The sequence below is a fragment of the Pyrus communis genome, chromosome 14, assembly GCF_041283825.1.
Source record: "Pyrus communis isolate YQ-2024b chromosome 14, ASM4128382v1, whole genome shotgun sequence".
Lineage (NCBI taxonomy): Eukaryota > Viridiplantae > Streptophyta > Magnoliopsida > Rosales > Rosaceae > Pyrus > Pyrus communis.
The window spans coordinates 25968116-26246771 of NC_142578.1; the positions used below are offsets into that span (position 1 = coordinate 25968116).

The 278656-nt window shown below is 36.9% G+C and overlaps 32 protein-coding genes, 3 long non-coding RNA genes and 2 pseudogenes across 63 annotated transcripts; 17 read left to right on the forward strand and 20 right to left on the reverse strand.

Annotated features, from left to right (window-relative positions):
* The first annotated feature begins 5475 nt into the window (after positions 1-5475).
* Positions 5476-11427, forward strand: LOC137712629 (dynamin-related protein 4C-like). The gene is made up of 3 exons (XM_068451742.2): positions 5476-5712; positions 5810-7863; positions 11090-11427. The coding sequence occupies exons 1-2, from the start codon at positions 5610-5612 to the stop codon at positions 7837-7839; spliced, it is 2133 nt and encodes a 710-aa protein (XP_068307843.2). The 5' UTR covers positions 5476-5609; the 3' UTR covers positions 7840-7863; positions 11090-11427.
* A 16753-nt stretch (positions 11428-28180) lies between these two features.
* Positions 28181-29056, reverse strand: LOC148691487 (uncharacterized; the record flags this gene model as incomplete). The annotated part of the gene is made up of 1 exon (XM_088684039.1): positions 28181-29056. A coding segment is annotated over exon 1 (876 nt), but the record flags the coding sequence as incomplete, so codon positions are not given.
* A 388-nt stretch (positions 29057-29444) lies between these two features.
* LOC137713495 (dynamin-related protein 4C-like) lies at positions 29445-31635 on the forward strand. The gene has a single exon (XM_068452794.2). The coding sequence runs from the start codon at positions 29462-29464 to the stop codon at positions 31424-31426; it is 1965 nt and encodes a 654-aa protein (XP_068308895.2). The 5' UTR covers positions 29445-29461; the 3' UTR covers positions 31427-31635.
* Positions 31636-37715: 6080 nt separating this feature from the next.
* Positions 37716-42296, reverse strand: LOC137735771 (uncharacterized). 2 transcript variants are annotated; one of them, XM_088683671.1, is made up of 9 exons: positions 41110-42296; positions 40916-41012; positions 40440-40526; positions 40206-40309; positions 39509-39643; positions 38726-38815; positions 38427-38611; positions 38187-38325; positions 37716-38062 (listed from the first exon to the last, which is right to left on the reverse strand). In XM_088683671.1, the coding sequence occupies exons 1-2, from the start codon at positions 42242-42244 to the stop codon at positions 40978-40980; spliced, it is 1170 nt and encodes a 389-aa protein (XP_088539797.1). In that variant the 5' UTR covers positions 42245-42296; the 3' UTR covers positions 37716-38062; positions 38187-38325; positions 38427-38611; positions 38726-38815; positions 39509-39643; positions 40206-40309; positions 40440-40526; positions 40916-40977. The 2 variants fall into 2 exon arrangements, with proteins under 2 accessions (XP_088539797.1, XP_088539796.1); XM_088683670.1 differs by having other exon boundaries at positions 38427-38616.
* Positions 42297-42453: 157 nt separating this feature from the next.
* On the reverse strand, positions 42454-43393 carry LOC148691488 (uncharacterized; annotated as a pseudogene).
* A 675-nt stretch (positions 43394-44068) lies between these two features.
* On the reverse strand, positions 44069-48481 carry LOC137735643 (uncharacterized). Its single transcript, XM_088684040.1, has 5 exons — positions 48116-48481; positions 47199-47859; positions 47039-47112; positions 45578-46270; positions 44069-45468 (listed from the first exon to the last, which is right to left on the reverse strand). The coding sequence occupies exons 4-5, from the start codon at positions 45903-45905 to the stop codon at positions 44069-44071; spliced, it is 1728 nt and encodes a 575-aa protein (XP_088540166.1). The 5' UTR covers positions 45906-46270; positions 47039-47112; positions 47199-47859; positions 48116-48481.
* Positions 48482-49704: 1223 nt separating this feature from the next.
* Positions 49705-50922, forward strand: DRP4A (Dynamin related protein 4A). The gene is given in 2 exon segments (XM_088684648.1): positions 49705-50343; positions 50346-50922. Coding segments are annotated over 2 exon segments (1044 nt in total). The 5' UTR covers positions 49705-49757; the 3' UTR covers positions 50804-50922.
* A 777-nt stretch (positions 50923-51699) lies between these two features.
* Positions 51700-54298, reverse strand: LOC148691489 (uncharacterized). Its single transcript, XR_015955888.1, has 9 exons — positions 54123-54298; positions 53948-54015; positions 53343-53430; positions 53206-53253; positions 53051-53111; positions 52691-52966; positions 52576-52595; positions 52313-52410; positions 51700-52153 (listed from the first exon to the last, which is right to left on the reverse strand). It is a non-coding gene; the product is annotated as an uncharacterized LOC148691489 (long non-coding RNA).
* A 1266-nt stretch (positions 54299-55564) lies between these two features.
* LOC137713176 (cation/calcium exchanger 2) lies at positions 55565-57787 on the forward strand. 2 transcript variants are annotated; one of them, XM_068452443.2, is made up of 2 exons: positions 55565-55791; positions 56265-57787. In XM_068452443.2, exons 1-2 carry the CDS (start codon positions 55754-55756, stop codon positions 57580-57582), a joined length of 1356 nt encoding a protein of 451 aa, XP_068308544.2. In that variant the 5' UTR covers positions 55565-55753; the 3' UTR covers positions 57583-57787. The 2 variants fall into 2 exon arrangements, with proteins under 2 accessions (XP_068308544.2, XP_068308543.2); XM_068452442.2 differs by lacking the exon at positions 55565-55791 and having other exon boundaries at positions 55798-57787.
* A 4053-nt stretch (positions 57788-61840) lies between these two features.
* Positions 61841-67267, reverse strand: LOC137713946 (protein EMSY-LIKE 3). The gene is made up of 9 exons (XM_068453307.2): positions 67021-67267; positions 65313-65479; positions 64990-65099; positions 64679-64865; positions 64478-64564; positions 63228-63467; positions 62487-62555; positions 62312-62369; positions 61841-62231 (listed from the first exon to the last, which is right to left on the reverse strand). The coding sequence occupies exons 1-9, from the start codon at positions 67022-67024 to the stop codon at positions 62116-62118; spliced, it is 1038 nt and encodes a 345-aa protein (XP_068309408.2). The 5' UTR covers positions 67025-67267; the 3' UTR covers positions 61841-62115.
* A 1574-nt stretch (positions 67268-68841) lies between these two features.
* On the forward strand, positions 68842-81480 carry LOC137713047 (putative polyribonucleotide nucleotidyltransferase 1, chloroplastic). Of its 4 annotated transcripts, none has more exons than XR_015955923.1 (25): positions 68866-69248; positions 69980-70048; positions 70515-70621; positions 70709-70751; positions 71510-71593; positions 71731-71795; positions 71914-72070; positions 73126-73182; positions 73565-73678; positions 74034-74297; positions 74631-74705; positions 74899-75012; positions 75726-75818; positions 76293-76471; positions 76623-76806; positions 76951-76998; positions 77232-77304; positions 77849-77922; positions 78020-78127; positions 78220-78314; positions 79119-79182; positions 79342-79395; positions 79487-79528; positions 80400-80837; positions 80991-81480. XR_015955923.1 is itself a non-coding variant. In XM_088684703.1 (24 exons), exons 1-24 carry the CDS (start codon positions 68967-68969, stop codon positions 80733-80735), a joined length of 2781 nt encoding a protein of 926 aa, XP_088540829.1. In that variant the 5' UTR covers positions 68842-68966; the 3' UTR covers positions 80736-81480. The 4 variants fall into 4 exon arrangements, 2 of the variants coding, with proteins under 2 accessions (XP_088540829.1, XP_088540828.1); XR_015955922.1 differs by having other exon boundaries at positions 68876-69248; positions 76942-76998; XM_088684703.1 differs by having other exon boundaries at positions 68842-69248; positions 80400-81480.
* Positions 81481-82042: 562 nt separating this feature from the next.
* Positions 82043-85119, reverse strand: LOC137713283 (zinc finger BED domain-containing protein RICESLEEPER 1). 2 transcript variants are annotated; one of them, XM_068452573.2, is made up of 3 exons: positions 84970-85119; positions 84078-84425; positions 82043-83700 (listed from the first exon to the last, which is right to left on the reverse strand). In XM_068452573.2, the coding sequence occupies exon 3, from the start codon at positions 83587-83589 to the stop codon at positions 82381-82383; it is 1209 nt and encodes a 402-aa protein (XP_068308674.2). In that variant the 5' UTR covers positions 83590-83700; positions 84078-84425; positions 84970-85119; the 3' UTR covers positions 82043-82380. The 2 variants fall into 2 exon arrangements, with proteins under 2 accessions (XP_068308674.2, XP_088539992.1); XM_088683866.1 differs by having other exon boundaries at positions 82043-84443.
* A 547-nt stretch (positions 85120-85666) lies between these two features.
* LOC137712578 (cationic amino acid transporter 2, vacuolar) lies at positions 85667-91641 on the reverse strand. The gene is made up of 14 exons (XM_068451673.2): positions 90979-91641; positions 89992-90193; positions 89732-89816; positions 89441-89581; positions 89197-89315; positions 89015-89111; positions 88737-88909; positions 88589-88655; positions 88274-88432; positions 87591-87870; positions 87125-87233; positions 86786-86898; positions 86317-86392; positions 85667-86083 (listed from the first exon to the last, which is right to left on the reverse strand). Exons 1-14 carry the CDS (start codon positions 91154-91156, stop codon positions 85936-85938), a joined length of 1947 nt encoding a protein of 648 aa, XP_068307774.1. The 5' UTR covers positions 91157-91641; the 3' UTR covers positions 85667-85935.
* Positions 91642-93523: 1882 nt separating this feature from the next.
* Positions 93524-97655, reverse strand: LOC137712580 (BTB/POZ and MATH domain-containing protein 4). 2 transcript variants are annotated; one of them, XM_068451675.2, is made up of 4 exons: positions 96932-97655; positions 96018-96363; positions 95556-95835; positions 93524-94071 (listed from the first exon to the last, which is right to left on the reverse strand). In XM_068451675.2, the coding sequence occupies exons 1-4, from the start codon at positions 97324-97326 to the stop codon at positions 93785-93787; spliced, it is 1308 nt and encodes a 435-aa protein (XP_068307776.1). In that variant the 5' UTR covers positions 97327-97655; the 3' UTR covers positions 93524-93784. The 2 variants fall into 2 exon arrangements, with proteins under 2 accessions (XP_068307776.1, XP_068307777.1); XM_068451676.2 differs by having other exon boundaries at positions 93524-94205; positions 96932-97580.
* A 2910-nt stretch (positions 97656-100565) lies between these two features.
* Positions 100566-105236, forward strand: LOC148691490 (uncharacterized). Its single transcript, XR_015955431.1, has 12 exons — positions 100566-101302; positions 101514-101596; positions 101711-101771; positions 101915-101981; positions 102162-102191; positions 102291-102344; positions 102453-102517; positions 102621-102683; positions 103623-103682; positions 104240-104305; positions 104682-104958; positions 105052-105236. It is a non-coding gene; the product is annotated as an uncharacterized LOC148691490 (long non-coding RNA).
* A 161-nt stretch (positions 105237-105397) lies between these two features.
* On the reverse strand, positions 105398-109231 carry LOC148691491 (TMV resistance protein N-like). Its single transcript, XM_088684041.1, has 6 exons — positions 108912-109231; positions 108168-108869; positions 107777-108052; positions 107011-107659; positions 106548-106903; positions 105398-106284 (listed from the first exon to the last, which is right to left on the reverse strand). The coding sequence occupies exons 1-6, from the start codon at positions 109170-109172 to the stop codon at positions 105937-105939; spliced, it is 2592 nt and encodes an 863-aa protein (XP_088540167.1). The 5' UTR covers positions 109173-109231; the 3' UTR covers positions 105398-105936.
* A 743-nt stretch (positions 109232-109974) lies between these two features.
* Positions 109975-112391, reverse strand: LOC137712581 (uncharacterized). The gene is made up of 3 exons (XM_068451677.2): positions 111883-112391; positions 111632-111761; positions 109975-110606 (listed from the first exon to the last, which is right to left on the reverse strand). Exons 1-3 carry the CDS (start codon positions 112321-112323, stop codon positions 110371-110373), a joined length of 807 nt encoding a protein of 268 aa, XP_068307778.1. The 5' UTR covers positions 112324-112391; the 3' UTR covers positions 109975-110370.
* Positions 112392-113397: 1006 nt separating this feature from the next.
* Positions 113398-117441, reverse strand: LOC137712579 (guanosine-3',5'-bis (diphosphate) 3'-pyrophosphohydrolase, putative (DUF2215)). Its single transcript, XM_068451674.2, has 10 exons — positions 117199-117441; positions 116367-116589; positions 116001-116158; positions 115763-115908; positions 115506-115568; positions 115313-115405; positions 115018-115179; positions 114746-114837; positions 114351-114511; positions 113398-114092 (listed from the first exon to the last, which is right to left on the reverse strand). Exons 1-10 carry the CDS (start codon positions 117287-117289, stop codon positions 113788-113790), a joined length of 1494 nt encoding a protein of 497 aa, XP_068307775.2. The 5' UTR covers positions 117290-117441; the 3' UTR covers positions 113398-113787.
* A 1265-nt stretch (positions 117442-118706) lies between these two features.
* Positions 118707-123690, forward strand: LOC137713551 (putative zinc metalloprotease EGY1, chloroplastic). Of its 3 annotated transcripts, XM_068452861.2 has the most exons (10): positions 118707-119398; positions 120276-120740; positions 120863-121003; positions 121498-121599; positions 122188-122399; positions 122534-122584; positions 122662-122731; positions 122910-122978; positions 123136-123186; positions 123307-123690. In XM_068452861.2, exons 1-10 carry the CDS (start codon positions 119036-119038, stop codon positions 123463-123465), a joined length of 1683 nt encoding a protein of 560 aa, XP_068308962.2. In that variant the 5' UTR covers positions 118707-119035; the 3' UTR covers positions 123466-123690. The 3 variants fall into 3 exon arrangements, with proteins under 3 accessions (XP_068308962.2, XP_088540712.1, XP_088540713.1); XM_088684586.1 differs by lacking the exon at positions 121498-121599 and having other exon boundaries at positions 118898-119398; XM_088684587.1 differs by lacking the exons at positions 123136-123186; positions 123307-123690 and having other exon boundaries at positions 118898-119398; positions 122835-122957.
* Positions 123691-124500: 810 nt separating this feature from the next.
* On the reverse strand, positions 124501-126495 carry LOC137712074 (LOB domain-containing protein 20-like). Its single transcript, XM_068451220.2, has 2 exons — positions 125965-126495; positions 124501-124901 (listed from the first exon to the last, which is right to left on the reverse strand). Exons 1-2 carry the CDS (start codon positions 126379-126381, stop codon positions 124578-124580), a joined length of 741 nt encoding a protein of 246 aa, XP_068307321.2. The 5' UTR covers positions 126382-126495; the 3' UTR covers positions 124501-124577.
* Positions 126496-127728: 1233 nt separating this feature from the next.
* On the reverse strand, positions 127729-132801 carry LOC137713465 (putative inactive leucine-rich repeat receptor-like protein kinase At3g03770). Of its 5 annotated transcripts, none has more exons than XM_088684493.1 (9): positions 132259-132495; positions 131746-131926; positions 130280-131639; positions 129987-130120; positions 129593-129833; positions 129280-129485; positions 129127-129197; positions 128820-128931; positions 127729-128419 (listed from the first exon to the last, which is right to left on the reverse strand). In XM_088684493.1, exons 3-9 carry the CDS (start codon positions 131613-131615, stop codon positions 128147-128149), a joined length of 2373 nt encoding a protein of 790 aa, XP_088540619.1. In that variant the 5' UTR covers positions 131616-131639; positions 131746-131926; positions 132259-132495; the 3' UTR covers positions 127729-128146. The 5 variants fall into 5 exon arrangements, with proteins under 5 accessions (XP_088540619.1, XP_088540618.1, XP_088540621.1 ...); XM_088684492.1 differs by having other exon boundaries at positions 130280-131664; positions 132259-132397; XM_088684495.1 differs by lacking the exon at positions 131746-131926 and having other exon boundaries at positions 130280-131629; positions 132259-132801.
* A 3163-nt stretch (positions 132802-135964) lies between these two features.
* Positions 135965-139428, reverse strand: LOC137713236 (plant cysteine oxidase 2). Of its 2 annotated transcripts, none has more exons than XM_068452520.2 (5): positions 138807-139428; positions 137864-137961; positions 137524-137680; positions 137221-137424; positions 135965-136659 (listed from the first exon to the last, which is right to left on the reverse strand). In XM_068452520.2, exons 1-5 carry the CDS (start codon positions 138940-138942, stop codon positions 136529-136531), a joined length of 726 nt encoding a protein of 241 aa, XP_068308621.2. In that variant the 5' UTR covers positions 138943-139428; the 3' UTR covers positions 135965-136528. The 2 variants fall into 2 exon arrangements, with proteins under 2 accessions (XP_068308621.2, XP_088540811.1); XM_088684685.1 differs by having other exon boundaries at positions 137864-138013; positions 138807-139311.
* A 3265-nt stretch (positions 139429-142693) lies between these two features.
* Positions 142694-154907, reverse strand: LOC137713200 (protein RRP6-like 2). Of its 2 annotated transcripts, none has more exons than XM_068452472.2 (14): positions 154031-154907; positions 153663-153818; positions 152881-153039; positions 152722-152805; positions 152438-152517; positions 146972-147022; positions 146429-146537; positions 145907-145989; positions 145290-145335; positions 144884-144971; positions 144606-144775; positions 144083-144367; positions 143886-143987; positions 142694-143555 (listed from the first exon to the last, which is right to left on the reverse strand). In XM_068452472.2, exons 1-14 carry the CDS (start codon positions 154724-154726, stop codon positions 142920-142922), a joined length of 2745 nt encoding a protein of 914 aa, XP_068308573.2. In that variant the 5' UTR covers positions 154727-154907; the 3' UTR covers positions 142694-142919. The 2 variants fall into 2 exon arrangements, with proteins under 2 accessions (XP_068308573.2, XP_088540328.1); XM_088684202.1 differs by having other exon boundaries at positions 144477-144775; positions 154031-154832.
* Positions 154908-155579: 672 nt separating this feature from the next.
* LOC137712777 (argininosuccinate lyase, chloroplastic) lies at positions 155580-159709 on the forward strand. Of its 2 annotated transcripts, none has more exons than XM_068451938.2 (7): positions 155580-155800; positions 156506-156754; positions 156850-157230; positions 157509-157657; positions 158218-158509; positions 158782-158946; positions 159188-159709. In XM_068451938.2, the coding sequence occupies exons 2-7, from the start codon at positions 156551-156553 to the stop codon at positions 159443-159445; spliced, it is 1449 nt and encodes a 482-aa protein (XP_068308039.2). In that variant the 5' UTR covers positions 155580-155800; positions 156506-156550; the 3' UTR covers positions 159446-159709. The 2 variants fall into 2 exon arrangements, with proteins under 2 accessions (XP_068308039.2, XP_068308038.2); XM_068451937.2 differs by having other exon boundaries at positions 155618-155800; positions 156421-156754.
* A 1247-nt stretch (positions 159710-160956) lies between these two features.
* LOC137713214 (protein XAP5 CIRCADIAN TIMEKEEPER) lies at positions 160957-165561 on the forward strand. Of its 3 annotated transcripts, none has more exons than XM_088684064.1 (13): positions 160957-161182; positions 161636-161861; positions 162440-162505; positions 162630-162694; positions 162807-162919; positions 163321-163399; positions 163509-163585; positions 163670-163731; positions 163840-163971; positions 164074-164127; positions 164266-164331; positions 164513-164587; positions 165285-165561. In XM_088684064.1, exons 2-13 carry the CDS (start codon positions 161691-161693, stop codon positions 165333-165335), a joined length of 1011 nt encoding a protein of 336 aa, XP_088540190.1. In that variant the 5' UTR covers positions 160957-161182; positions 161636-161690; the 3' UTR covers positions 165336-165561. The 3 variants fall into 3 exon arrangements, with proteins under 3 accessions (XP_088540190.1, XP_088540191.1, XP_068308593.2); XM_068452492.2 differs by having other exon boundaries at positions 161066-161182; positions 161557-161861; XM_088684065.1 differs by lacking the exon at positions 164074-164127 and having other exon boundaries at positions 161043-161182.
* A 1345-nt stretch (positions 165562-166906) lies between these two features.
* LOC137713540 (co-chaperone protein p23-2 pseudogene) lies at positions 166907-169179 on the forward strand (annotated as a pseudogene). The gene is made up of 3 exons (XR_015955663.1): positions 166907-167270; positions 168350-168435; positions 169044-169179. The product of XR_015955663.1 is annotated as a co-chaperone protein p23-2 pseudogene (transcript).
* A 391-nt stretch (positions 169180-169570) lies between these two features.
* Positions 169571-174068, reverse strand: LOC137713538 (uncharacterized). The gene is made up of 10 exons (XM_068452851.2): positions 173838-174068; positions 173177-173441; positions 172801-172902; positions 172431-172600; positions 172135-172268; positions 171850-172027; positions 171033-171606; positions 170767-170879; positions 170420-170663; positions 169571-170068 (listed from the first exon to the last, which is right to left on the reverse strand). The coding sequence occupies exons 1-10, from the start codon at positions 173900-173902 to the stop codon at positions 169835-169837; spliced, it is 2079 nt and encodes a 692-aa protein (XP_068308952.2). The 5' UTR covers positions 173903-174068; the 3' UTR covers positions 169571-169834.
* A 1628-nt stretch (positions 174069-175696) lies between these two features.
* On the forward strand, positions 175697-181540 carry LOC137713328 (FH protein interacting protein FIP2). Its single transcript, XM_068452611.2, has 11 exons — positions 175697-175904; positions 176447-176556; positions 177026-177160; positions 178035-178190; positions 178616-178699; positions 178867-178913; positions 179003-179076; positions 179297-179355; positions 179548-179607; positions 180661-180741; positions 181392-181540. The coding sequence occupies exons 1-11, from the start codon at positions 175859-175861 to the stop codon at positions 181443-181445; spliced, it is 906 nt and encodes a 301-aa protein (XP_068308712.2). The 5' UTR covers positions 175697-175858; the 3' UTR covers positions 181446-181540.
* A 4250-nt stretch (positions 181541-185790) lies between these two features.
* Positions 185791-186569, forward strand: LOC137712781 (dehydrin family protein). 2 transcript variants are annotated; one of them, XM_068451942.2, is made up of 2 exons: positions 185791-186217; positions 186337-186569. In XM_068451942.2, exon 1 carries the CDS (start codon positions 185896-185898, stop codon positions 186169-186171), a length of 276 nt encoding a protein of 91 aa, XP_068308043.2. In that variant the 5' UTR covers positions 185791-185895; the 3' UTR covers positions 186172-186217; positions 186337-186569. The 2 variants fall into 2 exon arrangements, with proteins under 2 accessions (XP_068308043.2, XP_088540623.1); XM_088684497.1 differs by having other exon boundaries at positions 185833-186217; positions 186320-186569.
* Positions 186570-202119: 15550 nt separating this feature from the next.
* On the forward strand, positions 202120-204073 carry LOC137712518 (protein VAPYRIN-like). The gene has a single exon (XM_068451592.2). It carries the CDS (start codon positions 202203-202205, stop codon positions 203826-203828), a length of 1626 nt encoding a protein of 541 aa, XP_068307693.1. The 5' UTR covers positions 202120-202202; the 3' UTR covers positions 203829-204073.
* A 20023-nt stretch (positions 204074-224096) lies between these two features.
* Positions 224097-229392, forward strand: LOC137712952 (5-methyltetrahydropteroyltriglutamate--homocysteine methyltransferase). Of its 2 annotated transcripts, none has more exons than XM_068452162.2 (11): positions 224097-224499; positions 225514-225867; positions 225964-226051; positions 226518-226645; positions 226755-227146; positions 227232-227395; positions 227593-227673; positions 227761-227927; positions 228030-228135; positions 228213-228665; positions 228761-229392. In XM_068452162.2, exons 2-11 carry the CDS (start codon positions 225518-225520, stop codon positions 229127-229129), a joined length of 2298 nt encoding a protein of 765 aa, XP_068308263.1. In that variant the 5' UTR covers positions 224097-224499; positions 225514-225517; the 3' UTR covers positions 229130-229392. The 2 variants fall into 2 exon arrangements, with proteins under 2 accessions (XP_068308263.1, XP_068308261.2); XM_068452160.2 differs by lacking the exon at positions 224097-224499 and adding an exon at positions 224997-225107.
* A 4869-nt stretch (positions 229393-234261) lies between these two features.
* On the forward strand, positions 234262-235024 carry LOC137713277 (blue copper protein 1a-like). Its single transcript, XM_068452567.2, has 2 exons — positions 234262-234476; positions 234626-235024. The coding sequence occupies exons 1-2, from the start codon at positions 234311-234313 to the stop codon at positions 234940-234942; spliced, it is 483 nt and encodes a 160-aa protein (XP_068308668.2). The 5' UTR covers positions 234262-234310; the 3' UTR covers positions 234943-235024.
* Positions 235025-243348: 8324 nt separating this feature from the next.
* LOC148691492 (uncharacterized) lies at positions 243349-247326 on the forward strand. The gene is made up of 4 exons (XM_088684042.1): positions 243349-243433; positions 243934-245091; positions 245486-246298; positions 247139-247326. Exons 1-4 carry the CDS (start codon positions 243349-243351, stop codon positions 247324-247326), a joined length of 2244 nt encoding a protein of 747 aa, XP_088540168.1.
* Positions 247327-251177: 3851 nt separating this feature from the next.
* On the reverse strand, positions 251178-253033 carry LOC148691493 (uncharacterized). The gene is made up of 3 exons (XM_088683660.1): positions 252544-253033; positions 251741-252461; positions 251178-251658 (listed from the first exon to the last, which is right to left on the reverse strand). The coding sequence occupies exons 2-3, from the start codon at positions 252351-252353 to the stop codon at positions 251309-251311; spliced, it is 963 nt and encodes a 320-aa protein (XP_088539786.1). The 5' UTR covers positions 252354-252461; positions 252544-253033; the 3' UTR covers positions 251178-251308.
* A 5692-nt stretch (positions 253034-258725) lies between these two features.
* Positions 258726-259750, reverse strand: LOC148691494 (uncharacterized). The gene has a single exon (XM_088683661.1). It carries the CDS (start codon positions 259702-259704, stop codon positions 258907-258909), a length of 798 nt encoding a protein of 265 aa, XP_088539787.1. The 5' UTR covers positions 259705-259750; the 3' UTR covers positions 258726-258906.
* A 6225-nt stretch (positions 259751-265975) lies between these two features.
* Positions 265976-272589, forward strand: LOC137711911 (uncharacterized). Of its 8 annotated transcripts, none has more exons than XR_015956039.1 (10): positions 265976-266119; positions 267132-267243; positions 267384-267438; positions 268086-268118; positions 268257-268402; positions 268526-268588; positions 268678-270781; positions 270998-271252; positions 271991-272164; positions 272254-272589. It is a non-coding gene; the product is annotated as an uncharacterized LOC137711911 (long non-coding RNA). The 8 variants fall into 8 exon arrangements; XR_015956036.1 differs by having other exon boundaries at positions 271991-272120; XR_015956038.1 differs by having other exon boundaries at positions 272011-272120.
* A 2002-nt stretch (positions 272590-274591) lies between these two features.
* Positions 274592-275958, reverse strand: LOC137712014 (uncharacterized). The gene is made up of 2 exons (XM_068451166.2): positions 275670-275958; positions 274592-275586 (listed from the first exon to the last, which is right to left on the reverse strand). Exons 1-2 carry the CDS (start codon positions 275850-275852, stop codon positions 274741-274743), a joined length of 1029 nt encoding a protein of 342 aa, XP_068307267.2. The 5' UTR covers positions 275853-275958; the 3' UTR covers positions 274592-274740.
* Between the last annotated feature and the right edge of the window lie 2698 nt (positions 275959-278656).

Below are 278656 nucleotides of genomic sequence, written 5' to 3' on the forward strand. Positions count from 1 at the left end.
CGGATTAACCAAGCAGGGTCACCTTTATGATGATGCATAAGGTCCCCTAATGTAAATTAACCAAGCAAGACCGCCTATAGTGTGGTCCCCTAATGCGGATTAACCAAGCAAGACCAACTATGGAAATAGAGAAATGGAATAGGCAATGACCCCCTAATGTGGATTAACCAAGCAAGACCAACTATGGAAATAAAGAAATGGAATAGGCAGTGACCCCCTAATGCAGATTAATTAAGCAAGGTCACCCCTATGATGCATATGGTCCCCTAATGCGGATTAACCAAACAGGACCATACCCACACATCACATGGCGTAGTCCCCTGATGCAGATTAACCAAGCAGGAACACCTATGTACCACACTGTTACATGATGCATTCTTATCACCGCACAACCTACTTACCTGTATCTTAACCTCTATGATTTACAAAGTAATCACCTGTACTATTAATTCCTCATGGCCACTAACTAACATGTCACATAAGCATACAAGTTCTACGGGGATACTTCTAATAGGTTTCTAGGCTCACATTGTCATAATAATTATCATTCATATCCTTCATATTATCAAGACGTTAATTACACATTAATATATATATCACCATAAAGCATCCCATACACGTATACCAAGGTATATATTACTTGGGATAGCTCACCAACCCATATAGGCCCACTAAGCCCTACTTAGTCTCTAGTAATACTAATTTTATTATTTAAGATCAATTCGTAACATATTGACCAAAAGTCAACTCTTTATCAACGGTGGGGTCTACAACCCTATATAATTAAATCTGAAACATCCACCACGGATCTTCAATTTGTAACTTCCCAAGAGTCTCATTAATCTCCTAGAACAATATCCTAAAATTTCGGAATGATCCAATGGTCGGATCTTTGCCAATTGCTAAAATTAAGTGGTGCCCAACGTTTGATTTTGCAAACTTAGAAATTCAATTCGGAAAGATCCGTACATCGGATTCCCGATTAGTAAGTTACTAATGTCCTCAAATATTTCGTACTATAACACACTAAATTTTGGTGTCGATCCAACGGTTGGATCGTCAATTCATGTAATGATCAACTGGCGGCCTCTATCAAAATTATGTTCAAACGACGGGATTTTGTCAATCAGACGTCACATATAGAATCAGGGTATTAAATTTAGCCTAGAAAGGTCAAGTGGTTCCTCGAGCCACTTGCTGCCCCAACTTGCCAGAAAATTCACCTAACTCCAAAAATTACCAAATTTTACAGAATTGTAGATCACAACAAGAGAAACAACTTTTATGCTTGGGCTGAAGTCTAATTCAACCGGGAAATGCCTGAAAACACCCTCGATCCGTTGGAACGCTAGAAATGGATGTTCCTCGATTCGTCGAATTTGCAGCTTCGCCACCCCCAAACTTGTTTGGGCTTTGTTCTTGGACTCAAAAGATGCCTAAGGCGTGGTTGACGGAAAACCTTTCAGAAATGGCGAAATTGACGTCGTGCACCCACAAAGCCCTTGACGCAATTTTTTGTGAAATCGAGGCCAAAAACTATCGGATTTTTGGTGGAAATGGGAAAATGGAGGTCGGGGTGGAGTGTGCAAGTGACGGTTGAGTAGAATTCGTAGGAAAAACTGACGAAAATCGATGGAATTACTACCTAGGACGTATCGGGTCAGGTCTGCGGGTCGATGGAAAGATCCGGTAATAGGTGGTCTTTCTCTCCCTCATTTCCTCTTTGCTTTTTTTTTCTGATTGGCTAGCTCCTCCACATTTCCCTCATTTATCTCTCTTCTAATTGGTCCCACTGTCATCTGGCAGATTATAGTTTTTTTTTTTTTTTTGACTAATTATGAAAAACTAGACTTTGTAACTAAATACTTAAAATTCTAATATTAACAAAAATATATTTAAATAAAATCAAATAGATACGAAATACGTAAATTAAATAATGAAATTCTGGGAACGGGATTTCACAACTTTATTCTCCAATGATAAAATGTGCCTGCAAGAATAAATAACTTTATTTTTTTTTAATTATTGAGCGTCTTACAAAAATTAAAAATATTTATTAAAGGTTCAACTTTGCTTTTTATTAAAGTAGTTTTACCTACATGTTGCTTTTAAAAGCTGTTGTCTGGAGGCCATGCATTACTTTTAATATAAGCAAAATAATTTATTTTTACCAAACACATTTTTACTGCTCAACTTTAAAGTGAAGCAACTTTTGATGAAAAAAAAAAATACCAAATAGGGACTTAATTTTGATAAGTGAGCATTTAGAAAACATTTTTGGTGAAGTCATTAAGTGGGGAGAATGTGGATAAATTCTTGAAGAGAAATGCTAATGAGACTCTCTCAAAATTGAGACTCTCTATGGACTCTCTGCCACCTCATATATTTAGCACAATATTTTATAATGCGGGTAACATTAGGGAGACTAAATTTGGAGACAAAATTTACAAACTAAATGACGTGACAGCAATAGGATATGAGTACGTTTATTAATGCTTAAGTAATAATCTAATCATCAACTTCCATGTCATTTAGTTTACAAATTTTGTCTACAAATTTAGTCATCCTAGCATTAGTCTTATAATGCTGGCACATGAATGAATTGACGTTAAACTAGCTATGAGGTGGCAGCGAGTTCTTGAAGAGTCCTACTTTTGAGAGACACCTTAGCATTCCTCATCCTTGAATAAAGGTAGTCATGTCACATCTTCCCACTTGTATCAGGCGTAAGGTCTTTTTTCATCTAACTAAAATTCATGCTCAATAGTGTCATGAATTTTCACACACCCTTTTTAGTTTCTCACATACCTCTCTTTATTTATGGCCACTAGATTGAATAAATCAAACAGAATCAACATCCAAAATTAAACATAGATGTGTAAAAAGCTAAAAAATATGTGAAATCACTTCACAAAAATATTTGTAAAGTTGGTCATTTATGAAACAAATTGTATTATCCATCTAATAAATTCAAAATTGTAGCGTGGTAAACTGGTGACATGAAAGAATATCTTCTTGAGACGAGTGAGTGATGTGATACAGACTAGTGAACCCAAAAGTTTCTCAAAAATTTCCCTAGGGGGTCTACGTAACCCTATTGGCTTAATTAGAGATTGTTCTCTTTAAAAGCCTAAGGGGTCTATGTAACATATGTGAGAATTCACAAAGCACAAATAGAAATTAGAGAGAAAAGAATTAGGTTTACCAATTTAGAGAACTGAAAAACAAAACACCATACCAAATCCCTTTGCTGCAACATCTACCCAATGGATAAAGTTCTAGCAGATCGTCGTCGTCTTGCTTCACTAGTCGGAGATTTATTCGTGTAGATACTGGTAGAGGGCTAACACTTGGGAGCCTCAATAACATTGAATTTGTTCGCCTATGAAATCTAAAGGTTAGAATTCTAAAACTTACTCTAAGTTTATACATGTGTTCTTAATTTTATGATACCTGGACATAACCAATACATAAATTAATTTAATATTGTTGATGCACAAAATCGGATCGATCTTGGACCAACGTAAATCCGACCGTGAATCACACAAACGCACAAGAACACAAATATATATATCGTGGTTCACCTCAAGTTGAGGCTACGTCCACATTGGTGTTGATTCCATTTGCTCTCCCGTTTCCCCTCTGTCTGTTTCCCTTGTCTCTCGTCGAGTCTCCTCCCTTTCTTAAGTGAGTGTGAGGGAGCCCTTTTATAGAATAAGGGTTTCCTCCCCTCTTACATGAATCATGGGCTAAGTAATGAAGCCCAAATACTGAGGCCCAATATATGGTACAACAAATATGATTAAATGGAATCCAACATTCCGCTAACATGCATGTTAAAATGATTATTTATGCTTACATCACCCGTCACACTTTTGCACATATGTACTAAGGTAGTTCACAATCCAACATTCTAGTCCATCAGTCAAACTACACCAAGACTGTGTTACATTGCTTTAATGATAAAGCATTGCCTTTAAGTACTCTCATGGTCATCCGTACGGTTGATGCACAATGAGACTTATACCGTCCAAAGATAGATGATGAAGAGGTTTTAGAACCCGAGGTTCCATACTTAAGTGCAATTGGTGCTTTGTTGTACCTATCTCAGTATACAAGACCTAACATTTCTTGCATTACGAATCTCTTAGCATGACACAATCATGTGCCAACACACAGACATTGAAAGGTGTTAAAGAAATTCTATGTTATCTTAATGGTGTTGTTGACTTGGGCTTGTCCTATCCCTACTCAACTTCGAGTGCAACTGCGCCCCGCACCCCCCCTCCCGGGCCGTTCTCGAGATGTTGGGTACTTATTCGATCTGCACATGGCAAGATCCCAAATGGGTATTGTTGGTGGAACCACAATTTCTTAGAGGTCTACTAAGCAGACTTTAGTTACATGGTCCATCACTTTAATCACTTTCTAATAAGGACAAAGCCTTATAAAATGAGGAAATCTTTTGGTAGTAACCAATGTAGGACAATGAAATTTCTGCTCAAAATTTCCAACACTTTTAATTTTAAATCTCAATTGAAAGAAATAACGTTTATACGTGTTTTGACACACACAAGTGATGTAGCACGCATACGACACCCAAGAGATTCTCAGAAAATGCCATCTACAAATAACTTATCAAGATAGAAAGTAAAATATAAAGAACATCGGCAAGGAGGGAAAATGATTGATGTCGAAGCTATGAGTGTGATGCAAAATCTTTATACTATTATGGGTTCTCTTTCCGCTTGGATGCCCATGGTGACTGCTTTTTCTTTGACAGTGGGGGCCCCAAGGACACAATGATTCGACATCTGTCCAACCATGTCAACATCCATGATCTATGGTCTTACCATGGTAAAAGTGAAACAAAATCTCCACCATGTGAAGGAATTGGATCTGCTCCAGACCTTAGTGTCTAGAGTCTGTGCATCAATCAATTTGGGGTGCACAAATTGAAACCAACGGTCTCCATTAATTTATATTCATGGCCCACCACACACAATGAATGGCTCTGATTTTTTTTGCACACCAATCAGCGGTCCAAATTGGTTGATCAACAGATTCCGGACACTAAGATTCGGAGCGGATCCAATTCCCAATGTGAAAACTCAGAAAGGAATCTTCAAAGGTTATTTCTCTTCCACTTTTCTCCACCCAAAAAAAATACCAAATTCAAAAACCCTCCATTCTTTTCAATTTCTCTGGAGCACTATCATAAAGGTAGATTCGATATGAATTAGGTTCTCTACTTTTTTTGTCAACTTTAATTTTGGTTGTTTCTCATTGTTAATTTCCAGACAAAAGCTTAAAATTCTTGCTTTTCATTTTGTGTAAAATATGATACGTGTTATTTGTTAAAATGAAAAGGTCCAAATATGTCGAAAAAGTAACATTTTTGTTGGATGTGTTGTTATTCTTGATTTAGAGTCAGTTAAGTTGCTTAAAGGCTAAGAATGATATATAGCAGTAGCTATAAATAGAACATTTTACTCCATTAAGTCATAAACTCAATACAGAACATTTTACTCCATCTTCGAATTGGTGCTGAGTTTTATTGAGAGCGTAACTTGCCTTTTCGGGTATTAGAGACTCTTGAGTTTGTGGAAATGCAGCATTGGAAAGAAAGGCTTCGTTTCCAACTGGTTCACGAAAGTGGTGTTTTCCCTTACCTGAAAACGTTCATAGTAAAAAAATGTTCTAAACTGGAGGGTAAGCTGCCAGAGAACCTCAATTCTTTAGCTAAGCTTGAAATTATCTCGGTTTCTCTCTAGATTTTTCACCATTATTTTGACTTGCTATAATTCAGGAACGGAAGGACGAAGGCAAATGGAATCGATTTCCACAGTTTTAAACGGTGACAGCTCCCTCGCCATGGTTCAGGCAGAACTAGACGAAGTACCTCTCAAATGCGCACCCATTGTGTCGTCCTACAACGACAAGATCCGCCCTCTTCTGGATGCGGTAGACAAGTTACGCAGCTTGATGGTGATGGATGAAGGCATTCAGCTGCCAACGATTGTGGTGGTCGGAGACCAGTCATCGGGGAAGTCTAGCGTGCTCGAATCCTTGGCCGGCATCAGCCTCCCTCGGGGCCAAGGCATCTGCACGAGAGTGCCTCTTATTATGAGGCTGGAACACCACTCGAGTCCTCAGCCTGAACTTTCCTTGGAGTACAATGGCAGAGTTGATCGTACTGATGAAGACAATATCGCCAAAGATATTGTGAAAGCTACTAATTCTATTGCGGGAGGAGGTAAGGGAATTTCGAACACGCCACTTACTTTGTTGGTGAAGAAGAATGGGGTTCCGGATCTGACTATGGTTGATCTTCCGGGAATCACAAGGGTTCCGGTCCATGGCCAACCTGAAAATATTTATGATCAGATCAAAGATATGATCATGGAGTATATTAAGCCGGAAGAAAGTATTATTCTGAATGTATTGTCTGCTACGGTGGATTTTACTACGTGTGAGTCAATCCGGATGTCACAAAGTGTAGATAAAACTGGTGAGAGGACGCTCGCTGTGGTTACGAAAGTGGACAAGGCACCGGAGGGACTACTTGAGAAGGTCACTAGAGATGATGTAAACATTGGTCTTGGTTATGTCTGTGTAAGGAACAGGATTGGTGACGAAACTTATGAGGAGGCAGCAGCGATGGCTCATGAACTATTTCAAACCCATCCCCTGCTTTCGAAGATTGACAAGTCCATTGTCGGTATTCCAGTTTTAGCACAGAAGCTGGTCCAAATTCAAGCAAACAGCATAGCAAGAAATATACCCGATATAGTGAAGAAGATCAATGACAGGCTGAACTTCTGCATTATGGAACTGAATAAAATGCCGAAGAGTCTTTCATCTGTTCCCCAGGCCATGACGGCCTTTATGCAAATCATTGGCTTGGCTAAGGAATCGCTTAGGAAGATTCTTTTGAGAGGAGAATTTGAGGAGTACGCGGAAAACAGTCGCATGCACTGCACTGCTAGATTGTTTGAGATGCTCAACCTGTACTCTGGTGAACTTCACAGATGTGCTGAGACTGATGCAAAGAGCAACTTCTTGATGGAGGAGATCAAGATCTTGGAGGAGGCCAAAGGTATTTCACTTCCGAACTTTCTTCCGCGCAATGCTTTCCTCATTATCTTGCAGGGAAAAGTGAATGAAATTTCGAATATTCCGATTGCATTTGTGGAAAAAGTGTGGAGCTACATTGAAGAGGTGGTTATTTCTGTGTTATTGCATTATACGGAGAACTATCATCAGCTGCAGCTGTCAGCAAGACGTGCCGGCGATAATCTAATGGCCAAGATGAAGGAAAGGTCAATCAAGTGGATGCTGGAGCTTGTAGAGATGGAAAAGCTGACAGATTATACATGTGATGGTGATTATGTTTCCGAATGGAACAAATTGATGACTAGTCAAAATGAATTCATTCACGGCGTCTTAGCTGATGAGAAGAAACCTTCTATCATAGATATAGAAGGCATCGGGGAAGTGGAAGTCGGTGTTCTGAGGAAGCACCCCCTTGTGTTAGCTCAAGCTTATGACCTTAAAATGAGAATGATTGCCTATTGGAAGGTTGTTTTGAGGAGGCTTGTGGACTCCGTGGCATTGCACTTGCAGCTGTCTGTCTTTAACCTTGTGAACACCGAGATGGAAGCTGAGATTGTGAATGAGTTGATGGGGCCTTACGGCGGGGGAATCGAGAGGATGCTGGAGGAGTCGCCGGCAGTGGCAGTAAAGCGTGAGAAGCTTAACAAAAGCATAAAAAAACTGAGGGATTCTAGGGAGGTGGTGGCCAAGATTATGGACAGCATTATCACTTATGGTGATTAACTAGCTTGCCAATTAGCTTTGAAGGTACTACAAAAGTGGTCTAAAATAAAAGTATGCAGTCTGTTGTCTAATGTGGGTGTTTGTTTGTTTCTCAACTTTTGTTTTTATGTTCTTTTGTTTCCCTTGTGTTCTTGTTACGTGGTAGTCGTATGGTTGTGGTAATCCATGTCAAGTTTAATGTTAACTTCGATTTTTTATCTCGTGTTTTCTGCTTTCATTACCATTCATTTAATTTGATGGTGAGCTTTCATGACTAATCTGACAAGCATATAAACTTATTTAGGTAAAGAATGCGACACGCAGAAACCCTAACTAATAAGAAAACTACCTTCTCTAAATCTTCTTTTCAACATCAAACTTGTTATAACCTGAGAATAAATATGTAAATAGTGTTGCTTGTCAAAGATAAATAAACTTGTTTGCAGGTGTATCTTCTCGGTTCTCTATACAAGAAAGGTTATCATCTTAATTGAAAAAAAAAAAAATATATATATATATATATATATGTATTGTTGATTTGAGTCTTAATTGTAAAAATTATTGGAGTCTATTTTAGGTAGGATTAGGATATGTAATCTTTAGGATTTAGTTTCGTTATCCTTTGTAATTACTTTCCTTGTAAAATAAGGTATGTGTGCCTATATATTTGTAAACCCTAGATGATGAATAATATAACGTAGTATTCAAAGTATTTCTTCTTGGTATCAAAGCTTCGTTTCGTTTAATGGTATTGTTGCGCTTGTGGGTTTTGTAGTGTACAATTGTTGTGCAAAAAAAAAGTATTCAAAGTATTCCCTCGTACCATCAAGGTTTTCTTAAAAATAAAATAAAAAAAATAAAAAATTGTGCAATTGTTAGTATACAATTGCTTTGCATCAATTGTCAAAGTACCTTTCCTTAATCCCGTGGGTAGTCTATTGTGTGGGGTACTGTGTGACTGTTGTTGCTGTGCCGTATACAATTTGGCTTAGGCAATAGTATTTGTATCTGCTGCAGTGACTTCAAGTTCTGCTGGTGTAACAGGGCTGTCTGCCGTGATTTACTGCTGTTTACAGTGCAGCCGTAATCTGTTAGTGCAAAATTGGCAATTTTTGACAAAATGCCTGAGTCTGTAATAGCTTAGACTTGTTACATATTTTCTATTGTAATTGTTTAAGTCTAAGGATGTCTCTCACACTTTCGATGCAAAGATGTTACGTAAACAAGATACTTATTCAGGTACGTTTGCACGCATGCATTCAACTACATTCATTTGTTATCTCATGTTATTGTAGTTAGAATAGGACTCTTGACCATTGTGTGTTTTATCTCTTTTAAATGACTTATCCTTTCTATATTAATTATTAAGACACACTTTCAAAGAAACAATCTGATTGAATTGAGACTAATCTGATTGCATTGAGACTAATCTGATTGCATTGGAACTTATCGGTTTGCATTGGGACTTATCGGTTTACATTGGGACTTATTTGTTTGGATGTTGGTAGGAGTCATCTGATTACATGGATTGCATTCTTATCGGTTTAAGTCGGTTAGTGCATTAAGCTTTTATAAGAGTTGTCAAACTCTTGGAAAAAGCAAGCCGCATATGCATGTTTCTTTGGTTCTAGTATTAGCAGCAAACTTGCGTTCTTAACTTATGAAAAAAATAACTTTTTAGTTGCTGCCATATTGTGGTTTCTATAGCAATTGTGTTTAAAGAGAAATTATTATTTTCATGCTAGTTTCATTTGGTTTTTTTTTTGGTTTTTTTATTGAATGTCAATTATGAAAATGTGCCTTGTGATTTTCGTACTTGATTGTTTTCCAAACAAACACTTCATCATATAAACATTCTGCATGATCGAGTTAGTATCTTGCAAAGTTCGAGGAAAAGGTGATTGACGATCGCGTTAGTATTGTGCCACTTCAACTCGAAGGCTGACGAAAGATCGAGTAGCAAAGCGTGAAGACAAAGCTGCCAACTAGTATGGTTGTCTAGTTGATGAGTTCTTGTAAGTCTTTATGTATTCTTTCTTTCTTAGTGCTTCCTGGCTTGGTAGCCCGAGGATTTTCCCAGTGGTGGGTTTTGCCTCGTTAAATCCTACATCATGTGCGTACTTTTTATATTTATTTTGACTATTTGTGCAGGGATTAGTTTACATAACTAATCAACTTAAATCTTAAATTGCTTTAGTTTTAAGTTGGAATTTAGCTACATTTCTAGGTTAAATTAGTACCCATCCTAGGACTTTCATAATCAAAATTGCCGTCTGCGGTTGGCTTTAACAAGGAGTTGTTTACTGACGTTGTGACAATTTTTTGCGGAGGAGGATTCGCTACCCTTCTATTCTCATTTCCTTTCATCCCCTCCTCTAACACATTATTTTTTGTCTTATTATATCTATAAAAAAAAAAAATCAATATAAGATGTTAACGTGGCTTAACTGTGACCGTTCAAATAAGAGGATATGGAAAGGTAGAGAGATTAAAAAGGTAGAGAATCCTCCTCCATTTTTTGCTGCTTGATGTCCAGTTTGTTGTAGTGAGTATAACTACAATTCTTGTGCCGTGCTGCAATTGAATTGTTCTCGAGTATCGTGCCTTCGTTCCTGTGCGTGTTAAGTACTAGTATTTCATCCTTCTGTCTGCAGCACTATCTGTGTACCAGTTTGTTCCGTGTATCAGTGTGCAAAGTCTGTCTGCAAGTTCTGCAATTTTTTGGGAAAAAGGGATTTGTGGCTGCTTGCTGCTACTTGCAACGTGTGAATTGTTCTCTTGTACCGTGGGCTACAATTTATGCTAGTTATTTCTGTCCGTGGATTAGCGTGTCTACTGCTAGAATTGCAGAATTGTGCCGCGTGGTTGCCTGCAATTGTTGGTTGCAGTTGTAGAGTTTGTTGTGTATCAATATTGTGCGTACTTGCTGTTTTGTCAGTGATGTGTAGTGTGTAGTAACTGTTGTACAGTAGATTATTATTACAATGACCAACACATGTTGGATTTTAGATTTCGATGCAACAGATCATATGACGTATGATAGAACTTTGTTTCAGTCCATGACCCATCCTCATAAAAAGTATGTGGCAACTGTCAATGGTACTGCTGCTCCTGTTGTTAAAGCGGGAACAGTTTGTCTTACACCCTCTCTCTCCCCTTATATAATTGTTTATTTGTTTCATCATTGTCTCATCACTTATTGTCTATACCACAAGTCACTGAACAATTGGATTGTGTTGTACTAATGTATCCTTTATTTTGCTTGCTTCAGGATATTCAAACAAAGAAGATCATTGGGCGTGGCACTAAGAGAGAGGGGCTATATTATGTGGATAACGTGGTTCCTGGAAGAGCTAATTTGGTTCGTGTGTCTCGTGATAGTAATCTATTGCAAGTATTGTTGTTGCATCGTCGTTTGGGCCATGCATTGTTTGGTTTTTTGAAGCATATGTTACCTAATTTGTTCAACGGTATCAGAGTCAGGGAGCAAGCCTATACTGTACTGCCACGTGATGGGAATTGAAGTGTGAAGTATGTATTTTAGCCAAAAGTCATCGTGTTTCATTCCCTTCAAATATGAATAGAAGATCTTCTCCGTTTACACTAGTACACTATGATGTGTGGGGGCCTTCCCCTGTTAGTACTACTTTGGGAATTAAGTGGTTTATTACTTTCGTGGATGACTGAACCCGTATGACGTGGTTGTATGTGCTAAAAAATAAAAGTAAGGTATATAATGTGTTTCGTTTGTTTCTTCAGATGGTTAAAACTCAATATTCATCTGATATTAAAGTTTTGCGTTCTGACAATTGTGGATAATACATAAATTCTGAGTTATCTCAGTTTCTACAAGATCGTGGAATTGTTCATGAAACTACCTGTCTGAATACCCCACAACAAAATAGGGTGGTGGAAAGGAAAAATCGTCATATCCTGGAGACAGCTCGCGCTTTGCTTATTGGTGCATCTGTTCCTAAATACTTCTGGCCTGAAGCAGTTGTACATGCAGTTTATGTTATGAATCATATGTCGTCTCAGGTGTTGAATTATCAAACACCACTTCAGGAGCTTACTCAACTTGTTCTAGTGGTTTCTACAAATACTTTGTCACCTCGGATCTTTGGTTTTGTGATCTATGTTCACATTCAGAAAGCTCATCGTAGTAAGCTTGATCCATGTGCATACCGTTGTGTCTTTGATCCATGTGCATACCGTTGTGTCTTTCTTGGATTTTCTCCACATTAGAAAGGACTCAAGTGTTATCATCCTACTAGTCAACGTACGTTTGTAACCATGGATGTGACTTTCTCGGAGTCTGAATATTTGTATACTTCATCTATATCCAATTCAAATCACCAAGGGAAGATTAATGATATTGGTGATCTAAGTTGGTTGGAATATACTTCAGGGGGAGAAAGAGAAGTTGTGGAAATCCGCCCAATTGTTCTGCAAGAGTTTTCAAACCCAGTAGCCAAGTTCAGCAAACTACAATTGAAGAAAATAGTCTAGTTCTGTAGGCTCCCATCGAATAGTACAACTCAGTTCAACAAGAGTCTGCCAAAGTGCCCAGTATGTTCAAAGTACCCCATCTCTCTCTAATCCTACAATGCCCGTTCCATCTCCTCTGAATATCCAAGAGATAAGCTTTTTTTTTTTTTTTTTTTTTTTTTTTTGGTAAAAAGAGGTAATTTTTTTAAATGATAGTACAACTAATCCTGATATTAGTGTAAGCACTTATAAATTGCCAGCAAGACAAAATCGATGGTGTGCCAGATGACAGGTTCTCTCCGGAAGGGAAAGTCAAGTATCCGATTGCTAATTATGTATCATGTGAGTGTTGTTTACCAGAACGTAGGGCATTGGTAAATCATATGGAATCAATCAAAATTCCAATTTAGGTAGAAGAAGCCCTCAAATACCCTAAGTGGACACAAGCAATGGATGAAGAAATGTCAACATTGCAGAAGAATAAAGCCTCGGAGATAGTGCAGTTACCAAAAGGGAAGAAACCTGTTGGCTATTGCTGGGTGTTTATGATCAAGTATAAGGTTGATGGATCAGTGGATAGGTACAAAGCAAAGTTAGTGGTTAATGGGTATACTCAAACGTGTGGTCTAGATTACCAAGAAACTTTTTCTTCGGTAGCAAAGATGAATACGTTGCGTGTTTTGATTTCCTTAGCTGCAAATATAGATTGGCCTCTTAAACAGTTTGATGTGAAGAATGCGTTCCTTCATGGGAACTTAGAAGAGGAAGTGTACATGGTCTTTCCACTAGGATATAGTGCGAGTGGTAATACAGGAGTGTGCAGATTGTGTAAATGTTTTTATGGGCTCAAGCAATCACCCCGTGCTTGGTTTGATAGGTTTACTCAAGTAATTAAGAATATAGATATAGCCATAGTCATTTAGATCACACTCTATTTCTGAAGCGTAGGCTTGGCAAATTGACTGCTTTAATCATTTATGTGGATGATATGATTATTACAGATGATGATTTTGAAGAAATTCAGAAGTTACAGGTAAAACTTGCATTTGAATTTGAGATGAAAGATTTGGGAGAATTGAAGTACTTCCTTGGAGTTGAGGTTGCTCGTTAACCTAAAGGAATTTTCTTATCCCAGCCAAAATATATGTTAGATTTGTTGAAAGAGACTGGTATGTTAAGGTGTAAACCTATGGATACTCCTATGGTAGAGAAGCATCACTCGGGTATTTACCCAGATCAGGTTCCTGTTGATAGGGGTAGATATCAAAGACTTGTAAGGAGGTTAATTTATTTATCTCATACTCATCTTAATATTAAGTATGTTATGAGTGTTGTAAGTTTATGCACTCACCCAATGAAGATCACATGGTTGTGGTAATGCAAATTTTCCCATATCCAAGGTCTGCACCTGGTAAATGAACACTTTATGGAAATCATGGACATCTAAAGATTGAGGGGTTTATAGATGCAGATTGGGTTGGCAATGTTACTGATAGACGATTTACATCTGGGTATTTTACATTTGTTGGAGTTAATTTGGTTACGTGGCGTAGTAAGAAGCAAAAAGTGGTGTCAAGATTGTCTACAAAAGCTGAGTATAAAGGTATGGCCCATGGAATATGTGAACTTCTTTGGTTACGTAAACTTTTGAGATGTCTTGGTTTTGAACCAAATGAGGCTATATTGTGACAATAAATCTGCAAGGGAAATACCTGATAATCTGGTACAATATGATCGAACAAAGCATGTGGAGGTTGATCGACACTTTATCAAGGAAAATCTTGAAAGGAAGATTGTGTCTATACCGTTTGTGAGTTCAGAGAGTAGTTGCTGATGTTCTTACTCATGCAGTATCTAGTAAGGTTTTCCAAGATTTAATTATCAAGTTGAGCATATATGATATCTATGCACCAACTTGAAGGGGAGTGTTGATTTGAGTCTTATTGTAAATGTTATTGGAATCCTATTTTAGGTAGGATTAGGATATGCAATCTTTAGGATTTAGTTTCCTTATCCTTTGTAATTACTTTCCTTGTAGAATAAGGTATGTGTGCCTATATATTTGTAAACCCTAGATGATGAATAATATAACGTAGTATTCAAAGTATTTCTTCTTGTATGTATGTATGTATATTCCCCCTTGTAACCCTTTTTATCTTGCTATTGTACGACAGTTATTTTTGCCTAGTGTTGCTTTGTTTCTTGTTTGGTCCTAGCATCAAATTGAAAAAGGAATCAAAAGCATTTAGACAACATTGTTGATGAAATGGTCAAGTGGGGGAGAAGAATGTCCAATGGTCAAGAGGGGGAGAAGAATGTGGATTGAATAAAAGCAATCATGTCACATCCTCCTACAGTCCTACTTGTACGAGGCGGAGGGACTTTCTATTGTAATTAAAATCCAGGCGCAGTAGCTTCACAGATTTTTTTTTCACTTTTTTTTAGTTTTTACTCAATTATTTTTATTTATGACTATTAGATTAAATAAATTATACATAATTAGTGGCCAGAATTAAACATGAATGTGTCAAAAGCTAAAAAATATGTGTGAATGTTACTTTCCAAAAATATTTGTAAAGTTGGTCATGTATTAAACACATTGTGTATACATCTAATAAATTTTGTGCAAAACTGAGCGCAGTGACGTTTAAGTTTATATAACCGACTCCACTTATTAGAAAAAGACTTTATTGTTGTTGTTATCCATTCAATAAGTTCATGATTGTAGTGTGATAAACTAGTGATGCAATAGAATCTCTTTTTTCAGAGGAATGAGTGACTTAAGAGAGACTAGTCCAAAAATATCTCAAAGAATGTGAGAATGTGATCTACAAACAAATAATGTAGATATGTAAAGCACTGATTGCAGTATGTAATTGTGCTGGAATCTATTCTCAGCTTTTTGTATTTTTGCTACTGCTTAAACCTTGTGACGAATATATGTCACAGCTTTAAAAAAAAAAAATTAGTCAAATAATGAAGACAGATAGAATGTGATCTACAAACAAATAATGTAGATATGTAAGGCACTGATTGCAGCATGTAATTGTGCTGGAATCTATTCTCAGCTTTTTGTATTTTTGCTACTGCTCAAACCTTTTGTGACGAACATATGCCACAGCATTAAAAAAAAAAGTCAAACAATGAAGAAAGATAGAAAAATGTGAATGAGGATCCTTTCTGTGAAGAGTTCGAGGATCTTTTAATTACATCTGTTCATCGTAAATCGTGCGATCAGTTTTTGTTAATTACTGTTTATATTCAATTTTAAATAAAAAAATTTACAATAATTTCTGACCGTACGATATACGATAAATAGATATGATTGGAGGATTCTCAGGATCCTTACAAAGACGATCTGAAGAAGATCCTCATTCGAAAAATGTAAAGCACATCGGCAAGGAGGGACGGATTGATGTTGAAGGTTTTTTTTTTTTTTTTTTTTTTTTTTTTTTTTTGTCAATCGATAGATGTGAGCAAATCTGTATATAACGTGGATTCTCTTTGCTCTCACAGATCAGATGCTAAACTCACTGTGACAGCCAACGTCCACCAAATTCCCACGTGTAGTTTTTTCCGCTTGAACGCCGTGGAAACTGCTTTTTCTTGGACGGTAATGGCCCCCAAAGACACCATCATTCGACACGTGTCCTCAATATTGTCAGCATCCATGATCTATGCCCTTACATTTGATAAAGTAACAATATTCCTACAAAGTGGAAACTCAGGAGGGAAGCTCTGTCTCTTACACTTCTCTCAACGAGAAAAGCAGCAAGCAACCTTAATCCTTAAGCTTTACCGAACTCCAAAATCCTCCATCCATTTCAATTTCTACCCTAATTTTTGGATTTTCGTGATCTTCTCCAATTGCTCTGGAGCACAATCATAAAGGTAGATTCAAGTTCAATCAATTTCTGTACTTTTTTTTATTAATTTTAAATTAGATTAAATTTCCCTAATGGGTACCTTAGTTTTCTTACCAAAGTACAAAAATTACGTCATTTTCTTGAACATCTCGTCTCTGTTAGTGGGATGCGCTTTCTTGGTTGTACATTCCTATGCTTCAGACTTTTTGGTTCGAAGCACTTCTGAGATAAGCACTTCTGGGGTTTCCAGATTTTCTGATTCACTAGATTGCAAGGGTTTTCTTATTTTAGATGACTACAAAGCTAAGTGCTTTTACCTTAAATCCAACAACACATTTGTCTCCCAAGGCTATATAAACTACCTTAACATTTTCTACTGCAATTTTGGAACTTTTCCTCAATTGGGTTATTGCTGTAAGTTTCTTTGGCTTCTGGTTTTGTTCTATGTGTTGGGGAACACAGCTTCTGAGTACTTTTGTTCTTCACTTGATAGTTTATCTAGGTTGTTAAAATTGTCCCCTACAATGCTGGGGTAACTCTGCTTTCTCTTGGCAAGGGAGCCCCTGTTGTGTTTTCCAGTCTTGTTTCGTCTATGGGTGGCGGGACGGGCGAAATTGGTCTTAATATAGTTTTGGGCGGTGCTTCCTTTGTGTCGTGTGCTGTGGTTGGAATCTTAAGCATTTCAATGCGCAAAAGGCGCATTCGAGTTCACAAATCGGACTTTGTGAGAGATATTTGCTTCTACCTTCTGGTCATGTATGTTCGGGTGTTATCTTGATTCACAAGGAAAGCTTGCAATCTATATTATCGGTTTGATTTTTGGTATCATTTTTGGGATTGTTGCTTTCTTCTGGCCGCATTGCGGAGCTTGCTTGTCTGTCCACGTTGAGGAGCCTGCCTGCTTGTATGTCCGCCTAACAGAGCCAGTCCGCAACTGCTTGTTTACAAACCCATGTCGTATACTGCCATGAGTTTGCCGAGAGGTGTTGGAAAACATTAGTATTTAGGTTTACTTTAATGTTTGGTTTTTTGGGCTTAGCCCATTAGCATTAGGGTTTTGGTTTCTTACCTTTTAGAGTTAGGGCTAGTTTATTATAAATAACATGCTTGTTATTCAATCATGAATAAGTTAGTCACAATGTAGCTTCTTAGTGTTATATAGCCGTTTCGATGTTTTTGTTTATTTAATAATATTTTTATTATTGTGTAGTTTTGTTCATTGTGCACTCTAATATTCAACTAATTCATCCTACTAGCAGTCAACTTCGATATTTTGTTTTATGTTTTCTATTTTCATTACTTTTCATTTAATTTGACAGTGAGCCTTCGTGACTAATCTGACAAATAAAAACTTACTTAGGTAAAGAATCCGACACGCATTGTAGAAACCCTAACTGATAAGAGACAAAAAAACATATATATATGTCTCTTCTCCTTTGTATCCCTTTTTATCTTGCAATTTTAAAATAATTAAACAACCAAAAACCCAACTTCTTTACAGATAAAGAAAGCCAAGATCCTTAGAAGAAACCATGCTAAATTATAACAATAAATTTGTATCTCAAGAAGTAAAGTATACCTTTACTCATATTAAATCTCTCTCGTTTTCGCTTGTATAACAGTAAAAGAGGAAGTTAAAATTGGTGACACATCATTTGATTTGCTATTTGGTTTAAAAAATTTAATCTCCCTAGCATTATTACAAACAAATTGATTCTCAAAACAAATTGAAGCTTTTGAGTTTCTAAAACACCCATTATATAGCAGTTGTCTTTGTCTAGTGTTGCTTAGTTTCTTGTTTGGGCCTTCAAAAGGAAACAAAAGTAATGCATCAAATTATTTAAGTATTGATGAGGCGGAGTTTGGTTTCTGAATCGGAACATAAATCATTTCTTTAAGTATTGATGAGGTGGAGCTTGGTGAAAATGATAAACCAACAAAAAAATATATGGGTGTTAAAACCCAAGAAAATCATTTGCTTTGGTTTAATTTTATGTGTCACATTTCTGCTCTTCTTTTGCATCATCTTATTACAAATTATTTAAAATCGTTTTGGTGAAATACATAATATATTTACCTCAATTACAAAACTCATAATCTTACTGTCATTTTGAGATTGATGTGCTTTTTAAAAAAGCTGCTTCTGGTGTGCTTTAAGAATAATCTGCTACAAAATAAAGTAGTTGAGTGTTTAATGAACTGTATTTTTAAAAGTGTTATGAGTATGAAAAATAGTGTAAAAGCATTTGATATTTTATAATTGTATATAATGACAAAAATAGACGTAACAATGTTGGTGGTGACGATGACAACGGTGATAAGGGCAAGGGGTTGTGATGGTGGTGGTGGTGGTGCCAATAAAGGGGTGTGGTGGTTGGGCCACAAAGGCAACATTGGTGGTAGGGGTGGCAACAATAGCAATGGTGGCGGTTTTGGTAGCAGTGGTGGCGGTTGTGTTTATGGTGGTGGTGGCATGGTGGTAACAATGGCAATGGTAGTGGTGGCGCGTATGGTTGTGGTGGTCGTGACGCAATTGTAGTGTGGTGATGGTGGCAACAGTGATAGTGATCATGGCAATGGTGATGTAAGAGGTTAGGGTTTATAGTGGTGGTCACTTTGTTCTCCAATGATAAAATGTGCCTACAAGAATAAATAATGTTATTTTTTAAAAGAAAAATTTATTGAGTGTATTACAGGAATTAAAAATATTCATTAAATGCTCAACTCTACTTTTTATTAAAGCAGTTTTACCTACATATTGCTTTTAAAAGTTTTTGTCTGGAGGCAATGCATTACTTTTAATATAAGCAAAATAATTTATTTTCACCAAACACATTTTTACTGCTTAACTTTAAAGTGAAGCAACTTTTGATGAAAAAAAAAAACAATACCAAACAGGGGCTTAATCTTGATAAGTGAGCATTTAGAAAACATTTTTCGTGAAATTATTAATCAGGGAGAATGAGGATAAATTCTTGAAGAGAAATACAAAAGAGACTCTCTATGGACTCCCTGTCACCTCATATATTTGGCACAATGTTTTATAATGCGGGTAATGTTAGGGAGACTAAATTTGTAAACAAAATTTACAAACTAAATGAAGTGTCACCAATATGAAATGAACACATTTATCAACGCTTAAGTAATAATCTAATCATCAACTTCCATGTCATTTAGTTTATAAATTTTGTCTACAAATTTAGTTTTCCTAGCATTAGTCTTATAATGCTGGCACATGAATGAATTGACGTTAAACTAGGTCTAAGGTGACAGAGAGTCCTACTTTTGAGAGTCACCTTAGCATTCCTCATCCTTAAATAAAGGCACTCATGTCACATCCTCCCACTTGTACAAGGCGTAAGGTCTTTTTTCATCTAACTAAAATTCATGCTCAGTAGTGTCATGGATTTGCACAAACCATTTTTAGTTTCTCACATACCTCTCTTTATTTATGGCCACCAGATTGAATCAATCAAACGGAATCAACATCCAAAATTAAACATGGGTGTGTAAAAAGCTAAAAAAATATGTGTGAAATCACTTCACAAAAATATTTGTAAAGTTGGTCATTTGTTAAACAAATTGTATTATACATCTAATAAATTCAAAATTGTAGTGTGGTAAACTGGTGACGTGAAAGAATCTCTTCTTGAGACGAGCAAGTAACGTGATACAGACTAGTGAACCCAAAAGTTTCTCAAAAATTTCCCTAGGGCATGCGACACACGTTTGTGGTGGACAATTAATTTGTAATCCTATTGGTTTAATTAGAGATTGTTCTCTTTATAAGCCTAAGGGCTCTATGTAAAATAGTGTGAGAATTCACAAAGTGGAAATAGAAATTAGAGAGAAAAGAATTAGGTTTTCCAATTTAGAGAACTGAAAAACAAAACACCATACCAAATCCCTTTGCTGCAACACCTACCTGATGGATAAAGTTCTAGCAGATCGTCGTCTTCTTGCTTCACTACCCGGAGATTTATTCATGTAGATACTGGTATAGGGGTAACACTTGGGAGCCTCAACAACATTGAATATGTCCGCCTATGAAATCTAAAGGTGAGAATTCTAAAACTTACTCTAAGTTTATACATGTGTCCTTAATTTTATTATACCTGAACATAACCAATACATAAATTAATTTAATATAATTAAACAGAATCCAACATTCTGCTAACATGCATTTTAAAATGATTATTTATGCTTACGCCACCCGCCGCACTTCTGCAAATATGTACTAAGGTAGTTCACAATCCAACATTCTGGTCCATCAGTCAAACTACACCAAGACGATATTACATTGCTTTAATGATAACGTTGCCCTTGAGTACTCTCATGGTCATCTGTACGCTTGATGCACAATGAGACCTATATCGTCCAAAGATAGATAATGAAGAGGTTTTATAACCCGAGGTTCCATACTTAACTGCAATTGGTGCTTTGTTGTACTTATCTCAGTGTAAAAGACCTAACATCGCATGCATTATGAATCTCTTAGCATGACACAATCATGTGCCAACACGCAAACATTGAAAGGGGTTAAAGAAATTCTATGTTATCTTAATGGTACTGTGGACTTGGACTTGTCCTATCCCTACTCAACTTCGAGTGCAACCGTCCTCCCCCCCCCCCCCCCCCCGGCCCCCCAAACCTAGTTCTCGAGTTCCCTTTGTTGGTTATGTTGATGCTGGGTACTTATTCGATCCGCACATGGCAAGATCCCAAACAGGTATTGTTGGTGGAACCATAATTTCTTGGAGGTCCACTAAGCAGACTTTATTTACTACGTCTTTGAATTATGTCAAGGATACTCTCTCTCTATAAGGCTGCTCGTGAGTGTACATAGTTGAGAGTCGTTGTCGAGCATATTCAAAGCACTTGTGGATTTTGTCCATCATTGACGTCCAACAATGATCTTTGAGGATAATTTTGCATGCAGACCAGATTCGTAAATGATACATATTAGATTTCTTTGATTTCTTGAACACATATTAACCGTTAAATTTTGTAATTTATGTTATAAGTTGATGTGCTCTAGAATTTTCGCTTGTAAAAAATTAAGACGAGTTACCACTAGACCAATAGTTGACAACATTTGGATTTAATAAATATTGATAGACTCAAGGCCTAAATTCTTTGAGTTTTGATCGCTATGTTATCGCTTTGTTACCGATATTTAATTTTGTTCAATTCTACAATTTAAATTTAAATTTTGATCATTAGTATATGCATTGAAACCTAAATTTTATAATAGAGGTGGATAGGTTGAAATTAGATTATTTTTTTCTCATTAGCATGTGATGTCTACAAACGCTAATTACTCATAGGCTTATCATGCTAGAGATGTTATACTTTATAAAATTACATTGTAAACTGTTTAATAAAAGTAGGGTTCACTAATATGGAAAAGGATCCTTGCCGGAAATTACTCATAGGCTTATCATGCTAGAGAGGTTATACTTTAGTAAATTACATTGTAAACTATTCAATAAAAGTAGGGTTCACTAATATGGAAAAGGATCGCCGGATCTTTTTCCTGGGGATCCTAGGGATCCCGTGATCGCGACCGTTCATCGTACATCATGTGGTTAGTTTTTGTTATGTACTTTTTATATTTAATTTTAAATTTTAAATTTTAAAATGATTTCTGACCACACGATGTACGATAGATGGTCCCGATCACGAAATCCCTAGGATCTTCAGGAAAATGATATGGCGATGATTCTTTTCCCACTACTATAAGTAAATTCCACCATTTTTTAAAGATGTGGTACAATGTGTCCTAAATTGTAGTCTCAATTGTTTTGGTCCTGTCATATTTCCCACATTCTCTTTTTTTTCTTGCAAAACTATGTAATATTTAATGGTGCCATAATCTTAATCATCAAGTAACAATGATTTATATGAAATTTGTTTATTGTTGTGTGGCGTCCTAATTCAATTATATGTGCTTATAAATGTTAAAAAAAAACAGCTTAAAATGTAGAGTAATTTTTGAATTTGTATGTGACATCCCACATCATCCAGGGGAGTGATCCTTATATGTATATTCTCATCTCTACCTAACACGAGGCCTTTTGGAAGCTCACTGGCTTCGGGTTTCGTTGGAACTCCAAAATTAAGCGAGTAGCGCGCGAGAGCACTCCCATGATGGGTGACCCACTAGGAAGTTCTCGTGTGAGTTCTCATAAACAAAACCGTGAGGGTGTGCTAGGGGTCCAAAGCGAACAATATCGTGCTACGGTAGAGTCGGGCTCGGGAAGTGATCCCGCCCAGGCCGAGATGTGACATTGTATCACGTAACTCATCCGCATAAAACTTAACACATAAAATGAGAATTCGTGAATTTGAGTTTACCAAAAAAAGTGTCTGTAGACTTTTAATTTTAAATCTCGACTGAGAGAAATAATGTTTATGCATGCTTTGTCACAAACGAGTGATGTAGCACGCATACGATGCCAAAGAGATTCTCAAAAAATGTCATCTACAAACAACTTATCAAGAAAGAAAGTAAATTATAAAGAACATCGGTAAGGAGGGAAAAGGATGGATGTCAAAGCTATGAGTGTGATGCAGAATCTTTATGAGTCATGCTAGGGAGACTCAATTTGTAGATTAAATTTTGTAAACTAAATGACTTGGAAGTTAGTGATTGGATTATTACTTAATCGTTGATAAACGTGCTCATTTTTTATTGGTGACACCTCATTTGGTTTGCTAATTTAGTCTACAAATTTAATCTCCGTAGCATTACTCAATCTTTATACTATCGTGGGTTTTCTTTCAGCTTGGATGCCCATGGGGACTGCTTGTTCTTGAAAAAGGATCCTGCGAGGATCCTTTTCCTAGGGATCCTAGGAATTCCGTGATCGCGACCGTTCATCTTACATTGTGCGGTCAGTTTTGGTTAGATGCTATTTATATTTAATTTTAAATTTTAAAATGATTTTTGATCACACGAAGTACGATGGACGGTCCTGATCACGAGATCCATAGAATTCCCAGATCCTTTTCCCCTTTTCTTTGACGGTGAGGGCCCCAACGACACCATCATTTGACATCTGTCCAACCATGTCAGCATCCATGATCTATGGTCTTACAATGCTAAAAGTGAAACACAACCTCACTCAGAAAGGAATCTTCAAAGGCTCTTTCTCTTCCACTTTTCTCCACTAAAAAACAGCAACCTTAATCCTTGAGCTTTACCAAATTCAAAAACCCTCCATCCTTTTCAATTTCTCTGGAGCACGATCATAAAAGTAGATTCAATATGAATTAAGTTCTCTACTTTTTTTGTCAACTAGAATTTTGGTTGTTAGATTGAATTTCTCCAAGAGAAATACATTTTTACACTAACTTTTGCATTTGAAAATTTTCATTTTAACGAATGACATAATAATGTATATTTTTTTATTTCTCATCATTAATTACTAGACAAAAGCTTTAAAATTCTTGTTTTTTTTTGTGTGTAGAAAAAGATACATCTTATTTGTTAAAGTGAGAAGGTCCAAAAACAAATGTTAGTGCAAAGGCTGCTAGCACTTCCCTTTCTCTAATGGGTGCCTTAGTTTTCTTACCGAAGTACAAAAAATATATAATTTTCTTCAACATCTCGTCTCTATTGGATTACAACTTACATTGGCTAGCTTGTCATTGATTATTTGAATGAATAATATATAAAGGTTGATTGAAGTCCAAGAGCATCAAGCACAAAACATGGTTATCAGTTAACTGTCCATATTACATTTACACTGATTAGGGTTTAGAAGTTCAAAGGCTGGCATGGGGTGTGGTATGCTAAACGTTTGGAAGTCCAAATCACAACTCTCTCAGCATGCGGTTTTGAAACGGCTGGTTGTCATTTACTTCGATAGGTTTTGCTGAACATACATACTACTAGGAGCCTTTAAGCCTAAGGCACTTACTAAAATCAGCTTTCTCACTTGTTCATATCTTCTCTGACAAGTAATCTTCTTACTATAAGTGATGTGGCCACCATCTCAGCTTATGAGTATGAGTGCTATTTATCAGTGTAAGCAAATGATGGTACAAATATATCGAAAAAGTAGCATTTTTGTTAGATGTGTTGTTATTGTTGATTGAGAGTCAGTTAAGTTGCTTAAATGTTAAGGATGATATATAGCAGTAGCTATAAATAGAACATTTTACTCCATTAAGTCATAAACTCAATACAGAACATTTTACTCCATCTTCGAATTCTCTCTCATCTCTCTACAATCTCGGTTTCCCTCTAGATTTTTCACCATTGTTTTGACTTGCAAATGGAATCGAGTTACACAGTTTTAAACTATTGACGTTTTTGGTTTCAACTTGTTGTGTTTTTCATAAAATAAACTGCTGCAATGGCAGCATGTTTTATACATATTTTACATACACGCATGCACACAAACGCATGCAATAAATAACTGCAATACAGGTTGTTGTGCTTGCTGTCCATGATGCAGCAACCAGAGAAAAATAAGCAGCAACCCATGTGGTGTCTAGCTGTCAACATTCCTTTTTCACGTGCAACATTCCCTTCCATACTGTACTGTCCCCATAGCAATATTCCCTTCCATATTGTATTGTCCCCATACTGTCAATACTCCCCCTCAAGCTGGATCAAGGGGGTTGATTGATCCAAGCTTGAACAATAACCGTTGAAACTGTGTAAAATCGAGAGCTTTCGTGAAAAGGTCCGCAAGTTGATCATGACTTCTAGTGTACACAGTTTCGATGACGTTGGATTGAACTTGAGTGCGGATGAAATGGCAGTCAACTTCAATGTGTTTAGTCCGTTCATGGAAGACAGGATTGGATGCAATATGCATTGCAGCCTGGTTGTCACAGAATAAGGACATGGGTTCCTTGCTGGTGAAGCCAAGATCAAGAAGGAGACTCTTCAACCAGATGAGTTCAGAAGCTGTTGCTGCCATGGCCCGATATTCAGCTTCAGCACTGGACCGTGCAACCACTGTTTGTTTTTTACTTTTCCAGGTGACAAGGTTTCCACCTACAAAGGTACAAAAACCTGTGGTGGATTTTCGATCAAGGGAATTACCAGCCCAATCAGCATCGGTATAGGCCAGAATGTTATTAGACTCATTTTTCTGCATGAGTATGCCTCTGCCGATCGAACCCTTGAGATATCGGAGTATTCTCTTGACAATTTCCCAATGAACCAATGTAGGAGAATGCATAAACTGACTGATAAGGCTAACGGAGTAAGCAATATCAGACCTTGTGATAGTGAGGTAAATGAGTTTCCCAACCATGCGTTGATACACATTAGGATTTGATAGGGGTTTACCTGGAGCATCCAATTGAAGTTTGCTAGCAAGTGGGGTGCGAGCAGGTTTGCAGTTGACCATATGTGCTTCTTTAAGAAGGTCAAGAACATACCTCCTTTGATTCAAAAATAAACCCTTGGAAGAGGTAGCCATCTCAATTCCCAGAAAATATTTCAAGGTTCCCAAGTCTTTAATGGCAAACTGTTGGTGAAGCGACCTTTTAAGAGCCTCGAGTTCATCCATGTTGTCCCCCGTGATGATAAGGTCGTCAACATATATAAGAACTATGAGCTTCCCTTGGACACCACTTCGAACAAAGAGAGAGGAGTCAGCATGACTCCTTTTGAACCCTACCACTTCAAGAACGGAGCTCAGTTTGGCATACCAAGCTCGAGGAGACTGTTTAAGTCCATATATAGCTTTATGAAGCTTGCAGACTTTGGTAGTTTCTTGTTCTTGAGGGTGTCCTGGAGGTAGCTTCATGTACACCTCTTCTTGAAGCTCACCGTGAAGAAATGCATTTTTAACATCCATTTGAAACAAGGGCCAGTCGTGGTTGACTGCTACTGATAACAACACCCTTACTGTGTTCATTTTGGCGACGGGAGCAAAAGTCTCCTTGTAATCAATACCGTAGGTTTGAGTGAACCCCCGTGCAACCAATCGTGCCTTGTGTCTTTCAATGGTACCATTGGAATTGAATTTGATCTTGTAAATCCATCTACTCCCTACGGCTTTCTTCCCTTTGGGAAGGTCTACCACACTCCAGGTTTGATTTTCGTTCAGTGCTTTGAGCTCATTATGCATGGCTTCTCTCCACACGGGCATACATACTGCTTCTTGAAAGTTTTTAGGCTCAAAATTATTTGTCACCTGACTTAGGAAGGATGCATGAGATGCTGACAGTTTGTGATAAGTAAGAGCTTCAGAAATGGGATGCTTTGCACTGTAAGTGATGTACTCTTGGAGCCGTAGAGGAGGATTGCGATCATGAGTTGGGTTCCTTTTTGGTGCTGCTACAATTGGTTGTGTGACAACAACTGGTGCTGGGGCACGAGGTATATCTTCGCTGACCATCTCATCAACTGGGGAGTCACTTATAGGGTGGTATGGGGGGGTGTCTGTATGGATTTCAGCAAGAGTTGGTAGTGGAAAAATATCCATTAGACTCTCCCCCTGAGAACTATTCGGGGAGTGATTGTTGAAGAAAGGAACGAGTTCATCAAACCGTACATCCCTAGAGACAACCAGCTTCCCAGTGTGTGGATTATAACATTTGTATCCCTTTTGAGAACTCGAGTACCCCATAAACACACACTTGATAGCTCGAGGTTCGAGTTTATCACGATGATTTGCTTGAATGTGAACATAACAAGTGCATCCAAAAATCCTGAAATGAGTTAAATCAGCAATTCTTCCCTTTATAACTTCAAAAGGTGATTTGGAATTCAGGACACGAGTGGGAAGTCTGTTAATGATATAGGCTGCAGTGAGGAGTGCTTGGGACCAGAATCTCTTGGGAACTTGCATCTGAAACATAAGAGACCTAGTTTTCTCCAATAAATCCCTATTCTTGCGTTCGGCAACACCATTTTGTTGTGGTGTACCCACACAACTAGTTTGATGCAAGATACCATGACTGCTCAAGTAGTTTGACAGATTATTGGAGGTGTACTCGGTGCCATTATCTGACCGTAAGGTATATATTTTTGAGGAGAATTGGTTGGTTATTAGCTTATGAAAGTCTTGAAAAGCTGTAAAAAATTCACTTTTAGACTTTAAGAGATATAACCAGGTAACCCTAGAGTAGTCATCTATGAATGTAACAAAATACTTGTACCCATCAAATGACTCAACACGGGAAGGTCCCCAAATATCTGAGTGTACAACTTCAAAGAGTTTACTGGTTCTAGTTTTAGAGGGTACAAAAGGTAGCCTAGTGGCTTTTGACATTTGACAAATCTCACACTCATGTGTGTTGGTACAATAATTTGGAAATAATTTAGACATTACTGGTTCGGAGGGATGAGCTAGGCGTTGGTGCCAAAGTTGATGCTTCTGGACATGGCTTAGGGTGGCAATGGGTTCCTTAATTTGATTGAACTCCTTTGAGATGTAGTACAGACCATTTAAGAAAAAACCCTCACCAATCTTCTTCTGAGTGACTCGATCCTGAAACACAACTGTGTGAGGAGAAAAAATAGCAAGACAGTTCAAAGTATGTGTGATGTTTCCTATGGACAGAAGCTGAAATGGAAATGAGGGTACATATAGTGCTGTAGACTCTACATCACTCCCCATCAATTTAATTTTTCCTTTTCCTAGGACTGGTTCCCCTTTCCCATTCGCTACAGACACATGAGTAGGATTAAGTAATTTTTGAAACTCATGTAGACAAGCTTGGTCGTTGGTTATATGGTCAGTGGCACCTGAGTCTACAATCCAAAAATCGTGTGTGAGATTGAGAGCCGTGGAAAGTGCACAAATGATACCTGGGATATTGCCGGATGTAGTGGTGTTTGAATTTGCCAAAAAACCAGCAAATTTTCCAAGCATTTCTGTGGAATTTTCCGTGGTGACATTGTTACCCTCAGCGATATCACTCTTCTTTTGGAGAAAGGCGGCAAACTCATTGATCAGGGAGATAGGGCTTGAGGTGAAGTTTGACATCTCTTTAGATGGATAGCTCAAAGATTGGAAGGCTTTAGGCGCAAACCCTTTCCCATCCCTGATCATTTTTCCTTCCTTGTTAAACTTAGGTTTTAACTCAGGGTGTAAAATCCAGCATTTTTCCCGTACATGCCCCTTGGTGTTGCAGTATGTGCATTTCCAGTCAGCTTTCTTTCCATTAAAAAACCTTTCACTAGTGAAGTTGTGGTTACTGGTGAAGGCCCTAGCTTCTGGGCTAGAACGGGGCTCAACATGCATTACTTTCCTTCGAGTTTCCTCTCTTTGGACTGCATGACACACGTTGACGAACGATGGTAGCTCAGGAGTCATTAGTAAGTGGCTACGCAGGTCTTCATACTCAACTCCCAAGCTTGCCAATAGTTGGAACACTTTATCTTCATCAGCCCTTTTCAAGAGTGCAGCGGATTCAGTGGTGTGTGGACGGTATAGATCAAGTTCATTCCACATAGATTTCATGTTTCCAAGATGCTGAATGAACGTTTGATTACCTTGCTTAAGTCCAGCGAGGCTTTTCTTTAGTTCAAACACACGGGCAGCATTGTGTTGACTGCCGTACATTTCCTTGATCGATTCCCATAAGATGTGTGAAGAATCTGAGTAGCTGAAGATCTCGGACAACTTGGGCTCCATCGAGTTAAGTATCCAGGACATAACAAGCTGGTCATTTGAGTGCCATGCATCAAAGGTAGCTGAGGAAGAACCTGGAGGCTTGATGGTTCCATTTACGTACCCTAGTTTCGATCTTCCTCCTAGAGCAAGAGATATAGCTCGTGACCATGGCAAGTAGTTGAACTCATTCAACAACACGGAACACAGTCGTGGGTTGCTCTCCCCGTGTATCATGTTGGCTGGTGGAGTTGAGGAACTTGTAGCCTCAGAACTAAATGAAATATCTTCTGCCATCACAACAAATGATGAACAGAGGAAGAAGAACAAGCTAGAAGGATAAACAACAGAGGCAGGACCCTATGGTTCCTGCTCTGATACCATATTGACGTTTTTGGTTTCAACTTGTTGTGTTTTTCATAAAATAAACTGCTGCAATGGCAGCATGTTTTATACATATTTTACATACACGCATGCACACAAACGCATGCAATAAATAACTGCAATACAGGTTGTTGTGCTTGCTGTCCATGATGCAGCAACCAGAGAAAAATAAGCAGCAACCCATGTGGTGTCTAGCTGTCAACATTCCTTTTTCACGTGCAACATTCCCTTCCATACTGTACTGTCCCCATAGCAATATTCCCTTCCATATTGTATTGTCCCCATACTGTCAATATAAACGGTGAAGGCTCCCTCGCAATGGTTCAGGCAGGACTAGACGCAGTACCTCTCAAATGCGCACCCATTGTGTCGTCCTATAACGACAAGATCCGCCCTCTTCTTGATGCGGTAGACAAGTTACGCAGCTTGAAGGTGATGGATGAAGGCATTCAGCTGCCAACGATTGTGGTGGTCGGAGACCAGTCATCCGGGAAGTCTAGTGTGCTCGAATCCTTGGCCGGCATCAGCCTACCTCGGGGCCAAGGCATCTGCACGAGAGTGCCTCTTATTATGAGGCTGGAACACCACTCGAGTCCTCAGCCTGAACTTTCCTTGGAGTACAATGGCAGAGTTGATCGTACTGATGAAGACAATATCGCCAAAGATATTGTGAAAGCTACTAATTCTATTGCGGGGGGAGGTAAGGGAATTTCGAACACGCCACTTACTTTGTTGGTGAAGAAGAATGGGGTTCCGGATCTGACTATGGTTGATCTTCCGGGAATCACAAGGGTTCCGGTCCATGGCCAACCTGAAAATATCTATGATCAGATCAAAGATATGATCATGGAGTATATTAAGCCGGAGGAAAGTATTATTCTGAATGTATTGTCTGCTACGGTGGATTTTACTACGTGTGAGTCAATCCGGATGTCACAAAGTGTAGATAAGACTGGTGAGAGGACGCTTGCTGTGGTTACGAAAGTGGACAAGTCACCGGAAGGACTACTTGAGAAGGTCACTGGAGATGATGTAAACATTGGTCTTGGTTATGTCTGTGTAAGGAACAGGATTGGTGACGAAACTTATGAGGAGGCAGCGGCGATGGCTCATGAACTCTTTCAAACCCATCCCCTGCTTTCGAAGATCGACAAGTCCATTGTTGGTATTCCAGTTTTAGCACAGAAGCTGGTCCAAATTCAAGCAAACAGCATAGCAAGAAATATACCCGATATAGTGAAGAAGATCAATGACAGGCTGAACTTCTGCATTATGGAGCTGAACAAAATGCCGAAGAGTCTTTCATCTGTTGCCGAGGCCATGACGGCCTTTATGCAAATCATTGGCTTGGCTAAGGAATCACTTAGGAAGATTCTTTTGAGAGGAGAATTTGAGGAGTATGCGGAAGACAATCGCATGCACTGCACTGCTAGATTGTTTGAGATGCTCAACCAGTACTCGGATGAACTTCACAGATGTGCTGAAACTGATGCAAAGAGCAACTTCTTGATGGAGGAGATCAAGATCTTGGAGGAGGCCAAAGGTATTTCACTTCCGAACTTCCTTCCACGCAATGCTTTCCTCATTATCTTGCAGGGAAAAGTGAATGAAATTTCTAGTATTCCGATTGCATTTGAGGAAAAAGTGTGGAACTACATTGAAGAGGTGGTTATTTCTGTGTTGATGCATTATACGGATAACTATCATCAGCTGCAGCTGTCAGCAAGGCGTGCCGGCCATAGTCTAATGGCCAAGATGAAGGAGAGGTCAATCAAGTGGGTGCTGGAGCTTGTAGAGATGGAAAAGCTGACAGATTATACATGTGATGGTGATTATGTTTCTGAATGGAATAAGTTGATGGCTAGTCAAAACGAATTCATTCAAGGAGTCTTAACCGATGAGAAGAAACCTTCTATCATAGATATAGAAGGCATCGGGGAAGTGGAAGTTGGTGTTCTGAGGAAGTACCCGCATGTGTTAGCTCAAGCTTATGACCTTAAAATGAGAATGATTGCCTATTGGAAGGTTGTTTTGAGGAGGCTTGTGGACTCCATGGCATTGCACTTGCAGCTGTCTGTTTTCGACCTTGTGAACAAAGAGATGGAAGCTGAGATTGTGAATGAGTTAATGGGACCTTACTGTGGGGGAATTGAGAGGATGTTGGAGGAATCCCCGGCAGTGGCCGTAAAGCGTGAGAAGCTTAACAAAAGCATAAAAAAACTGAGGGATTCGAAGGAGGTGGTGGCCAAGATTATGGACAGCATTACCACTTATGGTGATTAACTAACTTGCCAATTAGTTTTGAGGGTACTAAAAAATGGTCAAAATAAAAGTATGCAGTCTGTTTTCTTATGTCGTTGGTTGTTTGTTTGTCAACTTTTGTTTCAAGTTTTTCGTTTCCTTTGTGTTCTTGTTATGTGGTAATTGTATGTTTCTGGTAATCCTTGTCAAGTTTAATGTTTTCAATGAAATTTAACTGCAAATTTGTCCTACCAGCAGTCAACTCCGATATTTCGTTTTCAGTTTTCTGCTTTCATTATCTTTCATTTAATGTGACAATGAGTCTTCATAACTAATCCGACAGAGAAAAACTTACTTAGGTAAAGAATCCGACACGTATTGTAGAAACCCTAACTGATAAGAAAACCACATTCCCTAAGTTTTCTTATTTTCGACGTCAAAGTTGTAATAACCTAAAAGTGAACATGGAAATACTGTTACTTTCCTAAGATAAATAAACTTGTTTGCCGGTTTATACATCTTCTCAGTTCTATCCAGGAATATGTTATCATCTTAAAAAAAAAAACATATATATATATATATGTGTGTGTGTGTGTGTCTTCTCCTTTGTATTCCTTTTTATCTTGCAATTTTGGTAGAAATTAATTAAACAACCAAAAACCCAACTTCCTTTTTTTTTTTTATTGGAAGACAAAACCCAACTTCTTTACAGATAAAGAAAGCCAAGATCCTTAGAAGAAACCTTGCTAGATTATAACAATAAACTTGTATCTCAAGAAGTAAAGTATCCCTTTACTCATATTAAATCTCTCTTGTTTTCTCTTGTATAACAGTAAAAGAGGAAGTTAAAGAGCACGACAAAAAAAATTGAAGCTTTTGAGTTTCTAAAACACCCATCATACAGCAGTTGTCTTTGTCTAGTGTTGCTTCTTTTTTTTTTTTTTTGTTTTTTTTTTGTTTTTTGGGAAAACTGGACATTGTATACCAGGACCCAAGGTCAAACAAAGATACAAAAAGGTCCACAAACTACATAAGTACAAAACAAAACAGTGGACCTGAACAGTACACACAAAAGAGTCCAAAACAAGTTTTGGGGCCCAAGACAAACACAGACAAAACTACAAAACTCCCTAAAACCTTGCAGTCCCCTCCGTTGCAAGAAATGTCGAGAGTCACCATCACAATCCGTCCAGCACTCCGACCAACCAGTGCTCCAACACCGCAGAGCATCCATGCCAGTGCAAACCCATGCCCTAAACCGCCATCAAGCAGCCACCACCCAGAAACGAAGAATTTGGTGACTCCAACAACCTGCAACAACCCCTGTGCCGACACAACCAATAGACGAAAGAAGCCGGTGGAGAAGCCACCAACGACAGTTCCAATAAAGGCAAACAAACAAAAGGTGGTGGTGTGTACATTTGAGTAAAAACTCTACGCACCTTCCCAAGAAAACACAACCAAATGCTGTGAAGAAAAGAGGTTGCAAGTCACGAAAGAGGAAGCAACAAGGAAGGATGGAGCCCACCCAAATGGGTACTGGAAGAAAATCGTCTCAAACTGAGGAGGCCAAAAAGCTTGTGAGCCCCACCGGTCCAAAACCACCAAATTAGGTTTTTTTCAATAATTTTCAAATGACCACCTCTTTCAATAATCTTCCAATATGTTCAAAAATCTTATTTTAATATGGTAGTTTAATTTAATTACCTATATTAATTCCATTAAAATAATAAATTATGTTTGGCTTATACCCCTTTGGCCCCTCCTCGATTGGAGATGATTTTTTGTCAAATGGCTATGTTTGGCCTATGGCCCTTTGGCCCCCTCGGTTGGAGATGATATAAAATATGGTTTGGCATTGTTCATTAAAATATAATTTCTTGCATGGCTATAGGGCTAAACATAGCCCTTTGGCCTTCCTTCGGTTAGAGATGGCCTAATACATTTCTTAAGTATGATGAGGTGGAACTTGGTGAAAATGATAAACCAAAAAATATATATATATGGGTGTTAAAACTGAAGAAAATCATTTGCTTTGGTTTAATTTCATGTGTCAAATTTCTGTTCTTCTTTCGCGTCATCTTACAAATTATTTAAAATCGTTTTGGTCAAATACATAATATTTTTACTTCAATTGAAAAACTCATAATCTTATGGCCATTTTGAGATTGATGTGCTTTTTAAAAAAACTGCTTCTGATGTGCTTTAAGAATAATCTACTACAAAATAAAGCAGTTGAGTGTTCAATGAACTATATTTTTAAGGTGTTGTGAGTATGAAAAATAGTGTAAAAGCGTTTGATCATTTATAATTGTATATAATGACAAAAATAGATGTAACAATGTTGGTGGTGACGACGACAACAGTGATAAGGGCAAGGGTTGTTATGGCTATGTTTGGCCTATGGCCCTTTGACCCCCTCGGTTGGAGATGGTATAAAATATGGTTTGGCATTGTTCATTAAAATATAATTTCTTGCATGGCTATAGGGCTAAACATAGCCCTTTGGCCCTCCTTCGGTTAGAGATGGCCTAATACATTTCTTAAGTATGATGAGGTGGAGCTTGGTGAAAATGATAAACCAAAATATATATATATGGGTGTTAAAACCAAAGAAAATCATTTGCTTTGGTTTAATTTCATGTGTCACATTTCTGTTCTTCTTTCGCGTCATCTTACAAATTATTTAAAATCGTTTTGGTCAAATACATAATATTTTTACTTCAATTGAAAAACTCATAATCTGCCATTTTGAGCTTGATGTGCTTTTAAAAAAAACTGCTTCTGATGTGCTTTAAGAATAATCTACTACAAAATAAAGCAGTTGAGTATTTAAAAGTGTTGTGAGTATGAAAAATAGTGTAAAAGTGTTTGATAATTTATAATTGTATATAATGACAAAAATAGATGTAACAATGTTGGTGGTGACAACGACAACGGTGATAAGGGCAAGGGTTGTGATGGTGGTGATGCCAATAAAGGGGTGTGGTTGTTGGGCTGGAGAGGCAACATCAGTGGTAGGGGTGGCGACAACAGCGATGGTGGCAGTTGTGGTAGCAGTGATGGCGGTTGAGTCTATGGTGGCGGTGGTGGCATGGTGGTAATGATGGCAATGGTAGTGGTGGCGCGTATGGTTGTGGTGGTGGTGGCTCAACTGTAGTGTGGTGGTGGCAGCAACAATGGTGGTGATAATGCAATGGTAGTGCAAGAGGTTAGGGTTTATAGTGGTGGTCACTTTGTTCTCCAATGATAAAATGTACCTACAAGAATAAATAATGTTATTTTTTTAAATTATTGAGCGTATTAAGAATTAAAAATATTCATTAAAAGCTCAACTCTGCTTTTTATTAACTCATCCACATAAAACTTAACACATAAAATGAGAATTCCTTAATTCGAGTTCACCAAAAAAGTGTTTGTAAACTTTTAATTTTAAATATCGACTAAAAGAAATAATGTATATGCGTGTTTTGACACAAACGAGTGACTTAGAACGCATACGACACCCAAGAGATTCTCAGAAAATGTCATCTACAAACAACTTATCAAGAAAGAAAGTAAAATAGAAAGAACATTGGCAAGGAGAGAAAAGGATTAATGTCGAAGCGATGAGTGTGACGCAAAATCTTTATACTATCGTGGGTTCTCTTTCTGCTTGGATGCCCATGAGGACTGCTTTTTCTTTGACGGTGGGTGACATGCCCCGATCCCACTATTCCTCTAATACCAGGATGGGCACGTGCCAACCGACACCCAAGGGTGACGAAGTCATTTTAAACATGCCTATAAATAAAACATATAATTAGAAAGAGATTCACAAATGCAAAATCGTGTTCAGAGCATACAACTAATCAAGAATTAAGTGAAAGAATTATGATTGAAACGTACAAACCGAGGAATAGGATATACCCTGATAAGACTCGAAGATCTCTACGCGGAGTTGCCTTCACTTCGGGATGTTGTGCCTCAATTCTAACTTGTGAGGGGGCGTAAAACCAAAAAGGTGAGTGGACCAAAGTTTATAATAATAATACTAATAAGAAAACCATTTTATTTATGAACATATTAACCCCCTATTTTGAAAACTCGTATATAATACTATATATAGGTTTTATGAAAACCCTAGCATGCCTTGTAAAAAAATTTGTAAAACATGTATGTAAAACTAGTGCCCAGAAAATGATAATATCGTCGCTCGAAGGCAAATTCGTAATCTCATTAATACTGTACTCTCTAGGGGTATCATAGTTACCCAAAGACATTACCTATCCATCATCCGAAGGTGAAGCTGTACGACACTGGGTTACACCAGTGAAGAAACCATGGTCCATGACCCGAAGGTGAAGTTGTACGACTCCGGGTTACGTCGAAGAAGAGGATATATAACATCACACACCGACATTAACCCCGGGCTAGTGAAGCTGGGGGTATATCATCAATATCATCTACTCCTCATCCGTCTGAAGGCAATACTTGTCCATCACCCTAAGGTGAAGTTGTACGACACTAGGTTACGCCAGTGAAGAAACCATGGTCCACCACCCGAAGGTGAAGTTGTACGACCCCGGGTTCCGCCGGAGAAGAGGTATATACATCAATCTTTTCAATTGTGTCCTATGACCATAGACATCTAATACCCGTGTTGTGTGGATGTGCTGTATGATAACCCGCTAGATAAGTATTGAAAACATACCTTGAAAATCTCATATCAAATCACCGGAGCTGAAAAGCTCAAAATCGCATAATCCAATGTAAACCATACTCGTAATTCCATAACCAATGAGAGCCATATGAATTCATATATGCAAATCCAATAATTTATGACCATTCGTAAAAACGTAATTTCAATAAATCATAAATATTTCGTAAACCATAATTATAGAAATCCATAAAGCATAATATAAAACATACTCAAATCAAGAAATATGACATGCAGGCTAATATTTTATTAAAATATAGAAGCTTAGAAGGGGTCCACTCACTGATTTTATTGCCCGAGAACTGCTTGAACTAGAGAGGATGACGTTGCTTCCCGCCAACGCGCATGTGACTAAGCCCAATTTAATCGGGAAAAGCCCCAATTTCCCTCAAACCTGCTGAAAACCCTAAAAAGGGCGTGTGCTTCAAACCGTCACCTCCGATGCTCCGCCGCCTCCAAGGTTGTTTAGGCTTTGTTCTTGGGTTCAAGGAGAGTGTAATGGTGGTGGAGATCGAAAGAAATCATTTCACAAATGGTGGTTCAAAGTCGAGAACCACCCGGACCCGTTGATGGGTTTTCTCGCAACATCGGGGCTAAAACTCGTCGGGTTTGGCTGGAATTAGGTGCTGGGATGTTGTGATGAGGTTTGGTGGTGATGGAAGGTTGAAGAAAGCCATAAAACTATCTGGAAACTCCAAGGAAACCGGGTCAAGGGGAACCTGACCGGTTCCCCTCATTCTTTCCTCCCTTCTTTCCCTTCTTGCCCTCTCTTCTCATTGGTCACTCCTCACCTCCCTTTTTCTGATTGATCCAATTCCTCCTTTTCTCTCCTTTCTTGTCCATCTCAGCCACACACGTGGCATCAACTGATTTCTCCAGCAAAATCTAGAGCCTTCCAGATTTATGGTCAAATGACTATTTTGCTCTCGACTTCGTTCATTAATAACTCTTTCATTATCACTCCAAATTACGTTATGTTCTCGTCCACGCATTCATAGCGATCAGTACTACGAGGATACGTCAAGAAAACGGATCTTACGTGACACGACAAGGCGGTCAACAAAAGTCAACGTATTTGCCTCGAAGGGTATTTTCGTAATTTCACATTTTAAAATTATAAAAATCATAATTTTTTGGGACGAGTTGTTATAGTGGGGGCCCCAACGACACCATGATTCGACATCTGTCCAACTATGTTAGCATCCATGATCTATGGTCTTACAATGGTAAAAATGAAACAAAATCTCCACAACATGAAAACTCAGAAAGGAATCTTCAAAGGCTCTTTCTCTTCCACTTTTCTCCACACACACACACACACACACAAAAAAAAAACAAAACAAAACAAAAAAAAAAAAAAGAACAGCAACTTTAATCCTTAAGCTTTACCAAATTCAAAAACCCTCCATCCTTTTCAGTTTCTCTGGAGCACGATGATAAAGGTAGATTCAATATGAATTAAGTTCTCTACTTTTTTTTTGTTAACTTTAATTTTGGTTGTTAGATTGAACTAGAAATTTGTACCCGCGCGATGCTGCGGGATTTAAAATCATATGAAATATTTTATAGGTTCAATTTTCACAATGTGAGTGAAAAACAGAGAATTATGAATGGCAAATGAGTAATAAGTCATTGAACCCAATCAGCGAACTTTATTTAAATAGAACCAAATGAGTAATAGGTCATTAAACCCTCACTTCACCATTCTAATTTTTTACATATCTGTCGGTGTATATATGAGGGTAGTCATTCAACCCTCACTTTTTTCTTTTTTTTAGAGTTCTGCATACTAATTGGAGGAAACCAAGGAATTCGAAGCTTTTCCATACCTCGGCTTATATTTTGAGGGAATTTAATGTGTTCTTGGAAATTGGTAAAAGTGAATGTGGAGGAATAGGGGAAGAGTCCATTGTCTGTCAAGCTCTTCCCTTTGAATTGCTGTAAAAGAAACTCTGACATCCACCATTCCACCATTCCTCCTATTCAAATTGAAAAATTTTAAATTAAAAACTTTAAGAATAAACTTGACAGAAAATGACTATATAGTTCAATAAATTTGGAATCTTTGTTATTTTCCTGAAGAATAAAAGGTAGACACTTTACCTGAGGAAATGAAAGCCAAGCTGTGATGAGAGCAAGGCAGATGGTGCTGGAAATGTTATGGAGGGACAGAATCAGAACTGATAGGATTGAATAAATCAGTCGGAAAACTCAAGATGTGATCAACCTGTTTGTTGCCAACCTGCATCCACAGAAAAACCATACAAAAAAATCGCTAATTAGATTCGATAGCATACCACAATGTCATGGTACAAAGTTATCTGTAATCACGAAATTAGTCACCTGAAATCTGCCGGACAACTCATCAGGAAACCCAACTTTTTCTGGGTTTAAATTTTCTCCCAATCCGAAACGGATTCATCTAAAACACAAAGTCGAACGGGCTAATCCCTTCATTGGACTGTGATTTAACAGAGGTTCATAATCTCTCCAACAGTGCGTCATCAGTGCTACTTGTTTCCTAGGTTCTGAACTGGGAAATCCCCAAATGGGCACATCCAAATTTTATCATTAAAACCAAAATTATAGTAAGAAAATAATAATTATGACAGCTTGTACAAACATGAGTTTTTGAAATTTACCTGCCTTAACTTGTGCACACTTTACATGCAGAGACCCTTATGTTTTTTTTGGTGGTTTAAAAGCCTGCAAATCACGGGAGGTTGTCCATTCTGTTACAAAGATGCAGAACCAAAATATATATTTTATTAATTTTCGAGAGCATAAATGGACATATTAAATTGTATGTAAAGAATGTATAGCAAAATATCAATATAGCAAAAGAAATCTCGACACAACTCCACCACAATAATAAGAAATTTCAAATAGAAAAAATCTACCAACTATCATACGGATGATTTTTAAAATGAATAAAAGACTACCCTATTATGGAGAGCTTATACCCTTCATTTGTTTACTGTTGTTGATGAGTTGCAAAACACAACCAAACAAAAGAAAGGTCATGTCTGATAAGAAGGTTTCATTTATAATTATTTCTATTTCTACATAAATACTAATAAATTAAGCTCCCAATGATCTACATAAACATTTGCAGGGAGCTTTTTTCCATCAACGGAAATGACTGAAATAGCTTTGCCCCATGTCTTAATGACATCAGTTATGTGTGGAACCACCTAAATCGACTCAAATCATAGAAGAAAGGCAGTCATCAATGTTCAAGCAAGTGAAGCAAAAAAGAAAAGGTAGGACATATGAACATTGTGATTTTGTACCATGACCTGGACAGTCTTGCCAACATAAGGGCACATGAAAAAAATGAATGAACTCAATTGCAATACGCTAAATGTTTAAGGTATTGGATAACCAAATTATCTGAAGTTCAAGATATTGGATTAGCTACATACATATTTGGAGACAAAACCAATAGATCTAGGCCTGTATAACTTGCAGTGAATAATGTTATCAATTGTTCCAGCAGTGTCACCAATCTTAAAAGCTCCAGCTTGAATTCCTCCAACAGTAGCAGGGCCAATGACAACCTGCAAAAGATACGATAATTAAAGTTAGTATAGCTAGTTCATTTTCATAGGTTAGTGAAATTAAGATGACTTTGCATCAATGGTGTATCCTTGTTGTTTGCCCGTGCATATGCGATCAATTGCTTAGTGTCTGACTTAGGTACACCTTCAGTAATAATTGCCACAACTCTAATGGTTGGTTGCATAAAAGCAGCCATGGAAGAAGTGGGAGCATTGCAGATATATCAACATACATTCATCGTTAGGTACAACTATAGAAGTTTCGCACTCCAGAAGACTACTCATAGAATAATCATTGACTTTCTGTATGAAGCAAAGTTGATTAAGACATCAGCAGTAGGATGTGCAGCGCATGATGCTTCAATAGTTATCAACCCAAAGGTCAGACAATTTTGAAACAACAGATCAAGAATGGTAATCTGACTATGAACATGATTTGAATACATTGGATATGGAAAATTAAGATCAACCAAGCATACATGCATATACATAACTATACAAAAGGTAGTTTGCAGCCACAAAAGTCAAAATTTAGGAAGAGGATGAGAGAATGGCGACTTACTTTGAGTGCACTGATATGGCAATTTCGTCTTAACGGAAAAATAGCTTCTGAAATCCCTCATAACCGGGGTTAATGATTCCAGCAAACTGATGGTGTCTCCCTCCCTATTACAAACCTCGGTTATTACATTTACATCATTTTCAAAAACTAAAAACTATAAGCAAGATCAAGTTTGAAGTCAAAATTAGGAAATGATACACACTGCAAAGGAAGTCAAAATTGAGTTAGAAGCACCTGATATATCTTGCCAGCGATAATGTTGTTATCCCTAGTAAGAGTTACATCTAGGAAGCATTCATTGTTGCTAGGGTCCAAATCAACCTACAATTACGATTAGAGTTTAAACAAACTCAGCATTGCTTAAACTTTAAAGATAAGACTAACACTCAACATGATACCAAGATAGAATGCAAAAATAAATTAAAGATATGATTAAAATTATTTGTTCTAATCGAACATATTTTCTAGTTTTCTTATCCAATTATGCAATTGCAGTTCCTAAAACAAATAATAATTAAAAAATAATTTGCAGAAAGAAAATAGAAAATTCAAACTCGATAACAATCTACCTTAAGAAACCCCATGACCGAGTAACAGCAACAACAACATTGAGACATAATTTGGTGAATATATATGGCAGATAAATTTAACAACTCTAGTATTGTTAACAAAGCTTCAACCAATACAACGGAAATCAAATCAATATATACCTGCATATCCTGAGTCTGAATTGTACACTCGTGCCCTGCAATGTCTTGGTGAGTGACTCTTGCTACGAATTGGCACGATGCTGATTGTCTTGTAAATCTGCAAGCAAAATATACATATTGTTAGGAAAAAAGTGTTTATATATCAAAATGTGTAATATGCAAGTTTTTAATTGCAGATGTATGCAAGCTACAACCTGTTGTTAAATTTTGCAGAACATCTTTGTAAACTATATTTTTTGTAAATGTATTTGGCATTTCATTGTTGTTAGTAATTAAAACTTTGAGACCCTCTCTTGATGTGACTCTAGATAATGCAACATATAATTGACCATGAGTGAAGACAGGTTGTGGTAAATAGAGTCCCACTTGTTTCAATGATTGTCCTTGACTTTTGTTAATTGTCATTGCATAACATGGTCTTATTGGAAATTGACGTCTTTTAAATACAAAAGGCCATTTGTTTTCAGTTGCTGTCAAGGTTATTCTAGGAATGAAAACTTTGTAATTAATGTTGCTGCCAGCAAGTATTCTAGCTTCAATAATTCTATCAAATAATTGAGTCACAACCAATCTTGTTCCATTACACAAACCTAAAGATTGGTTTAAATTTCGGAGCAACATAATAGGCATTCCAATCTTTAAAATTAACTTGTGTGAAGGCAAGCCATTGAAATCAAGTGTGTTGAGAAATTCTGTAGGATACATTATACTAAGAGTCTCAAAATTTCCAGAAGATGAGTATAAAGAATCAGAGCTTAAATAAATGTGTTTTTGACCAGGTAACAAATCTATTGCATAATCATTTATCTCCGCTACAATATTATTTTTTGGTGTAACAATAGCTCGCTCTCGTAAATATTCAAAACTGGCAAAATTATTTTCAAAGTCTGGATAAGTTGCTGAAAAAATAGAATGAATAGGATCAGAGTATGAATGAATGAGTAAATCATCTGGAATTTCAATCCAACATGTATCTTTGTCATTTGAATCAAGTGTATCCCCAATTTGGCCATCACCTATCTGTAAAATCCAAGATGCAAAATTAGCAAGTTTTTCCTTTTGATCATTGTTTAATCCCTTTTGTGAAAGCCTCATATTTTCCTTCAACTGAAATACTTTGAAAAAAGGCCATAAATAAGAGTTATTTAAAGAGGCATCTATTATCTCTTCTTTTGTTCCAGCAGGAATAACTGGTAAAATTTGCCTAAAGTCACCGCCTAATAAAAAAGGTTTGCCACCAAATGGAGCACTTCTATTTGAATCGTTTGAATGTGATAAAATATCGGAAAGTGACTTGTCTAATGCTTCAAAACAATGTTTATGATTCATAGGAGCTTCATCCCAAATAATAAGATCTGCTTTTTCAATTAATTTAGCAAGATGAGTCCCTTTCTTAATTTGACATGTTGAGCAATCTGTAACTATGAGAGGAATTTTAAATCTGGAGTGAGCAGTTCTACCACTTGGTAAAAGTAATGAAGCTATTCCAGATGAAGCAACTGCTAAAACAATTTTACCCTCAGATCTGATTTTACTTATTATTGTATGCCATAAAAATGTTTTTCCAGTTCCTCCATGGCCATAAACAAAAAAGAGACCCGACTTTTTTTCATTCACAGTACTAATAACACAATCATAGACAAATTTTTGGGTTTCATTAAGCTGTGTTACCAAAACAGAATGTTCTCTACTTAAATCATCACAATTGTAATTTAATTCTTCCCTCAACAATTTGTTTCTAATTTCTGAAATTTTTCTTTCATCAGGCATAGGCAAATTATGATCTTTTAAAGAGCTAGATGATGCATTAAATAGTTGCTCTAATTCAAATAGAAGAGAATTTTTTAATTCGAATTCTGGTAAATTCAGAGTTGGGATTGCAAAAGATTTTCGAAGCTCATACAAAATGTCATCACACATATATTGCCAATGACTATTAAAAAGCTGTTGAGGATTTGCTATTTCACAAAATAAAATCATTGTAACAAATAATTGCCTCAACTCGCGAGATGTTGCAATATTAACTGCATTTTCTAAAGCTTCAATCCACTCTTTGTCATCCCCTAGTAAACCCAAACATTTACACGCAACTTGATATGATGGTTGAATAATGCCGTTCACAGTTCTAATGTCATCAAAATTGAGAACACCTTTTTGAATATTGAGAAGCATTCTTAAATAGTATAACTCACCTGATGCAGGATGCACGTAGGCAATTCTGCCTATGGATCCTCCTTTTCTTTTCCTAGGCTTCCAAATCTTATGTCGAGATTCCCATACAAACTTTGATGGCAATTCTGCATAAGTTAATGTTCGTGCTTCAGGAAAAATTTTATTTATTTCAAACCAACTTGTCAACATTGTGTTTTCAGAAGCTTTTTGATTAACAATTGATTCAAGTGATTGATTACTATTGAAAACAATAGTTTGTTCCAAAGGAAGATGTACTGGCAATCGTTCAACAGGAGGTTCTCTCATATGAATTGGATACTCAAACAATCTCCAAACAGCTTCGTATGGAGATATATATCTACAATTTAGATAAGCAAGTATTTCATTGTTTGAATTCTCTTCAAAAACAATTCTTGCTCGATCTGAACCTTTGTTTATGTATTTGAAAAGATATTTTATAAGCATTGATTGACAACATGACTCAACATTTATATGAGCATTGTATCTCAATAATAAATTTGAATTGTAAGGTACAACAAAACTGTTATCAATTTGCATCCCATTTTTAACCACAAATTTTGACGAATCATCACGACGCCTATACACAGGAAAACTATTTGTTTCAAAAATTGTTTCACTTTTGTATTGCTTTGGGAAAAACTTAGAACATTTTCCCTCTCGCATGCATGGAGAATTTTGATTAAGTTGTCCGCAAGGACCATGAATCATGAATTGGTTGACAATTTCATAAAGGAGAGGATCTGAATTTTTATTTGGTATTTCAGCTGAAATGATGGAATCTATGTCATCAGCAGAGTAGCATTTGTAAGGCTTCTTTAACCAAATTAAGATGTGAGCGTGAGGCAACCCTCTTTTCTGAAACTCGATTGTACAAACATCTGTTTGCAATCAAGTTAAGAAATATATAAACCATAGTCAATTTCATTGTAAAGATTAAAAGAAAGAAATTGAGAAAAAAATTTATTTCTTAAACTCACCTGCTTCAACTTCTCCAAAAGGTTCTCCTGATTTTATGTAGCAAATCATATCATCAAGTTTCATCTTAAAAACCCTAGAAATGATATCTGGTCTATCCTCTGACTTGTATCCAAGTTTTATATCAAATTCTCTCACAATTTCAGGCCATTTGATATTGCAAGTGAATGTTATGAACAAATCAGGATTACCAAATTGTCTACAAATAGCCATTGCATCTTGATAGTTGTTAAGCATATATCTAGGGCTTCCTGTGTATGAGCTAGGTAATATTACTTTTTTGCCTATGTTATCAGCATCATGATCACCTTTTGATACAGCGTCATAAATACCTTTATACACCTCACTTCGTAAATTTTTTTGATTTTTTCTAATGTAATCCAATCGATCCTCTTCAAGTGTTGCATAAGCATCCACCAAAAATTGTTGAAAAAGTCTTCCTCCTTTTAACAATGTATCTACTTGAGACTCCCTTTCTTGAATTTGATAGGCTATAAATGCTCTCATAGTCACTCTTCCTCTTTTACATGGGCGATTGTTTGAGGGAATATTCAATTTCAAATCAGGTCTGTATCCATCTTCACCATATGGAAAAAGAATGGGATATTGTAAAGACATAAATTTTGGATTTAATTTTGTCACACGTTTTAGTTCACCATCTTTAAACTCTATGACAATATCTCTATTTGAGTCAAATTGACCAATATCACCCACTATTAAACCAGCGATTTCATCACATATAGGCTGTCCATATTGTTTATCATCATTTAATTGCCTACCTAATATAGTTATTTTCAAAGAAGGAAGAGAATTGTTTTCAAATTTATCTCTAATTGTTCGAAACACTTGAACCAATTCATTTGATTCATTGAACATGTTGATCAAACCTTTGACAATATTCTGATCAAGCTTCATATTTGTTTCCTTACAATTAACAGCATTGAGACGATTTCCAATTTCATTAGCAGTGTCATACACATATAGTTGTGCAAACCTTGGACATTCACCATCAGGGGGTAACAAAGAGCCCATTAAATGATGCACTTGACCACTAATTTTAAAAATGTAAGGGCCTGACTGATTGTTAACTGTGTGATCAACTTTAGCTCCCATTGAAGTAAATGCAAACATTGAATTATAAGCTCTGATGTTCTGTCTAAACAATAAGCTTGTTTGGCCTTTAGTTGGGTCAAGCAAATTTTCTAAAAAGTGAGGAGTAGGCATTGGACGTGGAAGCTTGACTTTTCCTTGTTGGCAACAAAGAGAATAAAGGGGCTCATTATTCTTGGACTTCTGCTTTAAAGACTCTTTTATCCAAAAAAGTGCACCACAATGGATGCACTTATAATTTTTATCTCCCAAATCCACATATTTTTGAACATTTCCTGTTGAGAAAACAGGTGAAGGGAGGGAAAAAAAAAGTCAACCTATTAGAAACAAAGTCATAAATACATAACCAACCCAAAGAAATTGTAAGTTAAAAAGTTAGTTTACCTTTTTTATTTTTCTGAAAATTGGCTTGACCTTTACTAATTTGATTCGGATTATCAAATGTATCGACATTGACAATTGTTTGAACTGTGTTTGTACTTGTTGAACACACATTGTCAACATTTTTTTGTCTTTCGTTTTCAAATTCAAAACCTGGTTTATCACAAACTTGTATGCCACTGGAAGAACCAACAATATGGTCTTCTTTTCGTCTTTTGTTCTGAGGTTCAAAGCCTGGTTTATCACAAAGTTGTATACCACTGGAAGAACCAACGATATGGCCTTCTTGTATCATTCTATTCAGTTTGGTATTTCTAGACCTTGTTAACATGGCTTGAAAAAAGTTTGAACTCCAAACAACAGATAATGGGCTGAGAACCCTAGGAAAAAAAGTCAATTATTAAATACTTGACAATATGTAATCTACAATCAACCAAAACAAACACATAGAAGTTACATTTCGAAACTATTATGCAAAAACCAACCCTAATAATGATTCAGAAAACCTTAGTTAACTATCTTTTATGATTGAAACTACACTATAAAATGTTAAATCCTTATGTAGACATGCAATCCAAAACGAAGACAAATTTGAAAGATTTGAGCCTTACCTGACAACGGATTAAACAGAAGGCATAGAAATAAGATAAGCAATTGGATTTGCACTGTAGCAGCTACTGCTTTCTAAATTCAAAGCTGGGAATAAGAAAATAGAATACATTTAAAATCATGCAATTAAAATTGCAAACAAAGATCTAAATTCTCAAATATGCAATCCAATAAATAAGATCGTCATCACAGATTATTATAATTTAATTACCAAAAGATTATGATAAAGTTTTAAATAAATAAATTGCAACATATTTAGAAAACACTCGAAGAGAAACAATTTTAAACATTAGCTTTTATCAAATCGATCCTTGATTGATATCTTATCATCTAACCGGAAAAAAGGTTTAACAGAACATCAGGCTTACAATAGTGAACTTTCATGCTCCTTTAAAACAATGCAAAAAGATCCCTCCCTATATTTAGAAAATAATTTAGGATTTTTGTGCTTAAATTAATAACAAAATTTATTAATATAGATATTAAGGATTAATTAACTTTGGCTATCAAAAAAAAAAAAAAAAACCCCCCAAAACTAAAATCATATATGGGTTGAGAATCCCTAATTTATTAGGATTAGAGACTCATTAATACAACTATGCCTCAGTAGAAAGTTGGAAAGACAGACAGAGGGTGAACTCTGACTATTGTCAATTCGGCCAACATGCAAGATTTATTAGAATTAGAGATCCATTAATACAACTATGCTTTAGTCTAGTACTTTTTTTAAAAAAAAAATTTATTTATCATTAATAGAGAAGACTGAAAACTTCAAATTAAAAAATTAGACAAATAAATTTGAAAAGGATGAAGATTTTAGAGAGAAAGTAAGGAGAAAGAGAAATAGAGGGAGACCTTGGGTGAAGAGGTGATTGACGATTTCGTTGGGGGAGTACCTTAATGCAGTTTTTCACAATTTTTTTCAAGTCCTGTATCAACAATTAAAAAACGGATAAACACAACATGACTGAAGGACACAAATCGGAACCAAAAACAACCTAATTTTGAGAAAAACCTGAGTTGCAAGCAAAAGCCCCGGTTTTTTTTTTTTTTTTTTTTTTTTTTTTTTGTAATGGCCAAGCAACTGATATATGGGCGTGTGGCACCTGTGAGAAACGATAAGAGTACAATTTTAAAACCATTCATATGCAAGCTAATCAATTCAATCATGCTCAAACCAATATAGCCTAATACGAAAGGAAAAGTTGGAATTCAATCATGTTAAATTCATAATTTTTTAACATCCATTTCCATCATAATAACCACCACATCATCATATTATCACAACCATTAAATCAAAAGAGATATTTTAGATTAATTACTCAATTCATCTTAACCACCAAATCCAAAAAAAAATCTTGATGTAATGAAGATAAAATAAAACAGGAAAATTAAAATTTCTAAAGCATATATGTCTCATATAGGTCTGTTTGATAAGATTTGAAGTCAATTAGTCAAATGGCAGGCCTAGATTTCCATCAGTTGCTGAGGTAGTGGAAAATAACATGCGAACTAATTCAATGATTTCATGTTCGAGACTTTGTCGGTGCCGAAGCGAAGAACTAATGAGAGAATCAAAGTAGAGAGAGACTATGTGTACCTGAATTGAGTTCAGAGGCAAAATCCTTGAACCAACCTGGGATATCTAAATCTTAATGTTGAAGAACCCTTCGGCTCTGCATAAAAAAAATAAAAAAAAAACGTTTTTGTTATTAAATTTTTTTTTTCTCGGAAACCAAACGATGGGTTAGAAAAATCGGAAAAAAAGGCCAAATTGGGAAGCTTTGCCCGCGTCGATGGTGGTGAACACGAACACAGAAAATTAGTAAAAAAATTTCTAACCCACAAAATCATCAAGTTTTTTCTAAAGTCTAATTATATCAAATCAGAAATTCGAAGCAGATTTGAACATATAATAGGTGTAGAAAGTACCTGTGTTGATGAGGAATAGATGATGATGATGTGGGTTTTTTCAATTGGAAAGATTTGGAGCAAAATTGCTGCTGTAATATGGGAAAGAGAGCTCTAGAAGGTTTTCAATTCGAATAGAAGCCGATCAGAAAAGAGGAAATCACGGAAAAAGCAGAGATGGAAGAGATCACGAAGCAAAGATCGAAGAAGGCGAAGCAGAGATCGAAGAGAGCAGAGATGGTAGAGAGATGGTGAAGCTGAGTGGTTAGGTTTCTCGGCTTTCTGAAGAAATCGAGAGATTTCTATCGCACAGCAGGGACAAAAACGGCATTTTACTGTATGATAAACACAAAAAGCCAAACTTAAAGAACAACTGAAGGGCAAAATGGGAAGAACACTGGCGAATGAACAGTAAAAAGGACACAAAGGGAATTAACTGAAAAGTTAGGCATTTAGTATATATATAATTTCTCTTAAGAGAAATACACTTTTGCATTAACTTTTACATTTGAAATTTCTCATTTTAATGAAATGACATAATAATGTATATTTTTTATTTCTCATCGTTAATTCCTAGATAAAAGCTTTAAAAATTTTTCTTTTTTGTGTAGAAGATGATACGTGTTATTTGTTAAAGTGAAAAGGTCCATATACAAATGTTAGTGCAAAGGCTACAAGCACTTCCCTTTCTCTAATGGGTGCCTTAGTACAAAAAATATATAATTTTCTTCAACAACTCGTCTCTGTTGGTTTACAACTTACATTGGCTAGCTTGTCATCGATTATTTGAATGAATAATATATAAAGGTTGATTGAAGTCCAAGAGCATCAAGCACAAAACATGGTTAACTGTCCATATTACGTTTACACTGATTAGGGTTTAGAAGTTCAAAGGCTGGCATGGGGTGTGGTTTGCTGAACGTTCGGAAGTCCAAATCACAACTCTCTCAGCATGCGGTTTTGAAACGGCTGGTTGTCATTTACTTCGATAGGTTTTGCTGAACATACATACTACTAGGAGCCCTTAAGCCTAAGGCACTTACTAAAACCAGCTTTCTCACTTGTTCCTGACTGATATCTTCTCTGACAAGTAATCTTCTTACTATAAGTGATGTGGCTGCCATGTCAGCTTATGAGTATGAGTGCTATTTATCAATGTAAGCAAATGATGGTACAAATATGTCGTAAAAGTAGCATTTTAATTTGTTAGATGGGTTGTTATTGTTGATTGAGAGTCAGTTAAGTTTCTTAAAGGCTAAGAATGATATATAGCAGTAGCTATAAATAGAACAGTTTACTCCATTAAGTCATAAACTCAATACAGAACATTTTACTCCATCTTTTAATTCTCTCTCATCTCTCTACAATCTCGGTTTCCCTCAAGATATTTCACCATTGTTTTGACTTGCTATAATTCAGAAACGGAAGGACAAAGGCAAATGGAATCGAGTTAGTTTTAAACGGTGAAAGCTCCCTCGCAATGGTGATTATGTTTCTGAATGGAACAAGTTGATGGCTAGTCAAAATGGATTCATTCATGGAGTTTTAACTGATGAGAAGATTCTTCTTCATAAAAAAATAAAAAAATAAAAAAACTGATGAGAAGAAACCTTCTGTCATAGATATCGAAGGCATCGGGGAAGTGGAAGTCGGTGTTCTGAGGATGTACCCGCATCTGTTAGCTGAAGCCTATGAACTTAAAATGAGAATGATTGCCTATTGGAAGGTTGTCTTGAGGAGGCTTGTCGTTCAGGCAGGACTAGACGCAGTACCTCTCAAATGCGCATCCATTGTGTCGTCCTACAATGACAAGATCCGCCCTCTTCTGGATGCGGTAGATAAGTTACGCAGCTTGATGTTGATGGATGAAGGCATTCAGCTGCTAACGATTGTGGTGGTCGGAGACCAGTCATCGGGGAAGTCTAGCGTGCTCGAATCCTTGGCTGGCATCAGCCTCCCTCGGGGCTAAGGCATCTGCATGAGAGTGCCTCTTATTATGAGGCTGGAACACCACTCGAGTCCTCAGCCTGAACTTTCCTTGGAGTACAATGGCAGATTTGATCGTACTGATGAAGACAAGATCGCCAAAGATATTGTGAAAGCTACTAATTCTATTGCGGGGGAAGGTAAGGGAATTTCGAACACGCCACTTACCTTGTTGGTGAAGAAGAATGGGGTTCCGGATCTGACTATGGTTGATCTTCCGGGAATCACAAGGGTTCCGGTCCATGGCCAACCTGAAAATATTTATGTCAGATCAAAGATATGGTCATGGAGTATTTTAAGCCGGAAGAAAGTATTATTTTGAATGTATTGTCTGCTACAGTGGATTTTACGACGTGTGAGTCAATCCGGATGTCACAAAGTGTAGATAAAACTGGTGAGAGGACTCTCGCTGTGGTTACGAAAGTGGACAAGGCACCGGAAGGACTACTTGAAAAGGTCACTGGAGATGATGTAAACATTGGTCTTGGTTATGTCTGTGTAAGGAACAGGATCGGTGACGAAACTTACGAAGAGGCAGGGGCGATGGCTCATGAACTATTTCTAACCCATCCCCTGCTTTCGAAGATTGACAAGTCCATTGTTGGTATTCCAGTTTTAGCACAGAAGCTGGTCCAAATTCATAAAAAAAGCATAAAAAAACTGAGGGATGCGAAGGAGGTGGTGGCCAAGACTATGCACAGCATTATCACTCATGGTGATTGATAAAGTCACTCTGTCGACAAATCCGTACTTGAAGGGCGTGGTAAATTATTCCAACAATATTTGCATTTGATTGATAAAGTCATTCTAAATGATGAGGCAAGTAAACTCTTTTGTGAGGCGATGGATGCTGTGAATGAGAAGATTAGGCCATTGGTTGGTGGTACCAATGAAAATATGGAACCTCCTGCAACCAAAGGAGATATGGAATGTCATGCAAAAAGAAAATCGATAGTAGATGATGTTGGTTTTCTTGAACCTGATCCTGTTAAGACCAAAGGATCTGGAAAGAGACTTAAAAAGGGAAAAGAGAAACGAAAATGCAAGAAGAGGGTTAATGGTAACCTTCGTCATGGGTGTGGGCAATATGGAGTTAATCATGACAAAAGAAATTGTCCAAAACTCCACAATCGGTAAGAATACATATTCCGCTTGTTTTTCTATGTATATCGTGCAATTAATATATCAATAGTTGAAATGCGTTTGTTGTCTTTGATGTATAATAGCATATTATTGTTAATCAGCATTTTTATGATTTCTATTTTGGTTAATTGCTGGATGAGCAACACTCATTGTCCATAGGAAGCTGATCTCATTTTTTTTGTTCCTAATTTGCATGGTGTTAATGAGGTTCCTCTGTTTTGCATAAGTTTATTCTATGAATTTGGAGGAATTGGCCATGAACTTGCAGGATGAGGAGCACTCATTGTCCATAGGAAGCTGATCTCATTTTTTTTTTTGTTCCTAATTTATATGGTGTTAATGAGTATCCTCTGTTTTGTATAAGTTTATTCTATGAATTTGGAGGAATTGGCCATGAACTTGAAGGAATTCACGTATTTTGTATGACTTTATTTAGAAATTTATAGTTCAATGATAAAGAACAATAGCATACCAACTTTGGAGGCAACATGGAAGACATCAAATGCCTTTTTTTATTTCATGAATATCAATCCAATTCTTTTACAATGCTTCTCATACACAGTGAAAAACAATAACAATTTACAAAATGCTAATAAATAACTTTGGAGTCAACATGGAAGACATCCGCAACTTCTTTTTCATATTCCTACTTGCTGCTAATTTGCTAAAGCTTGAGTTTTGCAACTTCCTTTTCATACTCTGCTTGTTGGTTGCTGCTCATCAACTCAGCAACTCGAATAGGAAATTCATGATATGAGTGAGGCTTCCTTTTGTAAACCAAGATATGAAAACAGGTCAAGAACTTGACCAAGGCTCCTGTGATCTTGACATTTAGCTTCCTATTTGAAATGGATAAATGCCTTCAATTGATCTTCACTCTCCCATGTAGTGCCATAGATCCTCTGCAGCATCGGTTTCTTTTCATCTCCTCTACAGCATCGGTTCCTTTAAATTTCCATCTCAAGACTCGACACAAACGCAATACATTTCACTTGTGTAGCTAATAAAAATATCATCTACGCACAGTTCCTCCACATTAAATCATCACCTTCCATACTATATTAAGACTGAAAATAGTGAAACCCTTACCACTATACCAAAGTGCTTTCTGGTGTTTTAAATGTATCTGTCTGTGTGCAGATCGAACCAAATTGACAAAATATGCACAAGAAAAAACATTAGCTGCCCTACACAAAATCATTCGGCAAACTGATTAAGATTTTCATACCAAAATACAACGATTTGTACAAAACGGACAAGGAAAATGAAATAACAAATGTCTAGAAATTGAAAGACTAATAAAGTAAGATTGTGACCAAAGTCTCATCACAACAAACATACAGAAAGAATACCTTGCAACTACAATAAATATCTGAGGCAATCACGCACCAAGTTAAGGAAAAAGAGGAAGTTTCAGTTGCTACAGTATAAGAACTTTTCACATTAAACTACTAATTCAAAGGATACAATTGAGAAAAAAATGAACCCTACATGTGACCAGCTATGTTGTTCCATGACAATATCAAAGCCCATGTATATAAACCTGAAAATTAAGGTTTTCATTTCAAAACAAGCATGGTGTGTCATGTGTAAATAACAGCTTAAATACTTGATATGTGATAAAGACAATGAAAAGCTCACTTACACAAACATCTCCGCTAGTGATGATATCAAATGGAAAAAGGAAGAAGCAAATCTTTGAGAGTTTTCTGATAAATTTGAATACGTATAATGCTTCATGACCTAAAACAGAACACCAGTTTGTCCATTGCACTGCTTTACCGTAGAATATATTAAAAAGAAAAAATGTACAGTTCTTCCACTTACCATTCCTGTGAACAATATTGACACAATACCAGACAGACCAAGACCTTCTGCAAGCATGTAACTAAACAAATGATAGTTCTACGTCAATTTGCATATAAGGAGAAGGCCTTAAAACTAATTTACATAAGATGAAAAACGGCCAAGAGATCACTCACGAGAAATATGGAAAGAGGACAAACAGACAGCACTCCAAGTTTTGAAGACTAAAAAGATAACAAGACAACCTCGTTATTTTCACCGTAGTACTAACTAAACAAAGGCTAGCAAAGAATGGAAGAAAAGAATCACTCACTTGTCAATATCCAACCCTGCATACTTAAAAAGGTTTTCATAATTAAGACCACTCACTTGTCAACAGCCATGGCCATCACGTGTGCACACTGCAGTCAAACACATATAAATAGTTCATCACCATTATCAACTACTCTGCACAAGATTTTCAAAAATGGATAACTAACCTGTAATGCAAATGGCATCATTGGTAATATATGGCATATACAGAGTCATTTTTTAAGTAAAAGCAAATGACAAACAATTTAATTAGTAATGAAAATGGCAGCCTCAATAGCAAATCCTTACCAGTCGGGGGCTTTCCCTGCAAAATCAAAACTCAAAAGGTTATAAGGTCCCGAGTTCATACTCTATTAATTCAGTCCATTCAAATATGCAACCAATTTGAATTAGAACTCAAAAGGTCTTTACCCTAAAACCCGAAAGAAAACCACCAAATTTATGGACCCATTTGAAACCAGAACCATCACGAATCAAAACGCAATAGGTTTTTGTGTTTAGAATTTGAAAAATATAAACCCCAATTGTTCAACCCAAATTCCAAATTAATCACCTAAAATAGTAAATGAGGAGACCCATACTTGAAATCTCAAAGGTTTTGCATACCTGCTGCTACTTGTCCTTCAACCTTATAAGCTGAGCGAATCACACTTTGGATTTGTTTCCCTGTTTGTCTGCAAATAGAAATTTGGACATCCCGAATCAGAAAAAAAAACCCCAATTGTTCAACCCAAATTTCAAATTAATCATCTAAAATAGTGAATGAGGAGGAGACCTATACCTGAAATCTCAAAGGTTATTCGTGATGGCCTGTGATTTGGCTGGTGCGAAGCTCTGTTCGTGGGAGATGATGTGCGTCTATGTCGCAAGGAAAAGGCGGGAACCAGAAAAGAAAAGGGAAAAAGAAAGATTATATCAGCTATTTAATCTCAACCATCCATTTCATCCAATGGTCAGGAGAAGGCTCTCCATTTTTTTGAAAAAATGCGGATCCCTCCCTTTAAGCAATCTGTATACATACATACATACATACATACATACATACATACATATATATATATGTGTGTGTGTGTGTGTGTGTGTGTGTTCTCCTTTGTATCCCTTTTTATCTTGCTATTGTACGGCAGTTGTTTTAGTCTAGTGTTGCTTTGTTTCTTGTTTGGGCCTAGCATCAAATTGAAGAAGGAAACAAAAGCATTTAGATAACATTGTTGATGAAATGGTCAAGTGGAGGAGAAAGTGGATTGAATAAAGGCAATCATGTCACGTCCTCCTCCTTGTATGAGGCGGAGGGACTCTTTTATGTAATTAAAATTTAATCTCAATAGCATCACTATTTTTTTTTTACTCTTTTTAGTTTCTCATACAATTGTCCAAAAAATAAAATAAGCTAAAAGAATGTGTGTGAAAATTACTTTTCAAAAATATTTGTAAAGTTGGTCATGTATTGAAAAAATTGTATCATCCATCTAATAAAATTGGCGTAAAACTGACTTCAGTGACACTTTAAATTTATATAGCCAATCCCATACTTATTGAAATGAGGCTTTGTTGTTGTTATCTACCCAATAAATTCATGATTGTTGCATGATAAACTGATGATGCAATAGAATCACTTTTTAAGAGGATCAAATAACGTAACAAAAACTAATGAACCCAAAAATATCTCAAACAAGGTGATCTACAAACAAATAATGAAGAAAGTAAGAAAAATGTAAAGCCCATTGGCAAGGAGGGATAGATAGATGTTGAAGCTCTGAGTGTGAGACAAGGATTGTCTGCCCTTCTACTTTTGATGTCCTCATATGTCCTCTTGTTTGTACGATTACAGTTAAGTTATGTTAACATTTTATATTACTGTTCATTTTTATCTTATTATCTCTATAAAAAAATATAAAATGTTAACGTGATTTAACCGTGACCACATAAAACAGAAGGACACAGAAGAACATCAAAAATGGAAGGGCAGACAATCCTTGTGCGTAAGTGTGACGCAAAGTCTTTGTACCGTGGGTTCTCTTCTCTTTGCTCTCACAGATCAGATGCTAAACTCACCGTGATAGCCGACGTCCACCAAATTCATACGTGTAGTTTTTACCGCTTGAATGCCGTGGGAACTTTTTTTTTGTTGGACGGTTGTGGGCCCCAACGACATTATCATTCGACACGTGTCCTTAACTCGCAGCATCATGATCTATGGCCGTACATTGGATAAAGTGACAGTATTCCTACAATGTGGAAACTCAGAAGGGAAGCTTCAAATGCTGTGTCTCTTCCACTTCTCTCCACAAGAAAAGCAGCAACCTTAATTCCTTAAGCTTTACCAAACTCAAAAACCCTCCATCCATTTCAATTTCTACCCTTTTATTTTTGTATATTTTCCTCAATTTCTACCTAATTTTTCGGATTTTCATGTTCTTCTCCAATTGCTCTGGAGCACAATCATTAAGGTAAATTCAATTTCAATCAATTTCTTTACTTTTTTTTTTTTTTTTTTAAATTAGATTAATTGAATTTCTCTAATGGGTACCTTAGTTTTCTTACCAAAGTACAAAAATTACATCATTTTCTTGAACATCTCGTTTCTGTTAGTGGGATGCGCTTTCTTGGTCGTACATTCCTATGCTCCAGATTTTCTGGTTCTAAGCACTTCTGAGATAAGCACTTCTGGGGTTTCCAGATTTTCTGGTTCACTAGATTGCAAGGGTTTTCTTAGTTTAGATGACTACAAAGCAAAGTGCTTTTACCTTAAATCCAACAACCCATGTGTCTCCCAAGGCTATATAAACTATCTTAACATTTTCTACTGCAATTTTGGAACTTTTCCTCAATTGGGTTATTGCTGTATGTTTCTTTGGCTTCTGGTTTTGTTCTATGTGTTGGGGAACACAGCTTCTGAGTACTTTTGTTCTTCACTTGATAGTTTATCTAGGTTGTTAAAATTGTCCCCTACAATTGCTGGGGTAACCCTGCTTTCTCTTGGCAATGGAGCCCCTGATGTGTTTTCCAGTCTTGTTTCGTTTATGGGTGGCGGGACGGGCGAAATTGGTCTTAATACAGTTTTGGGCGGTGCTTCCTTTGTGTCGTGTGCTGTGGTTGGAATCTTAAGCATTTCAATGCGCAAAAGGCGCATTCGAGTTCACAAAGCGGACTTTGTGAGAGATATTTGCTTCTACCTTTTGGTCATTGTATGTTTGGGTGTTATCTTGATTCACAAGGAAATAGATGTGTGGGCTGCAATGGCTTTCTCTTCGCTCTATATTGCTTATGTAATTGTGGTTTACATCTCACACAAGCATTGGAAGAAAAGCGTAGAATTGAGCTGTAATTCGAGCAATGAGAGTGACTTGACTGTGCCAATTCTAAGCAGCATTGAAGAGGAAGATCTCAGTGCTGCAGAGGAAGGAGCTGCACAAGGCAGTTCTGAAGTAGTAGAAGTCAAGAAATGCTGCTCTAATCTTAGATCATCAGTTTTTTTTCGCATGCTGATTTTCATACTTGAGCTGCCGCTTTATCTGCCTAGGAGATTGACTATTCCTGTTGTTTGTGAAGAAAGATGGTGTAAGCCATATGTAGTTGCTTCAGTGACACTAGCACCAGTGCTTTTGTCAACACTTTGGAACCATCAATTTGGAAATTTTAGCTTCAAGACAAAGCTTGCCATCTATATTATCGGTTTGATTTTTGGAATCACTTTTGGGATTGTTGCTTTTTTGACAACTGAGAAGTCAAGCCCACCAAAAAAGTGCTTATTTCCTTGGCTTGCCGCAGGGTTTGTAATGAGTGTTACTTGGAGTTACCTTACAGCTCAAGAATTGGTAGGGTTGTTAGTTTCAATAGGGTACATATCAGGTGTGAGTCCTTCAATATTAGGGCTGACAGTCCTTGCTTGGGGCAACTCACTTGGGGACTTGATTACAAATTTGACAATGGCTTTGAATGGTGGAGCAGAAGGAGCTCAGATTGCATTTTCAGCATGTTATGCTGGCCCTATCTTCAACACTCTGTTTGGATTAGGGTTATCGCTTGTTGGCTCAGCTTGGTCTAAATTTCCGTCACCTGTTTTGATCCAGAGTGATGCATACCTCTTGGAGACCGTTGGTTTCTTGGTTGGCGGCTTGCTTTGGGCACTCGTGGTTCTACCGAGGAGAGGTATGAGGCTTGATGGGGTGTTGGGAGGTGGGCTTTTGGTTGCGTACATCGGTTCCATGTCTTTGAGGTTGATTCAAACACTTTGGTAGTATGAGTTAATCCTGTAAACTTTTAACTAGTTAATGTAAATATAGTTACTTACAAGCTTTGTTTTGTGTGGTTGAGACACTAAGTTAATTGCAGCTTTTGTTTAGCTTGATTTGAGGTGGTAAGTGTGGTTGACAAGCCTTTAATTAGTGAAAAGAAATGTGTACATTGAATTGTTTGTTTGAGTAAACTGTTAATATCCTGGCATCTAGTTTCTCTTGTATATGGAAATTATGTGGCTTGGGAAAAGGCATGTCTTTGCAAGAGATTCGGCGATTGCAGGTTTGAGTTGTAAAAATACTCTTTTAACAAGAAGACGAATAAGTTGTGCTATCTTCAATCGTTGCACGTCAAGCTATCACAACCATTATCTGTTCGGAATTTTATTGTGACACACTTATAAGAAAAATCAAATTGTAGTTTTTGCCGTGACATCATTTCACCATTGAATAACACTCTTCCCTTCCCTCATCTTCACTCTCTTTCCCTTTCCTTCTCTCTCCGTCGTCTCCTCTCTCTAGGCCACCAAAAAGCCAAGGTCTAACCACACCCTGTACCACAAATCACCACATATAGAAATTGTAGGATTTGGTGCCAAAATAAACTTCCATTTTCATCGCGAGAACAAGTACTAAGTAAGCAGAAATTGAATAAAAATCCAAGGAGGATAAGGATCGAACACTTTAGCTAGAGGAGAGGCACCAACCTTCGAAGGTTTAAGTGTCCGATTGCTATATCCCCTTGTTTCTATGCTCAAGTTTGCTTAGTTTTTGTTTATGGAAGATGATTTTCACGCACATTTTTTAATTTATCCGTTTTTGTTTGTTTATGGTTTTTGGATCAAATAAAGCAAGGAAAAAAAAACATAAATAAGCTGGTATGCTAAACGATGAAGAATTGTGTAGAAAATATTTCTCTTATTTTGAGAAAAATGTAAGTTGATTTGGAACAAAAGTTTGCTTGCAAGAATGTAATGCACAAAAAAATATTGAAATAGTACATAAATGTGAAACTCGGTAAACTTATAGGCAATAAAGTGAAAAAACTCAAAATTTATTTCTTCAAACTAAAAGAGAGGCTACCGCTACCCATCCTCCTTCTATTGTCAACCCTCTTATTCTTCGGCATTATCACTAGCCACGCCACCCTACATGGACCGTCACTTGTATTAGTCTAATTTCATTACATGAAAATGAGAGGGTGACCTGATTTGAATTTGAAATATTTTCCAAAGTTCGACGGATTTTGATTGGTTATAAAAAGTGAAGCGACCTAATTTTTTGCCCTAATCTCATTATAGTTTGCATGCTGATTAACAGACTGTGCAATCCAAGAACGTAGGTTAATTTGCCGAACCTCGTTAACTTGTGTTGCTCTTCAGTTTCATTTTTCAATTCTCTGATTGCCTCGTCAATATGCCCGTCGACATGTTCGTAAATAGTCACACCGTGCTGCTGAACTTTTAAAACTAATAATTGTGTTAGGCAGGAGGATGATCGATCGATCAAAGGCCGGCCCCCATATCAACTTGGAATTTTGTCAAGTGGTCCTATGACTTTGCAGCCTCTGTATAAATTATTACTCAATCCTGGGCTTCGAGCCAAATCATGATTCTTGTACTTTTTTTATCTTTCATCGTTGAATTAAAATTGTGAGTGATCATAATTTTATTTTTATTATACTATTGACAAAGTAAAGGTGACACATCATAATTAATTGGATAAATGTAATTAATGGCTAGAGGACACAGATCTGAATCCAACCAAATCAAATGTTCACGTTGCAGAAAAAAATAAAAAAACATTACTTACTAACTAATTAGGGTACACCAAAACTTCGATAGAGAAATACGAATAAGATATGTGCTATCGTTTTCGCATGGGCGATTCCCCTGTTGATTTGTGTGGAGTGACATCTAACCGTCAAACGGTCAGAAACTGTATGCATGCACGTGTAAGCGATTGCTTTTCTTAGTAAAGTTTACAAGTAACGCAATTGTTTGCCTTATTCGTTATATTTTTAAGGCTCCTAATGGAATCCCTTGATTTCTTATGGTGGATTGAAAGAATTGTTTCTGACGACTTCATCAAATGTGATTTATGTGTACACATATTTATATAGAGAAGGAAATGATTGCATATGCTTTAGCTTCATTTGAGGCAGATAGTTATACTTATTACTAGGTCTACGGTTCTAGATTGTTTTGCCTCTACCCATGCTCGTGATATTTCGTTTTGTTCTTGTTGATCGATTTGTCTTTGCGGGTCTTGGCATGGTCCCCCTGCTTCTATCTTTTCCATTTACCTTCATCATTATCAATAAATTAGGTGGATGATGGACAGGTGGGGTTTCTAGGTGTGATGGTCCTCATTTCTTCGGGGGATGATAGGTGCCTCGCACGTGACTATTGTGAAGAGCTAATCTCGCCTAATCTTTCTCTATTTAGAAAAAGAACTAAGATAATATAATGCTATTTAGATACACAAAATTAACATATATATTAGCACAATTTTAATAGTATTGGCTCTATATTTGCATGTAAAACTCACATGTATTAGTAAATGTTAATTTCGTATATCCAAACACATCACTCTCGAAATACGTAATGACTGTATAAAAGTGCATTAGGCAAAAAGAGTCACTCTCTTGTATATTATAATGTCTTACATCATCGTGATTGATGTTGATTAGGAGAGAGGATACATTTCATGAGGCCAGTTGCAGTCGATTCAAAGGGCGTCACAACTTGGCGCAGTGCATTCTTAAAGCCATGCTGAAATCTGAATGGTCACAAAAGCTCTCAATTGTTGTCCGATTTCTATGCAGTATAGCCCAAAATACATGGGGACATATATCATCTTCTCAGAAAACGAAGGAACCTATCTTCTTTCTTGCAGACCTTGACTAGATCATAGAAAACTGATATAGCAAATAACGATATGACAATGCTCAGTAAGGCGACAAGGAGTTCACCCTTTTTGACCATCAATTATTGTAAGCTACTGCATAAGCTCAAATGTTTGATCTCCATTTTGTTGATGATGTTCTTCTTACTCCAAGTCTCCGGCTCCTTACTTTGATTCTGGATAAAATATGGGTCAATTTCAACAAAAAAAAGATAAAATAAAATAAAATGTTTCATATTTTAGAAAAGAAGAATAAAGTTAAGAATTATTGAATTCAATCAATATAGCGACATATAAGGGAGCAAGAAATTATTTTGATGTCCACTAATATGTTGTTTTTGAAGAGAATCGTGAGTAGAATAAGACTCATGGACCATGAGCCCGTCATGTTTAAGTCCAAAAACAATGATTTAGGCTTCCAAAATCGCAAGATAAAGTTTGGAATAAATTTCGACCTTTTCAATTTCTATTCGAATTCATGTCATTTAATTTCCTAAGACGCCTGAGCTTCCCCAACTATGTTCGTAGGCTTTTTGAGTTGTTTTGCTCCCAATGTAATTCATCAATTCTGAATTAATTAAATAATCTTTTTCTCTCGAACTCTTATTGGGTTCCAACAAACTTGGTTCTTCGAGGGTATCCACTTGTAACCCTCTACGCTCATGCTGCGTCAATTCCTTCTCATTTCAATTCAGTGTGCCAAGAACAAGGCGCAGTACACCAAGTTTCATAGGACAGTTTATTGAAAAATTTATTCCAAATTTCCAACCACTTGTATTATTACAATTGGTGCACGAAGTGTGTTCTCCGCACTGAAAAATCTCTCTGCGTGCATCAAACTACTCTTCTTGAAAAACACTCTACCTTGAGCTTCCTTTGCATTTTTCTCTGTCGTTCGGATGACCTTTACCACTTCAAATCTTTCAGGACCCACCTAACAACGATCAAACCTTGGAGGAACATCAAAATTTAGGATGCTGTCACCTAAAAAATCTGAAGCAACTGTTTCTTCTACTTCCGTTTGTTAGAACGTACACAACCTTAATTATTGACATCAACGACATGTTCTAGCCAAATGAAGATATCGTTTTGTAGAAATAGCGGATTGAGGAATCCATTGAAGATCTGGAAACTAGAATGGAAGGGCTTTCAAACGATATATGGCGTGAAGGTTGAGTACAGTTAATGAACTCGAAATTTGGCCCGCAACAAGGTTGCTTCTAGTTTCCACACAACATTGAAGCTCTGTGGTATTTTGCCGATATACGTTCACATATTTTTTTTTGTTGATGCACAGTTTGCTGTATTGGAACTAGACACCCAAAACTGAGTTAGTTTTGACGACAAACTGAGATAATGCACGAAGATACCACTATTGATTAATTAACATCAAAGTCTAAGTGTTCAGTTCATATTGGTTACCTGTTAGGACTACGCAAAATAGCACAAAGCACCATTTCTGCGCGCTACGTTCTTGACAGCCTATATGATCGAAGGTATGTTGCAACAATGTCGTATTTACAGGATTTCAAATCTCCAAAATTACGAGGTCAAATTAACTATCAGCTTGCATGTCAATGAAGGGAATCCTAACTCTGAAAGAGAGAGCTTGTACTTTGAACAGAACTCTCAGTATGCCAGCCTACCAGCCTGTCCATACACGTCATTGCGTATCAACATTTCACGTCCCATTCCTGGAAGCTCCTCATGAGGATACTTGTGCTGCATTTGCTTGGGAGAATCGGCTACAAACGGAAACACTTGTTAGTACTACATTCCAGAAGTCAAGGAGAAAGCAGAGAGCATTAAAGAGATAAGTCCTAACCCATCTCTGACACATCAGGCAGTTTATCAAGTGCATCGAGGATAGCTCTTTCATGCTCCTAAACCAAATTAAACATTATTCATAAAATTGTTTTCAATAGAGTTTAACAAGAATAGTTGAGTTCTTAATCACCAGATAATCGAATACAAACTGCAGGATGAGGCCTGAAACTTACTCGAAGGATTAGCTTTGCCTTTTCTATATGAAGTGGGACTACTCTTTCTTGACTAAGCAGCTTATAAGCCTGCCACAAGCAAAACAAGCAGCGTAAGCAAACTCACGACAAGCAGCTGCTTCATGGTATATAATAAGGCATTCCGATAATCTGGACCACCAAACCAAGAAACCTGTGTAAATACCGTTGTAGAAGAATGCTGCATTATAAACGCATCTCCACAGAATTTCTGTGGCTAAGATCCCTTTAAATGAACAACTGACCACATGACAGGCATGCCTCATTTCCATGGAAACTTTTAGCAACAGACATGCTGATATAATGACACTTGGTATGAGAGATTTTTCAGCGTACAGATATGCTGAAAAGTCTCCACAGATTTCAAGGTGTACCGGGAACATGGCTTGGTACACCAAGTGTCATAATACAAGTGGGGAGAAGTTTTTATTTTCAAGTGTCTATCCACGCATTTACAGGGAACAACTGAAGACAACTTCATATATCCCGAGTTTGGGGTGCAAAAGTTACCAATGTCAAGTACTGCAGAGAATCATATTGAATGTACCTAGGCAAAATTACACTTATTCATATTCTGCATCAAAGGTCGTATTTTCAACTATTCCCCTCTAAATACAGCACCCAAAACCAGTTGAAAATTAAATACCGAAATTAACTCATGCAAACATTGGAAAAAGTAAATAGATAACTTAAGAAAACATGTGAAGACAACTTTTCCCTCACCTGATGAATAACTTGATCTGTAGCACGAATCCTAATAAAATCACAACTTTCCTTGAAATTATCAGAGTCAGGTGCGCGGGAACCTATCTTCGATTGGGGTTTTACCAGTCCAGTACTTCTGCTACCAGATGGAACCTGAGGCTGAGGGTCATGACAACTTATATTCATAGCCTGCCTGCCTTTCTCAGAGGAGAGCATTGCTGGGTCGGTACTTTTATCATTGCTAAGTTGTCCTTGGTACTGTATGCATATTTTAAGAAACATCATTTAAAAGACCATAAGTAATCAAACGTAAATTTGAAACTCAACAAAGATAAAACGAACATGTCCTCGGTACGGGATGGTTGAGGTTCAGGTAGGTCGTAGAATCAGAAAACCTAAGCCTAAAGAAAAATTTAACTAAGTAATATTGTCGTGATTACATACTAGCTCAATCAGAGATTAAATGGAAATCGAAACACCCACCCAAGGGTATAAATGGATCTTAGTTATAGGTATACTCTGCTAAAAACATACTTTCCTTTATAGGAAACCAATTTTATTAAAGAGAAAAAGAAATTACAAAAACAGGATGGGGGACAAGAAGTCTATCAGGAAAACGACTACTGAGAATATCAACTCATGTTGTATAAAACTTACTAAGTTCATTATGCATACAATTTTAGTTTCTTACTTACAGCCTACTGCAGATAGTTACCTCCTGTGCTCATATATTATAATTCGAGTATTCAATGGAGAAATACCAAGGTAAAAAACATAACTTACAATTTAAATTCACGGAACAACACAACATAAAAAAATAGTCACCGAGTTGAATTCAACAGTCAAGTTTTACCCATGTAAACATAAAGGACGTTAGGATAACCTTACACAATTGTTACTATCAAGAAAGAGCAGTAAATTATGATAGCCCCATACAAACCAAGATAGTTAAAGGAAGAGGTATTGTTGACAGAAATGAGTTGAAAATAAGACTCATCCACCTGACTTGACAGTACAGTTTACAAATTTTTAACCAATAATACCACCCTTTATTACAACCACAACTCCCCATATGCCACTAACTTTAGCATCATTGACTGGTGTGCATTGTGGACATATTTGTTTGCTTCTTAAAAAAGAGAGCTGTTCAGAGAGACAGCTCGTCTGTGTGTGTGTGTGTGTGAAAGAGAGAGAGAGAGAGAGAGAGATTGCATTTGTAAGACAAACAATAATCAAGTATGCACCATTGCGATTGAATAAATACATGCCTTCAAGCTCACGACAAGGCTGTTTCCTTGAGTTAAGTTTTTTCCACGTTTGACTCTCATTCCATTAGTGTTTTTGGTGTGGGCATCCTGTCATATTTTTTAAGAGGATTACTGAGACTAAATATCATTCCATGATATGCAGAAGAGCGTGCTATAGAATAAATGTAACAGCAATATTCTGCTTGGAAACTTTCTACTCACTGGTGCAGCAGAAGGGGTAGTTTCTTTACAAGAATGACTGTATGAGACACATTTCTGAGACTTTGAAACAGGAGGATGTGAAGTCTCCAGTTTTCTCGGTTCAGCATTGATCACTACTTGAGGAGGAGGATATCCAGGAGCATCCTCACTATACTCTTGAGCACAAGGGGCACCATTCCGCCATTCCCTGCATGAAATACACATAAAAAATAAAATAGAAAGTCTGAATAAAATCATTGACATCTGAGTTATCATACCAATCACAAAACATGTGTCAGTCTACTGATTAAACAGGAAGAAAATATGAGGACCTTATCATTTTGACTGACTGATCTGACTTAATCTTAATGAGCAGCTGTCCATGTTCATCATCTGTAATATTAAGTTCCCTCCGCAGCTCAGTCATAAGTGCCTCTCGTGCCTATAGAATAGAAGACGTTTTGGACATTAAGATAACAGAAGAAAGAATGGAAAGCGAATTGTTATTAGCACTCCGGAACAAAAAAAATTTCACAATAACGCTATTTAGGAGTGCTAATATCAATTTGCTAAAAAAATCAGAATAACACAAGGAAAAAGCAACATGATTAAGAATTTCTACAGGCCAGAAAAAGGTTAACAATTAATAATTTACCCAAGTTAGGTTATTAGATTGAGCGCTAAAAGCCTTCAGAACAGCATGGTATGCCTCTGTTTCCAAACGGTGAATGTGAAGCTCCATATCCCATAAATCCTTTCCCTGAGGTTTTGTTGCTGGAGACATCCTTTCAGATCCAATGCCATGGTTGTGCTTGTGATTTCCTGATGAAAACATTCAAACAACACCATTTTTATCAAACGGAGGTTTGACCTAGGATCTCTACCCTCATCCCCACCCATCCCATACAACTTGAGCTAAGGTAGAGGGCCAAAGGACAATTTAAACTCCTATTTGCCTCTTTTATCTGAGAAAGCCTAGTAATATATCAGGCTTAGTTGGGAAAACTTTTAGGAACAAAAAGGTTTACATTAATCACAGAACTGCTTATTTAAGCTGTTTTCATTATCTTACTGTTATAATTTCACTCAGATACCAATGAAGCATATCAAGTACAAGAAACTAACTACAAGTAATCACTAGGACGAATAAAACGAGCATCAGTTCAACATTCACTACAAAGTATTAATTTGCTTCAATGAAGAATTGCAAAAGAGATTTATAAAGGCACAAGTGGTGCATTAGGAGGGATATAAGACCAATCACATTCTAGATTTACATTAAATCACAGAAGTGATGGTCAAAATGGAAGAAATGCAGATTAACCATGATCAACATCTCAACTTTAAGCATCACTTGTGCAGGGAAATCATACTGTGGTTTCACTAAAAACGAGACATCAGAATACATCAAATGGTCATAACCAACTACGAGCTCAGTCTGTTACTACATTATAGGTAAGAATTGGAACTCTGAAGGAAACATTCAGCTCGCATAAGATCTTTAATAGCTAACCAGTTGCAGGTCCTTGTTAGGAGTGGAAAAGAAATTTTTTTCAACAAGTAAAAGGTGAACAGAAAATAAAAACTCACATGCTCCATGAAATTAAGTTTGGTTAAAAGTCCCATATCTAGCAAAAAGGATGATTTGGTGGGAAAATTAAGCACCTCAATTCAAAGAAGTTTAAGAGCAGATTATTTAAATGACTCATTACCAATAAAAAAGAAAAATATGCACAAATAAAACCGTTTACAAATCTTCGGTAAAAATTTACTCTTTTACTAAAGAACCACTAAACCAGCAATAAAACACATTTTAGTGCCATTTTATTGTCTATTTAATTAAAAATTTCGCTTTTCAATTGAAAATTTGTAAAAGGTTCTCTTTGTGTATTTCCCAATAAAAATCACTAAAAAAATGTGTCTTTCTTCTCCCCCATTTTTGCCCATAACTCTCTACATTTTGGGAGAGAAGACACCATGGACACTAATAAAATGCAGCTCCCAATTTCCAACCAAAAACGAAATTAACTTAGCATTAATTTAAGAGTCAAATATTCCCAAAAAAAAAATGTGGGTCAGTCTTGTTACCAAGATTCTAGGCAACCAACAAGCATATACCTCTCACATTTAATATTAAATTAATTTTTTTTTTTTGTCAATTGATCAAAGAAGAAGCTTTGAAATGCCCAAAAAATCTCTCCCAAAAGGATTATTTTATTTCTCCTCGCACTTTCCATAAAAGTTGACATCTTTAAGCAAATAATACATTTTCAGAGCCACATTTCTGTGAAATCTGTTTGGTAACTGAGAAAACGAGAGAAAATGAAGTCGAAAGCAGTGAGTAGTAGAGAAAACGAACATACCCATTTCGTCTTGGAACGAGAAAATCCTAATGAGTGTCAGACGATGGGCGGAGACTCTGCAGAGTTGCTTCGGCTGAGGAGACGATCGGAAAATGTATGGAGGTTTGCTGCTGCGGTTGGTCTGGCTACTATATTCCCAAGTTATGACCGTGGTCTGTAGCCAGTCAAAATGTCACTCAATTTTCCTTTCTTCCTGTTAAGTAAGCTCACAAGTCTCATTTTTTCTCGTTCAAACGAGTAGTTCCATAAAATTTAAACTCATTCATAAAATAAAATATTAAGTAACGTTTTAGCGTGATAATTGTACATTTTAGAACCATCAGTTTCATGGTGTTCAAGTAACGTTTTGGTATGACAATTGTACATTTTTAGTGTGACGGTTGTTTGTTTTATGTCATCATCTCGGGACCATCAATTTCACAGTACTCGAGTAACATTTTGGTGTAACAATTATACATTTTGGTGTGATGGTTGTTTGTTATGTCATCGTTTTGGGACCATCAATTTAACAACGTTCGAATAACGTTTTGGTGTAACAATTGTATGTTTTATGTTATCGTTTTGAGATTATCAATTTCACAGCATTTGAGTACCATTTTGATATGACGATTATACATTTTGATGTGACGATTGCATTGCAGAATTACATGAGTGGTATCATTTCATTGTATTTCGATTTTAATGTTATACCATGGTTGAGTGACATATTAACCACATCGCTTTTGGAAAGTACTCTATGCACACATTTTTTTCTCTTCTTACATATTGTTATGTTTTTCGGTGGTTGAACAAACCCGTTGCAGAAAGATACAGTCAAGAGTTAGGTCTGGACTATGAAGAGACCGGTTGTTAGGCACATAACTCCGAGACTTATCCTGCTTTAGCTGCTACAAATGGTTGGAAGCTTAGACAGCTCCCATTTTTTCCGATCAAGTCACAGACCGCCCTCCTTCTCCCTTGACGGAATGTCGAGAAACGCTCGAGGGTTCTTCCATTCCTAATCCTCCGAAACTATTTCGTCATCTGAGGACGATTCCATTCCTGCATGCAGCTCCATTCCCTTTCTCAAAAGCTCCATGAGCCTGCTCACTTCCTCCTCACAGTACGGAACCTTTAATCGTCTTTGATGTTCCTGCCAACACGGCTCACAATCCCAAACCTCCGCTTTCTCATGCCGATTCTTCGCGCCTAGACAAAACGAGCTTGACGTGAGCTCAGCGCGTCAGGCGGCTTTGCTTGGTTGCTCGTCTACTTCTCGATGTTAGACACGACAAGCAACTCGACATCCATACGAGCTGAAAACAGTGGTAAGTATCCCCAGTCGCGCGCGTTATTTGAAGCCAAAAACGAAAAGTGAACATGAGACTGATGCATACTTGTGCATTATTCTCGACATTCTTGAGCAAATGCAAGATGAAGTTGGCAGAACTGACAGGCCAGCGCTTGCCCTTCGCCTGACGTCGACGACGGAAATGAGTGAAGGGAATGGCAACGTCCACAAAAAGAACAAACGAGCAAATGCAAATGCAACAGCAACACTTACGTACCTTGAAAAGAAGGGAAGAACATATCATTCGAGTTCTTGGCATACGCAATGCATTCATTACTTAGGGGACTGGTTTTAGGGCAATGAAACCGGTCCCGTACCAGTTTTGTGGAGATCTTGTGTTCGGTATGATACCGAAACCTTTGAAAATCCAAATATCGGGCCGGTCCAGGTTCGGTTTCGGCATTCGTTTACAAATGCCACGATTTTTCAATTTAGGGGGGCTAAAATGATACTCCATGTTAGTTTCAGGGGCAAATGAATAATTAAGACTTTCTTCTTTATTTCATTTCTGCCCTCTTTCAACCCTGCGCGCCTTTGAAGTAAGCGGATAAAGTCTTCTCTCTCTCCGTAACCGGTAGAGCGGAAGCGGCAGCGGCCACACTGATAGAAGCAAGATATGCTGGCAAATCCTGACAGTGGCAGACTCCACTGCCCTAATCCCTCCCAATTCCTGAACCCAAACAGGCCCAAATGTTTCCGCTTTCCAAACTGCCCTCGTTCCCCATGCTTCCCCAGCAAGTCCAAGTTCTGCAACTTGTCCCTGCTTCTGCCCAGGCAGACAGGCAAGAAGGGTCTTGCCATCAGAGCTTTGTCCGAGCCCGGTGGTGTTTCGACGAGCGGTGGTCCTCAGGGATACCCTCAGCCGTACTCTGTCAAAATCCCTGTTGGTGATAGACATGTGAGTCGAGTTTTCACAAAATTCATATTTGAAAAGAATGTATCTTGCATGTTTATTAGCCGCCCCTGTTCCTTGTTCTTTCGTGTTTTTCGTATCTTTTCGTGCATTGGATAATTGGGATTATCCTGATCAGTTTCTTCTTCTTTTTATATGCATATTTAGAGAGATTTTGGATAGGATTTGTATCAAGTGTGTTGAATAAGTACTACCAAATTGCGTGAAATTGATGTTAAAACTAAATGAAATTGTGTTTCTGAATCTTTTGTAGAAACTCCATTGTAGTTTCTTCTGGTACAGTTAATCATATAGCAGAAATGGATGAGATTTTGAAAAAGGAGTAGAGTAGGATCGAAAACCCATTTTCAGAGTAACACTGGTGTTCGAACTTGAAAGTGAAACAAACTTAAAGTGGAGGTCTTGCTGATTATTTTATCATGTGTTCCACTTATTTGCGCCTGGCATATGAATAACTTTGTGGATAACTAATTTCTGCAAATTGCATTTGAATTGGATACTTCCGTGATTGCCACAAATTATTTATAGAATCATGGTATATGGAACACCCCTTAGGACTGAAAAGTGTACAAAAATTTTGGTTTTACAGAACATGTTTATCAGTTCAGTAATATTGTATTGACAATTGTGACATAGCAACTTGTTTGAGAGGAAAAAGATATACTGAATTAAGCTTGATTGTTTTATCATGTAATATTTATTTGGAATCTTTACAGATTTTGGTTGAGACAGGTCATATTGGGAGACAAGCCAGTGCTTCTGTTACAGTGACAGATGGAGAAACCGTAAGTTATTTGTGCCTGAAAGCAAATCGTTCCTTTTTTAGTCTTGTACTTTTTTTGCAGTAGTCAGCGGGCAAATTTTTCAGCCTGTCGTATATGATATGTATAACTGTTATACTATTTGAGGCAGTTTACATGTTCTTTTTATACAATACTGATATTCTAAACTATCATCTAGAATTTCCAGCTTCAAGTGAACTTATGCCATTTCATGATTTTTACCTATATTTCCAATTTTTTAAATCTGGAATATTGATGTTTCTACTAATATGAGTATTTTCATCCTTGGCTAACACATACTTGTCATCTAAAGATGGAAAGCTCGAAGGTTTTGCATTGTGTTATGCAGTAAAAGTATATTTTTGGTGTGTTGCTTTTGATAATAATCTTTAATTCCTGCTTTTATTTTATAGCTGAATTTAGGTATTCTTCCTCTGAGGATTTAGCAGATTTATGTTTCTTGTTGTAGATTATTTACACATCTGTTTGTCTGGCCGACACTCCAAGTGAGCCTTCAGACTTCTTCCCTCTTTCGGTACATTATCAGGAGCGCTTTTCAGCTGCAGGTCGAACTAGGTTTGTCTTGGACTTTTTTCCTGTATTGTTGGTTAGACTCTTACTTATTGCTTGTCTAGTAACACTTTGCATTTGACATTGTTTTAGTGGAGGCTTCTTCAAACGAGAAGGAAGGGCGAAAGATCATGAGGTACTTGCCACCAGCTTTGAGTATTAACTATTAAGAACCCCCGCCTGACAGCTTGAGCTGTCTTATTTAATCAAGACATGCAGGTCGAAATGGTTATTTATTTCATGCGATTGCTATTGCATTGCTTTATAGGTCTGGCGTGTTTATCTGTTCTTCCTTAGAAAGCATGCAACAGTTTGCCTTCTTAAGTTGTATGTTTACATCTAGGTCCCAGGAATGAAAGGAACAATATTTAAAGTCGAAGGTTGAATGCTTACTGTTTCTTCGTATAAAAAGAATTCTTTAATTCCTATTTAGAGGTCTGTGCTATTTTATTAGCCACCAAAAATTCAGATATGCCTCTTGGCCATTTGGTAGCTCCTCTTATCATCAATAAGGGTGGAAGATGTGGTTGTGGGTTCACATTGTACATGTCATCTCAGATTTAAGAGCAGAAACTGTAGCATGGAATTATTGATCTGAACTTTCTAAGTTTTTCCTCTCTATTGAGTTCCCATATTGGGAGGATAGTCTCACTAAAAAATAAAACTCCCATGTAAATGTACTGTTATGTATTCATCGTACAAAAGTCAACATTCTCCTTTTTTTTATATTTTAATAAATATTTGTTTTAGCTTTATTTGAGAGGTCTGATTCTGTACTTTTTTAGATTTTGGATACCTTATCCACACTTTGTAATTGCTTCTGTTTCTAATAAAAGTGTGTTTCATCTAAAGGAAAATAAAAATAAAATTATTTTAACTTTTCATTCTGTGCAGGTTCTCATTTGTAGATTGATTGATAGGCCTTTGCGTCCAACTATGTTGAACGGCTTCTACCATGAAACTCAGATACTTTCTTGGGTACGTTCCATATGTGTTTTTAGATTTGTTAATTGCTTTATTTAAGCAAATAACGAAATAAAGAAATAAGGTGCTATTATATTGCTTGGTTTATATTTCCTCTTGCTAACAGCTCCTTTGTCAACATACCCCTTAAGGTTCTGAGTTATGATGGTTTGCACTCTCCTGATTCTTTGGCAGTCACAGCAGCTGGAATAGCAGTGTAAGTCTGGCTGTTCCCAGCTCTCTGGTCCCTTTACGACACACATCTTACAATTTAGTTCACCTTTCTTACAAAAGAAAATGACACTTTATTAGGCCTAATTATTCAACTTCCACAGGGCTCTTTCTGAAGTTCCAAACTCAAAAACTGTAGCAGGAGTGCGAATTGGTCTTGTTGGTGACAAATTTATCGTGAATCCAACAACAAAGGAGATGGAAGACTCTGAGTTGGACTTGTTGGTCGCTGGCACAGATAATGCAATATTGATGATAGAGGTAAGTTACTGAAAAGTTAAATGTAATGTTCGACAATTCCGAACCCTCGTCAACTTAAGTCTTCAGAAATGGATTACAGTTGTAAATTCAATTATGCAGACCATACCGAATTCATACAGCAGATTTATTACTGTTAAAAAAGTTTGTAGGCACATTTTCTGCGATTTAATAAATTAATACTTATAGAAGGTATCAAAAATTCTTTTCTCAGCCTCTGTAATTTTCCTTAGGTGTAGTGGAAAGAATGTCTATTGCAGGACATGGAAATAAACAACATTTTATTTATCTGTTCATTTATATGCTATTGCAATTGAATAAAATATATTTTAGTAATTTGCATCTCAAATTACACAATGTACAATGTAGGAACTAGTATTTAGAAAGGGTACTATGATATTCAATACAGGTTTAGCCGCGAATAAAATTGCACTTGCTATTTGTTCTGTCAACTGGACCACTAGAGTAGAACTATAGAAGTATCTGGTGAAAGCGATGAAGAAATCACCATGATTGATCTGCAAAGAAGCTCTAACAAGTTACAAGAGAGAAGCTTGAGAGAGAAGTCTACACTTCCCTTTTGAAGAGAGAGAACTTATTTTTTCATTACTTGAACTGGATTAATTCCCGCTATATATATACATCAACTAATGCAGCTCATCAACAACTAAACACTATTAATTAACCTTAATACAACTGAATGATTTAATTGTCTAACTTAATCATAGCTGAGTTGGCACTTGATGGGTTCTTGACTGAGAGACTAATCTGGTACAATAGAGCCTATACTAACATCTGAACTGTCTAGACTCTAAACCACATCTTTAGTCGTTATATGTGTGTGTGTGCATCACTTCAAGTAGATTTTTGCTTACTTTTGGGCTTTTAAATTTATTTTTCATCTGCGTTACTTTATGTACACATTATACATTTGACATGAAAGACTATAAATAACAGTTTTGTTTCTCCAGTGGTGGATATAGTAATTCCATGAGAGTTTTCTATGTTCATTGTCCTTATGCTGACTCACACTCATTGGTGTAACATCTTATTTGCAGGGCTATTGCGATTTTCTCACAGAGGAAAAGTTGCTGCAAGCAGTAGAAGTTGGGCAGGTTGTTACTTCTTTTGAGTATGTAGTCTACGTGCTTGCACGAGTTATATTATTTGCCTTAGGTTAAAAAAAAAAAGATTATGCTACGTTCCAATTATCTTGGCCTTACCAAGGCTAAACCCTAGAATTTCTGGTTAGACCAGTAGTGAACTTGTGCCCCGTATGTTATGTACTGTATTGAAGTTATAATTACTTTCTCTATTAGAACATGACTTTTTTTTTCAAACTATATGTACTAAGTCTCGCTGCTGGGAGATCTGCAACTCTATTTGGTTGGTCAAAGAGTTTTGTTTAGTTATTTCTTTGATTGTTTATTAGAATAATCCCACAACAGACACATATCCATATTAGATGTATAAACTTTGCTTATACACCAATGTCAGGATGCCATACAAGCAATTTGCAATGAGGTAGAAGCTTTGGTTAAGAAGTGTGGAAAGCCAAAAATGCTTGATGCAATCAAATTACCTCCCCCTGAGCTATATAATCATGTTGAGGTATGCTTTCTATCTGTTTTTCTGCAACGGAAAGATATCACCTTTTGAATTAGAATGATCCCCCCTCCCCCTCTCCCCACCTCCCCTCCCCCCCCCCCCCTCTCTCTCTCTCACTCTCACTTTCACTCTCTCTCTCTCTCTCTCACACAAACACACACACAAACTCAGAAGTAAGTTTAATAATAAAATTGTTGATTACTTCTTTACGTGAAATTCCTAGTTCCAGTATAATTGTGGAGTACTTAGTTTTCCATAAGAAAAGTGTTATTCCTTTTGTTGTTTTGGTGACCAAGGTTTTACTTTTTTATACGTGCCAAACATTAAGTGCTCATGCGTTATAGTTTACCATGTGCAGGAAATTGCCGGTGATGAGTTGATAAGAGCTCTGCAGATTAAGGACAAGATTCCTAGAAGGAAGGCTCTCTTGTCTTTGGAAGGAGAAGTTTTAACTATACTTACAGAAAAGGGATATGTTAGTAAGGATGCAGCTCTTGTAGGCAGTGAAACAATACCAGATATATTTGAAGATGAAGAGGAGGATGAGGAAGTGGTTGTGGATGGTGAAGTAGATGAAGGTGATGTTCATATAAAGCCTAGTTCACGAAAGTCAACCCCCTTGGTATAGAACAATTCTTTCTATTCTGCATTCAAGTGTTTTGTGGTTGTGTGAATGATGACATTATCTTTTATTAATGCATATATAATTATATATATGTATGTACGTGTATGTATTTATCCAATGTCTATTAATATTTAAGAAAGATGGAACCATCCTATTCTTATTTGTTTTCTTAACTAAAAATCTTGGTTTGTTGATTGGTCTGGAATGGTGTTGATATAAGTTTTGGATATTTCAATTGACAGTTGTCTTATTCTTCGTCCGTCTCCGTGTTTTATGAACGCTTAATTGTGAGTGCAATTGTTAATAAAGTTATGTATTTTTGTTTTCTAGTTCTTTTCTGAGGTAGATGTGAAGCTGGTATTCAAAGAAGTTACATCCAAATTTTTACGAAGACGCATTGTGGAGGTATGAGCATTTTCTTTTAGTTCGATAACCTTTACTTAACTATATTTGAGGTAGATGTGAAGGTGTTGCTTACTTTTAAGTATTTAAAGCATCAAACCAATAGAAACCTTAGATTTTTGTCATCTAGCTGTTACAAGTTGCTATTCACATTCATGCCTTAGATTTTTCCTTTTTTTTTTTTTGGTTGTTACAGGGTGGAAGAAGAAGTGATGGACGTACCCCATATGAGATACGTCCAATCAACTCAAAATGTGGACTGCTTCCAAGGGCACATGGAAGTGCTCTTTTCACACGTGGGGAAACCCAGGTTTTGAATTTTATTATTCAGCATGAATTGATGACTTACCTGGTTGTGTTTTGTGTACTGTAACTACTCTTTTGGGTTGTTCTATTGTGATTAATATGTGTAGGTAGAACTTAAATACCGTTTAGATGGTTACCTTTTGTTCATGTATGGTCTCCTTTGCGACATGTGTGTTTGTGTTTTAAGGATTTCAGCATGATTTGTTTCTTTCAAGTACTTAGTTCCATGCATGGAGCTATCCCAATAGTAGAAGCCAGTTACCTCTTATATGATTTTAATAGTATGAATAGTTTGTCAATTAATGTGAATTGCGCTCTTGAAATAGGGTTATGTCTGGCTATCCCTGTTGTCCAAGCTAGTCACCTCTTATATTATGTTAATGAGATCAGTATACTAGTGATGGAGCCGAAGAGTATCATCGACTTCTTTAATCACACCCCATATTAGTTTAACGCCTCTCATTCCACTCTCATTTGTACTAACTGAGCCTGTTGCTAGCCTCTTAATGCAGAGTTTTTATAAATAAATTTTTTAGGTTGTCACATCACATTGCCAGTCTTATCTTTGTTTAGTTTAATCTCATATCTTGCCTGAAAATGATTTTCTCAGGCAATCATTTAACAAGTGTTATTGATTCAGTTATGTGGATATTTCAAGGCTGTTAATGTTTTTAGTTTAGTTTCATTAACCATTTCTTTTCATTTTTTCTATTGTAGTCATTGGCTGTTGTTACACTCGGGGATAAACAGATGGCACAGAGGGTAGACAACCTAGTAGATGTTGACGAATGGAAGAGATTCTATCTCCAGGTCTCTCTATATATCTCTTAATTCAAGTAACTTTGCTATGTGGTATACATTTTTTGGCAATGTAGTAGCTCTGGCACCCTGCACCCATGTAGTTTCCTACAGCTATAAATATGTAAATCTGTTCGTGATGTGATATTCTGCCCTTCTCTTCTGATCTTAAGTAGATTTGTCTTTTTTCTGATTTCATCTGTTTCCTTTAATCATTTAACTTATGATTGTCATTTATGATCATTTTCTTTTGTGTTAATTTGGAAGTTGTCATCATAATTGCCAACAGGGTCATAATTAGAGTTACAGAGAAACAAGTTGTTTGATTTCATAACAAATTTCTCTGTTTGTAATTACCACCTTTCATTGATGTTTGAATTCGACTAAATCATGCTTCAATTATTACAATTGCCATTTCTAAATGTGTTTGCATTTCTTTATGTTATAAGCAGTGGGAACCTGGCTAATAATGTATTGATTTTTCAGTACACATTTCCCCCTTCATGTGTTGGGGAAGTTGGACGGAATGGAGCCCCTAGTAGAAGAGAAATTGGCCATGGAATGCTTGCTGAGAGAGCTCTTGAACCAATTTTGCCTTCCGAAGATGATTTTCCTTACACTATACGTGTTGAGAGTACAATTACTGAAAGCAATGGCTCTTCAAGGTTGACCTTCAACTGAATAATTTATTTTACTATCAAATATATTTCAAACATTTATAACATGGTCGATATTCTTATGAATGGTTTTGCACATATTAATCCAACTTATACCACTAAGATGTACCTCTTAACACCATTCTTCTGCGGAATACAGTATGGCATCTGTTTGTGGGGGCTGCTTAGCTTTACAGGATGCTGGTGTTCCAATCAAGTCCTCTATAGTTGGGATAGCAATGGGTATGGTTCTGGAAACTGAGGAATTTGGGGGAAATGGTGCTCCACTAATTCTGTCTGACATAACTGGATCTGAAGATGCATCCGGGGATATGGATTTCAAGGTCTTATGTTCTAGAATTTATTTAGTTCACTATCCTAGTGTTTTTGTTGGTTTTTCCATGATTTTGATCATCTGTTGTCAAAGTGGTCTGCAAAGATCATGATTTTATGGCATAATATTGTATTGAATAATTCAGTGGTTGCAGGTTGCCGGAAATGAAGATGGTGTAACTGCATTTCAGATGGACATAAAGGTCAGCTATCACATACATGTTGATATTTTCTTCAAGATGAATTTCATTCTTCTCTGTTCGGCTAAGATTAACTTCTGTGTTTTAGGATGTATGGTTGTTACTTCTAGGTTATAAACCACTTCCCACACTAAATGTCAGGGATTGTGTAAACAGTATGCGTATGTGTGATGTTTCTGTTGTTCGGGTTTTCTGTGCATTATAATAAGTAATGACCTGAAGAACTTCTATCTTAGGTGAGCGGGATTACATTACCAGTTATGAGAGAGGCACTCCTACAGGCAAAGGATGGCCGTAAGCATATTATTGGTAAGGTTTACTAATTTCCTCTCTCATAAAGGTATATGCACTGATTTACAAGAGTTCCGAATAAGTCTAGGGAAACAGTTAAAGTAATTACAAAGTTAACTATCTTAACTATGTATAGGCTAATTATAACCTAATTACAGCTGTACATGCTAACAGTTTGTTGAAAATTTTATTTGCTTCTGACGAAAATGCTACCATGTAAAACTTCTACTAGGTAAAAATGCTTCCTCCAGAACCCACTCTCAGACATGCCCCAATACAACCAGTGAAGTATCTATAGTTCAATTGATTAACACTTTGATCTTCCTTTAGACAGCTGCATGGGTACACATGTTGTTGATCATCCTAACTTATAGGATTAGAGCTAGTGGGTCAGTTTATATGATTGTGTGTTACACTTTTGTGGGTTCTAAACAAATGCCAAAGATGGTCAGTATAATTTTCTGGATTCTAGAGATACCGTATCTTGTTCTCTCATATTTTATTCTGTCAGTGGGAATAGAAGTTAATTATTGTGTTTCTGTTATTTTGGGTAAAAATTCAGCGGAAATGTTGAAGTGCTCATCTCCTCCTTCAAGATCGCTTTCTAAGTATGCACCACTGATTCACATAATGAAGGTTTGTTGATTACCAGAACAATATTGCTAAGCAAGTTATAAAACTGATGTCTGAAGTATGTAATCTGCTTCTTTCTTACGACCTGATATTGTAATAGGTCAACCCAGAGAAAGTATACTTAATCATTGGTAGTGGTGGGAAGAAGGTGAAGAGTATTATAGAAGAGTCTGGAGTAGACACAATTGACACACAAGAAGACGGGATAGTAAGAGCAGACAACTATCCAATCTGACCATATATTTCCCTTAAAAGTTTCACTGTAAATATTAAATATTACTTTTGTTCTGGGTATTGCAGGTGAGAATTACCAGCAGGGATTTGTCTAGCATAGAAAAGGCTAAAGCTATTATTACTAACTTGACAATGGTTCCGTCAGTTGGTGATATCTTCAGGTAGCTGTTTCTTGTGTAGAAAATATATGCTCATTCACAAAAGATGCTGTTATTGCCCTTATAGTTCAAAGTTTTAAATATCATAGCTTTTGCATTTTTTTTTTTTTATAAAATTTAAAAGCATCATAACTTCGTTCTGCATTATCAGTTTTACATAAAGTTTATACAGTTGGAGAACATTCCTTGACCTCTTTCAAATATGTTGTCAAGAACCATGATGTATATAAAGTTATGTAAAATGCACGTGGAATGAAAGTAATGGTACTGTTAATTTGTTAAATTCTGAGGAAATGTAGTAGTTATTAATTATATTTAATACTACGACAAATATAAGGTGTTTGTGACATCTTTTTTTCCAAAATGTAGTCAGACTGCTTGCAGAAATAGAGTGATCTAATTTTAAAAGAAAATCATTTATGGAACTAATTCTTAATAATCTTATGGACTAAGGACCGGGATATATTACTGCCCTTGATTTTGTATCTTTTTCTGTTTTATTTATTTTCTGAGGCATAGTGAAAGAGTACATCAATACATTAGCTGAAAATTGGCCAAAGTCCCTACACTATAGGAACTCTGGGCACTCTGTTGATTACTACCTGAAATTGTAGGCTATCTGAATTCGTGTCTGCTAGTACCAGAACGTAGTTTCTGTTAAGTGTGGTATGGAAGCTCATAACTGATGCATGTTGTCATTCATTAGTGTATCTGGAAACAGGATGTCTCTTTGATATACCTTGTGCTTGGTTAATAGTGGATTAGATTAGTAGCTAACTGTTTGACTTTCTGGCTTTGATTTATCAGGAACTGCGAGATCAAATCAATAGTTCCATATGGAGTATTTGTGGAAATAGCACCTGGGCGAGAGGTATAATGCAGTGCATTCTTAGTACATAATTATATAGTTCTTTTACCTCTGTAAGCCTTATAAACCTAGTGATATATAGATAGATATAGGCCTCAACTTATAAATAAATGGGGTTGAAACAGTACGTCAACAGACATCTCACTTCTTAATGTTTTACAGGGACTTTGCCATATTAGCGAGTTGAGTTCAGAGTGGCTGGCAAAGGCAGAAGACGTAAGTACATTATTTTTTTCTATATTACTATGTGTGTGTGCACGTGTTATAATCATGGAGATAAAAGCTTTCTTGTTTATTTTTTTAACAGGCTGTTAAAGTTGGAGAGCATATTGATGTTAAACTTATTGAGGTACGTTTGCCATTTCTGATATCTTTAAAAATAAAAACCTAACTTTAACTGTTCAGTTGTAAGTGATTAATTTAGTGTGACATTATAAATCTTTTTCTCGGTGGAACAATAACCTTTTCTAGCAGCCAAATACACAAGAAAAATGTAGAGTCTCCTTATCCGAGACCATGAAGAACATCTCTTTTCTAGTAAGATTAGCAAATTCCATTATAGTCTATGGTCCTGCAAACGTTGGTTTCGTTAAGGGAAGTTCGAATCCGGTCTTAACCCTTGCATCAAGTTGCTATTTCATGGCTTGAGCCTGTGTAATTGTGTTTTATATCCTGAAACTTTTACCGTTGCATTCAACAATGATCTTGCTAATACTCCATCATTCCACTGTAAGGTTCGTTTCCATTTCACACCCTTAAACAAAGTGAGGAATCCTCGCACATTGAAGACATGTTGACAAGAATACTCATTAGACTTGGTTGAAATTTTTTGTGCCAATGCATACGACTGCCAGATTTTGGTGGCAACAACTCTAGTCATTCATGTGAGAATTTGTAGTACAACCGTCTCCCGGCATAAAATCTTGAAAACTTTCCGAATGTCGTAATTGCAGCAAACATTGCATCATTGGTTTTAAGAAAGCTCTTTTATAAATAGATTACTGACATGAATGCATAGTTCCAGACCAGATGCGTTGTTTTTCTTGTAAGGTAATCAGTCAAGTTGTTTATGTAAATTTTTTGTAGTTTGTTTATGTATAGCTCTGCCATAACCATGACACTGCCTTTTTTTTTCATTCCTCGCTATCTGTTGACCAAGTTTGCTTTTACTGGGCCAACTATGAAGAACTGCAATCAGATAATTTGGCCTTATAATGCAGGTAAATGAGAAGGGGCAACTTCGCCTTAGCCGCAAAGCTCTACTTCCAGATACAGATGCAGAGAATGCCAGTTCAAAGCAGCCTACGGGTGACTCCAATGATGTAGCTTCCCAAGAAACATCTGACAAGGGTTCAACGAAGGAAATTATTAGCACTCCAAAGAGGGACTTAGCTGGAGAGCTCCCACAAAAGAAGTTCATTCGGAGATTAGTCAGTGCTGCCAAAGACAGACCAAATATCAACGAAGATAAGACAAAGAAGAGCAGTAAAGTAGTCAGTAGCGTCTCCAGCAAGGACGAAAATACTTTAGTGAATGGAGAGGCTAACATTGGATAGTATGGATATTTTCTTCTTGACTAACTCGCGAGGATTATTTATTGCTTCCTGTTTGTCATGTTGAAAAATGACAGTGCAGTGCCTCCAGCTGAGGAAGAAACGGTATGAGTTACCTGCTACATATATGGATGCATGTACATATATTGGGTTCATATGATCTACGTGAAGTAAACTAGATTTTGAGCATGATAGTATGCTGTATTTGTATTACTTAATCATTCACTAATTGGAAATGATGGAATCTGCTTTCAACAGGAAGTGATTTATTAGCGTGTTCTACCAAAAGGCTCGCTTTGCATGCATTGACGTGAATGTGTCGCATTTAATTGAGGAACCGGATTAAATGTAGCAACATCATGTGTTCTTTAAGAAAGCTGGGAACTCTTATGAGCTGGGAAAAGTTGCTGAAGCAATGATTTTTACTTGCTCAAGAGTCCGAGAGCTCCATTTGGTGTGGGGTAAGCTTCCTTGCTAGGTGCTTGAGAGTTTCTTTTGCAGTAGAGGAGGATGCCATGGTGCATTTTTTGTTCAGATTTCGACACGATAGTTTCGTTTCTGTTTTCTGTTTATCGCTGCACCACAATATTTTTAATACTATGCTGTAAACGATCACGGTTGAGCTCCATCGCAACTTTTTTTGTAAGTTTTTCTTCTGAGTTCAAAAGCCTCATGGCATAAGTATTTCTCCATGTTTGTCAAATTATAAACATCGAATTTAATCAAAGTAGAACACCATCCTGCTCTAGCTTTGGACTGATGCTCTTAAAGTTTGAGTTGTTAAGTAGTCTTGTATTCGGGAGGGGTTGTTTTCGGGTAGCTGTATCCGGACAGCATTGTCTGGTTTGTACACAACCAGGTTCAGAACCGGGTTGTGTCGAATTCCCAACCCGCAGTCACGACCGCTGCACCATTACTAATCGAAGCAGTGCAGTCGGTAAGTTTTTAAGGGTAGCAATACGGCCTTGCGGCTTCCTTGGGTGGCCGCAGGGGATTTTCAGGTAAGTTTTAACAACTATTCTTCATATAATCGAGCAAAATAGCTCGATTATTTGCGAATATTAGAGTAGAGATTAAAGTTAAATCACAAAATCATCTCGTTAAAATAAAACTTTTTTCATGTGAATCTATCTGATTCAGAAGGGAAGAACTTGCATCATATTTCAATCGGATCAAAGATGATGTAGAATTAAGAAATAGCATTGGGATTTTTCAGGGTAAGGAAAGACGAAACATAAATCGTGGATTAACTAAGCCTTCTCGGGGACTTATCCATCAAGAACGTTTTATAAAACACTTGGACTCCTGAATTATTAATATTGAATTGTTGATATTAAACTCAAATCTTTAAATAAAATATCAGTTTAGATACAAACTTTACAGATAATTTCGGTGAAAAAAATAACAAAATACAATAGAAAGTTGCAACTTTACCTTGCACACGGTAAAAAAACAATGTACCTTCCCCAAATTTCTCACAGAATTTGGACAAAGATCCCCTCGCTTGGAATTTGTTGATGAACCACATACAAAATGTAAAACCCGGAAGGTGCAAGGTTTCCCGAAGGCGGCGTCGTCACCTGAGCTTGATACGTCGTTGGCCCTACCTGTCGTACGTTCTCCGCACCAAGAACCAGCAGCCTCTGATTTATTCCATAGAAGACAGCATTCCATACTTTGTAGAGTTTACTTTCCACCAATGCAGCATATCAAAAGTGTCGTCCGCTGTATTCTCACAACTCTCTGACAAATACCAATCCACCCCATTTCTCAACAGTAAACCTTTCTTTTCTTTGAACTCTAGAAACTTATTCATCCATTCGTAATGATACTGATCACCATTAGAAGCTTTGGTGCAACTGGGAGTGGAATCCGATGCACTATAAACCCCGTATAGACGAAACAAAAGCTCTTTGACCCCTTTCTCCATGTCTTCAACCATGGAATCACCACATATCTCACCAAAACAAAATGCCACATAATCCAACTTAAATCGTGGATCAAGCACAACTGAAACAATCAACAGCCTGTTGTCGTCAAGAGAACCCCAATATTTGTCATATTTTGGTTTGATACTAGTTGCCATTTTCCCCAAGAGTGAATCTTGACTTTGGCTCAATGTTGTCAACTTGGATCGAAGCGAACACATCGTATCAAAACAGATATTGGAAGTGACACCTGAAGCACCAAACTTCAAGGTTGCATCATAAAAAATCTTCAAAAACCAAACAAAAGCCCGAACGTTTTCCCAATCATCAACTGTAGGTGGACCTATCATTTTTAACCCACTCTCGTACTCCAGGAAATGGCTACCATAAGCTTCATCACCTTCTTCTAGCTTCTCAAAAGCCTTTTGGAACTTTAAGGCATCTCTCAACATCAAATAGGTGGTATTCCACCTAGTAGGAACATCCAAAACCATAAGACCTTTACACTCAATTTTTTCGTGCTTAATACATGCTTCAAATTTCATTAACCCTTCGGGAGACGAACTTACATATTTCACAGCATTGCGAATACTATCAATTGATTCATGCACATCTATCAAGCTCTCATGCAGAATCGAATTCAAAATATGTGTATAGCATCGCATGTGTAAACATTCACCATCTAACAGATTCCCAGTAAAAATTTTCAACTTCATTTTCATAGAGTTCAGAGCCGCATCATTTGCATTATCAACAGAAACTGTCAACACTCTTTCTATACCCCAATCAACTAAACACGATGCAATGACTTCTCCAACTGTCTCCTCATTATCATTAGGTACTTCACAAAAGTTCAACATTTTCTTATGAAGCTCCCATTCGCTGTCAATAAAATGGACCTTCAGAACCATGTACTTGGTCTGTTGCATAGAAGTCCATGTTTGGGCAGTAAGGCAGACCCTCTGCAAATTTTCAATCAAAGCTTTTCAGTTGCTTCTTCTGATCCAAATAAAGCTGGTATGCATCTCGAGCAAGTGTTACTGGAGATGGGATATCAAAATCAGGACGAAGTAATTTCATAAAAACTTGAACTGATTTTCTCTCTATAAAGCTAAAAGGTAACTCGTCGATAATCATCATCTTAGTGCATGCTCTGATATATTCTGCTATACTTAACCACCCTTCCAAGGAATTCTCATCAGAACAACTTGGAACTTGGCTAGTTTCAAGACTCGGGTTCTCTTTCCTTTTGTGCTCAGATCTATGCGGGTTATTTTCAGTCATCAGTCAAATGATTCCATAAAATACTATCTCCGTGCTTGATATTATCCACACTGAATTCCTCCCCACAGTAATTGCATTCATATCTAGGCTCGATAAGGCCATCATTTTCAAGTTTAATGAAGTGATCCCATACCGTTGGTAGTGATCCAGGTTGTTTTCCCTTAACGCCTGCACTGAATTTAGGAACTGGGGGAAGCTTGTTAGTTTGGGAAGTTTCAACAGGATTAGGATGAGGGTTGAATCATTTGGTAGTGATCCAGGTTGTTTTCCCTTGACGCCCGCTCTGAATTTAGGAACTGGTGGAAGCTGGTTAGTTCGGGGAGTTTCAACAGGATTAGGACGAGGAGTTGAATCATCTGGTAGTGATCCAGGTTTTTTTCCCTTAACGCCCGCACTGAATTTAGGAACTGGTGGAAGCTGGTTAGTTCGGGGAGTTTCAACAGAATTAGGATGAGGAGTTGAATCATCGTCCATCTCAACCCTATGAATCAAATTGAGTCTGAAAATAAAAATTAGAACATTGCAGTTACAATCAACACAGCATCAAAAGTATCCAATAATTCTCACGAATAACCTCAAAGCATCAGAAATTGCAAGCAGCCAGCCTATATGACAAAACTTTCCCAAGGCATAAATCTGGGGATCAATATACATGTCAATGTCATCACTATTTTCTGGTAATTTTCAACCTATATGCCACAGGTAGACTTGCAATTCTAAGAAATGGAAAGCTGCAAATACCCATCACCCAATTTACAGATTTATGCTTTTATCACTCACACCCCTAACAAAAAATATACAAAAAAAAAAAAATTCTTCATTTGGGCATGGACAAAAATCATCAAACTTGCTAGGTAACCAAAAAGAATTATCCTTTTCATTACCCCACAAATAAAGTTCCAGTTAGGGCACAAAATCTTCCAAAGTTTCTATTTTTTTACCCTTCTAGATGGTGACAATAAAAAAATAATTATGGTGGAAGGAGAAATAACCCAGAAATGGGGTACATTGGAAGATAAACTCACCGGTTCCAGCTCTCAGGCTGCACAGTGCAGACCAAGTTTCGAGCTTTTGAGGTGAGAGAAATGAAAGGGCGAAGAAAGCCTGCTGCAGTCTGCAGAAATTAAAAGGGTTTAAGCTTTTTACGCTCCCCCATGGTTTTATAAAGACCCCGCCTTTTTTCTTTTTCCCCTCAAAGTTCCAAATTTCCGATTCTTATTATTTTGGGCTAACTATATTTTACCCTTCAAATTTAAGGTAGTTTTAAAAAGTGGAAATTGTAACAATAGTTTCTTAACTTTAATTAAATTGAAGCAATAAACTTTTAATTAAAAATTTATTATCCTTAATTTCTCAATTCATTAAAATGTGTAGTTATAGTCTTTTTCGTCAGCTTCATTAGAATTTTGTCAAAATAAGTTATGTTGGAAGAAACATTGCTACAATTAGGGTCCCTCAACTCATCAAAACTTGTAGCTATGGTCATTTTCGTCAAATTAGTAAGAATTTTATCAAAATGAGTTATGTTAGAAGGATCATTGCTCCAATTGGCTTAAAATTGAGGAACCATTTCTCTAGTTAGATTATAGTTGAGGGATCAATGGTAATAAATTTTTAGTTAAGGGACTATAATTGACATGTATCATTGATGACTTGTCTGGCCTTGATGCGTCATATGTCACGTAAGCCCTCGGCTGTCAAACTTTAATGTGTTGGTGAACATTTATTTCTGGCATTGCCTCTCTCCTAAGAAAGGAGAGTGGAAACTTTCATTAATTGCAAAGTATTTACATTGCTCGAACACGTCCAGCATCAACAAAATAATAATTATACAATGGACTGATTTCTGTCCTTGCTATAATAAGATTACCAACAAAAAATAATCGGAATCAAAAGCAGGCGATAAAAGCAAACTTCACGATCGCCAGATGACATAGTACACGATGCAACGGACTGTTTGTCCTTGCATTTCCTGTACAAACTTAAGCTGCTCAATTTCCTGAGCTCCGAAAGATTTCATCGACGTGAGCTACTGGCACGTAAACTGCATCCTCCAATGAGCTGTGCGATCGGCCATAAAACACGTAAATAACCACTCCTACTAGCAGCCATACAGCAACACGCGCCCAGGTGTCCGCCCTGAACACGAAACAATATATGGCATTGTACAAGGAAAAAATAATTACAGACAACAGATTAGACAAGGAAACTTCGTTTGCATTTTATAAATTCTTTTGCAAGTGATTTCCCAGTGAAAACACAATACGAATTATCTCAATTCTGATACTATTAAAAGCGAAAAATCTATCAGAAACGAAAACAACAAGGTAATTAACATTAAAAAGAAATGGACTATTTAATTTGATAGTTACTCGAGATTAATCAGTAGGTAGACGTTGATGAGAATGCAGACAATAGGTAGCACTGGGACAAATGGGCATAAGAAACCTGAAAGGAAACCAAAACATCACTGTTATTAAATAGTCAAATAGCAGTTTCCTCAATGAACACTAACCTAGCCATTTAATCCAACGTAACTAAACACAAGACGAAAATATTAGAGTTTCTTTATTATTGGTCTTAATATTCTAATCGCTGCAAATGAAATCACGTTTTAAGTCTTAGTTAGTCAAGCCTACAGTAACCAAATTAGATAACCAGCCTCATGGGATTCTATATGTGTGTACGTATCTATAACAGTCCAGCATCAACCATATATGTGTGTACGTATCTATAACTAGTAATATACACTTTACATGTTCTATGTACAGCTTGCAGACCAGGTTGCATCCCTGAAGACTGTTAAGTGAAATTCGTACTAACGTAAAATAGTGAGCATACCTCCTGTGTGCCCAAAGGTGTGTCGTGCATCATCTTGATCAATACATGTGAGCACAATCAGACCTAATAAAAGAAGAATACCGCCACCCCCACATAATGTATAGCGAAGAAAGCTGAAATCGAAACCAAGAATATTTCTGTAGATTAAGGAATAGAGAAAGTAACACATAAAGCATATTAACGTAAATAAAAGAAAAGCATAATCAAAACCACAAATCTTGGCATATAAATTTAGGAATATAGAATGCCTCTAGATTTTGTTTTTGCAGCTAAAAATTGAATCATGCAACCAGAAAAATATCATTCTCAGAACTATGTCTAGGACCGAAATTCACCCACCTGGGGAGGGCCAAATCTGATGCTGAATATGTCAGAAGAAGCACGCCGACACATGTGAACATTATGGTCCAGGCAGCAACTTTACGCCTATTATCTTCACTTAATGTGTCTGTAATGACGAATACACAGTGAAAAAACATTTCAGTAAAAGCCTGCATAACAGAAAAATAGAGCAGAAACTAAGAAGAATATTTATAAGGTTGTTTCTGATACAAATGTAAAGACACGTACATCTCATTGTCATACATACTTTATAGACATGCATAGGTACAAGGAAACATTCTCTTGCCCGACTGTGAATGTGGACTATTTATAAGGTTGTGCCTTGCCTGAATGTTGGGCCAGATTCAGATTATGGAAACATAACTACGATAATAGGACATTTGTGTGTATGTGTGCGTGTTTCTGTATGACCTTTCTACTGCTGCAGTGGCTAAATCTAGTATACGAGACTCTAAGGTCTTACAGTTAATAAGAGGCAGTCGCTTTCCGATCAGAGGAAGTTCAACCATGATATCCACTTTCTCAAGTAGAGGTTTGGTACTCTCCTCCGAAGAACTAACATTAATCTTAGTCTTAGGATCGTCCTCTTTGACCTCTTGAGAATTCCTTCCATGCCGCAACCGCACTGAATCAATGGACTCGCGAAGAGATGAAGGCAAAGGCACCTCATCTGGTGGAACATATCTGATTATAAGTACAGATATTGCTACCATAGTGAATGCAACAAGTGTACCCACGCTAACCTGCACAACATAGGTAACTATCTAAGTCAGTCTAAACATCTACATTCACTATTACAGAAAAAGGTGGGTGTCAACATCAATAAGGGTTAAACACATCGATTTCCATCTCAAAGTGAGTTCCTTGAGTCATTATCATGATCCAGAAAATAAAATCCTCAACGGTGTCAGAATTTGTTAAAGGATATTAATATTATCGAGGATCCATTATTGTGGAAATAAAAGAAAAGATTTCAACGCTAGTTCACATGCAGGGAGAAACCCCCTTATAAAGAGAATGTCTTGTAAAGCACAAATAAAGCATTAACATTAAGAATACTCGCATGTCTTTTAGCATAACAAAGAGTCAACAAGTTATCCACCTTATCAACAACAATGCCAGATCTTTCCGTGAAGGTCAACTTACCATTCCTGCCAACTCTGAAACATCCATGAAGAAGGCCAAGACTGCAGAACAAATCCCAGTTGCTAATGTACTCTTGACAGGAGCCTGAGTTTTTTTATTAATATCCGCTAAAAATGGCGGCAACAATCCATCTCTAGACATTGCCATCAGGATTCGTGGCTAAGAAACACAAGAAAATATCTTCATCAGTGGTACAGTACAGGTTTGGTAAGGAATTCATGGACAATAAACCAGCAGACAAGACCTGAGACGATACACGATACATCTCCAAAAGGAGGAGATAAAAGGAAAAGGAAAGAGATCAATGAATTATACCTGAGGAAGAATAGAGCCCATCAATGTTGAGCAGAGAGCAGTAACGGCTCCAACAGTTATCACATACCTTCAACCATAAGCAGGAAAATAACTTAGTTTCTCAAAGAAATGTAACAAAAAGGTAATCCCCACAATATTATTCACTTACGCTGCCCACTGCATCCCATGACTAGCAAATGCACTGGAAATGGGTGTATCAGGATCCATTGCATAATAAGGCACTAAACCAACAATGACCATCGAAACCAACATATACAACGCACAGCAAATAGATAGTGAAGCACCAATACCGAGTGGCAAATCTCGTTGAGGATTCTTCACCTTTTGATAAACATGAAGGCATAATTCAGATTCTACACAAGTTAAAACATCTCCACAAAAATGATAAGATAGATATTTTGGATGACATATCAAGAACATATTTACCTCTTCAGCAGTGCTGGCAACTGAATCAAAACCAATGTATGCAAAGAAGACAGTTGCAGACCCAGCAAGCATACCATTCACCCCAAAGGGGAAGTACCTGTTACATGGATAAATAGGAAAGAAATTCAAATTTTATTTTTGAAAATTACATGAGTTGATATAGGAATAGGGATGCCAAATACCCAGTAGGAAGTTCATATCCAGTCCAACCAGACTTGAAACCCAGATAAGTACCAGCTACTACAACAAATATCATTGCACATGCATTTGCTATCGTCACAATGCCTTGTGCTACTGTACTCTGCATAAATGAAGTGTTCCATTAAAGAAAATAAAGAGAATATTTATGAAACAGAAGAAAAAATATGTTTGCCAAGTTTAATGATTGATCTGATACACTAGAAAACAAACGAGATATACGCATACCTCCTTTATTCCCACACACAAGAGCCCTGTAACAATAACTACTAGAATTGCTGCACACGGGTCAACCACCAGACCAAGTGCAGGAATATGTTGCCGGGCTATAAAAGCAGGCAGACTGCCCTCTCCTCCGAAAAGTAATGCCTTCAGAAAGAAAAACAAGCCCATTTAAAGATATATGTCCCATACTTCTCTTAAAAGATTGTCAGAGCATGCAGGAAGATCTTTTTATTTGAGCGGATATTATAATCTTTCTTCAAGAATACATAAATTAGATATTTTTAAGAACTGTACCAGATTAGGTGATATGCCCCGAGCAACAGCTGAGCCACCAATTGTATATTCTAGAATCAAAGCCCAACCGACTAACCAAGCAACACTGCAAACAATGATAGTTTTATCATCACGAACTGACGTAAAAGAAAATTTTCAATGTAAATAGTTTTGTACAACTGTGCAAGCATGTATTGTTGAACAAGCATGATAACGTAATTCTTTTCTTTTCCAATTGCTATGCTCAACACTTTAATGACAGAGAAGGAATGAGAAATTACCCTTCTCCAATGCATATATATGTATAGTGGTAGGCACTCCCTGCAGAAGGGCACCGACTTGCAAGTTCAGCATAACAAAAGGCAGAAAGGGCTGCCGCAATTCCAGCTATTAGAAAGGAAATTGCTAGTGCTGGTCCAGAATGCTCTCTAGCAACTGTTCCAACAAGAATATAGACTCCTGCTCCAATCGTTGAGCCAACCCCTAATCAAAGTGTATGATAACCAACAGTTACTTATATGACAAAGACAAAATAATTCATGATAAAAAAACAGAAGTTGCCTGTTCCATTATTTCAGTACCGAAATGTGCGTATAAGGAACACTAAGCCATAAATATCCATTATGTAGAAACTAAGAAAATATCATATAGAAACTAATAAGAATATGAGTCAACAATATTAAAATGCAAGGATTAGTAGTAAGTATTCTACAATGACGGGCGCACAGCTACAAGAAGAATCTTAAAACATACCATAAACCTAAAACTTAAAGTGAGGCACCGAACACACCAAAAGTGTTTTTGACTACATTTGACAGGAAAACTTAAAAGTGCTTCTAGTTTATATGAAAAGCACTTCTAGCCGGTGGCGTAGCCAGGAATTGCCTGGGAGGGGCGAAATTTAAAAGGGTGAAAGGTCCCAGAAAAATGCAAACAACCAAATCTTTTTAGATAGTAGATAAAATTAATGTCATTCTTAATTTAGCAATACAAACAACTTCTAATTGTTGTCTTTCATGTCATGAAAACGTCGCATAGGACGCTCATCATCAAGACATCTCTCTTAATATAAACAACCATAACCAAGAATGATTGATCACCCATTTCATCATTCCCTTTGACGAGTGACATATCATATATGAATATAGCAGAATATAGCAGCCAACCGAATATTCCATCAGCATCATCATCTCATCAAAAATTACAAAACAGATAATAAAATATATGATTGAAAAAAAAATAAGAGGGGGAAAGCAGCAAGCTTTTACCAACTGCAACAAGATGGGGAACAGTCAACTCCTTCGCCAATTGATGACCCCCTGACTTCACATGAACAGAATCCACCTGCTTCCGCCGTATCAAACTATTCCGACCGCCCCATGAACCGCCGTTTCTTCCACTTTCTCCGCCGCCCCCTTCCCCATTTGAATCAACCAATAAACCCATCCAAAAAAAAAAAAAAAAAAAACAAATTTTCTCCCGGAAAGCTCCAAACTTGGATCTTCCCACGCTGATTTTCCAAATTTTCCTTTGTCCGAACCAAAACTTACGAACTGGGTTTTTCTATTTCGATTGGCACTTTGACCCCAAAGGATAAAATTCCACAATGTAATCTGAAAAATTGAAAATTTATGTACACTAAAATTCAACCTGCCGGCACACTCCCGGATACATAATATCTGATGCAGATTTCTGAGAGTTTTGCACCGAAAGGGCAAGCTGGCAGATTAAAGGTAGGAAAGGGAGGATTTTTGTCCCCTTATTCCCTTTTTATTTTTCGTTTTATTTTTTTTTGGGTTGGTGTTTGTTGTTTGTGTAGATATCCATCACAAACAATCTGAGATTCTGAAGTTGGTGTTTTTTCTAATTTCTCTTCTTTTTTTCCTGTTTTTTTGGTTAACTTATGGAGGGAATTGAATCAGTCAAAAAGTAACATGGAGTTTGGATTTGGGTAGGTATTGTTCCCACAATCTTATTGGATATGAAAAAGGCAGTGTAAATGTTTATTCTATTTAGATTGCGTTGTCGGTCCAAAAATAATTAATTCGATATCTAAGTTGTTATTTATTTATGAAAGTTAAACTTAAAGAACTATGAATTGAATTAAATTGAACATTATATATTGTAGTGCTTGTACATCTAAAGCAAGAAAATTCCACAGAATTAAATAACAAGCTAATTTGAACCGAGTTTTCATTTTGTGGGAATCTTAGAGATTCTTATATCTTAATCATTCATCGTGTATCGTGTAGTCAGAAATTATTTGACTTTTTTTTATTTAAAATAACACAAATAGTATCTGATGGAAATTGATCGTACAATGTACAATGAACAGTTAAAATGTAGAAATAAGAATCCAAAAAAGATTCTCACAAATTGAATCCAAAGATGAACCTCTTCTTTTTATTTGATGCGTCGATGAAAGAAAAACAAAACTAAGCAAAGTAAACTACTAAAGCTTTGGTTATTAAATTTTTAATATAATCTACTTACTACCGGCTCATACGTTTAAAAAATTAAAAAAAAAAAACTAACGAAAAGTTAAAAAAACACTTCATTTTTAATGAAAAGCTCTTTTTAAATGTATAGTAAATAGTACCAGAAAAAGATATAAATATGATTTTTCGTTAAAAATAAACAGTACCAGAGTGTTTTGTTAAAAACTCCAAAAAAAAAAATCAACTATCTTAATAAATAAGTTAGAGATACCCATGAGTAATCGATGCGCGTGGGACTGAATATTACCCATAAGAAATGGGCAAGTCGGAAATCGCGATCTTGTCTCATTTTACGAAAGTGACATCGGCACGTTTATTGGCAAAATGCCAACCCAAATAATTCATATGGCGATGAATGATTTAATATTGAATTAAACAAAAAGAAAACTAATCAGAAGTTCAAAAAAACCTTCTCTTTTAATGAAAAATTATTTTTAAAGGTATAATGAATAGTAATAGAAAAATATATAAATATAATTTTTCGTTAAAAATGAACAGTACTGGAAATGTTTTGTTAAACCTCTATCAAACAAAAGCTTTGTACAACTTGCTTCTTGTTTTTTTCACTTGGTTCCCTGAACACACGTTTTCCAAGAGTCAAATAATGTTGGGATATCTTTGACAAAAATAAATAAATAAATAAATAATGTTGGAATACGGTTAAAAATTAAAACAATCGGAAATTAAATTTTTATTAAATTAATAGACTGAAATATCTATTAAAATATCACAACGACATAGCAATAAAAAATTGACGACACAATGACAAGATATTTGACGATTATTGAAAGAACCCAAGTAGCTTAACACGTACATTGTACGTTATAAATACCACTCAATTGTACTGACACTCTCACTCATCTATGGAAACGAGGATCCTCTCTGGATCCTCTTTGTGAGAATAATAGGAATCCTCAAATCGTATCCGTTTGTTGTACATCGTGCAATCAATTTTTATCAGATACTATTCATATTTAATTTTAAATAAAAATATTTAAAATAATTTCTAATCGCACAATGTACAATGAATTAACACAATTTGAGAATTCCTAAGATCCTTACAAAGAGAATCCGAATCATTCCATCTATGGAAAGAAAGAGTAGCCATTTTAACAAACAAAAAAAAATCCTGTTTCGGTGAATTTTCTTATTTGAACATGAAATCCTCCAGCATCAAGCCTTGAATAGAACAACAACAATAACAACAAAGCATTTTCCCACTAAATGGGGTCGGCTATCTTTTACTATGAGTTTCATCAAGATGCTAAATATGGTGCGTCAAACCTTGAATGATACGAAAAATATTACACCAGGATTATGAGTGGTGAGAAAATCACACTAGGAACCAAATTGGAGCAGCACCCGAAGGCACAACAATTTTGTACATGCACTGGCCGCGTCACCCGTCGCACCAAATGCGTTAACGTTTGCAGCTTACAAACTCAAAAATTACTCTCTAATTCAACAAAACATATAACGTTACAGAAAAAAATAACAGCAGCCAAGCTTTTCATACATTCTTTTATCACATACCTTCCATCTACTCACATTCAAACCGATAAACATATCCTCCATGTCAATCATCTTGCCTGGGACTCCTACTTCTACTCCTACCTCTTGCATCACCACCATCCGAAAGCGGGACCCAAATGCTTTGACTTCTCTCGCCTCCATTTTCCCAGGTTCGTTGCCTTACACTCCTGTCATTTGTATCCCCTCCGTCAGAAAACTGGCCCCACACACTCCGAGTCTTTTCCCCTCCGCTAAGTTCCTCGTCACAGCCCGCAACTGTCTTCAGCAGCTCCGACTGCAGCAGTGGGCAGTTTTCCTTGAGATACTCAAAACCATCCGATTCCATGACGGCTGCATCAAATAGGTCAATCAGAAAGTGTAGAATTGATGAGTGAGCACAAAGACTTAGGAGACTGGCATGTAAAGTGCAATAGGAACGACAGGCACCATTCTTGATTCCCAGGTTTTCAATATCTTCAGGATCCCTGAATTTTGATCATAAGATCATAACTCACTTGTAATCTAAGCTTAACATTTTTATATTTGCATAACTAAATAAAATGACAAAGAAAATTTAAAGTGAATGCACAATCGTACTGCAGATATCACAAACAAAAGCATATCATTATTGGTTGTATGTAATACACTCCCACAATGTGTATGTCAGACTCACTGTTATATGGCCGGTCCCACTTGCCCGTTGTTTGATTACTCATGCAAAACCTCAATTAGTTTTGGTGAGCAACATAAACTTAACTAGGACCTACAAGTTATCCTACATATGAAACACTTGAAGCTGCTAGAAAATTCAGAAAGCTTGAAACTGAATCAGAATCAGATAACTTCCCTACTCCTAGCATCCTCAATCTGTCCTTTTGCTATGGTAAAAGGGTCGGCGTGAAGTTGGAAGATAAGTACCACCTATGTTGCTTATGCACTAATTGATTGGGTCAAGCAGCTGCCTGCGTGTATTTTTTCATAGGGACAGATTGAGAATGGACATCCCAATTGAAACAAATCCTTTTTTTTTACAGGAAAAAAGAAAATTTATCACAAAGAGAGAAAAGTACAGAAAAATAGACAAGATGTCCCCAAGAACAAAGAAACTAGAGAACTGCATAAGGATAACCTATTGAGGAAGAAGACAAAGAGGTCTTCTCCTCTGATCCATGTTGCAAGTGTTAACCTTCCTATTAGCAATAACCAACCCATGCTAACAACCAAACCTTTGGAGGTACTTTCGTCCTCCAAATTTCATTTAAGGGGATAAACGGAGAAAGAGAAGGGTTGTCTGTCAAATATCTCGAGCAAAATTGACAAGAAAAGACCCCTGATGGCTACCTTCCCCTATCCATCTCTCATGAAACCAGCACAACTCTCTCTAACCAAGACAGAAAGGACATGAGCTCCTCAACTTCCAATTCATTCATATTTCTACAAAATCCAAACTCAAAAGTAACTGAGAAGGAATAACATATGTCCTAGCTATGGAAAATTGAGATACTGTGATAGACTGTATAGTCTAGGAAAAGAAAGGCATAAGGCAATTCCAGCACCTACCCCTCTTCCCAAAACCTGACCCTTTCGCCATTACCCACCACAAATTGGCAGCAAGAAGAAAACAAGTTAACCCCTAGAGAAACGTTTTCGTCCTCTATTTTATATAAAAGAGAGAATTTACATAAGTGGATAAGAGTGACTATATTGGAATCCCAGCCATTGCACTCACTATTTGTTTCTAATAACAGTATAAAGCATACCAAAAGGACACACACACACACGACTTGCATTAAGGAAGAACCACGAAAACAGAAAATTAAACAGGGAGAGCATACCAACTAGGTTTTCAGCAGCAAACTTTAGGCAAACAGACTTTAGATCCATAGCACGATAACGGTCAGCCAGGGCCAGAATAATGGCAACAGAATTAACAGACATAATCTTGCAGAGAACAGATTCACACATCAGTCTGAGTCGAGGTAACCCATATTTGTCTGATGCAGCAAGCAACTTGGCAGCTAATCCATCAGATAGAGAAGACATGCACAGTGAACTTGCATCTGACAACTCTTCATCTTCAATAAGGTTATCTGTGTATATGAAGTGTAACAACGCCTGTTCAGAAAGCACAAAAGACATTAGACAGGAATTCAGGATGAACTTTGCTTCATAGGAAGCAAACTACTTAGGATAATGTGGTACATTATATTATTTCCAACTGACATACTACAACAAATACAACTTGCTCTTACAAAAGCATAATTGGACAAGGAAAAGAAATAATTGAGAAGCATTACCTTAAAGACCTTGGGATCTGTATCTGTAACAACTACATCATGATTCTCTTCTTTCATTCCATCGAAAAATTCTTTTTCAAATAAAGGAGATCTAGCTGCCAGTACTAACTTGTGGGCATGAAACCTTTCTCCACATACATTGAAAGTAACATCTGAACCTTCCTCATTCTCCAAAAGCATACCAAAATGATCTCCAATATCAGAATCGGGGACATGTATGGAGTGCAATCTCGAACTATCTATTGCAGAAACCACAACACCAACAGTGCAATTAATTTTCAAGCAATCATCCTTGAGGAAACTAGATGATTCGAGCAGTGTCCGTCTGAAAAATCGTTTGTAGCCCCTAAAATCCAATTGCAAATAAGTTTATTTTAAAATGCATAACATAACGGAGTTCAAATAGCATTACGTAAAATCTACTTATCAACTCTGTTAGTAGGCAAATCCTATCCATTTCTAAGATAAAGACACAATTCATTACAAATGTCCAATCCTCCCATGCCCACCAGTACCAAAGTAGCTATTCAAAACCCTATTCCCAATCTAACAAACCGCCAGTCTTATCGAAAAATCATTCAATCACAACATGCGTAAACTCATTTTCAATTAAGTAAAGCATCGAATTAGCAAAGAACTGACGGAAAAAAACCATTCATTAACAACATACGTAAACTCATTTCCAATTGAGTAAAGCATAGAATCAGCGAAAAATTGTGAAAACCCATTCATTCACAACATACGTAAACTCATTTCCAATTGAGTAAAGCATAGAATTAGCGAAAAATGGTGAAAACCCATTCATTCACAACATACATAAACTCTTTCTAATCAAGTAAAGCATCGAACTAGCGAGAATTATCAAAGATTGAAATGAACCCAGAACAACAAACCAGCAAAGTGAAATTACCCACCACATGCTGCCCCTATACTTGAGGGTGTAAGGCCCGCTTTCGAGCGAGCGATCGAAGTGGCTATGGACCTTGTGCTTGCCATTAGGACCCTGATCAACGAGTGTCAATTCGAAGAGAGCTCGGACGTCGGTGCCCTCGGAGGCGAGGGCAATGAAGACGGAGACGTAAGCTGAGTTATCCTCAGGGTTTTTACCATCAGGGTAAAAATAGATGGCCCATTGAAACCCCCCGACGGTGAAATTCTCACTGGCAATGTGCTTTCCGACCCCAATTCCTTTGGCCAAGGAGTACCCTTTGATGACGAAGTTGTGGGACCCGTTAACGGTTTCCGTCACGAAGCGCGAGCTGGACGGCGACGCCAGAGACCGGCTGCTCTTCTGCCTGCCGGATATCATCTGTTTCTGAATTGGGGATTGCAAATTCCCAATTACAATTTTAGAATTCAAGCAGTAACAAAAGCAGGTCAAAAGCTTTGGACTGGAGAAATCGATTGATTTTTTTCTGAGATTTCTTGCGATTTCTGATATTTTTGTTCTTTTGATGTGTGGTTTCGGCGGTATTGATGGATTTTCCCTGGGAAATTGGGATTGTGTTTTGGCTTGGGGAAGAAGCCGATTTGGTATGCTTCTCAAAGTTTCTTTTTCTTTTTCTTTTTTTTTAATTTGTTTTCTTTCTTTCTTTTTTAATACACGGGTAGACTTCTTTTCATCTCACCACGCACGCCAATACCTTATTGAGAATTGGACTTATTTGTGGTAACCCTCTTAATAACCCTCTTTTGAGTACATCAATATTTTTAGACTAAAGAGAGAGAGTTCGGCTAAGTTACATAATAAGTAATCTAATTTGGTATCAAAATCGTCATTCATGAGATTCAAACCTAAGATATCTCACTTCCAAGTGAAAAGGAATACCAATAGACCGTAATACTGAGTGACAATAACCCTTTTGTTCACATGTGGAGGAGTAGGAGCTACAAGTCAAAACACCTTACGTTTCGCAAGCGAATCGAGTTCGACTTGGATTGCTTGTTTCCAGTTTGATCAATCAATTTTACGTTGACATTCATCAACGGAACGCGGTTCAATGTCATCACTCAACATGATCTCAGTAGTTACTGCATATCTTAATACATCGTCGACAGTAGACCAAAATCTCAAACTTAGCCACACATCATCTAAGCTAGCATAATAGACTAAAATCTCACGATTCTCGGGAGGAAGATTCATCTCTTCAAGACGCTTCCATAATCTGGAATTTCCTCATGAGTTAGATAGAATGAGTAAGCGTTAGTCGAATTCACGATAGGCTCTTCAAGACCTTATGTCGTGGATTTCCTCTTCTAGGGGTGTGAATCCTTTGAACCAAGAGGTATGCCAAGCTTTTGTGTAGGGGTAGATGATTAGATAGCCGCTAATGTACGTGGATCACCAAGATTAGCGCATCAGGCCTTCAGGAAGGAAGTCCGTCGTACATTTGGTACATCCATCTTTGCATGCGTATTTGCAGCTGGAATATGTGATCTTATCATGCGCGCTAGATCGGTGAAAACATCTAGCATGCTTTGAGCTATGCTCTATGTTCTGGAGATCTAATATGTGTTGCACTTCAGTTTCAGACTGAGCGGTTCGAGGATCTAAATGAGACAAAGTGGGAGTCGTCCACGATAATTCGAGTCGTTCTTCAGGAACATTGACGTTCTTATCTCCCCCCTAACGACAGGAAGACTATTTCACAGAAATGACAATCCGCAAAACGAGCGGTAAACAGATCGCCACCCTATTTATCATCGTTCGATGAGTTTAAATTTTTTAGTTTGTGTTTATTTATTACATAGATCTTGAATTTAAACTCATCTAACAATGATAAATAAGGAGGTGAGCAAAAATATTCCCAATTCATAATGTGGGATTTGGCTGTAATACTTATATGTATTTAATACAATTACTACACGTTCATACAATTACTATCCCAACGTGTAAGTATTGTAGCCATAATGCTAAGTAAACAAATTTTAGACCAAATTTACAAACTATATAATGTGTTACTAATAAATAAAAAATATGTTAATCAACACTTAAGTAATAATTCAATTATCAACAACTATGTTATATAGTTTGCACAAATTGATCTCCCGAGCATTACCCAATCCCATAAGTGAGAACAAGAAATTATATTTGATAATTCATGCCACTTCGTTTGCGTCTACAATTAGATGTTATAATCTCTAAATCTAGTACAATTATGACCTAATTGACATTAAATCAAATGAAAAGGAAACCATTATTTATGTGTTACCATTTGGTGAAATGGGAAGTAGTTATTAAAAGTAAGGAGGAAGGGGGTTAAGGTGTGGGGAATTTGAGGAAACGGAATGAAGTGTTACTGGCTAAGTGGTTGTGGAGATTCTCAAAGGAATCAAATTTTCTCTGGCACAAGGTGATAAGAAGCAAGTACAAGTTGCAAGATAATGGGTGGGATGCAAATCCTTCCACTACGTGTTTCAAGTCGTAGCCCTTGGAAACATATTTCATCTGGTCTTCAATTGTTCCTAAAGTGCTGCAAGTTTGAGGTGGGCAACCAAATCATTTCAAGTTTAGTGGATTTTTCTCTTCATTCTTTGCGCTAGAATTTTGATTTCAGAAGAAATTTGAATGAGTTGGAGATAGTAGAGGCGCTAGGTTATTACAAAAGGTGGAAAATGTTCATTTGATTCAACCAAGAACGGATAACAGAAGGTGGAAAGTAGACTTATCAAGATTGTTCACTTGCAAATCCTATAGCTCTTTCTTGAGCAACAATGGAACTGTGCAACATTTTCCACCCTTTTCTCAAATTTGGAAATCAAAAGCTCCTCCGAAGGTCAAAGTTCTTGTGTGGTTAATGGCTACTGGGAAGGTCAACACTTGTGATCAAGTTCAAAGGTGAAGATCTTTTATTTGTATTTCTCCTCATTGGTATAGTTTGTGTAAATCTAAGTAGAGTGCTAATCATATTTTTCTCCATTGTTCTTACTCAATACAGTTGTGGTGGACATTGGTTCAGGAAGTTAGAGTTAGTTGGGTCATTCCAAAGGGTTGTTTCGAGCTTCTAAGCATCAATTTTGAGGCTTTAGGAAAAGGGAGGAAAGCTAAAGCTTTGTGGGGCTGTTTGGTGTTGGTAGTTTTTTGAAACATTTGGTTGGAGCGTAAAAGAAGAGTTTCCAAGGATTATAATTGAGTGGGGGTAACCCTCTGGGCATCGATTTCGAATGAGTTCAAGGATTATTCTCTTTCTCATATAGTTTGGGATATGTTAGCATTCATAAAATGATTTTGGTTGAGGTTATGTTCCTTGTAATCAAATCTATTTGAGAGGTCTTCAATAGCTTTGCCACATGGTGGATTTCTTATACACTATTTTGTAAGTCTTGTTTTTATTTTAATAAAGTGTTATCATTTCTTCTCAAAAAAAAAAAAAAAAAAAAAAAAAAAAAACGAAAAACAAAATGTGGCCTCGAGTTGGGAGGGGAGGGGGAGGAGCCTCGAATGGGGGTGATAACTATATTTTAATTTATATTTTGGTTTTGTTTAATATTTCGGGTTTTATTGTATATGTTGATCTGATAGACTAATTTATATGTCGAAAAATTTTATATATACTAAAAACCGGTGGAAAAACACTGTTCATTAACAGTTCCCTACCGGTTATGCCCCTAATCTAACGCACAGTTTTTCGGCTTCTTCAAGATGCTACATGAATTGGCAATTTTGCCCATGCCACACGCGTTTTGGGGTTTTTCACTCGCTCTCCCCATGTGCGTCGTTTTTGGTGTGGAAGGTGCTCGAAGGCTCTTCCATTTTCTTACTCTCTGTTTCTGTGCTTTTCCCTTGGTTTTTTATAATATTTTAGTGTTTGATGTGCCACAAACCATGTGCCCTAATTTAACTCCCATTTTTTAAATAATTTGTTTGTCCCGTCATTAATTTTTAATTATTATTTTTTCTCTCTCTGTCCCACAAATGTTGTTGCCTAGCCTCTGATTGTTTTAATTTTTGGTTATACTCTACTTTTTGGGCCTCTATCTTCCACGTGTTGATCATCGTGGGGGATGAGTTCTGTTCAGAGGCTGGTTGTTTTATTTTTTGGTTTTGTTCTGATTTTTCAGATTCTGCTTCCACGTGTTGATCATCGGGAACTATTCTATTCAGAGGCCTTAATGCTTTTACTTTCGTTTTCATCGCATTCTCTCCTCACTTTTTCCTTTTGTTTTTCCGCTTCTCTCTTTCTCGCTTTTCTCTTTCGTTTTCAGTTTGCTGTGTTCATCTTCTCACCTTTGCTCCTGCACTTCGCACGCTGATTTCTTCACGTCTGAAGTCTTGCTGTTTTGTGGTTAGTTCTGACCCTTCTGGGTTTTTTCGTGTATCAGTTTTTTTTGCATTTGTGATTATTTTTGTGTTTAGAATTAGGTTTTTTTTTTTTTTTTTTTTAATTTGGGTTTAGGTGATTTTGAGGGTTTAGAGTTTATTGTTTCCTCTGAATTTTGTGGGGGCGAGAGTTATAAAATATTGAGTTCTGTTTTTGAGTTGGGATTCTATGGAAGGGGATGAAAACACAATCTGCCAAGAAGGAACCTTCTAGGCTCAGATTGGATGATAAACGTGAAGGAATCATGCTGACCAAACCGTGAGCATCAAAGATTGATTCTTTTTTTGTTCTTCAGTAGTAAAAAAAATTTCAATTTTTCGATTTTTTTATTTTTTTTCTAATTTTCTGTTCATGGGTATTTTTTTCTTCTAGGAATTCAACAATCCTAGAGGTTGAAAACCACCGAGAAGAAAAGTTCCAGATAGATTTGATGGTGAGCTTCATCAAATTCATTTTTTTTCCGTCATATTTTTCCCTTTTTAAAGGATAAATTACGATAAATTAGTAATATTGGAATTTCCCCTCTACCTCTCATTTGGGTTCCTCATATAGTGATTTGATCTTCTGATTCTTCAGTTCAACCGGGCTCTGTACCTTTGGTGATGTCTATGGCCGGTTGGCCGGGCAGGCTTCCTCCAATGGGGTACGGTTCTGTTATTTTGTTATATGTTCTTTTGCCATTCATTCAATCAAAATTCCAAAAGTCGAATATAGTAAAATAGTAGGTCAAATTCATTAATGTTATCTTAACAACTGTTTAATAGATTTATATCGTTGCATGTTTGATTTTTTGAATTTTTACTGTTTGTTTTGTTAATTGCAGATTTACAGTGTTTGATTGATTTCGGTGAGGGTGAGTTGTTAAGTTTTCCTTTATTTATTCATGATGTTTTATGAATGATTGCATGTTCTATATCTAATTTCACTAACTCTTTGGGTGTATTTTTCACAGTGGTTGTTCATCTGTTTTTTCTGTTATCAGTGTTTACCACCTGTTTGAGAAAAGGTATTAAATTGGCCTTTTTTTAGATTATTGATATGTTTTGAATGTTTTTTGGTTTGTCATGTGTGTAAGAATGTGAAATAAACTATCTAAGGTAGTCAATTTCAATAGAGCAGTAGCAGCTGCTGGGATTCTAGATGGATGAAGAGGAGTGGGGTTATATTGAAGTCAAACCCGTAAGCAATTTACTCATATATACTGTATATATTGTATGGAATAAGAGATGTTAATTTTCATAGATTTTTTGTTCATTTTTTGTTTTGGTATTGTGTTTACAAGAAGCGCATATGTTCTGCTGTTCAAGCCATATGGCCAACCACTCTCTAGCATCAAAGTGGACCAGTAAGTATTACCAAGCTATATCAAATTAAATAATATGAACAACTCATCTTCTTTTCAACATATTTTTCCGACATTTTTCTCATGTATCAATGATTATTTTTCCAAAATTTGAACCCAAGAAACTAAATGTGTTACAAAAACAGATCTGTTATGTGTTGTAAGTTCAGCAAAAACTTCAAACTCAGTTTTCTCTTTTGGGGTTTTATTAATTTTTATGAATTTAAATTTCTTTTGATCTATTATTTGCAGTCGCTCTCAAACTTTCAGCTCTAAAAGTCATTAAATAAGGAAATCTAAAACTAGGACTTAAGAGGTAATTATAATTAAACTACCCAATTTTTAATCAATAAATAATTTGTCTAATGAAAAATATCATCATGCATATTTTGGTTATAGAGGCTCTTTTTTATTTATTTTTTATTTCATGGATTGTAAACACTAGAAAGCTAAGCATCTGACAACAGCTTCCCTGAGACACGATTTTGAGAAGGTAAAAAAAGAGCGATACTTTTAAGTTCTGTTTCTTTTGTGTGTTCTTTTAAAATTGAAGGTTGTGTGAATTGCAAATGTCTAATCATGCGGAATCAGGAAGCAGTGCTCATCTAATTGTGGAATTTAGAATTTAATCTTGAGGTTGTAATTATGATAGTTAAAGTGAAACAAATATGGTCCAACATTGATCCAAAACATGACTTGCTGGTTTACCACTTTTGTAATTTGAATAATCTTGCAAAGAATTTCTCTGAGGTTTTTATAGTGCTTTCTTTTTTTGGTGGGTAAGAGAATGGAAGAGTATTTTCCGTGTTACCAACAGTTCAACATAGTAACTAATACTATGCATATATTCGTCAGTGAAAATACTTTCCATTTTTAACTTATCATTGGGTAGGAAATTTTGATGAATTTATGTTTTTTTCCTCCACTTCTCATTGTTTTCAGGTGATTGGAGCTGAATATCGAAAAGGTTTTGAGAGTTTTGGACATGTTGGACCTCTCAAGGTTGATGTGGTGTAATTTATGGAGTTATATGTATGGTAGTGATTGTTTTATGTGCTCTGTCGAAATTATTTTACTGATTATGCTATGACTTGCTACTGTTAGTTTTTACTGTGAGTAGGATTTTTTGGAAGACAAGTTGCAATAAGATTTTCTTAAACGAATACGATATGTCGTCAAACTGGATGAAGTTTATGGTCTTATATTCTCTTTTGACAATGTTGTGGTAAGTTTCTATTAGTTATGTGTTTCAGGTTCTGATGGCTAGAAATCAGAATGTAATGAACTGTGGAACATTGTATTTATGACATCTTACCGATCAAGAAAAAGATTTAAATGTGCAATTATTAACAGAGATGTAATTGCGTAACAGTTACTTTTTCCGGCAAGGGTTTTCTATTTTTCCGACTACTATTCTCATTTTTTTTTTGAGTTGCATGTAATATTTTATGGTCAATGTGATCCAATATCTATTTAATTAATTATATTCTTAAATCATGTAGGAAGACTAGCAAGTAGCAATGATACTGCTTTCTAAATAGTTACGGTTCTTATTGCAGACCAAACCATTGAGATAATAACACTGCATGTAACATTCTTTCGAAGAAATCCATATGTCGATATTGGTAAGTATCATTTTTCTATTTGTTCCTTATGATATATTTGTTCACATAGTGGTATTTTGACTAACATTTTGTTATTATAAAGGAAGTAGCTTCATTTTTCACAACTTGATATTTCCAATTTGGTGGATGGACATTATTAACACATTTCAACACAGTTGACCATCTATGCACAGTTTTCAAATTATAGTTTCTATTTTGGGATTTCTTTATCAAACCCCTTGGGACTTCGTGTGTAAAATTTAGTGCTCCTTCCTTTTGGTTGATAGAATTAGGTTCAAGCTTTATTGCCTTCAGATTATATTTAGTCATGTTAGAAGTTAAATTGCAAAGACATATGATTCTGTAATTAATATTTTGTTTGTTTTCTTTGGTTTAGGTTTGAACTAAAAGAACCTAAGAAATGAATGATGCACATTCGCAATGATATAGAATGCTTACATTGCAACTTCAGCTATACAACTTTTACCACCCCCAATTGATCGACGGGTGTATAACCTTCTGTTTACACCCTACCAAACAGTGTGTTCTCCTACTTTTCATCCAGCTTTTATCTAATATACATTTGTCATTTTCAATCTTTGTTATAGTGAGACAAAACTAATCAGAGGCAAACGCACAAAAGTTGATGAGGTGCTATAAAATTGCTAAAAAAGGTAGCCATACTATATTCTTATTTTCTTTACAGTATAATTCCATTGTCATATAAATTTATTTCATGTGTTACAATATTTTCTTTCCTTACCTAGGGTGCTTTCTTATCAATCAACAGTATTGGAGAAAAACTTTGAGCGTTGCAGTAAACAACATTTGTTGTATTTTGTCATTCTAGATTAAGTAATAAAACTTCTACAATTTTTGGTGTCTGTTGGATAGATTTTCATATGTAAGTAGTATAAATCTTTTATGGCATAGACTTTACATATTTGAAACATAAGCTTTATTACAATTTTTATTAATCCCGCAGCAACGCGCGGGTAGAACTTTCTAGTGCTAGCTATATTGCGAGGCATTTGGTGTTACAACGGATAAGAAGTCCTTAGCAAGTAATTATTACTTTTGGTTTTTTTTTTTTTTTTTTTGAAGAGTAATTGATGCTATAACTTTGAATTCAATATCAAAGGTTAAAATCAAATTAAATATTAAGAACTTCGATTTGTGTGTGTTCTCTGTTCTAAAGTGAGGAGAAATTTTTCTGTGTTCGGAAGAACTACCCATGAATCTAAAAATCAACATATGCACTTGAATAATCTGACGATAAGAAAAAGGTTTAATTTAGGTTGAACTTGAACACATTGACTTACCAATAACTTGACAAACAAGGAACCCGGGAAAAGCAAAGTTGCCAAAGAATCAAAAGTAGCAATCCAACCAGAAAAGCTCTGAAGAATATGACCGTCTTTCCGATCATCGGATTGATTTTACCGCTTTCCCGGCATTCGAGTTCATCACAATACTCGTAGATATCACGACTTTGCCTGGCACCTCCTAGTCCTACCGATGATTCATCAAAATCATCACGGAATATGTCCTCCATGTCTCGCTTATATACCAGACGGAGCCCACACCTTTTCACCTCCAAGACGGAGATGCTGGATTCGAAGGAAGCCTGAATATGTCTACATTTCCACCACTCACCTGCACACTTTGCAAACCATTTGCGCGATATGTAGCACAACCAAAGGTGATCTGACTCGATGCATATGTCTTTGGTGAAGGGAAGAACAAGGCCAGGGATCATCACCTTTGTCAGGATCCAACTCACACCGAATCTTTGGTTCATCTGTTGAATTCAAATCTACCCGGCGGATGGTTGCATTGTCGCGGACTCCAAAAACAGCTGATACAGCAACTCCCTTGAACTTACTACTGCACCAATGTGGACGCACCTCGATACTTAAGGAAGAGCCTGCACTCTGATGCATGAACCACTTTGGAATTTCACTTCCAGAAATACAACTACTGAACGCAGCAAATGGTTCCTGTACAGTGATGAGTACAACTTTTATCACATGTTTACCAGCAGGATTATGTATGAAAGGTACGAGGATCGTTCTCATCCTGACATATCATGTGTTCACTAACACATAAGAATGAAAAAGTAAGTGGGACTTGTCGAAATTATGTATGCCAACCAGGTATGGATCAATCCCCCGCCCCCGCCCCCGCCTTGTTCATCCCATACTATAAGAATCAAGTATGTGTTGTGTGTGTGTGTGTGTGTGTGTGAGACAGAGAGAGAGACCTGAGAATCGGCCTTCATTGATGATTGAAGATACTTCCTCAGCATGAGAAATGTCAGGTTAATGCCTGGATTCCCTGCCAATCTATAGCAATTAATAAAACTGAACCCCACCCGCACCAAACTGCCTGCAGACAATGGATTTGAAAACGTTTCAAGTGACGAACAATCTTGCGCCATTAATTCTCTTACGCTTGATGGAATGTCCGGCAATAGTTGAAGCCTCTTGCAACCATTTATGTTCAGTTCCGTAAGCTTTGTAAGTTGACTGATGCTTGCAGGAACGCTGACGAAATTGTTTCTGTTTAGATGTAGCTTCACCAATGAGCTTAAGCAGCCAAGATCCGAAGGAAGTGTTCCTTCCAATAAATTGCAGTCACTTAGATCAAGTTCCGTTAGAGAATGTAAGCTTGACAAACAGTTAACCAGAAGCGCTATAGAATCTTGATGTTTTCTCATGACCAACGTAGACCAAAGGATGAAATCCAAGGTGTAGATGGCAGTCCGTTACATCCGTGGAAAGATAATAACTTAAGGTTCTTCAAGAGTTTAAGGGAGGACGGTGCTTCTCTTATAGCAGTTCCACCAATATCAAGATCCTCTAATGATTCTAAATCCCCCAAGTTATCCGGCAGTTTTTCAAGTTTTGAGCAACCAGAAAATGCAAGAACTTTAAGAGACCCCAACGCACACATAGCGCTCGGAAGATTCACAAGGCCTTTACAGTCTCTCAGACTTAAATATTCAAGGCCTTGTAGGTGATCAATTGTTGAGGGAAGTTCTCGTATTGCTGTACCATCTAACGACAGGTTGAACAAGTGTTCCATATTTCCGACAATCTCAGGGAAATTTTTGAGTTTTGTGCAACCGGAAAGAATGAAAATTCTAAGGTACTGCAGTTCGATGGAGTTTGGAAGACTTCTAAGACTTTTACAATCTTTCAGATTCAACAAAACAAGTCTTTTAAGCCCTGTAATGGACGGGTGAATCTTGGATAAACTTGTACGACCTTCGAGGATCAGCCTCTCAAGGTTTGGGACTACTCTAAAATCCGGGGTCTTGATGAGACTTCGAGAGTAACTTAGCTGAATGATTTTCAACTTCTCCAGAGGCTTCTGTAAATCCAGAAGAAAGGGAAAAAAAAAACAAACAGAAAGGGAAGAGAAATTAAATTAGCATTTACTGATTTGCAAGCTTTTTGATGAAATCACATGTACAACAACCCACAATACCTTCATAACTTGCCAGAGTTCTTCAATGCGGCTATCACACAACTTGAGTTCGAAAAGCTTTTCTGGTCGAAAACTTGATGGGAGAGATTTTGAAGGATATCCGTGCCATTCAAGAATTCTTAACTCATTTGAGAGATATGTAAGGTCTTCGGAAAGGTGCACATTACCTATTCTGAGAAACCGCAGTTTGTTCATTTTAGAGAAGGCATCCTCGCTCGAGTGAACCTCTTCGTCTAAAGGTGAAGTTAGGGCAAAGCCTTCAATGACTTCGGTACCCTAATTAACAAGAGAAAATATTAATCAACTGCATGATATAGCAGACTGAGTAGAACAGCTTATAGTTTTGCTTAGTCATACGTTAGTTTCTGAATTCACACTGCAAATCTCCTACCTTATTATTCACTAGTACATCATAGACATCCTCGAAAAGCCACAACCTGCTGCGTTTTCCAGGCTCCTTACGAGATTCTTGGCGAACAATTTCCCAACCCATCTCTTGTAGTAAATCATGCATCCATAACATGTTATGCGAAACACTTATGAGAGATTTATCAATTAAAACTCTTATTCCAATATCTGAATGAAAGCCAAAGCTGTCGAGTATCTCTGTTACTCGAGCTTTGTTCTTCAACTTGAAGAAACAAGCGATATCTAGGAATATGTTCCTCTCCATCTCCTCTAGTCCTTCGAAGCTTATTTGAAGTACTTCAAAAACTGTTCTGTTAGGAACTTCTTTTAGTTTATTCAATGCACTTTTCCACTCAGATACAGTCCTGCCAAACAGAAAGGACCCCAAAACTTCAAGCGCCAACGGGAGACCATTAGCATAGTTTACGACAATGTTGGAGAGGTCTGGATATTCTTTTTGCGGATGGTGTTTTCTAAACGCTTTCCAACTAAAGAGCATAAGAGATTCATCTTGATCCAATTCTTTGGCCTTGTATATTTGATCCACTCCATGTCGAAGAAGCAAATGCTCATCTCTAGTTGTTATGATGATTCTACTCCCCGAACCAAACCAATCATGTTTTGCTGCTAGTCCACACTTTTCGGAAACCTCTCTAACGTTGGAAAGAAAGCTGCTACCGTCAAATTGGCCCCAAAACGGCAGAAAGATCTAAGCCAGCCTCGAAACTATCTCATCCAAACACCATGTCGAAGAAGCATAGTTTCGTGAGAAAACAACTACCGCAAACCTTGATTCTTCGATTGCTTTCAGGAGTTCCGGGGAAATGGTTTTTCCTCTGCCAAGTTTGAGGTCGTCTCTGAAGGTCACGATTCCTTTGAGTTCGAAAGCAGCATACAGATGGTCAGTGAAGTTCTTGCGAGTGCCTTGGCCTCTAAAACTAAGGAAGACGTCATATATGCATTGAGTTGGATGCGTAGTGGAAGCCATTCGAAACTTGAGAGCTTGTCGGAGTCGACTTCCCGTCGTTCCCTGTCTCGCATACTCAACGAGAGAAAACAGAGATAAGGTTCGAAAGGACTGTTATGGCCAAACAGACGTGTTCGAAAGGACTGTTATTACATATTTGCCCCCAGAACTTTTGGGGTTTTATCAGTTTGGGTTTTCAGTTTTTTTGGTATCCAAAATGAGTGTGACCTCTCTACGATTCCAAATTGTTGACTGACACGTATTTATAAATTTTTCTTAATTTTATTGTCATAAACTTAATATGTGTCAAATAATAACCAGGCCATAGAGAAGCCACACCCATTTTGAGTGCAGAAGATCTTTCATGGTTGATCCAAACTTAGGAAAGTGTGTTTAATCGTGACAAAAAGTGATTTTCGTTACAAAAATTAGAACCATAGGATGTAGACAAATGGACCAACAATCCACTACCAATCAACATCGATGTTGTTCCAAATTTGCATATTACCACACATTATGCGACGTTTTTTCGCAAAAGACCGACCTATTCGCACTCGTCGACACCAACTAGACGTAAAGGGTTTGAACCGATGAACACCCTACAACTTAAATCTTTTAGATGATTGCGTCGGTGACCATCTTGTTATTGTGGTTTTGCGAGTCACTTTAATTTGCCTTCCGACCACCTTAACCCTGTTCGAGTTTGTTGCTATGTTTTCCCAAAACAAAATTTGACCAAAACATTTGTTGCTAGTTCTTCTGCCCAGTTCTTTTGCCCAAAACTGTTGAACTACAAAGAACTTCAGATGAGAGATCGAAAAAGAAACACAGAACCGAATCGACATCTTAAATCTGTCAAAGTGCCTATTTAGAACACTTACAAAATCCAAGTACCTATCTATTGACAAACATTCAGAAACTACCATTCTTATTATCGTAGAATTCTGGCTCAGATTCACAAGAATCGCGAAGCAGAACCAGTTCTTCCTCTCTCCCTAATGGCATCCTTCACCCACAAACCACATTTTTCCCCACCGAAAGTGAAATATACCCACAAACAATTGCGAAAAAGAAGATGAAAACTCACAGTTGCACTCCATCAACTTGTCTTCCACGGCCATTACAAGATCAAAAGATATGCGGTTAGCTGAGAAGGGATATATAATGGCGGAAGCCTGTTTTCTTAATAAGGGGCAACCAGAATCTCCAACCACAGCAATTATTTAGAGTCTTTGTCTTTAGACTTCTTTTGTTCAGAAACCCTTGCTCCCGTGATCTTACAAACAGGTTCATTCTTCGACTGCAGAAGCTTGAGATCTGGATGAACTTTGAGATCTCCCATTACTATCTTTTGGTTAACATCCAACTCACTCAGATCCACATCAATATATGGAGGAATCACATCAGCAGGACAAAGGAACTTTACGGTCCTCTTGATTGTGTTTAGACAACCATCTGCCAAATTGTAAAATGTCACGGTTTAGCTTAACTCGATAAGATTATCAAGCTATATGAATAAGAATGCAAACTGATCAAAAGTAACCAAAACAGCAAACTAGATTCTAAGTACAACAAAAACCATAAAGACCCTTCACGTACTAAATTTACAGTACAAAGTATGTAGCTTATAAATTATAATATGAAAAGTAAGCCATTATCAAATTCAAGTCTCCCCCTATAATTAAAACTCTAATTTACCTCCCGCAAACTATTTTGAAACTAACCTTCATATCCATGATTTGGAAAATGCTAATACGTAATACAGAACGCAATCTACCAAAATCAATACGAAGAACAACCTTCAAAAACTTAGATGCAACTCAACTCTTGGAAATGGAATATGGTGAAAACTGTTTCCATAAAAGCGAAACTTTTTTCGTTTGACAAAATCCTTGGATAATCCCTGACACTTTCCGGAACTTTTCAACCTAATTTAGTTATGGATTTGACCAAAAACATGCCCCACAACAGAAGCTTTGTATGCTCAATCACCGATGTCCGGAATTACAGCTTTGAGACAAAAACTTCCAATCCTTTCATAATCTTTTGCATGAAACAATGACTTCCCACATAAATTCTCGAAGCATTTAAGATTTCAGAAGGTTCCATATCAACATAAGGCTCGTAATAAACCTGAACTAAATCTAAAATCTGATGATATCTGCATGCTATGTTGTGATAAGAACAAGCCCCTGTATTCTTCTTTTCTATATACGTCTATAATGCACGTGAAAACCCAGTAACACGAAAATGGAATTATGAGAAGGGAACAGTGGGATATAATCCGAATGAGACCAAGTATCCTACTTTGCTAACTAGGACAGTTTGTTATATGCACAACAGAATGGAGGCAATGTTGGATCAAAGCATGGCATACACAACAAGAAGACAGAAACAGAAATTACAACCGGAAATTCGCAACAACGAAATGAAACAAATGAAATCCCATACGACAGATAGAAAAAGGTGGTTTCTTTTACTTTTCTTCAATCCAGGAGAGACATCATCTCCTCGAAACACAAGGGGAATATCGACTTTCAACAAAGCATGGGAAGGAGCCCTTATGAAGGTCACATTCAGCGGTGCATCCGTCGCAGAGTGCAGATGAATCTAACCAAAAAACCACCACATTTGACAAACCATGGCAGCAAATTAAATTAACTTTATTTAAATTGGATCAAATTTGTTGAAGTTGTTAGAGACGGCAGAGTCAGAGTGTAAGACTACATACCGAGCGAGGCAAAACGCGGACCCTCTCAACGACGTCGTTTTCGGAGTCGAAGTCGGAGCGAACCTCAAGGTCAAAGAGCCTGGAGAGGAAGAAAGAGCGGCCGAGATGACCGACGAGCTTGCGGATCTGGTTGGTCCGTACAGAAACGAGGCGCTTGTTGCCGCCGTGCTGGCCGTCCTCCTGCTCGAAGATGATACTGGGGACGCGGCCGGCCTTGCGCTCTTTGGCGGAGATGCTTTTGCCAGAGGTGGTGCGTGGGACTGCGAAGATGGTCTCGGCGTACTTCGGGTCGGGTATCGGGAAGGAGGTGGTGGATTCGAGGTCGGGATCGAGTTCGGGGTCCGGTTGGAGGAGGACGGCGGCGGACGATTGGGTGTATCGGCGGAGTTGGATTTGGAGGGCTTGGGTGAGTACGGAGGCGCGCTGCCTCTGGAGGAACATTTTGGAGTGTTGGGAGTGGCAAAATGAAATGTTGGGGTTTAGGAGGGTTTTCCCGTTGAGTCCACGAGCGAATTCTGTAGAGACCCAAAAATAAAAAGAAAACTAATAAAAAGATATTGAAAATTTTGACTTTTAATTAAAATTATAAAAAAATGTTGTAATTGAATAGTATCATGAATGATTTTTTAAAGTAAAAATATCATTAACGTTAAAATTGAACATTACCAAGAGTGTTTCGTTAAGACTCCCAAAATAAAAATATGCAGAAACTACAATAAACCTTACACTAGGGTTGATTTTATAAATCCTAAAACACCACTGCGTTCAAGTTTATGCAAAATCTTTCGTTAAACTCCATATCTTTTTTTATATCTCTTTCCAAATCTTCATCTACTTCTTTTGCCTGACGTCTCAAAGTTGCATTTTCTAACCGGAACATCTATAACACTATGTTTGGATGAAGAAATTTAAGATTAAGGAATTTTAAAATGAAAGGATTTTATTTTCTAAAATTTGTGAATTTTCTTATTTATTTAACCTAAAAGAAAAATTGAATTAAATACATAATTTGTTATTTTTAAACTCTCATCATAAAAATTAGGAATGATACCTATTTACATGGAAATTAAACTTGGGAATTGAGTTCTCAAATTCCAAGTTTTTTTTTTCACACGGAAATTCTAAATTTCTATATTTATGAATAAAAAAAAAAAGAATTTGTGCGTGCCAATTTATAAATTATGACTTTTATCTAAATCCAAGTTTATTTTCCTATCCAAATATAGTGTAAGTCTTCAATTCACTGTCCAAAACACCTTAAGTTAATTTTTCTCTCATCTTAATTTCAACTGTAGTCACTCCTACTTTACCTCAAATATCCTCATTTTTTATTCTATAATTTCTTGTATGCTCACACATTCAACGAAACATTCTCACATTTGCTACAATCATATGTTGCTTTTTAACCACCCAACTGAAATACATTAGAGCGAAATGTCCAAATTTAACTTAAAATGATTGAATTATAAAAATTGTTGAACAAAATATAAACATTCCCAACAAACAAGATATAAATTTTGTTAAAATAAAATACAATAAAATAAACAAGATATAAATAATAATTCACAAGATCCCGTTTCTTACTTAAACAAGTGTTGGCTGCTAAAACCTAAAAAGGGTGAAAACACACATCAATTCAACAATGTGGGACTGAAGCAAATAGGCAACAAGATCTGCCAATGACATGGTTAACTAGTTTTGGAAAAAACGTCGCTCACTATAACGTTTACTGGTGCGAAAAATTAACTACGTCGGTCCTACCGCGTTCTATACAGCTCTCTACGTATTCCTTCAAGGAGGCAGTTCAAGTTAGTGTGACCTACATCAACAGTTATAGAATAGTGAATACAATCTAAGCCAACATCAAGTAGCAGATGCCATAGTCAATAGGATACTCTGTGCCAGTCACTGCCACTTAAGAAAACCTAATCGATCTGTGCTCCCCACGACATTCTCGTCTGTAGAATCTGATCCACTTCCCACAGTTTCATCTGAACTCTCGCTTGGAAGGAGCTGTATGCGGTCAGCATGCTCAATGAGCCAATTAGGGACTTCAGGAGATGCTGCCCATTCTGCTAGAGCTTGGCGGGTTGATTCGTGTGTGAAATCATCCCACTCTTTCTTTGTGAACTTCTTTCGGTTCTGCATCTTGTGGAAGGTTGAATAATACTCCTGTTGATTAGGTGCCCTGGAGGATGGGGTCATGACACCTGCAACAAACAGAGACAAATAACAAAAATTAAAGCGTCAAACTGCAGTTCAGAACCTTTCACAAATGTGAAAGACTTATATGAAGCACTCAGCGAAACAACAAAGATAGTATATCGACTCAGTTTTTTTCTGAATAACCACAACAAATAATCAACCAAACTCTTTGTTGAAGCATATAAAAAAATAACTACTGAGTAGTTGAAACAAGAAATCAGTCAAAATATGTATAAACGTAACAGCAAATACAATAAAAATACCTTTAACAGGAGAGTCAGACCAAGCAGATAGACTCCTTCGGCTGTTCCAACTCTTTTCTTGTGGGCTAGACCTGCTAAGAAATTCTGGACGACTTTGTCTACCCTTGACCTGGTTTCCCTTCTGCAGCCAAAGACTCCCACTCCCAGCACCCGACCGATGACTGCATGTAATGATAGTAATATGTTTTAATGTGACAAAACCCTTTATTAATGATCAGGACGCATCATTCTTGGACCACTAATTTTTAACTTCCAAATACAAAACCTATCCAGAAATCTAAACTTATTTGAAGAAAAATATAGCTCCACACAAAAAGTTAAAAAAAAATTTCTGCTAAAATGCATTCAGTTCTGTAATGCCAAGAAAGTACGCAGGTAAAGAATGTATGACTTACGATTTGAGATGCCGTTTCAGAGAAGTAATGAACTTGCAGATAATCCAGTAAGAAACCAAAGCGCCCATTGCTAAAGGAGTATCGAGTGTGCTCTGAGAAATAATGAAGAGTGGAAAAGGCTTATATTAATAACAGATGAAAAAATGAAAAGAATCAATAACACAATATTTTGGCAATTACATTCAATTTATAAAACTAACTTTAACAAAAGACTAGAATAACCAATTCAGTCGTGAATATCAAGAACAGCCAAAAGGAATGCGAGAGAACACCTGCAAGATGGAGGTGGTTCCAATGATACGCATAGCCCACTTGACAAATTGTGCTATACCAACATCTACTGTCCCATCATTTGAGACAACAAACTTCCTCACAATCCAGTACCCTAATGCAGCTCCCGCAAGGATAATTCCCACTAGTAAAAATATAGAGACCTGGCAGAAAAACACGACATGGTAAGAAGCCAAGACAATACAGTGATCCAAAAAGAAAGCATCAGAAGCAGACAATTTGCCTAGATATTTATGAGAATTTTGCGAATATAAGATTGAGGGAACCAATACTTACTGGGTTATGCATCTCCTCACTTAGCCCAAAATTCAAAAAAATTGAATTTACCATCAGTGAAAACTGATGAACAAGGAAAGATCCTGCTCCAAGCTGTCAAAGGTATATAAATTGTAAGATTTACTAGTACTATAAATTAAATGAGGTTAATAAACTCTGAAGCAACAGTAAAATTCAAGACACCAAGAGTTACCACAGATCCATATATGGTAAGATAGAGGACATTTTTCCTTCCAGTTGGCAACAGCTTCATTCCCTAAAAGATTAAAGAAAACAATAATACAAAACATTATCTACAAAGTTGCAAGCTAAAAACTGCAGGTGAAAGATAATTATCACAAAACCCTGTAACTACAATTCTTTTTAGAGATCTGAAACTCAAACTACCCAAAGAAAACCTCAGAGCATGCAAACAAAACATAAATACATAGGAATCACACAAAAAAGTACCTGGAAGAGAATGATTATAATGACCAGAAATACTCCTATAATCATTGAACTGCTATAATAAAAAGGTACCCAACTGCTGACAATTGGTGCCAACAATAGAAATGTGAATCCCAATGCCAGACACACAAGGCGCCATCTCTGAAAATCTGCATAGACATAATTAAAATATTTACTGAAGCCTGAAAATTGTAGCATAAGCAATTAAAGGCAGCCATACATTATTTTATTTTTGACAGACCTTCTTCAACAGTTATGGTGACAGAGCCAGGTATTTTGCCAATGAACTTGAGATCGACATATTTTTCATCATAAGGCGACATGACAGAGCTCCATAACCCTTTCTGAAGATTTTTCCAATCATCCTCTTCGCACTGACATAATCCAAGCGTATTATTCCTGTACAAAATTCAAGAGTCAGAGAAAGCAATCCACAGAGAAAAGGTGTGCGCGCGACTAGAGAAATGAGGAAGGGAAAGAGCAATAGAGAGAGGGAGGGAGGGAGGGGTAGGCATACAGTGCACTCATAACTCAATCAGAATAAATAAAACACAATTATCCAAAAAAACAAAATGCTTGTACAGTAAAGATGAGACATTTCACTCACCTATGAAAACAAACTTGAATTTTGCTATGCAACCTCTCTGGGATTACAAGAGATGTAGACAAAGTGATCTTAAGTGAACTTGCATAACTCCCAAGTTTTAACCTTGATACCCCAGAAACTCGTGCCCGTTCACAAAATAAAACATCTTTAGAACCAGGCACAACTGAGAGCTCAGAAAGAGGCGCCGGGATGACTTCTAGTACTGGGTTTTCAATATCAACACCTGTGATTTCAATATTGCAAAAGGTTAGTTTCAAATATACAACAAACCAGCGAAACGAAAGAGAAATTCGAACTCTTTAAACCCCTAAAAATACAATGGACATACTGTTTAGCTATAGCAGATTAAAAACTCAAAATCATAGCGACAGCGACCAGTAAGGTGCAATATACGTTATCACATCAAACCCAAGAGGGTATCACGCTAACCTAGAATATTGAAACTTTCCACTTTTAAGGCCGAAAAATCGACACTTTTGAAACCCTAACCGGCTAAGAGCTTGACACTTCACTCAAGCAATACAGCAAACCAAATAAACCCTAAAGAGGCATAACGAAACCCTAACCCTCTATCTGCCTTACAAGAAATAACAAAAGTGGAGACCAAAACGTAATAATTTTCACAGCAAATAAATGCAGAGCAAGTCAAAGCTCAAGTTTTTCTCTATTAAAATGGAAATAAGTAAACAACCCACATAATCAAACATCAAAATTTCATTGATTTTCCTCAAATTTTCTCGGAAACCAAACAGGCGGCAATAGGCCCATAAACACCGAACACAATTGAAGGCAGGAAGGAAACGAATGGGAACGACGATAGAGAGATAGATACCTTTGAGGTCGGTGGCAGGTGAGAGGGTCGGAAGAGAGAGACAGAAAGCGAAGAGGAGGAGCAGAGTGGCGGAGGAGGGAGAAGAGCCCATTGCTTCGCACACTCATTACTCTCTCTCTCTCTGATCCCCGATATAAAAAGTACAGAAGATTTTCCACGTTCTGAAGAGACGATTTCTTAACGAGGCAGTAAAAGCATCGAAGTTTGAGGCTTGAAGAAAAGGGCTTGGATCTTGTCTGGCCCAAATTCATGGTTACCATTGGGCTTTTCTTATACTAAATTTGTCTACATAAACCCAATAATTCTTCTCGTTTGGTATCTTAAATCTTAATTGAGATAGATGATGCAAAGCATGACCTTATACGTAAAGGAAAGACAACAATTGGAAAATTGTGACGTGTTTTCGACGTATTTTTATTGCAAACAATAATTATTTTAAGTACTGATTTGATACTGAGGTGTTTTTAAAAAAAGTGGGTATAAAAAAAGCTAGGAGTTTTTTTGTGTTTGGTAAACATTCAACATCAGTTTTTTTTTCACAATTTTTTATGAAAAAAAAGCTAAAAGTTCAAAGCAGCAAAAGATAGCTTTGAAAAACCGATTTTTTTTGCTTCCACAGCTTCTGCGCAAACCTAATTTGCAAGAGGCGCTGAGCCCTTTAATGAAACTTTAAAACACCCAAAATGACCTTAAACAATTAAATAATTACACATAATACCAACTGGAAAACGTCACCAACTTCAACTGGGAGGTCGTCCTCGTCAATCCTGCCGCAATGCCCTTCACTCCCAGCTTCAACAATCACCATTATTGACCTTGAATTCCATACCCTAGGATGTTGTTTCTGCCTCTATCCTTCCTCCCATCTCTTGTCTGTCCTCTCTCACTCCCATGCTGACAAAATTGCGCCGAGAAATACCACCATCTTTTTCCGCGAGGACCAGATTCGGTTTTGGCATCGCAGATTGCACCGCTTACAGGCTACTGATCTTCGTATTTCTGCAAATTAGGAGAGCCTAGATTGCTCAGACAGACATCAAAACTCAATTATTCCAAATACCCAAAATTAAATACACAAAACTATTTCGTATGATCAAATTCACACTATATAGTTTCAAAAAGAAAAAATGATTAGTCCCGGAAGAAGAAAGAAACCAACATCCTTGAACGTTGGCCCTGCCCGACGTATATAAGGAGAAGACGGAGCAAAAATAAATAAAAACTGAGAAAATTGAAGTTGTGGGGGAGACTTCTAGAGAGATGTTTTTGGTTTTTGCACTCTCCAATATAAAAACTGGGAAAATTATTGCTTACAAGTGCTTTGGTGGAGAGACTATTCTTTGTTATGAATATTGACTCAGAACTTTGCATTCTCCAATATACAAGCAACCGCTTTAATTGAACATTGCACTCTTTTGAATTTCGTCCCTCCCCTCGGCAAATCCTGACTTCGCGCACTGTTCACAAGGAGTCTTGTATAAAGACATACAACATCCTATTTATAAAGTATTTTTAGTAAGTTTTATTCAAGAGTACACTCCTTATTAGTACAAGAAATAAAAAGTACGAAAAAAAAGGATGGACTACTGAAGACAAACTCGTTTTTAATGTTAAAAGAATGTGACTTAAAACATAAATATGGGAAAATTTGAAAAAAAGAAAAAAGAAAAAAAAAGGGGATATTTGCAAAAGTCATCGGATATTCACATATTCAGCGACAGCGAAAAAAAAACTAGCTGAAAGAGTGCAGGACTTCTTCCCTTCCTCTCCTTCCAAATTCCAAATGGTGTTGTAATTTCACACCCTCATAAAATTCAAGCTCTGTGAATTCAGCTGAATGGGAACGCTCACCGGCTGCACTTTCAGCACCCTCGATTTCAACTTCACCCTCAAAACCCGCCAAATTCCGGGACTGCCATCGCCCAAGAAATCCAGGAGGAAGAGTTCTTCATGCTTCTTATGCAGCAGAGCGAGTGTAAATACCCAGAGAATTTGTTGGGTTCCGCGTAGGAATTTTGGTAGGCTTAGATGTTATAGTTCTAGCGATAATGGTGACGGTGACGGAGAGAGTAGCAGCAGCGGCAGTGGGAGTAGTAGTAATAAGTCAACCGACTCCACGACGGTGACGACGACGGAAGTAGACGAAGATAAAACGCGCACGAACGACTATGACTCTGAACCTCGATCGGTTTCTTCCAGGGTACATTGCTCAACTTTGTTACATGTGTTCTTGCTTATATCCATTTGGGTTTTTGCATTAGCTGTTGAATTCGCATTGGCTTGTTCTTCTCTTAATTTTGTTACCTTATAGCGTTTGGTTATCAAGTTTGAATTTTTAATGAAGAAATTGCTATAGGAATTAAAATTCGGTTTTGGGTTCTGCAAAAATAGGAGTATAAGGTTCTATATTTGTTGAATTTTCCAGTTTAGTCAGCGGGTTTTTATTTTGTGGAATTCGAAGTTGATGACGGTATGGCATTGATAATAGTCGTAACGAAAAATGGTATCAACCCAATTGTGGGTTTAGTTTTGCATCACTCTAGGGTGCCTTTGAGTTCATTTTCTGTGTTAGTGTCTTTGTTGGATTGTTTTAAGAATTGTTGTTGGAGAAATTTCCTTTTTGTTTTCTACATATATATGTGGAGGTGGAGCCCCATCTGGACTTCCAACAGTTTAGATAGACAGAATCTAGTTAGCTTCAACCATTGAATGTCACCAACGGTTGGGAGCTCAGTTTCAAAGACTGACTGCAGTGCATGAATCGGTGAAAGACACAATGAATGGCCCTTGAATTACGCACACACATGCTGACACATAATATATATGTATGTGTGTGTGTGTGTGTGTGTGTGTGTGTATTTACCTTGAATGCTCATGTAAGAATATAGGTTACAGATAACCGTTGTGGCTAATCTTCTACGTATGCTCTATTCATAGTAATTGTGAGGGAACTGATTATCAATGCAGATATTTGCATATGTACTGATAAAATTAATTCTAAGCGGCCAAGCGGTGTACATCTAACTTAGTACAATAACACTGTCTCTAATAGCTTGATGTGCCAATATGTCCTTCAGCCGCCAACTATATCACCACTTGGGCCTGCGTACAATAATTTCCAAGTTGACTCTTTTAAACTGATGGAACTCCTTGGGCCCGAGAAGGTTGATCCTGCTGATGTAAAGCTGATTAAGGAAGCACTTTTTGGTTATTCGACCTTTTGGGTGACCAAAGAGGAGCCTTTTGGAGACCTCGGTGAGGGCGTTCTTTTCCTTGGGAATTTGAGGGGAAAGAGAGAAGAGGTATTTGCCAAATTCCAACGCCTACTGGCTGAGGTCACGGGTAACAAGTACAACCTTTTTATGGTGGAGGAACCCAATGCAGAAGATCTAGATCCACGTGGTGGTCCACGTGTTAGCTTTGGCTTGCTGCGGAAAGAGGTCTCAGAACCAGGGCCAACCACACTTTGGCAATATGTAATTGCTTTCTTGTTATTCCTTCTAACAATTGGATCATCTGTGGAGTTAGGAATTGCATCTCAGGTACCGTACGCCAACTTACTTCTACTTATAAATATATTTCGTGATGTTATAAATGGGTCTATCAACAATTGATTTCTTTCTCATTTTTAGATTAACTACTTAATATCGCATTTTATCAACAGATAAATAAACTTCCGCCAGAGGTGGTGAAATACTTCACAGACCCAAATGCCGTTGACCCACCAGATATGGAGTTGCTATCCCCGTTTGTAGATTCCGCTTTGCCCTTAGCATATGGTGTTCTGGGGGTTTTGTTGTTTCATGTGAGTGAGATGTCTTGCTGTTTCATGTGTTTTGGTTCAAACTTAAAAATGTATTGTTCCATGCTATATACATGGATACAATATATTTTGGCTTTAGCACTATGCTCTTTCGTTTCCATCAAGTGAAATCTTTAACCCCATGCATATGTAAGAGAGAGCTGATTAATTGTAATGTTTATTTACAATGTATAATGTGTGATTTGATGCTTGCAAATAAAATGAACATGCTTATATGTGAGGGGCATGCTTGTGAATAAAATGAACTAGATGCTCAATTTTGTCAGTTTCAAGTGAGTGTATATGATGACTAGCATAAGTGTTGTCTGAAAATTATGTCAATTTCTTTTTCAAAAAAATTCTGTCAATTTAACCTTCTCCAAATTATTTTTTGAGTTTTGACAAATTAGTCCATATTCTGTAAATTATGATCTTCTATTTGAATTTTACTTTTGTTCTTATTTGAATATGATTATGATGGAGTCAATTGCATGCAGGAAGTTGGGCATTTTTTGGCTGCTTTCCCAAACAAAGTAAAACTTAGCATTCCTTTCTTCATTCCTAATATTACTCTTGGTAGCTTTGGCGCCATCACTCAGGTACCTCTAATTATCCAAGTATAGCAATTTGAAACATGTCCGTTTAAGAGACTTATCTACATTGTTTAGTATACGATCTGAGTAGGAGTGAGTCATTCCTGAATGAATAATGTAAATTTGATCTTTGTAATCTATTTCTTCCCCCTGCCACTCCCCATCCTACACACAAGGTTACATATTTTATTTAGGGGTGTGTTATCCACGCACCCCATTTTACTTCTTACACACCCCTTGATAATTTCTGTCCGTTGATCTTCTTCAATTCATCCGATCCGACGGCCGAAAATTAAAAAGGTGTGTGAGAAGTAAAATGGGATGTGTGGATATCACACTCCTTTATTTAAGATAGAGTGGTGGCTTATTCTATTCTGACTTTTTAATTTCTCCCATATTTTATGTTTGAATAAGTTAGGACTTTTATATTTGTGTGATGGTTGTAGCTATAGGTATGTTGTATTTGATGCAGTAGTTTGACCTAGATACCTTTGCTCGAATTAGGTATATGTGCGCCTAGACCCTCTTATCTTTCTTGTTTTGTACTTAAAGGTGATTCAAAGAATTTCTTCTCATCGGTCACTGGTTTTGTAGTTTAAATCCATTCTCCCTGATCGGAGCACAAAAGTCGACATATCACTGGCAGGTCCTTTTGCTGGTGCTGCGTTGTCATTGTCAATGTTTGCTGTTGGCCTGCTGCTCTCATCTAATCCCAATGCCACAGGAGAGTTGGTGCAGGTTCCAAGCACGCTGTTTCAAGGTTCTTTGCTTCTTGGACTCATCAGTAGAGCCACTCTTGGTTATGCGTATGTCCTTCCCTTGCCTCTGTAGCACTGTTAAACTGACCACCTTGTTTGTATGTGAGCTAAGAGACATCTATAGCAGTTTCAACTTTCACGTCATATATTCGTATTGACATGTTACCATCCTAAACATGCAGATCAATGCATGCTGCGACTGTTCCAATTCATCCTCTTATGATTGCTGGCTGGTACTATTTCTGGACTAGTTGCTTAATAATTTCATTGCAATGCATAACGTACTCATGAATCAAGTTTAACATTGCAGGTGTGGGTTGACAACAACAGCTTTTAATATGCTTCCAGTGGGCTGTCTTGATGGTGGAAGAGCTGTGCAGGTGAATTTGCAAAATTGTGCACAGAAATTCTCTCTGTTTTCTTTTTATAATGATTTCGTCAAATCTTTTATTTAATTTGTTTTAGTTGTTTTTTCCTTTGAAGTTGCCTAAGGTAGACATTCAGCAGTGATGATAGCTGGATTCTAATGTGGCATATGGTATATCTCTGGTATTGTAGGGCGCTTTTGGAAAAAATGCGCTCGTTGCCTTTGGCTTGACGACATACACCATGCTTGGATTGGGGGTGGTATGCCTAACTTTTACGGCTTAAAAATAACGTGCTAGTGTTTTGCTTCAAACATTAAGTTGCTTGCATTAGGTTTTTCATGTGTTCTAATGACAGTTGTTCCAACTTCCGAGGTTTGTTAAGTTTGATTCTTTTTTTTTTTCCTTTTTCCTTTCAGCTTGGCGGACCTCTGTCACTTCCATGGGGACTCTACGTGCTCATATGCCAGGTTTGCAAATAAGAATTTATAAATTGTGGTTTCATGCTTCCAGAAATCCTCCTTCTGCTACCGGAAAAGGATAAAAAAAACCTCCATCTCATGGCATTTTTTGATTATGTAAATGTTCAGAGGACTCCCGAGAAACCATGTCTGAATGATGTAACAGAGGTTGGAACGTGGAGGAAAACAATTGTTACAGTGGCCGTGTTCCTTGTTGTACTCACACTTCTTCCTGTATGGGATGAGCTTGCCGAGGAGCTAGGTATAGGTCTTGTAAGCACATTTTGATGCATCATAAGTGACAGCCGATTTTTTGTTCGAGTCATTTCGATAGTGATTCCAATAGCCATAAAGTTTGCGAATGCAATACGCATTCGATCTAGTAAAATTCCATTTTTTCACTCTTTTTCGTATTTGATAGTTCTGATGTGCTAGTGTTGTAAAGATATGAATACAGAACAACTGTGAAATTGAAAATATTACAGTCTAGTTAGTGGAAAATGTGGTTTTTCATGTTTCTTGCAATCTGGAAACAACGAAAAGTGTGGGAGGATGCACGCCTGCCTAATCGGGCAGGTGCGACGTTGCATTACAGGCCCGTAGGGGCGAGTACCTTTGCAAGGCTCGCGTAAGCCACGGGCCAAAAACAACCACCCTTGTTAATGCGTTTTTTGAATTAAACGGCTAATTAACTTGATCATCGGAATAATAGTTCACACAACGAACACTGATATTTAGCCATTCTAATCAGAAGACACTTTACCATATGATTAATGTTTCCACACCGTTAGTTATTTTTAGCCATTTTAAGATAAGCAAATGACTTTCATGCACTTGTTTCTCTCTTAGCAAATCTTTTTATTTTTGGTGTTTGGATCAAATGGAGTAAAGAATAATCACGGGACAAAAATAAGCAGAGACGTATATGAGGAGAAAAAATGTGTGCAAAAGTCATTTCACTTTTAGATGTGTTCATATGCTATATTCTCTCACAAAGATTTCAGGGTTCACAATAATGCAGACCCTCCAAATTTCTAGTGGTTTTAAGAACGCATCTCTTTGTTCCCAAAACCACAAAAAAAAAAAAAAAAATTAGAACTACTACGCATCTCAAACTTTTAGTTTCTCACATTGACCTTGATGTTTGAAATCATATGCATTTTATGCTTTATGGTTACTCGAATATTTGTTCCTTCGTGAAATTGACAACTTTTGGACATATATGAAAGGTGTAAAATCTTACTCTTGGACATATATGGCGAATTGGGAAGAAAAAAAAAAAGAGAGAGTGTAGTTTGACTATAACGATCGATATAGATGATAGCAAGCGAATTTTGAAGAGTTTGCATGAAAAATATAGAAAGTTTAGATATGTAAAATAAGGAAGAGAAAATTCTAAACTAATATCGATTATTGGCGAACAAGAGGGGAACTCGACTCTCTTCCTCATCATCTTCATCATCTTGGGATGGCCTTGAAAGTTGAAGAGGCTCCATGAAGCTCTGTGAAGATGGCGCCGCATCGATGTCCAAGTTCGAGGTCAAGCTGCTCATGTTGATTAGGTTAGTGGAGGTGGAGGTGTTGTTGGAGTAAGCAGGCTGTAGCATTAGTGCCATGTTCTGTTGCTGCTGCTGCGAGGTGATTTGGAGAGCATTTGCAAATGCAAACCTGCTGTTTATCAGCTGAGTTTGCACCGTTGCTAGCTCGGCTTGCAAAGATGCAACCTGCATGATATTCATGTCACAACCGTTAAACTATATATCATATCAGTTTGTAGAAAATATGGAAGAGAATGCTTTATGGAAAATATGAAAGAGAATGCTTTTTCTCGTTTATTTTTCTCTACAAGATTACAAGGATATATATACATAATACAAATGTGTAGGTAGGACAAGGTAGCCGTCCTAGTGTGTAGGTAGGACAAGGTAGGACGGTTGTAGAGGACAAGGTAGCCTAGTGTGTAGGTAGGACAAGGTAGGACGGCTGTAGGACGGCTAGTGTGTAGGTAGGACAAGGTAAGACGGCTGTAGGACGGCTTGACGGCTTATTCTTCCAATAATAATATTATATACAATTACACAAGGACTCCAACCATATTCCTTATTTGTCTAACACAGTTAGCCATACGTATACGTTTCAATGAGTGTATATGTGTGTACGGTTTGACTGTTTTGCCGGTGATTTGCATCTTAACTGGAGCCTTCCGGTCATGATAACTCACGTCATCTTCATGAACGTTAAAGTAAACTTGTTTTCTTATCGATACGTCATTCATATGACAAATCTCAAGTGCAACAATAAATACAATTTATTGATACGTCACAACATAAAAGTAATTGTCAATTAAGACCTTTAAAACGACTCTTTTACGTATTTTCTTAACCATTACATACATTTATTAGCTATTTAAAAAGGAAAACTAATGAAAAAATTTTGAAAACTTTGAGTTTTAACGATAAAGACAAAATAAAGGGTAAAGTGAATAGCACTAGGATTGACTTTTTAGTGTAAAAATGTGATTTTTCGTTAAAGTAAACACTACCGCGGACTTTTCATTAAAAGTCCCTATTTAAAACTGTGTATTTCTTTTCTCAATGTTACATCTTGAAAACTGACATTCTCCATTATTATTAGAGTGATTTTCCTTTACTTGCAAAAAGATCTCCTCCTTCACAAGAATTAATAGGCCAATAATTTCCATGACGGCAACAGATTAGAGAGAGATAATAATTTGTACGTGTAGAGATAATGGATGAATAAACATGTTAATATACGAGTTAATGAAACCTGTTGTTGCAAAGCAAGTACGGTGGAGACACAACCGTAAACGGGGTCGGAGAGCCTAGCTTGAGCCTCGTAGGTGATGGTAATGACAGCGTCATGCCGGCGGTTCAAGGGAATGTGCAACAAAAGCTTCGATACATTACTCGCCCCAAACACCTTGTGCACCGCGGCAAAGCGTGCAGCTCCTTGGTCTGAACCGAAATGGGGTGCGAATATGCACCCACTTATGCACTTCCTCCTCAAAAACTTGCACGCCCCACATGGAGCTGCACCACTACCTGAACCTACTACATTACTAGTTGTTGTTGTCGTTCTGACTGCCGCCTCCATAGAAGCGCGCTTTCCTCCCCCTCTGCTGGATGTGCCCTTCCTTCGGCCCTCAGACGTGCCATGATCTCCTTGTACTGGCTGATCAGCCATCAAGTAATTAATGGAAATAATATTGGAAGGACTAGCTAATTAACAAGTTGGCCTATAGGTGTGTAGGAAGGTATAAATTAAGGGTAATTTAATTAGAGATTTAATAAGTTTTTTTTTTTTTTTTTTTTTTTTTGGGGGGGGGGGGGGTGGGGGGTGGGTGTGTGTGTGTGTGTGTGTGTGGGGGGGGGGGGGGGGGGGTGGTGTGGGGGGTGAGAGAACAAAAGAGAAGGGTGGTGAGTTTGGTGCTTATAAGGAAACTGCCGGAGCTAGCAGTGCACGTTTGTCTCGTGAAATAGTTGGCAACCTGAATGTGCTAAGCCTTTTTTTCTTTCTGAGAGAGAGAGAGAGAGAGACGTTATGGTTGGTGAAGTTGATGGATATTGAGTGAGTGAGTGAGTGAGTGAAATGTGAGTGTGGTAGCTGCATGGTGTGTCTGAGGTCCGCGTGCAAAGGCCAGGGAGTAATACGTGAAAGTAGTTTTTATTAACATAGCCCGTGAAACATATCAACCATTTCATTTACTTTTGTTTATAACGCATCAAATGACGTAAAAATTTCAGTTAGTTTTATGAGAAGAGTTTGTTAATTTATTTAGTTTTATGAGAAGAGTTTGTTAATTTATAATATTAAAATCTTAATTAGTTTTATGAAAAGTGGTTTTGTTAATTTATCCTATTAATGGTGTTAGTTTTAAGTATACTAGTATAAAAATGGTAAATGACACTTGTATGGAACTTGTGGAAGGTTGTCTTCGATCATGGATAGGCAGGCACAAGATTTGTATTGCCCGTAGCGTGTGGGATGCGGAAAAGCTCAAAGTGCATGGGTGCACATGTCATGCATAATCTTTTACCTGTAGTTAATAACAAAATTAATAGAGAAATACTGAGCAAGATGTTTATGTTTTAATGAGGAAAACATGCACTTGGATTAAGTCTGATATGGTGAAAACATAACATGTCAGTATGTTCTGTTGATAATATATATGACACTGGTCATCCTTAAATTTTTATGGTCAAAGCAAAAGGTTCAAAAATGACACATTCTATATTAAATGAAAAATGTTACAGATTTTATTTCTTTCTATGTGCTTTTTTTTTTTTTTTTTTTTTGGTTAAGCTTTAACACAATCTAAATTTACGATAAAATAGAGGCCAAGTCTGGTAATGTAGACTTGTAACTAAGTAGGCATTAAAGTGATTGATGACCGATGGATCCTTGGTAAAGCATGGTATTTGAAATATGTTCACCACCATATGATGATATGAGATCCTTTAAACACGCTCTAAGCTACTCGGATTAGTAGGCGACCCCCCACAATGAGTGTAGCAAACAAACAAACACACATTTGGAATCAACTAAAAAAAAAGAATTATATAAAGAAATTTTACAGACTTAAAAGGGAGAATGAGAGAGGATAGATGGGGATAGAAGGTAAATAACGTTTGCTCAGTATAAGTAGTACGCTGGACACATACGATCCCTTGTAAACCAAGAAATCTGGATAGAAGGTAAAGAACGTTTACACTCCTTAATTTACAGTTGTGACTTAAAAACCAAGAGATCTCTAAACTGCTGCAGAACATAGATCACCGGCCGGCAAGGCATGGTTCGCCATCAGTTGATCCCTTTAAGGTCTTCAGTAACCTATGATGCCGGATATGAGTAATGCAACATCTTTCTCGGCGGAAGTCATTAATTCTCTCTGTGTAGCTAGCTGTGGCTTGAATTCTCAAGCATAAAAAAAAACTCCGGTAACTCACAACTAAAAGGTGAGGCGTGGAGGTTGTGAAGGTGAAACCGGAGAGCCCTCACTGCTCTGGGATTCTCCTCCTTGCCATGCATCCTGAACTTGTTCAGCATACTGCAAGTTCCACAGAACATCCTCAATAGAAGGCCTTTCTGATGGATCCTTGCGCAGACACCGAACACAAATTTCCATCATTGTCTTCACTGACTGATCCAAGCACGTCTGCTTAACCCGTGGATCAACCACGCTTCTTCGAGCTTCATCATCAGCTGTAAGGGCCACTTGTAGCTGCATATCATCAACGAATATATATAAGTTAACTACTTATTTCCCATATTAGTATATTACCGTTCCTGGCAAGGGAAAAAAGAGGAACTATTTTCAGAAATAATAAGGATATCAATGCAAGTTTTTTAGAGTTCGATCTGAGTAATGGCCAGAATTTAGAGGAAACCTAAGCATTTACATAATAAGAAGGAAAGGAAGCTTTATGGTTGAAGGAATTGGTTTAAGAATTTGAAAGCTCAGTTGTGAAATTAGCCAACACTAAGTCTTCCATGAAAGGTCGAAAAACCATAAGGTCTGCGAGAGCATTGCAGGCAGCGTGGGAGATATTGAAAGATCTTGTTTCCTGAAAAATTAAAATGGATCTTTTGAAGAAAATATAAGAAAGGCAAGTTTCTTTTACCTGATCTTCTAAAACCTCGATCTGAGCCTCAGACTTCACCGGCCTCCCCTTGATCATTTCCAGCAATATTACTCCAAAGTCATGAACATCAGTCCTATCGTCGTCTTTCTTTCTGTCAACCAACATAGCACAACGGTTACAATGCAATACTGTGAAGGTAGCGAGAGGTGACAAGGTGTCGACAAGAGCAAAGGCGTGCTAAGATTATGATCAAATGTAATTAAAATTAAAAAGTTCCTATGAATGGTGCATTTAAGTGTTTTAGTATACATGTAGCTTAAAGTGATTGAAAATTTTCATTGCAGACCTTGCACCGGTACTGGAAGTTACACATCTGCTCGAAGAGACTCCATGACCACCCGGCGAGGAGGAGCATATCTGAAAACCAGTGCATAATGATCTGCCTCGAGAAATCGAATGGACAATCCCCCAATGAATTAATTACAACATAATGTTTTACCTGTTCCATATTTTCTTCTAACAGAGGAAGGTTGTAACTGCTAATTTTCGCAACAAAATTCTGATCCAGTAAAATGTCTGTTATTTTAAGATTATTTGAAAATACACCAGGCATGATCCCCGTGTGCAAAAACTGAATGCCCTTTGCTATGCCTATTGCAGCTGCTATGCGTTGTGTCCACGCAAGTGATCGTCTGGGATGTCCCCCTTCCGAAGAGAAAAAACAGAACGGAAAATTCCAGATAAATGTGTGAAATCAAAAGAAAAGAAGGTCATGGTGGAGAAACTAAATAAAATATTTCATGATGAGTTACCAGATATCCAGCTCCGAAGTGTGCCATTTGGTACATATTCGAAGACAAGAAATATTCTGCTGACGCTCGAATCATCCAAGTAACACTCAAAGCAGTGTCCAAGTGCGCTGACCAAATGGCGATGCCGTAGTTTCATAATTAGCTCTATATGGTGCATGAAATTTTCAGTGCTGTGACTTCCTTTCATTTTCAAGCATCTGATGGCAACAAAAGAACCATCCTTCAACTGGCCTCTGTACATCTGAAACCACAAAAGGAACGAAAACACCAGCTAACGACCATTAATTTAAGATCAGAAGAAATTGTAATTCTACGATGTGATTCATAGTTAATCACACAAAACTGCATTCAAAAGCTCAATACCACTTGAAAATAAAATGTTTATGTTATGTACCTGTCCATGTGAGCCTTCACCCATGAAAGTAGACGTATCAAAGTTTTGTGTAGCGTCCTCAAGTTCCTCGAGTGAAAAGGTTCGATAACCTGGAAGGCCAAGCGCTCCCGACTTCATTGTTTGAGATATATATCCTTTAGGCATAAGCAGAATATCAGACTATCAGACATTTTGAATAAACTGGAAAATTTAACCAATCAACATCCAGTACTTATGCTTTTCCTTTCTCATAATTTATTTTTGTGTGTATGCGAGTGTGCGTGTGTGTGAGCGACAGAGAGATGAGAACTTACTTGCATCTGATAGTAACTTTGAGGTATATCCACTTGATGCATTCTCTGTTATTGATCTTGTTGGAGATTTCTTCGTTGTCTTGTTGGCATTCATTCTTCTATATACGAAGAAGATTACACCGAAAAGTAGAACACATCCGAAAAGCGCTCCAATTATACCCAAGGCAAGGGCTGCTTTGGAGGCTTGCTTTCGCTTGCTTCGGTCAGGTACTATTCCAACAGCTAACGCCTCATTGTGGCAAAATGGAAGCGGATGTTGATTTTGATTACTAGTAGCTAAACAATTGCTTGCATACAGGAAAACCTTGTTCTTAGAATCCGACTCAAGACATTTTGGCAAGCTTCCAGTCAAAAGATTCGAGGATAAATCCACAACTTTAAGTTCAGCATTGCAAGATGAATTTTCGAAAAGCATTCCTGTGAATTTATTTCCTGAAAAATTAAGGTAAGTAATCGAAGGTAGAGATAGCAGCGATGGAGGAAATGGCCCCACGAACATGTTGGAAGAAACGTCTAGACATTGTAGCTGATAATAGGAGCTCAATTCAGCAGGGATGGAAGACCGAAATTTGTTCTTTCTCAGTACAAGGGTGACCAACTTTTTCCCAAGTTTCGGAAACTGAGGTCCAAAAGCATTATCTCCCACTTCAAGAACTTGAAGGTTCGTCAAACGACTAAAATCAGGCAGTTCCCCATAGAAGTGGTTATGAGAAAGCCCGAGAAGTCTAAGACTTTCCAACTCACTCAATGAACTCGGCAAGGATGAATTGAACAAGTTCTTCTTCAAACTCAAAACAGATAAAACTGGTAGCGAACCCAGCCCTTCTGGAAGCAGTCCAGAAAACATGTTGTCATCGAGTATAAGTGTCTGGAGGCTTGTTAGAGAGGAAAGCTCTGGAGGGATGGTGCCATACAAGAAATTTGAGGTCACATTAAGTATTTCGAGTGATGATAAACGTGCGATTTTACCAGGCAAGTTTCCCCATAAACCAAGAGAGACCAATGTGAGGACTTTCAAGCTCGGAAGCTTAACCAGAGTTGTTACAAAGGAATCAATTGAAAAGTTTCGAGGCAACAAAGGAGCAGGTTTTTCGCCGATTATATGCAGCTGGGTCATGTTCCCTTCGTAGCATGAGACCGCAAAAGAAGAATTCACTTCAATGTTGCAAAAATCTGTGTAGTTATTCAAGCTTTTCGAGACAGTTGGAAAGTTTAGGAGTTGCGTAATTCTCATAAGGGTCAGAGCTTCGGAGGATTGGTGCTGTTCGGAATCACGAACTGAAAATATAATGACAGCAAGAACCAAAGGCAGAGAACAGAGAGAGCGTTTTGCCATAGCAGTTCCAGTTACTGCATTCAGCTTCCCAAAACCATATACAAAAACCCTACGATCAGATTAACATGATATATAAAAAAAAAAACATATATAAACATATGATCAAAATATAAGAAATTCAAGTCTTTACTTATCAAATTCCAACTGAAATTTCTGTTTTATCGATTTCGCATCAGAACACAAGTTTATGCAGGAATCAAAGAGCTCAATGGATTGAAGATTGAACAAATAGCTCAATGACTTTGAGATCCAAACAAATCCAGGAAAATAATGATGATTACAAATCCACAAGCTATTGCTTTTCCAAATCCCTGTGAAAACAAATTAACAGGATCGATACGTTCAGAAAGACGAGTCATTGGCCTGCTACTAACCACACCACACCGGTACGTCAAGATTTCGTTGGTTACAATTTTACTAAACAAATGATTGTTACTTCAGCTTCAAAAGAAAGTAAATATTCACCAAAAACTGCTCCAATAAAAACATAGAAATCCCCTCCAACAAAAGAAAGGAAAACTTTCAAACTACAACACAAACAGCAAGATTTTCGACCAAAAGAAAAACCAACTCAGATAATTATTAAACAGAAACAAATTTAAGCAAAATCCAACAAAATATAATAAATAAATAACACACTGACCTGCCTATTGCTTCAGAAAATCCCAAAGTTTTGTGAACCACTCGTTGAATCCAACAGTCAGCAGTTTCAGAGGTGCCCGAAAATCTTAGTGACTGACAAACGAAAGAGATTGAGTTTCTTCTTCTCTTCTCTCTTCTCCACAAGTCAGCTTCTGGTTTGCTTTCTGGTTGTAGTTTGCATAACACAACAAGACAGTCTAGTCACAACTTGAAACTGACGTTTTATTTTTTAATATTTATTTTAGTTAGTTTTCTCTGTGTTTTTATTTTTGCCTTTCTGGAATATATTCTTGTGCTTTTTGGAAAGCTAAACTCAAGGGGCAGCCATGGTTGGACTGCAACTGAAAGCAAAAGCCAAAAAAAAAAATATTCCTTCAGAGGAGAATGGAAGCTTTATTTCACTGTAACTGTCTGTGAGTGTGGAAGATTGTCGAAGAGCGTAAATATAAAAAATCACGTCGGAAAATTAACAAAAATAAATATTACGTATATTGTGTTGTTCTATTTTTTAGTTACATCGAGACTTTTAACAGTAAAACTCTTTATTCATCATGATGTGCATGTTGAAAGACAATACTAAAGCGACTAGTAGTACACTGCTGACCTGTCTTTATGAAATTTTGAGAGAAGTCGATCTACTAATAATATTCTCTGAATTCCAGATTGATTTCGAAGATTATAATTTATTTAAAAAATGGGAAACAGTAAAATAAAAAGGTAGGCAGGGCAAGGAGCCAAAGGCAACACAATGGGTGTAAGCTTTCGCTTTCTGACTGTGGTGGTGTGGTCAGCTTTGGCTTTCCATCCACACGTCACGTGCTGGTGTAGCCCTGGCCCACTCTCTCCACATAATCTGTTGCTTTTCGCACCTTTTTCTACTTTCCCTTCTGCAACCGTCAACTCTCTCTCTCTCTCTCTCTCTCTCTCTCTCACATTTGTAATTTGTTCCCAAATAAAACTTGTTACACAAGGTTTTTAATTAGTGACGATGAATTTTGCAAAACTTCGTCACCATAAGTTTCTTAAAATTCACACTAAACATTGTGGAGATGTTTTAATCGACGGAACTTCATTCTAGCTAAACTAAGCTAATAAAAAAAATTGTGTTGCGAGTCCTGTTCTAAAAATCCTTCCCTATAGCCGTCTAGGCCCTGCCTAGACGCTAGATAACTGGTCATCGTCCCAATTAATATTTGGGCGTTTGAAAACTAAGAAAGGGCATTTAGACCTACTGAGGCGCCGACCTACACTGCCTAGGCACCCGCCTAGCTCACCTAGACTGGCCTAGACTCGCCTAGGCACCCGCCTAGGTTGCGACTCACTTTGATAGAAAATAGAACTTTCATTTCGCATTTTATTTTTTTCAATAAATTATAAGAGACTTGTTGAATACTTAAACGAACAGACATTATATGTTTGTTCCCCATGTTTTCATTATGTTCCAATACTTCATAATATATGTGTCATTCTACTTTGTAGTTTATGATGTAATTATATATATTTTAAGTATAAATGGACACTTATTTACACGAAATATAATAGATTCACTTAAATCTGTCTAATCCGCCTAAGTGCCTACCTAGACGCTAGGCCCTAACCGGCCACCCGACTAGCGTCTAACATCTTTTAGAACCTCTCACGACAATATAATATAAAATATGAACTGCACACAAAATTTGATTGATTTAAAGATCAAACTTTGTGTCTTGAGACGAGCCGGTCACAAGATTTATTTTAAAATCTTACAAACCCTTCATTTCATGTTAAATTTTTATTATTTTGTCATGATTTTATTTCATTTGTTGCAACATCTTCTCATATTTCCATTGAGGATACCAGCCTTCGAACCCACAACAATGAGAATTCATGCTTCCACACTTCACCACAATGGTAGGAAGAATGGATGAGCTCAAGAAATTGTGCGACATCATAAGGACAAAGGAGGTCAATAAGGAAAAGCATTTTCCTATGTTTTGTGTGCGTTGGGACACAATTGGAGACTTTAGGTTCAAAGACCAACTTATTTAAAGTGGAAGAATCAAATAACATGGAATTGAGAGCTTTTTAACGTCACACAATCACACATATTCTTACTTTTTTTTCTTTTCTTTATAAAAATTAATCGATAATGAGGGAGCAAAAATCTTGAGTTAAGGATATCAGTTGTTATCTACCTCGACAAATAATATGAAAGATGACGAAATCGAATTTAACGTACCGTAAGAATGAACATTCTTAAGTAACTCAACTACAAATCATTTTTTTATTCTTATCTTTTTTTCTTTTCCTTTCACTTTCATAATCTAGGACTTGACTATAATACGTACATTTATTTTATACATTCATCATCTAACAGTTAGATATGATCAGATATATAATATCCCATCTTATTATTTTTACACATTTACTAAATACATTCACCACTTAACATATGTTATGAATCGTGTATTTACCATCTATCCCAAGCTACCTAGACAGAACAGGCGCATCTTTTCATTTTTTTCTACTCTCTTTTTTCCTACTTTGTATATCCTATAGTTGTAGTAGCTTTGTGAATCTGTTAGGTTCTTGCGACTCTCTGTGCTTAGAGTGAGTCCAGTTTGAGTTTTAGGTATTGTCAAATATAATATTTTTTTTATTGTATATTTAACCGTTAGTTGACGAATACATTAAGTAAATACATGTACTATAACCAACGTTTATTAGTTTCCCATGTATTTCAGAGGTTCAAGCCCATTAGCATTGACAATTCGTTACACACTCCAAGGTTTTAAATGGAGGGTGTTATTTTTATATTACAACGAGGAGGGTAGATTGGGTGCCTGATTAGATATGCTTTATTAAAGGTATAGGCCCCCTGGTCCAGGAGACCCACCTACACCTACGTCATTGTCTCTTTTCCACTTGGTCTAGGACTCATGTGGTCCTATTTCAACTCCTACATTGGGGCCCAACCCACCCCTAATTTGTCTTGAGGCCGTAGATGTCCCCCCGACGTAAGACTCCGTCTCTCAACACTACTCAAATTTTAAGAAAACTAATAAAAAAAGTTTAAAAATTTTAAGTTTTAATGATAAGGACAAAATAAAAATGTAAAGTAAATAATATCATGATTGATTTTTTAATATAAAAATATGATTTTTCGTTAAAATGAAGTACCGAGATCTTTTCGTTAAAATTCCCTTTAATTTTTTGAAACACAAATTTTGTTAGACAGCATCTTAGAACTCAACTCGTGTCTTACGTTGTTGTTCAAAGGTATCGTATAAGTGTGATGTGATTGAAAATTAACAAAAATCAATTTTTTTTATATTTTAATTCAAAGTTTTCTTATCCAAGTAAGAAAATAAAAAGAAAAATTAATAAAAAAAAAATTTGAAAACTTTGAATTTTAATCAAAATGACAAAAAGATATAGTAAGTGAATAGTACCATAAATAACTTTTTAAAGTAAAAATATCATTTTCGTTAAAAAGTAAACAGTACCAAAAATATTTTGTTAAAACTCCCTAAATAAAACTCTTAACAAAACTTTTTAGAAGCTCGTGACATCTAACTAACAAGAGTTATATTCGTGCCACATAACAGTTTTAACAAGTTTATTAAACAGACTTTAACGTGAGAAGGCAAAGTGAGACGTGACACGAGTTTGAGTTTGAGTTTGAGTATCAAGGAATTACGTGCTAAAAGTTGAAAAACAACAAAAAGAAACGAGCAAACCACCGTCTTATAAAAAACATGAGCTCTTTGAGCAACATGATTGTCCAAATACTAAAAATAGGAAAAAGAAGAAACAATGAGACAAAGCTCAACAACCGCCTTATGTCACAAAGTAGTCAAATTCATAAACCATGAACTTAAAGGTAACCAAATCCACCTAACCTTATTTTTTTTTCTTCTAAAAATCTGTAAAACTATGGTACATAAGCAAGAACAAAGTAATGAAATGATGCTCTACATCCATCTTATCTTAAGGGAAGGGATCCGGAGAGGATCCCTTCTACCAAATCCACCCAATCAATCAATTCGGACCTTTGAAATTTGATCCAATGGCTACAAACAGAAGACCCCTTTAAAAGTTATAATAACTTTAGCCGTTTGATCAAATTTTAAAAACCCGAATTAGGTGATTGGGTGAATTTGGTGGAAGGGATCCAGAGAGGATCCCTTTCCTTGTCTTAATTCAAACACTGTACCAAGAAAAATGAGAGATTTCCGTCTAGATCAGAGCGTGGAGACGAATAAATACTCGGAGGACATACATCAGGAGAGCTACGAACTCCTCTCGGTAACTCGTGGACCCAAGTACTCGATTCTATCCATTTCCGCGTACTCAGGCATTTCAATCTCTTCCAACCACCCGTAACTATCGTGTTTCTCTTCAGTTACTACTGCTCCTCCATCTGCGTCGAATTGACAAGCAAATAAGATATAGCTTATAAACTCAAAAGTGCATCAAAATGCCAGTAACAAGTTTCAGTATTTTAACAAGTCTCAGTAAAACATGTTTCAGGAGTTCAAGTTTCTTCAATGGTTAAATAGAATGACCGAGGACCGTGCCCAAGCAGCCTAAGCAGAAAATGGTCAGGTTAAATCATCATGTAGCTGGAGATTTTTGGACCTGTACACAAATATTAAACATATACTGGAGAAGCGAGTGATGAGAATATAAAAACATCCGCTCTACCTATAGCCAATTGAATTTGAGTTCGATGCTCTAAATTTTTAAGAGAGGCCTCATCTCGTAGATTAACATTCTCTTTTTGTATCGCCAAATGGCTCACCAATTGCATCATGCACAATCTCTGATGGTTCCTCCATTCTCCCACATTGCTTGTGTAACTTTTATAAATGCAAGTCCGAGAAAAATCCATACGCACCACGCCATAATTTGGTTGTTTTCACGACAGATCAAAGAAAATAAACTATTTGGCAACTTGTCAAGAAAGCAAAAGTTCACTTACTTGAATAAGCCGCATAGGGATGATCTTTGTAATACGTGCAATCCCGGCCATCTTCTATAGAATAGGGTGGTCCCATCACATCGAGCACTGCACAGGGTGTTACGGCCGTGAAGACATGGATGTTGCCACCTTTTGTTGGATAAAGTACTGATGCTTTGCATGAGGCTGTGAAGACACTATCAGCTTTCAACTCGGCCAGTCTCACTGCAAAATCATCCTACTAGTATTAGATACTGGTTAAGACACAGTCCCAGATAGTTTTTATTTTCGTTTTAATTTTACAGGAGAGTGATATCGACTCACATTGAGGCGCAGGCGTGGAGCCATCTGAATTAACGGGATCAACCCAATCGTATGATTTAATATGCATCTTGCCTAATAGAAGCTTACTGAAAACAGTCATATCTGGATGGTTATGGAGTGGGATAACACCATTTGCTGGAATAAAAAAGCAGCACAACTGCACATGGAAATAAACAGGAGAACCAATCAACAATCGATCAAGTAAACGCTTTTTGAAAACGAAACTTCGCTTTTTTATGTTATTAACATATGGCCATCTAAAAGGAACTAATAATCAGTTGTGCAGAAAGCCACCCAAGTTAATACTGGACCAACTAGGTAGAAAGAAGTACAAACTTACCGAAAATTTGTTGCACTCGTATATGGTTGTATACCTGACCCTAGGAGTGGGGAACCGCAGATCCCCACTTAGCCCAAAATCTTCTGGTCTCATATTATCTACAGCACCACAATAAAATCGGCTTGTGAAGAAGATGGCAGACAATGTTTCCTTCACGCATGAAATGAATCAAATATTTATCCGGACTACATATCACTTTCATACATAACAATTCCATGCCAATGCTTGCCTGCCCCTCTCCTTAATCTTTTCCCCAGCATTACACACACGCACGTCCACGTATAGTACAGATAATTGTACGCCATGATATTCTAGATTCATTATCTATTGCAGGCTACAACATACTAAATCCGATTTTGGACTGCGCACGCTCTCCTTTCTATTTCCTCAAAATCCATCTACGGTGGTAGGAAATATCAGTCAAAATTGTGGTTTACTCCAGGAAAATGCTCCAGAAGCGGGGTGAAATTAAGGTGTGTCGATGTCGCCATGGCCAGACATACAACGCATACAGTCTGGCAGAACCATAATCTTTTGAACAAATAAACATCCTGAACAAATTTTCCCCATTCAGCCACATTACCCCGACACTCCACCAACTACATATTTAGAAAGCAACTCAAATTTGCAATTTTTCCTAAAACAGGAGGAGGTTTATTTCCTAGATACAGCAACGTTATCAAATTCTTTCCTAAATTCGCAAATTTGGACTTTTTCCTAAAACAAAAGGACAGGAATTTTTGTCATAGCACAGACAAACGCACATACATAGATCGAAACGCAACGGATAGGAATTCGAATAGACAAAAACATATGACCATATTCTCAATGTTCCTAGTACAAGATTCGTATAATAAAATATCAATCAAACGTATACGACAACAACACGTGACTGAACTAATCAAAAGTAAAGTATGAAACTTGGTAAATCCGAAAAACGTACCGAGGATGCGACTCAGCTTTTGCACATGGCGAGGCGAAGGAACGGTTCCGGGGCCTTTGAAAGCGTTTCTGCACGCACGAAGGAGCTGTTGCAGCGGAGTTGGAACCCTCGCAGTCCTCGCAGTCCTCATAGTCATATGTATATGTATCTGTGTGTATATATAACTATATATTCACTTCAGATGCAGCACAGAATTTCTCCTTCAAACCCCAGAATTCAATATCCAAATTGAGAAGCAAAGAAGCAAGAAAAGCAACTGATCCGCAAAGCAAAGATTAATTTCAGAATGGTCGGAAGGTGTTTGATGAAATGCCAAAGAGAAGTGAGGCGATGATGATACCGTGTAACAGTGGGAGGGGTGAGGAGATGTAGGATCATATATAAGGATTGAGCCATCGAGAGAGAGAGAGAGAGAGAGAAACCAAAACCAGGGGCGGCACGGATGGAAGTGGTGCGGAAGAGGAAGAAAAGTTCGTAGATTTGTGGGAAAAACAAAGGAAAAATTAAGAGACAAGGTTCTGCAGTTCCGCCATTTGTACCCATAGATTTGAGTTGAAACCAGGGTTTTTGGGCTTAGCTGGCCACGCCAGGATGTGAAATGACCAAATGGCCCATATACGATGGCGAATACTGTTGGCTTTGACCTGGTAATTGGTAATTTGGCTGGGAAAATATCTTGCTCCTCACAACAACCAACCACGTCGCTCTCTCTGGGGTCAATTGTTTTATTTTATTATTATTCTTTTTTTTTTTTGGTTATTGTATTATTATTCTTACTGCGGTTTATTCTCTTTACAAAATTTCGGGGGTGCTTCTTGGTAAAGCACTTTCTGGCAGAAAGTGTCGAAGTGTTTCTTCTAAAATAAGAATACTCTCAAGAGAGAAATTTAAGTTATGAAATGTATTGTGAAGGATTTTGGTGAAAGTCATTAAATGTGTTAGATGAAAATGTTGGAAAGAGGTGAAATATTTTCTTTTTGTATATAGAATTTGTTTGGATGTGTTTTTAAAATGATCGAAAATATTTTTAGTGAAAATATTTTTAGTGAAAATATTTTTAGAACTAATCATTAGTAAAAATGCAAGTAAATTGTAGAAAAATACTTAAAATACTTCCTGGAAGAAGCACATAGAAAGCACTTCAAGTGCTTTTGGAATCCAAAAATATTTTCTCTAAAAATGCTTTCAGTTATTTTAAAAGCACATCTAAACGAGCTCATAAGAAGTTGTCGAATCAAACTCTTATAAATAGAAGTATGTCTGGAACTTCATTACAACACACCAGATCAAAAGTGAAAAACAATAACACCACTATCGCCTTCCTCTCTTTACCTATATCATTTGTGTTATACGTTACACTCGTTTCGCTTCTATCTCTATCAAGGATTATATCTCTCATTTTTGTCTATTTATAATAATTATGTGAATCAGTTCACTTCGTAACTATTTCTTATTTACTAACATATATATTTGATTTTTTTTTTAGTTTTCTTGTAAATCTGTAACAAAATATTAAAACATCAAGAATAAGGCATGTTTCTAAGAGAACTTGTTATTTCCTTCTCGCATTTAGGTAAACATGTCTTTGCGGATAGTACTTTACCACAGTGGAAATTTGTAATTATGCCAATGCATCTTAGTGCAGATTTGATTCGTATCAATATCCTTTTTTTTTTTTTACCACTAACCATTTAACACATTAAATGCAATCATTTGTCAGAAAAATAAAATAATAAACATTGCATTTATGTAATGGGTATGTACCGGCTTTTGTCTTTCTCTCACATTACAGGTAAAAAGAAGAGAGCAGCAAGAGGATGCGCATTCAGTTGCATCTAGCTTTCAAGCAACAAATCCATTATTTAGAATAATTTGACAAATCCATTAACTAGGATACACATTCTCTCGTACACTCGAGCAACAAATCCATTACGCAACTAGAGAATACACATTCTTATATTCAATTTTAATGGCGTCACCTTCCAATAAATACTTTTCATTTGTTCAGAAAATGCAATGATTATTTATTGAAACAATACGCGTGATGAAATAGTGGCATAAGAGAATCTCGCCGGAGATGGCGGAAATTTGGCTGGTCCAAAAAGCAATGAGTGCCATAGGGCTTTCTAGTTTTCAATTCAAGTAGCAAAATCCATTAACTAGAATAATTTGACAATTTGATTAGAAATTTAGAAAGGAAAGTGTTATTGGCACTCCAAAAATCTCATTTTGCACTCCTCACAATTGTACTTTTCTTTCCTAATATAGAAAGTTTGGAATGCAGAATGAGATCTTTGGATTGCTAATAACAATTCCCTTTAAAAATAGGTATTAACTTGAAATTGACAGGATTGACATGTTATAATTACGATCAATTGCATAACTTTCAATTTACTTCTCTTTCTTAACTTTCAATTTTGTTGCATTTCTTTCGACTACTTGAAATTTTTTGTCATTCCTACAATATTACAGAACAAATCTATGCCGGAAACTTAACGAAATGTCGCACTTCTAAGAAGTTGTCGGATTTTGGTAACAGTTATGTGAATCAGTTCACTTCATAACTATTTTTCTTGTTTACGAACATACATATCTGAAAAATTGTCAGATTTCTTGTAAATTGTAATCAAATATTAAAACATCAAGAATAAGGCATGTTTCTAAGTTCTCTTGTTCTTTCCTTCTCGCATTTAAGTAAACATGTCTTTGCATATGGTATTTTACCACATTGGAAAGTTGTAATTATGCTAATGCATCCTAGTACGGGTTTGATTCGCATCAATTTTTCTTTCTCTTTGATCACTAACAATTTAACACACTAAACGCTATCATCTATCAGAAAAAATAATAATAAACATGTTTTTTATGTAATAGCATTGTTCTAAAAATCGGCCTAGGCGCTGGGCGGTGCAGCCTCGCCCTAATTTTGGGCTAGGTGTTAGGAAAAATCGACTGGAAGTTAGGCGGTCCTAGGCGGAGAGTTAGGCGACACCTAGGCCCTTTTTTTAATATCTTTTTAATATTTTTTTATTAATTATGTGCTTTTTTTCTTTTTTTGGTTTCATGGTGTACCTAATTTGTAAATGATGGATTTACTACAAGTTCATCCAATAGTGAAACGAATTGGAGCACTTTTGAGGGGACACATACAAAGAAAAGAAATAAACTAGCTACAACAAGGTTAAATAATTTAGCCTATGTCTAATCCAATACAAGGATCATGATTCATGAATAAGAAGAATTCAGTTTATCATCCAAATCCTCCTCATTATGATTATATGCTTACTATTTTTTAAATATTGAACTTTTTGGATGTATATAATTTGTGTATTCTTCTACTTCTATTTTTGCATTTTATCATTCTTCTATTATCCATACAAGTATAATTTTATTTTTAGGTGCAAATAGGTTCTTATTTACAAGATGTATAATAAATTTACATAAATCCGCCTAGGCACTAAGCCCATGCATGCTGCCCGATTAGCGTCTAGCGATTTTTAAAACCTTGTAATAATATGTACCGGCTTTTGTCTCTCTTTCACATTACAGGTAAAAAGAAGAGATACACATTCAGTTGCATCTAGCTTTCAAGCAACAGATCCATTAATTAGAATAATTTGACAAATCCATTAACCAGGATACACATTCTCTCCCGTACTCAAGCAACAAATCCATTAAGAGAGCAACTAGAGGATGCACATTTTAATATTCAATTTTAAGAGCGTCACCATCCAATAAATACTTTTTATTTGTTCAGAAAGTACAATGACTTTTTATTGAAAGACTGCCGCGTGATAAAATAGTGACATAAGAGAATTTCGCCGCATATTGAGAAAATTTGGCTGGTCCAAAAAGCCAAAAATGCAATAGGACTTTCTAGCTTTCAATTCAAGCAACAAAATCCATTAACTAGAATAATTTGACAATTTGATTTGAAATTTAGAAATAGGTATTAACTTGAAATTGACGGGGTTCACATTTTTTAATTACGATCAATTGCATAACTTTCAATTTACTTCTCTTTCTTAACTTTCAATTTTGTTGCATTTCTTTCGACTACTTGAAAAATTCTGTCATTCCTACAATAATACAGAACAAATCTATGCCGGAAACTTAACGAAATGTCGCACTTCTATTTCCGGTTGCTGGAAAAGCTTGGCGTCGTCTACCCTGTCCTAGTTCTTTTGACCCGTCATCGTTTGAAACTAGACCAGCTAAAGATTTTTTCTTTCCCGCTGAGTTTAAGCTCTTCACACCTTCCCCAGCTCCAGCCTCTCTGACCGGCTTAGCTCCGAATATGACCTGACTCTTTGCTGCCTCATAGTCGAAAGGCTTCACCTGCAAACCACCAGATTCCTGGGACTTGTCCACTTCTCTTGTCTTCCTGTTTTGGTTAAGCGACTGAAAGCATTTTTGGAAGCTCGACGACAAATCACAGAGAGACACGGGTTCGTCTTCCCCATCCCTCCCCAAAGCAGATGGTACCAAATCATTCTCCTCCGGCTCATTTCTGGTTTCTGAGGAACCATCTACCGGTTCACCTACATCTGAATCATTTTCCAATGTTATGATGTCACCTAAACCAGAACCAGAGGGTGATGCAGTAAGCGGCCCTTCAGAATGGGGAGTTTCTGAACTTTTATCTCGTACTTCCAAGGTTGGTTTGGATTTCTCAGTCCCGCCCGAAAATGAGTGGAATGGGAAGTTCACTGAAGATCGAATTTGTTCCAACTTACTATCTTCCTTGCCCTAGAAAGAAAGTTAAGAGCACAAGAGTTAATAATGTACCGAGTTACCAAAGAAGATTCCATGGAAATCTAGCCGTTTCAATATCAAAAGGAAACCACCACCATTATATGATTCAGTTGACAACGTAAAAAAGGACGGTCACTGATCACTTAAATGCTTAATGTAGAAGGTGAACAATCTATATAACAAGACATTTGTGGTTGTAATATTTCTTTTTGACTAGACTTGTGACATGCAAGATTTAGGCCTAGCTGCGATTGCAAGTAATACAAGACAAAGATGGGCCTATTCCATTTCAAGCATATAATTTACAGCAGTGTTCTTACTAACCTTTTTATCAACATCGAACTTCCTTTTTGGAACTGCACTCCCCAACAGTGAACTAAAGGCACGGCTGGGCTTCTTTTGCAACTGAACACTCACTCCAGTAACCTACAACAGAAATAGACAACTATTTTAAGACTAGAGCTCTACGAGCAAGAAATATAACAAGATAAAACATCCAAAAGAAGCAAATGGATGTCAACCTTTGCTGAATCTAATAAACAGGCATTGCTCCTTGCTTCTCTGCTTTGTCCCGGAACACTGTTCTGCCTAAGATTCACCGAAATGGGACTGCCAGTTTCAGGAGAGTTTCCTTGTCCATTTCTTACAAGTTCAGAGGCACCAAATGCAATCCCCTTATACTCCATTCTATGCTGCTGAGACGGGGTTGAAACTACAGATAAATCACCATTAGTTGAATTGCTGACAGACTGATCAGGTAACAAGGCTTCAGATCCATCATTGACCAATATATTCTCTTCAGATGCCTGCAAAAAGGGGTGAAATGGACTACAGTCAAAATTAATAAATTTGAAAATGAAAGGGGTGAAATGGACAGTGATTTTATCATGATAGCATAGTTAAATGGCACCTGACCCGATACATAAAATTGATAGATTTTTGTTCGTAACATTCCATAGGTAACCTGAATGAAAGCCTAATATAGAAAGGCAAACATGAATGCCCAGTCTTCATGATCACCAAACAACTAAACATAGGGCTTACCATTCCTGCACGTGCCACCTTTAGATGTTCGACAGCAGGCTCAAAAAAAGCAGCATTTTGCATAGAATGTCTAATGATACTAACAACTGAACCAAGATTACGCTCAATGTACGGGTGCTTTGATTTCACCAATCGCTTTAACTTGCTAGTGGTGACAGGCATCTGTTTAGCTTTTACAGACGAAAAAGTAAAAGTAAATAAGTTGAATGTCTGCTGTGTAAAAAGAGAAAAAAATTAATAATGATCTTGAAGAACAAGGAACTGTATACAAGTCATACCAATTTCAAGAAGAGTTTTGTTTGGTAATATATAGCCAGTACTTTCATCCTCTGCACGGGCAACAACATCCCTCCACTCACAAAGACCCTGAAACCATTTAACAAATGAATCTGGTATGAGTGGTGTATAACCTTTAAAATTGCGCATTAATCAATTGAGTTCCTCGTGTAACATAAGTATATATTACATTACTCCATAAGAAACAGATTATCAACTTATGACTGCCAAATAATTTAATATTTAACTAGTCCTCTTATGTAAAAACTCATTATATAAACATAATACAGAAGTATCGCACAATGAGAATCATATTGGGAAAATATATAAGATATACTACAATTCAAATGAAGATTAGCCAACTTTAAAATTTGAACAATGTATAAAAGAAATAAGGAGGCATCTTACGGAAACAATGGCAAGCTGCTGAGAATTGAAACCAGCACCTTGCAACCTACATCGAAATAGAAAATAATATAAATTGAAGTCATTATAAAATATAAACAAAGGTAATGCATACAGAATTCCTATTCATGGACATAGTTATAGAAAGGAAAAAGGAACTGGACTCCCTCCCATTATCATATATTCATATTTCCTCAATTAATTGTATAATCCAACAAGATCATCTCACCAATTTAATTGACGACACAAGATTTTACACAATCCCTACCAACTTATATGAAACTTCTAATGGAGCTTTAACGCAGGTAAACCCTTGTTTTGATGACGGATATTTGGTACAGAGTTGTGGTGGGCTTAAACAATGAAATTCAGAAAAGCTGTGTGCTCTCTGAGGGAAAAACTAGTGTAACATTAACAATGTACAAGGCATATGAACAACCTAAAAATTGCGTGTAATAATATTAAAAATCTTTGAACGAAATTTTGGTCAACAAAACAAAAGCATGCACTAGGGAAATTGAGGATTGGGGGGATTGAAGAGGGGTCATGGCCAAGACCAGAAAGAATTACCCAAATACCAAAAACAGAAAATTTGCCGGCCACAAAAAATAAAAGCATACCCGTATATGTGGAGATAAGAATTTTCTGTCAAAAGCTCTTTCTCATATAGATGCATGCATAGATCATAACTTCGTTTATAAACCTGTCAGGAAAAAAAATAAAAAAAATAAAAAAAACCGGAATAAAATTGCCAAATTATAGTAAATGGAAAATATTATGGAAGACAAGATAATTGGAAGAACCATTTCCTAAGATGTATCAACCAATTTACCATCAAGACATAATTTGCAGATGCTATAAACAAAAGAATATCGAAATAAATATTCCAGAAGTGCTACAAAATTCGTCTTGGTAATTTAAAAACAAATAAAACTTAGAAATCCTAAACGCCAAGAAACATGGCTAGGGGCCAACGCAAATATGCAAATTCAATAATGAAAAAACAGTCTCATATAGGCAAAACTAGCAGTTCTGTACAAAGGGTAACAATATATAAAAGTGTTAAAATTGTAAATAATGCGAGAGCCAAAAAGAACATATTCAAAACAGAGAAGAGCACGTGATCATCATTCATACTATACCTCCACTAAAGGAGTGTCAGAGTTTTCTGATTCCTTGGGCATCAGACATAACTGTGTTCTCATTAAATCATACATATGCAACAAATAGTGTGTATCTTCTCTGGCATATCTGTCAAGAAAATAAAACTTCTTTAGATAACCATGGAATAAAAAAAAAGAAAAATCTAAAAGGAATGGACATGAGAATGCAACATCTAACAAATCTATTAATATAAACACCCAAAAGGCGACAATAATCATGTGACCAAGAAATCAAAATAAATTTATGATGCATGAAGACTGCCCTTAATGCATTGTTTACTCCCAAGTTTCAATTTGGAGGTAATCTTAATCCTAAAACTAATTTTCGAATTACAAGAAATCGCCGCACTAGATGATCCTAAACAATCAAGTGTCAAATAACTCTATAACAGATAAGAAGGAAATTTAACGTTGTGTCGATTATAAAATTAGGATTGACCAGTTTGAGACTTATGAGATATTATCAACAGAACGAATACTAGCTGAGTTGCCCACTTAAACATATACAATTCACATTTTTACCTGATCATCTCCTCAGGCAGAGGGCGTAATCTCCAGTCTGCATTCTGGTATCTGCAGGAGAAACAGTAGTTAAAACCAAAGAAGCAACACATGAATCTATCAAATATTGTTAGTTTTTGGCTCGTCAATTTTGTGTCCTTTTCTGTTTAGGATTGTTTTAGGGAAAGGGTGCACCAATTCTTCTCCTAAAAGGGCTAGGAAAGAATCTTAGTTTCCTTATTCAATGTAGATTAGAAATCCTAGAAGTCTATTTGGAATTGGAAAGGAAGTCTAAATTCTTATTCCACTTAGAATAGGAATTATAATCTGTAAAGGACATGTAAGCCAACCCTATATCTATAAATAGGGTGCGGCAAGGCTGATTTACAGCAGAGAGAAAACAGCCAAACAGCAGAGAGGTTTGAGATTAGTTCTAGGGTTTGCATAAGTTCTGTAATCTCTATTATTAATCAAAGAAGCGGTGATTTCTCTACCTAGGGAAATCACAACTGGACGTAGGCATAAGTTCTGCCGAACCAGTATAATTCTTGTGTGTTTCTAAGTTTTCTATATTTGCTAGTTTAGTCTATTGCCGTTGGTTACATCAAAGAACAAGGTCCAGTGAAAGGGGTTTTTCAACAATTGGTATCAGAGCTAGGATCAAGGTGTTCTACGATGTTAAAAGGGAAGATGAATGCGGATCAAGGACCTGCGTTAAAACCCTTTGACGGCAAGGATGACTTCACGGACTGGCAAAGGATGATGAAGAACGTACTGATACAGCAGGATTTGGATGATGCACTTGATGGTAAGAAGCCGGAAAGCATGACAGAAGCAGCATGGAATAAGGTTCTCAAGAAGGCCAAGAGTTCCATCGAGATCCATCTCACAAGATCAGTTCGGTCACACATCACCGAAAAGATGTCTGCCCAGGAAGCATGGGAAAAATTGGAGAATGTTTATATGGGAAAAACCGTGTCCAATAAACTTTTTCTAAAGGATGAACTATTCGGGCTTCGACTAGAAGAAGGAGGTGATATTGAAGATCACGTATGCAGGTTCCAGAATTGCATAGCTAATCTTCAGAAAGTCGAAGAAACTTACAAAGATGATGATATGGCTATCATCCTGCTAAGGTCTCTACCTTCGTCTTTCAAGCACTTTCGAACAACTCTAATGTTTGGAAAAGAGTCCTTGAAGCTTGAAGACGTAATTCAAGCTCTTCAGTCATATGCTAAACTAGATGATATAACTGAAAGCTCTCAAGGCCTTTATGCCAAAGGCAAGGAGAGGGGGCGGGAAAAGACAAGAGAAGAGAAAACTGGCAACAGAGGTAGGTCAAAATCCAAGAAGAAAAAGGAAAAGAAGGAAGGTTGCTTCGAATGTGGTTCAGCCGATCATTGGAAGAGGAACTGCAAGATTTGGAAAGAAAAGAAAGCCAAGATGGAAGGAAGCTCAGGTTCCGCTAGTGCAGTCACCGAACATGAGAGTGACGGGGAACTTCTTTCGGTAACATCGGGCTCCAAGGCTTTCAATTGGATTTTGGATACTGGATGCACGTTTCATAGGTGTGCAGTAAAAGAATGGTTCGATACTTTCAAAGAAGTCAGCAGCGGGGAAGTCTTAATGGGGGATGATTCTTCATGTCCTGTAAGAGGAATCGGCACTGTTCGAATCAGAATGTTCGATGGGATGATACGAGCTTTAGGGAACGTTAGGTATGTCCCTAGACTAAGAAAGAATTTGATTTCCTTGGGTACTTTAGATGAGGCCGGTTATGGGTACAAGTCTAAAAAAGGAAGACTCAGGGTAACCAAAGGATCGCTAGTGGTAATGCAGGGTGACCTACAACCCAATAAGTTGTATAAGTTAATTGGGACCACTATAGTCGGGGGAGCAGCTGTTTCTGTAAATCAAAGTATAGAAGACAAGACTGAACTATGGCATCATAGGCTCGGGCACATAAGCCAGAAGGGATTGCAAGAATTACACAAGCAAGGCCTGTTGGAAGGCGTGTCAGCTTGCAAACTGGACTTTTGTGAATACTGTGTTCTTGGGAAGCAAAGAAAGGTATCATTCGCAAGTAGCAGTGCAGATAGCCGAAGTAAGGAGCAACTCAGCTATATTCACTCAGATGTTTGGGGTCCTGCTCCAACTAAATCAAATGGTGGAGCCAGGTATTTTGTTACTTTCATGGATGATTTTTCTAGGAAGGTTTGGATTTATTTCATGAAGCAGAAATCCGAGGTTTTTGCAAAGTTCAAGGAATGGAAAACAGAAACCGAGAATCAAACTGGAAGAAAGATCAAGTATCTGAGAAGTGACAATGGAGGTGAATATACAAGTAATGAGTTCACCGATTACTGCAAGCAGGAAGGCATCATAAGGCACTTCACAGTAAAGAAGAATCCCCAACAAAATGGAGCTGCTGAGAGGATGAACCGAACTCTCATGGAGAGAGAAAGGAGCATGCGATTTCATGCAGGATTGCCTGATAGTTTTTGGGCAGAGGCTGTTAATCATGCAAGTTATTTGATTAACAGATCACCATCTACAGTTCTCGGTTTTAAGAGTGCAGAAGAGGTATGGTCTGAGAAGCCGGTGGATTATTCCAAGCTCAGGGTGTTCGGCTGTAGTGCTTATGCACATATTCCAAGTGATGAAAGGTCCAAGCTCAAACCGAAGTCTATACATTGCATATTCCTAGGTTTTGAGAAAGGAGTGAAGGGTTTCAAGCTTTGGGATTTCAACAACAGGAAAAAGGTTGTCAGTCGAGATGTTGTCTTTGATGAGACAACCATGCCTCTGAATAAAGTCGAGAGCAATAGGGAGAAGAAGGATGATGCTGGAATTGAAGCAACAAAGATTCCGTTAATCAGTTCAGATGAAGAAGAAGCTCAGGTGGAGCAAATTGAGCAAGAGGCCGAATCTGATGGTTTTGAGGAAGAAGAAGAGCATCAGCATCATTCACCAGTTAGGAATCAGGTGGAGCAAGAAACAGGACAGATTGAAGGTACTCCAATCCGCCAGATATCCCAAAGGAGTCAAACTCCACCCAACAATCCACCTGCATTTCAAAGATGCATAGCACTGGACAAACCTAAGCGGAACAAGAAGAAACTTGACAGGTTTGGGTTTGACCAAAACGAAGTTAATTATGCTCTTAACATTAGTCAAGGAGATCCGACTACTTATCGAGAAGCTATAGCAAGTGATGAGCGAGATAGTTGGATAAGTGCTATGACAGAGGAAATGGAGTCTCTTTACAAGAACTCTGTTTGGGAGTTGGTTCCTAAACCCAAAGACAGAAAGCTAGTTGGATGCAAGTGGGTATTTAGGAAAAAGGAAGGACTACATGAACAAGATGCCGTGAGATTCAAAGCAAGGCTCGTGGCTAAGGGGTACTCACAAAAGGAAGGGGTGGATTATGATGAGATCTTTTCACCTGTAGTCAAGCATACTTCTATCCGATTGCTTTTAGCAATGGCAGCTCAGCATGACATGGAGATTGAGCAGATGGATGTGAAGACAACGTTTCTTCATGGGGATTTAGAGGAGACGATATTCATGGCTCAACCAGAAGGGTTTGTTGAATATGGGAAAGAAAACCTAGTATGTCAGCTAAGGAAGTCCCTGTATGGCCTGAAACAGTCTCCAAGACAGTGGTACAAGAGGTTTGATTCATTCATGCTGAAAATTAATTTTAGAAGGTGTTTGTATGACTGTTGTGTGTACTATCATGTGTTCCAAGATGGGATGATCATATTGCTATTGCTATATGTGGATGACATGTTAATTGCTTGTCAAGACAAGTCTAGAATTCAAAACTTGAAAAGGATGTTGAGCGAGGAGTTCGACATGAAGGATCTAGGTGCTGCACAGAAGATCCTTGGCATGGAAATTCAGAGAGATAGGACCGCTGGAAGGATTTGGATATCACAAGCCAAGTATATTCAGAAGGTTCTTGAGAAGTTCAACATGCAAGAAGCAAAGGTAGTTTCGACTCCTTTGGCAGCTCACTTCAGGTTAAGTGGACAACAGTGTCTTACGTCCGAGGAAGAGCAACAAGAAATGAAGAAGGTGCCTTATGCTAATGTCGTGGGCTGCCTCATGTATGCAATGGTATGCACACGTCCTGACATAGCTCAAGCAATCAGTGTCGTTTCCAGATACATGGCAAATCCAGGAAAGCAACATTGGGATGCAGTCAAGTGGATTTTGCATTATTTGAAGGGTTCTTGGCGACAAAGGATTATGTTGAGAAGCAAAAGGAAAATGCAGGGGTGTTAGGATATGTGGATGCCGATTATGCAAGGGACTTGGACAAGAGAAGGTCAACTTCTGGTTATGTGTTTACATGCGCAGGAGGACCAATCAGTTGGAGGGCACTACTGCAACCAATTACAGCTTTATCGACCACAGAGGCAGAGTATATTGCATTGGCCGAAGCTGGAAAGGAAGCAATTTGGCTTAGTGGCTTGGTAAGTCAAATGGGAATCACTCAAGATTGTGTGAAGCTTAAGTGTGATAGTCAAAGTGCCATTCATTTGGCAAAGAATCAGGTTTTTTCTGGAAGATCAAAGCACATTGAAGCAAGATATCACAGAATCAGAGATTGGGTAGAGTCTAAGGAAATTTGGATTGAAAAGGTTCATAAGGATGACAATGCCGCAGATTTCCTTACAAAGATAGTGCCGGCCAAGAAGTTCAAGCATTGTTTGAACTTGATCAATCTCGTTGATTGATTAAAGTGGAGCACCTCCTCACCTGAGGTGCAATGAGGCAAGAAGGAGGTTGCCAAGGTGAAGACTCTTGAAGTTTTTCCAGAGCTACTTCAAGAAGGTTCAAAGATACTCTGGGGTGCAAACGATCAAGACTTGGTTTGACTCACCAAGGTGGAGATTGTTAGTTTTTGGCTCGTCAATTTTGTGTCCTTTTCTGTTTAGGATTGTTTTAGGGAAAGGGTGCACCAATTCTTCTCCTAAAAGGGCTAGGAAAGAATCTTAGTTTCCTTATTCAATGTAGATTAGAAATCCTAGAAGTCTATTTGGAATTGGAAAGGAAGTCTAAATTCTTATTCCACTTAGAATAGGAATTATAATCTGTAAAGGACATGTAAGCCAACCCTATATCTATAAATAGGGTGCGGCAAGGCTGATTTACAGCAGAGAGAAAACAGCCAAACAGCAGAGAGGTTTGAGATTAGTTCTAGGGTTTGCATAAGTTCTGTAATCTCTATTATTAATCAAAGAAGCGGTGATTTCTCTACCTAGGGAAATCACAACTGGACGTAGGCATAAGTTCTGCCGAACCAGTATAATTCTTGTGTGTTTCTAAGTTTTCTATATTTGCTAGTTTAGTCTATTGCCGTTGGTTACATCAAAGAACAAGGTCCAGTGAAAGGGGGTTTTCAACAAATATAAAGAGAGAAAGTTATTTAGGAGCATTTAGAAGATTAAAGAAATCGAAGTAATAGCAACAGCTTACTCTTTGTTGGCAGTAACACCACATAAGTTCTGTAGAAGATACTCCAAACTATTTCTCTCCAATTTCAACACCCTCGAAGCCTAAGGATTAAAACAAATTGGTCATCTTTGGTTAGCAACACATTATAAAGAAAAAGTATATTTCAAGTAGAAAAGCTAAAATCGTAAGAACAAAAGTAAAAATAATGATACTCTTTTCCAGATAAAGGAAAAGATACTAAAAATTCCTTTGCAAGACAAGAAAATCCATTCGTTCAGTTGCTTCAAAGAATCAAAGTACATCACCTGGCCAGTATCAAACAAATTGCAGATATAAATGCCAAAATCACGTTGAAGCCACATGATATCACGATCTGCTCCATGCATCACCTGATGAATTGTAAAATATTGTCAGAAAAAATCATATGCTACCAAGGTAGAAATGCAAATGGGCATGAAACAAACCTTTCTCTTGGCAGGGTCTTTGAAAACTTCCCTAAGATATGGCCCAACATGAATTCTAAGCTTCAGAGTATCTACAATAAAATCTTCGGTTCTAGTTGAAATTTGCATCAAGCAAGTCAATCCTTGAAAAGATCGATATTGATTGTGTTCCAAATCGACCTAGACAGCAAAAGATAAAAGTTAAAATACAGGGGAACGAATGCCAAAATGCAAAGTTAAGTAAAATGAAATAATCATAACAATGAAATGCCAACTTAGCAATTCCATGCAGCTATGAATGAATAAACCTTTTGAAGAACTCAAATATAGGGTACACATAGGTAGCAATGTTGCAGATGAAATGGAAAAGGTTAAAAGAAGCAGAACAACTGGAAGAAGAAAAAAACCCCGATGGAAATATATGCTCACATAACAAACATCACACAAATGTTTATACAAATCCATTGCCAATAACAGATTCTAAGGTGAACAACTGTTGCGTGGACACCAATTTGACATCAATTAATACCATGTTCAGGTTGTGCTATTTTATCGCAAGTAACTGTTTGTGAGTCTAGGAATATATTCTATAATGCTATAAGTTCCTATGAATACAACCATGAATTCTACACTAAATAAAATGGATGACAGGATAGCAACATCAAATCTGCCTAATCATAGTGACTGCAAGTACAACAAAATTCTGCTGAAGCAAATAACTTTAACCATCATGGAGTTGACTGCGAAATGGAGATCAGCTTTCACAAAAGGAAAAAAAAAGGATCATTGCAGACAAATTTTACCGCAAATTCATTAACAGCACGGAGCTTAGCTGCGAGCTCCTTCAGATCTTTGACCTCCTCCACAAGCTTGAATGGCGTGGACTCTAATGAAGCCGGTTTTACAGACTCATCGTCCCCAATGTTGTTGTCAACAAAATCCAGAACAGAAAGCTTCTCCTTTATTCATTAACAACACACTAATTAGAAAAAATACATACTTAACTAACTCAAGCATACTTTTTTCTCTAAATACATACTCGTTGTTTAACAGCACAATCCCAAAATAATGTAAGACAAATTCTCAAAAATTAAATAATTTTCAAGACCCAACATAAAATCACCCTGAATTCAATACATAAAATACAGAACATGATCAAGTAATGACATACTACGGGATGAAGAAACTGTTGACCGTCCTCACTTCTCTGCAACCAAACATGCTCAAACGGCTGGTTTGCATTATTAACCAAAATGTTAAACTCCTCCTGAGGCCTCCGAATGCTCGGTATATGAAACGGCACTTTCGGCTTCGTCGCGACCACAGTTTTCTTGTCCTTGGAAGCCACCTTCACCGCAGAGGATACCTGACTCGAATCATCGTTCCCACTGGCCGCTGCTGACCCAGTAGGCCCCTTCTTCTTCTTCCCACACACCAATTGAAACCCATCGTCTGTGTCCATAGCCGCACTCGTCGGCCGCTTGGCCTCCTCCGCCTCCTTCCTCACAATCTTGAACTCGTCCACCGACGAGTCAAACCTCTCCAGAGCCTCGTCGTTCACATTAACGAGCCAATCGTACGCGTCGTCCAAGTCATCGGGGAAAGCCATCGGTTTCCCCCAAACCGGAGCCGACGAGCCAATCGAGCCGAGCATCGTCTGCGATTCCTTGGTGATTTGCTCGATCGGGACTCTGAATTCGTCGAAGTTGCGGTAGAAATAGAAGTCCTTGCTGTTAGGCAAGAATCGCGAGGAGCCGGAGAGCTTGGAAATCGACGAGGAGAAAGCGCCCTTGGTTAGGGTTTGGAGGGCGTCGGACTTCGTCTGCGGCGGCGGAGATTGGTCCACGGTCACGGCGTCTTGGCTCATGGCGGTTGTGCAAATGGGGGATTTTATCGGTTAGGGTTTTGCTAGGGCTTCATTTACAGTTAATTTTGCCTCCCTAGTGATCACTGATGTTTCGTTCATTGGCCGTTGTTTGTTAAAACTCAACCTAATACCGGGATGTCACGTGATATTCGTGCATGATGCACGTGATGATGAAGAATGTGCGAGTAAATTTTCAGTTTTGCCCACATAATTAATGCATGAGATTTTTGTCACACAAAATTGGAAAGGACGTTACTGGGACAAGGACAAATAAATATGCCTGTTGGCAGTGTTGGATGCAAAATTAGGGACCGGATTTCCTCAGTATCCAAAGGTTTGAGTCAAATGATCAAATAATTCGGACTATTAAAATTTGATTTAACGAATACAAATATGAGGTCATTTTAAAAGTTATAATAATTGTAACCGTTGGTAAAAATTTTCAAATATAAACAAAGTGTAAAATGTAAAAAGATTTTTAATTTATTTATTGAGGTATTTTGTCGAATCCTACGTAGCGGTAAATTGAAAAGAATTGTCGAGTGTTATCTGCTTAACCTATCGATATATGACTAACATACATTATATAAAACACTTTGTAAAATATAACAGAAACTCTTACCAAACATTCAAGAAGTATTCGAAAGACCTTCACATGTATATTTTTTAAGAAAAACTAATGAAAATGGCTTGAAAACTTTGAGTTTTAATGATAAGGACAAAATAAAGGATAAAATAAATAATATCAAATTAAACTTTTTAATATAAAAATATAATTTTTTTTAAAATAAAAACTACTGTGAATTTTTCGTTAAACCTTTTTAATTTTTTAACTCTCAGTGGTTTTAGAACCACTTAAGTCCAAACGTACGTTCTGGTATTTTTTATTTTTATTTTTTATTATGAAAGATGACACGGTAATCTAGTAAAAGAGAAAGTAACGCAAAATACGAAAGAAACCCAAGCAAGCAAGAAGTGAGCAGCACCAGTCTCACTGCAACTAGCGGGTCCTTCCCTATTGTCTGCGCCGCCAGCATCCAACTCCACCCTCCTTCCGCCCTTCCTCCGGCAATTGTAAGTCCTTCTTCACATTGTCTTCGTCTTCTTCTTTTCCTTTTTCTTGTAAACTCATTTATGATTGTTTCTGATTTCTGATATCGTTGATAGTTTTTTTAGGGATTTTAGGATTTTAATTACTGCCCAATTTCTGATTTCGCATAATTCCTAGCCTTTTAGGGATTTAAAGGGTCAGTTAATAGTAAAGATGAAAGCTTTGGATGATTTCACATAAATGTCTAATTTCTAATTTCTGAATTGGGTTTGTAATTGAGCTCGGCAGCTTTTCGGATTTCAGTCCACCCATATTTTGAACCTGAATCCGTCCCTGCTCAATTTCGACTGCCATTTTTTTATCTTGTTTGGAAAGGATTCATCTCCAGTTTTTGGGATGACCATGACCATATTCTCTTACCCTTTGCACTATTGAATACGTTAGGTTAGGTTCTGTTTTTCGTTCTTCGTTTTCCTTTTCGGAAAATTTGTAAAAATTGTACCTCTGATTGTTAGCATTTTTTGTTTTTTGTTTATGTTTTATCTATGGTGGCTTTTGTTTATAACGGCTGGACAAGTTGGTCTCCATATTTGTTCGAATTTGTCACCCCCCCCATACATTCATTCTTCATCTATCACCACAGATTGTACATGAATATGGAGTCCTTAGCTGTTTTCAACTCCTCACTCTCACTCTACTCTCCCTCGCATGACCACTTGATCCCAAAGAACCTTGGACCCTTCCGTACGACATCATTGCAATCTCACATACCGATGCCCAAGATGGAGGTCCGATGTGCTGCCCAGGCCCAATCCACTGAAACCAAGTCCAAGGAGGCCAAGCTCTGGGGCGGCCGCTTCGAGGAGAGCGTGACTGATGCTGTCGAACGATTTACTGAGTCCATCTCCTTCGACAAAGCCCTCTACAAGCATGATATCATGGGCAGCAAGGCTCACGCTTCCATGCTAGCCAAACAGGTCATTCCTCTTTTCTCATTTTTTGGTTTTTTAAGTTTTATTTTTCTGGGTTCTGTTTGGTCTGAGGGGAAGCTTTATTTTTTATTATGTTTTAGGGATTGATTACTGTTAATGACCGGGATAGCATCCACAAGGGGCTGAACGAGATAGAAAGGCTAATTGAAAGTGGCGAGTTTGAATGGAGGACCGACAGAGAAGATGTGCACATGAACATTGAGGCAGCGCTGACTGATTTGATCGGCGAACCGGCTAAGAAGCTCCACACGGCTCGGAGTCGAAACGATCAGGTTTTGACAGATTTTCGATTGTGGATCCGAGACGCGATTGATGCAATTGGAGTGAAGATTAAGTATCTTCAATTTTCGCTCGTCAAATTGGCAATGGAGAACGAGGGTGTGATCGTTCCTGGTTACACGCATTTGCAAAGGGCTCAACCTGTTCTCCTTCAGCATTTGCTCTTGGCGTTTGTTGAGCAGGTTTGTATCTGTATGGCTTTGCACGATGCAATTCTTTAATTATTAACATATATGTATATGGTTTGTGGCCCTTGTATTGTGGTAGTTGCTATGTAATCATACATTGTTTGTAGTATTTATAGTGGCTTGATAGTTGGTTTGTGTACAAATTTGTCAATTAGTTGTTATTACCATGTGTAAATTGAAAACGTTGGTTGCTTATGCAGTACTTTTCTTTGCTGTAGTATATCCTTGGCCTTCGGAAGAGACTAATTTTGGCATTTTTTCTTGTTATGTAGCTTGAACGTGATGCTGGCCGTTTACTAGATTGTAGAGTGAGGTTGAATTTCTGCCCCTTAGGTGCTTGTGCATTGGCCGGCACTGGACTTCCGATCGATCGGTTTATGACCTCTGATGCTTTAGACTTTACTGCTCCTATGAGGAACAGGTACATCCCTTGGATTGACTTTTTGGTTGGGATTGAAGTTGACTTCTGCTAGTGTGCTGCAGTCTAGAGCTAAGTTGCCTTTTTGTTTCATTGGTACTCTGCAAATGATGTTGTAAACTGGCCAATAGTTAATAAACTAGTCATTTACTTTATGGCATTCTCCCCTTTTCCTTGTGAGACCTTGCAACATACATGATTATAGTTGTATGGTTCAATTTCACTTTTCATTCTGATGAACAAATCTGTGAAAGAAGCAGCTGATATGTTATCTTTTCCTTTTAACTTAGGATTGATGATTGTTTTCCTGTTTTTCTTGCATTAAAGATTAATAATGTTTATCTAATATTGGAAAACGCAATTGTTCAACTTATATATTCATCACCCTTTGCTGTGATGCCATACAAGTACTAGGTATGCCCCAATAAGCTCAGTTTAATGAGCGACAGTGTTTTGTGGTCCCATCTGTTGGGTCTAAATCTTGTCTTCTGGTTGGTTGAGTATTCCATGCTTCTTTATATCTGTTTTCGTCAAATAATAATTAGTTTCTTTTCTTAATACAGTATTGATGCAGTGTCAGACCGAGATTTTGTCATGGAGTTTCTTTCTGCTAATGCCATCACAGCCATTCATCTCTCCCGGCTTGGTGAAGAGTGGGTACTGTGGGCTTCAGAGGAGTTTGGATTTGTCACGCCAAGTGACAAGGTTTCAACTGGAAGTAGTATCATGCCTCAGAAAAAAAATCCAGATCCCATGGAACTTGTTCGTGGAAAGTCCGCTAGAGTAGTAGGAGACCTGGTTACGCTTCTCACATTGTGCAAAGGACTCCCCCTTGCTTACAATCGTGATTTGCAGGTATAATCTTTTCTCTTCTTTTTTGAATTCACATGCAATCAGCACGGAAAGGCAAGGGTTTAGTTGGGTCTGTTCACTCTTTACATTCTTGAGCCTGAAGCTAAGGTCTTAGTTGGAATTTGCATGCATATTACTTATACACAAACATAATGCTACATAAAAGGATCTATTCTGCTTGCACTTACAGTGTGTAAAATTCATTGGTCTTTTAACTAATCCTGCAATATTTTGAGTATGATTGTGAAGGGCTCTTTCTTTTCCCCTTGAGACAGGAAGATAAGGAACCTGTCTTTGACAGCGTGAAGACAATATTGGGGATGCTTGAAGTATCTGCAGAGTTTGCACAGAACATTACCTTTAACAGGGAGAGAATACAAAAGAGTTTACCTGCTGGTCACCTTGATGCCACAACGCTTGCTGATTATCTCGTGAAAAAGGCAAGTTCTGTTGACTAACTTTCATTTTTGCCAATTATAGACAAGCTTAGAACTTTTTGGACTTGAAATCATCATTCTTGATTTGATATGCTGTTGTAATGCTGAAGCTATCCTTTGTAACTATTCAAATTCTTGGATCATGTTCTCAACGGCCCATTTTATTTGCGTGTTTTACGATCACATGTAATTCATAACATTTGTCAATAATTGCTACTGAAGTTGCTTTTCTTGTTTTATAAAGGGAATACCTTTCAGAACTTCTCATGACATAGTTGGAAGGGCAGTTGCCGTGTGCGTCTCAAAAAGTTGCCAGCTGCAGGATTTGAGTGTCGATGAGCTCAAAAGTATTGATCCAGTGTTTGACAAGGATGTATATGACTTTCTTGGAGTAGAGAATTCAGTTAAGAAATTCTCCTCGTATGGCTCCACAGGGTCAGCATGTGTCGCCAGTCAGCTTGATCATTGGGTTACAAAACTTGAAATCAACAAAGGGGTCTGACAAACTATGGTGCTAGAGATATGTAACGTGGATCGCTGACGTCGATTAGGAACACATTCACCGGACGCTTTGAAGTAGTGCTTCGCTGAGGAACGAATAGTCTTGAATAGTTGGAGTTAGCGAGTATGAAAGCTGCGAACTTCTCTCAGTAAGTACATGTAATTTTGAAGTATGGTAGATTTGAAGGATCAGATTGTTGTGCCATTAAGTTCTGGTTGGATCAATTCACAATTATTTAATCTAATTTGGTTGAGTCTTTCGACAGTTATTGAGAATGCGATACAAAATGAACAGGGAGTTAAACACAAGGCATGTAACCTCCCATCAATGACGCCTTGTTATGCGAGAAAGTACGTAATTTGTTTGAATTGCCCTTACCGTGACATCCTCGAAAACGTAAGGCTATTTTCGAGTAGATACGCCCGGAGGGTACATCTAATCTTCGTCCTAAGTCAAATTTGTGTTCTTCAGGTTAATCATAACTAAGTTTCTAAAGCAACGACACAAGTTAGGGTACAAGTCAGATCAATATTGAAAGGCATTTGTATTGTAATTTTCATTGATGAAACGATGAACAAAAAGATTAATGAATCTAACAGCCAAAAAATAATAATGATTACCATGATACTGCCTTGTCTGAAAACACTACCCTACATTTTGAAATGGCATTTGGCAAGGCAAAAGAAAATGCAGTTTACAAAATAGAGAACACATAACAAAATTATGAACTTGTTTTTCTAAAAGCGTTTTTAATTATTTAAAAGTACTTCTAAAATAAGCCCATGAAATTTGTTTTATTTTTTTGTCAAACGATGGACTAATCTTGTTAGATATGGATATAAATGTTTACATCAAATGTCGTAGTGTTGAATAACCAAATAACATATATAACTCGATGAAAATCTTTCTTGCTCTTTGCTTCAATTAAAAATATTACAAATCAATTAAAATCTTCTCATGGTATGCATTTTCCAACTTCAAAAAAATCTAATTAATATCTTATAACAAAAAAACTAATATACTAACATAAATCTATATGCAAAACATTCCACCCTAACTCAAGTAACAAATATATGAATGTATATTATACTTATACGTGAGATATGAAGCCTAACTAAAAGGTAGAAATAAAAACATAACATACCTACGAGCAAGACACATTAATCTGTAACAAATTGATTATAAAAATGAATATGTCATATAAGTAGGTAAATACAATTAACATGTGATATAGGTTGATTATAAAAATTAAAAATAAAATCTATAAATGAGGTTTAAAGCAGATAATTAGGAAGAAATTTGATTTTTATAATAAATCTTATCATTGAAGATATAATTATTGATAAGTAAATTTAAAGAATTATTTTAATAAACTGGATTATTGCTACCATTGGCTAAAAAAATTGAATTTATATCAAGTTTCTCTTATAAAGAACATCATAACATAACATAGTATTACTATTTATATTATAATATAAATAGATAAATAAAGAACTTGATACGTGTAGCATGTTGTAATTTGAGTGAAATAATAATTCGGTGTGTTACGGGTTCGTGAAAAAATTACTTGAGGGTCGCCACGTAACCTACTTAAAATGACTCCCCATCTCCGACGACTCCCCACTTCTCTTCGCAACCACCTTCACCTCCCTCTAATTTTCTCTTCCCTCCTTTTTCTCATTCGGATTCTTCTTTCGTCTCATCTTCTTCTTCCTCAATTAGTTTCTACGCACCCAGGTATTTCACCATCTTTCAATCATTGATTGTTTTCTGTTAATTTAGGATTAAATTATGTCTTAATTTTTGCTAATTGAGGTTTAAGAGTGCGGATTTCTTGAGAAAAATGCATTCGTGAGCGAGTTTTTATGATTTGCAGTCAGTCCTGCTTCCTTGTTTAGGGCAAACAAACATTTGAGCTTTGGGTGGCTAACTTCTAATTGACATTTAAATTAATACATTTTCCTAATCCCAACAAGTTGTAATTTCCCAAATTTCAAGCTCTGAGCATGGAATTTCTCAAATGTATAATCCATGAGTGCTAAAAAGCTGTTAATTTTATGCTGAAATTCCCAATGATTTAAACTAAATTATGGAATTTTTTAATAATACAGCTCAGATTTCTAGTAGGTTTATGCTGAGGAGTTGTTTTGATCAAGAACCCAGATTATTAACCTTAATGTATTTTATCAGTTCAAAGTTAGGGATACCAGGAGGGGTAGGGGTTTGAATACAGAGAGAGGAAAAGATGTCGGGTATGGGAGACGGATATGTGGGCACGGCTCAAGATGCCGTGAGGATTCGAAGACTCGAGAAGCAAAGAGAAGCCGAGCGCCAGAAAATTCATGAGCTCAAAAGCAAGTCGGCCTCCGATAACGGCCAGCCGGGTCTCCTCCAATTCGGATCAAGTACTTCTGAGGTTTGTCTTTGAAACATAACTCATATCTAGGGTTTTAAATTTTCCCCATGCTCATATACTTCAGTGTCAGTTATCTCTGTTTTACCAGTGAATGATAAGCATGAAAATTGTGCAACTATTCATTCAGTTTTTTCTTCTTGTCCTTATGATTTGTGGTAGACCTGTAAACAGGTTGGGTTTATTGGGTTTGGGTCGGGTTCAACCCGACTCGTTAAGTTAACAAGTCATCCGAACTTAACCCGTTAACAATTATTATTATTATGATTATTTTGCATAGAGTTTATTTTTTGTTGTTAAGACTTGACTGAAATTACTAAAACATTCTCAACTAATAGATGCTAACGGGTCTAACGGGTTGACCCAAAGTGACCCGTTATTTAACGGATGTTAATGGGTTCACCCGTTAGCGACCCGACCCGTTAAGCATCCACCCAAATACTAATATTAACGGGTCAGGTCCAAAATGCCAGGTCTAATTTGCGGTACCAAATAGGTGTGCTGAAATAGATAAAGATACCAAGTTTTGTATAGACAAAATTTTAGTCATTGATTAACGATTTTCTCGTCTGATATTTCAGATTCTTGAGACGGCATTTAAGAAAGAAACCATTGGTCTGGTTACAAGGGAGCAGTATGTGGAGAAGGTGAATATAATAAAACACTAGCATTGTTTTTTTTTTTTTTTTTTTTTTTTTATAAATTTACTAATACTAATGGAAGCATAAGATGGTTAAAATGCGGTGCTTGTACTGTCAATTTATGTTGTAGAAAGAAAATATTAAGAACAAATACGAGGAGGAAGAGAAGGAGAAACTTCAGAAGCTACAACAAGAGTGAGTTTCGTAACTGAGGACTCTGTTGCTGTTTGACTTATGAACATTTGAAAGTGTTTATGTTTGTCAATGTCTGCAACAGTCTAATATTGTTTTTCCTTTTATAATTCAGGGAGGAGGAACTCCAATTACAAAAGCGAAAGAAGAGGAAGATAAAGGGGAGTTCTCGATTGTCCTTTGCAGATGAAGTTGAGGATGGAATTGAAGAGGAAGGTGGAGAAAATAGTAAGAACTTCTCTCCTTAAAGAATTAATAAGAATTATTCTGGTTATGCAGTGCCTTAAGTTGCTCGTAGGACCCATATTGTTTTTATTTTTTTATGACCGACCATCACTGAAGTTTATTGTTTGGATTTGGAATTTTGTAGATTGATTTGGCATTTCTTTTCACCATTTTATTTGACACGTTCTCCCCTGATGAACTTTAGGTGTAGATCTAGACTGATATATATTGCAACTTTCTTGTATAGAAGTGTCCATTCTAATTTTTGACGAGAGCATATATTTAGATACTTGATGATTTAGTGGTCACTTAAGGGTATTCTTATCTGGTGTTTTTGTGGATGCCTATTAGAAACTTAATATTGATTCTTGGTCTTTCATTTTGATTATATGCTTTTTCTACAGAAAGCACGGAGGCTACAAGATTACGGTGTGGTAGACTTGGGAAAGATCCTACAGTGGAGACCAGCTTTCTGCCAGATAGGTGTAATATTTTTCTATTTTTCTTTCACAAACTTTTATAACCCTTGCTCTTATTTGATTCTTTTTCGGTCTACCATTTGAACTTAAGAGGTGCTATGGATTTATTTCAGTGAGCGGGAGGCAGAGGAACAAGCTGAGCGTGAAAGGTTGCGGAAGCAGTGGCAGACTGAGCAGGATAAAATAAGAAGTAATTTTGCTTTTCTAATTTTTCTCTGTTTTTCTCCTTTTCCAGTAAGAAGTTTTGAAAGAAACTTTCAACATGTTTTTTCAGGGGAGTCACTTCAAATTACTTACAGCTATTGGGATGGAACTGGGCATAGGAGAGTGCTACAGGCAAGTAACATGCTCGACTTGCATTTGTTTTCCCTTCACGATTCCTCTTTTAAAATTGAAACTATCGTCTTTTCTATTATTTTTCATATTCTGTTTATTTCCATTCAGGTAAAGAAGGGTGATAAAATCGGAGATTTCCTTAAGGCTGTTCAACAGCAACTTGCACCTGAGTTTCGAGAGGTGCGAACCACCTCAGTGGAGAATTTGCTATATGTAAAAGAAGATCTTATCATTCCACATGTAAGCAAAAACAACTGTTAGTAATGCATTAGCCTGGTAGAAACTTTACTGAATAAATGCTAATTAATTTCCCATTACTTTGTCATGATTGTGGAAGTACAGCAGCATAGTTTCTATGAGCTAATTGTAAACAAGGCTAGGGGCAAAAGTGGACCGGTAATGTTCAATATTTCTTGTTCTTCTTCTTCCGTCATTTGGGAAAAATTGTATTAAGGTTAAGTTTGTCTGAAATATTATTGTAGGATGTGCTGATTGATAGTAACTCATTACGATATTCTGTTGTATTTTGTATAGCTTTTTCATTTTGATGTGCATGAGGATGTGCGAACAATTGCTGATGCTACAATAGAGAAGGATGAGGTACATTGTCGATTCATTATTAGTAATCCTCTATTACATAGAAAGTTTCCAATACTAAAGAAATGAAAGACGAGCATTACCATGGCTTGAGTATGCTTGCTTATACTTTTCAGGTATGTATTTCTGGTAATGACATGGCTCCCTTCGTATTCTTATATCTTTGCTTTTATTTTTGTGGCAGTCTCATGCTGGGAAGGTTGTTGAGAGGCATTGGTATGAGAAGAACAAGCATATTTTCCCTGCTTCCAGATGGGAGGTACCCTCTTTCTCTCGGACTCCCTCTCTCACTCTCTATTCTTAGATGTGTGCTATATATAGTATGTATAGCAAAGTGTCCCTTTCGCCTTTTCACTCCAGACAGGATTGATAGTGTGGTATACTGCTTGCCATTCTACAACTTGTTTATCTTGAGTATTAACTACAATGCTTTTGAGTATGCAATTTCTGTATACGTAGTGAAACCAATATCTGAATATTGCTGATAAATTTTAATTTTAAGTGGGATAACATTATTGTGTCCACCAGCATGGGCGGTAAATAAGTTTGAGTATGGGAGCGGGGTTTAATTCTCTAACCTCTCTCTTTCAATGGGATCATTGCCTACCTTTATTGCTACTTCATCCAAGTATATAAGATGTGTTTAATATACTTGAGTAGCCAAAATCAAACATAAGACTTGCAGATGAGCTTCGTGCTTCTTTATTCTTTTATAGCAATATGGGATGTTCACTTTTGGTTTTTGAGTGACAATATATCCACCTTAAAAGTGCATAAACCTCTTGTGATGTTTCCTTCAAAGTTTGCATCATTTCTCTTGTAATGTTCCAGTATCGATGTTTCCTGTTTTAAGTTCCTTGATGTTTCTGTTTACAGAGATACTCCACTATTGGGTACTTGTCTACGATCTTTAGCGTTCATTTTAGTCACCCTTTTTATCTTTTTTCTTATGGCAGATATATGATCCAACGAAGAAATGGGAGCGTTACACAATCCACGGGGACTGATTCGTTATCACAATTCATAGACATGGGAGACTGAATTGAATGCAGCTGCGAGTTGTTCCTCATATGCTGCACAGCACTATTAGTTAGAGGGTTGAGGTTCAGTTACTGCAGGTCCTTATTTTTTTTCCCTTTCACTTAGTGGTCGGAACAGAGATCAGACTAACAGAATGTTGTTAGCAGATTGTATACACCTTAATCGGAACTGTAACGAAATCTGTTACGAGCATTTGGAGCTTCGTTCATTTGCTATTTAGTTTCTTTTAGGTTGTGTGGAGATGTTTGAGATGGCATACGTTGTGCTTATGCTTTTAGAAATGGTAACGTTCCTGAAAGATTAAGGATTTTTTTGGTAAAAAGGTACGAGCTGCTTACAAACTTTATTAGTCGACTAGTCATTTTTTACATACATCAATATTGGAGAATAAAATGTTCAAAGTCACAATTGGCTAGTTATATGAATTTTTTAAGGTATTGAACTCGTCATTTATAGTGCATAAGAGTGGAATGTGATATATCCCAAAATTACATGGGGAGAGAGAATTATTAGACCGTAGTAGGCCACGAATTGGTTAGCTCAGTTAATTTTTGTTTTAACGAGCCTACTATTTTGTTTAAGTTCCTCCCGTCTAATTTTCAAAGAGCCTACTACCTTCAACCGGATTTGAGCTTAACAGGATATCGAGAAATTTTCAGTGTGCCGAAAATACAACTTATTACACTATCATAATATAAGTGGTTCAATACTTTTAAAAAAAAACATTTCAATCAAATTTTGACATTTATTATACTGAATCATATTTTCAACAGATTAAAAATCTCTCCACACTCAACCTCGAAATGCCATTTTTTATTTTTTTGGACACATGATAGGCTGATCTGTAGTTTTTATATTATAACAACAAAGATTCGAACATAAAATCTCGAAAATCAAGATGAGTTTTTAACCATCTAATTACGACCTGGTTTGGTACTGAGGTGATTATGAAAAAAGCTGCTATCAAAAAAAGCTGGGAGCTGTTTTTGTGTTTGGTAAACACTCAGCTTCAGCTTTTTTTGACAGTTTTGGGTGAAAAAAAGCCAAAAACAAGAAGCTGCAAAACCCAGCTTTGAAAAACCGGTTTTTTTTCACATCTGTTTTACATAAAAGTTTACCAAACACTCTAATACTGTTTTTTTTTTTTTTTTCAAAAGCACTTTTACAAAAAAGTTTACCAAACACTCTGCTGCTTTATTTCACAGCTGCTTATTCTCATAGCACAGCAGAAGCAGCTTTTCTTCAAAGCACAGCAATACCAAACCAACATGTACCACTCCGAACCGCAGACTTACAATTTTACAGCCAAGAAGAAAAAGGTTGACTTTTTTGGAACATTCCTTCTACATAGGTTTGACCGTCGAGGGTTTGTGTCAAAATTCTCCATTTCCTTGTTGCCTTGTGCTCGCTGTTCTTACAGTACCCATTACACCTGATCTGTGCCTTCCCCCGGCCGCAGCGACGCTCTGAAATGAGTTCCTCCTTCTCTCCCCTCAATCTCTCTCTCTCTCTCTCTAAAAGATTTCAGTTTGATTAATTTTTGGTTGTGTTTTGTGGTGGGACCAGTCGGCAGCCGGAGGTTCTGTGGGCGCAGCGCTCCAACAAGGTGTACCTGACGGTGGCGCTACCGGACGCCAAAGACACCACCGTCAAGTGCGAGCCTGGGGGATATTTCAGCTTCTCCGCCGTGGGAGTCCAAGGCGAGCCCTTTCACTTCACTCTGGAACTGTACGGTCCAATAACCCCCGACGGCTGCAAAACCCGAACTGGGTTCCGGAACATTCTCTGCTCGATCCAGAAGGAGCAGGGAGGTTGGTGAAAGCGGTTGCTGAAGACGGAAGAGAAGCCGGCGCCCTACATTAAGGTTGATTGGAACAAATGGTGTGACGAGGACGAGGAAGGTGAGACTTGTAACTTGTTTTTGTTCGTCAAGTTTCGATTTTTATAAATTGGGTTGTTTTGTTTTAGCTTTTTGTTTGGTATTGGTTTATTTTTCGAAATTTTATCATGTTTTGATTGATGGGGTTCGTCTGGTTATGATTTTGTCTTACCAATTTGTGATTCTGAGGTGAATAGCGAACCACCGAAATGAATTTTTGGATAGGAGAGGTAATTTAGGATGGAATAAAGTTCATAGCTTGTGAACTATCTGGAATTTGGATCAAACATAATAAGATATATGAGTCCATATAAACGCTATAGTTTGGCAAGTAGAATCATATGTCTTGCCTTTTCTTGTTCATGCGCTTGTTGTTGTTTGTCCAAGTAGTGAGTGATCGAAAGGAGAGAAGCAGGACTATCTGGTGATTTCGTCCGCTCACTATGGCGTGTACATAAAACTGAGCTCCTTGGGACCTTGTCCCTATTTAAAGATTATCAGAGTAGCAGAGGGAGACCAAACGTTTCAAGTAGCTGGTAAAAGGGCAAGCGAAGATTCAACAGTTGCCATCTTTTTCAGTATATGTAGAATCCAATGGGGCAAGTATCTACACTAAGGCAAGTCTAGCTGATAAAATTTTCCACAGAATACACAGTATATTAGGATATTTTTAGAGTTGGGAGGGAGGGATCCTTGTTGATATTTTTTGTGAAGATGGGTTACAAGTATTTTCCGAATGGTGGTGTTTACGTTTGTTAAAGAAATTTACACGGTTATTTAGGTAACATTCAGATTTCTTGTTGCAGTTTTAGGATTGGTTTGGTTTGTTATTGTGCTATTTAGGTTTAATTTGACTCTTTAAAGTTGTCAGGAATCATTTTCCAAATTCATGAGGTCCCAAAATGCTCAGTAGGTATATTTATGTTACCCGCACTGTTAGTGTTAATATGAAATGCCATGGTTGGCCTGGGCAATGCCAATTGGGCATGATTGCCGTTTTTAATTCGACACAATCTTAAGTATCATGTGCCTGCAAATTCAGTAAAGTTCTTGAGAGAGATTTTCCTGGATCTGTCTCAACTTTTGTTTGGTCTTTTTCAGCTGATTTGGCCTCCGATGATGATCATGATGCGGTAAATATGACACCCTGTATCATTTAGAGTAATGGATTAACTTCACCTAATCAGGTAAAATGGATTTTGTACTTTTGCAGTATGTTGGTCAAGTGTATTTTTCCTCTCTGTCCGTTCGTGATGTTCATCACAGTTAATCTTATAGAAGTATGTGCATTTAGTAATTGTTGCTGCTGAGTCCTTACGAAAAGTTCCGCAAAGTTTCTTTTACCAAGATAATGTGGTGGCTTAAACAGCAAGCCAGTGGCAGCATCCTCTGTTTGCAAACTCACTTGATAATTTATACGCATAGTGAGGCACATGAACTGTCAAGTTGATTTCTTTCAAGCCATAATTTGTAGACTTTCAGTACATTTGACATTTCTTCTTGTTGTGTTTAAAGTTTGTTTGTCGTCAAGAGTCCTAAAAGATAAAATATATGAGTCTGCATTTTAAAAACTACAAGTTTACAACAACTTCTCTGTTACTCTCAAGTTACCATCCATCGTCAATTTGTCCTTGAAAAAGAAGAAACCCTAGCGATGCCATTTAGGACACTGGTTTCAGTCGGTGGTTGAACGAATTAGAGTGAGTCATATGAAGTGTGTTGGAAATGTTAAAAAGTGTTGCATCTGCATCTCTTTCTCACGGTTCTTTAACCACTGGTTTTGGATTGTTTACAGATCTTCCGGACCTGGAGAAGGCGAGAATGTGGGAAAATGGTACTGAAGTCGTGAGTAGCAAGCAACAATATGGGATGGACGGCAAGCGACTCTTATTATGTAGATCAGAATAGAGGGAAAGCTCGTTAAACTTGATGGAAGCCAGAATACTTCGCTTTTGACATGACATGACAGATCCTCTTGCTCTAAACTTAGTATTCTCTTCGGTTCGAACTCGAAGGTTTCACATACAATGTGGATCAGTTGACTGCTGTAGTTCATCTTTAATCACCAGAAAGAGCAGAATGGTCGGCAAAAAACTTGGACGATGAGAACGAAGAGAAAATCCGTGAGTATTAGACCCTGAACTTGTAACAACGTGAAACAATGGTCACTTCAATTAACTTCAGTAGAACTTTTGTCCCTTATTGCCGCTTTAAACACTTAATTTAGATGAAAGTTGTAACGCTGTTATCCAAAAAACATTGCCCCATATTATGACAAATTCAAGGACCAATACTCAGCTGAAAGACTGAACCTCACAGTTCGACTAAAATTCGGAGACTGACACTCCAATTATTATTAACATTACCAGTTTTGCTGTAAAGAAAGTATGACAATAACAACATTCATTTATAATCCATAGGTCTTGACGATGATGATATTTATTTACACATGGCCACACATGCAAGCTACCCTTCTTCTGTATGCATTTACCGCAATGTCGAAAAGAAATCGGGGAACCACGACAAACCGGATGCAGAAGCGCAACGGAAACTATTTCGGGCAGATGCAGTCGGAAGCAGACTTATTTAGTCTGTCTTGGACTCTCGAGTCTCGACAACACGGACAGGAATGACTGGAATTGAATCCCACCATTCTCTTAGTCGTCTGTTGCTTTGGTTCTCCCCCTTACTCATACCTATTCTTGATGCCAATGTCGAAGAGAAGCAACAAACTATGGCTGCCATTATAATGAACTTCACCGGAACCACCGCCAAAAATATTGCGATCGCACTCAACAACGCCATCGCCGCATTTGCATGCTGCAACAACAATTAGAGTTTGTTAATTGGATTGATCAGTCTCTTATATGCATGAAAAAAGTCGGCAGGACATAAGCATTGCGACATTTGAGCCTCGAAATTACGAGTATTTTCGACTCTTGCTAATAATGTTGTGCACATAGTGAGTTGTAGAAGTGAATATATAGCTTGGCTGCATAAATAAATGGGAATTTTAACAAAAAGCTCTCCGTACTGTTTACTTTAACGAAAAATCACATTTTTACACTAAAAAGTCAATCCTGGTACTATTTACTTTACTTTTTATTTTGTCCTTATCGTTAAAACTCAAAATTTTCAAACTCTTTTTATTAATTTTCCTTAAATAAATACCTTGCGAGCCTTCGAAATATATATGGACCACAACTTCAATATCGAAACATTTGCTATCTGCACCATCTCATGCACAGTTTGCATTCCATGTTGAGCAGACACTATGCTTTCTATTGTACTCTGGTCCGAGGCGGTGCACACGACTATCTCATTGCATTTTATATCAAGTCTTTGCCGTCTTGCTCTAACCATCTTCGCAACAAGCGAAATGAAGAAAGCGGCTATTGCTTTGCCAACCCACTCCCTGCATATCAGGAAGAAATTATTTTTAACAAAGTCGCATTCACCAACTTCAAATTTTATTAAGCTTACGTAGCACTGCAGCTAAATAGAGAAATGAGACTTACTGATAGGTGACTATTAAAGCCACAGCAACCACCGTGAGAGTGGTTGACGGTCTTTCCCATGCGAGTACTTCTTCAAACCAAGGCACTGAATTCCTAAGGGGCCTTAGTAGCTCCTACACAATAAAACGAAGTCAGATGATTGTAGTGAGGATGTCTGCGAAGGTACATGTGCGGAGGAAAATTAAGCTTAATATAAACAAGGATATTTCCGCCGTTGGATAGATGGAAGTTGCTCTAGAGTGATATAGACGGGGTTAGATACTTGCCAAAAAGGTAGTAGCGCTTTCACTGATTCCCTCCTCTTTAAGTTCCTTTGTGGTAGCTTTGGCAATAGCCATTTCCTTTTCTTCCTCTCTTGCTTGATTAATTGCTGTTTCTAGTAAGGAACTGTCTTCGACTTGACCGCTTGGAGTTGGGGTTGCACTTTCGCTGCTGCCTACTTCTGTCTCTTGACCTAAACTTGAGATGATCATTGACTCTGACAAGTTCATGCTCCTTAGGATTGAACTAGCACTACATGGATGCCCGCTGTTTCCCTTTTTAAGACTCTCTGCAAGCTCTTCCAGGACGTAATCTCCCTTCGGTATCTCATCGAACAAAGAAAAAATTAAGAATCTTGTTGGTGGAGGGGGTGATATTCTCAGCATTTCTCTTGCTGCATGGAGCCTTGTTATTGCTAGGATTGTCCTTGAATGCATCTCCCATGCTTGTATCGGACAATTTATCTCATACTTTGCTAGGAAACGATGCATCAGCATAATCTCCTTGGAGAGGGCAAGCCAATGGTCACGCCTTGTAGAGCTTGTTATCTCGGGGAACTCCAGAACAATCCCCTCTGATCTACAAATTTGGTGAAACAAATCATTAATCTATAACAACAATATCAAGATTCTAACGAACTTCGTGTAGTTGTGTTTCTGTTTGGTCGATGTGGGATCAGGAGGACTAGAAACCCTAGCGAAGATTTTGGTTTTTCAGTGTGTCAAATACTAGTTTCTAAACAAGCGAGACATAGATCGATTAGCTATTTAGTGCCTTGGGTTAGACTAAAATATGAATGCAGTGCAGAGTATATGTCCTTACAATTCAGGAGACTCGTAAATTATAGCCTTGTCAAAAAGTGGAGCACCCCATGGCCCTGTTGAGGCTGGCTTCACCGTTTGCTCCACATCCTTTGTAAGGTGTATTTTAAGAGCATCTTCATACGTTAATACTCCAGAAGCCTCGAAATAGAGTGCGTAATTTGTTAATGTAAGCCTACCTGAAATACCGATGCATGGCTAGCCATATCAAATCGATTGCTTAATTATGGGGAACAGAAACTACATATAAGATTGAGATGATCAATGTTCTCTTTTCTAAACAAACCAGGCCAACTTGTTCCTCCAATGTGGCGCACAACTCGCTGTGTGCTAGCAGTTCCCTCGACATGTAAAATGAATTCGTCATCTGCAAGCTCCACACCCTTCGGTTTTGCATGTTTTACCAAATGTTTTATACATCTATAAAATCAAAACAGTACAAAGGGAAAAGTTGTAACATGTTATTATTCTAAATGGAAGGTTCAACTAAGGTATTAAAGAGCGTCTCCAACAATATTAGCTGCTTATTGGGCATGCGTCGACGCATCATACAAATGAAATATATGGTTATAGATGCATCACCTATCAATTTCCTTTAAATATTTGTCATAGGATGGAAAATGGAGCCGGTTTCCTGTAGACGCCGTTAAAGTTTCAAAGGTAAATCTCCCATTGACAACATCTGTAACTAGTGGAACCAGCGACCCCATCCAAACAAATGCATCTTCTCCAACATCTTTCTCGTTATCAACCTGCCAGACAGTAGGTGAAGAATGAATAGAAACAAAACACAATTGTGACTGCAACGAGGAACAAAATTAAGTTAGGGTTCGAGCAACGACCATTACTTTAACCTATAACTTAGTTCAGTCCAACTTTCCATCTCTCTATGTACGTATCTCGGAACGAAATTACAAAATGAAATGAAATCTTAAGAAATGATATAGCTTACAAGAAGTGGCATGAGGTCTGAATAGAACAAAGGGACGTCATCTTGCTCCGAACGAAATTTTCCAGGTAATTTTTTCTCTTCTTTCTCCTTCGCTATGCACTCCTGCAAAACCCCAAAAACGTGACATTAAAAAAAAATATATATTATTATTAAGAGAATGAGAGGGAATCGAAACTAATACAATAATTTAGGAGAGTGGGAGTTTCGTACCTGGGATGTATAAGTAAAAACCAAAAAGCTATGTTTGAATGTATTATAGGGTAAATATGGTGGAGAAATTCAATACCAAACTTTTCACTTCAACATCATCATGTGGCTTAGCGAAATCACCGTTTGTATCAAAGGAAACAATCAAATTACGAACATAGTTAATTACCTCAAAAGATTCTTCGTCGGCGGAGGTAGGCATCTCCCAAGCGAGCATCATGTCGAAAGTGAAGCGGCTAAAATATCCATTGGCAATCTTTTCCTCAATGGTTTTGCACATGTCACTACTCTGCAGAGCCTTGGCACTGCAAAATTCTACCAATTTCCTCCCATAACTATTACTGTTGTTATTAGCACCAACCGGCACCGTTTCATCCGTCTTCCATGTAGTTTCAAATTCCTCCACCAATTTATCCACCGGAGTTTCCAGTTTCCTGCACGTAATATAATATTAATTATATAACCACATAATAGGATTTAATCGCGAAGCATGCATATACACACGATGTAGACGTAGCCCCATTGGTTTGGCTACAACAGTTGTGTTCTCTTCTGTGCCCTCGACATGCGCGGTTTATGGTAGTTTAAAGTAGAATAGTGATTTGTATAAAAAAGACACTCATCGATATATAAAAATATATGGTAAACATGGATTTGAACAACAAATATGAATAACAATATTTGCAGGTGCACAGGAGATTGCATATGAAGAACAACAAAAATGTTTACCGTATATTGTTCCTCATATGAAGAACAATATATAGTAAACATGGATTTGAACAACATGGATTCTATATACATGAATTGCATATTATATATGATGGACTTACAAAGCGCATTTTTGAACGACGTCGTTTGCAATGGAGGACAGATGCTTCAACCTCATTGTGGACATTGTTGTTTTGTTGCAGATCTGCAGAGAAATTAGACCAGAAGATTGTTTGGTTTCAATAGGGAGGAAGGAGGAAGGAGGAAGGAGAAGGAGATGGAGAGGCAGAGGCTGAGATGTGTTTCTGCATGGAACTGCCACGTTTGGCTGGCCATGCAGCAGTTGCTGTTCCACCCAAGTGTTGCACAGTGCTCGTTTCACTGAGGCTGACTTGGGCTGTCTTTCCATAACTTCTGGGTCTATTTGGGCCCAATTATCCAGAATAAGAAACCAACCACACTCTTGGCCCTATTCAACTCCATTGCTAACTAGTTGGTAATTAAGTTATTAAGATCATTTCTAAATGAGCTGTTAAATTTTAAATATAGTATTTAAATTTGATAGCTTTAAATTTTTTCTCTTTACGTGATATGTTAAATTTTAAACATAAATTAAAAAAATCATATTTATTTTCTTTGCATTAATAATGAAAGAAAATAAATAAAAAGGTATAATGAAAAGAAATTAAAAGGCAATGCTTTAATCCAATAAAAAAATTAACAAAAAAAATCTAATAATTAATTAAAAAAATTTGAAGCTGGTACAAGAGAAAGATATGTCATTCCATGTCATGCCATATTAGATTTGGCTTCTCGGTTGGAAAACATTGCTATTGTCTTTTATTAGCTTTATTGCTTATTTAGATACTTTGGCATCTCATTTGGAGATACTTGCCTACCTTCATAATATATGATGGGTGTTGTTCGTCTTTAGGTTTTCATTCAAAATCATTTCTAGAAAACTTTAATCGGACGAAAAGTGTTTAGTTATTTAAGTTTGACCAAAATAAACACACTATTTTCAATAAACAATATAATATCGATAAACAAGTTGAGTGAGCTTGTTTTATTAGGAATATCCTCCAAGAAGGACCTAATTAACAATTAAACAGTGTAATACATTGTGGAGTGGGCCAAAATGAGTAGTTATTTTTGCATAAAGTAACTAAATAAAAAAACCAGTTGAAACTAATCTCTTGTCAACATTAGAGAAAAAAGAGAATTGTAGCAATGATCCATCAACTTTAACCAAATTTGCACAATAGTCCTTCAATTAAAAATCTATGACCATTGGTCCTTTAACTCTTCAAAATGTGCAGCTATGATCATTTTCGTCAACTTTGTCAGAACTTTTGTCAAAACGAGTGTTGGGAGAATCATTGCTATAATTGGGTTAAAATTGATAGACCATTACTTCAATTGGGTTATAGCCGATAGACTATTTCTACAATTTCCTCATTTAGATTTTCATATTTGGGCCTCATTTATGTGGCACGTGACTTATTTTTATAGAAGTTTTAATAGAGATGACATAAATGACCATGATGAGTTCAAAAAACTAATGATCATGAATTTTTAATTAAAGAACCATTACTTCAATTGAGCTAAAGTTGAAGACCATTGCTACAATTTTCTCTCAAGAAAAAAGCACATCCAACTCAAGAGTTGGGATGTCTTCATTTCTCATAAAGAAGTGAATTATGCATATTCTTTTCTCTCATGCGTAATATTATTATTTTAAGTCTTGAAATTAAATAAATAAATACAAATTAAAATGCCAAAAAAAAAAAACAAAACTTGTTGAAATTATTTCCATTTTCCTCACTTTCTCTCTCGTATCACTAATTGTTAAAAAAAAAAAACACAATAGAGAATGAGACCTACATTTTCCATTTTTATGTTTTAAACTTAATTTTTGTTAGGAATTGTTTTAATTTTAATTTTAATAAATAAGTAAAATTAAGAAGAGAAGAAGGAAAAAAAAAAAAAAATCTTTATTCTACTTCTCGCTTGGCAAGTAAAAGAAGAGTTGCAAAACTCGAACCTAGAATATCATAAATTCGGAAAACCGAAACGTAAACACAAAGCTCCAAGCTTTGAAGTACATGCTCCTGCTGATTCCCAAATCGGAGCCCCCAAATCAATGACGAAGGACTCCGATTCCTCCTCTCTGATTCGCCTTAACGTCGGTAAGTCACCTCCCTTTCTTCTCTCTCTCTATTGTAATCCAATCCAGTTTAATTTCAATTTTCTGTTTTTTACAGTAGAAAATTTGTTGTTGGATCGATTTGATCGCTCTCAAATGGAATTTGAAACCCTGCATTTTCATTTGCTCAGAAAATGCAAGCAATATAAGTAAAATCAATTGAATGTTTTGGTAAGGCAATTAGTGCAATCCGTGTGTTTGTGCATGTGTGACTGATTGCAGTTGTCAAAAATTCAAAATTGGACTTTTAACTTATAAGTCTTGATAATATTACATTTTAGGGAAAAACCACTTCAAACCCAGTACTTTAGATTAAAACCCATCTTACTATGTAATGAGAAAATGACACCAAAGAAATTTCACAACTTCGAATCATTAGAGCATGACAAGTGCATCAATGGGGAGTCTTTTTTTCTCCAATTTAGCTCTTGAAGTGGTTTTGTTTGAAACTTAATATTATGGTGTAGTTTAATAGAACTCGAGGATTAGCTACATGATTTGGATACGTTCTTTGTTTGTTACCAGGAGGAAAGAAATTTTGTACTACTATTGATACTTTGACTCATCGTGAGCCCGATTCAATGCTTGCTGCAATGTTCAGCGGTCGCCATAGTCTATGTCAAGATGCCGAAAAGGTATAAACTTCTGCCTTTGAGACACATTTTAAACAGTTTTCCATTGTGACTATTGATTTCCCCACTACAACCTGACCAGATGTTAGATAATTATTTATGTACTTGAATGATCATGTATAAGAAGGCTGAAATGGCACTGAGTGGAGACATAGAGAGAACCATCTATGGTGGCCTAGACGTGTTCCAGTGAAGGCCAGTGAATGTGCTGGTTAGGAAGAGTGACTCAATCAAAACAGAGGGTAGTGCTACAAAAGGAGATGGCAAGGACGTAATTAGGAAAAATACAGTATGCTGTGATTTGTTTGAAAATATGATCCATATAGGATCGAATCAAGGGTTAGGATTCAAGTAACAATCCTAAATAGTTGGACATGAATCTAATTTTTAATGTATTTATTGTTGTGCAATTATGAATGAAATGTTCTTTTCAATTTGTATAATGATAATCTGCTCCTGGGCTTTTTTGTAGGGATATGTGTTTCTAGATAGGGATGGCAAACATTTTCGGCACATCCTTAATTGGTTGAGAGATGGCGTTGTTCCCACATTAAAAGATTCAATATATTCAGAACTACTTAGAGAGGCTGAATACTATCAACTTCTTGTGAGTGTGGTTTTACGTTTTTACATTCATCTACTCTTATTTATTATCGTTATCAATGGGCTGCACTGTAGTTTACTCAGATAGTGAATTTTTGTTCCGTGAATTTAACCGATGGATTAAAAAATGTCCTAGTTGTGGTAAAATGGTACACTAGGCTTGAAAGAGAGTAGTGCAGCAGAAAAGCAGATGCATGGATCTCTTTAAAGGGCCTTATTCCATGCGTGTAAATTGTAATGATAATCCTTTTGTTTTGAATCACAGGTGGTTCAAGGGAGCAATGTGTTGGTTACCAACATGTCTTTTTATCCTGGTCATTTGGCCTATTTACATTAACTCTATGCAGTGAGCTCAAGTGCACAATGTTATGAATGTTGGTTTCTGATAGCTCATTATTATTAAAATTACAGTTGAAAGTGCATGTGCAATATATGGGTAATATTCTTTTTTTTTTTTTTTTTTTTTTCCTGCAACATAGGAATCTTAATTTCCTTACTGTGAAGCTGGACCATATATTGAAGCAATGACCAAAGTAGTTAATGGTTCAGATTCACAGTCTAATAACATAAACTGATTATATTTCCAGAATGTCGAAACAAGTCCCTAGATATAAAGTATTAGCTTTGCAACTATTCAACTTGGATGAAACATTTTCTTATATCTCTTAACTATGTTGAAGTAGTGGAGTTTATACCTGTTCCTGAGATTCATGCATCAATATACTAATGAATTTACATGTCAAACATCTCCATTTTTATCCGCTTTCCTTCCTCCCATCGCAATGAATCCTGCCATATTTAGGGATGGGCACTGCCTCTTTTCATTTGACAGTCATCTTTCATCAAACAATGTTGTGAAATTTTTAAACAATTTTCAGGGGCTGATGGATGGAATAAATGCTGTTCTAAATAAGAAGAGGGAGTATGAAGAGTTAGATACAGAACTAACACGTACTGATATCATCAAGTGTATACAGTCTGACAAAGTGCGGTTTCGAGGTGTCAATCTTTCTGGCCTTGACCTTTCCAAATTGGTAATTTCTCAGGTTCTCAGTTCTGAAAAAATGTAAATCAGAATTCAATTTGTGCCTTGTAAAATTCGGTTTCTAGAAATTTGGAAAAACAAACAACAAGAAGCTATTTCCCTTTAGAACATCTAGCTTCAGAATTACAGGAACATAATGAAGCCCCTAAGAGATCTATACATTTCCATTTTACCAAAAATTATTTTGAATTTGCTAAACAACATCTATTACAATCTGTTTTAAGATTTAAGAATCAAAATTTCCTTTAGCATGTTGAAACCAGTTGCTTACATAAAAGTAAGCATTGATGAATTATTTGAACCTTCTATGAATTTAAATGAAATAATGTTTGGATGGTGAAAGATGCTTGATAATCCATCTATTTGATACCGTGTCGCTGACGTTGTGGTCTTACTTGATCCATGAAATTGCAGGACTTGTCATTTGTTGACTTCAGCTATGCATGTTTGAAAAACGTCTTTTTTTCACGTGCAAATCTTCAGTGTGCTAAGTTCAAGGTAAGCTTTATTTATACATGGTATGTCTGGTCTGTTAAGATCAACCGCTGTTTCTACATATTTTATTTTGTTAGAAAGTCTCACTGTATTTTTCATTGGCATATATGTTTTTCGTTTCTTTTATAAGATCAGCACATGACTATTGAGGCTTTTATATTTTGTCACAGGATGCCGATGCTGAGGGTGCCATCTTTCACAATGCAACTTTGCGGGAGTATGAAATCTAATAAATTTTCAATTAGTGATGATATTACATTATTAATGGGTTGCCTGATTAATGCATTTATATTTTGCCTAGGAAAGATGTGAATTTACTGGGGCAAATCTCCGTGGAGCTTTGTTGCCTGGTGCTGATCTTAAGAGTGCAAATCTACAAGGCAAACTTTTCTGCATTCTGATTTCTAATAATGTTTTACTATTTTATTTGTTAGTTCCTTCATAATGTTGCCTTAAATTCCTTGGCATATGTTTCTGTTCATGTAAACTTTCAAATATTTTGTTTTAACATTTTCTAAAATGGATTTAGCTTGTCTCTCTTGTTTACCAAGAGTTAAGAATATTAATTTTCCTTTTAATCGTGTTCTGTCTCTCTTGCAGATGCATGCTTGATCGATTCTAGCTTCTGCCAGGCAGACCTGCGTTCTGCACATCTGCAGGTTCTGCATTTTATCAATTGGAATATAGTTCACTTGTTTCTGAGTAGTTGGTCCCCTTTTGGTTTTTTAGAACATCCATTAATGAGATAGTAACGTTTGTTTGAGATGCGCATATTACATCAATTAAAGAAAGGCTCAGGATTTGGTACTTACGGATTGAGATGCATTATCTTCTTGCTCTTAATTTTTCAGAATGCTGATCTTACAAATGCCAATTTAGAGGGAGCTATTCTGGAAGGAGCAAATTTGAAGGTAAAGTGGAGGTTGTGTGTCAAAAGATAAAAAAACTTAGTCTGAAGTATGAATCTTATGCTTAAGAGATTATAAGAATTCCTATAAATTCATTTTGAGAACTCAATATCTTTTTTGACTTCTAAAAATGCGTATGAATTGCCATATTACATATTTTATCTTCATGGGCTTGCTAACACATTGCAATAGAAGGGAGATATCTGGCTCTTTCTTTTACTAGGAAAAAGTACCATGAAAATAGTCTTCATTTTCTACCAATTTGTTGAAACATTGAGCCTTTTTCTAATGCTTTGTTTGGTCTGCTATAATAATGAAGGATAGGTTCTTTCATTTCTTGGTTTGTTTCACCTTTAGGGAAGGGAGATAATTTAGAAAGATCCGTAACATTGAAGGTTGGATCACTTTGTGGTGAATAGGTCTTTCATGTTTAAATGAACATAAAAAACAATGTGAGATATCCGTTGAATTATCTTCTACTTTCGATCTAGTGAGATCTTCTGTTACTTAGTAAAGTAGAAAATAATGCAAGTAGACCTGGCAATTTCTTACATGACTTGTTAACCCGACCTGAAACGACACAAAAATAACAGGTTTCGGCTCAAAACGTTAACTACTCGGGTCGTTCTCGGATCACACATTTAGAACCCGCGGGTAACCCATTTCAACCTGATAAGAAAAAAGTTTGATAATTTTAAACTACTAAAAAACCTTACTACAATTATGCAAGTGATATCTTACATTCTTTTAGGGAACTTATATGGTTGGAATTTGGATGAGTTTCATTGCAATCTGAGAATTAGGAGGTCTCAATTATGGGAGATCAAGTGTAAAACCTATTTGGTTTGCTTATTTCTTGTATTTTATTATGTGATTAGGAATGCCTTCAGTCAGACCCCATGTTTGCATAAAAACGAAATTGAATTTTTCAGAAAATAATCTTGCAGTTCATCTTATAATGCATTATTGTTCAAAGAAATGAATCTTAAATGAAAATAAACATATCTCCCTCTCCTTCCTTAATTTATTTGTTTGGTTTGTCTCTTTGCATGCTAGGGTGCCAAGTTGAGTAATACCAATTTGAAGGATGCAAACCTTCAACGAGCTTACTTACGTCAAGTGAATCTTCGAGATACGGTAATGAAAGCTGATCAAAGCATTTTTTAACTTCTACTTTGATTATTGTTTTCAGAACCAAAAAATGTGTTAAATAAGGGCGGGTTTGGTATTTTCTCGTTTTTGGCTTTTAGTTTCCATTTTTTAGTTAGGGATAGAGGGGATATATATATATATATACATACATACATACATATATATATATATATATATATATATATATATATATAAATGGGAGAAAGGGAGATATAAAGAAGGGTGATGAGTTGGATATGTATGTGGGAGAAAGGGAGTTTTTATGTCATTCATTCTCCTCGATTTTTCCTTCACTCCTCCCACTGTCCCTTTTCATCTCTCTATTCGTCCATGTATTTCCTATCTATCTCTAACCGGAGAAAAAAAAAAATGAAAAGGAAAAGCAAAAAACAAAAAGGTTACTGGTGGCCCCTAAGTCACTAAAACTAGACAATGAGTTTAGGATTCACTTTCCTCCCTTGAATTGAAATTCGGATGTCCGGTATACGTGCATTACCGTAACATTCCAGTGGAGAAATTGCAGCACAGAGAATGCCCTTTCTGTTGGTAGGATAGTTGATAGGTGTGTCAACTGAATAGGCCCTTTCTGTTGGCATGGAGTTGAGGATGTAACTCTAATTTTATGTTTTGAACAGCATTTGGAAGGTGCAAAGCTTGATGGTGCAAATTTGCTTGGAGCAACCAGATGAAATTGAATGATATGGTGGTCTTTTTACATACTGTGGAGGTTTGTAATTCTGTTTGTGTATAATAACACATTTATTTTAGGGAGTTTTAACGAAAAGTTTACGGTACTGTTCACTCTAACGAAAAACCATATTTTTACACTAAAAAGTCAAACCTGTTACTATTCACTTTACCTTTTATTTTATGTTTATCATTAAAATTCAAAATTTTCAAGTCTTTTTCATTTATTTTATCCTTCGTCTTCCGTCTCCCAACATTTCCCCAATTTTACAAGGTATTGTCCAATTTGTTTGTGTACAATAATTTCTCCGTCTAACGAATATGTGTGGACCGAGCTCATCTTGGATAGGCCGACTCCATTAGGTTGTACTGATAGGCCATCATTTAGGTGTGGCCTAATTGAATTATTAGTTCTCGTGGTAATAAGGTAGTCGGAATATAGTCCATGTGGTGAAAAAAACTAGGATTTAAGTCTCTGTGATGAAGTTTATTAGGATTTAGGCTCAAAATTGAAAATTCAGTCAACTCTCCGTTAATTATTAATACGTGAGCCACACATATGAGACTAAAACAAAACTCATTGTTAATTGTTAGCATGTGAAGCTTACATGTAAGGCTAACATTATCTTTTTAGCATCACATGTGAGACTCATGTGCTAATAATTAGCGGAGAGTAAGCAAAATTTTCAATTTTGAATCTAAATCTCAACAAACTTCATCATGGAGAGTTTTTTTTTTTTTTTTTTTTTTGTTGGGTCAAACGATATATTTTGTTATATTAAATGTTAGATTAGTCATTGACGGGATTTGAATCTACTCTGTCATGCAATGATTCAACATCTTTCTATTCATATGGTAAAGGGCCACTTGTCACAGAGGCTTAAATCCTAACTTTTTTTTTTTTTTTTTTACCAAGGGGCATCACATTCATGTCGCACATAAGGAGTGAGTGGGAATAGACAAGCCAGTAGAAGATGTTGGCTTAGTTTGGGTAGAGGACAATGATGCGGTTTGGCATAAATCGTGGACCCAAAATGTAATTCATGTGGTAAAAAAGAAAGCAAGAAAGATGAGTTTCACCACATGTTAGTGTCTTTCGGTTCTGATTGCACATAATGAAAGAGATACTCACAAGAGTGCAATCGGTGACGCACTCAAGAAGTATGTCGACCGAATATGTCTTAGTAAGTCTTCTGGCCTTCAAAAGAATGCATTACTAAGGTAAAGCCACCAGTTGGTCCTTAAAAAAAATGATTGCTATGTTGAAATAATGTTCGACCAAAATAGATAAGATGTTACGTCAAATAGATAAGATGTTACGTTATAGGATGATGAGAAGATTGAAGATAAAGGAGGCAGATTGTCTACCCTCCTTTTACAATGCCCTTCACATCATTTTCTATTTGTGCGATCACGATTAAGTCACGTTAATATTTTATATTCCTATTACTTTTTGTTTTATTATCTTTATTAAAAACTCAATATAAAATGTTGACGTTGTTTAATCGTAACCGTATAATATAAGAGATGATGGAAATGACATGGTATTAAGAGGGCAGACTATCTGCCTCTGAAAATAAAATATCTAAGTAAAAAGGTCGGTGGCATATCGATTCTTAGAAATGGGTGGGCTTCCCAAATCTGTCGGCAAGTTGTTGACCGTACACGTGTCAATCACTGAAACAGAGAAGTTTGATTAGATTCACAGGACTTTGTCAAACCACATATGAAAAAGGGGATTCGGAAAATCCGTAATCATATTCGTTTATCGTGCATCGTGCAGGTAAAAATTATTGTAAATTTAAAATATAAATAATACTTAACGAAAATTGATCGATTTACGATAAATAGACGTTCAAATACTATATACTAACACTAGTGATGCATTATCGTATTGAATATGGCGTTATGTAAGTAGTCGTAGTTGAAGCTTTAAAGAGAACCAAGTGTCAGGCAGGTGCAAGCACGTGAACTTGTGTTCTGTGGCCATCGTAGAGCGGGGTGTCTGCCTCAATCTACTCCTTCTCCATGCTTCAAGATTCTTGCTTATCCAAGTGTCGCCAAAAGGATGAAGATATTATCTTTTTGTACATCTCCATACATTAATTTCTTCAATCTTCCTTTCTCCATAAACAATTTTTATTATATTTACCTTCACATATGGAATGAAATCCATCTCCGGATTTATGCATCCGAAGCAGAATGATCCAAATATTTAGACTATTCAATTTAAATCATGTGACTTTTATTATTCTATCACACTGGCTCATTACACAATGCACGCCTTAATATCTCTCTCTCTCCCTATCTCTCTCAAATGGCCCGTATTTTCGAATCCGTGTGCACTATGGTCTACGATTCTTAGGTAATTGAAGAGAAATTGAACTTGGATCTCCTAAGGTCTTTAATTATAAAAACATTTGGTAAGGACGTTTATATGATTATCCAACTAAAATAGCTCTCACACCAAATAAAATCAAATTACATAAATAATTACGAATTTATCTGTCATCTCGACTCAAGTTTTTCTCCTATGTCTATTAATCTCTGCAGTCGACACTCGACACCCTTCCTTGACCGCAACGAGGAAGATTGGGAGGTTTTGATGTTATGTCGGTCGACATCGCTAGCAAGGATCGATCCGTAATTCCAGATACAGGACAGAGTCGACTTTGATGTAGAAATACTCATATTAAAAAAAAAAAAAAAAAAAAAAAAAAAAGATTTACCGACATCCGACAGATGTGGGATATCTAAAGTCTAAAGATGAATCATGGAAGAGACTTTTTACAAATTATCTTTCCCACTTTTTTCCCTCTTTTTTTTTTTTTTTTTTTTTTTTTTGTTTAAAAAACGGTGCTAAATCTAATGGTCCAGATAAAATTATTCAACAATAAATTTAGACCGATACATTTCAAGTCAATTTTCATAACAAAACCAATTGAAGAGGAGAATTATCAAACTAAAAATGGTCTAAATCTAAATCAAGGTTGTTAGTCACTAAACTATCTGTCACAAAATTCTTCTATGTGAGTGCATAATCTAATTCTACTAGTAATTTATCCGTTCTAATCTTCATGCTAATTGTAAGTTTAAATAAAATTCTCATAGCTCAACAGTGATGATCTCACATGTGCCTAAATTGGCACAAAACTCAAAAATCTATTTACCATCAAAATCTCTTAAAACACCACCTGGTCCAATAGAATTATTATTTCATTTTCTTACAACCATCAATATTAAACTCAAACCAATATGAAGTAAGAGCTTCCCAACCATCGTTGTCGCAATAATAAGCTACAATAGCCTTAAGCATATTGTCGGAGAGCTGGCAGCCAGCATATGAAGCAAAATACTACATTTTGCCCATTTGTCAGCCCAAAAATTTACCATATTACTATTTCCAATTCGCATAGTACCCCTCATGCAAAAGTTTAGTCCCTTCAAGAACACATTTCCAAGTGCAAGAGTAATTTAAAGCAGTTTTATCATTGAGTAACTGACCCATATCACCTTTAATATACTTGCTGTCGAAAATTTTTACCCAAAGACCATTATACCCCTGCATCAATCTGAAAGAGTTCTTAGCAAGAAGGAGAGGTAGAGATGAATTTGTACCTCTCATGTTTTTTCAAGCCAAACCCACCAAAAGACCTTGAAAGGCAAACTTTGGGTCCATTTAACCAAATTAACTTTATTTTTGGATTGAGTGGAGTCCTAGACAAAATTCTTATTCTTATTTCCAAAAGGCAAATCATATTTTCTTATTTTAATTACCCATCATTGTTTCGCGCGTACACGTCGACGTAGTATGGATAATGATATGGCATGGATCTATTACCTAGCAATGGAGAAATTTTTGTAGATAACGTGTTATAATACATGTCACATGTTTGTATCACACTTTACGTGCTATAACAGAATTGAATAATAGTTTAATATATTTGAATTTTAAGTCATGTATTTATATCATTTTACGTATTATAACGTAAGTAAACACTAAGTTTGATATAATCAACTTTAAGCACCAATATGAAGTTATTTCATAGAAACAGAGATATTTTTCAAGTATAAAAAATTCATGTTACGTGTTTATATTATTTTACGTGTTATAATACAGGTGAATACTAAGATTGGTATATTAAACTTTTAAGGTATATTAATAAAATAAATCACGTGATATATTTTAAGTTGAATAATAACATTACATTACATGCCCATGTATTATGTCTTCTAGATAGACATGAAAAGTACTAGTATGGCCAATGGGCATTTTTGTAGTTTCAAATCAAACCACGGATAAGCTCGAGTATTAGTTGTTTGCTTATTTAAAGAAAAAAACGAAAAGGACAGATATTAAATTTTCGCATTTTCCTTATAAATAGGTGCATCTTCAGTTGCATATTTCATAAAACATAAACACTACACACAGAAGTTAGAGAGAGTGCGAAAATGGCAGGAATCATTGGCAAGATTGGAGATGCCCTCCACATTGGAGGAGATAAGAAAGACGGCGAGCACACGGACAAGAAAGGCGAGCAGCACACGGACAAGAAGGACGAGCACCACAAGGACAAGAAAGACGACCACCACAAGGAGAAGGAAGGCGACCACCACAAGAAAGACAAGGGCGACCACAAAGACAAAGGCGATAAGAAAAAGAAGAAGAAGGATAAGAAGAAGGATGGCCATGGGAGCGGCAGCGGCAGCAGCAGCGACAGCGATTGATCCGCCCTTGCTACTTCGCATGTGCATGCATTTGCCCAATAATCAGGTAATCATTCACAAAAGAATTTTGATTAGTTCGATTTAATTAATTCATTTATTTGTCAAGTTTAATTTAATTTGTTAATCTCTATGTAATTATATATGTAAGTTTGATTTGCCGTGTAGGTGTTTCATGTTTGGGGCGTCAAGAGAGCATGCTCAAGTCCTGTTTCCTTTTCGTTACGGCCAATATTTACATTCAAGAAGAAAAGGCTTCTTTCACAGCCCAACCAAAAACCCAAAAAAACGTGTTTATTTGCTTGTTACTAGCAAGTTGTAAAATGTTTCTGTGAAACCTTGGAAAGCCTTTGTGGTATGAAATAATAATGTGGATGAATGCTCAGTATTTTCTGTGTTAATTGATTTAGTTGTTTAATATATGTCTGTATTGCCCATCGTAGTAGTGTAATTAAACAAGACATTTAAGTGTTATTTAGTATTATTACTGTATAAGTATTTTTCTTTATTTGTAAGTGAGATTTTAGCTTTAAATTTCAAAAATTATAAGCTTGGTACTAATTGATGCTCACACCCGCAGTATAACTATACATGTTGTATATATAAAAAAAAAACTCTAGATGTGGAGGTGTGGCTAATAAACACGTACTTCTCTTCGGATTGAGAAACTCAGATAACTCAACTTCAATCCTACTGTTCCTATTAGGCTATTATCTCACCCCATTAGTCCACTTCACAGAAATCCAAAAATTTGAATATCTCATCCCATTAGTCCACTTCACAGAAATCCAAAAATTTAAACGGTCTAGATATCTCAGTCTGAGCTCCAGACAAAGAAATTCGTAATGGATGTCATTCACTTCTCATCTTTCTTAAGAAGATAAGCTTGTCGAATTTATTAGAGGAAATTACTTCGGAATCATTTCTCTAGATATAGCATTTATTTTTAAAACGTAATCTTTCAATTATAATTAGTGTAAAATTCTTACATAAATAGAAATTTTTGTAACAAAAAAAATTCCCCGAAACTTTGGACTCCAAAATACTATCTTTTTATTTTTGTTGTCAAATTCTTGAGTCTATGCCGTCTATATATGTTGTGTGATGACGGTGAATGATTTTGTACATTATGTTGCAGTCACACTTTATATGATTTTTCAAAAATGAATTGGGCTTGTTAGGTATGGTTTCAGTGAACTGAGTTATTTCTTGGGTCTGGTATGGATTCTTTCGGGCTGATCTAAAGTTGGATTAAGTGCTGCTGTACATTTTAGCGTTGCGACGGGCTAAGGAAATTGGGACTGCAAAAATAGCGATGACATGTTTGGTGTTAAGTCATGCTACTAGACCGTAATATTAAGTGGCATATTTTTTAGAAATGACAACTTTTGTAGCCTAACTTCATATTATTAATAGCGATGGTTAGAAAGCGGTGAACATATAGTTTGGTTCTGCTTGTCTAAATAATTGTATTGTATTCATTACTTAATACTACGATCTAATGATATTTATTTTCATTCATAGAAAATCAATTTCAAAAAGAAATATACAGAGAGAAAGAAATTATGAAATATGTTGGGCTGTCTCGAATTCTAACCTAATAACCCTAGTTTTGGCACGATGGATCGCCTTAGTTAGGTACAGAACCAGAAAATGTGGACTTCGATGGGCTACCAAGGATAACATATATGTAATTTATGACAAGTACAAATCGACTTAATGAACAAAAAGATGATAAGTGGTGGATTGTTACGGTGATTAGCGTCTTATTTTTTAACAAATTATTTTTCGAGTTCAAATCTTTTCTCTCTAAGTTTGTAATAGTATCGTAATAACGCTTATATTAAAAATAAAAATAAAAATTCAATTTAAGACAAAACAAAAGAAAAATAAAATAAAAGTGCCGAGGTGGTTGACAATTTCTCACAACAACAAACGTACGTCACAATAAATAAACGCACATAGAAATACAGAATCCAACAACTCTAGCAGCAGAAGTTAGATATATGGGCGTCAATCTAGTTGAACAAAACCAACAAATTAAAGACATCGAAAATAGAGGAAGGGCACGTCATACATTCATGCAGCAGCCAACTGTATAAGTTGACCATCAACTCACCAGGTGAAAAATCGGCAACCCCAACCGCTGTTTTGCTTTTCCTTTCCTTTTCCTTTCGGAGAAAACAACCTAAACCAGTGGACTGCAGTTAATTTAATTCACCTTCTCCCACTGTTTTGCTTTTCCTTTCCTTTCCTTTCCTTTTCCTTTCGGAGAAAACAACCTAAACCCTATATATATATATGGCCACAAACAAAACTCTCTCTGTATAATCATCTCTATACATATTCACCACCGTTTCAACTTCAATTCAAGCACAACCAGTTTAGTTCTACTCTCAATGGCTTCTCTTGTTCTTCTGTTGTCCGTACTAGGGCGTCACAGCAGTAACAACACAGATCCAAGTAACTTCTGGGTGACAACAAGTTCACCTCCTCCTTCTTTTTCTTGTTCTAATTCTGCCGGTGCTGCCGCCTCTGCCGCTTCTAATTCTTTTACTGCCGCCAGAAAACCGCTGATCAGAAATGGGAGCTGCAAATACAATGAGAATATGGGAATGTTGGATGATGATCTGCAGTTAGAGTCGAGAGTTTCTGTGGATTCAGTTTGGCCTTAGAGACCCATGTCCTGTTTTGCTATCTTCAAAATATTAACCAGTTTGTTAATATTTAGGTCTGTTAATATTTTCTTGTTGATCTTTAAATTACAGTGTTACATGTACATCTTCTTAAGTTTGTCGTGGTTTTCATTTAACTCCCTCAAGTTGTATAAAGTTTTAAAGTTGCAATAAGAAAACTTGAATGCGATTGCTTGCTATAAGAATTGCAGAGAGACGCGTCATGTTTGACACGCCCTTACAAAACTGCAACTTGAAAGGTTGCTTTTCTAATCAATAACGGATCATGCCTTGGGGACCATCGAATGGGCCTTGAGACCTACAAACATAAACTTCATCCAAAATTAGGTTAAACTTCGAAAGATCCACCGAGAAACGCTACAAGTTGTTTGTGACATACCTTTCACTCTGTGATCCAATTCCCAAAGTGAAACCATAAAAAATTTCATTTCTAAAATTCCACATAAAATGAAAAATGAAAAACAATCACCAATTAACTTTGTAAAAGTTTTCAATTATTTATTTATTTATTTGAAAGCTAAAAATAGTTATTCTAAAACTAAACACTAATCTGTAAATGGCAATGATTATTAAACGAGCAGGACACATTTTCATTAAACGTATCAGTTTTATTTTATTGAGTTACAACAAAGAACACAGTCGAATCAATCGGTGCAATGTCTAAATTTGGAGCTGAGCTACGGGCTTCATTGTTCACTAGAGTCAACTATGACTTCTGGTGCATCAAGATGAAGATAATATTCAAGTCTCACAATCTGTGAAAATTTATTGAAGAAGTTTATGAGCTTCCCTCAGATTCAGATGAAGAGCTGACTGAGAAGAAACAAATTGTGGCCGAAGATATTATTGCTCGCGATGCTAGAGCTCTGGGATTTATTCAAAGAGCAGACTCTGATGAGATCTTTCCTCGGGTTGCAAATCAAGAGACGGCAAAGACAGCTTGGATAAGCAAGAATATAGAGGTGATTCACATGTCTGAGCTGTGAAATTACAAGGTATTCGACGAGACTTTGAATATGCTCGTATGAGAATGATGAAATGTTGTATGCTTATTTGACTAGATTGTTTTATCTAATTAATCAAATGAAAATGTATGGTGAAGAATTGTCAAATAAGAAAATAGTTGAAAACTTGGTCTTACTCCATCTTATGGCAATATAGTGTTTGTGAATGATCGGAAACTAAGAAGTTAGATGAAATTGATTCTACTGAAATTGTAGCTACTCTAAAAGGCCCTAGTAGAGATTATTGAGACATGTTGAAGGAAATTTACTGAAAAGGCGTTTAATTAGTAGATAGTGTTAGACCAAGTCCGAGTTACAAGAATCCAGCTCATGTTTAAACTCTAAAGTGCTTGCCATCATTACAACTATAGTGGACATGTGATTGCTGACTCATGGACAGCAGGGAGGACAGTTTATTATTGCTGTGCTATTGCTCCGAGTGCTCTGGTGTGCTGTTGCTGTGCTGCTGCATGTGTGGCGTGCACTCCTTGTATTTTAAATTGTAAAGTTTGTATGTTGTAGTGTATATAACAAAGCCTTCCCGTAAGGCCTAGATAGAAGTGTGAATTATTTTATAGAGATCAGAAATTCTATCATGGTACTGAGCCTTTCTGTCTAACGACAAAAGATCCTTGTTTTTTTTTTTTTTCTTCCGCATCACTGTTTCCATGGCTGAAACTAATAATGTCAACCCTATTCTTCCCCCTCCTGCAACTTCATCCGTCAATCCCTTCTTCTCTTCCATGACTACCATAGTGAATATTAAGCTTGATCGTGCCAACTATCCTCTATGGTTGGCGCAGATTTTGCCAATACTGAAGAGTCGTGACCTGATGGGTTACGTCGACGGCTCTCTGGACTGTCCTCCGAAACACTTGGCTGGAAATACTGCTGTCAATCCGGAGTATGTTACATGGGTGCAACGCGATCAAATGGTTCTGAGTTGGATCAATGGCTCGCTGACTGCTTCCGTTCTAGCAACTGTTGCCAGCAAACGCACATCTCGTGCGACATGGGAGGCTCTTGAGCAGCGTTACGCATCCACTTCTCAGAATCGCATTCTCTTTCTGTGCAATGAATTGCTCCTAACCAAAAAAGGCGATCTCTCAGTAGCTGATTACTTGGATTGTGTCAATGTTATTTCCGATAATCTTGCCCTCGCCGGACAACCAGTAAGTGATAATGAACTGGTTCAAATTATTCTTAATAACCTTGGACCTGCATTCGAGATGACTGTCAATGCAGCTCAGGCACGTGATACTCCGATCACGTACCCAACCCTTGAAGCCCTCATTTTGACCACGGAGAGGCGCATGATGGAACAAACTGTACCTATGGTGGAAGCTACTCCAGTCAATGCTTTTGTAGCTACAAGAGGACGTGGTGGACGTTCTCGTGGAAATGGACGTGGTGGCTTTCCGTCCAATTGAGGTGGTGCTTCTCCTATCAACCAGCGAGGTTTCTTTCCTCGCAACACTAATCAGCGTAATCCTGCCGTTAATGGGGAACGCTCCAATACAAGTGGAGAGCGAATCACTTGTCAAATTTGTGGTAAGCCTGGCCATCCTGCTTTAGATTGTTATCAGCGCATGAATGGTGCTTATGAAGGACGTATTCCAACCAAACGTCTTACTGCTATGGCCTCTTCACCAATTACTTTGAATCGACAACAAAATGGCACCTGGTTACTGGACACAGGAGCTAATGCCCATGTCACTCCTGATATTCAAAATCTGGTAAATCCGAATGAGTACAATGGTAATGAGAATATCGGTGGTGTAGGTAATGATACTGGCCTTTCCATTAAACATTATGGTTCGAATAAAATCATTATTAAGGCTTGCTCATTTGAACTAAACAATATCCTTCATTGTCCATCCGCCTCCACTAGCCTTATTTCTGCCCATAAATTCACTCTTGATAACCATTGCTACCTACTAATATTTCCTCATTTTTTCCTTGTCAAGGACCTCAAGACCGAGAAGACGCTTTTCCGAGGGAGATGTGAGAATGGGTTATACCCATTTCCAGGTGGCGGTGGATTAACCCAGTATCCTATTTCAACGTTCTTAGGTGTTAGAGTCTCAGCCAAAAAATGGCATTCTCGTCTTGGTCATCCTGCGTCTTCAATTACTAAGTTTTTAATTTCAAATAATCAAGTACCAAGTCATGGTACTGCCGATGTAATGTTGTGTGATTCTTGTCCTTTGGGCAAGAGTACCAAACTTCCCTTTAGCAAGTCCGAGTCTGTGTCTCACTCTCCTTTGGAACTTTTGCATTCCGATGTGTGGTGTTCACCAGTTATATCAGTTGAAGGTTTTCGTTATTATGTTTTGTTTGTCGATGATTATTCTCGCTATTCTTGGATTTTTCCCATGAAACACAAATCTGAAGTATTTGGCATTTTTGTCACATTTAAGGCGCAGGTTGAAAAAAATGTTTAACACATTCATTAAAACCCTTCAATGTGATGAAGGTGGTGAGTATAAGAGTCAAGCCTTTAAACAGTTTCTTGCGACTCAAGGTATTTCCCAACGGTTTTCATGCCCTAAACATCCTGAGCAAAATGGAATGGCGGAACGAAAACATCGCCACATAGTCGAAACTAGTGTTGTCATGCTTTCCCATGCCCACATCCCTGACAAATATTGGTTTGATGCCTGTTTGACAGCCACATATCTAATTAATAGGTTACCAACTAAGGTTTTGTCAAACAAATCTCCATATGAAAAGCTATTTCATCGAACACCGATTTATGTATCCTTTAAGGTCTTTGGGTGTAAATGTTTTCCTTGGTTGACACACTATGCCAAACACAAACTTCAACCCAAGTCTAAGTCATGTGTTTTCTTAGGATATTCGTTGAATCACCAAGGATACAAGTGTTTGGATTTATCCACGAGACGAGTGTATTTGTCTCACCATGTATTATTCGATGAGGATTCCTTTCCCTTCCAGGAACTTACATCTCTCAAGGAAAACGTCTGCACAAAAGGTATCTCTCCACCCTCTGAGCTTCTTTTTCATTTTTCAGATCCTCTCCCTGGTACACCAACTAACCACAGTCTAGCCCCACCCAATGTCCAACCCGCCACTACAACTAGGTTCCCAGATACTCCCCCACTAAATGAACCACCTGCTCCTACTCCCAATCTTGCCCCCATTTCCAGTTCTCGTGAACCTCTCCCAAACCAAGATGAGCAAGAAATAGTTGCTGCTGTCCCTGTGAACCCGACTACGTCACAACCCTGTGATCCCGTGCTGATTCCTGACCCCCCTCTCATCCATCCTATGACCACTCGGTCTAAAGCTGGGATACAAAAGCCAAACCCGAAATATGCTTTGTATGTTAATACTGACACTCTGGTGGCAGAACCAACATGTTTTAGTTAGGCCATAAAGCATAAAGAATGGAGGAATGCAATGGCTCAAGAATTCAGTGCCTTGCAGCGCTGTGGTACGTGGACTCTTGTGCCTTACCATCGTGCCATGAACTTATTGCCAAACAAGTGGGTTTTCAAGATTAAACGGCGTGCAGATGGCTCGATTGAGCGCCATAAGGCTAGGCTTGTGGCTAATGGCTTTCATCAACAATCCGGGATCGACTATACGGAGACCTTTAGTCCAGTTGTCAAGCATAGTACCATTAGACTTGTGTTGAGTCTGGCAGTTTCACGGAGGTGGCATGTTCGACAATTGGACGTCCAGAATGCATTTTTGCATGGGTATTTGAATGAGGATGTGTACATGAAGCAACCACCAGGTTTTGTTGATAACCAGTATCCTAACTATGTTTGTAAACTGCAACGTAGTTTATATGGTTTAAAACAGGCGCCTAGGGCCTGGTTTCAACGATTTTATGAGTTTCTCCTTCAGTTAGGGTTCCAAGAATCCATGTGTGACTACTCCTTGTTTGTTTTTAATCAAAGAGGAGTTTATTTGATTTTGCTTATTTATGTGGATGACATATTGCTCACAGGAAACAACACTACTCAAATGGCATGGTTGATCACGAAGCTTAGCACTTTGTTTTCCATGAAAGACTTGGGTCCCCTTAGTTATTTCTTGGGCGTTGAAGCCACTTACGTTGGTCACAACATGCATTTGACTCAATCCAAGTATGCTCTGGACTTGCTTGAGCGAACGAAGTTTAAAGATGCCAAGCCAATTTCCACTCCAGTTTCTACAGGCCAAAAATTGAGTGCTTATGTTGGTGAACCCTACAAACATCCTGCGCAATATCGTAGTGTCGTTGGTGCGTTGCAATATTTAACCATCACGAGACCGGATCTCTCATATGCTGTTAGCCAGGTGTGCCAATTTATGCACTCCCCCAAGGACACTCATTGGATGGCAGTGAAACGTATCCTGCGATATTTAAAGGCCACGTATGATCATGGTCTTGTTTATAAACCTGGAGATATGCAACTGCATGCTTTTTCGGATGCCGACTATGCGGGCAATCCTGATACCCGTCACTCTACCGAAGGTTTCTGTATTTATTTGGGGTCCAATCTGGTGTCTTGGAGCTCAAAGAAACAGAAGACTGTCTCTCGGTCAAGTACAAAAGCTGAATATAGGCAACTAGCCTACACGGTTGTTGAGCTATCTTGGTTCAGGTCATTATTCAAAGACCTTCATCTGCATATTCTTCTTCCCCACATATGGTGCGATAATGTCTCTTCCATAGCCTTAGCTTCCAATCCAGTATTTCATTCGCGGACAAAACACTTAGACGTCGATTATCACTATGTCCGTGAGAAGGTGGTTCGAAAGCAGCTTCTGATACATTTTATTTGTTCTCAAGATCAACTCGCTGATTTGTTTACAAAGGGCTTGTCTTCCTCGCGTTTCAAGCTTTTGGTGTCCAAGCTTCCAGTTGTTTCTCGGCCTGTCAGCTTGCGGGGGGCTATTAGACCAAGTCCGAGTTACAAGAATCCAGCTCATGTTTAAACTCTAAAGTGCCTGCCATCATTACAACTATAGTGGACATGTGATTGCTGACTCATGGACAGCAGGGAGGACAGTTTATTATTGCTGTGCTATTGCTTCGAGTGCTCTGGTGTGCTGTTGCTGTGCTGCTGCATGTGTGGCGTGCACTCCTTGTATTTTAAATTGTAAAGTTTGTATGTTGTAGTGTATATAACAAAGCCTTCCCGTAAGGCCTAGATAGAAGTGTGAATTATTTTATAGAGATCAGAAATTCTATCAGATAGCTCACAAGTTAATAGTTCTAAGGGGAAATTTTTTTTGGAAGAATAAGGAGAAGAAAGGTGGATTTAAGGCTGGTGATAGAACTGGTACATTGGTGAAGTATAATGGGAACGAGGAGAGTTCAAAGGAAGCTTGTAAATATTATGATGTTTCACTATGACACATGTTGGTTCAAGGGCAAGCCTAATAGGCATGATAAGTTTGGTCATATAGCTAAAGACTACAATAGCAAGGTGAAACAACTTGTTCACCATGCTAAACATGTAAAAGAGGAAGCCTCAATGTTTTATGCTTGCCATTCTGTAGAAGTTGTGAAAAAAAAACTTAGTGGGTGTAGTAATCATATGACATCACATGAACCTCTCTTGATTGATAGTGGAAAATGGATCACATGACATCACATAAATCTCTTAAGAATAAGTCTATGACTTTCAAGGTGAAATGGAAAATTATGAACAAGTTATTAACACAAGGTCCTTTTCGACACTCAAAATAGCACAGGTCGAGAGAAAGATTGAGAAAAGCTCAAGAAAGATCAAAGCCCAAAGAGGAACATGAAGTCCAAGGCCCTGTGGAATTCAAATGAGGCATTTCAGAGCGCTATGGTTGAGCGCTTACTAGTTTGATCCGACTGAACAACATAAAGTACTTTCTGACTATCAAGTTCATGTGAGAAGACTGACAACTTTATGGCACAAGGCTTAAAGAAAGGCTTACTTAGACAACAATTAGGCCACGTGTCAATCACCAATCAAAAGCAGAAGTTTAGGACGAGACATAAAGGTAGTCGGCCCACCGCTTGGGAATGACATCGTTGACTAGTTAGGGCCGAATAGGTTGCTCAACACACATTGATCTGGAAAGCCGTGCAATCCTAACTGAGCAACTGTCACTTCACCATCGAATTTGGGTAAAAAGGTTATCAACACACTAGTCTATATAGGTGGCGCATTAAATGCCAGAAAAGTAAAGCTAAGTGAGCCCAAGGCTTTCTGGGTTCATTGAGGGCATATATAAAGGAGTGGAAACCTCTTGTAATGGGGTTGGACGATTGAAATGAGAGAGACTAGTCTTTAATCGAGTGCTATTTGTAACTTTTGAATCAATATATTATGAGTAACACAATAGATGTAACCCAATTTTGAGGGTTGAACCATTTACGTTTTGAGTCCATTTCATTATAGCTTAATTCCAACCCCACAAAAAGCTAATTGTTCTAGTTTGTTAACTTGCAAGTTTTGAGCGTTAACACTAGTACAAGCTACTTGAAAATATTGATCAATGTTGATAGTAGATTTTTCTTTTATGTTTTACGCAACTAAAGGTGCTAAAAGAACTTAGCTAGGAAATAAAATTAAAAGGTATTTCACTTTTTAATTTTGGAAGAAGTTTTAAGTCCGAATCTTCCATCTTTATCGATTATAAGTATATGCCGGATGCTAAAATTGACAAGAAAAACAACTCATGCTTGAAGTATGATTGCAACAGCAAGAGTGATCATCAAATCAATGAGCCGTTTACAGACACGGATACCATAATGAGCAGTCTTTGTTTTTTCTTGAAGTAAGACCTTACTCTTGCAGCAGTAAGTACTATAATACTTCTCGAAAGGCTATCGTCTAATGTTAACTCTTTATTTTTGTGCATGTGTGTGCACATAAGCAGTCTTTGTTTTTTCTTAAGAAAAGAGTTCTGTTATGGGATCTACAAACACGGATACCATTTCTTGCTTAAGAAACGTTTTGGTTATGTGGAATGCATGAATGGGTTATTAGTTACACATAAATAACTACCTTGATCAATTTATTTTTCCTATGTACTCTTTTTGTAGTTCTCTGCATCTGGTAAACTTTCATCTCAGTCTGCAGTACACAGTTTTTGGTTCAATAATGACAATCGGAGGAGTGGTTGGTAGATTGGTAAATGGCAGGATAACGTATCCCATTGGTCGTAAACGTGTCTATCGGCCTAGTGCAGATTTTGATTTATATTATTTGAGACTTTTTTCATTCTGTAATGATATCTGCCTCTTCTTTTTGGATTGGTTCTTATTGTTGTTGTTGTTGTTTTTTTTTTTTTTTTTTTTTTTTTTTTTTTTTTTTCAAATTAGTATGTGTCAACTATACATGTGAGCTTGGGCATCAATAGCGTCTTGACTCTTGCTCCTCTTAGCTGATTCATTGACCAATGATGTCAGTCACTCTAGGGTAGTCGAGGAAGTACTTAGGCTGTGTTGATTTAACTTTTAGTTTTAGTTCTACGTGATTTTGGTCTTTTGTTGGATAGCACAGAAATTTCTATTCTAGGATGGGTTGATTTTGGTCTTATGTCCTTGTGCATTTGGTCTTTGGTGGATAGTTGAACATATTATTACATATCTATTCGAACTCCAATAAATAAATGTTATCAATTTACCTCTTGCATTCATTCTGTAAGTAAATATTATTCCTAGTTAGAAGATAAACTCTGAAAATTAGAACCAACAGCTAGGCTTGAAGACATAGGTTTTTTCTGTATCTAAGTTATGACTTTATACATAATGATGAGTAAAACTATGGTTTTCTTTATCCTTTTTACTACAAAGTTCTATAGAAAAATGGAATTTCTATTTATGTTTATCTTCTTGCAATCATAGATGAGTTAGAAGTTCAATTAGAATTTAAGTAGTTTTTGTTGATTTTATCTTTTGCTAGTAGACTAGCTAGTCTAGTCCTGACATTTGGATTCTTGGTAACTTTATAGGCTATGATAAATGATAATGAAATCAGATACGCAAAAGAAGAGTGAAGATGATAGCACAACTGAAGTGTTGCACAGCAAGGGCAGACCAGTAGCAGTAGCTTCTCTAGAGGTAGTGATATCAATTTGGCCTTCCTTAGTGGTGATATCAATTCGATCTTTATAAAAGTTGAATGTTTAAAATTACAGTGAATAAGTAGTTTATGTTAATGCATCATACTTTCAATAAAATTCATATAATCATAAGAAATAAAAGCATCACCACAAGGGAGAGGCAACCATTCATGCTAGGAAGGCTCACAAAGTAATGAAGAAAAAGAAGAATGAAGTTAAAGGAGAAGTATTCAAGAAGCACCTGAGGTAGTGATGGTGATCTTTCAGATGACCACAATACTTGTGCTAAACTGGAAGACCATGATATGGATGATGACATATGTTGTTGGTTTCAAACATGCACATGGTACACATGTTTTGTTACCAACACTATGTGTGAGACTCTAGTTAGCATCTCAATATGTCTAGAGGTGTAAGGATGGTTATGTTAGCTTTTGGGATGGACACTTGGTATATTTACTGGATGTTACCTAAATCATTGATTAATGAAAATGTGTTTGGCCAAATCATTCCTCCTATTTGTTATGAATTCTAATTTTAGATGCGAAATAGGGAATATATGGTAATTGGTTCGTCACATATTGTTCCTCATGGGTATATGATTTTTACATGTGACGCAAGTTGCGCCACATATCAAAAGAATATGTGATGCTTTCATTCTTGCTTATGCTCAACCATAACATTCTAGGATCAAATTGGGTGATGATAAATTCCTCATTTATCCATTTGATATGTGACGAACTTATAGGTCATTGAATTTTGTTTTTTGTGATCCTATTTCATCACACGTAAAGTTATTAAATGACGAATGTGGCATCACTAATACTAAAAATATGTGGCGAATGTAAAATTCGTCACTATACTATAGGTGGCGCTGGAATTTCATCACATATGATCAAATGTGACGAATTTTCATGTTTATGTGACGAATGTCTGTTGCCACCTAGGCCATGTTTTCTTGTAGTGGTCTTAATTCATTAAGGGATCGGTTGTATAAATTCTACAACGACACTGTGGCATTGAATAAATTCATTAAGGCATCCGTTTCCTCCAAATACTCTGTCTTTTCTTAAAGCCTCATTCAAATCCTAAATCTTATGCTACCCCTTATGCTCTAAGCTTCTGTCACATAGTTCTAAGCTTTTATTATCATATATTCTTATGATAAACTTTATTAAAAAAAAAAAAAAACAAGAAGAAGAAAGAAAATATTCTTGTAATAAAACTTATACGTTCACATAGGGTTGTTAGTTTTAATTTTGGAAACTGTTATTAGCACTCCACAAATCTCATTATACACTCCTCACAAGTGTTTTTTTCTTTCTAGGTATAAAAAGTTGGAGTGCAAAATAATATTTTTGAAATGCCAATAACAATTCCCTTAATTTTAAATGAAACAAACTAAGAAAATTGTCTTTCTATAATCAGTTTAGACTCCTAGGAATTTTCAATTGGATGGAGAGCATCTTGTTGCCTTCTTCATTGATCCCACTTTGTTAAACAATGATGTTAATTCATTTGACGTAACCCTCCTCTTTCTCTGGACATTGGAGCAACGACAACAATTAAAAAAGTTTTCTTGTGCATAACATAAATTGTATTACAAAACTGAGAGTGACATCTTAGAGAAAAAGCTTTGAAATTAACTCTCTGTCTCTTCCAATTTTTTTTTAGAGAAATGAGATCCACATATCATTTTTAGCCTTCAACACACCTATGCTTTTTTACTTATTTATTCAATCATCCGATTAAAAATCAATAGGGGTGTGTAAGAGGAGAATAAAAGTGTAAAACATAATTATTTATTGAATTATCTATCCTCTATCTCTTTTCAATCACTCATTGTTTTTTTTTTAATCAAAATTTGAATCACTCATTGAGTAACCTTTTATGTTGACAGTGGATTTAATTTGCTTTTATGAAACTAAACGTGCTAAAAGAAATTAGCTAGGAATGAAATTAAAAGGTATTTCGCTTTTCAATATTGGGAGAAGTTGTAAGTCCCAATCTTCCATCTCTGTTGATTATAAATAATATACCGAATGATAAAATTGACAAGAAAAACAACTCATGCTTGAAGTATGATTGCAACAGCAAGGATGATCATCAAATCAATAAGCCGTTTACAGTTTTCATTTTTCTGGTAAATAATACAGTTATAGTTGGCTGGTGTGCTGCAACATCGCAATCGTAGAAAAGGCCGTGTTATGTAATTTGAAGAGCCAAAGACAAGGCTTATGCCTTAAAGAGAGCAAATGACACTAGAGGTGTAAGGTAGGGTGCATACCATTCCACAAACCAAATGATGCCACGTGTCAATACTTAGCAATATATTGTTGTGGTTGGTTGTCTTGCCAACAGAAACATTGAAACAAATCCATTGAAAAATATTGAAACAAATCCATTGAAAAATATTGAATCAAATCCATTGAAAAGGTTGTTAGTGCCTGTTTGTACATGGTATGGTTCATAGTTAATTCGGCAAGTAAATGATAGTAGGATTGAGTCGCTGCACACACGGAATTCTTCATATTTTCTCCATAATATATTCTTATGATAAACTTATTAAAAATGAAGAACAAGAGGAAATATTCTTGTAAACTAAACTTATAAGTTCGCATAGTTCTTCATATTTACTCCATAGTCTATTCTTATGAAACAACAACAACAACAACAACAATAAAGTTGTATCTTCCTAAGTGGTGTGGGATGTATAAATCCTACAACATCATTGCGCTCGATTTTGAGCTAAGTCCTTCGTTAGCTCTAAATACTCTGTCTTTTCCTAAAGCTCTGTCAAACTCTTCCTTAGACTTCCTCTATCCTTTATGCTCTGAACATCTGTTAAATAGCTTTAGAGGTGACAAATTAATTTATTGGGTTGTTAATGGGTAACCATTAAAATCCGTTTAATTTGATATCATCATAATATATAGGTGACATTAGTAGTAGTGATAATGATGTAAAGTGAAATCAAACTAAATGGGTCTTAATGAGTACCTATTAACAACCCAATGAGTTAATTTGCTACTTGATAGCTCTGAACCTCCGTTATCATATATTCTTGTAGTAAAACATACGATTGTTAGTTTTAATTATTATAATTTTTTTTTTTTGAAGAGAAATGATAGCATTTATTGAATAATCATGAGTCAATAAACGGCAACGAGGGCCTCCACAATTGAATCTGGAGGCTCCTCAAACCAACAAAACTCAATTGAAGAAGACACAGCCAATTTGGCCATACCATGTGTTGATTCCTGGGGTCTTCTTCCATGGATCTTCTGGTGGATGACATCCGTGCGAGTTTTAATTTTAAATGAATACGTTCACATGGGTTATTAGTTTTAATTTTAAATGAAATAAACTAAGAAAATTATATTTTTATAATCAGTTTATTGTTGTACTCTTAGGAATTTTCAATTGGATGGAGAGCATCTTGATGGCTTCTTCATTGATCCCACTTTTAATACAATACTGTTAATTCATTTGACGTAAGCCTCCTCTCTCCCTAGATATTAGAGCAACAACAACAATTAAAAAAAAGTTTTCTTGTGCATAATATAGATTATAATACAAAACTGGGAGAGTGACATCCTAGTTAAGCAGCTTTGAAATTAACTTTCTGTCTCTTCCAAAAAAAAAAAAAAAAAAAAGTTAAGAGAAATGATTTTTACATATCATTTTTAGCTTTTTACACATTCCTATTCATTTCTATTTATTGATTTATTTAATTCACTAACTAGAAATCGATACGGGTGTGTAGAAGGAGAATAAGACTATAAAATTACCTTTCAAAAATTAAGGCGACTAAATTTTTAGCATCTTCACAAGAAGAGTATAGTGATATTTCTTTGTATTTATAGGTGAAAGCTTTTAAACATGACTTTTATAGATGACAAGTTTGATACCGAATTACTATAACTACTTGTGGGATGATTTAGTCCAAAATCTTCGATTCTTTAATGTGAATATATTATTTCATTAAAAAAAATTGTTCATACAACTGTGATTTTAGGAGTTGCACTCTTCCTAGTTGAGACGCCGAATAGAACAAGTCAGCATTGTTTTTAACACCCCCACTTGGCATTCTCTCATCAAGGCCGGCCTTCGCATTCCCTTCTTTTAAACTACACCCACCAAACTCAAAACTTTCAATTCGAATATCACTTCCTCCTTCAGTACTTCATGTGTTTTAATTTCTTCTATACATCATAAGAACCCTAAAAACTCATTGATCTGAAGCCAAAGTGAAAATCAAAGAAAGATGGACAGGCTCATAAGTTTGGAGCCATCAAACTTCGTTGCAATAAGGATCGAACCGGGACAGAAATGTTACGGCCAGCTCACTTTACGCAACGTTATGTACACTATGCCGGTAGCCTTCAGGCTCCAACCGCTGATCAAGAATCGTTACACGGTGAAGCCTCAGTCCGGGATCATATCTCCTCTCGAGAAGTTGACCGTAGAGATTGTTTATCACCTTCCACCGGGGTCCAGCCTCCCCGACTCCTTCCCTTACTGTAATGACTCCTTCCTTTTGCATAGCGTGGTTGTGCCCGGAGCAGCGATCAAAGACTCTTCTTCGACATTTGATGCTGTCCCAAACAACTGGTTCACCACAAAGAAGAAACAAGTGTTCATAGATAGTGGTGTCAAGATTATGTTTGTTGGTTCACCTATTTTGGCACAACTTGTGTCCGATGGTTTGATGGATGATATTCGAGAAGTGCTTGAAAAGAGTGAAACTTCATGGAGAGCTGCCGATTTCGTGGATTCTGAGGGCCAATCTTTGCTTCACTTGGCTGTTGCTCAAGGACGGCCTGACCTAGTCCAGCTACTTCTTGAATTTGAGCCTGACGTGGAGGCTCAAAGCCGATCGGGGTCTACCCCACTCGAGGCTGCAGCCTCAAAAGGAGAAGCCTTGATAGTCGAACTTCTATTGGCCCGACGTGCCAGCACTGAACGATCTGAGTCCTCCACTTGGGGCCCCATTCACCTTGCTGCCGGAGGAGGCCACGTGGAGGTTCTGAGGCTTCTTATAATCAAAGGGGCTAATGTTGATGCGCTGACTAAAGATGGTAGCACAGCTTTACACCTTGCGGTGGAGGAGCGAAGAAGGGACTGCGCAAGGCTCTTATTGGCGAGCGGGGCAAAAGCTGAAGTTCGTGATTGTAGAGATGGTGACACGCCTTTGCATATCGCAGCTAGCATGGGGGACGAGTACATGGTGAAGCTGTTGCTGCAAAAGGGTGCCAATAAAGATATCAGAAACTTTGCCGGCCTAACGGCCTTTGATGTTGCGTCGGAGAATGGACACACGAGACTATTTGATGCTCTTCGACTTGGTGATAGCTTGTGTATCGCGGCGAGGAAAGGAGAGGTGAGAACAATTGTAAGGCTGCTTGAGACAGGTGCGACGATCAATGGAAGAGACCAACATGGGTGGACTGCTCTCCATAGGGCATGTTTCAAAGGGAACATTGAAGTTGTTCGAACGCTGCTCGAAAAGGGTGTGGATGTGGATGCTAAAGATGAGGATGGATACACCGCGTTGCATTGTGCAGTGGAGTCAGGACATGCGGATGTGATTGAGATGTTGGTAAAGAAAGGAGCTGATGCTGAAGCTCGAACTAACAAAGGTGTGACCGCAATGAAGATTGCTGAGTCTTTGCACTACGCTGGGATTACTAGGATACTTATTTATGGAGGTGCAACAAAAGACAATAGTAATATGGCACGTATCTCAACCCAAGCCTCTATTGCATTTGGGAAAAAATCTAAGGGACTAGAGGAGGAGATCATCAAAGGAGGGATGAAGAAGAAGAAATCGAGTCGTGCTAGAGCTCTTCGTGGGAGCTTCGACCATTCGATCCCATTGGCTGTTCTTTAGCTAGCAAAACTGGAACTGATATTGGTGAATATGTATTTTGAATTAGGGTTTGTCACATTTAGAGCTCACAATGACGCTGCTTTGGGTGAAATTATAGGCGGAAGAAATTGTAGACTCTTTCGTAATATATTCATTCTAAAAACACCTAAATACGTATATTTTGTTATTAAAACAAACTTGATCTATGTCACAATTGATTGTGATTCCTTATATGTATGCTAATAAGTGGATGTAGTTGGTTTATATTTGTCACTTGATAAAAGATGATCATAACATAAATATATATGTATATATATATATGTAGTCAAACCAATGTACTACAAAATATGCACGAAAGCAATGAGAAGACCGAAATTTTGCAGTATATTGCTTGTTTGAATCCACAATATTATAAGCCGGCAGTAACAAATCATCATTTACCAGCTTAGGGTAGAAAGGATAATCAATCTCTTCTGGGAGGAAGAGATATTGTACTAAATTTTTTCAATAAAATCTTAACAACGGATTCTATTAACTGCACATGCAACCACCACAGAGGCCAAAATAACCACACAAGAGCTTATAGTGCCTCGGCCAATTGTGCTTACAGTCACTCTGGTGATCGCCTCAAGAAATTTCACTAGCAAAGAATAGGAACTGCTATGGATACAACCCCCTTACCTCCTATCGAACCCTAGGTCTTAACGTCTCTCACACCCTCCGAATCAAACCCTTTGACTCCCCTTATGACTTGTGTGGGAATTCGATAAACCCGAATAGCTCTCTTGTTCTTTGAAATCTCATGTCAAGTCTATCTCCCACACCACCCCTATCCTATTTACAATAGGAATTGAAACAGTAAATAAATTCTCAAAAATAGGAAAAACCTAGAATTCATATATTCACTTATCGCAACTGTTGGTATTCAGACCATCTTCATCTTAATTAAAACTAGAATAAAAAGATGGAGATATGAATTAAGGCAGCAGCTGCAGAGAAGAAACAGAGAGCAGAGAAAGCTTTTGCACGAAGAGATATTTTCTGATTATTTCCTTTTTGGGTAATGCTCCCAGTGCATAGGACAGCTGCTAAGGCTGTAGGGCAGCAGCATTAGAGCAACTTCAACGTTGCTTATTGCCTTGGAGATAGACAACCCGATCCACTCCCTCCTCTTCAGAAATACTCCAGCCCACGCGGGTAATTGGGCTCAAGGCAAGTCCAAGGGAGAAATTAGGCAATAATCGTATGACTTAGCGCCCTGCCTATGTGATACAAGGTTGACGTTAGCCACAATTTAAATTATTAAAAATTTATAAAAACTATTACAAAAATTATAATAAACCAATTAAAAATATAAAAGTTATATTTTTTCCATACCTAACCATGTTCTCCCACTTTGTACTACATTTCAATATTTTCAAATACTTTCAACCAATCTTTTGTTATTATCCAAAATTAAAAATAAAGTTATCTTTTATTAGTTTATTAAAATAAAATAATTTTAATACGAATTGTATGGCTATTCCATTTAAAGGTGTGGAGATGCACTTGGATAATTACTATTCACTATAGACAGTTACAGTTCATTTAAGGGGATTGAGTTGCCTATTGCCCAGCAGGCTTTACTACACTGGAAGTGCTCTTACAATTCATCTATGCCATACAACTGGATTGAGTTGCCTAAACCCTATGCCATACATGTGGCAACAAATTAGAGTTTAGATCAAAATGCAAATTACCAAACTAAACCTACAAAAATACAACATAGTACTAACGTTATTGTGAAAAACAAGATATGGGAGCTAGTGGACAGACCTTGTAATAACTCTGTTATTAGAGTGAAGTGGGTTTATAAGACTAAACTCAATCAAGATGGTTCCGTTCAAAGGAACAGAGCTAGATTGGTAGCAAAAGGTTATTCTTAGAAATTCGGGATTGACTTCCTAGAAACCTTTGCATCGATAGCTAGGCATGAGGCAATCATAGGTCTTATTTATGTAGCTTCTCAAAAGGAGTGGTTCCTACACCAACTCGATGTCAAGTCCGCTTTCCTAAATGGAGTCCTAAAAGAAGAGGTGTTTGTTGACCAACCTCAAGGATTTGTTCGTAAAGTACAAGTGCACAAGGTGTACAAGATTAAGAAGACACTTTATGGCTTGAAACATGCTCCAAGAGCATGGTATGGAGAGATCGACTCATATTTCAATGAAAGATGATTTCAAAGGAGTGAGAATAAACCTGTCCTCTACGTCATAACCGAAGGTACTGCAGATATCCTTATCGTTTCTTTATATGTTGATAATTTGGTTTATACTGGAAGTAGTGATAGAATGATCTTGAATTTCAAGAATGTCATGATGATGAAATATGAGATGAGTGATCTAGGCATGTTGCATTATTTTTTGGGAATTGGTATCATTCAACCAGATGATGGTATCTTTATTACTCAGAAGAAATATGCAAAAACACTTCTATAGAAATTCAAAATGGTTGGTTGTAAGCCTGTTGCAACACCTCTAGTTATGAATGAAAAGTTTCAAAAAGAAAATGGTAGTGGTGATGCAGATGAATCTATGTATAGAAGCCTTGTAGGGAGTTTGTTGTATTTGACAACAACTAGACCCGAGATATCATGTGAACTGCAAGCTTGTTGTCTAGATTTATGCACATGCCTACTCGCATTCACTATGAAGTTGCAAAGAGAATCCTATGATACATACAAGATACACTTGACTTTGGTACTATGTATGAAAGGAATATTGAGCCAAAACTGTTTGTGTTTTATGATAGTAATTGGGAAGCTAGTGTGGTTGACTTGAAGAGCACATTTGGTTATACTTTTACACTAGGGCTGGTGTATTCTCTTGGGTGTCTAACAAGCAAAAATCATTTGCACTATCAACTGCAGAGGCTAAGTATGTGTTTTGACTTCAATTGCAACTTCTCAAGGAGTGTGGCTGAGAAGAATTATGCAAGACTTTGGTGAGAAACAAGAATCAGCAACCCCTATTCTTTGTGATAACAAGTCCGTTATTGCCATGAGCAAGAATCATGTCTGTCATGGCAAATCAAAACATGTTGCTCAGAAACATCACTAACAAAGTACAAATTCATCTACCTAAGAGAACTTCTGAGAGTGAAGCAATAAAGCATTAAGAATGGTTGTTAAAGTTAATAGCAACACCAATTACAAAATACTATCACACTTATACTTTTTTTTTTTTTTTTTTAATGAGAAATTTCGATGATACAAGAGAATATTATTGATATATATATATATATATAATTACAGCTAATTAAGGGGACAATCGTACCCCTAACCTTTTCAACTGCTAACCCTTTCCATTTTCACCTCCTTTCTTCTTCTTTTTTTCTCATGAATCCTGGATTTCATTCCCAACGTTACTTCAATGTCAAAAGTACATAGATCTTTCTTTTTATTTTTGATCAAACAATATTATCTATACTAAGGGGGTGGAGGAGTGAGCAAAGCCTCACAATGAGCTAGCAATAGTGTGGTTGAAATTCGATTTTGGCGAGAATCGAACCTAAGATGTTTCACTTACAAGTGAAAATGAATACTACTAGACCGTACAGTAATACTAAGTGGCAAGAAGTACATAGTTAAGAAACAATAAAAGAGAGGAAAAATAAGACGATAAGCTTGGACCTCTGTAAAAAATCTTCAGTTTGAAAACCACTGAATATGAGGAGAAGTCCACCAAAGAAAAAAGGCGCATCCTACCGTTTAGTATGTGGACGGAACGCAGTGGGACGGGACGCACTTGTCCCACGTTTGATGTGCCAATTTGCACGCATTGTACCGTGGAACAGATTTTAGTCATTTTTTTTGTGCCACCCTCCCCTTGGAACGACTTGTTCCAACCCATGGAACACAAAATTATAACTTTTTCGACAACAATACCCCTCCTCTTTTTCATTAATTTCACTATTTACCCTCTCTCTCCCGTAGCCTCCCTCTCTTCTACCCTCCATCTCTCTTGTAGCCTCCTCCTCCTTCACCACAAACCCAGCAACCTAGGCTAACGCCGTTGCTCTAGGGATGTGACAGCAAGGATTAGGCAGAAGATGTGAGGGATGATGTTGAACTCGTTGCGGTGACTCAGGTAAGGTCGAACTCGTCGAAGTGGATGGGTATGATTGTCATTTAATCCTTCATTCCATTCCGGCCTAAGCGTACACCAAACGTAGCATGAAACCTCTGTTATGTTTTGTTCTATCTTGTTTTGTCCCATTCCGTCCCGTCTGCGTACCAAATGGTACCTTATGTTCTTGCTTGGCTTGGAAGCCACCTTATAATTCAAAAAAGGTGTACTAAATTTTCGTAAATCAAAGAGGGATTTTCCAAGTAAGATGAACTAGTAAACGTTCTAGTTTGACTTCTTTCTTTCTTTCTTTTTTCCGTCTATGCATACATTTTTAAAATATTGTTAGGTTTTCCCTAAAGAATAGTTTATGACTAATACACTCAGCAAAATTGTATCACCACAATTAGTTAATTACATATGTATTAAACCCAACATAAATATCTATGTAGTATCGCATTCACGAGTCGAATTTAAGCAGCCTCCAGTCAAGTGGTAACAACTATCTCAAAGCTTAGCTCTTTCTTTATTTCCTTTACAATATGGACTATGATTGCGTTATTTTGTATAACTAATGTTAAGAAATGACTTAAGATCTTCCTCTTTAACTCATTTCATCTTATGTTCAAACTTGATCTCTCCATCTTTTTGTAACATAAAGTAGGAATATCACTTATGCAAAAATTAAAATACAAGAAAGAAAGAAAATTAAACTTTTGAAGGGGTTGAGTTTTGGATGTTGGAATTCTTTTTGGGCAGTGGACAATTGAGTAGTAAAACCAAAAGGGAGCAATCAGTTGTTGGTGTTGAAGACGAAAAGACACCTTTCTAGCTTTCCATTTTGTAGTCTCATAGACCACCAACCATGAATTATAAAAGGTGGGTTGGTGATTTTAGGTGCATCAGGTCCATAAGCTGACGTTATGTGCATCTAGAATAATTACTAGGAGAAATCTAAGCACAAATTTTAAAATAAACAGATAAATTTTTTTATACGTATCATTATTTTAAATATTTAAACAATAAGCATAAAAAATAAAAAATAAAAAAAAATGTTTTGTGTCACATCCCGGTCCGGGCCCCCACCACATTTCGGGTCCGCTCCACCATCGTAGCACGATATTGTCCGCTTTGGGCCACAACTACACCCTCACGGTTTTGTTTCTAGAAACTTAGACGAGAACTTCCCAGTGGATCACCCATCATGGGAGTGCTCTCGCGCGCTACTCGCTTAACTTCGGAGTTCATCGCCAGTGAGCTCCCAAAAAGCCTCATGCTAGGTAGAGATGAGAATATACATATAAGGCTTACAAGATTCACTTCCCTGGACGATGTGGGATGTTACAATCCACTCCCTTAGGGGCCCGACGTCCTCGTCGGCACACTTCCGACCAGGGATTGGCTCTGATACCAAATTGTCACATCCCGGCCCAGGTCCCCACCACATCCCGGACCCGTTCCACCATCGTAGCATGATATTGTCTGCTTTGGGCCCTGACTACGCTCTTACGGTTTTGTTTCTGGGAACTCACACGAGAACTTCCCAATAGGTCACCCATCATGGGAATGCTCTCGCGCGCTACTCGCTTAACTTCGGAGTTCATCGGAACTCCGAAGCCAGTGAGCTCTCAAAAGGCCTCATGTTAGGTAGAGATGAGAATATACATATAAGGCTTACATGATCCACTCAAACTTAAGAGGATAAAACGTAATTATGCGAGATTAGTCCTTCCCAAGTTCCCTGCATGTCATAGAGTGCAAGCGTCTACCCTCAATCCAAAGGGAGAAGGGACCAATACAAACGCCGGCCACCATATCCTAGCATTTTTATTGCAAAAGCAAGAACAAGCAAATGCAAACCAAACCAAAACCTCTGGGACTTTTGCTTCTTAATGATAATAAGTACATGTGATCATTATGTGCCGATCTGTACTAAAAAAATGAGGCCATACAAAACAAAAATTTACATATGTCATGTTAAGAAACATGAAGGTGCCATATAAATCCTTCTCCTCCAAAAAAGCATTGTACGCACAATGTTTATTTAAACTTTGTTGAATGATATTATCTCGATTCACCGCAAATAAAAGACAAACCGAAACGCTTTCAACTTATCAAAGATCATGAGCGCAGAAGTGCTAGCATAAAAAAACAAATAAAACAAAACCCAACACACACCATTCCCCAAAACAACAACTAAGCAAATTAACAACAAACTCCACGTCACCATTTACCATCATCTTTCCAGTCATGGTTGACTCCTTAGATCAATCTTGGTGCCATTATAACACTTGACAACTATCTCTAAGGTCTCAGAGCTATTGAAAAAGTCAGAGAATATTCTTTAATTACATCGTCGTTCTCATTAATTTTATTCATCAATCCTCACACCCATTACACAACAAAGAAGAAATGAGAAGGGAGAGAAATAAAAGCGGAAATAATTCTCCATTATTTTTAGTACTGGGCAGAAACAAAAGAATCAATTTCTAAGAGCTGAAAACCTACCATCCGAATAACACACTTAGCCTTGACATTTGCGTTGGACTTGATGATGATCTCAAGTTAAGAGGAGTGGTCAGCTTAATTTCACTTAACTAGGTCAAAGCCAAGGTTACAACCTAAGGGTCTTTGTTTTTCTAATTCATATTTAGTGTATTTTTTAATTCCTTAACAAAATTAATAAACGATAATTGAATAAAGATTGTGGGATAGATGACAGATGAAGAGAATTGGGTAGCATACACACAAAAGAGAATGTGGGTAGCAAAAATGCACCCTTACTATGAACCCTCCAAAAAGTAGAACCACACATGTAATCAATGAGAAGCTTAAAATCGCCTTTAACAGTTTAACTAGAGCAGTTCTTTGTTGAACCATAAAATATATAGTTTCTAATGATGTTATTCGTCGAATGTATGTGTATCACGTGTTTAAAAAGTAAACCACTCATCAATAAACGATTGACACATAGTAAATCAACGACAAAAGAATGCCTCTCCTTTGAGGTTTTAACTGGGATAAGTAACCTTATTCATGTATTTTGTATAATGTATGTACTTTGATTTGGACGGATTAATATCATCAATAAGTGATCAGCAATAGTGAAAATGTACGTTTTGTGCGTTGGGAATGTAGGAGAATCCAAACGAAAAGGTTAATAATTAAATGGAAAGCGACAACAAACTGCAAGCAATCTGCGCACAAGTATCGGCAACGACCGATGAAGAAACGAGGCAGATTCTCTGCTCTTCCATTTTTTGTGCTTTTATGTGGTCTTCTGTTTATATGGTCATGATTAAGTTACGTTAATATTTTATATTATTTTTTTATAAAGATAATAAAATAAAATAAAAAATAATATAAAATATTAATATCGCTTAACCGTGATCATACAAATAAAAAAGCACGATAAGTAGAAAGGCAGAGAATCTGTCTCTACGAATAAAAGGCCGTGCGGTACACTGCATGCACTGCCCAACTGTACTCTTAAGTTATCTCCTGCAATACCTTGTCAGTTGAATGACACTTGACACGGATACATCATGATATAAGGGGGCGTTTGTTTCCCCTCACTAACTCGGACTGGACTGGACTGGACTAGCTATTAGTCCAATACTGTGTTTGTTCCATGCTAGGACTAACATTAATGAGACTAAAGGGGACTAGCATGGACAAAACCCTTCACTAAGAGGTCTTAGTGAGACCCTCCAATAACCATGGGACTAGCTAAGACTATCCTCTATTTCTCGTCCTTGTCATGCTCAACGACCACTCCCGACAAACTCCTCATCATCGCTGGTCACCTATATCAATCATTAACTTCCCGACTCTCTTTCAGATCCATTTCACAACCAACTTTCATATAAAATATACCAAATTGAAGCTGGGAGTGACAAGATTACGATTTTACTTGAATCGAGGCCAAAATGTGGTCGAATGTGGCTGGAAAATGGCCTGGAAGTCTTGGCCTGTTTAGGCTTCTTCAAATCCATGACAAATTCGAGCATGCAAAGCTAAGATCTCGGTCCAGGGATGGTGATGAATTTTTTGGCGGTGCTAACTACATCCAATTTAATGAGGGTTGGCCAAAAGACACATTGGGAAACCTGCAACTCGTCGGGAAAATTGGAGTCGTGAGGTTCCGTTCGAACAACGCATAGCTAGAGAGGGAGGGAGGACAGAGAAATAGAGACTGGAATCAATAAGGAGTTTGACCAGGAATGAGAAAGAGACATGAGTTGAGAGGTCTGAGAGGAAAAAAAGAGGGAGAGGGTGGGACGATGAGAGAAGAGGAAAAGAGTGGGACATAAATGGTAGGAAAAGATGGAGAAAAAGATAAGATCATAATAAAATATTAATAATTTATATATTAAATAAAATAATATTAGAATTTGTTATTATCCAGCTTCTTAGTCCAATACTGCACCAAACGCTTCACTAAATTAGTCCAGTTTAATCTAGTCTAAGCCAGTCCAGCTTAGTACTTGAAGCTAATCCAGTCCGAGATAGTCCGGCTCAACAAACGCCCCCTAAATGTGTTAAACTTTTTACCTTACTATTCTTAATATTATTAATTTGGAAACTTCAGTGTAGCAGTAAACTTAGATGAGAAATGATAAAGAGATTTTAAAAACAGTGAGACTCTTTATAGATTTTTTGTTATTTTATGTTTTTGATATAATTTTTATGTTAATATTATAAAATATTATATGAAAATAAATAAATAAATGACAAAAATCATAAAGAGTCCCCATTTGCCTTCTTAGCATTTCTCAACCTATATCACAAGTTGAACTGCTTGTCGTGACATACCATATAACGTGTACTTCAGTTGCCCCCGACAAAATAAAATGAGCGTGGGCATCAATTTTAGTTCACTCCAAAACCATCAGACAATAGCATTGATGTTCTAAATCATGCAGTCGTAAATCTTATGGGATGTGCGTGTTTTGGAGAGAATTTTTAATGTGATCGGTATATGAGGTAGTACATCACATGTCATTATGTAAATGGTGAGATATGTGTGATAAAAATTTAATAACTTGAAAATAAAATTTCTCACCACTCCTATTAAAACACGTAGTATACCACTTGTATTCTCATCACAACTAAAAATTTCTCTACGTTCTAATAGAGAGGGAGATGGGGCAAAGGCACAACTCCTAGTACTACCGACACTCAGCGTGCGTGCCATGCACGACTGAATCTAGCCGCGTTTGCCGAAGTCATTCGATTCAAGGCAGGTCAATTTCTTTTGCGTTTATTCCATCACCGTCACCGACATTTCTATAACCCAATTTAATATAGAAAAAAACTTTATTTATAGATGATAATCGCTTCTCCTTTCTGGCATTCTGTATCTGCATTTTCTTTTATTTCTCTTTTACCTGAATTTTGATGCATAATAACCGAAAGTTTCCCACTTTTTCAGCTGTTTATTTAGCCTCCCAATAGGGGCACTACTGGTTGTATCTTATTTATCTATATTAGTATATGCTCGTTAAATTTTTTATTTTTGTTTTTAAAATTGAAAGAGGGGGGAAGACAATGAGAGGAATTTTAAAAACTTTAGTCAAGAAGTTGGGATTGCAGCAATCGCAACTCTTGTTTTGCTAACAAAGCTAGGTTTAAAAGCGCAGAACCCGCACCTTTCTGTTCAAAAGCGCAGAAACCGCACTCTTGTTTTGCAGGAACGCGCGTCCGTTTTCTTCTTGATGCAGTCAGACTACTACGTACCCAGCTCGGCAGCGGTCTGGTCTCAGACAATGCCTAAAGGAACCAATAGCTAGCCCTCACACAACTCAAAGGCTTCCGGAGAGATCCTGTAAGGCATGGTTCAACTATTGATAAGAGTAAGACTCTAACTACTGAAAAGCTATCACAATCTTATATCCCAGATATTTGTTGTTTCTGACCTGGAAATCTCATACGCACGTGGAACGCACATGTGAGAGAGGAAAAAGTTAAGGCGGAGAGATGAGTGAGAAAGTTGGAAGGGTTCATGTTGTTGCTCTAGTGGGCGTCATTCCACGTTAAGTTTTGTAAGCATGATTCTAGTATTAGTATATCAGATAGAAAAGTGGTATTTATTTTCTTAGAGCGACTATGTTATTTAGTTATTATAATAAACTCAAAGAGTTTACAAGAGACGTGGCTTTCTAAACACAGTTAGAGACTAGAGCATTGTACTCAATTTTTCGTACTCAAGTTTGACTTTATCTCCTAGTAAGTTTAGATTTTTTTATCGGACATTTCTCATAATAAGTTAAAATTAGATTAATTAGAATTGCTCAAATGAAAGGAATTAAGATGTTAAAAATTGAGTTACAATGATTCTTATAATTTGCCCTTTTTTTTACAACTTACAATGTTTATATGTAAATGTGTTCCGTGTTCTCACCAAGTTATTTAGTGTTGTCATCTAAATTTAGTTATGAAATGAGCTGAAAAAGACAGTTTGATGAAAATAGCATCACTATTTACTTATAACTATTAGTCCATTCAATCATTTTTCTTAAGTTAAGTTGAGAAGCGTAACCGATTTTGTTCATATTTAAGTTTGAATACAAGATTAAAGTCAAACCATGATGCAACTTTAAAATGTGCGTGACCTAAGCTAAAACAATAGATTGCAATTAGTTGCTTGTGTGAAGAAATTAATATCTTTAACTTAATCCATTTTTACGAGAAAAAAAAGGACCAAAAAAATTCTACTTCCTAAATTTTTTTAGATTGTGTTTGATTATGATTGGATTATAACACGTTTGTTGGTAGTACTAAAGACGATAGTTATTGTTGTTACAAACTACGTGAGATCAAACTAATATTACCACCAGTAGCCCAATCAATGAGCAAACAAAATAGAAATTGAGAAATGCTAAGAAAACTTTCTCAAAATAAAACTCTTCATGAACTCTCTGACATTTTATAGTTTAACATTAATTCACATGCTAACATTATTAAATATTGTGCCAAAAACATAAATTTGATTGTAGAGAATCCATAAAAAGTCCCACTTTTAAAATAATTTCCTCCTTACCTAAACCCATACATATCTAACATGTTAAGAACGGATGTGATTATTTTGGAAAGCTTAACAAGAAATCCTAGAAAAATCAAAATCATGTGGCACTCCCTCTCATGCTTACAATTTACTAATATTATCGTGCGTTTTAAGTATAATATCTGGTCCCATCCCACCTACTCCGAGGCACTCTTTGCATACAAATCATGTAAATTAGGTAATTCACACAATGTTTACTACATTAAACAAATAATTAAATTTAGAGAAACGTTAACCTCCCAACAATAGTGCAAAAAAGTGGCTCTCCTCGCCACCAAACCCCCCCCCCCCCTCCCAAAAAACAAACTAGCCAGTAGCCACCAACTCTAAAGCCAACACCAAAAAAAAAAAAAAAAAAAAACCCTCACCAACTTTCTCCCATTATTTTTTTTTACAATTATTTCCAATCTTCTTCCTTAAAAATTAATTTTGAATAGACTACCGCTTACTTGTATAATTAATTTTCATTTACAGAAAATCACCAAACATTTTGGAAAAACTTTAACTAATATTTGTGGATGTTAGTGCAAAAAAGTGGCTCTCCTCGCCACCAAACCCCCCCCCCCCCCCAAAAAAAAAAAACAAACTAGCCAGTAGCCACCAACTCTAAAGCCAACACCAAAAAAAAAAAAAAAAAAAAAAAAACCCTCACCAACTTTCTCCCATTATTTTTTTTACAATTATTTCCAATCTTCTTCCTTAAAAATTAATTTTGAATAGACTACCGCTTACTTGTATAATTAATTTTCATTTTACAGAAAATCACCAAACATTTTGGAAAAACTTTAACTAATATTTGTGGATGTTCCCACCAAATGCTTTTGTGGCGCGTGATGGACTGATAATGCTAACTCAACTGGGAGAGCTAGGTTTGTTTGCATCAGAGCAGTTCCAGCCCGTGCCCAATGGACCGGCACCAAGTGAAAAAAATAGGCTGGGACCAAGTGAATCAGCTCCAGCCCGCAAAACAGGCTGGCACCCAGCCCATGCCAGGCAAGAGCCCAGCCCAAAATGGACAGACCCAGAGGCCGGTCCATTTCACTGGCGCGTGCACAACACGCTCTCCATCCCGCGAGTAGCCGACAGCAATTGCAGGCGGTGGGGTCCACGTGCAGGGCAAGTTGGGTTCGACCGGCTGAGGGCTACGTGGCCCTCCTCAGAGCCGTTGGATTTCCAACGGCTAGTTTTTGTAGGCCGTTGGATTTCCAACGGTAAAAAAAATTTAAATTTCACTTTTAAATTGGATCGTCCGATCACAGATCAACGGTCCACGTTTTTTTCACCAAAAATTTAAAAAAAAAAAAAAAAAGGCCCAACGGTCAGAAATTTGACCGTTGGCCACGTGGCAGCGTGTTGGCTGTTGGATTTGATTATTTTTCAAATCCAACGGTCCAAATTAATTACAACATTAAAATTTATTAAAAATTAATTAAAAATTGTCATAATTTTTTTAAAAAATACAGAAAATTTTTAAAAAATTAATTTTTTTTTTCTATAAATACCTAACCATCATCTTCCACCTTACACCACATTTTCAATATTTTCTACACTTTCTACACTTTCTACATTTGAATATTTTGTACACTTTGAGAGAAAAAAATGACTTCGTGGAAGCTCAGTGAAGATGTTACGTTGTGTGAATGTTGGGTTCGCACTACTCATGACCCGATTACGGGTAATGAGATGGATAAGCGAAAAAATGTGGAGTAAAATTACGAAATCGTTTTGCGATGTACATGGAAAATATGTACATGGAAAAGATGCCAGATCTAGTCAAGGTCTTCAAGGTCGTTGGAAAAAACTCAACGCATCCTTTACTTGTTGGAAAAACGCCCTCTCTCATGCTTCTGGTAATCTGCGTAGTGGGACAAGTTTAGCGGATGAGGTAACAATATTTTTATTTATTTATATGCATTCCACCCACATCAATATTTTAATTTATTTAATTTCTTATGTAATTTTTATGTAATATGCATTCCACGCCCATCAATATTTTATGTAATTTCTATGTAATTTCTTATGTAATTTATATGCATTCCACGTCCATCAATATTTTAATTTATTTATTTGTGTTACACCCGTATTTTCTAATACTATCTTATCCCACATTTTTATAGACACTACAAGCACAAACATTCTACAATGCAAAGAACCATAACAAATCATTCAACAAATGAGAATGTTGGCAAATTGTCAAAGATTGCCCTAGATACAAAATTGTGGCAACCGGTCCAGAAGTTGTCATGCACGGTATGGGTCTACACAGTTCACCAGAAGCAAACACAGCCGAACAAGAAGCCAACACATTTGAAGACACGGAAGGGACGCCTGAACAAGTGTCAGAGACCCAACCGACTCGTCAGTCCCTCAGGCCTCAAGGTAAAAAGGCATCAAAGAAAAAAAGTAGTTCTTCCAAAAATGACTACACTAAATATATGGAGGAACTTACTCGTCAAGGTGAACTGAACATGGCATGGGAAAAGGCTAGAGATGAGGAAAAAGCTACTGCTATGGCAGCAATTATTGCAGCTACTGAGGCTCGTGATGCGGCGGCTGAGAGACAAAGAGAAATAGTTAATCGAGAGAACGAGATGATTAGAGAAGCACTTCATCGAGAGAATGAGATGCTTAGAGAAGAAAGGATGGCTCAAACAGATCGTGACACTATGAACAAGTCTCTAGTAGGACTGTCTCCGAATTCAAAATATTTTTGGACATCAGAAAAAAGAGATGTCGTGCGAAGGAGGTGTGCAAGAGATGCCGAAACAAGTCAAGGGGGTTCCAGCTACAGAAATCCTAGCAACCAAGATCCTAGCACCACATATCCTAACTCCACAGACTTTGTATAATTTCGCATTTATTTGTACTACTTTATTTAATTTCTTATTTATTTTTAGAACTTTATTTAATTTCTTATGTAATTTCTTATTTACTTTTAGAACTTTATTTAATTTCTTATGTAATTTCTTATTTATTTTTAGAACTTTATTTAATTTCTTATGTAATTTCTTATGTAATTTCTTATTTACTTTTAGAACTTTATTTAATTTCTTATGTAATTTTTGTACTTTATTTAAATATTTGAATAAGATTACATAAACTCACCAAATAAACATTTAAAAAAAAACACCAAATAAAATTACATAACCTCACCATTTAAACGTAAAAAAAAAAACAAACACACTAAATAAGATTACTTAAAAAACAATACACTTTATTCTTCAACCACAAGCCTTATTTTAATTATCTTCGCCTTCGTGCAATCTCCACTGATGGTCAATCAAGTCATTCTGGCGGGCTATGTGCCAGTGTGGCTCTTGCAATGAAGTGTATCGTTGAACGATCAATTCATTGTAACGTCCATCCCGTTCCAACGGCTCGTGTTGCACGGGATCTTCGGTCCGGTCATGAGCATAGTAGATTTGTGTTCTTGAGTTGTTCATCGGATCCGGCTCGTATTCATTGACGGCATCATAATCATACTCGTCTTCAACAATCATGTTGTGGAGAATAATACACGTCATCATGATGGATCGAAGAGCCTCGACATCAAACATTCTAGCTGCAGCCCTGACAATGGCCCAACGAGCTTGCAGGATACCAAAACAACGCTCGACATCCTTCCTACACCCTTCTTGACACTTTGCGAAGTGTTTCTCTTTTTCACTCTGCGGGTGTGGCACTGTTTTGACAAATGTTGACCACCTTGGGTAAATACCATCTGCAAGGTAGTATGGTCCCTCGTATTTATTACCATTAACCCAATATGTGCATCTCGGCCCACGCCCTTGTAGCAGTTCGTCAAACACTGGAGATTGGGCAAGGACATTTAGGTCATTTTGAGCTCCTGGAACACCAAAAAAAGCATGCCAAATCCATGTATCAAAAGAAGCCACCGCTTCCAGAATGATGCTTTTGGCTCCTTTTCTGTCGCCATAAGCTCTTTGCCACGCACTTGGACAGTTTTTCCATGTCCAGTGCATGCAGTCGATGCTTCCAATCATGCCAGGGAAGCCTCGCATCTCACCCTTCCTCAGAAGCCTTCGCATGTCCCTTGTCGTGGGTTGCAGAAGGTACTCATTGGTGTAGAGGGCTTCAATTGCAGAGCAAAACCGCATCAGGGACTCCAGAACTGTTGTTTTTCCCATCCTTGCGATCTCATCCACTTGATATGCAGATGCTCCATATGCAAGCATTCGCAAGGCAGCCGTAACTTTTTGCTCAGGAAGAAGACCTAGAACATGAAAAGCATCATCTTTTTGCACAAAATATGGATCATGGTTGCAAACATCACTCATGATTTTAGCGAACAAACTTCGTTGCATTCTAAAACAACGTTTAAAAACATGATCAGGGAAAACGCTGTTGGGAATAAAATAATCTTCCAAGAGATCTTTACCTCGTCTTTCCCTTCTTCTATCGATGTTTGCCTCACGTCTGGGTTTGGCTATCTGACCCATAGCTTCCATGATACGGTGGGAATGTGAGGCCCTTCGCCTTCTATGGTGATCATCCTCATCCTCCTCCATTGCGAAGGCCTCATCTCCACCTCCACCTTGGTCAAGATTGACCAATTCTTCCTGTTGTGCCAACAACCTTCTCTGCTGCTCTTGCAACTGTTTATACGCTCTCCTTGAAGAAGACATTGTAAGAACTCAAGATTTGAAAACGATAAAGAAGAATTCTGAGCTAAAAAAAAGGATTGAGTTTAGTGTGAGGATGGATGTAGGGATGTAGGGTTTATATGGACCAAAAAAAAAAAAGATGAGGTTCTGGACAATGTCACGTGGCACTACGTGATTGGTTGAAAATCTTATCGAAATCTTGGCTAAATTATTGTAAATAGGAAGTGACACGTGGCGTGTCGGGATTGGTTGAAAATCTTAGCGAAAATCTATTAAAAAAATAGTACGTTCGGATAATGACACATGGCGTGACGAGATTGGTTAAAAATCTTATCGAAATCTTGCCTAAATTATTGTAAACAGGAAGTGACATGTGGGTTGTCGGGATTGGTTGAAAATCTTAGCGGAAATCTATTCAAAAAATAGTACATTCGGATAATGACACGTGGCGTGACGAGATTGGTTAAAAATCTTATCCGAAATTAAAACTTTTTTTTTTATTATTTTATAAAAAATTTATTTAATATTTTAAATGGACTGGGTACCAGCGCATTTTGTAGGGTTGGAGATCGTTTGTGCCAGCGCATTTTTTGACTGGGTGCTAGCACATTTTTTTGGGGTGGAGATGCTTTGGCTTATTACTGTTCATTGGGTCTATTACTGTTCAATTAAGTGGATAAATGGGCTAGGTGCTGGCGCAAAGTGGATAGGGGTGGAGTTGCTCTCATGAGCGTACCGTATTTTTCAATACAGCACCAATCATGGACGGTTTACACCTGTCGTCATCATTTGCGTAGGTGGTCAAGATATCGATAGATTTTTTAGTGTACCGGAATTACAATTAAGGACACCAAGCATGTTGGTTAAAAACTTTTAAAAACATTTCAACTAATTTTATATTACATGTGATGTATACACCGTGTTCCTAACATACGAAAAACATTTCTCCTCGATATCCTATTCTTGCTTACTCCTAGCCTGCCAACTCTATGTTTCTCTATTTCTTATGTATATAGTTAAGAGTTTTAATATTTTCCATCTCTATTGTATTGTATGTCTCGTGTTATTAATTAGGTCACGTGTCTTTTTTAAAGATGTTGTTCTATCTTTTGATATTCACAATTGGGTATGAATAGTTTTCTCTATCATATGTACTACCTATGGGGTTTGATAAAGATTATTTCTCACACTCTTTATTAAATTTTGTCATTTGATCTTTTTTTAATTTATTCGATTCGACGGTCGAAAATTAAGAAGAAAGTCAAAAATTTAAATAAATAATTTTGTAAAACTTTCTCTTCTTTTTCTTGCAAATGATAATTATACCAATCAAATAATACATTTATGGGTGAGTATGATTTAATTTGGATTATCTCACCCATCTCCGGTAATTAAACAAACAAAGCAAGTTTCCTTTCATTTTCGGCCATGAATCTTCTCCTAACTACGGTCATAAAATTTGAGTTCATTCAAAGCAAAAGGCCTAACAGATGATAAAAAGATTTTTTTTTTCTTTCAAATGTTTCTATAATTGTATAATAACACGTAATATTTTGCTTTGCATTACGAGCATATTAAGATAACCCACGCAAAATAAGTTTAACTCATCCTCCTCCAGTCTCAAAATCCAATAAAAACTATTTCCAGTCTCCACACACTCCCCCAAACATTAGGGTGGGCCCCACCATAGGCATTCACCCACCACAACAAGCGCTTCATCTGCAAAATAGTAAAGAAACCGCCACAGATTCAGTGTCTTACCATAAATAAAAAAATAAAAAAAATATTATTAGCAATGTTTTTCTCATTTTACCTTTTTATCTTATATTTTCATCCTAGAATGTTACTTAATGATTTGGACCGTTTAATATTTAAGTAATTTGATAAAAATCTAGTTTTGTAAAAAGTCAATTAATTTATAAATTGTTTAATCATTTGGTTAAACAAATCAAAATTTTAGTACTTAAATAAGAAACATGGTTTGTCTTATTCAATAACGTTGGATCACTAAATAATTTGAAATTTACTTTAATTTTACCCAATTGATGTTTAACAAGTAACCTAAAGAATATACGTTGGAATCATTGTGCATGACTAAAAAAAATTTAAAAATACAACCGAAAATATAAAATGAGAAAATACAAATGAGGAGGTTACTGGCATTAGACCATCTCCAATGGTTGGGCTAAAAGCCAAATATTTTAGCCCGGAAAATTTAGCTTTTAGCCCAGAAACAACTTTTCTACTCCAACCGTTGTGGCCTAAAATTTTAGCCCGGGATTATTAAAGAATGAACTTAAACTATTTTTTTTCTTAAATTAAATTTTAAAAAAAAATAAATATGTAGATTGTCGTAAATTAATTTTATAAACATTTGAATCTAAAAGAATTTAAATTCCGATAAATATTGAAAAATCACTAAATTTCCCACAAAGCAAGCCGTCAACTTTGAACGGAGGGTAGATGCCACAGGCCGACAAGGTCTATCACCTCATCAGAAGCTCACATCTGCTTTTCGCATGCTAGCTAATGGATGCTCTGCAGACTCAACTGACGAGTATTGCAGCCTTGCAGAAAGTACTGCTATTGAGAACCTGAAGCGCTTTTGTAAGGCAATTGAAGACATATATGGAGCCACATACCTCCGCAACCCAAATCGTGCAGACTTGAAGAGGCTTCTACGCAAGGCAGCAAAAGAGGCTTCCCTGGCATGATAAGAAGTCTCGATTGTATGCATTGGGAGTGGAAGAATTGTCTTACTGGTTGGGCTGGCCAATTCAAGGGCCGTCATGACAAGCCAACCATCGTGCTCGAGGCTGTGGCGTCTTACGACACATGGATTAGTTGCAACATAATATTATGTACATGACAAATAAAATATCAAGAACAAAACTCACAATTTCTATGACGCTCCTCCCACTAGCCATGCCAACCACGACTCTCTCCAAGCTTCCCTTCCATAAAGTGCATGTTTTGTTGATAGTCTTCCACCGATCATAAACACCACCACTATCCTGCCTGCTACCATTGCAGTTTTCTTGAAACTTTGCAATGATTTTATCCCACAAAACCTTCTTATTTTGATTAGTGCCAATTGCACCATCTTCGCTAACAGAAAACTATGCCAAGCATAGAGCAACATCTTCCTCACGAGTCCAATTACGACCTCTAATATGCTCTCTTGCCATGTTGAACAATTTGGAAATGGAAAGAAATGGTAGAAAGATAAATTGGAAGAATTGTAAGAGAAATTTGAGTTTTGTGTGGATGTTTGAAAAAATACATAGGTATTTATAGAATTTTTGGGTGAATTTTGAGTTAAATAAATTTTTTTAATTATTTTAACCGTTAGATTTAAATTTGGGCTGTTAGATCTTTTTTTTACCGTTAGATTTGATTATATTTGATCTTAGCCGTTGGATTCAATGTATTTTAAAATAACATATTTTAAAAAATCAAATTTGAATCTGGACCATTGGATCAACCAACGGTCCTTGAAACGCAACCGTTGGATTGCAAAAATAGCCGTTGGAGTTCATCTGGGTGGCCGATAACCCGCTGACAGCGGGGCCCACCCTGTCGGGCACGGACTGCAAGCGCTCCACGTGGGGCACGTTCGCGAGTGAGCGGGCCGAGACTGGCCTTTGGGCCAGCGAGTCCAGTCGCGCGGGGGGGGGGGGTGGAAATCTGGGGGGTATTTGGCCCAACTTTAACATTTGGCATTTAGCCCAATGTTTTAGCATGGGTTGGAGATGGTTTGAGGGGGAAATTTGGCATTTAGCCCATTATTGGAGATGGTCTTAGCTCGTCCACCCATTGCCAAAGGGCATGGACAATGGCTTGGAAATTGCCTTCAACCTCAAGATGCATCTCCAACGGGCCAAATTGAACATAGCAATTGGTGCCCATGCAAAGCTTGCCCAAATGCTTGAGCAGTTTAAGTCCGACATTGCTCTTGCAGGTAAAGTTGATGTTAGCCACATTCTCATTTTTTTTTTGTGTCTGGCACATGTAATACACACACATCATGGCGGGTGGGCTGACAACTTATGCTGTCGTGAGCCTAGCTATTGCTGCTCCAGAAAAAAGCCTAGCGGTTAATGATGCAGCACGTTCTGGAACGTCAAATTCAATAATAAGAAAAATAAATGTAAAATATTAATAATTGTTAAAAAAAAAGATAAAAAAGGAAAATTAGTTTATCTCTTATCTCTACTAATTAATAAAACACTGATTATCAACCAAAATCCTATAAAATTACCAATTTAACCCTCTAATTAAAACAGAACATGAATGAGAAATATGGGGTAGAAATGAATTTCACACAACCAAATTTTGCTTTTCTTTTTCAAAGCATCATTTACAAGTAATTTTAACATATCTCTAATTAAAAAAAAAAAAAACACAAAACTCCTGACTCCCACATTCTCTATCACTTTCTTCCTCTCTCTCCTTCTACTTCAAAAACAAAAATAAAAAAATTTCTCACACATGTGTGTCCATATACTAGTTATATATATATACCAACCATCTACATATATTCGCTTTTTATTTTTAATTATTGTGTAAGTTTTAATAGTATACTTTATTTCCAAACACGCTTATGAGGTATAAAAAAATAAAAAATTTGTAAATGGTAATTGGCTTTGCTCTTGAAACGGGCCAACTTGGTAGTGCCATAACTAAATAAAGTTCTATAAAATAAAATAAAAAAAATCAGAAATTAAAAATGAAAAAGGAGAACCCAGATCTAGCGGTGGTTTTGACTATAAATACGGCGAGAGTGAGGCATTTGAACTCGCTCCGCTCTCTTCATCGCTAACAACTACTGATAGGGAAGAAGAAGCGATCCCCGAAAGAACGAACCGTTCAAGTCTTCTCTATCCCTCCGACAGGTGCGAGTACCGTTCTTTCGTTTTCTCCCTCCTCCTCCTATTCTGTCTCTCCCTCTCTGCGAGTCCCGTATTGCTTTCTCTCACCAGATTTCCAATTGTTTTGCCATACCAATGTGATCTAGAACCCTCGTCTCCCGACCCATTTCGCACTTTCTTTCATTTTTTCAAAGATTTGAAATTTTTCTTCTTGTTTTAGGCTGAGATCTGTACTGGTTAGTGTCCATTTCTGTGATTCTCTGGTGGGTTTGGCTTAAAATTTTGATTTTTTGGATACCCTTTTGGTTTGAATGAATGAACAAATTGGTGGCATTGGGATTTTGGGTTGCAGATCTGAGTGTGTTGCGGTTTTGGAATTCGTTGATCTGTAATTGGGTTTTTGGGTTTTGCAGTATATCTCTGTTTTTTGAGTGGTTAAGATTTTCTAGAAGGATAAGGACAAAAAGAATATAGATTTTGTTAAGTGGCTAGAATAAATTCCATTCTTTTAGGATTAGATCTATAAGTGAGAGCATTTCTCTTTGAACTATTGTTATACTTTACTGCGATTTGAAGATGAAATTGCCTGCTTTAAACATTCGGTCTATAAGTACCAAAATTTTGTGTTTAAGGTCGTGCTTTCTCTGATCTATGATTGGATTTGATAAAGATAGTTATTCTCTAAGCTTTTATTGTCTCAAATTTTATGTAATTTCTGTTGTGATTTAGTTACGTAATCCTAAATAATTACACTTTTTGTGAATCTGTTGTGATTTCAAATTTTATGGGGTTTAAATACTTCAATTAAACAGTGTTGTGTTTCATTTTTGCTTAATCGTGCTTTGTTGAATGATTTGTATGGGTCAACTTTAGATCAAAGAGTTATGAGTTCGAATTGTCCAAAGGCACCTGAATTCAAGTTGAAATATATTGTTATTGGTCATCGTGGATAAATCTCGGTGCTTTTATGCATACTATGTTGTTGTAGTTGTTGATTAAGTCAGCTAAACTTTGTTGCATCTTGATCTGTTCGAACAGAGAAATGGCGTCTCACATTGTTGGATATCCCCGTATGGGCCCTAAGAGAGAGCTCAAATTTGCTCTTGAATCTTTCTGGGATGGGAAGAGCAGTGCTGAGGACTTGCAGAAGGTGTCTGCTGATCTCAGATCTTCCATCTGGAAGCAGATGACTGATGCCGGGATCAAGCACATTCCCAGCAACACCTTCTCATACTACGATCAGGTGCTCGACACCACCGCATTGCTCGGGGCTGTCCCACCTAGATATGGGTGGAATGGCGGTGAGATAGGATTTGATACATACTTCTCCATGGCCAGAGGAAATGCCTCTGTCCCTGCTATGGAAATGACCAAGTGGTTTGATACCAACTAGTAAGTGGACCCCTTTCAGCATTCTGTGGATTAAAAGTTTCCAAATATTATCAATTGTTATAGTCTTGTACTAACTTTAACTATGTACTAATACAGCCATTTCATTGTCCCTGAGTTGGGCCCTGATGTTAACTTCTCTTATGCTTCTCACAAGGCTGTTGAGGAATACAAGGAGGCTAAGGCGGTATGTATTTGTTTTTATTCTCTGTTTAATTTTTATGTATTATTGATTGAGTTGAATGTTAATTAGAACTGCAAAAGGAGCATCATAGAATTGACATCTTGGGTGTAACATTATTTTACTGAATTAATTTACATGCTCGTGTTTGTATGTTACTGTAGTATTGGTTTTGTGTTTATTTTATCACAGAATTGAAATGCAGAATATACATTTCACCCCGTGCCAATTGAGCTAAAGCTTGTTGGCCACGGTGGTTTTGCTTCACTATATCTATATGTACACTATCTAAAGGGAAATCCTACTTAATGGACCCCACAAGTATGATTCCACAATTTTTTTATTATGTATACACACACGCACGCACACACACATAGGCAGAGAATAACACGGAACACACACATGCATATCTTAGCAATGCTGCAACTTATCTTACTTGCTGATCTTTATTCAAGCAATTACTCTTATGCAGCTTGGAGTGGATACTGTTCCGGTCCTTGTTGGTCCAGTGTCATACTTGTTGCTGTCCAAGCCAGCAAAGGGTGTTGAGAAGACCTTTTCTCTTCTCTCTCTTCTTCCCAAAATTCTTCCCATCTACAAGTAAGATACTTTAGTTTCTTTTTATATATCATATATATGTAATATTTCCTTTTGGTTTTGTTAATTTGAAGTATTCACATTATTGTTCCAACTGTGATTGTTTCTTCAGGGAAGTTGTATCTGAGCTTAAGGCAGCTGGAGCTTCATGGATTCAATTTGATGAGCCTACACTTGTTTTGGATCTTGAATCCGACAAGTTGCAAGCATTCACTGATGCCTACTCTGAACTGGAGTCAACTCTATCTGGCTTGAATGCTCTTATTGAGACCTACTTCGCTGATGTTCCTGCTGCGGCATTCAAGACCCTCACTAGCTTGAAGGGTGTCACCGCATATGGTTTTGATTTGGTCCGTGGTACCAAGACGCTGGATTTGATTAAGAGCGAGTTCCCCAAGGGAAAGTACCTGTTTGCAGGTTTGGTTGATGGAAGGAACATCTGGGCTAATGACCTTTCTGCCTCTCTAAGCACTTTGGAGACCCTTGAAGGCATTGTTGGAAAAGGTATTCAGTTTTTTCTGCAGATTTTTGTGAAGTAATTTTGTTTTTTTTTTCAAACTTGTATATCATCAGTTGTTTGTCCGTGCAGATAAACTTGTCGTCTCCACCTCCAGCTCTCTTCTTCACACTGCTGTTGACCTTGTCAACGAGACCAAGCTCGACCAGGAAATTAAGTCATGGTTGGCTTTTGCTGCCCAGAAAATTGTTGAAGTTAATGCTTTGGCCAAGGCCTTGGCTGGTCACAAGGATGAGGTAAAACCTTTGTTTTTTTTATTCTGTTATGGGTCAGTCATAATGTTGGAGTAGTCAGCAGTTTAACATGAGCAGCATTTTGGAGTAGAGTGTATTCGGTTCAGCATTGGTTTCTTACAGTTTCTATTAGTTTCTTTTTTCTTGTTGTTTGGTATTGTAACATAATAAGAACTCACCCTTTCGGTTTTTGTCATCAGGCATTTTTCTCTGCTAATGCCGCTGCCTTGGCTTCAAGGAAGTCCTCCCCAAGGGTTACCAATGAGGCTGTCCAGAAGGCTGTGAGTGCTCCATTCATGTGCCTTTCAAAGTGACATGTGGCTAAAGTGGTTTTGTAATTTGAGTTGACCTTTTCTTTTTCTTTTCAGGCCGCTGCTTTGAAGGATTCTGACCACCGTCGTGCTACCAATGTTAGTGCTAGACTTGATGCTCAACAGAAGAAGCTTAACCTTCCAATTCTCCCAACCACCACCATTGGATCGTTCCCTCAGACCATTGAACTCAGGAGGGTCCGTCGTGAGTACAAGGCCAAGAAGTGAGTGAAGTTAATTGTTCCTTTGTGTTTGTAAAAAAAATGTGAACCATCACAATTTTATTAATAATGCATGAGTAAACGTGCTGATGGTTCTTTTCACAGGATTTCCGAGGAGGAATATGTCAAGGCCATCAAGGAAGAAATTAACAAGGTTGTTAAACTTCAGGAAGAGCTTGACATTGATGTCCTTGTTCACGGAGAGCCTGAGGTAAGCTTTTATATATAAGAACTCATTTGTCCTTTATACTTGTGCCATCAATTCATTATCGGTTATTCTCATGGCAGAGGAACGATATGGTTGAGTACTTCGGAGAGCAATTGTCTGGCTTTGCCTTTACTGCCAATGGGTGGGTGCAATCATATGGATCTCGATGTGTGAAGCCACCAATCATCTACGGGGACGTGAGCCGCCCCAAGCCTATGACTGTGTTCTGGTCATCTGCTGCTCAGAGCATGACTGCCCGCCCAATGAAGGGTATGCTTACCGGCCCCGTCACCATCCTGAACTGGTCTTTCGTCAGAAATGACCAGCCCAGATTCGAGACCACCTACCAGATTGCTTTGGCCATCAAGGATGAAGTGGAGGACCTTGAGAAGGCCGGTATCAGTGTTATTCAGATCGATGAGGCTGCTTTGAGAGAGGGATTGCCTCTTAGGAAATCGGAACATGCTTTCTACTTGGATTGGGCTGTGCACTCCTTCAGGATCACCAACAGTGGTGTACAGGACACTACCCAGGTATGTTTCCGCTTCAATATTTGCTCTACTCATTATGTTTATTTTTCTTTTCACTAGTGCAATTTTCTTAACTGGTTTTGTTTTTAAACCCGCAGATTCACACTCACATGTGCTACTCCAACTTCAATGACATTATCCACTCAATCATCGACATGGACGCTGATGTGATCACCATCGAGAACTCTCGTTCTGATGAGAAGCTTCTGTCAGTTTTCCGTGAGGGAGTCAAGTATGGTGCTGGAATTGGCCCCGGTGTGTATGACATCCACTCTCCAAGAATACCATCAACCGACGAGATTGCTGACAGGATCAACAAGATGCTTGCGGTGCTGGAGACCAACATCTTGTGGGTGAACCCCGACTGTGGGCTCAAGACCCGCAAGTACACAGAAGTGAAGCCAGCCCTCAGCAACATGGTTGCCGCTGCCAAGCTCCTCCGCACCCAGCTCGCCAGTGCCAAGTGAATGATTTGAGAGGAATGGAGGGTTTAATCAACACTTTCTTTTGCGTTCAAATGGTTGAAAGATCATGGTTTTTTTATTGGATTAATAACTGTGTGAGGATGAAATATTTAGTAGGGTTTTTAATGTGCTCTTGAGGGCATTTTATCTTTTATTTTCTTATATTTTTTGTTTGTTTTTTTCCCTTCTTTTATATTTTGTATTTTTGAGGCAGTGCCTCCTGTTATTTTCAGTCAATGATAAATGAAGAAATGGTCATTTACCAATTTGAACTTCTTTTTCTGTAGGAGACTTATTTAGTATAGATTATTTAACAAAACAATATAAATGCAAAATGTCACATTTTACTAGATTAAATTATAGTATTGCCACCTGCATTATATAGACTTTCTAGAAATAAACCAAAGTAATTTGATCACATTGGTACTTCAACTAAATTTTCTCTTTGATTACAAGTGTTTATTTAAGTGGTGGAAGGATTGAACTCGGAATGCAAAATACGTTGAAGAATCCACTAGAACAATCTACAACTTGCAAAATTCTTTTGTGATTAGTAACCATAAGTGTATTTACATATCACGACATTTTTTATAGTATCACTATGTAACATAGTTGTAAGGTAAAATCTCTCCACCACATGAAATTTTTTTTTTTTCTGAAGCTGTCCAATTTAGTAAGAGGACCAAACATGTAACATTTACACCAAATTTGCGAATTTGTGCGGATTTGTCTCCAAATTAAAATATTTGGTCACTGGAGTATAATAACCATCTGGCATCTCGATGTAACGTTGGTTGTATGTGTTTGTTTTAGTTAATGAAATTCTCCATAGCGTCTGTAAAAAAAAAAAATATATATATAATATTTTAATTACATATATAATTATCACCCCAAAATCCAATTTGAAGGTTCAAGCCCATTGTTTTGCTCTCCATAGTCCATTTTTCTAATTACTTAGAGAAATTGACCAAGTGTTATAAATTGCGAAAAGCCTTTTCAATTTGAGCAATGTGAGATAATGAAATTTCTACTGATTCAACAAACCACACAATAGACTTGCCTTCTTTATCATTTAAAATTGCATAACTACCCTGAATGTGCATGATTTTGTGAATAATTTGACTAAACCACACAATAGATTTACTCAAATAAATTTTGATATTGAACTTGTCATCCACACAATTTAGACTAAACCGTGCAAATTCGAATGGGGCAGACTAAAAAATGAAAACTTTATAAATTTTGATATCATCTCACGACTTATGTGGTTTACCCTATTTTGTTGTGCTTAATCTGATTTCAAATCTCTTGCATCCTTCATAAAATCTTGCTCCACTTAGTTACGAACCTTGGTTACAAAACTCTGCACAACATCTTTTTCCAAATCTGCTGATCGTTGTGCGCGCTTATTTGTATCAACTGTTTGACTTATGGTAGGTATATGGTTTGAATGATTAATTAGCCATGATCTTTGGACAACCAATCACGTAATGGGAATAACAACCTACGGGCATGTAGCTCGACTCCATAGGCTTGAGAATCAGAGTATGCATAAAGAACGAGTGAACAAATGGATTACAAAACGAATAGATTACTCAGTTAACTAAACGGAAGAGACCTTTACAAATTTGTCAAGACAACTACGTAACTTGTAAAGACTACATTATAATTGACTTAATTCTCATGGTAAAATATAAGCTATATTTATAACGACATAAACCTAAAACACCCTAATACGTAAATACCAAAAATAATCTAATACAAAATCAACTCTCGAATTAATTTCTTAAATAAACTAATAGATTCCAACAGATAGTTGTTATGATCGGTTGTTGTTATGGCTTTGTTTTGGGCTAAAAAGGTCTTCGGGCATGCATGGCTCATGTCCATGAACTTGGCAGAGGTTAATAATTTGTTAACTCTCATCTAATTTCCAAATGCCCTCAGTAATACACATTTTCTGACTGCGCCGCCACATAAACGCATTTGGAACAAAAACAAAACATAATTACCTAAAAAGTTTAAAATAAAAAATAAATTTTTTTTATGCTTTGACCAAGTGCTAATTAATAAAGAGAAACTAATTAAAATGGCTTGAAAACTTTAAGTTTTAACCATAAAGACAAAATAAAAGGTATAAAAAATATTATCATGATTGATTTTTTTAGTGTAAAAATATAATTTTTCATTAAAGTGAATAGTAACGGAAGCTTTTCATTAAAGCTCCCAATTAACAAAGCCGGCATGTCTTTGAATTTGCAAAGAAAAGCATTGATCTTCTTGTTCTCTGCGTGAGACCTTATGATTAGGATTGTTTCACGGGTTGTTTCTCCCTATGGCGTTTTTTGGTGGCCGTTTTGGGTTCTAGGGAAACATAAAATAAAATAGACAATTACAATGGTTGTAACTTATCTTGATGGTTGTCTTATATAAAAATATCTCTCGACTATTGTACGAAGTGACACTTTAGAAAAATTAGTTGATTGTCATGAGATATATGCATAAGATGAATACTATATATTCGACCTTGTATTGGGTTGTTGAATGAGACGATATTAAATTTGTAATAGACTTGTAACCGAGTTGATTAAACATAAGTGAAGAAATAACACTAAGTTATAGTTCTAGATGACAAAAGAATCAAAAGTTAAAAAAAGAATAATACTTGCATTTTCCCCTTTTAGGTTGAGCTCATTCCCCCATTGCAAATTACTTATCTTCGCTGTATCGGAACCGTTCAACTCCTAAATCTCCATTCGAAGATTATCTCTAAAAAAAATCATTAGAAGTGTGAGAATAGAAAATGTGAATAGTGATTTTGGTGTCACCAAGCTTCAACAAAAATATTTGGACAAAAATGTCCCCAAGACAAAAAAACTTCAAAGGCATCCCAAAATAATGCATCAAATAAGGCAAGGGCATTTTTGTCATTTTAATAGTATTTTATTTATTTATTTATTTTTTTTTTTTTTGTGGTTTGTTTGTTTGTTTGTTTAATTTTATAATTAGTACCTCGCAATAGGCTGCCAATAATGTGATTCAATTTCTCTATTTTTAAACACGTTCAAAACATCTTAAGAGGCGTGTTGCCGATTATAAAAAAGGTCTTCCACACGCGAATAATAATATGATTAAATTAGTTGTCAAATGATTGTTTTTTTTTTTTTTTTAACAAACGATATTATCTACATTAAGGGAGAGGGGGTGGGCTTAGCCTTATAATGTGCTAGCAATAATGTGATTCAATTAGTTGTTTATTAAATATTATTTTCTTTATTTTTAAATACGTTCAAAACATCTTAAAAGATGTGTAAAGCCGGTTATAAAAAGATCTTTCGCACACAGATAATAATGTGATTAAATTAGTTGTCAAATGATTGTTTTTTTTAACAAACGATATTATCTACACTAAGGGGGAGGGGGTGGGCTTAGCCTCACAATGGGCTAGCAATAATGTGATTTAATCAATTGTTTATTAAATATTATTTTCTCTATTTTTAATGTAAATTCTATAAAGACCAATTTTATTATGCGAATTCAGCTGTTTTAATTGGTGTAAGAAGGGCTTTTTCTAGCATGATCTAAGATTATTCATTTACTTCAAATATTTGACTTTTCTTTTGTCAATTTATGCATATAAATACATTTAAAACGTGTAAATCTCGCGTAGCACGCCGTGATTCAAAAAATGCCTTCTGCACACGCATGAGCGCGTGCATGAAGGCTAGTATGCATAAGATGAATACTATATATTCCAGCTTGTATTGGGTTGTTGAATGAGACGATATTCTCATTTCATTTAACTTTTATAAAGAAAAATTTGTAAGAGACTTGTAACCGAGTTGATTAAAAATAAGTGAAGAAATAATACTAAGTTGTAGTTCTAGGTGACAAAAGAATCAAAAGTTAAAAAAAGAATAATACTTGCATTTTCCCCTTTCAGGTTGAGCTCATTCCCTCATTGCAAATTACGTATCTTCACCGTATCAGAACAGTCCAACTCCTAAATCTCCATTTGAACCACAAAAAATCATTAGAAGTGTTTAGTTATCCAATGTATCAAATAAATGGATAGTTCATCATCAATATGCTACTTGACACCTACATCCTTGATTTATTTGGTACAATTGGATGACAAAATTATTTTCTCCTTCAAAAGAAAACTAAGAATTTGGATAGTTCCGATTATGATTTCCACGACAAAGATATGTTATTTGCAAGTGGGAGAATGAGTTCGTCCCCCAAAGGGAAAATACAGTATTATCTTTTTTTTTTTTTTTTTAAATGTCAACCCAATCCTAATCTGTAACATTCACAATTCGGATTTGGGTTGAGTTCAAGTTGATATATGTTTATATGGGTTCGGGTTTAAGTTTGCCCAACTTAATCGAGTTCAATCTTGTAACATTTTATTTTGCAAGACTTTTTAAAATTTTGAATCAAACAACATCAATACTAGTTAAAATTCAATTTTAGGTATCATCATCCATAAAGTAGTTAAAACAAATAATGTATAGACCATTTCTAATACATGAACCATACGAAGGTGAAATAAAATTAAAAGAAAATATCAAAGTTCTGACTAAATAAAACGTAAATGCAACATTATCATTCATTGTGCAATTACATTATCCAAAACTTACCTGGTTATATAATATGAAGCAGGATGGGTCATATGTGCATGAGAGAATTAGGGCTAGAAATTTGGTTAGGCTTAAGTTGACAGCGACATGCAAGCCATTAACTCGACCCAACAAATAGTCAAGTTGAGATCATGTTGGGTTTAAGCGGATTTTTATTTCATTCTAAAATGCCTAATCGAATTTAAAATCAAATTAAGCATATACGAATTCAGTTGACCTAATCCAAATTGCCCCACAAAAACAAACTACACGCATTATCTTCCCCGCCTTTTCCTTCCGTCCTTTAACCTTAGTAGGGAAAAGGCATAATAAAGCCGACCATGCCGTAACCTATTTTATTAGCACATAGTCTGGTGAGCCGACCAAAGGAGGTCTTCCATATTTTTATCTTTTAAGTCGAGGGTTTCGATGTATATTCAACCATTCAAAATCTTATAAATAGACCAGACACATACATTCTCACACCAGAATACAGATTAGTACACCCAAGTGAGAGCTAATACAAAGATTAATATCTGTATTATCAAATCAATTAGCTCCAATGGCTTCCAACAAATTTGTCACCCTAGTTACCCTTCTTGTGGTCCTTCTTCCTACAATCGCCATGGCAACGGACTATGTCGTCGGAGGTGATAGCGGCTGGAACACTGGTGTTAATTATTCAGCGTGGGTCAAGGACAAAATGTTTCATGTTGGTGACGCACTAGGTAATATACACACAATATATATATATATGCGAGATTCACAATCTAACAAATCATATATAAGTCCGGCAAAAGAACATTATTGTTACCGTACACATAAACAAATGATTAATTTATAACAACGTATCATGCAAATTTGTACGTGCATGCAGTGTTCAAGTACTCGAACCCACCCCACAATGTGTTCAAAGTGAACGGAACTGGGTTCAAGGCTTGTGTTAAACCAACAGGAAATGATCAACCACCACTTACCTCTGGAAACGACAGAATAGAGCTAAAGACTCCGGGAAACAAATGGTACATTTGTGCATCTGCCAATCACTGTGATTTGGGACAGAAGCTTGTTATTACTGTTATGGACACCGCGCCTGCATCTCCTCCATCCTCCGCCGTTCGTGGGATCATCATTTCTGGATACCAAGTCTTCGCCGCCGCTGTCGTCGGAGTCTTCCTTGCTATTGCAGCCTGATGAACATATCGATCGACACATACAATATGCATAAATACACCAAAAGACATGAATAAGTATAACATGTGTGTTGTTCTTATAATTTTAATTTTGTGCGACATACAATAAGAGAATTTAGTTCTGTATTAGAAGCTAGCATGTTGATGCAATTGCTCAATCACAGAGAGTCTGCTCTTCTATCATCATTCCAAATTTATTATTGATTAAAATTTAATAACATTTTTGCATCTGCGCTGGTTAAATTCGTATTGGTGTTACTTGTTTTGGTCTACGCATTCGTACGTACTGAACTTCGTGGATAAATCATACTCATCATCTCAAGATTGCCACTGGCCCACTGCTAACACCTACAACGTACTTTTCTCATAGCCTAAATGCTTCAAGGCGGATAATGGGAATCCAGCTCCTATTCGGATTCTTTTTGTGAGGATTCAAAAATTCGTGAATTATATTTGTTTATCGTATATCTTGTGGTCAGAAATTATTTTTAAATATTTTTATTTAAAATTAAACACAAACAATACCACATAAAAATTGACCGCACGATGTACGATGAACAAATACGATTCATGAATCTCCAATATTCTCATCAAAAGGATGCGGAGAGGATCCTGTTGGGAATAATAGTAAGGAAATAAAACAAAATATTCCTCATTTCACAATTATATAATAAAAAATAAATGATCTGATAAATTTAAACGATTACATGATGTAACTTAATGTGCACACTGTAAAGGGCGACCTTGGTATATTAATACCAACGTCATTTTGCATTATTAAATATAACTTTAAGATAATAATGTAACTTTTTGGAGTGCATATTTGAACAATTACGGTATAACCATACCTTAGACTTTATAGGTTAACGTCATATTGCAACACGATAATGATCTGGTGTAAGTGCATAATGTTCTCTAGTAATATCATAAGTTTATATAGTAATAGTACGTCATTCATATAATAATAAACGTTAATATAGTAATAATCTCGTAATTTTTTGTTTTCAACTTAAGCTGCATCATTATTATGTAATCTTGAAATGTAATTTTAAATCATCATAGTCCATCTTAAATAATACCAATACTTTATTTTTGAATAAAGTACCGTAGAATCTCCCAATAAAAAAATTACTCTAACAAGAACAAAACTATTTAACTTTGGTTGACTAAGCCATCAACTCTCCCATAACAAAACTACAAATGGAGAACAACTTAATATCAACCTCTCTAAAAATAAATAAGTTGTCCTCACATTCACGTGAATCGAACAGATGACTACCACCAACCAACTTAATACTAAATACCACTAAACTAACTATAGTTACGTATCTTGCTAGTTATCTGCCAACATAAACATATCGAATTAAAAATTGTAGGTAATGCCACACAATTTTTGTGAAAAATGCAATTTTGGAGTTTACACAAAATGTTTTGTATCCTCGACTAAAAAATATGATAAGACATTTAGAAGCGGTCTTACCATTTATTTATATACATTGGTGTACCATGTAATTTAACAAATGATGTATACAACTAACATTTAATGAGATAAACTCACCAATTAACATGGCATATACCCAACATTTAGCACATCAAATAGTACACTAATGTGGTCTCTCTAATATTTTCCTCATAAAAAGCTTATTTTTGTGACATTTTTGACCCGCATTGTAAGGATCTTAAAATTCCTGCAAGACATTCCGGACATGTTTATGCCGACAAGACTATGTTGAGGCTAAGTTCTTACCCCGCGTAAAGCAACCACAAACCTTAATCATGAGAACTATTCATTGACATATCACTTGAAGCAACCACAATTAAATTCAGCGCCTCTAACCAAGAAAGTATTATGGGTTGGAAGAAGGAGCAACTGAGAAAAACATGATCTCTAATATCCAACGATCGTTGTTAGAAGTTGATCAAGTCAAGAATAAACCAAAACATCATTTTCCAAGCTCATTCGTTTCCTTCTCGAAGACGATACATGTGAAGCATAAATTATAATAAGCCCACCAAATATACTCCTAATGTTAACATAGTATGGTAAGCCGACCGTAATCGATCTTCAAATTTGTCTCTAATTCGAGGCTTTGGATGAACTTTACATCAAAAACTATATTATAAATAGACCCTAAGCATACCTCAATGGTATCATCACTATGTTGTGCTAGGATACCACTAAACTATTGGAAGGAACTCAAGCTAACTCACAGGAAATATATCAAATAGAATGCAAGAATAAAATATAAAAGACACCACGATTTTAACGAGGTTCCTTAACAGTCAGTATAACTGGAGTACGTTCTCGGAGCAGTAGGAGCTCACTCAATAATCCACTATCAACCAAATGAGAGTTTACAAAATATTGACAAGCTCACAATCCAAAAATCTAATACACCCAATAACTCTTACACATCAAAGAAACAACTAGAAAAAGAAATATAATGAATAATTTCTTTTCTATACATATAGCTCAAAGCTACTACAACAACAACTACTTTGATGGATGATTACTAACCAAAGAGAGGAGCTCTTTTTCAAATGGGGGATGCGGCACCCCTTCTGCTCTCTGCATCTGCAATCAGAAAATGCTCTCTTTTCTGCTGCTCTCTCAACTCTCCCTCGGTATCTATTTTCACCAAAGGCAACAAGTGTGAGAGCCAAAACCGAATTCTCTGCTAACAACAAAACCAGCCTTCCTTTTTTTCTACAAACATCATCATGGCCCTTTTTATCTTTTCAACAAACATCACCATTATGATTTTACTTTTGTATTTATTTATTTATTATTTCTTTCTAGCCGAAAGGCATTTGTCACTTGGTCACTAAATCCAATAATCTCCACCTTGGTCAAGTTTCGAAAGCGTCATGACGAGCCAAACCAACATAATTAACAATCAATATAAAAACACTCCCAAATACTAGCAGGAGAACAACTCATGCCAAGCTAAATGCTCCAAAACTCGTACTGCTCAACGTTTTCTTTATATAGGAAAAATGAGTCAAGTTCAAGCAATGAATAAACTTGGCTACACCAACAACCTTAGTCAACATATTAGCGGGGTTGTCTTTAGTTGGAATCTTCTGGAGAATGATCTCTCCTTCACCAACGACTTCACGCATAAAGTGATAACACACACCTATGTGCTTGGTCCTCGTATGATGAACCTGATACTTAGCCAAATAAATGGCACTCTGACTATCACAGTGCACCTCCACCTGCTTCTGATCAATCCCTAAATCTCTAATCAGTCCATGTATCAAAATGGCCTCCTTTATAACTTTAGCAACTGCCATATATTCAGCCTTTGTAGTGGACAAGGCAATAGACGACTGCGAAATAAACCTCCAACAAACTGGCCCTTTAGCCATAGTAAACACATAGCCTGTAGTAGACTTCCTTTTATTTAAATCACCCACATAATCTAAATTAACATAACCAACTGCAAAGTGACCAATACCAGAGTCATCCCTCTCAAAGCATAAACCAACATCTCGAGTACCATGGAGATACCTCAATATCCACTTAGTTGCATCCCAATGCTCTCTTCCAGGATTATGCCTATATCGACCCACCATACCAACTGCATAATTAATATCCGGTCTAGAGCATACCATTGCGTACATCAAACTACCAACCAAATTTTCATATGGTATATTTTTCATTTGTAGCTTCTCTTGATCAAATTTAAGACATTGTATAGAACTCAATTACCATTGGCTCCACATATAGATCTTTTCATTCAAATCACCATGTAGGAAAGCCGTCTTCACATCAAGTTGCACAATCTCAAGATTATATTGTGCAACAAGAGCTAACATAATACGAATTGAGGAGTGCTTCATAATAGGAGAAAAGATTTCATTGTAGTCAATGCCCTCCTTTTGTGCATACCCTTAAGCAACTAATCTTGCTTTGAATCTCACATTGCTTTTCTCATCAACACCTTCCTTCTTGGCATACACCCATTTGCAACTGATAGCTTTCTTATCGTTAGACAATTTAGCTAACTCCCAAGTCTTGTTCTTCAAGAGAGAATTCATCTCATCACCCATGGCATTGCACCACTTCTCATTTTTCTCACTCTCAATGACTTTCTCAAAATTGGATGGAATCTCATCAATGATAATAGGAAGAGTAAAAGCGGCATAGTCATTATACTGAGTTGGCTTGGTAATATGTCTTTTTCCTCTGTTTTTGGCAATAGACTCTTAAGGTGAAACTTGCTCTTCATCTTGAATGAAATCTTTAAGTTCAACTTCTTCAACATCCTCATGGTCTTCCACTTCTTCACTTGTAGTGGCTTCGACATTAGCGAACATAGGATTTGAAGTACTAAAGGCAAGTTTCTTAAGCTCCACATGTTGGACATCTTTCACATTCTTCTCAGAGTCTCTGAACATACTTTCTTCGTCAAATGTCACATCTTTGCTGATTACAAGTTTCTTCATCCCTGGACACCACAACCTGTAACCTTTGACACCACTACTAAAATCACAAAAGATAGCCTTTTTGGCTCTAGGATCAAGTTTATTTTCAGTTGCATGAAAATAAGCAGGTGAACCAAAAATACGAATATAGTCATAATCAAGAAAAGGTTTTCTAGTCCATACCTCCATTGGTGTCTTACCCTGAACAGTAGTTGAGGGTAATCGATTGATGATGTGACATGCATAAGTAACTGCCTCTACCCAAAACGACTTGCTTAAACCCAACTGAAACAACATGCATCTTACCTTCTTAATCAAGGTTCGATTCAATCTTTATGTAACTCCACAACATAACTCCATTTTGTTGTGGAGTTCCCCGGACACTGAAATGTCTCACAATCCTTTCCTCTTTGCCAACTTTAAAGAAAGGGTTGGATGTGTATTCTCCACTATTATTCGATCGCAAAATTTTTATCTTCCTCCTAGTCTGGTTCTCAACCATTTTTTTCCAACCCAAGAAAATGCTCAACACCTCACTCTTGTGCTTCATTGTGTAAACCCAAGACCTTCTTGAATAATTATCAACAAAGGTCACAAACATATGTCTACCACTCAAAGAGGAAGTCTTTGTAGGACCCTAAACATTTGAATGCACATAATCAAGAATGGCCTTTGTCTGATGTATTGCAGTACCAAACTTCAGTCTAGTTTGCTTCCCCAAGACATAATGCCTAAATCAAGCTCACAAATAGAGAAGGAAATATAATGAATAATTTCTTCTCTATTGATGAACCAATATCTATACTATATATTTTTCCCTTTTATATTTCTTTTCTTGTCTAGTTTAGTTAGAAGTTAGAAGTATTTGTGATACTTTTGCCATATGGTGTTTCTAGGAGCAGCAGGATCGAGTTTGGTGGAAAAGTATGCAAACGGTGGAATTTTTCAATGATTCCCATTGGAGCTGATTCACAAGATATCGAAGATAATCATCTCAAGTTTTCAGCTTAAAATTCCCAACCAATTGTTCCTAGTTTAAGAACGAAAACAGGTCAGTGTGCTGATGGGACAATTTGGACCTCTGAAGGTTGCACGAGAGATAAGTACATAATTAAAGCCTAAATTCGGAAACTTTCTTCTTAGCTTTTAAAGTAGATGTTTCAAGCTTTCTAAGGACATCTCATTCATTGAAATCTAAGGACTTTTGGTATACTAAACGTATGGAGGCAGGGCACGTTCTTTTTGCCCATTTAAATTAGGAAGTCAATTTTAATTGACATTTATTTTGTGTCTCCTGATCTGATCTGGAGTGTGGATGATTGGAGTCTCTTTTAAGTATGCATTAGGGGGATTTAAATAGGTAGGGAGATAATAATAAAGAGGGGGCTGTTTTCAGAGGAGGCGATCAGAGAGCTTAGGAAGAATTCTTGTAAAAAAGGGTTGTTCTTTTTCTTTGATTCTTCATGGATAATTCCGTATTTATTTAGACAAGTATGTATAACTAATTTCCTTTTGCTAGAGTGAGGCCGTGAGCCTTAACATGATTACGTAGATTTCTCTTTTAATTGCTTAAGTGTTGTTACATAATTGCATTGACATTTTCAAAAATCATTGAATTAAACTATCTATGTATCTTGATCTTTGATCACCATTAGGATGCTTAGAAAAGTCATCGGATGCAATTTTGAATAAATATCACATTAAAATTGGTTATGCTTCTTGTGATTGAGGATTGTAATTTCTCCTAAGGTAAATATCATACTTTTAGGGATATCCAAATGTCATGGATAAATTGCATGTTGTGGTATTCGTTTTAGCTTGAATGTCACAAGTAAACTACACAGGGAAAAACCCAACCTTCAAAGCATGTGTGTTTTCAATTACTTAAGCAATTGGAAGATCTACGTAGGAGTGTTGTTGGTAAAGGTTGAACTCTAGTGCCTTGTCATTCTAATTTTCTTCAGTTATTTTTTTTTTATCTTGTGTTGCTACATTTACTTGTTTTGTTTAATTGGATCACTATTTCTATAAGCTAATTCCCATTTTAGATATTTGTTGAAGTCACGTACAGTAGGTTTTAGTTTTCTCAATAGTGTAGTTCTTAGAGTTAACTAAGTTAAATATTCCAAAACTTGTAAATTGTTTATACTAGTCCTTGAGGAGATCGACCTTGCTTGAGCCATTCTATACTACAAAAACTTGTTCTCTTGCAAGAATTTTCTATGGTTGAACCTTTCTTTTACTGGTGGTAAAATTTCTATCAAGAAATTGGCGCCGTTGCCGGAGACTGCGCCATCAGTTCTCGAGGTTTTGTGTTTATTTTGCTTATGCTTATGATTATGTCTTATTTTTTATTAGTTGTTATTTTTTATATAAAAAAAAGACAGAAATTTGTTGTTTAGTCAGTTTCATTATAAATTTTATCTTTTATTTTTATTTTTATTGTGGCATAATATTTTGGTTGTTTGTTCAGGTTATAGGTAGTATATGGTGATTGGAACAATGTCCAAGAATCAAGTTCTTGCTCCTTATGACCCTGAACCAGAGAGAACTGCAAGGAAGTTAGCTAGAGAAAGATATTTAGCACAAGATTCCAACCCTTGTGATATTTTTCTTAGGGAGCTGTTTCGTGATCATGAGAGCAGCACATCTATGTTCCAACCTTTAGCCCCAGTTGCAAACATGGCCATAGCCTTACCTGCAGTAGATCAACCTTTAAGGAATTCATTGGCAGCGAGAATCAATGCAGTGCCATGGTGCATTGTATATCTAGATGTGGAAGATGGGACAACCTTTGAAATCAAACCTCACATCCTCAACATATTGCCGTACTTTCATGGGCTGCCAAACAGTGACCCCAACATGCATTTGACTGATTTTATTGAGGCACGTGACAACACCATAATCAGAGGTTTCTCTCCTGAAGCTATCAAGTTACGCTTGTTCCCCTTTTCTTTGAAGGACAAAGCCAAGGCGTGGCTGCATTATCTCCCTGCCAATAGCATTACATTATGGACAGAATTGCAAGAAATATTTCTCAGTAAGTTTTTTCCCTCTTCCAAGACTCTTGCACTCAAGAAAGAGATATTGGCTTTTGCTCAAAAGCCAAACAAGTCTTAACATGAAGCTTGGGAACGGTATAATGAGATGTACATAAAATGTCCTCACGCTGGGTTTGATTTTGACTTTCAAGTGAACATCTTTTATGATGGTCTCAAAGCCACCACCAAGAGTCAAGTGAATGCATCTGCTTGAGGGTCACTAATGTCGAAATCAGCAAGGGAAGCATTTGAGTTATATGATATGACGGCGTCTGAATCCCAGCAATGGACAGAAGAACAAACACAAAAGAGGGGAGTTTTGGAGATTTCTCAGAGTTCTCCTAATGTTTCTGCTCAAATTGCTAAACTGGAGAAGAATTTCAATGCCAAGTTTGCTGCCTTAATGCAACTCTCTTCCATGCCCAATGCCCTAGAATTTTGTATCATTTGTAGTGAGACAACTCATGAAATTACTCAATGCCCCAACAAGGATAGCTACCCTGATCTTGTGCAAGAGCATGTGAATATGGTGAATAATTATAATAGACCCAGGAATGTCCTTCATTCCAACACATATAATCCTGGGTGGAAGAACCATCCCAATCTTAGTTGGGGTGGCAACCCACAGCCATATCAATACCAACAGTCTTACCATTCAACTAGTGAGATAAAGAAATCATCTGTTGAATACCAAATGTCACAACTAGCTCAACATATTTCCACTATCTCTAATAGCACCAACAATTTTGTCCAATCCACACAAACTAGCATTCAGAATCTCACGACATCAGTGGGGAATTTAGAGACTCAAGTTGGACAGCTTGCTACCAAGTTCAATGAAAGAGAGAAATGAAGGTTCCCGAGCTAACCTGAGCAAAATCTAAGAGGGATGAAGCATTGCAAAGTCATATGGACATTGAGAAGTGGCAATAGCTATGACAACAGAGAAGTGGTGCATCATGAGGCTGAAGAGGAAGAATAAGGCTTTACTGAAAGTGTACCGTTGGCTGCAAAGTCTTGGTGAGGGGTTGTTTCTGCGGCGGGTATTCCAGATCCTAGCGCAAGTGACAAAGTGCAATCTTAACCCAACTTTGATGCAAACAAGGAAACGGGTCTTGGCAGTTTATTTGCACCTTCTGACAGGCCATCATACACTACACCTTTGCCATTTCCGCAACGACAACAACAACGTTCCAAGGATCAACAAGCCATTGAATTCATGAAGACGTTGGCTAAGGTTCAAATCAATTTGCCTCTATTACATGCTATTAAACAGATCCCATCATATGCCAAATTTCTGAATGAGCCATGTTCTAATAAGAAAAAGTTCTTGGAATACGAGAAGGTGATTTTAACTGAGCAATGCAGTGCTATCCTCTTACATAAGCTACCACTAAAGAAGAAACATCCATGGAGTTTCACTATCTCTTGTACTATTGGTAGTCTTAATTTTCATAAAGTATTGATTGATTTAGGTGCAAATGTTAAGCTTATGCCTTATTCTGTGTTTCAAAAATTAGGTAAAGGAGAACTCAAGCCCACATCTGTGAGTCTTCAATTGGCAGATAGGTCCCTAACCTATCCTTTGGGTATTCTGGAAGATGTGATTATTAAAGTGGATCAATTCTATCTTCCACCTGATTTCATTGTACTTGAGATGGAGGAAGACAAGGGAGTGGGCCGACCGTTCATGGCCACAGCCCGGGCATTTTTTTATGTGGAAGCAGGTACTTTAACCTTAAGAGTGCAAGGAGAGTCAGTTGTGTTCAAACTCCTTGAAGTTGTCAAGCGTTCTCTCGCATCAGAAGAGTGTTTTTGTGTTGATGTTTTGGATGGGATAGTGCATGCAAACTTTGCCTCACGATCGTCTAACGATGAGCTGTTAACTTACCTCACCAACCATGATGCTTCTTTATATATTGAAGAAAATATGGGGGACCTCATTGCTACATTAGTTAGTACACTAGTTCAAAATCCAAAGTGGCGACATGTTTATGAAAGCCTTGGAGTGCCTAAGCAGCCACTTCTTCCTTCAAGTGAGCAAGCTTTCAAGTTAGAGCTCAAGCCATTGCCGAGCCACCTCAAGTATGCTCATCTCGGGGTGAACGGGACCTTGCCTGTTATTGTTGCTGTTGATCTTAGTGATACAGAGGAAGACAAATTACTAAGACTTCTTTGCAAGTATCAAGATGCTCTAGGGTGGACACTTGCTGACATTAAGGGCATTAGTCTAGCTTTATGTATGCATAGAATTTTTATGGAGGCTGGGACTAAACCAATTGTTGTAGCTCAAAGACATCTTAATCCTATCATGAAGGAGGTTATAAGAGTTGAGGTGATGAAGTTACTTGTTGCAGGTATCATTTATCCAATCTTGGATAGCAAATGGGTGAGCCCGACTCAGCTGGTTCCAAAGAAAATTGGTATTACTGTGATCAAGAATGATAACAATGAGCTTGTGCCTACAAGGATGACCACCAGATGGCGAATGTGTGTTGACTATGGAAAGCCCAATCATAGCACTAGAAAGGATTATTTTTTGCTGCCATTCATTGATCAGATGCTCGAGAAACTAGTCGGTCATTCTTTCTATTGTTTCCTCGATGGTTATTCAGGGTACAGTCAAATTCCAATTGCCCCTGAAAATCAAGAAAAGACAAGGTTTACATGCCCCTTTGGTAAGTTTGCATATAGACGGATGCCATTTGGATTGTGCAATGCCTCTGCCACTTTCCAACGATACATGATGAGTATTTTTTTTGGAATAGTTAAAAAGATTGTTGAGTTTTTTATGGATGATTTTTCTGTTTGTAGTGATTCTTTTGATATATGTTTAGATAACTTGTCCTTGGTTTTGGAAAGGTGCAGGGAGACTAAGCATCGCATTGTACTAGGACATGTAATTTCAAGCAAAGGAATAGAAGTTGACAAAGATTGATGTGATAGCCAATTTGCCACCACCCACTTCTGTGAAAAGTGTGAGATCTTTCTTGTAACATGCTGGTTTCTATCAAAGGTTCATCAAGGATTTTTCTAAAATTAGTCGTCTTTTTTGTAATTTACTTGCTAAAGATGCTAGTTTTGATTTTGATGCAGCTTGTCATGAAACTTTCAACAAATTGAAGGATCTTCTCACATCAGCCTCTATTATAACAGCTCCGGATTGGACCCTTCCTTTTGAGCTCATGTGCAATGCTTCTAATTACGTTGTGGGTGTTGTCCTTGGTCAGGGACGAGACAAGCTTCCTCATGTTATATATTATGCCAGCTGCAATTTGAACGATGCTCAACTGAATTATGCCACTACGGAAAAAGAATTACTTGCAATGGTATTTGCTCTTGAAAAGTTTCGATCGTACTTAATTGGTGCTAAGGTCATTGTGTATTCTGATCATTCTGCTCTCAAGTACTTATTGTCTAAAAAAGAGGCTAAACCACGATTGATTCGATGGTCATTCTCTTGCAAGAGTTTGATTTGGAGATCCGAGATAAAAAAAGGACATGAGAATGTTGTGGTGGATCATCTCTCAAGATTAGTAAACGTGAGCACTGATGAGGCAGATTCATTGCCTCTACAAGAGAGTTTTTCAGACGAACAACTTCTAACAGTTACTCATCAAGTACCATGGTATGCTGACATCGCAAATTATTTGGCATTTGGAGAAATACCGTCAGAGTTCAATTACCAACAAAGGAAAAAGTTCCTTTCCACTATAAAACACTACTTTTGGGATGAGCCATACTTTTTCAAGCATTGCCAAGATCAAATCTTTTGTCGGTGTGTTCCCTCAGGAGAACAAGAAAGCATTTTGAAGTTTGCTCACCGCTGTGCATGTGGTAGTCATTTTGGACCAAGAAGAACAGCGGCCAAGATCTTACAGAGTGGTTTCTTTTGGCCATCTTTATTCAAATATGCATATCTATGGTGCTAGGCTTGTGATAAGTGTCAAAGAGTTGGCAATCTTTCTTAGAGAAATGAGATGCCTTAACAAAGTATTTTGGTAATTGAACTATTTGATGTCTGGGGTATAAACTTCATGGGACCTTTCCCTTCTTCACATGGCAATCTTTACATCTTGGTGGTAGTTGATTATGTCTCTATGTGGGTGGAGGCAATAGCTTCTCCCACGTGCAAAGGTTCTGTGGTGTTAAGTTTCTTGCAAAATACTATTTTTCCCCGCTTTGGAGTACCTCGTGCTATTATCAGTGACCAAATGGCGCATTTCTTAAACCGCACCATAGTTGCCCTTTTTACCAAGTATCATATTCACTATCCCATAGCCACTCCATACCATCCACAGACATCTGGACAAGTTGAAGTATCTAATTGTGAGCTCAAGAGAATTCTTGAGAAAATTGTAAGTTCATCTCGAAAAGATTGGAGTTTAAAGCTTACTGATGCTTTGTGGGCATATAGAACAGCTTATAAGACATCAATTGTGATGTCTCCTTTCGTTTGGTGTATGGGAAAGCTTGCCATCTGCCTATGGAACTTGAGCACAAGGCATATTGGGCTATTAAGCACCTTAATTTTGACTACCAAGCAGCACGAGAGAAGCGGAAGCTGTAGTTGAATGAACTGGAAGAAATAAGGAATGATGCTTACGAGAATGCAAAGATTTACAAGGATAAGACCAAGAAATTTCATGATGCTCACATTTCGGAAAGAGTTCCATCTGGGTCAGAAGGTTTTGCTTTTTAATTCGAGATTGAAACTATTCCCAGGAAAGCTCAAATCGCATTGGAATGGTCCATATCATGTCATACCGGTCCATCTTGATGGGGCTGTGGATATCCAAAATATGCAAACTAGGTTTGTTTTCAAGGTTAATGGACATCGCTTGAAGTTATACAAGGAGTCTCCATATGATCTTGCTAAGGATTCCATCACTTTGAAGGAACCTGTTATTTGAGTTAAATTGCCAACATGATGTCCAGCTCTAGATGTTAACTAAAGTGCTTTTGGGGAGGCAACCCAAGTTTTCTATCTTTCCTTTTTAGTTTGAAGAATTTTCAACTTCTTGTTCTGTTTTTCTCTTGTTTTATGGTTTGTGTGTTTAAGTCCTACTTTTGATCCCCTGATGTGGGTAATACTTTTGAAGTCGATCTACCACAACTTCCAGCAAAGTATCTTAATCCCACGGGTCACTCACACGATTGTTATGGATAATGAGACGTGTTGAAGAAAGTTTGGGGGTCTCACGGTTTTTGAAATGTATTTTGGGGTGATTTGGGATTATACCAGGTATCGTTTGGTATGCAGACGGGACGAAACGGAATGGGATGGGACATGACGGAACGGAACGAAGCGGGAGCAAAGATGCCCTCGAATGGAAACAAGGAGGAAGAAGAAGAAGGAGACGGATAGGTTATAATTTTGTGTTCCACAGATGTGGAACGAGTCGTTCCAGGGGGGTGAGGTGGAACAAAAATTCACCCAAAACTCGTCCCGTGGAACAGCTCGTTCCACCCGTTTTAGGCGCACCAAACGTGGGACGGAACGCCTTGTCCCACTCTGTTCCGTCCCATCCCACGTACCAAACGGTACCCCATGGAACCAAAATGCAATTTTTGCTGCTGCTACCTTGCCTACACGAACTTGTGTGTTCTTTCCTTTTCTTTATTTACCTTTATTTCGTTTTATATTTCTGTCTTTCCATTTTTATTTCTCATTGTTCGAAATTCCTTTCATTATCATTGGGGACAATGCTAGAATTAAGTTTTGGGGTGGAATTACATATTTCGTTAGTTTACCTCTTAATTATTTTGAAGGGAAAAAAAAAAAAAAACCCTCATTTTTTCTTGCATTTTTTGTTGTTTGTAGCTACTTCTCAATTCAATGATGAGAATTGATCTTAATTTCGTTCTTACTTTCGAGAAGTCTAAGCATAACAATAGTTCTTTTCATTGTCTTTTTGTTAACTGTACTTTCCAGCAATCATCCTTGAAAAATAAATGTGCCTAGTCTTGTCAATGTGAAACTTGAGCATTATTTAACGTTTTATATGTGAATCATGTGAGCTTATGTAAACCTTGTAAGTTTTTGAGCCTATACATGATTGAACCATTATGCATCAATCTCATTTGTTCTTGTGATCTCATTGTACATGTATCTCTAGAACATGTTTTATATCTCTTGATCATTTATCAATTCATGCAACTGACTTGGAAGTGATATAGGCATTTCTTTCTTTCGTTTGAGCCTTTCAAGCCATCCTTTCTATTATTTGTCCCTTAGTTAGCCTTTTGAGCCTCTATATAAGCCTTCTTGTTCTTCAACCTAAATTTTCTCTACCTAGCCTTATATTAAATATTCCTACCCTTTTCTTTTCTTTTCTAAAGAGCTTGTAGAGTAATTCAATAAAAGGAGAGAGTTCAAAGTTGTTAGAGCCAAATATTGTAGAAAAAGATTAAAAAAAAAGTGAAAAAAAAAAGGTGGTTGTTTACTGTAAACAGAAGAAAAAAAAAATGAGAGGTTTCCAAGATCAATCGAGTGAAATAAAATTCAAATTTTGATGTGCTTCATGGGTTTAAAGTTATTAATCTCTCGAATATGATTGTAAAGCTCTACAAGTTATTTGGACTTTGTTTTCCATGCCCTTCATTGTTTAGCCACATAACCCTCAACCTCATTACAACCTTGTTAAAGACCTTTGATCTGAGTAGTTACTTGTTATTGATATCGAGCTAGGAGGACAAGCATGCATATGGCGGCATGTACAATGAGAACACTTGAGTGAAACACATTAACCAAAACATATGAGTGAATGAGCGTATGTCTTGTGAGAAGCTCACATGTTTGCATATGATGATTTAAGGGAGCTTGGAATTGCATTGACATGATTAGCTCACACATGACATTTCAAGTTTTGTTTGAAGGAAATTTGGTTAACTATTTGATGATGCTTTGAGCTCTTGTTGCTTAGTTCTTGGCTGTTTATTTCATGGTTGGCACTTATCTCTGAGATCGAAATCGAGAAGTCAGCTACTAAGTTGTTGAGTCAAGTCTTAGTTGAGTAGTTTTGTTTTGTTTTGTTCTGTGTTTTGTTTTGCTAGAGGACCAACAAAAATTTAAGTTTGGGGGTATTTTGATGGACCAATATCTATACTATATATTTTGCCTTTTATATTTCTTTTCTTGTCTAGTTTAGTTGGAAGTTTTAAGTATTTGTGATACTTTTGTCATATTGTGTTTCTAGGAGTAGCATGATTGAGTTTGATGGAAAAGTATGCAAACGGTGGAATTTTTGAGTGATTCCAGTCGGAGCTGATTCATAAGAGATTGAAGATGATTGTGTCAAATTTTCGGCTCAAAATTCCCAGCCAATTGTTCCCAGTTTAACAACGAAGATAGGTCAACGTGCTGCCGGGACAGTTTGGACTTCTGAAGGTTGCACGAGAGATAAGTACATAATTAAAGCCTAAATTCAGGAAACTTCTTTCTTAGCTTTTAAAGCAGACGTTTCAAGCTTTCTAAGGACATCCCATTCATTGAAATCTAAGGACATTTGGTCTACTAAATGTATGGAGGCAGGGCACGTTCTGTTTGCCCATTTAAATTAGGAAGTCAATTTTAATTGACATTTATTGTGTCTCCTGATCTGATCCGGAGTGTGGATGATTGGAGTCTCTCTTAAATATACTTTAAGGGGACTTAAATAGGGAGGGCGATACTAATAAAGAGGGAGCGATAATAATAAAGAGGGCGATAACAATAAAAGGGTCACAAACCAATGTCTATCACTCAAAGAGGGAGTCTTTGTAGGATCCCAAACATCCGAATGCACATAATCAAGAATGGCCTTTGTCTGATGTCCTGCAATACCAAACTTCACTTTAATTTGCTTCCTTAAGACATAATGCTTGCAGAAATCAACCTCACAAATAAAGAAGGAAATATAATGAATAATTTCTTCTTTATACGTATGACTTAAAGCTATTACAGCAACTACTACTTTGATGGATGATTACTAACCAAAGAGAGGAGCTCTTTTCAAATGGGGGATGCGGCACCCCTTCTTCTCTGATGCTCTACTGCTCTGCTGCTCTCTGCATCTGCAATCAGAAAATGCTCTCTCTTTTCTGGTGCTCTCTCAACTCTCCCTCGGTATCCATTTCCACCAAAGGCAACAAGTGTGGGAGCCAAAACCGAATTCTCTGCCAACAACAAAACCACCGTTCCCTTTTTTCTGCAAACATCATCATTACCCTTTTTATCTTTTCAACAAACATCATCATTATGTTTGTATTTTATTTTTAATATTTCTTTCTAGCCGAAAGGCATTTGCCACTAAATCCAACACAGTATACCCACTGAAAGCTAATATAACAAAGATTTGTTGAAAAGATATATTGTCAAAGATCCAATGGGTTCGAAATTTGTCACCCTAATTTCCATTCTTGTGCTTCTTCTTCCTACACTGTCCATGGCAAAAGAGTTCGTCGTCGGAGATACACACATTGTGAAAGTACATTGTGATTATTTTTTACGGAAAGTGGCAATGATGAGTATAAAAACATATATCCAACTAATTCTGCTTTATACCTAACATTCGAAAGGTTCTTGGGTAAGGAAACTGGGTTAGAGGATTGTGAAAGGAGGAGAAACCGAAAATGGGTCAGTGTAGCATGACAAATTAGAGAGATTAGAGTAAGTTGTGTTTTTTGTGTCTAGATCTGCACGGACACATAATCTAGTTGTCTGATTCCAGAATTTCTCGTAACATTAGCAGTCCCATAGGTTAAGTGAATATGGACGCAAATAAAAGAGAAGAATACGAATGAGCTCATTTGTATACACATGAGTAAGTTCAATCTTAACACACCCTAGAACAAATTCAAATTACAAGTGACTTTTAATTAATGCTTCTCAGCAACATGCGTAGATGGCAAGTGTTACAGGATTACATAACCTCCAACAGCCACGCCCACAGCAACAAGTGCAATTGATCCAAGGATTCCTCTTTTGCTGATTTTCAGCCTGACAAGCTTACCGTTGTATACAAATAGCTCAGACTTGTCGTCAGAATTCGAAATCATCAATGGTTCCCTTTTTGGCAGTCTTATGGTAAGGACACCGTTGCCAAAACTTGCATGAATATCCTTAGTGTTATAAACATTGCAAGGAAGTTTGAATTTTTGGCGGAAGCGGCTCCATCTACTTCCACCCTTAGGACGTTGGCCTTCAATCTTTATTGTTCCTTTGTTGTCGTTCAAGAATAGCTTGAATTGTTCCATCTTGAAACCTACCAACAAAACAAAAAGGAAAAGAAAATATGTAAAAAAAAAAAAAAATCACAAAGCAAAGAACATGAAAAAGAAGAATACCATGGAGAGGAATCTGGTAAATGTCGAATCGTTCCTCTTTTAGGAACTTGCAATAAGGCATAAAATCCTCGTAAGAACGTATAATGTTCACTTTCTCGATCTTCTTGTATAGCTTGCTTGAGAGAGTAATCTGCTCAGCCTTCAGATCATAAAGTTCTTCCTCCAGTTTCTGGATCTCGGCAGCTACCACTATTATCCAATCCTTCATGGCCAAGCCCTCCTCCACCAGCTGCTGCAGATTAGTGGAGGTCTGAGTGTGCTTCTCCTTGTAGCATCTCACCCTGTTGGCTTGCCTTTCGGCTTTAAGATGTTGATCCCTCAAGGCCCTTAGATTTTCAAAGAAGGAAATGAAGGACTCATATTGCACCTTAGTCATCTGCTGGGTTTGGTATAATTCAGTGAGAGCTCTCTCAGCAACTTGAAGAGCCTTAAGGCTAAAGGAGGCAGAAAAGTCCTTCTGCATAAATTCTCTGAAGATCCTGCGCTGATCTTGAAGATGTTGAGGCTCAGAAGGACGCCTTGGGGATTGTAACTTCATCCTAATTTGCCCGAACTCTCTAACTAGTTCAGGCAAAGAGGTCGTGGTTGGAAGAGAAGCCATAAGAGAAGGCATCACGTCAGTGCCACCAGAAGCAGCAGCAGCAGTGGCAACCTCAGTAGGAACAGAATGAGAGGATTCAGCAACAGGCTGAGAAAACCTGCCCGAGCCCTCACCAGTGGCCTGTTAAATCGCAGAGAAGACGAATTGATGTAGCAATATTGACCCGAATTAGAAAAAGACAAGATTGCGAGTATATTTGTACCTAAGAAGGGCCTTGTACTTTGGGAGAAGGATGTGTTGATGTAGCTGGTGTAGCTTGGGGCCTCCCCTCGGGCTCAGAATCAAAAGATTCTACAACAAAAGATCTTGGCCGACGAAGAAAAGATCTTGCCCGACATGGTCTTTGCTTCTGACTCATATTCACCGTTGGAATCCATGTGATAATCAGTCAGCTAGCTGCTTTTCTAGGTTTTTGGCTCTGTCATAGGCATATAAAATATATAGCTTGATCATTTACAGGTTTCTTGTAGGCTTGGTCAATCTACAAAAATCTAGAATTTTCTTTAGTTTGTCTAACATCCTAACCCTTATATCTTGCTTAATTTCTGTCTTTGCATTTCTTTAAAACAAGGCATGCACAGAATCTTAGCTAGTTGATGCCCTTCTAACTTTTTTGTAGTTCAATAAAAGTGTATTCAGCTTCAAGGGAGCTGACGATTGGATCGATCATTATTTCCAATGTGTACGTATTTACAATCCTAAGCATCTATGTCCGTTAAAATGGTACATATACCCATCATTGCCACATCAAATGGTACATTAATATGGTCTCTCTAATATTTTCCTCATAAGAAGCTTATTTTTGTGACATTTTTGCCCCGCATTGTAAGCATCTTAAAATTCTTGCACATGTTTATGCCGACAAGACTATGTTGAGGCTAAGTTCTTACCCCGCGTAAAGCAACCACAAACCTTAATCATGAGAACTATTCATTGACATATCACTTGAAGCAACCACAATTAAATTCAACGCCTCTAACCAAGAAAGTATTATGGGTTGGAAGAGGGAGCAACTGAGAAAAACATGACCTCTAATACCCAAAGGTCGTTGTTAGAAGTTGATCAAGTCAAGAATAAACCAAAACATCATTTCCCAAGCTCATTCGTTTCCTTCTCTAAGACTATACATATGAAAGCATAAATTATAATAAGCCGACCAAATATACTTTTAATGTTAACACAGTATGGTAAGCCGACCGTAGTCGTTCTTCAAATTTGCCTCGACTTCGAGGCTTTGGATGAACCTTACAACAAAAACTATATTATAAATAGACCCTCAGCATACCGCAGTGGTATCATCAGTATACCCACTGAAAGCTTAATATAACAAAGATTTGTTGACAAGATATATTGTCAAAGAGCCAATGGGTTCGAAATTTGACACCCTAATTTCCATTCTTGTGCTTCTTCTTCCTACACTGTCCATGGCAAAAGAGTTCGTCGTCGGAGATACACACATTGTGATTATTTTTTACGGAAAGTAGCAATGATGAGTATAAAAACATATAGCCGACTTATTCTGCTTTATACCTAACATTCGAGAGGTTCTTGGGTAAGGAAACTGGGTTAGAGGATTGTGAAAGGGGGAGAGACAAAAAATGGGTCGGTGTAGCATGACAAATCAGAGAGACTAGAGTAAGTTGTGTTTTTTGTGTCTGGATCTACACGGACACATGATCTGGTTGTCGGACTTTAGAATTTCTCGTAACATTAGCAGTCCCATAGGTTAATTGAATATGGGCACAAATAAAAGAGAAGAATAGGAATAAGCGCATTTGTATACACATGAGTAAGTTCAATCTTAACAAACCCTAGAACAAATTCAAATTACAACTGACTTTTAATTAATGCTTCTCAGCAACATGCGTAGATGGCAAGTGTTTTAGGATTACATAACCTCCAACAGCCAAGCTCACAGCAACAAGTGCAATTGATCCGAGGATTCCTCTTTTGCTGATTTTCAGGCTGAAAAGCTTGCCGTTGTAGACCAATAGATCAGACTTGTCGTCGGAATTCGAAATCATCAATGGTTCCCTTTTTGGCAGTCTTATGGTAAGGACACCATTGCCAAAACTTGCATGAATATCCTTAGTGTTATAAACATTGCAAGGAAGTTTGAATTTTTGGCGGAAGCGGCTCCATCTACTTCCACCCTTAGGACGTTGGCCTTCAATATTTATTGTTCCTTTGTTGTCGTTCACAAATAGCTTGAATTGTTCCATCTTGAAACCTACCAACAAAAAAAAAAAAGGAAAAGAAAATATGTAAAAAAAATCACAAAACAAAGAACATGAAAAAGGAGAATACCATGGAGAGGAATCTGGTAAATGTCGAATCGTTCCTCTTTTAGGAACTTGCAATAAGGCATAAAATCCTCGTAAGAACGTATAATGTTAACCATTTCACCGTTGGAATCCATGTGATAATCAGTCAGCTAGCTGCTTTTCTAGGTTTTTGGCTCTGTCATAGGCATACAAAATATATAGCTTGATCAGTTACAGGTTTCTTGTAGGCTTGGTCGATCTACAAAAATCAAGAATGTTCTTCACTTTGTCTAACATCCTAACCTTTATATCTTGCTTAATTTCTGTCTTTGCATTTCTTTAAAACAAGGCATGCACAGAATCTTAGCCAGCTGATGCCTTTCTAACTTTTTTGTAGTTCAATAGAAGTGTATTCAGCTTCAAGGGAGCTGACATTTGGATCGATCATTATTTCCAATGTGTACGTATTTGCAATCCTAAGCATGTATGTCCGTTCACTACAGGCTCTATTTATAAAATTCCTCCTTAAGACTTTTTTGGTATATACAAGACTTTGGCTGCAAAGGTATATGCTCTCAAACGCTAGCTACATGCCCCTTGCTCTCCTTAGACCTGGTTTGGTACTGAGGTGATTCTGAAAAAAGCTGGTATAAAAAAAAGCTGGGAGCTGTTTTTGTGTTTGGTAAACATTCAACTTCAGTTTTTTTTCACAGTTTTGGGTGAAAAAAAGCCAAAAATAAGAAGCTGCAAAACCCAGCTTTGAAAAATCGGTTTTTTTTCACATCTATTTTACATAAAAGTTTACCAAACACTATAATACTGTTTTTTTTTTCTTTTTTCAAAAGCACTTTTACAAAAAAGTTTACCAAACACTCTGCTGCTTTATTTCACAGCCGCTTATTCTCACAGCACAGCAGAATCAACTTTTTTTCAAAGCACAGCAATACCAAACCAGCCCTTAGTAATACATAGATGAAAAGATAGTCGCGGTTTGTTACCATAAATTCTCAGTGTGGGTACAAATGGAGTCAACACCACCAAGTGATGCATAGCATAGCGGAGCCAAAGACCTAGCTAATTCTATTTTTAAACTTCCCCCTTTGTTCTAAATTCTCATATAATTATTTGAACAAGATAAAAGTATAGTTTTTATTTCACAACAAATGACCAAATACCACTACAAGAAAAATGAGCAACAGTTACCAATATTAGTAGTTGTTTGATTGTTTTTGGTGGCGTAAAAATGATGTTATTAATGAAAGATATGTGGCAAAAGCTAAAAAGTACGTAATAGCACACCACAATAGTGATGCATTTTTTCGGGTAAAATCTTAAAGTCAATCCAACTCTAGCATTGTTATCATGAGAAGTGACAATGAGGGAGCTTTATTTAAAAAAAAAAAATTACAATCAATCAAGGAGGACATAAAGCCTAACTTGGCCATGGTACCAGCCATAACAAAACAAACCCTCCAATAACTAATATAAGATATAACAAGACCAACAAAAAATAACTTATCTAAATGATAATATGGAAGCCTTACATAATCGCGATGATAATATGGCAATACGAAAGCAAAAAGAGAATCTCACCAAACAAGACCAATAAAATATACTTTTTTTTACCATTGACTACCTTTTTCTCGTTGGTAACACATTATTATCCCGACAACATTGACTAATTAGTCTTTATTTGTTCCTTTTGCTTTGGTTAATAACCATATCTGGTTCACGGTTTCATTTATTTTTTTATTTTTTATTTTTTTTATCACGAAGACAACTTTCATTACAATAAAAAATAGTACATGGCCCAAAAAGGACCGGGCAAACAACTATAGGAAAAGTATAAGGCCCAAACAAAATGAGAGCATCAACCCAAGATACAATGGGAGGCTCACACAAGCTTAGGCTTGAAGGCAACAGAAAGCAGACAATAAAAAACGCTAATCTCCAGCAGCAAAGACCACATTGCCGTGACTGTCACATCCTCGGAGGAAGCCAAACTTCGAATTGAGAAAGTAGACACCAGATCCAAGTCCCCTTCACAAACCCCTACAAATATATACAAAGAAAGTACCATATGGGAAGAAGGTGAGGTTAAGGGGTATGTAAAATAACCAACACTTGGCCTCAATGGAGATCCAACATGCTAGTTGGGGGAAGGGAAGTGAGAGAGGGGGAAGTAAATCTGATATCCAATTTCTGATCAGAACCTGCCGATCCAAGCACATGGTGGGATGGAGATGAAGTATCATAGCTAGGGAGGATGGAGGAAGGGAAATCAAAGACAGAAAGCAGTAAAAACAGGTGAAAAAACGCCCGGATAGTTGAGACTCAGCTCAAGAAAAACTGAGATTAAACTCAAGGGAGAACCGAGAATTAAAAAGGAATGGAGAAAACTAGAAAAGATGAAGGAAGAGGAGGAGGGAAGCAGGGAAGGGGAAGATAGAGGAGATGAGGGGAAGGAAAAGAGGGAAAGTGCGAAGGAAAGAGAACCTAAGAAAAATCAGGAGGAAAATGAGAAGGAGGAAAAGAAGAAAAGAATGAAGGGAGGATGCCTCTTAAGCCAAAGGCTAGGGCCGGCAACGAAGTTGCTGGGGTTCTTTCACATGGAGAATTTTAGGGACAGAAAAGGGGAGACTTTTTAGAGAGGAGAAATTCAATTACTACCCATTTACTTTCACATTTTGGTGGAGTGGTTCTTGATCTCTATTTGCTCGGTTTATCGTTTTACGATTTAACAAAACGTATTTCTACATATTTTAATCTTCATTATTTGATTTTCACACTTATATCATCTCCAACACTTGAGTTAAAACTTAAAATTTTTTAAAAATTTAGGTTTTAACCTAGAAACAGTTTTTCTCCTCCAACCTTTATAAGTTAAATTTTTAGCCCGAAATTATTAAAGAACGAATTTAGAATAATTTTTTTCTTAAAGTAAATTTAAAAAAAAAATATGTAGACTATCCTAATTAAATTTTAAGGAAAGCTAATGAAAATGGTTTGAAAACTTTTAGTTTTAACAATAAGGACAGAATAAAGGGTAAAGTGAATAGTACCATGATTGACTTTTTAGTGCAAAAATATGGTTTTCCGTTAAAATGAACAATACCAGAAGTTTTTCGTTAAAGTTCCCTAAATTTTATGAACATTTTAACCTAAAAATATTTTGATTCCGATAAATATTGAAAAATCACTAAGCCGATTTTATGAAACTCGTGAAACACTATGAAATAATATGAAACACACATAAAAAAAATTTATTACTTTAGCCATTGTATTTAAATTTGGATCGTTATATCTTTCTATTTTTTACCGTTAGATTTGATCATATTAGATTTTAACTGTTGAATTCATAAATTTTGGTTCTCACTGCTCTACATGTAAATCCAAACCTTGACATGACTATATATAGCCCTCATAGTTGATCTATCAAGAATTTTAGTTTATCCAATTTTATTTGACTTCTATATATTCCTAATTTCATGAATTAAACTTGCCACGCCATCCATCTTGGAGTAAGACTTGAATTGTGATTCAATTATAACAACATATTACCACTTCTTTAACTTCTTGGGTCATCCTTTATATATTGGAAGAAGCTTCAATTAGTTCTACCAAACAAGCCCCAAATTCTTTCCGGTAATTGAGATTAGTCTCTGATTGTTTGATAATCCTCTATATATTTGATGAAGCTTCAGCTAGCTTTTACCAGATAACCCCTGATTTCTTTATGGTAATAGAACTTCGTCTCTAATTGTTTATTGTCTGATAAGATTGTTATAATATTTGGGTTGTTGGATATGTTGGGTTTGAATTGAGTTTTTGTTTTCGTTTTTCAGAGTGACGGATTTTTGAACGAAATGCACTCAACCATGAATTCCAGTGGGGGTGGCTGAAGCAGCTGCCGGATATGACAAATGGCAGCCGAGGTTCCCTAAATTGCCCATCCTTTTAGTTTTATGAAGTACGACAATTTGATATAAATATATATATATATATATATATATATGTGTATGTGTATATAGAGAAATTACATCTCTTGACAAATTGTGTGCTAGATAGTTTTTCACGTACTTGATCAAAATAAAGTTTATCATGTTATTCTGTCCAACTATTGATTTGTAACAACATTATGTAAATACTTTTTATAATACATTTAGTCCTGTATTGAGGACTTATATACAATACTTATATTTCGTTTGACATTCCGCGGCAACACGCCGGCTAAATCCCTAGTTAATACTAAGATTAGGGTAAAATATATAGTAACATATTGACTCATCTGTACATAAGCCCTAAATTAACAAGTTTACATCTTTAGCCAAGGCGGCTATCATAGAATGATAAGTCTGCATGATGGTAAAAATGCGACCCGGCTCTTCTAAAGCTATATTGTTGTTGGCTAGCTGGGCTTCAGACTCCTCCACTTCTTGGTTTACTTTCTTCACTTTCTCGAGCTTATTGTATAGCTTGCTCGAGAGAGTCATCTGCTCAGCCTTTAGAGCAGAAAGTTGTTCCTCCAATTTCTGGATCTCGACAGCTACCACTATTATCCGATCCTCCATGGACGAGCCCTCATCCACCAACTGCTGCAGAGCAGTGGAGGTTCGAGTGTGCTTCTCCTTGTAGCACCTCACCCTGTTGGCTTGCCTCTCGGCCTTAAGATGTTGATCCCTCAAGGCCCTGAGATTTTCAAAAAAGGAAACGAAGGACTCATATTGCACCTTAGTCATCTGCTGGGCTTGGTATAATTTAGTGAGAGCCATCTCAACGTCTTGAAGAGCCTTAAGGCTAAAGAAGGCAGAAAAGTCCCTCTGCATCCATTCTCTGAAGATCATGCGCAGATCTTGAAGATGTTGAGGCTCAGAAGGGCGCCTTGTGGATCTCGGCTTTGTCATAATTTGCCTGAACTCTCTAACTAGTTCAGGCAAATAGGTCGTGGCTGGAAGAAAAGCCAAAGGAGGAGGCATCACACCAGCGCAACAAGAAGCAGCAGCAGCAGTGGCAACCACAGCAGGAACAGAAACAAAAGATATTGACCGACGAAGAGCCATGGTCTCAGCTTCTGTCTCATATTCACCATTGGAATCCATGTGAAAATCAGTTAGCTAGCTGCTTTTCTAGGTTTTTGGCTCTATCATAGGCATATAAAATATATAGCTTGATCATTTACAGGTTTCTTGTAAGCTTGGTCGATCTACAAAAATCGAGAATGTTCTTACTTTGTCTAACATCCTAACCTTTATACCTTGCTTAATTTATGTCTTTGCATTTCTTTAAAACAAGGCATGCACATATTCTTAGCTAGCTGATGCCTTTCTAACCTTTTTGTAGTTCAATAGAAGTGTATTCAGCTTCAAGGGAGCTGACGATTTGATCGGTCATTATTTTCAATGTTTACGTATTTGCAATCCTAAGCATGTATGTTCGTTAAATACAGGCTCTGTTTCTAAACTTCTTCTTAAGACTTTTTTGGTATGTACAAGACTCTGGCTGCAAAGGTATATGCTCTCAAACGCTAGCTACAAGACCCTTGCTCTCCTTAGTAATACATAGATGAAAAGATAGTCGCGGTTTGTTACAATAAATTCTCAGTGTGGGTACAAATGGAGTCAACGCCACCAAGTGATGCATAGCATAGCGGAGCCAAAGACATAGCCGATTCTATTTTTAAACTTCCCCGTTGTTCTAAATTCTCATATAATTATTTGAACAAGATAAAAATATAGTTTTTATTTCACAACAAATGAGCAAATATCACTACAAGAAAAATGAGCAACAGTTACCAAGATTAATAGTTGTTCGATTTTTTTTGGTGGCGTAAAAATGATGTTATTAATGAAAGATATGTGGCAAAAGTACGTAATGGCACACCACAATAGTGACTAATGCATTTTTTTGGGTAAAATTCTAAAGTCAATCCAACTCTAGCATTGCTATCATGAGAAGTGACAATAAGAAAGCTTTATTTTAAAAAAAAATTACAATCAGTCAATGAGGAGATAAAGCCTAACCTAGCCATGGTAGTAGCCATAACAAAGCAAACCCTCCAATAACTAATATAAAATATACCAAGATCAACAAAAAATAACTTATCTAAAATGATAGTATGTAAACCTTACATAATCGCGATGATAATATGGCAATACGAAATCAAAAATAGAATCTCACCAAACAAGACCAGTAAAATATACTTTTTTTTTTTTTTTTTTTTTTTACCATTGACGACCTTTTTCTCGTTGGTAACACATTATTATCCCGACAACATCAACCAATTAGTCTTTATTTGTTCTTTTTGTTTTGGTCAATAACCATATCTGGTTCATGGTTTCATTTATTTATTTTATCATGAAGACAATTTTCATTACAATAAAAACTAGTACAAGGCCTAAAAAGGATCGGGCAAACAACTATAGGAAAAGTAAAAGGCCCAAACAAAATGATAGCAACAACCTAAGATACAATGGGAGGCCCACACAAGCTTAGGCCCGAAGGCAAAATAAAACAGACAATAAAAAACACTAATCTCTAACAGCAAAGACCATATTGCCGCTGCCGTCACATCCTGGGAGGAAGACAAACTCTGAACTGAGAAAGTAGACACTAGATCCAAGTTCCCTTCACGAACCCCTGCAAATATATACAAACAAAGTAACATATGGGAAGAAGGTGAGGCTAAGGGGTATGTAAAATACCCAACACTTGGCCTCGATGGAGATCCAACATGTTGGTTGAGGAAGGGAAGTGAGAGATAAGGAAGTAGATATGATATCCAATTTCTGATCAGAGCCTGCTGATCCAAGCACATGGTGGGATCGGGATGAAGTATCACAGCTAGGGATGATGAAGGAAGGGAAATAAAAGACAGAAAGAAGTAAAAGCAGGCTAAAAAACACTAAATATGGGGCAAGAAGCCCGGATACTTGAGACTCGGCTCAAGGAAAACTGAGATTAAACTCAAGGGAGAATCGAGAATTAAAAAGGAAGGGAGAAAACTGGAAAAGTTGAAGGAAGAGGAAATTGAAAGCAGGGAGGGGGAGGAGTAGAGGAGATGAGGGAAAAGAAAAGAGGGAAAGTGCAAAGGAAAGAGAATCTAAGAAAACTCAGGAGGAAAATGAGAAGAGGGAGGAAAAGAAGATAAGAAAGAAGGGAGGATGCCTCCGACACCTAAGCCAAAGGCTAGGGCCGGTAGCAAAGTTGCTGGTATTCTTTCACATAGAGAATTTTAGTGGAGCGGTTCGTGGCCTTTATTAATTTACTTGGTTTTTGGTTTTATGATTTAACAAAACTTCTTTCTACATATTTTAATCTTCATTATTTGTTTTTCACACTTAGACCGTCTCCAATTCTTTAGTTAAAACTTAAAAATTTTAACCCAAAAAATTTAGGTTTTAACCCAGAAACAGTTTTTCTCCTCCAACTCTTCTCGGTTAAATTTTTAGCCTGAGATTATTAAAGACTGAATTTAGGATAATTTTTTTCTTAAAGTAAATTTAAAAAAAAAAATATATATATATATATATATATATGTGTGTGTGTGTGTGTGTGTGTGTGTGTGGGCTATCCTAATTAAATTTTATGAACATTTCAACCTAAAAATATTTAGATTCCGATAAATATTGCAAAATCACTAAATCGATACCATGAAACTCGTGAAACACTATGAAAGAATATAAAACACACATAATTTTTTTTTTAATTACTTTAGCCATTGGATTTAAATTTGGACCGTTATATCTTTCTTTTTTTACCGTTAAATTTGATCATATTAGATCTTAGCTATTGAATTCAATGAATTTATAAATTTAAAACTAAAAAAAAAAAAAAAAAAAAAAAAAAAAAATACACATATAATGGTTGGCCAGCCCCACTAATCCAAGGAAATTCTTGGCTAAATTTGCCCCACAAAAGAGTTTTGGGTTAAAACTCATATTTGTCCCATGGGTTAGAGCAAGTTAGGGTAAGTTTAGAACCTAAAATTTGAGTTTTACTCTATGGTCTTAGGCTTCACTATTTCTCCCCAACCATGCCCCCCTTCATGGTTTCAATGTCTTTTTATTCATACCGTTCCTACTATTGAGACTTGAGAGTGAGAATCTCACATCAAGAAAGAAACATATCTTGCTTGTGTTTATAAGTAGCTGTGCTATTTCCCACATTATTGATTGGTTTTTGGTAGAACATCAATTTTCTTTATGGTATAAGAGTAGGTTATCTCGTATGTGAGGCTTAACAGGCACACGTACTCCACGTTACTCAGTTATGAGTATGAATCATACATCAGAAAAATAATAAACCTCACATGTTCTTATAAATAATTAAATTACTCCTCATATTATCAATTAGTTGGTATAGGCTAAATTTTGATTACACTCCCTTAGTTGGTATTAGGCCAAATCAGTTCCGAATGCAACCTGCAATAAAAAACCTAATTAGATAAGTAAATAAAAATAACAAGAATTAAAAATTGCATTTTTTTTTCATTTTATTTATTTATTTATTTTTTGATATTTTGTTTCGTTGTGATTTTTGTAATTGAAATAAAAGCTAGAAAATAAAAATAAAAGAGTTAGAAAAATTAGGTTGCCTCCCAATAAACACTTTAGTTAGTGTCTATAGCTAGACAAAGCGGAAGATTGGTAATCACATCACTTATTCTTTTAGAGTCAACCAATCTTTAACAACGTCAAAGGGTAATATTAGGTAATGAGTAACTTGATGTGTATTGACTGCATATTTAAATGCTGTGGTTGAGTCCTTAATATACACCATTCTATGAGAATGAATCTTTGTAATGAAATAAGGTTCATTCCAACAATGTTTTGATCTCCGTCGAATTGACTTCAATCTTGTATTTAATACCCACAATTTATGCACTGGCTGAATTTGTCTATGAGGAAATTGGCTGCCACAAAACGTCTTCTTTTCGTATGCCTTAGCCTGCTTGTAGGATTAGCCCTGATATTCTTTAAATTTGATGAGCTGCATTGCTAGAATGTCCAATTCAGCAACAAAAATTGTATCAGTAGTCATCTGCCATGTATCTAGATTCTTGAGTGTGTCCAAAAGCTGACCATTTAATTTTCCAGATTCGGAATTTGTGTGAACATCCCTCTCCAACACATCTATTCCCGTACTTTTCTGCAGTCTTTGTGGGAAAAATTCTGACGGCACATGAACTTGGGTTGCCGTAGATTCTGGGAGGATTTCAGATCAGCATATGTTGTTTCCTCCCTTGGAAGTGAATAGCTTGCAGGTGGCTTTTCCGTTTCTGCACCAATTTCCTCTTAATCATACAGCTTTTCTCACAGTTTAAAGCTTAAATTTGAAATCCTTGATTAGTTCTTTCAATGTACAACTCAGAGAGCTCTTGTGGCACATTAGGTTGCTCAAAATAGTGCTCAAGATGCTTTTTCAAACTTGAAGTGTAAAACTCTGAGTAGGAATTGTTCCAATGCCTTTTTTGAGTTGATTCTCGTAATGATATGCTTTTGGACAAACTCAGGAAAATATTCTCTTTTAGGGCATTCCAAAAGATCATGAGTCTTTAAATAGCAAATGACACATAATGTAGGTTTAAATCCATAAAAACCTTTGTTTGCTAAAGAAACTCATAACGGCAACCCTCCTGGCGGTAGCTCCATCATTGAATTGCTCTCTAAATTAACAAGCCTACAAAGATGAAAATAAAATCAACAAGTAAATAAAAAGATAGACACACACACACACACACAAATAATTAACTAAGAATATGATAAACACAAATTATTTAAAACAATCTCCGGTGACAGCGCCAATTTCTTGATAGAATTTTTATTACCTACAAGAAGGTTAAAAATCACACAAAAATACTTGCAAGAGAACATGGTAGTTGTAGTATAAACAACTAAAGTAAGGTCGTTTTCCACATGGATTGAATTAATAATTTGTATTTAAAACAAACTCTTAATTAATTATATAAAACAAAGTTTGGAAATGTTGATTTTAGAATTTAAAATTATAAAAATGAATTTAATAAAAAAAAACAAATTAAGAAATCAATTTAAATAAAATCAATTCAAAGGGATACTATTTGTAAAAGCACTAGGGTTCCGCTGTCACCTTAACAATTCTACGTAGTTCTTCTAATTACTTATGAACTACCCATGCATATTTTAAAGGTTAGGTTTTCCTAATATATATCCCACTTAGAACCTCCGACATAGAACATATATCTCATGTAACCCGTCCGGACGTTCGGATCAAATATGAACATGAAAGACTCATTAAGTTTTATGAAAACCTTCTGAAAAATCATGCAACCCTTAAGACGTGGTGTTCATCTTAAGTAAAATTACAATTATTAACCACAAGAAACTAGGGTCAATTTCAGGAAACCTTCAGACAAATTGCATCAAATTACTTTTCTAAATATCATAATGGTCGCGAATCACTAAGACACTTTGATAGTTTAATCACGGTGATTAATAATTCAAAACATACATGCATAATATCATAAGTAAATTGAAATGAAACTACATATTCTTGCTAAGGCTTATGACCTTACCCTAGCAAAAGAAACTAGCTATGAACAACCATAAAAAAATTATTATTAAAAATATGGAAAGAAAACACCTTAAAAATAAACTTGAATTGTCAAAGGCTTTCTAAAGTAGTGCGTCTCCTCCCCTCTTTCTAATGGTTAAATATCATTATTTATACTGCTACAAAATAAAGCCTAAAAGGTCTAAGAATAAAACTAGGAAACATAATAAATTAATAAAACAACAAATAAAAGGTTTCCTATTAAAAATGAAATTCGGACTTCTCAGAAAATCAAACTTTTGACCGACCAAATCAACTCCGATTTGGCCTCAATAGGACTCTTTTGAAAGCTAAAGACATCCCCTACAAATCCTCAGAAGGAATGTTCCTCAAAATATGTCATCTTGACCTCTAAAATACCCAAAATATTCAAAAATGTCAATTTGAAAAAGCTGTGTGCTGGGCATTTATTTCATTGCCATGGCCAAATAGCTTGGTAGAAAAATATGAAACTTTGAAAAAATCATCTTGAAAGACTCACGAACCTCTTCCAATTGGAATCACTCCAAAATTCGTCTATTTGATTACTTTATGCTCAAGAGAAAATCGAATATCTTATATTAGAAATATAATTTAAAGTATCAAAACTTACACAAAATAACCAATAAATTACTTTAGGCTAAATAAGGGATTCCAATTGCGTAATTCAAATAAACAATGTTTGGATCCGAATTTCACTCTATTTACAAAATTGCCACCGCTTCTTCAGTTCAGATTGGAATTTAGATTTATTTACGAAATTGCCACCGCTTCCCCCGTGAACGTGTCGACCATCGTAGAGACGGTGTTCCGTCGGTCTCAATCAGAGCGGGTTGAGGGCAGTGAGTGACAGAGGGTGGATGGGCGATTCGAGTGAGGGGCTAGGGGTAGAGGGAAGGGGTTCTGCTGCTGGGTTCACTATCAGTAAAAGGCACGTGAAATATGGTATTGATTTCAGAGCCTTTGATTTCTCAGATTGTCTTCATATATCGAATGTCATCTCAATTCAGTTGTAGTTAATTTGTCAAAGTTTGTTGTTGTATAGCTTTTGCAAATGGCTGCCTTAGTATTTGCCCAGTATTTTTTGTGAATTCCAAACTCTGCTTATAATTGTGGGTACGTAAAAGCTGCCAATTGGATTTGTTCCCCAGATGATAATGGCATACTAATATAATGGTTGTTCTGTTGCCTTGATGTAGAAGTAGGAAGATTGTTTTGCCCCTTATGTATCCTGCTTCTTTCTGTTCCACGAAGTCGTCAAGAAAAAATGTACTTTGCTATCGTTTTCTTTCTTATGGTGAGGTGTAGATAAAATCTGTCTTTTTTTCTTTGTATCAGCAACGTATTACACATTCATAAGCATGTTTAGTTAAGAAACTTTTGATTTTTCTTCAGTTTAATTTCTCATCCGATGGGTTCAATATTAATAGAGTCCAATTAACATCCACATTGGAATGACAATCTAGAAATGCAATGACATACTTCTAATTCCATCCTCATTAATTGTATTAGTAACAATCAAGAATTGAATCACATGTTTCTCATTGTTTGTTTCTGTTACATATCAACAAATGATGATGAAAGCTTTTCGTCACTGGTCTTTGGAGAAACAAGGGCATGCATATAAAAGATGTAATTGCCTAGAACCTTTGTTTCAGTTGAAGCATGTCATCAAAGAGAGAAGGCAATTAACAGTTGCCAATTGATATTGGGTCTTAAATATAATTTTAGCTTTTTATAAATTAAAATTTTTTACAGAGTTTTATTTTTATGTAAGATGGGTGAAATATAATTTTTATTTCTTTTTGTAATATTACTTTGATTTGCAGATATGTCATTGCAGCAATATTAGATATATTTTCAATTTAAACAACATCCTATGTATTTTCATACTGCATGTCGTGTGGGTAACCTCAAACGGATATGTCAAACATTTTTTTTTTCTACTTTGTTGTAGTGTTTCCATTTTTTGGTGCAGAGCTCCACAATTGGCTAGCGTGAATCTTGGTATATTCATATGCATGCAATGTTCAGGGATCCACAGGAGTCTTCGGGTATATATATCAAAGGTGTAATTTTCGGTTATGCAAAAACTTCAAATTCGTTTTATTATTTGTATGGTACTCAATTCCATATTTTATGCGTTATGCTAATGAGTTTCGGTTCTATTTTTTCCTGCATTATTCTGAGGATTTGGATGCTTTTGTAGGTGAGATCTGCCACTTTGGACACATGGCTCCCAGAGCAGGTTGCATATATCCAATGTAAGTGCCCATGCTGTTTTACCGGCTTCTTTCCATTCTGGTAGTAAGGTCATATCCCTAACAAGCAAGGTCGCACTGAGAGTGAGAACACCAAGGGCACTCTCTTACCCTCACTGACCCACATTAAAAAAGAGGCATATTATGTTTGCACCCTATTTTCGCATATCTCTGAAAAGTTAGATATTTTTTACCAAATTTTTTTTTTCGTTAAGCTTTCATCTTGCTGTAAATTTAGGTGTTTTCTCTCTATGTTGGTCTATCTGCATATACTTTTCAAATGTTGGTTCATCTTATGCAAATATTGATATGCTTAACAGCCTGCTGCATATGTGCAATGGAGCACCACAAGTTTCTCTGCATTATGGTTGTTAGGACAACGGATTAGGTTGCAGGATAAATTTGTCTTCGATGAAGGCACTCCACCTTATACGTATTCCTTTGCAAGATGGATGATGATCTCATCTTTCAATCTTTCTGGTTTCTCTATTTATAATTTAATTTCGCTAGATGTGGACGATGTTTATTAATTATTTGTCTTACTTTTCACTTCAGCAGAAACCCCCGATTTATTTTATAGTTCTTTCAATTAATTTGGAAGTTCAAGTTCTCTTTTTTTATTTTTTTTTTTATTTTTTTATTTGTGATAGGTTGAGAATGTGAAAGCTCTGCTGGAGGTGGAGGTGAGAAATTTAATTTAATTCATGATTTATCATTGTTTTTTTTTTAGTTCATTTTTGTGGGATTGTGCTGCTGGATTTACTCCATTTAGCAGTTTACATGTTTTCCTATATTTATTTATTTCCTTTCTTTTGTTGCAGCCATGTCTGTCGAAGAAGATAGACTGTGGAACATTGTGAGGGCCAATTCCTTGGATTTCAATGCCTGGACTACTTTAATTGAAGAGACAGAGAGTGTTGCAGAGGTGCAATAGCTGGATTTTTGAGTCATTAGATGAATCCTTTGGGTGAGTGTGAATCATCTGAGATTGCAAAAGATAAGGTTTTGCAGAGAAATTGTTGTTATTTAAATATGAATCATACGAGGTTGCAAAACTTTGAACTAAACTGTACCTTCTACGTGTTCTTAGATATTTCTGTGATCGTCAGCTGCCTTAGCATACCATGGTCTGCCCATGGTTTCACATTAGTGGGTAATATGAAAATAGATGTGTTTGAAATAGCTGTAGTTTATCTGTATAATCTTAGATCTTACTTTTTGTAATTTTATGCGGCATGACAGATGATATCTAACCCTTAGTCAATAATAGAAGTGAGACAATGAGGAAAGGAGGATTTCCATAGTGGTTACTCAGTCTGCCCCTCTATATTATGGAAATCGTAATATGCGATAAATTTTGTGGTTACTCAATGATATTGTTGTTCTTATAAGTGAAATTTTTACTTGGTGTTTGCAATCAAATTGGTGTTTGCCACAACTCTTGCTGTCAGAATCTACTAACTATTTGAATATGCTTTATACATTTACTTAGCAGTTCTTTTTGAACTAACAAATTGCTCTACGTTTATATGCAGGATAACATATTGAAAATTTGGAAAATTTATGATGCTTTTTTACAATAATCAAGGGCTCAGTTGGGACCCTTTTTGCGTGGGTTAGAATCACTTCCGAGAACAACACCTCCCACTTTTAAGCACAGAATCACCTCCAAAACAGGCCATAAGCAATACAAAATCCAAAAGCTTTAATTAGTCATCCACCTGCTTAGCAATTCATAGGTTTTAAAATTTTTGTCTTTTCATGCATAAGGTCTAAAAGATAATTTGCTGTTTTCCATTATTATGTGTCCCTTATATGATTGAATTATCAATTATCATATATTAAGTTCAGCCTGTATTCTGCAGTGTTTCTCTTAACATTTATATCGTATTCAAGATGCTCTCTGTTTCAATGTATCATGCTAATTAGTCAAATTAATTTTTTCACACAATGGTTATAAACATGAGAGTTACTATAAGGATTTGCCAGGCTTATGGTGACAATGAACCAGTTACCAAGAAACCCTAATTTTAAAAGCTATGATAAGCTTATTCAGGATCATCTTATGCAGATTCACTTCTTTCGTTTGCACTGCATATTGGTTGATGCATTGGTAAGAAAAATATCGTTTTACACTATTCAAATTTAAATATTACTTAACCACATGTGAAACTTTGTTTTTCTTTAAGCATCAACACCTGACTGTTTTTCTTTAAGCTTTGCTTGCAATTCTGTTTTGTTTCTTAATCTTAGGGATTTGCTGACAATCGGGGGAGGGATTCAGAGGGAGGGGGCGATGTGGGGCCCACGTGTGGGGTGCGAGGTTTAGGGGTCTCATGGGGAGGGTTACAGAGGAAGGGGGTATAGAACGTGCGCATAGGGTGTAGGGGTTTCACGCGGCCGGGGGTGTTTTGGGGGGGGGGGGGGGGTCCTGTGAATTGCAGAGATGCTCAGTTCTTCCTATTTAGGATGCGTTCAATCCCTAGCTTAATTCTTTAAAAACATCTAATTTCATGTTTCCTTTCTATTCTGATTCCGACAGCATGTTTGGGATAGATTACAGTTGAAATTTTGCTTTAATCTGCAATTAATTATCCATACAAGCATCAGTTTCGATTACGGTTTCAATTTTTGCTTTAATCTGCAATTGATTCTCCATGCAAACATCAGTTTTCGTATTTGAGACACTGTATTAGCGTCATTCAAAGAAATTTGAAGACAAGGCCTTGCTCGCTCATGAATTGAAGAAATTTTGGGGTTTGTTTCTTCACTACTTTTGTGTAATTTGAGAATTCAAATGCTTAAATTTTGGGTGATTTGAGTTGAACATGTAGTAGAGTGCAAATTTTTTCATACGGATGTATTCCTCATTTTGGTTTAAGGTACTGAATCAGGAGATGTTTTCTGGTGGAGAAAACATCACAGCAGAGAGGAAAATCAGGTTTTCTTTTGCAATTTGCACCACCAAAATATGCATGACTTATTCATCTTTGTACAGTTGTTTGTGTAAAAATATATTGTGACCTCTTTACATTTGTTTCTCTTCCTGCAGTTTTTCACCAAACAAACAGATTATAAGCAACTTTTTTTTTCCAATTTTTTCTTGCTTTTAATGATCATGAGGTTTGTAGATTGAAGGTATAAGAGTATTGCTCTTTTGTAACATATAAAATCACTAAGTCATGTTACATTTTCCCTTCTATTTATTTTCATCAATTTGCTTCTGATTCATGTTTTAACACGTATTGAATAATTTCCAAATTAAGGACTGGTTCTTGCAGCCGCGTGAAGAGACTGACTATTCAAGCTTCGCAAGTTTATTCAAGGACCTTAATCACTATATAAGGTTTCCATTTCTAATGCTTATTACTTGCGCTTCTAGCTTTCCCCTTATTAAGAAAATTTTATTGATTGCAATTGTTAAATGTTATTAGGGTGAGAATGGGATCATCGATCTGAAATTAGCTTTTTATGGAAACAATTTATCCACTCATTCACCTTAAATTCTTTTTCTTCATAGATTGTTCTGGTACCCGCTCTCTCATTTTTTTTATACGCGCAGCTCTTTAATTCTTCTGCTTCTTCATCATACTTTGAACTTCATTCCATTTTCAGCTTTGAATTCTGGATGACAAGCTATACGCAAGAAGGTAAGCTATTTTAGTTTTTTGTCCATATTCGGAATATCCCCACTTTTGAAATTTTAGGGATTTGATTCATTTTTGTGTTGCATGTTTAACGTTGGTCTGGGTGATGATCATTTGAGGATGTACGAACTTGAATGGCTGTGAGTATGCTTGAATGTGGCCAAATTTGGGTAAGAACCGTGAAACTCCAATCCTAATTTTGTCCTCTTTGGAATTTAAAAGTTAAAATTGGTGTATTTATACCCTTTTTGCTGTGAATCATGCAAATTAAGTGTCTTTGGAGGTATTATGGGTATTTTCTCAGAATTAGGGTTTAGGGTCGATGAATTATTTATTATTAAACTTGATTGTGCCTTCTTTTCGGTCCTTGCTGTAATTTTTTCTTTTTCATATATCAAATAAAATTGTATTTGCTTTTTTTTTTTTTTCAAGTTCAAACGAAAACATAAGTTTTGTTGGTGTTAGTCCAACTGGGTCATTAATTGACACAGAAGTATGCCTATTACAGAATGGCCACAAAGGTAATGATGTGACTCAATGACAAGCTATTAGTTGATAGGCCAATCTGGAAGTGTATTTGCTTAAAAGGATATTCATCGTACACAGAAATATAGATTGTATGTTTTATACCATGTCGTATCTACATTACAGTATTATACGCTGCAAGTCTATTTGTATAAAAGTCATTCAACTGGTGATTCAAGTAGTATATTGCCTATTTTATTTTGTTTGTATATATGTTTGAACAGATAAATCTTTAGTTTAGTGTATATGCTTTCTCCAGCAAATTTTTTCATGCTTCTGCATCTGTACAAAAAATAGTTGAGTTTTAGTTTGTCTGCATCATGAGATCTTTCTACATAGTATTCTTTTGTACTCATAATTTTTTTTTTTTTTTTCCGTTTGAGTTCATATGATGTGCTTTTAGGATCCTGAGGTTTTAAATAAAAGAAAATATTTGACTTCAACGTTTCTGTATGGATATGGTTTGATCTTCACACCTGATGTCATGAGCAGGCACACACAAAGTTGGAAGAGGTAGAAAAAAAACGATTCAGATCTTTTCTTTACTGTTGAGTTAGGTTGGAGAACAGGCTTTTGTGGTTTCTAGAGTTGATTTTCTTTCTTTTATGCCAAACCGACTGACTTATTTGCTCTCTCTCTCGCTCAGTTCGAACCAGCTCTCGCCTTTTCACGTTTTTCTCACCGATTGCTCAAGACTTTCAACTCTCAAACATCTCAGATCACACACATGGAATAATGATGGATTTTGTTTCCTCTTTTGAAATTTATCTATGTTAGATTATTGTTTTTCAATTTAAATTTTACTCTTTTCCAACTTAGAGCGCTTCACTGAAGAAATGATAGAGATTTTTCTTGAAGTCATTTCGTTGTTTGTTTTTCTTTGGAGGATTGTTGTGATTCGGTTGGTACCGTTGAGGTCTGCCCATGTGTCAATGGGCACTACTCATTTTTGTGAATGCGAAGCAAGCCATTGGTGATGCAATGTCTAGGCAAGATAGAGATGGTCTTTTAAAGTTAAAGATGGCCCACTTTTTGCAAAATATTTTTTAGCAAAATGGTTAACTGGCTAAATCCCATTAGTGACCTCGTGATCAACTTGCACAGATTGTTATCAAGGCACCGAGCATCAATGGCTAATTCAGGAAATAATATTAAGGGGTCGGTGCAAATTTTTTTTTTACCAGAAATAGCATGCGTATTGCCATTTCATCGAGCCCTGTTAGAGCAGTTTCAGCCTGTGAAACCTCTCCCTAGGCAATACACTATGCTATCCACCCAATGAATATTAACTGCCCTTAATGAATAGTAATTGCCTTTTGCATCTTCACCGTTGCACTTTAATAGTCCTGGCAATAGGCAATAAAATATTAGTATTTTATTTATCTATAAAATAATACAAAATAATTTTAATTGTAATTTTGGACAAGATTTTTAATCGTTCTCGTTACGTCACGAGTCATTATTCGAAAAGTTATTAAATAATACAAAAGAATTTTATTTGTAATTTCGGATAAGATTTTCAATCGTTCTCGTTGTGCCACTTGTCATAAAATCTGAAAAGACAATTATTGGTGATGGATTTCTGATAAGATTTTTAATCGTACTCGTTGCTCTACGTGTCATTATCTAAAAATACAATTATTGATGATGAATTTCTGATAAGATTATTAACCAATCACGTCGCGCCACGTGTCATAATCTGTTTACAATATTTGAGGATAGATTTCCATTAGATTTTTAACGAATAACGGCATGCCACGTGACATTATCTATAACCTAATCCTTTCTGAATCCTCCATATAATCCATCATCCATCTTCACAAATCTCACATCAATTTTCTCAAGAACTTTATCATTATTCATAGTTTCTGCTTCCTTCTTCACCAAAAGATAGGAATGTGATTGAAAGTAGTTGAGAAAATATGAAATTGTGGTGTAAGGTAGATGATAATGAGAAGGTATTTATATAAAAGTAAAAACAATTTTTTTCGGATTTTTTACAATTTTTTTTAAAATTTTTATTCAACTAATTAATCTCTGCTGTTGGATAAAAAAAAAAAAAAAATTGAATTCCAACACTCCAGATTGTGACACGTGTCACAACGGTAACTTTTCTTAATTTTAAAACTATTTTTTCTTTTATTTATTTATTTATAAAGCAGATTAATATCAACCGTCAATCTCAGATCGAACGGTTGATATTAAATTAGGATTTTTTTTATTAACGTTGCAAATCGGACGATCCATTTTAAAGAGCTGTTGAGATCGAACGGACCGTGGGAAGCCACATGGCTTCCCAACAGTAACTGAGGCAGACCCAGGCCCCTGGGGTCTGAAATCTGTCGGCTGACGCGCCCCCAAGAGCGGGGGAGGTGCAAGCGCCTAACAGAAAAAAAATTTAAAAATGTGACTGACGCCAAGCTAACGTCAGCCCTGCGTTAGGTCCACCTCGGGTTCGCGGGCTAGCGATTCCTCACAGGCCTGTTGCTCGGGCCTGCCCAGTCCCTTAGGCTCTCCACGCTGGAGGGTTTCAACAGGGCTCTCAAGCCCTATTTGGTCCACTGTCCCCTGAGCAATCCACAACGGTGGACTTGCTCTTATGTATACCCAAAAGTATGGGAGGTTACAGGGCTGGTCAATGCAAAGAAGGGTTCCTGGTTCGAACTTTGAACTCTCACGTTGTTGAACCACATGTTGGGGGCAGAAAAAAAAAAAAAAGAAGAAAGAATAATTTGTTGGGTTTAAGTAGAGTGTAAGGTGTTATAATGGGTGTGATCAATAACTGGCTATATAATGTTAAACTTATGATACTTCTGGTCATAAGTTTTCTTAAATAATTGGTCCTGACAATTTATTACTTGGAATTGTATCTTAGTCTTTTTTGTGTTACCTTAATTTATGTGCAAAACATACAACTTTTGTGATCTGAAATGTTTAAGTTCGTCTTGTAAATTGTACTGCCTCTTTATGTCAGCTGAATTGAATTTATATGAAAACCAAGTAGCTGTGTCTTATTCATGTAGTTACACCTGATGCATTCAGTTCTCGTCGCAACATTCCAGCGTATTTTCTAGATAATACTAAGATTAGGGTAAAATATAAAGTAACATATTGACTCATCAATACATAAGCCCTAAATTAACAAGTTTACATCTTTAGCCAAGGCAGCTATCCTAGAATGATAAGTCTGCATGATGGTAAAAATACAACCCGGCTCTTCTAAAGCTATATTGCTGTTGGCTAGTTGGGCTTCAGACTCCTCCACTTCGTGGTTTACTTTCTTGACTTCCTCCATCTTCTTGTATAGCTTGCTCGAGAGAGTCATCTGCTCAGCCTTTAGAGCAGAAAGTTGTTCCTCCAGTTCTTGGATCTCAGCAACTACCACTATTATCCGATCCTCCATGGACGAGCCCTCCTCCACCAGTTGTTGCAGAGTAGTGGAGGTCTGAGTGTGCTTCTCCTTGTAGCACCTCACCCTGTTGGCTTGCCTCTCGGCCTTAAGATGTTGATCCCTTAAGGCCCTTAGATTTTCAAAGAAGGAAAGGAAGGACTCATATTGCACCTTAGTCATCTGGTGGGCTTGGTATAATTTAGTGAGAGCTATCTCAGCATCTTGAAGAGCCTTAAGGCTAAAGAAGGCAGAAAAGTCCCTTTGCATCCATTCTCTGAAGATCCTACGCTGATCTTGAAGATGTTGAGGCTCAGAAGGACGCCTTGTGGATCTCAGCTTCGTTACAATTTGCCTGAACTCTCTGACTAGTTCAGACAAAGAGGTCGTGGCTGAAAGAGAAGCCAAAGGAGGACGCATCACGCTAGGACCATCAAAAGCAAGAGCAGCAGGGGCAGCATGGGTAACATCAGCAAGAATAGCAGGAAAGGATTCTGCAGCTACAACCTTTGGAGGCCGAGGGATTGGAATCCCTAAAATTCCAGAAGCTTGAGGAAGTTGAGGAGACCTGCCCAAGCCCTCACTGGTGGCCTATTAAAACGCAGAGAAGACAAATTAATGGAGCAATCTTGACCTGAATTAGGAAAAAGACAAGATTGCGAGTATGTTTGTACCTGAGAAGGGCCTTGTGCTTTGGGAGGAGGATTTGTTGCTTTAGCTGGTCTAGCTTGGGGCCTCCACTCGGGCTCAGAATCAGAAGATTCTACAACAGAAGATCTTGCCCGACGAAGAGAAGATCTTGCCCGACAAAGAGCCATGGTCTCTGCTTCTGTCTCATATTCACCATTAGAATCCATGTGAAAATCAGTCAGCTAGCTGCTTTTCTAGGTTTTTGGATCTGCCATAGGCATATAAAATATATAGCTTGATCATTTACAGGTTTCTTATAGGCTTGGTCGATCTAGAAAAATCGAGAATGTTCTTTACTTTGTCTAACATCCTAACCTTTATATCTTGCTTAATTTCTGTCTTTGCATTTCTTTAAAACAAGGCATGCACAGAATCTTAGCAAGCTGATGCCTTTCTAACTTTTTTGTAGTTCAATAGAAGTGTATTCAGCTTCATGGGAGTTGACAATTGGATCGATCATTATTTCCAATGTGTACGTATTTCCAATCCTAAGAATGTATGCCCGTTAAATACAGGCTCTGTTTCTAAACTTCCTCCTTAAGACTTTTTTGGTATTACAAGACTCTGGCTGCAAAGGTATATATATGCTCTCAAACGCTAGCTACAAACCCCTCGCTATCCTTAGTAATACATAGATGAAAAGATAGTTGCGGTTTGTTACAACAAATAATCAGTGTGGGTACAAATGGAGTCAACACCACCAAGTGATGCATAGCATAGCGGAGCCAAAGAAATAGCTAATTCTATTTTTAAACTTTCCCCTTGGTTCTAAATTCTCATATAATTATTTGAACAAGATAAAAATATCGTTTTTATTTCACAACACATGGGCAAATACCACTGCAAGAAAAATGAGCAACAGTTACCAAGAATGGTAGTTGTTTGACTGTTCTTGGTGGCGTAAAAATGATGTTATTAATGAAAGATATGTGGCAAAAGCTAAAGAGTACCTAATAGCACACCATAATAGTGACTAATGCCTTCTTCTTTTTTTTTCCGGGTAAAATCCTAAAGTCAATCCAACTCTAGCATTGCTACCATGAGAAGTGACAATGAGGTTGCTTTAATTTAAAAAAAAAAAATTAGAATCAATCAAGGGGGACATAAAGCCTAACCTAGCCATGGTAGCAGCCATAACAAAACAAACCTTCCAATAACTAATATAAGATATAACAAGACCAACGAAAAATAACTTATCTAAAATGATAGTATGGAAACTTTATTAATGGCGATGATAATATGGCAATATGAAATCAAAAAGAGAATCTCACCAAACAAAACTAGTAAAATATACTTTTTTTTACCATTGACTACCTTTTTCTCATTGATAACACATTATTATCCCGACAACATCGACCAATTAGTCTTTATTGGTTCTTTTTGTTTTGGTCAATAACCATATCTGGTTCATGGTTTCATTTTTTTATTTTTTATTTTCTATCACGAAGACAACTTTCATTACAATAAAAACTAGTACAGGGCCCCAAAAGGACCTGGCAAACAACTATAAGAAAAGTAAAAGGCCCAAACAAAATGAGAGCAATAACCCAAAATACAATGGGAGGCCCACACAAGCTTAGGCCTGAAGGCAACATAAAAAATACTATAAAAAACACTAATCTCCAATAGAAAAGACTACATTGCCGCCGCCATCACATCCTCGGAGGAAGCCAAACTCCGAATTGAGAAAGTAGACACTAGATCCAAGTCCCCTTCACGAACCCCTACAAATATGTACAAGCAAATTAACATATGGGAAGAAGGTGAGGCTAAGGGGTATGTAAAATACCCAACACTTGGCCTCAATGGAGATCCAACATGCTAGTTAGGTGAAGGGAAGTGAGAGAGGGAAGTGGATCTGATATCCAATTTATGATCAGAGTCTGCCGATCCAAGCACATGGTGGGATGGGGATGAAGTCTTACAGTTAGAGAGGATGGTGGAAGGGAAATAAAAGACAGAAAGCAGTAAAAGCACACAAAAAAATGCTGAATAAGGGGCAAGAAGCCCAGATAGGTGAGACTCAGCTCAAGGAAAACTGAGATTAAACTCAAGGGAGAACCGAGAATTAAAAAGGAAGGGAGAAAATTGGAAAAGATGAAGTAAGAGGAAAAGGGAAGCAGGGAGGGGGGGGAGCAGAGGAGATGAGGGGAAGGAAAAGAGGGAAAGTGCAAAGGAAAGAGAATCTGAGAAAACTCAAGAGGAAAATGAGAAGAGGGAGGAAATGAAGAAAAGAAGGAAGGGATGGAGGAAATGAGGATGCCTCTTAAGCCAAAGGCTAGGGCCGGCATCGAAGTTACTGGGATTCTTTCACATAGAGAATTTTAGAGACATAAAAAAGAGGAGACATTTTAGAGAGAAGAGAAATTCAATTACGACCCATTTACTTTCACATTTTGGTGGAGCAGTTCTTGGCCTTTATTTGCTCGGTTTTTCATTTTACAATTTAACAAAACTTCTTTCTACATATTTTAATCTTCATTATTTTTTTTTCACACTTAGACTATCTCCAACCCTTGAGTTAAAACTTAAAAATTTTAACCCAAAAAATTTAGGTTTTAACCTAGAAACAGTTTTTCTCCTCAAACCCTTATGGGTTAAATTTTTAGCTGAGATTATTATAGAATGAATTTAGGATAATTTTTTTCTTAAAGTAAATTCAAAATATTTAGACTATCCTAATTAAGTTTTATGAACATTTTAACTGTAACATCCTACATCGCCCAGGGGAATGATCCTTAAATGCATATTCTCATCCCTACCTAGCACGAGGCCTTTTGGGAGCTCACTGGCTTCGGGTTCCGTAGGAACTCCGAAGTTAAGCGAGAAGGGGGCTAGAGCAATCCCATGATGGGCGACCCACTGGGAAGTTGCTCGTGAGTTCCCAAAAACAAAACCGTGAGGGAATGGTAAGCCCAAAGCGGACAATATCGTGCTACGGTGGTGGAGTCGGCCCGGGAAGTGATCCGCC

Excerpts from the sequence above, each read along its gene's own strand:
- LOC137712629 (XM_068451742.2), top strand. The coding sequence starts at position 5,610 with ATGCAGCATTGGAAAGAAAGGCTTCGTTTCCAACTGGTTCACGAAAGT. Across the intron at positions 5,713-5,809 it reads AAAATGTTCTAAACTGGAGG|GAACGGAAGGACGAAGGCAA; the intron begins GTAAGCTGCCAG and ends GCTATAATTCAG.
- LOC137713495 (XM_068452794.2), top strand. The coding sequence starts at position 29,462 with ATGGTTCAGGCAGGACTAGACGCAGTACCTCTCAAATGCGCACCCATT.
- LOC137735771 (XM_088683671.1), bottom strand. The coding sequence starts at position 42,244 with ATGAATCATAAACATTGTTTTGAAGCATTAGACAAGTCACTTTCCGAT. Across the intron at positions 41,013-41,109 it reads TCTGCAAAATTTAACAACAG|ATTTACAAGACAATCAGCAT; the intron begins GTTGTAGCTTGC and ends TTTTGCTTGCAG.
- LOC137735643 (XM_088684040.1), bottom strand. The coding sequence starts at position 45,905 with ATGTTAACAAGGTCTAGAAATACCAAACTGAATAGAATGATACAAGAA. Across the intron at positions 45,469-45,577 it reads TTTTCAGAAAAATAAAAAAG|GAAATGTTCAAAAATATGTG; the intron begins GTAAACTAACTT and ends TTTTCTCAACAG.
- LOC137713176 (XM_068452442.2), top strand. The coding sequence starts at position 55,864 with ATGGGTACCTTAGTTTTCTTACCAAAGTACAAAAATTACATCATTTTC.
- LOC137713946 (XM_068453307.2), bottom strand. Across the intron at positions 63,468-64,477 it reads GCCTTGTCGTGAGCTTGAAG|TACCAAGGACAACTTAGCAA; the intron begins GCATGTATTTAT and ends ATATGCATACAG. Across the intron at positions 62,370-62,486 it reads AGGCAAAGCTAATCCTTCGA|GAGCATGAAAGAGCTATCCT; the intron begins GTAAGTTTCAGG and ends AATTTGGTTTAG.
- LOC137713047 (XM_088684702.1), top strand. The coding sequence starts at position 68,967 with ATGCTGGCAAATCCTGACAGTGGCAGACTCCACTGCCCTAATCCCTCC. Across the intron at positions 76,807-76,941 it reads CCGGGGATATGGATTTCAAG|TGGTTGCAGGTTGCCGGAAA; the intron begins GTCTTATGTTCT and ends TGAATAATTCAG. Across the intron at positions 76,999-77,231 it reads CATTTCAGATGGACATAAAG|GTGAGCGGGATTACATTACC; the intron begins GTCAGCTATCAC and ends CTTCTATCTTAG.
- LOC137713283 (XM_068452573.2), bottom strand. The coding sequence starts at position 83,589 with ATGCAACAGACCAAGTACATGGTTCTGAAGGTCCATTTTATTGACAGC.
- LOC137712578 (XM_068451673.2), bottom strand. The coding sequence starts at position 91,156 with ATGGGTTTATTGGTTGATTCAAATGGGGAAGGGGGCGGCGGAGAAAGT. Across the intron at positions 89,316-89,440 it reads TGTGTGTGGGAATAAAGGAG|AGTACAGTAGCACAAGGCAT; the intron begins GTATGCGTATAT and ends TCATTTATGCAG. Across the intron at positions 86,393-86,785 it reads CACCTTTGGGCACACAGGAG|GTTTCTTATGCCCATTTGTC; the intron begins GTATGCTCACTA and ends GTTTCCTTTCAG.
- LOC137712580 (XM_068451675.2), bottom strand. The coding sequence starts at position 97,326 with ATGATATCCGGCAGGCAGAAGAGCAGCCGGTCTCTGGCGTCGCCGTCC. Across the intron at positions 96,364-96,931 it reads AAGTATAGGGGCAGCATGTG|GGGCTACAAACGATTTTTCA; the intron begins GTGGGTAATTTC and ends ATTGGATTTTAG. Across the intron at positions 94,072-95,555 it reads TGCTGCTGAAAACCTAGTTG|CCGTCATGGAATCGGATGGT; the intron begins GTATGCTCTCCC and ends TATTTGATGCAG.
- LOC148691491 (XM_088684041.1), bottom strand. The coding sequence starts at position 109,172 with ATGGCTTCCACTACGCATCCAACTCAATGCATATATGACGTCTTCCTT. Across the intron at positions 108,053-108,167 it reads ATGTACTAGTGAATAATAAG|GGTACCGAAGTCATTGAAGG; the intron begins GTAGGAGATTTG and ends CTTGTTAATTAG. Across the intron at positions 107,660-107,776 it reads AACTCTGGCAAGTTATGAAG|AAGCCTCTGGAGAAGTTGAA; the intron begins GTATTGTGGGTT and ends CTGGATTTACAG.
- LOC137712581 (XM_068451677.2), bottom strand. The coding sequence starts at position 112,323 with ATGTTCCTCCAGAGGCAGCGCGCCTCCGTACTCACCCAAGCCCTCCAA. Across the intron at positions 111,762-111,882 it reads TCCGCGTTTTGCCTCGCTCG|ATTCATCTGCACTCTGCGAC; the intron begins GTATGTAGTCTT and ends TTTTTTGGTTAG. Across the intron at positions 110,607-111,631 it reads CTCTCCTGGATTGAAGAAAA|ATGGTTGTCTAAACACAATC; the intron begins GTAAAAGAAACC and ends ACAATTTGGCAG.
- LOC137712579 (XM_068451674.2), bottom strand. The coding sequence starts at position 117,289 with ATGGGCTCTTCTCCCTCCTCCGCCACTCTGCTCCTCCTCTTCGCTTTC. Across the intron at positions 116,590-117,198 it reads ACCTGCCACCGACCTCAAAG|GTGTTGATATTGAAAACCCA; the intron begins GTATCTATCTCT and ends TTGAAATCACAG. Across the intron at positions 115,180-115,312 it reads GTGAGGAGATGCATAACCCA|GTCTCTATATTTTTACTAGT; the intron begins GTAAGTATTGGT and ends TTTTTCTGCCAG.
- LOC137713551 (XM_068452861.2), top strand. The coding sequence starts at position 119,036 with ATGGGAACGCTCACCGGCTGCACTTTCAGCACCCTCGATTTCAACTTC. Across the intron at positions 120,741-120,862 it reads AGTTAGGAATTGCATCTCAG|ATAAATAAACTTCCGCCAGA; the intron begins GTACCGTACGCC and ends TTTTATCAACAG. Across the intron at positions 123,187-123,306 it reads TCTACGTGCTCATATGCCAG|AGGACTCCCGAGAAACCATG; the intron begins GTTTGCAAATAA and ends GTAAATGTTCAG.
- LOC137712074 (XM_068451220.2), bottom strand. The coding sequence starts at position 126,381 with ATGGCTGATCAGCCAGTACAAGGAGATCATGGCACGTCTGAGGGCCGA. Across the intron at positions 124,902-125,964 it reads TACTTGCTTTGCAACAACAG|GTTGCATCTTTGCAAGCCGA; the intron begins GTTTCATTAACT and ends AATATCATGCAG.
- LOC137713465 (XM_088684495.1), bottom strand. The coding sequence starts at position 131,615 with ATGGCAAAACGCTCTCTCTGTTCTCTGCCTTTGGTTCTTGCTGTCATT. Across the intron at positions 129,834-129,986 it reads GTGAAGGCTCACATGGACAG|ATGTACAGAGGCCAGTTGAA; the intron begins GTACATAACATA and ends TTGTGGTTTCAG. Across the intron at positions 129,486-129,592 it reads ACTTCGGAGCTGGATATCTG|GGGGACATCCCAGACGATCA; the intron begins GTAACTCATCAT and ends TCTCTTCGGAAG.
- LOC137713236 (XM_068452520.2), bottom strand. The coding sequence starts at position 138,942 with ATGACTATGAGGACTGCGAGGACTGCGAGGGTTCCAACTCCGCTGCAA. Across the intron at positions 137,962-138,806 it reads AAAGCTGAGTCGCATCCTCG|ATAATATGAGACCAGAAGAT; the intron begins GTACGTTTTTCG and ends GTGGTGCTGTAG. Across the intron at positions 136,660-137,220 it reads TCCCTATGCGGCTTATTCAA|ATGGAGGAGCAGTAGTAACT; the intron begins GTAAGTGAACTT and ends AATTCGACGCAG.
- LOC137713200 (XM_088684202.1), bottom strand. The coding sequence starts at position 154,726 with ATGAGCCAAGACGCCGTGACCGTGGACCAATCTCCGCCGCCGCAGACG. Across the intron at positions 147,023-152,437 it reads GGTGTTACTGCCAACAAAGA|ATACCAGAATGCAGACTGGA; the intron begins GTAAGCTGTTGC and ends TTTCTCCTGCAG. Across the intron at positions 145,990-146,428 it reads CTGACACTCCTTTAGTGGAG|GTTTATAAACGAAGTTATGA; the intron begins GTATAGTATGAA and ends TTTTCCTGACAG.
- LOC137712777 (XM_068451937.2), top strand. The coding sequence starts at position 156,428 with ATGAATATGGAGTCCTTAGCTGTTTTCAACTCCTCACTCTCACTCTAC. Across the intron at positions 156,755-156,849 it reads CTTCCATGCTAGCCAAACAG|GGATTGATTACTGTTAATGA; the intron begins GTCATTCCTCTT and ends ATTATGTTTTAG. Across the intron at positions 157,658-158,217 it reads ACTGCTCCTATGAGGAACAG|TATTGATGCAGTGTCAGACC; the intron begins GTACATCCCTTG and ends TTCTTAATACAG.
- LOC137713214 (XM_088684064.1), top strand. The coding sequence starts at position 161,691 with ATGTCGGGTATGGGAGACGGATATGTGGGCACGGCTCAAGATGCCGTG. Across the intron at positions 162,506-162,629 it reads GGGAGCAGTATGTGGAGAAG|AAAGAAAATATTAAGAACAA; the intron begins GTGAATATAATA and ends TTTATGTTGTAG. Across the intron at positions 163,400-163,508 it reads ACCAGCTTTCTGCCAGATAG|TGAGCGGGAGGCAGAGGAAC; the intron begins GTGTAATATTTT and ends GATTTATTTCAG.
- LOC137713538 (XM_068452851.2), bottom strand. The coding sequence starts at position 173,902 with ATGTCCACAATGAGGTTGAAGCATCTGTCCTCCATTGCAAACGACGTC. Across the intron at positions 173,442-173,837 it reads GTCGTTCAAAAATGCGCTTT|GAAACTGGAAACTCCGGTGG; the intron begins GTAAGTCCATCA and ends TATTACGTGCAG. Across the intron at positions 172,601-172,800 it reads CAGACCTCATGCCACTTCTT|GTTGATAACGAGAAAGATGT; the intron begins GTAAGCTATATC and ends ACTGTCTGGCAG.
- LOC137713328 (XM_068452611.2), top strand. The coding sequence starts at position 175,859 with ATGACGAAGGACTCCGATTCCTCCTCTCTGATTCGCCTTAACGTCG. Across the intron at positions 178,191-178,615 it reads GCCTTGACCTTTCCAAATTG|GACTTGTCATTTGTTGACTT; the intron begins GTAATTTCTCAG and ends ATGAAATTGCAG. Across the intron at positions 179,608-180,660 it reads TGGAAGGAGCAAATTTGAAG|GGTGCCAAGTTGAGTAATAC; the intron begins GTAAAGTGGAGG and ends TTTGCATGCTAG.
- LOC137712781 (XM_068451942.2), top strand. The coding sequence starts at position 185,896 with ATGGCAGGAATCATTGGCAAGATTGGAGATGCCCTCCACATTGGAGGA.
- LOC137712518 (XM_068451592.2), top strand. The coding sequence starts at position 202,203 with ATGGACAGGCTCATAAGTTTGGAGCCATCAAACTTCGTTGCAATAAGG.
- LOC137712952 (XM_068452160.2), top strand. The coding sequence starts at position 225,052 with ATGAAATTGCCTGCTTTAAACATTCGGTCTATAAGTACCAAAATTTTG. Across the intron at positions 227,396-227,592 it reads TGGCTGGTCACAAGGATGAG|GCATTTTTCTCTGCTAATGC; the intron begins GTAAAACCTTTG and ends TTTTGTCATCAG. Across the intron at positions 228,666-228,760 it reads GTGTACAGGACACTACCCAG|ATTCACACTCACATGTGCTA; the intron begins GTATGTTTCCGC and ends TTAAACCCGCAG.
- LOC137713277 (XM_068452567.2), top strand. The coding sequence starts at position 234,311 with ATGGCTTCCAACAAATTTGTCACCCTAGTTACCCTTCTTGTGGTCCTT. Across the intron at positions 234,477-234,625 it reads TCATGTTGGTGACGCACTAG|TGTTCAAGTACTCGAACCCA; the intron begins GTAATATACACA and ends ACGTGCATGCAG.
- LOC148691492 (XM_088684042.1), top strand. The coding sequence starts at position 243,349 with ATGACAACAGAGAAGTGGTGCATCATGAGGCTGAAGAGGAAGAATAAG. Across the intron at positions 243,434-243,933 it reads CCGTTGGCTGCAAAGTCTTG|GTAAAGGAGAACTCAAGCCC; the intron begins GTGAGGGGTTGT and ends TTCAAAAATTAG. Across the intron at positions 245,092-245,485 it reads AAGGTTTACATGCCCCTTTG|ATGCTAGTTTTGATTTTGAT; the intron begins GTAAGTTTGCAT and ends TACTTGCTAAAG.
- LOC148691493 (XM_088683660.1), bottom strand. The coding sequence starts at position 252,353 with ATGCCTTCTCTTATGGCTTCTCTTCCAACCACGACCTCTTTGCCTGAA. Across the intron at positions 251,659-251,740 it reads TTACCAGATTCCTCTCCATG|GTTTCAAGATGGAACAATTC; the intron begins GTATTCTTCTTT and ends TTTTGTTGGTAG.
- LOC148691494 (XM_088683661.1), bottom strand. The coding sequence starts at position 259,704 with ATGGATTCCAATGGTGAATATGAGACAGAAGCTGAGACCATGGCTCTT.
- LOC137712014 (XM_068451166.2), bottom strand. The coding sequence starts at position 275,852 with ATGGATTCTAATGGTGAATATGAGACAGAAGCAGAGACCATGGCTCTT. Across the intron at positions 275,587-275,669 it reads AAGCACAAGGCCCTTCTCAG|GCCACCAGTGAGGGCTTGGG; the intron begins GTACAAACATAC and ends GCGTTTTAATAG.